The sequence below is a fragment of the Scyliorhinus canicula genome, chromosome 15 (genome assembly GCF_902713615.1).
Source record: "Scyliorhinus canicula chromosome 15, sScyCan1.1, whole genome shotgun sequence".
NCBI classification, from domain to species: domain Eukaryota; kingdom Metazoa; phylum Chordata; class Chondrichthyes; order Carcharhiniformes; family Scyliorhinidae; genus Scyliorhinus; species Scyliorhinus canicula.
The window spans coordinates 60,287,649-60,522,017 of NC_052160.1; the positions used below are offsets into that span (position 1 = coordinate 60,287,649).

At 46.2% G+C, this 234,369-nt stretch overlaps 1 protein-coding gene across 11 annotated transcripts; it reads right to left on the bottom strand.

Moving 5' to 3' along the window:
* Window positions 1–37,615: 37,615 nt before the first annotated feature.
* tnrc18 (trinucleotide repeat containing 18) lies at window positions 37,616–232,344 on the bottom strand. 11 transcript variants are annotated; one of them, XM_038819344.1, is made up of 29 exons: window positions 224,786–225,132; window positions 222,899–223,228; window positions 168,767–168,943; window positions 147,882–148,007; window positions 141,136–142,956; window positions 127,776–127,866; window positions 121,524–121,729; window positions 119,618–119,764; window positions 118,453–118,631; window positions 115,787–116,201; window positions 113,581–114,540; window positions 110,681–110,877; window positions 106,597–106,733; window positions 106,004–106,132; window positions 105,369–105,543; window positions 98,211–98,586; window positions 95,740–96,045; window positions 91,056–91,259; window positions 82,554–82,960; window positions 81,535–81,684; window positions 77,743–77,884; window positions 74,089–74,206; window positions 71,124–71,199; window positions 68,368–68,476; window positions 55,727–55,843; window positions 54,841–55,005; window positions 52,853–54,054; window positions 48,627–48,863; window positions 37,616–41,252 (listed from the first exon to the last, which is right to left on the bottom strand). In XM_038819344.1, the coding sequence occupies exons 2-29, from the start codon at window positions 223,098–223,100 to the stop codon at window positions 41,046–41,048; spliced, it is 8,778 nt and encodes a 2,925-aa protein (XP_038675272.1). In that variant the 5' UTR covers window positions 223,101–223,228; window positions 224,786–225,132; the 3' UTR covers window positions 37,616–41,045. The 11 variants fall into 11 exon arrangements, with proteins under 11 accessions (XP_038675272.1, XP_038675267.1, XP_038675262.1 ...); XM_038819339.1 differs by having other exon boundaries at window positions 54,841–55,038; window positions 77,743–77,887; XM_038819334.1 differs by lacking the exon at window positions 224,786–225,132 and adding an exon at window positions 232,170–232,344 and having other exon boundaries at window positions 41,046–41,252; window positions 54,841–55,038; window positions 77,743–77,887.
* Window positions 232,345–234,369: the final 2,025 nt, after the last annotated feature.

Below are 234,369 nucleotides of genomic sequence, written 5' to 3' on the forward strand. Positions count from 1 at the left end.
TGTGTTCGCAGCTTAGAGGCTGAATTGTTGTGCAATTTAGATCCAAAAAATCCATATATAAATGAAGTAATCGGGTTAAAAATATGGAAAGACAGGACAATCATATAGGAACAGAAATAGACAAAAAAAATTCAGCAAGTACAGGGACGTGGTGGATGGGATATTAAAAGGAGTAGCATTGAATTGAGATCATATTAAAATTGCAAACCGGGCAGCACGGTGGCGCAGTGGTTAGCCCTGTTGCCTCACGGTGCCGAGGTCACAGGTTCGATCCCGGCTCTGGGTCACTGTCCATGTGGAGTTTGCACATTCTCCCCGTGTTTGCGTGAGTGTCCCCCCCCCCCCCCCCCCCCACAACCCAAAGATGTGCAGGCTAGGTGGATTGGCCACAATAAATTGCCCCTTAATTGGGTACTCTAAATTTATTTTAAATATATATATGTGGCAAACCAATACACCATTCCTACATTACGGGCACTGAAGGACATGCAGTTTTCATAATTTTAGGTATGTCATTGAGGACCCAAACCATATAAGGAATAGGGTGACATTGGTACTTACCATCCTACATCTTATGGGATTGACTTTAATCAAACCTCTGAGTTGCAATGGCTCTAGGTATGGTGGCAGCCGCTTCCCAAATTGGGTAGATTTCGTAAGGGACCCATTTATTTTGCTCCACTCATGGCCATACAATGTCTGAAAGGGTTTTATGCTGAATAAATCTTTGAAATACTATCGCTACTTATGCACAGCAAGGTGCCATGACCAGCAATGAGATTATCACTCATGTGAACTGCTTTTATTGTTGTTTGAAGGACACTGGGGAACTCTCCTCCTCTTCCTGAAGAGGTAAAGGGATTTTTATTTTACATTTGCCGGGCAGCCTACAAGACCTTGGTTTAATATTTCATCCAGAAAGCCCCTTTTAAAAATGCAGTACCTCCCTCTATGTGAAAATAAAGTAGCAATGTGTTCTACCATAAGTCAGCAATAGGAGCTCCAACTCTGAACTACGGCTGACCTTTGGAAGTGTAAGTTGTCCTTTGAGGGTCAGGGCACAAGCCTCTTCCCAAAAAGGAAGTCTTGTCATTAGATTTTCTGTGTTTTCCAGTGTTTTAGAATCTACCATCACTTCTATCTGAATGTGTGAAGGGTCACTCAGACACATTCACTTCACTCCTCTCACCCTCTTTGAAGCATGGCTTCAACTTTGAGTGTGTGTGTGGGAGCCACATGGTCTGGCTGTATGTGTGTGTGTGTGTGTGTCTGGCTGTTTCAATGTTAACCAAACAAAGGAACCGGAGGAGACCATTCAGCCCCTCGAGCATGTTCTGCCATTCAATTACATTGCACCGTAACTCTATTTACCCACCTTGATTCCATATTACTTACCTTACCCAACGAAAAGCTTTGTTTTAGAATTTTCCCCTGGCCCCAGCCTCACCAGTCTTTGAGGGGAGAGAGTTGCAGATTTCCATCACCCTTTGTCTGATGAAATGCTTCCTGAAATCACCCTAAACTGCCTCACTCTTATTGCAGGGTTATGTCACCTTGTTCAGCTTTTTCCCTCCCAGGGGAAATAGTTTCTTTCGATCTACCCTATCGACCCCATTAATCACCTCAACCACCACAATGGAATCACCGTTAGTCTTCTCTGCTCAATTGGTTACAAATATTGGGATGGCCGTCTCCATTTTCTTGTCGAAATGGGGGCGGGCAATTCCAGTGGCGCCGTTCCTACTGTTACAGGTTACTATCAGATCGGTTTCCAGACAGGACATTCTAGATCATAACACGTCTCTGCATAAAAAAGTCTCCTCATTTCCCCCCTGGAATGTTTGCCAATAATTTTGACGGTAATTGTGTGGGCACATCATTGGTGGGTAGAGAGGGATGGAGGAACTGGCATGCGGTGGATAGCCAAACCCCTGTGTTGTGGCGAGGCTTCCATCTCTGAAGCCACACTTCAATTTTTGTGCAGAGACTCTTGTGTTTCACTTTCCAGACACTAATGGCAGGAGAATTAAGCAGCCACGATAACCAAAGTGATCATTGACGACACTCTGCGAACCAATGAGTTGTAGATAGGGTGGGATTTAAGTTACGACTTGTGAAGGAATTCCCATAAACCATCTATTTCACAGCAAGCAATATATAGTTATTGAACAGTCTGTTTAAACCAGGAGTTCTCAACCTTTTTTAACCCATGGACCCCTTTTCCTCTTTATTTTTTTTTGTGGACCCCCATAGCCATTCCACAGATAAAAAAGCTTCTTATATGCGTGGTAAACTAATCCTAAAGTCCATCTACTTACCGTGAGGGTTGGAAACGGATTAGCGGTATTTTCGTACGTTGCCAAACTTATTCTAATATGAAAAGTAATGAAAAAAACTTTTTACTGACTAAATTGAATTAAATTACTCTAAAAATAACCAATTCATATCAAATATACACAGTTTCTATTGATTACTGTGTTAAATCATTCATTAAACTTGTCAAGGAGAAACGTGGCATAAGCGTCAGGTCAACCGTGGGTATTTACCTCAAGGTAAATTAGATAGATTATAATCTCTCTTTGACCTTTGTCAGTGCGAGAGAGAGAGAGAGAGAGAGAAAGGTGAATATTCATCATGAAAACAAACATTTTTTTCTTCTACTTGATTCTCAGTAATAACAATTGTTCTGAAGTAGAATTCCTCTATGGACCACTAAAATATCACCATGGACCCCCAATTCGGTATTTTTTTTGTTTGGACCCCCAGTAATGTTACATGGACCCCCAGGGTCCATGTGGGCCCTGGTTGAGAACCACTGGTTTAAACAGTGCACTACATCAAACAGTCTACAGAATCTAATTGACCAGAGTCTGTATGAACAACAGCAAACAGAATATGACTGAGACATGACTGCAACATCTTCTAATAAAAGCAAAACCATTTCTCCAACAAAATGAGTAGAGTTCAGTTGCAACAAGGGCAATGCCAACTTATATTTTAAAAACACTCTTGTTATGTGGTACCAATAACCTGCTTCACAGGAGCATTTTGAAACAAAATATGACCCTGAACCATGTTAGGAGATATTTGGTCACCTGACCAAAACCTTGGTCAAAGAGATTGATTTGAAAGAATGTCTTAAAGGAGAAAATCGAGGCATAGAGGTAGAGAGGGTACAGGGAGGATATCCAGAATAATACAAACAGAAAATGCTGGATAAACTCAGCAGGTCTGACAGCATCTGTGGAGAGAGAAACAGAGTTAACGTTTTGAGTACATATGACTCTTCTTCAGAGCTGAAGAGCGGTAGACATGTGATAGAATACATAGTTGGGAGGGGAGTGGAAGATGTGGAGCAAAATAGGTCAGGAATAGGTCGCAGCTAAGGAGCAAGTGACAAAGAACTCATGAGCACAAGAGAAAGAGGGTATTAATGGTAGCATTAAGGACTGACGATGGTGTTGACAGTGGCATAAAGGTAAGATTGCAGAATGTGTTAATGTTCAGTACTCAGTGAAAGCAAAACTAAAGAATAAGTGACAGATGGCCCTGTGGGGGAGGGGGTGGTTTCCATTGGGACAAACAAAGAATACAAAAAAACAAAAAAGGAATAAAGATGGAGGAGAAAGTTCACAGTCTAAAGTTGTTGTACTCCATGTTGAGTGCAGAAGGCTGTAACGTGTCCAGTCGGAAGATGAAATGAAATGAAAATCGCTTATTGTCACGAGTAGGCTTCAATGAAGTTACTGTGAAAAGCCCCTAGTCGCCACATTCCGGCGCCTATCCGGGGAGGCTGGTACAGGAATCGAACCGTGCTGCTGGCCTGCTTGGTCTGCTTTAAAAGCCAGCGATTTAGCCCAGTGAGCTAAACCAGCCCCTGGTGCTCCTCCCGTTTGCTTTGGAATTAACAAGAGCATTGCAGCAGGCCAAGGATGGATATGTAGGCATGAGAGCAACGTGCTGAGTTAAAATGTCAAATGACTGGAAGGTTAGGTTCTGTCCTAACCCACATGGGATTAAGAAGTGGCAATGATTAAACTCCCGGTGAGACTCCCTGAATACGAGCTCCTCCGTTAAAGGGGATGGGGCAGGTGTTACACCTTCTACAATGGCTTGGAAAGATGGCAAGGGAAGGGGATGAAAAATGAAATGAAATGAAAATCGCTTATTGTCACGAGTCGGCTTCAAATGAAGTTACTGTGAAAAGCCCCTAGTCGCCACATTCCGGGGCCTGTTCGGGGAGGCTGTTACGGGAATCGAACCATGCTGCTGGCTTACCTTGGTCTGCTTTCAAAGCCAGCAATTTAGCCCTGTGAGCTAAACAGCCCCTGAGGGTTGGGCAATGGAGGAATGGTTTACTGTGTTTTTGCTAGGAGTGATCACAGCAACGATGTCCCATTCCAAACAAAAAGTGTAGTGTTGCGTAGAATTCCACAGTATTCACTGCATAGGTAATTTCACCCAACAGGGTCACACTGGCCTTTATGCTCCCCATGAGTTACCACCCACCTAACTATATTCCCCCCAATCAGCATATTCTACCATGTGTATACCTGTCACTTCTCAGTCCGTATAGTCCGCCTCAATCACTCCAGGTGGTCGCAATTTCCTTGAATGTACCTGATGTTTTGTGAAGTTTCTTCTAAAATTTAAAGTACCCAATTATTTTTTTCCAATTAAGGGGCAATTTAGCGTGGCCAAAGTTTTGTTATGCTCTTGACGTGGCATAAGCTGCTCCCTTGATGTGCACTCTGACAAAGGAAGGTTCAGACTTGGAGATAGCTTTAACACATTTATTGAACTGTTAACGATTCTCCTATTTGGATTCGACTCTCCTGTTAATCCTGCTATAGCTACTCAGACTGACAAACCAGTCTGCTACAATCCATGTGGTGGGTGTGATGTGTTCAATCAACCCTGTGTACTCACTAAGTGTCTCCACTGGAAAGAGGAAGATCATGTGTGCTGTGTCCTTATATATGGGTTGGTGTAATGCCCTCCTGTGGTAGTATCACCTCTGTGTGTATCTTGAATGCCCATTGGTCATGTCCTATCTTACTGGCCTATTGGTTGAATGTCTGTGTGTCATGTCTCTGGTGCTGCCTCTAGTGTCTATCTAGTCTACGTGTATTTACATTAACCCCTTGTGTATTTACAGTGATGCATATCACCACAGCCAATCCACCTAGCCTGCACATCTTTGGGTTGTGGGGGTGAAACCCAAGCAAACACTGGGAGAACGTGCAAACTCCACATGCACAGTGACCCAGAGCCGTGATGGAACCTAGGACCTCGGCGCCGTGAGGCAGCAGTGCTAACCACTGCGCCACCATGCTGCCCCTATGTTTTGTGAAGTTTTAACTTGATTTTTATGCAACTGAGTTTGTATGGGGTATTTTCACAGAATAATTTTTTTTAAAAATTAGAGTATCTGATTCTTTTTTTCCAATTAAGGGGCAATTTAGTGTGGCCAATTCACCTACCCTGCACATCTTTGCGTTGTGGGGGTGAGACCCAACCAGACATGAGGAGAGTATGCAAACTCCACATGGACAAATTGAACCCGGGACCTCAGCGCAGTGAGGCAGCAGTGCTAACTACTGCATTACCATGCCGCCCAATCTTCGCAGAATCAATTGCTGTTGTCCGATGCATGCTCGTTAGTGTTGGTCAATCATTAAAGGCTAGGCAGAGAGTAGGTAAAGAGGTGCTAAGATAAGGCAAGTTTGGAAAGATCATTGTGAAATTCTATTCCCGGATACTTGACGGTTAATGGAATATTTATTTTGTTTGTAGGCCACGTCTGCGGGAATTCTCAATGTTTCTATGTAGATTTATGGTTGGAGGGCATATCTTGCAGTGGTGCCTGGTTTGAAGATGCAGCACAGGAGAGGAAACAGCTGGAGGTTGCACATGCTGGTGACGAGCTGTGTGAGATGCTCGGTCTCACGCTGTTGGCCATATTCACCTGGCAGCTGTTCCGTGTAGAGAAACACCGTCAGGGTTGACCTTCCTGATTACTGTGCAAATGATTTTGTTACAGCCATTTCTGAATCCAACTGGAGTTGGAGATTTGAGTCAATAGGGGAGAATGTCGGAGCCCTGAGATTTTTCTGGGATTCGTGGGGTTGGATTCTCCGCAGCCAGACGCCGAAATCGCGGCCGGCGGCGGGGCGGAGAATCCAGTTTGACGTCGTTATCGGGCCTGGCGCCGGTCAGGCAATTCTCCAGGTACCTAAAATCGCTGTCACCGTGGAGTACCACCGGGGCCATTGCCAGAGGCCCGCTCAGCAATCCTCCGCTCCCAACCGGCCGAGTTGCCAACGGCGTGGAACTAACCACCTATTGCCAGTCGGGATACTCACGTGGCGGCTGCGGACTCAGTCTGCGGCTGCCCTGGTCAGTGGCGGGCGGATCGGAGACCAGGGGGAGCTTTAGTGGCGGCCGGGGAGTCAACGTGCGGGTGTTAGACTCGGACGCGTGGCCGATTGGGGGTCTGTTTCTTCGGTCTGGCTCCGCAGTCCGGATCCGGCATGGAGTACGGCATGGCAGCCGGAGGCCGCCGCCGTGCGCATGCATGGCCTCTGACCCAGAAGCGCGGGGGCCCGTATCTGCAGCAAAAGATGCGAGATTCACTCCAGGTCCCTGCCAGTCCTCTGCAGGGCTCAGAATTCGTTTAACTTTTTTGCAGGAATTTCAGGAGTAAAACTCCACCGTTTATTCGCTGGTGCGGGGACATAGTCTCAATATTGGAGAACCCAGCCCATAGTTTTCAAAAATGAGTCGAGAGAGAAGCAAACCCTCCAATTGCTCATCCATAGATTGAAAACTGTGTGTTCCTCCAGGCCTCATTTTCCTGTCTGCACTGTGCCCAGTAACTCAAGATGCCCAGCAACAGCGCACCAAGTAAATCCCTCCCCTTGCCCTCTAGCCTCTCTTCTGTACTTTACATGATAGGCTTTCAAGTGGAGTTTCCTGGAGCTGAGATTTTTTGTGAGGAGATCCTATGGGCAGCAGAAGATCAGGAAATTTGGCAAATATTCCTCACTTGGTCTTTTGTTCCAATTCATTTGAATCATAGGGGGTGATTCTGAGCCCACATTAGCTGTTGGTGAGAACAGAGAGGCGGCCACAAAAGACAGTGAGAATTGGGAAATGCGATTCTCGCCAGCAAGATTTTGTTTCCTGATTTTCCACATCCCTTGCTGGTGATGTAACGAGATTCCCGCCATGGAAGGTCAGGAACCTCATTTAAATACATCAACATATCATTCTCGGGTCCTCCTGCCGGGACATCTCCCTCACTGAATATTTATCAGTTGTCAGCATGACATCACGCCAACGTGATAAGTGCTACTCGGGTCTGGGGGTTCAGTATCGGCATCTCAGAGAGTGGGGTCAGTCGCAGGCCTCAGCGGTCCTTCATATCTGTGAGCCTCTAGGTTTGGCAGCAGGTTTGCAGGCAACGCTTCCCTTGTCCTCCTCGCTGGGGTTGTGGCGATATCACCTCTGAGGGATTACCCTTCAAGAGTGGCACCTGGAAAGTCGGTGGGAGCAGGTGAATCCACAGGGCCAGCACATGAGGCACCTGTGAGGTACCTGGGTGGAGGCCTATGAGATACCAGGCTGCATGGGCAAAGTGGGAGACCTTGACATGGGGCATTTCCCAGCTTCATGATGCCCTCATGAAGCAGGGGGTAAAACGAGTGCAGTCAGAATGAACCCCACCCTCACGCTGCACTTTGCAGTCAGAGGGCATGATCTGTCTGGAAGTGCAAATCCACTGGTTATGGAGGCCAGGCTGTCAGGAATTAGTGTCTGGGTGATGCGCTGTTCAAATTGGAAGGCTCGTTTAATCTACAGCCCATGAGAACGGGGGGAATGAGGTTGTCCTCTAAGGATGAAGTTAAATGTAAATTTCAGTCTTCACATGCATCAGATGTGCCTCGCCTGCCACAAGGGGAAGCCAGTTGCCTAATCAGGTCTCTGACCCTTCCTTCATGATTCAATTGTGCCAATTCAGCTAGCATTGCAATGCATGAGTGTGCCACTGTTGGGTGCCCAATCAGGGGAGACACAACCGGGTGTTCCAATATAGAACTTCCTATCTCCAAATATCAGAAGACTGCATCTGTCCTGGGGGAAAATGGAGCACCTATGCCAGTTGATGCAAGAGTTGGCAGCACATGGACTGGAAGCTCACCCCATGGCCTGTGGACCTGAAAGTTACTGCCACTCTGAACTTCTATGCCATTGGCTCATTTCAGGGCTGCACGGGTGACCTGTGACGCATATTCCAGTCAGCAGCACACAAGTGCATAAATAGATGCTCTATTTGTGAGGGGCCACATGTACATCAACTTGGATTGGAACCAGGTGAGCCAGAACATGAAGGCCATGGGCTTTGCCCACATAGCAGGCATGCCCCAGGTGCAGGGTGTCATTGACTGCGCCCACATTGCTTTGGTTCCCCATGGCGGCATGCAGTCGTACTTGTGAACTGTAAGGGATTTCACTCCCTCAATGTCCAGATCAGCTGTGACTACGTGATGCAAATCATGCAGGTGTGTGCCCGTTTCCTGGGAACTGTCCATCATAGTTGCTTCTTGGGGTGCTCGCAGATCCCAGCTACTATTGAAGGAGAGCAGCAACTGGAGGGTTGGTCCCTCGGGGACAAAGTTTGCTCACTTAGGAGGTGGCTGATGACCCCAGTGGGGAGGCACAGCCTGCTGAGACGCGCTATAACTAGGCTGGTGCATCAACATGTGCACTAGCTGAACAGGCGATTGGACTGCTCAGGATGTGGATGCCGTACCTGGACCAGTTGGGGGGAGCCTCCAATACAGTTCCCAGAGAGCGTCCTGCAGTGTGAGAACAGCACCACAATGATTGTGCCTCCACTGATTGGGCACCCAACAGTGGCACACTCATGCATTGCAATGCTAGCTGAATTGGCACAATTGAATCATGAAGGAAGGGTCAGATACCTGATTAGGCAACTGGCTTCCCCTTATGGCAGGCGAGGCACATCTGATGCATGTGAAGACATTGTGGTCTGCTGCGCTCTGTTCAACCTGGCACTGCAGCGGGGAGAGCAGCTGGGTGAGGAGGGCATGGAGGAGTGCTACAGATTCTCAGGTGAGGAGGATGTTGAGGAGGGTGGCGAGAGGGAACCCATGGAGGAGGAGGAAGGACTTTGGGTGATGGGCAGGGCCCTCACAGTGCACAGGGCTAGGGGCGCCTCATTGACTCTCAGTTTGGGGATGCACAGGACTAGAATGTGAAGACCTCTCCCAACATGGGGTCTTACGTTCTCTCACAACTGTGGTGCCTCTGGGAGGTCACCATGATGGTCGCCCCATTCATGGGCAGGGCACGAAAGTGACTGACCGGACGCTGCAGGAGAATGATGATGACTTGCAGTGAGGACAGAGTGATGCACCTCTTATCCTCTGAAAAATGTCTGACTCCTGCCTGACAGAGAGCTGAACGCAACCTGCCACTGAACAGGGTGATCGAGGGGCCCAGAGAGGCAGAATAACACATCTCAGCTGCTCCTGCCTTGCCTGAGGTCAGGGGTCCCGGTGTGTTTCTCAACCTAGTGATGAGGTGGACAGACTCTCACACTTTTTCAGCCCTTGTGATCCTCCTAACTAGAGAATACTGGTAGGCATGAGAGGCCTGAACATTGGTGGGAGACGTAGGGCTGGAGGGCTGTGCAGCAATGATGCTGTTTTACTGTGTCGCCAGTGTTGGAGGTGGGGGAGACATTGTGGTGCCGTTCTCACACTGCACATGGAGGAAACGCCAAGGATGCGCAGGGCTTGTGGAACATGGCACCATGACATGACAGCGTGGAGGTTCTTTATGGGTGAACAAAGTGATTTTGAATACAACTGAGTTATTACAATGGTGTCTTTTCTCTAATAGTGTCTTAAGGGTCACCCGTGCCCACTAGGTGCTGATCATTTATTGTCTTCCTCACCCTCCTACTGCGTCCAGGTACATTCCCAGGATCCACAGCTGAGGTTGAGGCAGCCTGCTGACTTCCACACCTGTTGCCTAAGATGGCCTTGGCGGGTGTCCCCTGGGGGGGTGGGGGGGGGGGGGGGGGGGGGTGGGTGCTGGGACATTGAGGTCCCGCCTGCTTTGGGCTGCATGGATGTTGCAGTGCTGCCCTTCTCGGTGTGCGGGACTGGAGATGTATCTTTCACAAGGAGGAGGATGTCCGATGGGCTGGACAACTGCAGGATCTCCTAGGTAGAAGGCCACAGGCTGCATTCGTGCCGATTCCCTTCCTTTTGGGTGCCTGGGAGCCCTGGGCTCTCCATGGGATTGTGGGGCAACTGGAGTGAAATCCAGACGACCTGTTGACCTCTGGCGCTGACACTCATGGATTGCCACTCGTGCCTGCTCCATGCAGTTGAAGCCCTCCACCATGGAGTTCACAAGCTGAACCATGGAGCGGACATACCCACCATGGAGTGAATCTCCTGCACCAAGGTCTCCACTGTAAATGCCATCCTTGCAGCGTGGGGCACATGGTGTCAGATTGATGGCATCAGCTCCTTGGATAGGAGACGATGGGACTCTTCCAGCTTACCTTGCAGTGTGAGGAGGGATGCTGTCATCCTTTCCTAATGCTCACAACTCTACCTTTGCCGTTCCAGCAGCTCTGGGACGACCGGACCCAGGGATACATCATCAACCTGGGGCTCAGCAGTGCCCTGGGCTTCAGTGCCGGATCCCTGGAAAGTCCCTGTCGCCGCCTGCTGTGGATGTTCAGCTGAGAGGTGGTCACCAATGAGTGACCCAGAAACTTGAGTACTAGTTATTCACACCAAGCCTGACAAGTGCTGGGACCCTGTGAGAGATCACCATAGAGATGTGATGGGTATGTGGAGGGGTGCAGCGGGAGACGCAAGGAGGCAGACCTACCCTGGCTGCACGGAGAGCTGGCACTCACCATCACGGTCACTGCCTGCCAGGCAGGGTTGGTGACCTTGCTTGCTGGGTGTCTGGCTGATCACGGGTACAGGATGTCAGCTCCCTGCTCAACACTCCAGGCGTTTGGTGAGGACTCCCTCTGTGAATCGTGGTGCTGTCTTCCTGGCAGCCATTCCCATGTCTGGACTCGGAACAAGTGCTGGAGTTTAAAAGGAGCGTCCCACCGATTACAGAGATGAACTGTTCCCGGGGCGAACGAATCAGAGGCAAGAGCTGAATATATTGGTGACTTTTCCCACTGCTGGTGCTGGCGGGCTTCTCCCTGGTTTTCTCAAAGGGGCCGACACTTTGAAAGAAAATCGGAAAATTTCGCCCATAGATTCTTTCAGCGTGGAAGGCAATCTTTAGGCCTACCATGTCTGTGCTAACCCTTTGAAAGAGCTATCTAATCAGTCTCACCCTACTGCTTCTCCCTGTTCTGTGTCAGGAGAAAGGTGGTGACCATGGGCACAATCTTTCAGCAGCTAATTGCACAGAGGCTGGATTAATTAATGTCAACCGAGATTGGTCAACTAGGTTCTTTGAGAACTTGTGTCACTTTGCTATACCTTTGTTGGTTCAACCATCCAGGGTGTCTACAATTACAAACAATTTAAACTCCATTATTCTATTTATATTTATCGAGGGCCGAAGGGCCTGTACTGTGCTGTTCTGTGATGTACTGTTCTATCTAAATCCATTTCCCACTGTGTCAGTCCAGCTTGCAACAACCTGCAGACATGTCAGTTCAGCCTCTGTTGTAACCAATGGAACATGAGACAAGGGCCAGAAAGTTGCCACTTGCGTGTCAAGCCCAACGTCACGACGATTTCTGAGTTGGGAATCCAGAAGTGCGCATGATGGGACAACCAGTGTCATCTTCCAGGTCATTTAAGAAACTGCCTGTGCGAGTGCTGTCCAAATAGGGACGGCGGGTAAGCTATGTATGTGCGAGAGCCAATCAGAATGCCCAAAGTGAATTGTTGCTGAGTCCCAGTGTGTTGCTGAGATGAATGGAGAGGAAGATGGTGGCACAGAACGGAGGTATTGTATCAATGCTAAAACTAACTGAGAAGAATCTCAATTAATTGCCGCTGTTATGACCATAATTGACTTTCTGCTGCTGATGGGCATGATTCTCATTATGTATTCTTTGCTGAGAGCCCTGACTTCCATTAAAAGACTGACATTCCTGAGCCCAGGGAAAATAGTGCTTGATTGACAACTCTAGCTCTCTGATCATTACACAAAGCTTGCAATTTATTTTTTTTACTTTTTTATTTTTATTTTTTTAATTTAGAGTACCCAATTATTTTTTTTCCAATTAAGGGTCAAAATTATGACAAAAAGGGTCTATTAAGACTCAAAAACAGCTTCTATCCCGCTGTTACCAGATTTCTAAATGACCCTCTTATGGACTGACCTAATTAACACTACACCCTGTATGCTTCATCCGATGCCAGTGTTTATGTAGTTACATTGTATAACTTGTGTTGCCCTATTATGTATTTTCTTTTATTCCCTTTTCTTCCCATGTACTTAATGATCTGTTGAGCGGCTCGCAGAAAAATACTTTCTGTACCACGTGACAATAAACAAATCCAATCCAATCCAATCCAGGGGCAATTTAGCGTGGCCAGTCCACCTAACCTGCACATCTTTGGGGTGTGGGGGTGAGACCCACACAGACACAGGGAGAATATGCAAACTCTACACGGACAGTGACCCAGGACCGGGATTCAAACCCGGGTCCTCAGCGCCGCAATCCCAGTGCTATCCACTGCGCCACATGCCGCCCAGACTTGCACTTTATGCTATTGATATTTTAAAGCAGGGTTTTCAAAGTGCAGGTCACGACCCACGGGTGGGTTGCGTGCAGGCGTCAAGAGGGTCGATTGGTTGCAGTGGTCCTGTGATGTTCTCGATTATGGGAGAAGCGCCCAATGGCCATGGCCAGCTTTTAAATTGAGGATGCCAGCCATGACCAACTTTTAAATGGAACGATACAATCTTCCAGCCAGAAGCAACGACAGAGAGCAGGTCACGCGCCCAGCACGTACACGGAAGTCATGCGACCTGTGCGTCCATGTTTTTGGCGTGAAATCATAGAGAAGAGAAGCAATTAAGCAAGGCAAGGAACTATGAAGAACTGAAGATGGATCGTTTGTTATGAGGAAGAGAGTGCCAGAGATGCAACCAGGCAGTGTACCTCTTGGCCAGGAGCTCACAGCTGAATCTACTGGAAAGAGCTGCGCAGGAGAGTCCATGGCAGGACAAAGTAGTGCTAGTATTAGCTCTGTGCAGAGTTCCAGGGTCACTGGTGAACTACCAACAAAGAAAATCTGAAATTGGGAACAAAGAAGTATAAAGATGATTTCTTGAGCTATGGTTTTGTTAATTGTGCCAATGCAAATCAGGATGCAAAGCTAATATGTGTTATATGCAGGGAAGTACTGGCAAATGAGAGTTTAAAAACCTCAAAATTGCAAAGGCATTTGAAGAATAACCATGGCGAGTTTGAGGACAAACCTTTTGATTTTTTTCAAAGGATGCAGCAAGAACTTAATTTATCAGCTGAGTCCTTTGCGGAAATGTAACATTGAATAACAAAGCAACTGAGATCGTGAGGGCCAAGCAGGCTCACCTTTCGCATTTAAGGTAAGTGGAAATCGTGGGTCGCGAAGGTCGGCTGGCGTGAGTCGCGAAGGTTGCCCAGCGTGGGTTGCGAAGGTCAGCCAACGTGGGCCAGAAGGTCGGCCAGTGTGGGTCGCAAAGGTTGGCCAGTTGGTAAAAGTGGGTCGCAGGAAAAAATGTTTGAAAAACACTGAAGTAAAAGATCTGGATAATTGACACTTTTATCGGGCTGCAGTTAAAAAGGTTGTTTTCCAGAAGTCTAAAGTTATCAATGACGTTTTTTAAAGCTTGTTTTACACATCCTACCGTCATTACAGGTTTCCATTGATCTATGTGGCGGCTGGAATTCTTTGGCTGTTGCGAGTAACTTTTCCTGCCGGCTGCACGCCCTCGCCCACAGGTTTCCCGGCTTCAATGGGATGGCTTCAATGGGAAACCCCACTGACAAGCAACGGGAGGATAGAATCCCGCCGCCAGTGCAGGTTGCGCCGCCGAAACACATGCAGCGGAGGAACTGGAGAATTCAACTCGGAGTATAGTCAGTAAATAGCCACATAGGAAGTGCCATAGCTTGGCATGGGGCGCAGGGGCATAGGGGTTGTTTGGGTGCATACCATGACAAGGGAAACCATGATGTTTGTTGGGGCATGTATTTGCAGGGGGCAGGTGTAGGACATTTTGAACTTATCATTCCAAAAGTTTCCTCATGCAGAATATGGTCCTCAACATCTCTGAGGTGCCATGATGCCGTGAACCACAACTCTTTGAGAAGCTGGCTCAACTCCATGAAATTTGTGGAGGATGCTTATCCCTACAATGGAGCCAGCCAGATTGGGAACTTAGAGTGAGGGCTCACGACCTGAACCAGCCCACACCCTTAAAAGGCCCTGTTGAAAATTGGAAACCCCGGGAATGGGGTCAGGAAACCCAGAATCGGGACCTGGCCGCCACTTTCAATATCCAACCCCATGAAAATCCAGTCCCACTAATTGTGCGGGAAGGCGAAACTCAACAAAGCATTTATGGTCTCCAAATCCCGCAAACCAGTTATTGGTCTGTCTGAAATCTTTGGAACTTAGGTATTAACCGTGCTCATTATGTAACACTCTCAGCTAAGTCATGAAAGTTGTAGGTTCGTGTCCCACTGCAGGACTTGAACACAATCTCAAGGCTGGCACTTGCAGTGGTGCGTAGCACTGTTGGAGACATTGTTTCCTGGGTGATGTGTTAAACAGCAGCCCTGTCTACCCTCTGCGCTGGATGTGAAAGATCACACAGCAAAGATAAAGTGATTCTTAATGACGGGTCTAATTTTATATTCATTGGACCTGCCACTAAACATGACCACAGAGCTCTGCCCGACAGCAAGTTGCAGAAATGCTCGTTGGACTTGTGTAAGAGTAACGAGCTGTCTTGTGGTGTGCATGATAGGATTCACCCTCATGGTTCACTGCACCCATGTGTATCTGGGCTGTCCAAGACACACAAAAGTGATGTCCCTCTATAACCTAACTTATCCATGACAAGTTCTGCACAAAATGAATTGGCTAAGTGGTTGAGTGAGCTGCTATAATTAGTTCTGAGCAGGTTTTTCACATAGGATTCCTTCATCTTTGCAAACTAGACTTGCAGATCAATAGCAATGCCATATCCATGTGTTTGTTCAACATTGCTAGATTATTCACCAATGTAATGCTTAAAGAAGCCATAGACATTTGCACTGTACCAATATATCAAGCCAATCTAGATGTGCTGCCATGTTTTGAATCCGTATTCATTGTGTTTATGAACTCAGCAACTTGTCCTGATGAGTTCAGTTTAAACAACGCTCTGGGTGGATTTTTCTCATTTTCTGTCTAGGTAGAACCCGGACGGGTAAAGCAAAAGCAAAATCTCGCCCACCGGCCGCACAGCCAGCTTTCCCACCATATTTTGAAACACTTAAGACAAAGAAAAGTGATGGACGAGTCCCATGACGACAAGCTACTGGGGTGTGTTCTGAATGAGCCTGCCCTAACTTTAGCTTCTGACGGTTCAGGGAGCCATTCGAAAAGGGCACCTTGATGAAAAGAAGAGGGAAATAGAAAAGAGGAACCCTACCCTTCTACCATGCGCACGCCCCCCCCCCCCCCCCCCCACCCCCCCCCACCCCCCATGAAATCCCCTTTGGTCCTGATGACCCTGGAGATGTAAGGCATCTCAAAGATTTGAACAACAGGCGAAGCCAGCCCTTTCATGCTGTTATTTTGCAGTCACATCATAAATGGTACTATCCACAAATGGGATGCTGCCATCAACGTAAACTGACATTCTGCCCACCACACAAATTAGGAATGTGCTATATGAACTTCAATGCCAATGTGATGCCAGGTATGTAGGCTATATGACCCAATGACTGGTGGATCACATCAAACAGTACAGCCTTCAGCTGTTCGCAATAGGCAGAGCACTGACCAACCAACCCGTGCTTGCAAAACTCAGAACATAGTCCAATAATAGATATAATTGCACAATTGGACAGCACATGCTAAACAATCCTGATTCTGCTAAGAACTATACAAACAACCAATTTAAGTTGATCAGTTAGGTTCACTTACATTTGTGAGAAGCTACATATATTCAAACAAAGAAGCTACATATATTCTGAACAAAACAAAAGTTTGGGGGACAGCCATTCCCTGGTTCATTCCCCATTGCAATGCCCTGGTCAATCAGAGTTGACTTGCCTGGTTTGCATTTAAACCAAAGCTGGACAGTTAACTGTTCCTGTGGAGACCCTCTTGTCCATCCCCATAGTGGCGAATCTTTTCTCAATAAAAAAATTCTGCCTCCAAATCGGCCAATTAGCAAGATGCTCCTCCGCGCTAGCAGGGAGGCAAAGACCACTGCGTCTGCCTCTTTCCCCACATGAGCACCTGGATCCGACGCTCCAAAATTGCAACTCACGGGCTCAGTGTTACCTCCACTCCCAAAACCTTTGACAATATTCCATGAAATGAAATGAAAATTGCTTATTGTCACGAGTAGGCTTCAATGAAGTTACTGTGAAAAGCCTCTAGCCGCCACATTCCGGCACCTGTCCGGGGAGGCAGGTACGGGAATCGAACCGTGCTGCTGGCCTGCTTGGTCTGCTTTAAAAGCCAGCGATTTAGCCGAGTGACTGTACTGCGTACAGTTCTGGTCGCCACATTACGAAAGGGATGTGGATGCTTTGGAGAGGGTGCAGAGGAGGTTCACCAGGATGTTGCCTGGTATGGAGGGCACTAGCTATGAAGAGAGGTTGAGTAGATTAGGATTATTTTCATTATAAAGACGGAGGTTGAGGGGGGACCTCATTGAGCTCTACAAAATCATCAGAGGTATAGACATGGTGGATAGCAAGAAGCTTTTTCCCAGAGTGGGGGACTCAATTACTAGAGGTCATGAGTTCAAGGTGAGAGGGGAAAAGTTTAAGGGAGATATGTGTGGAAAGTTCTTTACGCAGAGGGAGGTGGGTGCCTGGGACGCATTGCCGGCGGAGGTGGTAGAGGTGGGCAAGATAGCGTCATTTAAGACGTATCTAGACAGATACATGAATGGCCAGGGAGCAGAGGCATACAGATCATTAGAAAACAGGCGACAGTTTTAGATAGAGGATCTGAATCGGCGCAGGTTTGGAGGGCCGAAGGACCTGTTCCTGTGCTGTAATTTTTCTTTGTTTTTTGATCCCCTTCCAGAATCCCATCAACCTCGGGCATGCCCAGAACATGTAGGCATAGTTCACCATGATTCCCAGCACACCACCCAGATTGATCCTCTACCCCCGGGAAGAATCGGCTCAGCCTGGATGTCGTCATATGAGTCTTGTGCACCGCCTTAAACTGTATCCGGCTTAATCGTGCGCATGACAAGGATGTGTTAATCCTGGTAGAGCCTCCTTCCAAATCCCCTCCCACATCGCCCCACCAAGTTCCACCACCCACCTTGGCTGAATTTTCTCCACTGGTTCATCCTCCTTTTTACTCAGTTCCGCATAAATGTTCAGCGGCGCCTTTCCCAATTTGCGGCGGGGGGGGGGGGGGGGGGGGGGGGGGTACATTCTTCTTCTTTTCCCTCATACTCTTCTTTGTTAGGGGGTTTGAGGCTGCTCTGTAAATCCAAGTATATCCGATCACCCGGGGAGTCGTGCTGTGCCCTGGCAGCCTGTGCTGGAGGCATGCCAGCGATGGGCCATAGTGGGAACCCCATGGTGGGAGGCGGTGCGGCGGAGAGGGCATTTCATTAATGGGTGGGAGGGGGGGGGGACCGGAGGAGTCCAGACATTTGAAGTAGGGAGGGGGGGGGACCCATACTGCCCGTGGCCCTAAGTTGACAGCAGCATGCGCAGCTGCGTGGCTGCCTTACCGGCTGTAGCGATGGTGTTTCGTGCCCATCCATCCCGACCCCACAGTCCATCTACTGTTCACCCCTCACTACTCCCCCCGGCCCTGGCAGAAGACCCCGGCCAGCTGCACAACTGTCAGCAAGTTATGGCGATGTTGGACACTTTCCGTACCCCCACTCTCTCCCTCAGCAGCCACGCCACCTCTTTGATGATTATTTTTTCATAAAGTTAGAGCACCCAATTCATTTTTTCCAATTAAAGGCCAATTTAGCGTGGCCAATCCACCTACCCTGCACATCTTTGGGTTGTGGGGGCGAAACCTACGCAAACACGGGGAGAATGTGCAAACTCCACACGGACAGTGACGTGTGGTGATATGCATCACTGTAGATACACAAGGGGTTAATGTAAGTACACGTAGACTAGCTAGACACTAGAGGGAGCACCAGAGACATGACACACAGACATTCAACTAATAGGTCAGTAAAATAGGGCACGACCAATGGGCATTTACAGTACACACAGACGTGACACTACCACAGGAGGGCATTACACCAACCCATATATTAAGGACACAGCACACATGATCTTCCTCTTTCCAGGGGAGACTCTCAGTGAGTACAAACACAGGGTTGATTGAACATCACACCCACCACGTGGATTGTAGCAGACTGGCTAGATAGTCTGAGTAGCTATAGAAGGATTAACAGTAGATTCGAATCCAAGTAGGAGAATTGTTAATAGTTTAATAAATGTGTTGAAGCTATCTCCACGTCTGAAGCTTCCTTTGTCAGAGTGCACATCAAGGAAGCAGCTTGTGCTACTGTCAAGAGCATAACAAGATATGGTACCAGTGAGTGACTGTTTCAATCCATATAGTTACAACTCAGCAAACAGTGACAACCAGCAACAACACCCAGGCAAGATGATCGAGATTCCGGTTCCACAGCAGCACACGTGCCATGGCAATCTCAGTGAAAACTGCCGTGCATTCAGGCAAAGGTTTGAAATCTTCCTAGTAGCAGCCGACCTATAAGACGTGGCCGATGCTGAAAAGACAGAGCTTCTGCTCACCATCGCCGGTGACAGAGCAGAAGAAATCTTCAAAACATTCAAGTTCTCCAAAGGGCAAAACAGGAGAGACTTCCAGGCAGTCCTGGAAAAATTCGAACAATACTGCGAGGAAAACACAAACAAACCAACAGAAAATGGTAAGAGAGGCACCAGTACTCACCATGAGGTTGAGGTCCCAAAGCAGAGAACGACAATTTTGATCGGTGGCCATCTTGGTAAAGGTGTTGCACATGTGCAGTTGAGACAAAGGGCCAAGTAAAGGAACAGTGATCTGAGCATGCTCAATCGCTTTCTACGACCTACGTCGCGCGCTTCGTGACGTCAGAGGTCCCAGACCATGCCCACTTAAAGGGGAAATGTCCCAAAACATGGAAAAAAAATTTAAAGCCGTAAAACCTGATTCTTTCACCTGGAACGACAGCACAATGCCTGAAATTCAACCAGTAGCTGAAAGTAACCTCTGCAGAATCCTGCAACAAGCAGTTAGCACTGTCCAAAGAGATGATACAGTCTTTGAAGACTACGACTCCAACCTTGATTTCTTCTTTGGACATGACCCAGAGCCGGGATCGAACCTGGGACCTCGGCGCCGCGAGGCAGCAGGGCTAACCCTCTGCGCCACCGTGCTGCCCTCTTTGATGATTTTTAAAAGCACAAGCGAACCGCGCTGTTGGGAATTCCTCCAGGTGGAGGCGGAGAATCGTGGAGGCCCCGGAGAATACCGGGACAGGCCCGCTAATGATATGCCAACGGCATTTACAGTACGTATGGAGTGGAATGCACTGACGCCGCTGTCGATGCATGGGAGAATTGCGATTTGGCGTGAAAATGGCACCCGCCACGATTTCAGGGTCAAACCAATTCTCAGCCCAATTGCGTTTCCCGATTCTGGCATCAGCCAAGGGAGAATCCCATCCCTGGTCTGTGCAATTGGAGAGTTCCAGTGTTCAGTCTGAGCCCGAGACTTTACCAAATCCTGGTAAGAATCCGCCCGTTATTTTGCAGATTTGATCTCAATTTATTCATTTGTTTATGTAGAAATGCATTTCACGTCAAATAAAATTAAGTGCTTCAAGATAAACTATCTACACGATTCACACTGCAGGGTGAGCTTTTATTTTATACCAAATTACAGAAATGTGGCGTACAGCATTAAACTAAAACAATCAAGATATTACAATGATGTCATGTGACGTTTGATAGATTTATGAAGACCACCTGTGCATTAGATTTAGTATAGAATTTTCATTGCTTGTGGGTAGGGATTATTATATTTCACAAAAGTTATTAAGAAGAAAGTGTCTTGCAGTTTTAATAAAATATTGATTCACTAGCTCTCCCAACGGCTCAGATTGCAATGCAGTTAGGAAATAAGGTGCGATATTTAAGGAAAGAGAAAACAGTCATGAAGGGGGCAGCTTGGAAATCAGGGCATGTGGGGGTCCTGCCGAATTTAACCGCAGGATCGCAAATCATTCTCTGTTTTCATTTCCCAACAGCCACCACATTGATAGCAGGAACCCAGCAACAGGGGCCACAGCCACAGATTTCTGGGAATAATCCCGAACAACTGGGTGGGATTGGAGAGTGGTGAGGAAGGGAAGATAGATTGAGGCTGATGCTCAGTGACTGATGGGTGTGTGGGGTGTTGTGGAGCAGGTTGGAGACTCGGGGCTTGTGGCGGGGGAGAATAGGGCTATTATCAAGCGGGCTGAGGACAGGCTACAATCAGCAGTATGAGGCCTAAGGTCTTCTCTGTTGGGGGTGCGTCACTATTGTGTATTGCAGGAAAGTTGAGGCTGGGCGAGTAGTTGTGGTTGGTGGACACTCCTATTCCTCCTCGATCACAAGGAGTGCTTTATATGTTGTAAAAACTAGCCTGCTAGGGCCAGCTGCCCTGACACCATTTTACTGCTGCTGGTCTAACAGCATCTGTAAACTTTCAATCAACCAATTTAAATAAGAGAACAAAATGCCCCTCAGGAAGATAGTCACATGCCTCACAATCCAAGCCCCAATTGCAGCAGTCTCATCGGCAACAGGTTGTGCATGCATTCCCCGAAGGTTTTATATTTATTTCTCTGTCAGCTCCCATCTGTTGTTGGGGTTTAGTATTGACCCCAAACACTGCCAAGTCAAGGATACACCTCCTGACCTATTATGTTATTTCTCGTTGCCCAGCTTGTCAGTAGGATGGCCCCAAATGGCTATTGCCCTCTAGTTAATACCCAAAAGCTCTTTGTTGAATGTTAAATGTGCAGTGGCCAGGGAGAATGGGAGCTCAGCTCTGCTGGAGAAACCCTCCTGACACAGTCTCCCATCCCAGTTCGGTGGGAAATGCAGCGACGGGGTGTGGGGAGTGTGGTTAAAATGAGAGGCACCGCATACCCCCTCATTCTGATCACGCTGCCTTCCCGATAGGTTTGAATATAAAAGCTGTTTGTTGGAGCAGGAAGGCAGCGAGATTGGAGGAACCCAGCCTGTAATTATAGTTGATGGCCAGTTGGGGGAGCAGTGAGGGCATCAAGAGCTTCCTGAGATTGAGAGGCAGCTTCAAACCCCCCTCCCCACCCACACAACCAACCCACCCCCAGCCTCATCTGGCAGGAGTGTTGGACAGCAAATCTCCAATAGAGTAGAGGCAGTAGAGAAACGGAACTGTGGGTTGAGGGGGCCATTCTAATGGAGGAGGAGTGGAAGAGGATTGGTAGGGAGGTGTTGACAACTATGTCCTGGCTAACTGCGATCTAACGTTACAGGTACCAAGGCACTGCCCTCTAGCTCTTTAGATCTGTAGCTGATGTCACCAGTCACCCCAGCTATTTTAACCGGTGGCCTGGGTGGAGGAAGGGGGAGCAGCAATGGCTCTTGCACCTGGTCAAATGTCACAGCCAGAGTAAGCTCAAAAGGGTGTGTTTTTAAAACAAATATTTATTACGTTCTTTGTTCTTCCAGATCCCAACAGAAAATCTTTGATTTCCCTTTTCCCTAAGCCGGCTGTGCATGGAGACTGGTCCATGATAACGAACCTCTGTCAGAGAAGGGAAACCAGGCAGAAAGTTCCCAACTTCTCCTCAATCTTGAGATGGAGAAAGGCTTTCGGGCCTGAAGGTTGATGTGGGAATGCTTTGTGAAAACGCACCCTGGGCTATCCAAGTTGGACATCATACCGAAGGAACTTGGTTCTGATCCATTTGATCACATGACCTTTGTACAAGGCACCCAGTCACCTGAAAAATATTCAACAGAACCACAAGGAAACGCTCGGAAATGAAAAGCTCAAAGCAAATTGAAAGTCTGGCTTTACTTTCCCAGTGGCTAAGTCCTAAACATACTTTGGTATTTGTTGTTTTCCCTAATCGATCCCTCTTGAATGATCTCCCAGGATCAGGCAGCGTATTCAGGACAGAAAGGATAAAATGTGCAACCACTATTTAGATACATCATGGGCAAGATTTTCCCAGAAAATTGCCAAGCATCAATTTTGGCTCGAAAACGGGCACAATTCCCCTCACCACAATTCCCCTCAGCGCGATTCCCCTCAGCGCAATTCCCCTCACCACAATTCCCCTCAGCGCGATTCCCCTCAGCGCAATTCCCCTCAGCGCGATTCCCCTCAGCGCAATTCCCCTCAGCGCGATTCCATCAACGCGATTCCCCTCAGCGCGATTCCATCAGCGCTATTCCCCTCAGCGCGATTCCCCTCAACGGGATTCCCCTCAGCACAATTCCCATCAGCGCGATTCCATCAACGCGATTGCCCTCAGCGCGATTCCCCTCAGCGCGATTCCCCTCAGCGCGATTCCATTAACGCGATACCCCTCAGCGCGATTCCCCTCAGTGCGATTCCCTTCAGCGTGATTCCCCTCAGCACGATTCCCCTCAGGCAATTCCATTAACGCGAGTCCATCAACGCGATTCCCCTCAGGCAATCCCATCAACGCGAGTCCAACAGCGCAATTCCCCTCAGCGCGCGTCCATCAACGCGATTCCCCTCAGCGCGATTCCATCAGCGCGATTCCCCTCAGGCGATTCCCCTCAGGCAATTCCATCAACGCGATTCCCCTCAGCGCGATTCCATTAACGCGATTCCCCTCGGCGCGATTCCGTCAACAAGATTCCCCTCAGCGCGATTGCCCTCAGCGCGATTCCTCTCAGCGCGATTCCCCTCAGCGCGATTCCCCTCAGCGCGATTCCCCTCAGCGTGATTCCCCTCAGCGCGATTCCATCAACGCGATTCCCCTCAGCGCGATTCCCCTCAGCACGATTCCCCTCAGCGCGATTCCATCAACGCAATTCCCCTCAGCGTGATTACCCTCAGCGCGATTCCATCAACGCGATTCCCCTCAGCGCGATTCCCCTCAGCGCGATTCCCCTCAGCGCGATTCCATCAACGCGATTCCCCTCAGCACGATTCCCCTCAGCGCGATTCCATCAACGCGATTCCCCTCAGCGCGATTCCACTCAGCGCGATTCCCCTCAGCGCGATTCCGTCAACGAGATTCCCCTCAGCGTGATTCCATCAACGAGATTCCCCTCAGCGCGATTCCCCTCAGCGCAATTCCATCAACGGGATTCCCCTCAGCACGATTCCCTTCAGCGCGATTCCCCTCAGCGCGATTCCCCTCAGCACGATTCCCCTCAGCACGATTCCCCTCAGGCAATTCCATCAATGCGATTCCCCTCAGCGCGATTCCATCAGCGCGATTCCCCTCAGGCGATTCCCCTCAGCGCGATTGCCCTCAGTGCGATTCCCCTCTGTCAATTCCATCAACGCGATTCCCCTCAGCGCGATTCCATTAACGCGATTCCCCTCAGCGCGAGTCCATCAACGCGATTCCCCTCAGCGCGATTCCCCTCAGTGCGATTCCCCTCGGCGCGATTCCATCAACGTGATTCCCCTCAGCACGATTCCATCAACGCGATTCCCCTCAGCAAGATTCCATCAACGCGATTCCCCTCAGCGCGATTCCATCAACGTGATTCCCATCAGCGCGATTCCATCAACGCGATTCCCCTCAGCGCGATTCCATCAACGGGAGTCCCCTCAGCGCGATTCCCCTCAGCGCGATTCCCCTCAGCGCGATTGCCCTCAGTGCGATTCCCCTCTATCAATTCCATCACCGAGATTCCCCTCAGCACGATTCCATTAACGCGATTCCCCTCACCACGATTCCCCTCAGCGCGATTCCATTAACGCGATTCCCCTCAGCGCGATTCCCCTCAACGGGATTCCCCTCAGCACAATTCCCTTCAGCGCGATTCCCCTCAGCACGATTCCCCTCAGCACTATTCCCCTCAGGCAATTCCATCAACGCGATTCCCCTCAGCGCGATTCCGTCAACGAGATTCCCCTCAGCGCGATTCCATCAAAGAGATTCCCCTCAGTGCGAGTCCATCAACGTGATTCCCCTCAGCGCGATTCCCCTCAGTGCGATTCCCCTCGGCGCGATTCCATCAACGCAATTCCCCTCAGCACGATTCCATCAACGCGATTACCCTCAGCAAGATTCCATCAACGCGATTCCCCGCAGCGCGATTCCATCAACGCGATTCCCATCAGCGCGATTCCATCAACGCGATTCCCCTCAGCGCGATTCCCCTCAGCGCGATTCCATCAACGCGAGTCCCCTCAGCGCGATTCCATTAACGTGATGCCCATCAGCACGATTCCCCTCAGCGCGATTACATCAACGCGATTCTCCTCAGCGCGATTCCCCTCAGCGCGATTCCCCTCAGCGCGATTCCCCTCAACGCGATTCCCCTCAGCGCAATTCCATCAACGTGATTCCCCTCAGCGCGATTCCCCTCAGCGTAATTCCATCAACGCGATTCCCCTCAGCGCGATTCCATCAACGCGATTCCCCTCAGCGCGATTCCATCAACGCGATTCCCCTCAGCGCGATTCCATCAACGCGAGTCCCCTCAGCGCGATTCCATTAATGTGATGCCCGTCAGCGCGATTCCCCTCCGCACGATTACATCAATGCGATTCTCCTCAGCGCGATTCCCCTCAGTGCGATTACCCTCAGTGCGATTCCCCTCAGCACGATTCCCCTCAACGCGATTGCCCTCAGCGCGATTCCATCAACACTATTCCCCTCAGCGCGATTCCATCAACGCGATTCCCCTCAGCGCGATTACATCAACGCGATTCCCCTCAACGCGATTCCCCTCAGCGCGATTCCATCAACGCGATTCCCCTCAGTGCGATTACATCAACGCGATTCCCCTCAGCGCGATTTCCCTCAGCGTGATTACCCTCAGCGCAATTACATCAACGCGATTCCCCTCTGCGCGATTCCATCAACGCGATTCCCCTCAGCGCGATTCCATCAACGCGATTCCCCTCAGCGCGATTCCATCAACGCGATTCCCCTCAGCGCGATTCCATCAACGCGATTCCCCTCAGCGCGATTCCATCAACGCGATTCCCCTCAGCGCGATTCCCCTCAGCGTGATTACCCTCGGTGCGATTCCCCTCAGCACGATTCTCCTCAGCGTGATTCTCTTCAGCACGATTCCCCTCTGCGCGATTCCATGCGATCTGGACCACAATTTTTAGGCACTTGGAGAAAATTAATTTCCGCAGCTGAAAAACGCCGCGCCTAAGGCGCAATGCGATGGTGCAGGCGCAATGCGCCTGATACACCCGTCCCAGGGGGTCATCTGAGCATTTAAACAGCTCCACGGCAACTGCTCTCATTCAAACCAGGAGGATGCAGCAAGGACCCCTGCTCCTCGAGGGGCCCTCACCCGTATGCTGGATATTGTGGAGGAGAGACGGGCAACAGTGTACCCTCAGGTCAGCAGGAGGACCTCCAACAAGATGATGAACCCTGCCTGGGAGATGGTCACAGCACTGGCTAGTGCCAGCAGCCCGCACAGGAGGATGGGGGCACAATGCCACAAGAAGGTGAACGACCTACTCCGTTCAGCCAAGGTAAGTGCTCCCTGTATCCTCTCTGCACTCCACCTGGCTGTCACCTCGCGGAATGTCAGCTCGAACTCACATACTGCCACTTAGCAGGGCCCCAGCACCTGACCTCCCACAGGCTTCCTGAGACCCCCCTTGCACTCCTCTACAGAACCCCTCCCTGCCGTCATGTAATGCCCACACGTGTCAGATATCATCGACATCTTGGATTGGATTGGATTTTGTTTATTGTCACGTGAAAAGTATTTTTCTGCGAGCAGCTCAACAGATCATTAAATACATGAAAAGAAGAGGAAATAAAAGAAAATACATAAAAGGGCAACACAAGGTACACAATGTAACTACAGTAACACCGGCATCGGGTGAAGCTTACAGAGTGTAGTGTTAATGAGGTCAGTCCATAAGAGGGTCGTTTAGGAGTCTGACCCATCAGGTGGCCAGTGCACATCACTCCCATTCATGTTCCTGCTGGATATGCTTGACTACATCCTCGGTAAGCGAGAGAAGACGGGCAATGGGATACCCAAATATCCTGACTCCTTTTGAGGTGAGAGCCCTGGAGCTTGGAGGGGAGAAGCAGGAGTGGGCTTGTGCTGAGAGCAAGGTAGGTCTGCAAGGGAAAAGTGAGGAGCCATTGCACCTTCATCCAGATGACCAATCCCAAGTGAGCTCTATCCAAACCATTGGCCTGACCATTTACTAATACCATGCCCCTTTCATTGCAGGAACATCACTCGATCAGCATGGCCCATCCACCAGCATTGTCCGACTGCCCACCCTCGACACGACCTCGGAGATCTCGGAGGAGGACACAGATGAAGCATCACGGCTGTTACCTGTACCATCCACCAGTGCAGAGGTACACATCGGTGGGCGATCATAGCAGGCAGGCTTCTGAGTCACTATCTGCTGAGCACCACAGAGCTTCTAATGCACATAGGGTTGAGGCAGGGACATCCCAGGGATTGGACTGTTAGAGGTCTGCTGGATCCCAGGGCTCAGCTGAGCCCCAGCCAGGTATTGTGCCTCTGGGCATGTTCGTCCCTCACATGCTGGAAATGCAAAGGCAGAGCCGGGAATGCCAGGAGGTGTTATCAGCCACACCCCTGTGACTACAAGACCGAATGGAGAAGTCCCAAAGCCTTCAGTCGCAGGAGATGGTGCCGACAATGCATGACACCCAGGCCCACACTGAAAGGGTGGCATCTGCACTGACCCAGGGGTCCACAGACAGCCGGAAGGAGAATGAACCGCTGGAGCACATCCTGGGGCCTTCCACCCAGGAGGGTGACCAGCCAATCCGAATCCCCCCTTCCTGAGACTGGTGCAACTCAGGCACAGCGGACAGAACATGGTGTTGCTATGGTGTTGCCTCACCTGAAAATAGGTTGGAACTCACACCAAGACTTAGCCCTCCAGAAGACATCCACCAAGGGCATCTCAGGCGATAGGGCAGTAATGGGAATGTATGAAAGTGGAAGGAATTGTAGGAGTGTGGTGTGGGGACGGAGGGGGGGGGGGGGGTTAGGCACTAATAGTTGGGGGACATTGGCACTTGTCACATTTTGATATGTCAGAAATATATATAATACATGAAATATTATTTATTACCTCAGAATCTTTAACCCACCTCTGAGTGGCTTGGTGCTTCTCCCCATCGGGACACAGGTGTTCTCAGTGAGCTTCAGGCCCTCTCACAGCAAATGTTTCAAATGCAGTGACAGGACTCAGGCATGATTCAGTGAACCCGAGACCCTTGCCCTTAATGCCCCTCCACAGCAAATGGAAAAGGAATCTAGGGCCGAACCTTACTCAGTCATGGGCCAGAGAGACAGTGCGCTGGCAGCAGACAGACATAACCACTGGCTGAGGAGCATCACAGACTATTCCGCACAGCGAGTCGTCATCAACATTGACCGGGCAGGAAGTACTCAAGGACTCAGGACCCAGCCTCAGCACCCTGATGATGGATATGGCGGCCACCTTCATCCCCTGGTCGCAGAGGGGGTCATACAATCCGAAGGGCGGATGGGGGGCTCATGCTGTCAGACAGCAAGCTAGTCTTCCTCCATGAAGTGGAAGGCATTGAGGGTGTCTCTAGCCCTCCAGCCCATGTGCACCCTCACCCCCGTCTGGCCTCCATCTTCAGGCTCCTCGATAGGCTCTTCCTCAGCCTCCTCAGGCATATCCCCCTCATCCAAGGACACGTGCCACTCCTTGAGGTCAGCCTCAGGAAGCTGCTTGCCCCACTGCAGAGCTACGTTGTGGAGTGCACAGCAGACAGTGATAATGCGGAAGACCTTGTGCGGGTTGTATTGTAGACCCCACTAGACCTGTCAAGGCAGCGGAACTGTACCTTCAACAGGCCAAGGTACTGTGCGCCTCATTGTACCTGATCTCCTCAGTGGTCTGCAGCCTCCACATTGGTGACAAGCGGAGACCTGAGGAGATATCCCTTGTCCCCAATCAGCCAAGCCCATAGCCTGCAGTGTTCTTTGATGATTCCAGGGATCTGCCACAGGCCGAGGATGTAGCTGTCATGCATAATTCATGAAAAATGGGCACACATGTGCACGAAACCCGTTTGCTTGTCGCACGCCAGCTAAACATTGAGAGAGAAACCCCCCTTTACACTACGAGCCCGGTGGTGGCGGCTACCCTCAAGATTTGGGGGCAGTGGAGGCGACACAGGGGGGAAGTGGGGGGCTCGGTGGAGGCCCCACTGCGGGGGAACCACCGGTTTGTCCCAGGGAACATTAATGGCGGGTTCCTGGGGTGGCACAGGGCGGGCATAAGGAAGTTGGGAGACCTGTTCATTGACGGGAGGTTTGCCAGCCTGTGTGAGCTGGAGGAGAAGTTTGAGCTCCCCCCGGGGAATATGTTCAGGTACCTTCAGGTCAAGGCGTTCGCTAGGCGGCAGGTGGAGGGGTTCCCTTTGCTGCCCCTGCGGGGGGTAAGGGATAGGGTGCTTTCGGGGGTGTGGGTCGGGGATGGGAAGGTGTCTGACATCTACCAGGTGATGCAGGAGGTGGAGGAGGCATCGGTAGAGGAGCTGAAGGCTAAGTGGGGAGTGGAGCTGGGGGAGCAGATTGAGGAGGGGACATGGGCGAACGCCCTGGAGAGGGTGAACTCCTCCTCCTCATGTGCGAGGCTTAGCCTCATCCAGTTCAAGGTACTGCACAGGGCTCATATGTCCGGGTGAGGATGGGCAGGTTTTTTGGGAGTGAGGACAGGTGCATTAGGTGTTCGGGGAGCCCAGCGAACCATGCCCATATGTTTTGGGCATGCCCGGCACTGGGGGAATTCTGGCAGGGGGTGGCGAGGACGGTATCGAGGATGGTAGGGTCCAGGGTCAAGCCAGGCTGGGTACTCGCGTAATTTGGGGTTGGGGTGGAGCCGGGAGTGTAGGAGGCGAAAGAGGCCGGTGTTTTGGCCTTTGCGTCCCTAGTAGCCCAGCGGAGGATCTTGTTGCAATGGAAAGATGCGAGACTGCCAAGCGTGGAGACCTGGATCAATGACATGGCGGGATTCATTAAGCTGGAGAAGGTTAAATTCGCCCTGAGGGAGTCGGTACAAGGGTTCTTTAGGCGGTGGCAGCCTTTCCTCGACTTTCTGGCTCAACGGTAGGGAACTAGGTCAGCAGGAGCGGCAACCCGGGGGGAATGACATGGGTATCGTCTATTGCCCCTGCACCGGTGGCTGGCCAGCAATGTGTCCAAACTACGCCCTGCCTGGTCCAGAACAAAGTGGATGTAGCCCAGAGCCCAGGCACACAGTGTATCTGTCACCTCATGGGTGCACTTATGGCTGGATGCCTGTGAAATACCACAGAGATCCCCATGGAGCCCTGGAAGGACCCTGTGGCATAGACCTTGAGGGCTGCCGTGACCTTGACAGCCACAAGGAGCGGGTGCCCACCACTGCCACATCCGCAAGGACTTGGCACAGGCGGCGCACAGTCTCCCCATAAGGCAGAGTCTTCTACGGCAGATGGTGTCGGACAGCGCCATGAAGGACAAATGAATCCGGTAGACCCTTTGTCTTCTTTGGTGCCTTCGTGCCCCATGCACGGCTGCAGCCTCTGGCACCTGAGCCTTACCTCCTGCCCCCTGGTCTGGTTCTGCAGGGTCTTCCCTTGGTGCCATCATATGTTGCTGTGGGAGTCAGTGTTCCTCCAGCGCAATGACTAGTAAGAGCGTCAGCTCCATTCTCTCAAAACCCTCTATGATTTTGAATACTTCTGTTAAATGACACTGGAGCATCCCTGTCCTCACAAACCATGAGGGAATATCTAGCGTCGAGACAGTGCAGGAATGCCTTTGATTGCAATGCACTGAAAACTGACCAGCAGCCACCAGCATGTGGGTAATAAGAAGACCTGTGAATACTGGAAAGAAATAGAAAATGCCAGGAATGCCTAGCCTGCCAGAGAGATTCACTAAGGAGACAGCAGTGAACTGAGTGCTCCAAATACTGACTCAGTGTACAGTTGCAGCAACTAATACCACTTAGGATCTGGCGAGACGATGGCCCTCATGGCCCAGAGGCTGCAATCTTGGCTGTGGGACTGCGTGATGGTTCCTATTGCAGATTTCATCAGCTCAGGAGGCTGATACCCTTGAGGTTATAAGACGTTCCGCCTTGGACAGCTGCCGCTATCCCTCACACCCTGAATCTTTCATCAATGCAGCTGATGGAGAAACAGTGACAGCTGTCAGGACACATCCTGTCAGTCTGCCGGCCTCCCCAAGAGGAAGTGCCAGTCCGACATCGGGTTACCATCCTTCCAGGATCGTCTCTGGAGTCTTGAGGGATTAAAGGCCCTTCCGAGAACGGAGATGAAGGAATGGTTTGCTTGGCTGGGTGGGGTGGTTAGAGGTGAAAGTTCATGTGATAAAACCTACAGGAATATGTTCAACCAGAGTTGGCAGCCCTAGATGCCCATGACTGAAAAACCTTGTCAGAATTCTACAAGCTCCATTTTATTGTTCAATTATTTTGCCCTCTTAAAATGCCACCCCCAACCCAAAGAGTTTTAGATTCAAATCCCTGCTTAGTCCACATTATCTGCACTGTTCAATTTGTCTTTCTTGAACCTATTGGTGCAAATGTTCTAATTTTCAACTGATGAATTCTAAAGTGGAAGTAGAGAGCAGAACACAGACACAAAGATGAACCGAAAGCAGTTAGAAGTCAATTGGAAAGTGGTACGGATTAGCTCCAGCAACCTAATCTCATGGAAAGTGTGCAAAATGCTGTCGATCAATACCACATCATCTCAGTCCCAGGACATCACTGTCGGAGTTCCTCGGGGTGGTGTCGTTGGTCCAACCATCTTCAACTGCCTCATCAATGACCTTCTTTCCATCATAACGTCAGAGGTGAGGATGTTCACAGATCATTGCACAATGTTCAGCACCATTTATGACTCCTCAGATAATGAAGTAGTCTATGTCCAAATGCAGCACGACCCATACAATATTCAGGCCTCGTCTGAAAGTGGCAAGCGACATTCGCATCACACAAGTGCCAGGCAAAGTCTACCTCCAACTAGAGAGTATTTAAGAATCTACCTTTGACTTCAAAGACATTACCATCACTGTGTCCCCCACTATCAACAACCATTAATCAGAAACAGAACTGCACTAAAAATCATGTGGCCAGTAATTCATCTACTGACTCACCAAAGTCTGTCGACTATAAGGCACAAGTCAGGGGTGTGATGGAATACACCCCACTTGCCTGGATAGGTACAACTCCAACAACACTCAAGACGCTCGAGACCCAAGACAAAGCAGCCGCTTGATTGGCATCTTTCCACCACCTTCAACATTCACTCCCTCTACCACTGCTGTACAGTGGCCGCAGTGTGTGCCATCTACATGATGCACTGCAGTAACTCACCAAGGCTCCTTTGACAGCACCTTCCAAACCTGCAACCTCTACCATTTAGAAGGACAAGGGCAGCAGACACATGGTAACAACACCGCCTGCAAGTTCTCCTCCAAGTCACTCACCATCCAGACTTGGGAATATATTGGCCGTTCCTTCATTGGCACTGGTTCAAAATCCTGGAACTCCTTCCCTTAAAACACTGTAGGTGTACCTACACCACATGTACTGCAGTGGTTCAAGAAGGCAGCTTACCACCACCTTCTCAAGGAAATTTGGGATGAGTAATAAATGCTGGTCTAGCCAGTGAGGCCTTTTGGGTTTCCTTTACCGAACTGTTTGTAAAGAGAATATTTATTTTATTTACAACAACAATTTTCATAGCATCTTGAACATAGGAAAACCTCCCAAGTCACATCACAAGAGCATTAGATGACAATCGCTTTAAGGAGCATCTTCAAGGAGGAACGTGAGGTAGAGGTTTAGGGAGGGAACTCTAGAGCTGAAGGCTATAGAAGCTGAAGGTACAACCACCACTGGTAGAGAAATGAAAATCCGGGAGGCTCAAAGGGCAGGAATTAGAGGATCACCGTTGGGCCTGAGGTGGATACGGAAACAGAGAGGGGCAAGGCTTGAAAAGGATTTGAAAACAAGGGTGAGATTTTAAAATCAATGCATTGCTGAACCCAGATCCAATGTAGCCCACCGTTGAGCCTGAGGTGGATACGGAAACAGAGAGGGGCAAGGCTTGAAAAGGATTTGAAAACAAGGGTGAGATTTTAAAATCAATGCATTGCTGAACCCAGATCCAATGTAGCCCAGTGAGCACAGGGTTGATGGGCGAATGTTTTTTTTAATATAAATCTCAATTTTTTTTTTCCAATTAAGGGGCAATTTAGCAAGGCCGGTCCACCTACCCTGCACATCTTTGGGTTGTGGGGGTGAAACCTACGCAGACACAGGGAGAATGTGCAAACTCCACACGGACAGTGACCCAGGGCCAGGATTTGAACCCGGGTCCTCAGCGCCGTAGGCAGCAATGCTAACCACTGCACCACGTGCCAGCCCCTTAGGTGAATGTTTAACGGTGAGTGTTAGGACACAGACAGGAGAGTTTTGGATGTGCTAAAGGTAATGGAGGGTGGAAACTGTGAGGTCAACCAGGAGTCAATAGAATAATCATGTCTGATCACGGTATCTTCCCCAATAATTTTGGAAGGTCTGTATAGGCTAGAATGTGTAAAAATGCCTTCAGAGGCAGTCTACCACTCGTCAAAAACAAGGGGCGGAATTCTCCGATCCCCCAGGGGGTCAGAGAATCACCCGGCGCCGGCGTCAATCCGCCCCGGCCGTGGCCCGAATTCTCCGCCACCTGGGAATCGGCGGGGGGGGGGGGGGGGGGGGGGGGGGGGGGGGGGGCAGAAATCGCGATGCGCCGGTCGGCCGATGTCCCGCCGCTGACAGGCCAATCCTGCCGGTGGGAATCAAAACATCTCTGGTGCCGGCGGGATTGGCGGTGCAGGCGGGCTCCGGGGTCCTGGGGAGGGGGGGGCACAGGGCGATCTGACCCCGGGGGTGCCCCCACGGTGACCTGGCCCGCGATCAGGGCCCACCGATCGGCGGGCGGGCCTGCGCCGTGGGCACACATTTTTTCTTCCGCCCCGCCATGGCCTTCACCATGGCGGGGATGGAAGAGACCCCCTCCCCTGCGCCGGTATGACGTCAGCAGCCTCTGACAGACCGGCGCTTACGCGGACTTCCACCGGCTGGCGGCCTTTCGACCCCAGCTGCCATGGCGCCAAAGGCCGTTCGCGCCGGTCAGCGGAGCGGCAACCACTCCGGCGCGGGCCTAGCCCCTCAATGTGAAGGCTTGGCAATTGGCCTTGCTAGGCAAGATCTTTAAGGTCTCACTTAATTTTGGATCCTTCCAAATTCCAAAATTGATCGATTTTTGTTTGGTGAGGATACCAAGAGATTTGAAACAAATGGGTTTAAGGTGTGGTGCAGCCTTTCCGGGTTGTCGAGACATCTCCAGGGACTGACTACAATGTCCAGGACACAGCTGTCAGCAATCCAGCAGAAAAATCATTGGGGCATTCAAGATTACATTTTTATTCTTTATAATATGGGATCTGGAGAAATAAGGCTGTTTGACTGATTATCCAATTGGGTAACAAAGCATCTCTTTGCTTTCCAATTGTCCAGGGTAGAGGGTGCACCATGATGACAGAGGACCAATGCCAAGAACATAGGATAGGGTGGGGTTATTGACACCTCTGACCAGAGTTAGACAATCCTAAGAGACCATTTAAAAAAAAAAGCCAAGGTCACTTCTTACTACCTAACCTAGAACAAGCCACATGGCGACGAGGACTTTCAAAGCCTCACTTATTTGCCAAGTCAGACATTGATCGATTTTTACCTGTTCAGAGTATCGAAGAAATGAAGCAAAGAAGAAAATTGTGAGTTGAACAATGATGCCATTGCAGCAGGCTTTAGGGGGATGAATGGCCTACTCTTACCTACCTTTCCTTACTTGCTGCTTGTTCTCCTGCTGAAAATATGGCTGCCATTCGTAGTTGGAATTCTGGTGCAATAAAGGGTTCACGTTTCCAGGGTAGAGGGGCAGTTTAATTTCCCCTTAGTTAGCGTGTCCACCTGACATTGCTCCATTGTTAAAGCACTTGCTAACCATGTAAAGTCCGCACAGTCAATGACTGTGTGACAATGGGCGGGATTCTCTGCTTCATCAGCTGTGTGTTTCTTGTGGCACGCCATTCGCTGGTGATGGGATTCTCTCTTCCCGCCGCTTGTCAATGGGATTTCCCATTGAAGACACCCCGCATTGCCGGAATGTGCCACCGGCGGGAAAAGAGAATCCCAATGGCCGGAGAATTCCAGCCAATAGCTCACCTCATGGCATTTTCGACAATTGCGTCGAGCGGAATTACCCGAGAAGTGGAGGACCAAATTCAACTTGGGGCTTCACTGCAGAACCAAAGCATTTTAAAATTCAAACAGACACAAACATATCAAATGTTTTTTTTTAATATTCAGTTTATTGATGAATAAAGTATAAAAATCTGAGTTACTAAAATGCTTCAAAAGGAACACTTCGTAAAACTCTGAAGTATCAATAAAAAGTTCCACATAAGTGAGTTTTATACACTATCAGTGTTTTCCCCTTACACACGCAAGATTAAATGTTTATACAAACAGAATCAAAACATGACACCCCCCTCGACAGCTCATTTACAAAATGTTTTGATGCTTTTTTTTTAAATTTCCAAAATAATTTTTTTTAAACCCCTTTTAACTATTGTATTTTTTTAAAACTGTTTTACACGTAACAGGAACACACTGACTGTTATAGGAAGTTCACAGAGCAAAACCCAGGTTGGACCAGCCTCCTGCTTGCTCTTGTTTTTCTATTTTTATGGTACTCAAAATTACAAAAAATCTTTTATCTTCCACTAGCAGCTACTTTAGAGAATCCAGTCAGTCAACAGTATTGCACTTTAATAACTGAGGAGATTTTTTTTTTAAGGGGGAAGGGTGTGGTGGGTTGGGGGGGTTAGTGATTTTTTTTTGTAAATCATATTGTTACAATGCTCCTTTTTAAAACAAAAACATTAGTGGCTCTTTACAAGTATTAGTACAATCCTCTGTTTTATAGCAGGAGCTGGTTACAGGAGGGATTTAAAGTGTCATCATTTAAAACTATTTTCTGGTTGAAGTACACATCTCGATGCAAAGCCAGGAATCACTGGTAACAAAGAGACTGAAGTTGCATTCAGATAACTTGTTACATTTTACTTTGTAAATAAAAAGAGCATCAGCATCACAAGTTGTACATTTAGCTACGGTCGTTATCTCCCCTTAATGCCCAGAAGGTACCTCTCAGCTCGAATAGGGACTGGAGCCAAATGTAATGGGGAGGCACATCCTTAATTTACCCAAACTACAGTCTGACATCTCCTAACTCCTATAAAAATCTCATAAAAGAGAGAAAGAAAAAAAACTTGCATTTCTAGAAGCGCCTTTCACCCAGCTCAGGATGCCCCAAGTGCTTAACAGCCAATGAAGGACTTCTGAAAGTATAGTCAAACTGTAAAGTTACAACATTACCACAAACCAGTTTTAAAAACGCGGAGATTCAGCATTTTCTGTTCAACCTTAGCAAAATGAGCTTTGAACTTGTGATGCCTTTGCACGAACAGTGACAGAACAAAACACAGAGCTTACTTTTTATTCATAGTATTATTAAAATAGTGTTAATGTTTTTAAAACATGGTGGTGGATTATAAATTCAGCATATTTTGGCAATGTGTAGTCAGCTTTTCCAGACATAAATCTGCACCATTTTCTTAGTGCAGCCAGAATGATTAACCTATGGAATATACACCTTGTAATCCTTGACCATGAAGGAGTTTTTGAAATAATACTGGCTTGAATCGAGATGATCCATTTGGGTAGTGTTTAAAATCAATGTTAACAGGTGCTACTGCTAGGAACTGTTGCCCCCTCCTGTTTAACAGCTGACTACAGCTGTTAAGGTGCGAGCTCTCTGATTGTTTCCTGACACAAAAATCTGTCGCTCACAAAGGGGTGAAGAGTTTTGTCAGTTTTTTTGGCCTGGTGCCTAAGTGGGGCTGGTCTTGGCCTGTGCTGATGTGAGTGAGCAGCCTGGTAAAGGTAAAGGAAAGAGCATTTGGGCAGGTGCCCAGAAGGAAGGATGTGGAGAGGAGGAAAGAATAATGAGCAAGAATGCAAATGAACAGCAAAAAAAATTCCGCTAAATTATTATCCATTAGATGCCTCACTAATCTCCAAGATCTTTTAAAAAGTCTTTATTTAGAAAGAAAATATAATACAAGAGCTTCAAAATAAAGGAACTGTTTGTCCTACCTTAATTGTACCCAAAGGTTATGGATCCCTGACTCGGGTGTGAACTTTATTCTAAGCTTTCATTCATATCCAATAGGTGTTGTACAAGAAATATATGCAAGGTTTTTATCCTGGTGACATGCAATCTGTTGCAATAGACTTGAGAGAGACAATATAGGAGTTTAAAGGTTGTATCATGGACAGGGTGGACAGGGCACAGCTGTTCCCCTTAGTCGAAGGGTTAGTTACGAGGGGACACAAGTTCAAGGTGAGCGGCAGGTAAGGGGAATTTTTTTTTTACACAGAGGGTGGAGACGGTCTGAAATGCATTGCCTGGGAGGGTGGTAGAGACGGGTTGCCTCACATCCTTTAAAAAGTGCCTGCATGAGTACTTGGCATGTCATCACATTCAAAGCTATGGGCCAAGTGCTGGCAAATGGGATTAGGTAGGCAGATCAGGTGTTTTCATGCGTCGGTGCAGACTTGATGGGCCGAATTGTATTGTTCTGCACTGCACTGTATTGTTCCATAATTCTGTGTGAATTGATAATATTATTGTAATGGCCAATTTCACTGGAATTTGACACAGTGATAATTTTTTTTCTTTAATAAATTTAGAGTACCCAATTAAAGGGCAATTTACCATGGCCAATCCACCTAGCCTGCACATCTTTGGGTTGTGTGGGTGAAACCAACGCAAACACAGGGAGAATGTGCAAACTTCACACGGACTGTGACCCAGAGTCGGGTTGGAACCTGGGATCCCGGCGCCGTGAGGCAGCAGTGCTAACCTCTGTGGCACTGTACTGCCCCAGTGATAATTTTTTAAGTTCAAGTCCATCATATGAAAGAATTCTGCAGAGGATCTGAATTTCGATCTGAATCATTCACTTTATTTCCCTCCACAGATGCTACCAGACCTGCTGAGTTCATCCAGCATTTTCTGGTTTTATTTTAGATCTCCAGCATCTGCAGTATTTTGCTTTTGAGGTGTTGGGTGTCAAAAGAAAATGTCATTGGGTATAGAGATATGTGAAAATGCTAATGGAAAGGTAGCAAATTAAACCAGCAAATAGATTATTCATAATACTGGAAATTCAGTCAGCAATTGATAAAAGGGATGCGCTCTCAAATATAATCTGTGGTTTGTTCAGACGCTGACTGACTTACTGCCTTAACGTTGGCATTTTTCTGTTTTTATTTTAGATTTCTGACAGTCTACTTCCTTGTACTTCTGCTGAACATGGACAAATAGGGTGTAATAACTCGGCAGGCAAGAATCTCACAGGATTGAGTACAACACTGGTTTTATATATCATTCATTATCACTCGCTGGTGACTTCAGAGTATAAATCGGGCAATATTCCACCTGATCGAGTCAGCTTCCGCTTGGATGGGTTTGGTTCAAATTACCCCCCTGGTGTTTGTAAATACAGGAAATAATATTAGCACGGCTCCCATGTGCATGACAAATAGTGTAGGGAGAGGACACAACACAGTGTTACACAGTACTTGTCAGGTAACAGACAAAATAACCTGATGTCCGAGCCTAGCAAGAGTTGCCCTATAAAGTTGAAATTGGGTCATCTGTAAAGGGACCAATACCTCACCTTCACAACACTTAATACTTAAGAGATTTTTGTTAGCTTTGAGGATACATTATTTTCCGAATGCTTCTGTCTTGCAACAGGATTTCATCTTGGGAGTAAGGAACTCAATTTTAAACAAGCAGGGATAACAAATGCATTTTGGGCCTTTTCAGTGACCAATAAGATGCTGGTGGGGCAATTGACTTGGACGGCAGAACTAAACAGACGGCATCACATCAATTGCCCAGTCCTATTAGAGGGCTGCCACTGGCTTCCAACTTCTGGCTAAAATGCGCTCCTGCCTGCCACTTCTTGTCCTGCTTTGGAATTATGGCTGAAATATTTATGTTCATTATCTCACCAGTTTATAAATAAAACTCGCTTGAAAGTGGGTGTTTCATTTCCTGCCATTTGACGCGTTTTTCATTTATAAAACCACACTTGAGACACAAAACGCTGACGAATTCAAATTAATAAAGATATCCGTGTCATCAAAAGAGCTGCAGCGAAATGCCAGTCTAACAGCGGCCACATAAAGCTAGACTGTCTTTACACAATGTTAATTAAAATTGTATTTGCAGCTTCTCGGGAATCTAGAGGTTAATTAAAAAGGCGGTGAAACAAGACGATAGTTGTACTAGAAGAACTGGTTGCTCTGGTTACAAGTGCGCATTACATTCTAAGGAAGTGGCCTACCTGTGACTGAACATTTCCCATTCTGATAGCTCTGATGCATTCTGGTCTCCTGCAACAGGTGCAAAGTGCAGAGTCTCACATAAGTTGTGCATTTTTTCCAGACCCATGGTCAGGGCACACTGATGTTTTGAATACTTTTGTGTATATACTGAAAAGGACTTGAGCATTAAGCTTTCGGAACATCACAGCAAACACTCTAGTTTAAAAAAGGAACACATTTTGGGATGAATTATTTCAGAGAACTTAACAGTGAGACTGAAAAGAATGGTGAAATTATTTGAAATGAAAATCGCTTATTGTCACGAGTAGGCTTCAAATGAAGTTACTGTGAAAAGCCCCTAGTCGCCATATTCCGGCGCCTGTCCGGGGAGGCTGGTATGAGAATCGAACCGTGCTGCTGGCCTGCTTGAAAAGCCAGCGATTTAGCTGAGTGAGCTAAACCAGCCCCTATTTGGTTTGTTTCGAAAAGTAAAAACTGGTCAGAAGTAGCTGGTGTCAAAAAGACTTTCCATTTGACTTTATTTGCTAAAGTGTGATCTTCAGCTGTTGATCCCACTAAAAACCATGCCAATGCCTGATTTTTTTTTTTCTCTGCAAAAGATTAAGTGACTTTTATTAATGATGTTAGGCACCAGTGAATGTTATGATGAAATTTGAATGGCCCAACTTTAAAAGCCCAACTTGTTCAACAGGGACACCTCTGCTGTATTTTTGTTGATATTATTCATCATAAGCTCCTGCAATATTTAGTTTTAGACGTATTCTAAATATTAATCAGTTCTGAGCCAAAGACAATCCGCTTGGTGGGGGATTTGATGTGGTTGGACTGATTCTGAGCACAAATGTCAACTGTGTCCACTGGGCATGCTCAGTGATGTGGTGCATTGTGGGAATGTGTCTTGCAAGATGGTCAGGGAAGACACCACTCCCAAGGTGTACTAGACTCCAATACATGAAGAGCGTATACTGTAGTTCCACTGACGTGGATTCAAGTGCAAGTGGTTTGCAATTTCCCTGCAAAAGAGGCCTTTTATATGATTCTCTGCAGTTAATACCAATATGGAGTGAACTGCGAGTGGCATTCAAAGGTTAGTTGTAATTATCTGTACAACACATATAAGTATCTATATACACAAATACAATGTGAAAATCTCTCTCCTCACTCTCGATTGTCGGTGATCACCTCTCCTTGGAAGGCATTCGGCAGTGAAATAAGTGCTCTCCATCAACACTATAGTTTTCTTACTTAGTCGCCACCTAGGCAAAATACTGTTCGAGTTCACTGTGAATTTACATCTGTCCATCCCTGGAAGAGTTCATTGATCTCACAAGCTATAAATAGAGCTTAACTCTCTTATATCTCTGATAGGTCAGATTTCCCAGTCATTGGAAAAGACACCATTCAGACATTTGATACAGGACATGAGTAGACCAATCTGACAACTATACATAAAAGTGCTTCCCTTGCCCCAGCTGAACTGAATGAGGCGGAGAAGGAAGTAATCTGTGCTGTAGAAAAATACAATAATATGGTATCTCTTCTAAAACTTATGTTTCTCTTTTTATCGACATGCTCCAAACTCACGACGATGCTCTTCACCTGAAGTGAAACTGAGGCCTTTTGACCTCTGCATGTTCAAACATGACGTCAAACAACAGGTGGTGACCACCAGCACCAGCACAGGATCCTAATCAAAAGGAGCCAAAAAATGTCCAGACTAGATGGCGAAATGACGTCATCCTATTCACTCGTACTAAGCGCGTAAACCATTCTTTGTCTGTGCCTGTGGGGAGCCTTGCTGGTTGGGAACACAGGTCAGCTAACTTTCCCCAGACTGACAGGCACTGCTGGAGGCCCGTTCTGGCAAAAAAACAGCTATGGACCGGAGTAGCCACTTCCTGGGAAGTTCCAATGCTTTGTCCCGTCTTTATTTAGTTTTCCCTGAAAGGCGCAGATTCTTGATGCCACTCCACCTTCGTTTATACCTCAGCAAATGATGGGCACACCATCCGTGTTGAAGATCATGCCTGTGGTTGGCTCGTATGTTCCAGCCAAATGATACAAGTCCTCACTATCTTGGTACTTCTTAGTCTTCGCCATCAACTCATACTGGTCAAGGTTGACCACCTGACACTTGTGGGAGATGGTCTGGACGTCATTTTCGTCTATGTGCGAAGACTGGTACAAAGCACGCTGAGGAGGGAAAAGGAAGAATATCATGGAATCTTACAGCACAGAACATGACCCTTTGGCCCATTGTGCCCCTGCTAATTTTGAATACAAAATTACACAAATGTAGACAGCCAATCTGCATTTTGCTTTTGCACTGGAAGTATGTGACGACTGTCATTCTGGTTACACTTGCACACACTGAGCACAGTGAATCATCTGAAATGAAAAACAATTCTGTCCACAGTCACTCATTTTTATCTATCTGATGAGACTATTTAAGACCAGACTTATCTCCATTTTGCAGATAAGGTGGAGGGATGTGCACCCTGAAAGGAGGCGCAATAATAATAAATCAAATTGGATCTCCCTAATTTCCGGAAAAGGTATCAGAAATGTGTGACATCAACTCGCCCCGAAATTCGGGTACATCAGTTCATGGAGGGGGCAAATGGTAAATGCCCTGTGCCAGAAAGATTGGGGCCAAGTCTCCCAGGGTATTGAGCCTTGGAGCTCATTGTCAGGGAGCAGGTGCAGCGGCCCACTGGTAAAGACCACATAAAGTCTGAGGACAGAATAAACAAACAAATCCAACTGCTGCAAGCACTGCATGGCAAACTGGTCTTGGCGAGGGAGACCATCAAACAGTTCTTAGGTCCCTTGTTTACACATATTGCCTCTTCATTTATTTGCCCGTACCAAATTTGGCTGTCACACACTTCCTATCTGGCTTTTGGAGTCATCCGTGTAACCTGCTTAATGTCTGAAAACTTGAACACTGTGTGTCTCAATATTTAGACCCCTAAGTTTCCAGGATTTTCTATTTGGTCAGTCGAATACAGAAAACATAAGTCTTCCCCAGTGGCTTGGGGAGTTAACTCAGTGAAGCAAGCGAAACATACAAACTAGGAACTGTGAAACTTGACTGGTACCCATCCTGGTGGCAGGAAAGGTGCCACCATTGGCATCAGCACTATCAGGTTAGGAAGGGGAAAGATTGCCATCCAGTACTGTGTGCTGGAGATAGATGTCTGCATGTTGGGAGGTAGACCCAATTAGATGTGTCTACTATGCCCTCTGATGTTGAAAGGGAATACCAACACCCATTGTCAGGGCTCGTTGATGAATAGTTGTTTGTGGCCAATTATGCTGAGGACATGTGGAACCATACCCCAGAAAAACACACTCGCTTTCAGGAGAGGGAGCAGGCAGAACACTGTAAAGAAAGGATCAGCAGGTTGATGGTTACTATCGCAGGATTTTCTAACTGGTTAATAGTCTGCATGGTTGTCTGATAAAATGTTGCAATCAGGAATGTGGCTTGACGACTTCCGGCTAAGCCGCACGTTCGGCAGCTCCCGCCAGGAACGGACTTTTGGGCTCTTTTTAGGGCCCCCAGCGGTAGTTATTCGACGATTCCCGACGTGGGAAGGAGTTAGCAGCAGTTCCCCATCGGTATATGGCCTGGACCAGGAGTGGGGCGAGCAAGAGAGCGGTGGCAGCGCCAAAGCAAAAGCGAGGGAAGAAGCACAAGATGGCGGCCGCTGGAGACCAAGAGGCATGGAGGCAGAGGGCGCAGGAGCAGCAGGAGACTCTCCGGCGCTGCTTTCGGGAGCTCAAAGCAGAGCTGCTACAGCCATTGAAGGCTTCCATCAACAAGCTGCTAGAGACTCAGGCAGCCCAGGGGGTGGCAATCCGGGAGATCCGACAGCAGGCCTCTGAAAGAGAGGATGAGGCCTCAGCCCTCGCGGTAAAGGTGAAGATGCATGAGGCGCTCCACAAAAAGTGGCAGGAGCGGTTCGAGGAGATGGAGAACCGGTCGAGGCGGAAAAATTTGCGGATCCTGGGCCTCCCGGAGGGGCTGGAGGGGTCGGACCTGGGGGCCTACGTGGTCGTCCTGCTGAATTCGCTGATGGGAACTGGCTCCTTCCAGGGGCCCCTGGAGTTGGAGGGGGCCCACAGAATACAGAGGCCCAAGCCGAATGAGCCGCCACGGGCGGTGCTGGTGCGGTTCCACCGGTTCGCTGACCGGGAGTGTGTGCTCAGGTGGGCCAAGAAGGAGCGGAGTAGCAGGTGGGAGAATGCGGTGGTGCGGATCTACCAGGACTGGAGTGCGGAGGTGGCTAAGCGGAGAGCCGGGTACAACCGGACGAAGGCGGTGCTACACAGCAAAGGAGTGAAGTTCGGCATGTTGCAGCCGGCGCGTTTGTGGGTCACCTACAAGGACCGGCACATTTACTTCGAGTCCCCGGAGGAGGCGTGGGCCTCTGTGCAGGCCGAGAAGTTGGACTTAAACTGAGGGTTGGGTGCGGGGGTCTGTATGTAACTGTGTTATTTTCTGAGGGGGGGCTTTCTGTTTAATGCTGGTTCTGTGTTGTTTTCAGGGTGGGTGGGGCACTGTCTTTTTGCGTGGGTTCGGTGGATGGGCTCGAGGTGGGGGTAGGTTTGCAGTGTGGGGAGCTGATGGTGGAAACGGGGCTGGGGCCCCGCGAGGGGCTTGGGCCGACAATGGGAGCTGCCTTCGAGGAGGCGGGGTCGGGCAGGTAGAAAGCGCAGGCTTTTTCCTGCGCTGAGGGTTGATGGGGGCGGGGTTGGAGCTGAGAAGCGCAGGCTTTTTATTTCCCGCATCAGAGCGGGAGGGGGAGGAGGAGAGCCTGCTGGTGGGCACTGGGGAGGAGGCGTAGTCGGGAGGGGTCGGAGGAATGGCGGGAGTTGCCGGGGTCAACAGGAGTCAGCTGGCTTACGGGTGTACTATGGAGGGAGTAACGTGGCTAGGAGGGGTCCGAGCTTGGGGGGGTACCGGGTTGCTGCTGGAATGGCCAGGAAGGAGCTGGAGTATGCAGGGGGGGTCGGGATGGGGGCTTGCCGCCGTGGGGAAGGGGCCGAGCGGGGGGCGTTGGCCAGTGGCGTGCAGAGGTAGGGTTATGGCTAGTTGGTGGGGGAGGGGGGGCAGGGAGCCCCCTGATCCAGCTGGTAACTTGGAATGTGAGGGGACTGAATGGGCCGGTCAAACGGGCCCGTGTGTTTACGCAGCTGAAGGGGCTGAAGGCGGATGTGGCCATGCTTCAGGAGACGCACCTGAAGGTGGCGGATCAGGTTAGATTGAGGAAGGGATGGGTAGGCCAAGTGTTTCATTCGGGGCTGGATGCAAAAAATCAGGGGGTGGCAATCCTGGTGGGGAAGAGGGTGTCGTTTGAGGTGTCAAATGTGGTGGCGGACAGCGGCGGGAGGTATGTGATGGTGAGCGGCAAGCTGCAGGGGGAGCGGATGGTGCTGGTGAATGTATACACCCCGAACTGGGACGATGCGGGTTTTATGCGGCGCATGTTGGGCCGCATTCCAGATCTGGAGACGGGGGGGGGGGGGGGGGGGGGGGGGGGGCCTGATAATGGGGGGGGGACTTCAATACAGTGCTGGATCCCCCATTGGATCGATCCAGGTCCAGGACGGGTAGGAGGCCAGCGGCGGCTAAGGTGCTGAGGGGGTTTATGGACCAGATGGGAGGGGTGGATCCTTGGAGGTTTGCGAGGCCGAGGGCCAGGGAGTTTTCATTCTTCTCCCATGTGCATAAGGCCTATTACCGGATCAATTTTTAAATTATGAGCAGGGGGCTGGTTTCGAGGGTGGAGGATGCCGAATATTCGGCGATAGTCATTTCGGATCATGCCCCGCACTGGGTGGACCTCGAGCTGGGGGAGGAGAGAGACCAGCGACCGCTCGGGCGCTTGGAGGTGGGGCTGCTGGCGGACGAGGAGGTGGGCGGGCGGGTTCGAGGATGTATCAAGAGGTACCTGGAGGCCAATGATAATGGGGAGGTTCGAGTGGGGATGGTCTGGGAGGCATTGAAGGGTGATTAGAGGGGAGTTGATCTCCATCCGAGCCCATAGGGAGAGGAGAGAGCAGAGAGAGAGGGAGAGGCTGGTGCGGGAGTTGGTGAGGGTAGACAGGAGATACGCGGAGGCTCCGGAGGAGGGATTGCTGGGGGAGCGGCGTAGTCTTCAGGCCAAGTTCGACTTACTGACCACCAGAAAGGCGGAAGCTCAGTGGAGGAAGGCACAGGGAGCGGTTTATGAATATGGGGAGAAGGCGAGTAGGATGCTGGCGCATCAGCTCCGTAAGCGGGATGCGGCCAGGGAGATTGGTGGAGTTAAGGATAGGGGGGGGGGAACGTGGTCTGACGGGGGGCAGACATCAATAGGGTCTTCAGGGACTTTTACGGGGAATTGTATTGGTCTGAACCCCCAGCGGAGGGGGGTGGGGGGGGGGAATGGGGCATTTCTTGGACCGGCTGAGGTTCCCGAAGGTGGAGGAGGGACAGGTGGAGGGACTGGGGGCGCCGGTTGAGTTGGTCAAATGGATAGGGAGCCTGCAGTCGGGGAAGGCGCCAGGGCCGGATGGGTTCCTGGTCGAATTCTATAAAATGTATGCAGACCTGCTGGGTCCCCTGTTGGTTAGGACCTTTAACGAGGCAAGGGAGGTGGGGGGCTTTGCCTCCGACTATGTCCCGGGCGCTGATTTCCTTGATCCTTAAACGGAACAAGGACCCCCTGCAGTGTGGATCATACAGGCCGATCTCGCTGTTAAATGTAGACGCCACGCTGTTGGCGAAGATCTTGGCCACAAGGATAGAGGACTGTGTGCCGTGGGTCATCCACGAGGACCAGACGGGGTTCGTGAAGGGAAGGCAGCTGAACACCAACATACTGAGGCTCTTGAATGTTATTATGATGCCGGCGGTAGCGGGGGAAGCGGAGATAGTGGTGGCGCTAGACGCGGAGAAGGCCTTTGATAGGGTTGAGTGGGGGTACTTGTGGGAGGTGCTGGAAAGCTTTGGGTTTGGGAGGGGTTTGTCAGATGGGTGAGGTTGTTATATGAGGGCCCGATGGCGAGCGTGGCCACGAATAGGAGGAGATCGGAGTACTTTCGGTTATACCGAGGGACGAGACAGGGGTGTCCCTTGTCCCCCTTGCTCTTTGCGTTGGCGATCGAACCCCTGGCCATGGCGTTGAGGGAGTCGAGGAAATGGAGGGGACTGGTGCGGGGTGGGGAGGAGCACCGAGTGTCATTTTATGCGGATGACTTTTTGCTATATGTGGCAGACCCAGTGGGGGGAATGCCGGAGGTGATGAAGATTCTCAGGGAATTTGGGGACTTCTCAGGGTTTAAGCTCAACCTGGGTAAGAGCGAGCTGTTCGTCGTGCACCCGGGGGACCAGGAGGAGGGGATTCGTAGGCTCCCACTAAAAAGGGCGGAGAGGTGCTTTAGGTACTTGGGGGTCCAGGTGGCCAGGAGCTGGGGGGGCCCTGCATAAGCTTTACCTTACAAGGCTGGTGGAGCAAATGGAGGAGGAGTTTAAGAGGTGGGACATGTTGCCGCTGTCGCTGGCGGGCAGGGTGCAGTCAGTCAAGATGACGGTGCTCCCGAGGCTTTTGTTTCTGTTCCAGTGCCTCCCCATCCTTATCCCGAATGCCTTTTTTAGGAGGGTCAACAGGAGTATTATGGGATTTGTATGGGCGCACGGGACCCCGAGGGTGAGAAGGGTGTTTCTGGAGCGGGGCAGCGATAGGGGGGGGGCTGGCGCTGCCCAACCTCTGTGGGTACTATTGGGCTGCCAACGCAGCGATGGTTCGTAAGTGGGTAATGGACGGGGAAGGGGCAGCATGGAAGAGGATGGAGATGGCGTCCTGTGTGGACACGAACCTGGAGGCGCTGGTAACGGCACCGTTGCCGCTCCCTCCAACGAGATATACCACGAGCCCGGTGGTGGCAGCTACCCTCAAAATTTGAGGGCAATAGAGACGGCACAGGGGGGAGGTGGGGGTCTCGATGGGGTCCCCGATACGGGGGAACCACCGGTTTGTTCCAGGGAGAATCGATGGCGAGTTCCTGAGTTGGCACAGGGCAGGTGTTAGGAGATTGAGGGACCTGTTTGTAGATGGGAAGTTTGCGAGCCTAGGTGAGTTAGAGGAGAATTTTGGGCTCCCCCTGGGGAACATTTTTAGGTATATGCAGGTAAGGGCGTTTGGCAGGTGGCGGTTCCCTCTGTTGCCCCCACGTGGGGTCCAGGACAGGGTGCTCTCGGGGGGGGTGGGTTGGAGGGGGGAGGATTTCGGACATGTACCAAGTGATGAAGGAGGTAGACGAGGCCTCGGTGGAGGGGCTGAAGGGTAAATGGGAAGAGTTGCTGGGTGAGGAGATTGAGGAGGGGACGTGGGTGGATGCTCTGGAAAGAGTGAACTCCTCTTCATGTGCGAGGCTTAGCCTCATACAGTTCAAGGTGCTGCATTGGGCTCATATGACCGGGACGAGGATGAGTAGGTTCTTTGGGGGCGAAGACAGGTGTACTAGGTGCTTGGGGAGCCCAGCGAACCATGCCCATATGTTCTGGGCATGCCCAGCGCTGGGGGAATTTTGGAAGGGGGTAGCAAGCACGGTGTCAAGGGTGGTAGGATCCAGGGTCAAGCCAGGCTGGGGACTCGCAATATTTGGGGTTGCAGTGGAGCCGGGAGTGCAGGAGGCAAAAGAGGCCGGTGTTCTGGCCTTTGCGTCCCTAGTAGCCCGGCGGTGGATTCTTCTTCAGTAGAAGGATACGAGGCGCCCAAGCGTGGAGGCCTGGATCAACGATATGGCGGGGTTCATCAAATTGGAGAGAGTGAAATTTGCCCTGAGGGGATCAGTACAGGGTTTTTTCAGGCGGTGGCAGCCTTTCCTGGACTTCCTGGCAGAACGGTAGGGAAATAGGCCGGCAGCAGCAGGAGCCCGGGGGGGGGGGTCGTTTCGGTGGGTTGGGTCGAAGGGGCGTGTACATGTGTTCTTTGGTTATGACGGGTGTTAATCTCTTTCTTCTTTTTGTAGTTAATCGGTTTGTTCTTTCTTGTTTTTCTTAGTTGTTCATTTTTTTTTGTTGTTAATATTTTCTGTTATTGATATTTTGTGAAAATCTGAATAAAAACTATTTTAAAAAAAGGAATGTGGCTTGACAAACCAAACCTAAAGATGAATGAAAACCTTACAGGTAACAGTCTGATACCAATTTATGTGTTGCTAATCATAGAACAGAATCATAGAATCCCTACAGTGCAGGAGGAGGCCATTTGGCCCATCGGGTCTACACCGACCCCCCTGAAAGAGCACCCTACCCAGGCCCACTTCCCCGCTCTACCCCGTTAACCCCAGTCACTAAGGGGCAATTTAGCATGGCCAATCCTTCTAATCTGAATTTTGGAGTCCTACTATAATCCATAAAAGAAAATAGATCCCCCGTAAATTGCAATAGTCATTCAAACGTTAGAGTATATTCATTACCAGGAAACTACATGACCAGGAGCTGCTCCCAGGTGTGTTAATGGGTTAAAGGTTTGAGTTTGAAAACGACCAAAGATTGCTTTCCAAACTCACCTTGCCATCGTTGAGTTTTTTACCCAGGTTGGTCTCTTCTGGGTGGTAGAACCATTTCACTCGCACCACCATGTTGTTGCCCCAGGACTCCCACATGCTTTGAATCCTACCAATGTACGGCAAGTTGGGGCGTCCGGCAGAGAGGAAGACGGCACAGTCTCCAAGGCGAATGATTTCTTTGCCTCTGACAATAGCTTTGTAGAAGAGTTTCTTCGCTTTCCCTTTCATTCCTCTCCTCTGCATAAAGATGAGGTGTGTTAATCATTAGTATAGTAATCGTGACGCTTGCTTTCCAGCTTATAGACTGAGATACAGAGGCAGAAGGAGGACAGCTTCTGGTGTTCATTAAGGTAAGGGTGGGTCATTTGTAACTCTATGTGTCACAGCAAGTAGATTTTCAAACACATTGCAAATACAAATATTACAAAGCCTTTCTATAGCCTTTCCTTTCAGACTCTGTTTTTGACACAAACTGATGCTGTGGAATACTGAACTGGGTGAAAATATTTCCATTGATAAGTAACTCCATATACCTACACTACACGACAAAAGCAGAAATGTTCTAAAGAGCAGGTTTCTCGAAGGAGCCCAGAGCTTTTAGCAGCTGCCATTCCAGTTTAAGTTAAATAAGAAACAATACAACAATACTTCTTTTTTTTAAAAATCAATATGTTCCGTAAAGTATTGTCGACTATTTCTTCACCCCAATGGGAGTAGACAGGAAGAAACCTTTTCCCCTTGGTGAAGGGATCAATGACCAGGGGGCATAGATTTAAGGTGAGGGGCAGGAGGTTTAGAGGGCATAGGAGGAAAAATTGTGTCACCCAGATGGTGGTGGGAACTCGCTGCCTGAAAGGATGGGGGAGGCAGATACCCTCATTACATTTAAGAAGTATTTAGATGTGCACTTGCGATGCAAAGCCTACAAGGTTATGGGTAAAGTGCAGGAAGGTGGGACTAGAATAGTTCGGTGTTATTTTGACCGGGTCCGACGTGATGGGCCAAAGGGCCTTTTCTACACTGTACTTTAACTCTATAAAATGTTTTGCTCAGAGGGCCTTGAAAGGTCACATCTCCATCATCAGATTTCTGTATTTTTCAGTATTGGTTGAAAAGCTACCATCTGAACTTTGTGGCTTTAAATATATGTCAATAAATAAAATGTTTTCTGCAATATTCGAATCGATAAGTAGAAATGCGATTGTATTGAACCTTAGTTGGACCACACTACCATGTGCAGCTCTGGTCTCCACAATATAAAAAGGATACCGGGGCACTGGAGGGGGCGGGGAGAAGATTTACAAGGGCAGAAAAGTGTGGGTTTACATATCAGGAGAGGATTGACAGGCTGGATCTCTTTACTCATGAAAAACGAAGGCTGCGAGGTGATCTAATACAAGTCTGTAAAGTAATGTAGGTATTTGCAGGCTAGATGGCGGGCAAATGTTCCCACTTGCAGGGGAAGAGTAAAACAAGAGGCCATTAATCAAATACAATCACCAAGAAATCCAAAAGGAAATTCAGAAGAAACATCTTCACCCAGAGAGTGGTGAGAATGTGGAACTGGCTCCTAAAGGGCGTGGCTGAGGCGAATAATGTAGATTAATTTAAGGGAAAGCTAAAAAGCCAATGGGGGAGTAGAGAATGCAGGGTAATCAGCTGACAAATGAAGGAGGATGGAAAGAAGCTTGAGTGGCAGCAGCGATTGGTTGGGCCGAATGGCCTGTTTCTGTTTCATACATGCTATGGGGAGAGGGGGAGGTTCCGGGGCGGGGACATGCGGACCTAATACAAGAAGAGGTTTCTCCAAACAGAAAACTTTGTAAAGTCTTACAGCAGCATATCTGCCGCCGAATTCATATTGCTGACATGCTTCAGCTAAACAGCCCAGTTTATGCCACCCTAACACAATGCCAGGTCAGCAGTGATTTCAGAGTCACTGATGTCCCAAGCTATGTTGCTTGGATCTGTGCAACATTTTCCAATTGCTGAGGATGACAATAGTGAGCGAAACTGTACAATGCTGGGCTGATGTTTGAGAGTTTAGTCAGAAACACAGGTCTCTCCATTTACAATTATTAACCAAAAAAGGAAAAGGCTTGAATTTATATAGCACCTTTCATGACCAATGGACATTTCAACGCACTTTACAGCAAATGAAGTAGTTCTTGCAGTCACTGTTGTAATGTAGGAAGCACAGTGGCCAATTCGCATACAGCAAGATCCCACAAATAACAAAGTGATATCGACCAAGATCATTAATTTTGCTGATGTTAATTGAGGGATAAGTATTGACCAGGACACCAGGGAGAATTCTGCTGCTACACTTCGGAAAGTATGGTGGGATCGTTTATGTCCACTTAACAGGGCTCACTGTGCCTTTGTTTAACAAATGATCCAAAAGGTGGCACGACTGACAATGCAGCATGCCTTGCACTGTGCTCCTGAACCTGGTGTGGAAGCCACAGGCTCCTGATTCAGAGTGCTGGCCACTGAACCAGGGCTGACACCAATAGGAGACATACTAGTACTATCACAGGTTCCAGCATTGGTCAGAAGAGGAAAGGAAACAGGTCAAATTACTGGCATATGATTTTTAATTGTTAGGACTAGATTCAATTTAACAGGAATTTGGTTCACTGTAAGTCAGTCATGGAGGAGTTGTATTGTCAGGGTTACTCAGGTGCAGTCAGGAGTGGAACCCAAGGAGATATTTCTGTTGTCCAGCCTGAGAAAACTCAGGTTAATTGTTAACCTGGGTGGGAAAAGCTTTTCGCGAGGGCTCGGGTGACTGGTGAGGGTGGCCAGGAGTCTTTGCACGGCTGGCGCCACATTTTTAGGCGCAACCGCTGCAGGTCGTCGTCGTGCGCACGCGTGGCCATGGACCTGGCCATTCTCCGGCCATTTTTGCTTCATAGAACATAGATCATACAGTGCAAAAGGAGGCCTTTTGGCTCATCGAGTCTGCACCGACCCATTTAAGCCCTCACTTCCACCCTATCCCCGTAACCCAATAACCCCATCTAACCTTTTTGGTCACTAAGGGCAATTTATCATGGCCAATCCACCTAACCTGCACGTCTTTGGACTGTGGGAGGAAACCGGAGCACCCGGAGGAAACCCACGCAGACACTGGGAGAACGTGCAGACTCCGCACAGACAGTGACCCAGCGGGGAATCGAACCTGGGACTCTGGCGCTGTGAAGCCACAGTGCTATCCACTTGTGCTACTGTGCTGCCCATAAACTGGTAACTTATATGTTCTGGCGTCAGGATGAAAACCTTCAAATTCTACGTATAATTGGAGATCTCAACTCCATCAAATCCTCAATGCCCCAGCATGTCATCTCATTCACACATGCACTCCATCCTTTACCAGCCCCTCCCAAGTCTCCATCAGTCCACCCAGATCCTCCAGCACCCTAACTCAGAGCTCTCTAACCAGCAGGTTCAGAGGCCTTTTAACAGTTCATTTACAGCTCCCAATCTTTTCCGTAACCAAAAATTGCAAAGTCAAGAAACGTAAAAGTAGCACTGTTGTCGTGGAGATAAAGGCTAACACTTTTGTTGTGAGGAGCAATTTTTATGGTTGCTTCCAATATTAGTTGTAAGAAAACTGAAAATGATAAATGATTTAAAATGCATTTTTAGAAGTAAAATTTTCAATCATGAGAATCAAAAGCTGAAGAAAATGTCTTAATTTAATGCATTTTAAGTTGAAGTCCATTTTAAAGATGATTTAACGAACAAAATGATGGTTTAAAAAAGTTAAAATGCAATAACTCAGAGCTAGGTCTATTTTAATTTTGATTTTTTTTCCCCCCTCTACTGATGAATAAATTCAATTATATGTGCAAAATGTCCATTTGGTTTTGAAATGTCAAATTTTAATCTTGCAGCATCTGATCGTTTTCAGTTTTCATTTGAAATGTGTTTCAAAAGGTTCGTCAGATGAAAAAGGGTTGCTAAACCCTGTCCTAATCCCTCTGACAACCAATGTCACCCCAACTTTCGATGCTCACCCAGCAACATGGGGCTTCAACCAGTTTATTTTTAAACAATAAATATAACCTTGTACAAAATGATGCAAGCATTGGAAATATTCCTCCCTTTATTTCAAATCATCACAATTTGCTTCGTAGCTTTAATCTGGAGATCCATTGATTGAATGGGTTATGATATTTCAACTGTACTCATCTTATTTTTAAGATATGGATAATATTTACCTGAGTAGGCTTCCCAAACCATTTCCAAAGTTGTCTGGCGGGTAGAAAGGCAGCGATTTTGGGCCGGTTCTCCACCGATGGCAGCCGTTGTCGTTTGGCTAGCTCCTTTGTTGTTGGCAGGTGGATGCCTTCCCGTTTCTTCGGCTTACTTTTGCCCTTAGTCTGCTGCTGCTTCTGCTTTTGCCTTTGGGCTTGCTGCTGGGGCTGTGGCTCAGGGGGCACGCGGGTCTGTTGCGCTGACGACACGGTGGGCGCAGGGGTGGACTGGTAGCTGGACTCCTCGTCAGAACTGCAGGACGAGTCTTCGTCCGTGGTCGATGACGATGAGGATGAGCTAGACGAGGAAGAGGAAGAGGATGAGGAACTGGAGGATGAAGACTGGGACGACGATGATGCCGGCGATGAAGCTCTTGAGCTTGTTGTACTGCTGCTTCTCTGAGCCTCTCCCGTGTTGTTTTGTTGATCATCGTCGCCATCAGACTCTGGACTGCTACTACTGCTCGCACTATTTTGCCCATCTTCCTTCTCCTTGTTCTTTATTTTGGTTTTAGTGTCGGAGTTGTTGCCAAATGTCCCACCAGAGTAAGCAGCTCCCACGTTAGGTTCCTTCTTCACGCCCTTACTTTTCGAGAGTTTCTGCTTGAATTCACTGCTGCTAGTTGCTGCTGTGAAGGTCAGGTTGAGCAAGGCTTTGTTATCCATCTTGCACGTTAGGTTTTGATCTTCCATCATCATTGCTTTGGTCTTCTTCGTTTTGGGTGACATCACCCCTTCGTGGTCTAACTTAATGAGAATCTCCGCCTCCAGTTGTTTCCTTAGTCCCTTCACGACTGTCCCAAATTCTTGACCTTCTTCTTCCACTTTCTTCCCCTTCTTTGCTTTCACATTTGTTCCAGCGCTCTCGGAGGTGGCAAACGAGTCCAACTGACCCGGAAGCTCACCATATGTTTCCACGGGAAGAACGTTCCCAAAGACGGGAGACGGGAAGGCGGGGGGCTGCTGTGCATTTTGTTTTGGGACGAGCCGCACCTTACCGATTTTCTTCTTCTTCTCATTGGCGACTCGAGATGGAGCTCCATCAACGTTCCTTTTTTGGAGACACTTCCGTGTGGTTTTCATAACCTGTTTGCTCTGGCTGTCTGCATCGGCCTGACTCTCCACCAGCCCAGAAACCTCGGTCTGATCGGAGACTGTCTCAGCTCCTAAACGAGTGTAAGAGAAGAAGAGAAACCTCTCAATTATTTAATATTTTCTTCCATTATTTCCTTGTGCAAAGCATTGCCTTCTCTCTCAGATAGGCAGAAATGGGGCCATTGTTCTAGTCAGAGAAGTTCAGGAGGTTCCCCAGTGACATTGGTCAATAGTTTTCCCTCAAGTACATCACTAAAAAAGATTATCTGGGAATTTTTAAATGTTGCTATAGTTGGAGTCTTACCATGTACAAATTGGCTGTGGTGGTTGCTACATTACAACAGTGGCTGCACTATGAGCCTATTCCCTGCTAGCAGACAGAATTTGGCACCAACGGAGGCAATGGCGTAGTTGTATTGTACGAGACTACCAATTCTGAGACCCAGGGTTCAAATCCCACCATGGCGAATGGTGAAATATGGATCTCAGTCTAATGATGACCATGGAACTACTTAGGGAAGAAAATCTGTCGTCCTTACATGGTCTGGTCTACATGTGACTCCAGATCCACAGCGATGTGGTTCGTGGGCAATTAGGGATGGCCTAAAAAATCTCACTACAGGGCTGCTGGAAACCCCAATAAAGGTTAGGAACCTTCATTCAATTAGACTAACCTGCATATGTATCTTGACTCCATTCTGTATACCCAACAGAAACGTATCAAACTTGGTTTTGAAATTTTCATTGACCCCGAGCCTCGGCAGCTTTTTGAGGAGAGTTGCGGATTTGTGCATGAAAGAAGCTTCCGTCACAACGAATTACCTTCATGATCACGGTCAATCTAATGGTCGACTTACCAGCTTTCCCTTTGGTGGATGCTTTCCTCCCACGGCCTTTATTTTTGGCTGCACTGTTATCGGTGCCCTGAGCACTCGCCTCCTTGCTGTCCACGCCATCTTTGCTGGCTTTCCGGCTCTGTCGTTTGGTGTTAGGCACCAGCAGAGCCGGCGATGGCTCTGCACCTGTTAAGAGGAAGCCAGTCTCTGAATCAGACACTGACAGACATAGCCACTTTTAACTTTTGTGCTACTCGTAACAGCAAAAGATTCAACGAACGGAGGAAATAAAAAGAGAACACAAGGGGAAGGGACAGGGTCGTTCCTGGAGGGTGACATTATCGTACACTCCACCTGATGGTGGCTTTTGACTCTCAGGGATGTCTGTTTCTTGAATCTAATAGACATGGTTGCAAACTGTTGTGCGCCAAGGTCTCTCCTATTCTGGAGAGACCAGAATGGTGACAATAGAGGTTAGGGGTCAGGGAAAATCACTTATTGGACTCTTCTGCCTTCCAAAGTGATCAGAGGGCCACATAAGGATTGGAGGGAGGAGAGGAGAGAGGAGGATGGAAACTTTAAGGGAAGAAAAAAAAAATCTATTATGTTCACTGTTACAGTGGAGAGATCTCCTTCTACTGTTCATTCTGATGCTCTCCATTCAAATCAAGCCAATCAACTCTGGGTTGGTAGAAGCAGCCTTTATATAACCACCGGCTGCAGTTCTCATTGACAATGTAACGCAACCCCCCCCCCCCCCCCGCTGATTTATCCCATAAAAAAAAGCAAATGCAAACCCACGGCTAAATCGCTTTCAAGCCGCTTGAAAGGTTCCTGTCAGATGTCACAAGGTCATCCTTCTAACATGAACGGACATAGTTTGAATAAGGCCATTGGTATTACGTACATTGGATCTTATAATCTGGAGGCAACAGGCGTATGTGGGAAAGAGGAATGCGTCCAGTGTCACCATCATCAAACTCCACCGTGATCAGATCCTCATCTTCATCAGGGTCCGGACTCCCTGGAGAAGAGGGAAGCAGAAGGGGAAAGAGGGTTAGGACAAAGCTAAGGGAAGGGCTGGAGATTTGGGTTGTGGCTGGAAGAGAATATATGGGCAGTTGGATACAGCATAGTTAATGTCAGATAACGTGCCATTGTAATGAAAAAATGAAATGAAATGAAAATCGCTTATTGTCATGAGTAGGCTTCAATGAAGTTACTGTGAAAAGCCCCTAGTCGTCACATTCCGGTGCCTGTTCGGGGAGGCTGTTACGGGAATCGAACCGTGCTGCTGGCCTGCCTTGGTCTGCTTTCAAAGCCAGCGATTTAGCCCAGTGTGCTAAACAGCCCCGTACAAAACATAACCAGAAAATATACCTCTCTTCAGTTCTGAAGAAGAGAGATATTGTCATGAGTCAGGGTTTAGAGAATCCCAAAGTGTATCATGGAGTTCCATGACCCACATCTTTTAATAGATTGTCGTATGGGCAGCACACCAGGTATGGTACAGAAGAAGTGGCAAGTATTTTTAAAAATAAAACAATGTTTATTCTATAAACTCAAGTTAATCTTTTTAAAACAAACAGTGAATATCTCAGCGACCATTAATTCAAATACAGCCCCCAAAGAATATAACACTAAGTAATCCCTTAAACTGTTCTTTTAACATCCAAAAGACTTAACAAACCTTTAAACAGGAGCACATTAGGTTCACATTCACTATTGAGAACATTTATCATTCTGAATTCACCAAATGATCCAGAGATAGTCTTTGGATGGCAGAGATCAACAGGACAGCTCTTTGTTTAACTTCAGCTGCAGCTCACTGGAAACCCAGACACACCCAAACTTTTTCTCAAAGTGAAACTAAAAGGCAGAACCAGAGCTCAGCTCCACCCACACTCTGACATCACTGCATTAACAGGAGCAGCTAACCATTTCTTAAAGTGACATTCTCATGACAATATGAACTTGAAACTCTCTGTCTCCACAGATGTGGCCACACCTACTAAATTTATCCAGATTTGTTATTTTTATTTCAGAAAACATACCATATCGATTGGAAGATGATCTACCCTTAGGTAAAAGCAGGACTGCATGAAGGGTGCTATAAAATGCTCACTGACATATCTGACAAACAGGGACTTGTACAGATAATCTAGGACGATGTTCTGGCGCAGTGTTAAGGGACTTCTGCACTGTTGATGGCATTGTCTTTTGACACAGACAACAAATTGAGACCGTACCTGCTCCCTTAAGTGAATTGAATCGTAGAATCTCGACAGTGCAGAAGGAGGCCATTCAGCCCATCGAGTCAGCACCAACCCTTGGGAAGAGCGACCTAACTAGGTCATGCCCCCACTCCATCCCGTAAACCCATCTAACTTTTTGGACACTAAGGGGCGATTTTTTTTATCACGGTCAATCCACCTAACCTGCACATCTTTGGACTGTGGGAGGAAACAGGAGCACCCGGAGGAAACTCACACAGACACGGGGAGAAAATTCAATCACCACAAAAACAGTCACTCAAGGCCGGAATTGAACCTGGGTCCCTGCTGCTGTGAGGCAGCAGTGCTAACCGCTGTGCAACCGTGCCACCCCCAGTTCCAATAAAAGGTCCCACAGCACCATTCAAAGGAGAGTAGCGGAGGTCTGCTTGGGAGCCTTGGCCAATATTTATTCTTCATCCATTACTAAAAAAATATATTATCTGATTATTATCATATTGCTGTTTGTGGAATCTTGATGTAGCAAGATTGGCTGCCATGTTGTAACAGTGGCAGTGCGAGGGGGCACGCTCCGATGCCTGCGAGATCGGGGTTGAAACACGGGGTTGAAATGTTGAAACACTTCAAAAGTACTTCATTGTCCACAAAATGCTGGCGGCCATCCTGAGGTTGTGAACGTGTGACATAAATGCATGTCTTGATTTCTTCCTGGATCACCAGCTTGTTGATGGATAGTGTTTCAACCAGTTTATTGTGGTGGTTTAAGAAAGATTAAAACAAAGTGTAGCTTTCGTGCACTCGTGACCCAGTCGGTCCAATATGGATCTGTGGAGTTTTCCTTAATGTGTCCGGCAGCGTATCAATTCAGCAGACCCTGCGAGAATTGCACAGGAGTTGGTATGTCTGCAGATTGGAAGCGATGAGGAGCTGTTTTTATTTTGCACAGTCCATTTACCTGGTGACATTTACCAAACAGTAAGAATCTTCCCCACCCTATTCTTGCATGGCGAGTATGACTGAAAATGAATGGGCCGTACACACAATAACAATTCTATGTAGTAAAACAGTATAAGGCACTTCACAGAAGCGTTATGAAACCAATCTGACACTGAACCACATAAGATATATTAGGACAGAAAATCAAAAAGCTTGATCATAAACATTGGGTGCAATTTTCCCAAAATTGCAGAGTGTTGGAGCAGGTGGGAAAAGCTGTGTGAAACATATTTTCTCGCCTGATTAAACAGCACTCTGTGGAAGTTAAGAGTGCTCCCGAGAATCACAGTCAGCTGGGGGAGGGAGGAGCTGGGGGGGGGGGGGGGGGGGGGGGGGGGGGCTGCAGGGCCTAAACACACTGGCAAAGCCGGGATTCTGAGACCGGGACGCAATTTTTAAAAAGGAATGGCTCCCCGATCTCAAAGTTACATTTAAGGCCCCCCTCCCTGTCCATGGAGAATGGAACCCCCCCCCCCAATGGAGATCAGGTGCCACCTCACAGAGATTGAGACATGCCCCCCCCCCCAAAAAAAAACCCACTGGAGACCAGGGTCCACCCGTGGAGATGTAGGGGCCCCTCCTCCAAGAATTGGGGTACCCGCCCCCACCATAATGCCAACATCAGGGCACCACCTCTTCACCCCGATCTCGCAGGCATCGGAGCGTGCCCCCTCGCAGGCTCTTCCCTCTCCCCCCACCACACATCAGGAGAACCCACCTGCCCAATGGAGGAGGGTTACCCCCCTACCAACACCTCCTTGGCACTACCCTGTTGGCAGGGGGTAACTCTGCCAGGATGGCAGGGGCAATGCCCAGCCAACCTCCCGGGCTGCAGGCACCTCTGCGTCCCTGGTATGGTCATCATAACCAGTTTCGCCTTTGAAAGCCAGGAGCACTTTGTGCAGGCGTGACGGATTCGTCGTAGGGTGAGCCCACTAATTATTAAAACGTATTTAAATCTATGGAAATCAGGCTCACACCCTCACTTGAGAACCTGATTACATCACCGGGGGAATCTCGAACTGCGATCTCGCTGGCGAAAAGCCACATTTATGTCGCTTGAAAGATTTTGGGGCCATTACGGGATTTGCGTCCCTGGCTAACGGGGCCCCTAGACCATGGCCATTATATCGTAATAAGAGAACGGCCCAAGTGAGATACAGAAAAAAAAAGAGGCTACAGAATGATATAGTCTGAAGCGGACACAGAGAAACTCTGGTTATGCGAGCACAACAAGTTGCTAGTTCAGTGGGGCGGGAATTATCAAATGCCAATTTAGAAGTTGAGAACCAGAAAGTGTTCAGTATGATGTGGTGCTCTTTAGCTGCGGAAAGTCGAAGCGCCCCATTCAAAAGGCAATTGGACTGTGATCATAAAAGAAAGAATTTGGGGTGTCCTGGAGAGAAGGGCACCAAGTCAACAGCTCACTCGGAGAGCTGCTGTAGCCACAATGAGCTGAATTGTCTCCTGTGTTGTAAGGATTCTATGATGTGGAGTTATGCGAAACGTTTACTAACTATTTCATTCAATCCTGAACCTGGAATGCTGAAAACAACTTCAGAATAAGAACCAAGTGGATTAAGATCACGTGCTGCAATAGGAATTTCTGGTATAATTTGGTGGAAGTGGAGACACAGTTGAATTGTCTGGAGAATGGTCACATTTAACAACTCAATAAAGTATCTGGAATTTTAAAAAAACATTGTCGATTGTCGTAAAAACCCTTCTGGTTCACCTAATGTCTTTTAGGGAAGGAAATTTGCCGTCCTTATCTGGTCTGGCCTATGTGTGACTCCAAACCCACAGCAATGTGGTTGACTGAACTGGCCTCTGAAATGGCCTAGCAAGCCACTCAGTTGTATTCAACCACTGCAAAATGGAACAAAAAAGGAATGAAACAGTTTTGACCACCCTGCATCGACCAAGGCATTGGAAATGACAATGGCAAAACCAGCCCTGTCGACCCTGCAAAGTCTCTCTTGCTAACATCTGGGGGCTTGCGCCAAAGTTGGGAGAGCTGTCTCACATACAAGTGAAGCAACAGCCTGACGTAGTCATACTCACAGATTCAGACCTCACAGATAAAGGGCGGGATTCCCCTTTCCAGGGACTAAGTCCTCACACCGGCGGGAAAACCGGCACGAAACACTCCGGCGTCAACAGCCCCCGAAAGTGCAGAATTCTCTGCACTTCCTAGGGGCTAGGTTGACTGCGCGAGTTAGTGCATGCGCCAAAGGGCCAGTGTGATCTCACGTATGCGCGGAACCGCCGGCATGGTACAGTGCATGCACAGACCGGCCGGCATATTCTGGTACATGCGCAGGCGGTTGTCGTCTCTGCGTTGGCTAGGTGGACTGCGCGAGTTAGTGCATGCGCCAAAGGGCCAGCGTGATTTCACGTATGCGCGGAACCGCCGGCATGGTACTTTGCATGCACAGACCGGCCGGCGTATTCTGGCGCATGCGCAGGGGGTTGTCGTCTCCATGTTGGCTATGGCAGAGCCCTACCGGGGCTGGCGCGGAAGGAAGGAGTGCCCCCACAGCACCCGCAGATGGCGGGCCCGGATCACGGGCCGGGCCACCATGGCCCCCTCCCAGGTCAGATTCCCCCTGCGCTCCCCCGAGGACCGCCCCAGCTGACTTACCTGCCAGGTCCCGCCGTGTGGGACCAGGTCTAAACAACGCTGGCAGGACTGGCCAGAAACGGACGGCCTGCCCGGCCCATCGGGGCACAGAGAATGACTGCCCTTGACATCAAGGCAGCATTTAACCCAATTGTGGCATTAAGGAGCCCTAGCAAAACTGGAGTCACTGGGAACTCGGGGGACAACTCTCCGCTGGTTAGAGTCATACCTGGTACAAAGGAAAATAGTTGCAGTGATTGGAGGTCAATCATCTCAGCTCCAGGACATCACTGCAGGAGTTTCTCAGGCTATTGTCCTAGGCCCAACCATCTTCAGCTGCTTCATCAATGACCTTCCCTCCATCATAAGATCAGAAGTGGTGATGTTCGCTGATGGGACTGCACAATATTCAGTATCATTCGCAACTCCTCAGATAATTAAGTAGTCCATGTTCAAATGTAGTGACACCTGGACAATATCCAGGCTTGGGCTGACAAGTGGCAAGTAACATTTGCAACACACAAGTGCCAGGCTATGACTATCTCCCGACAAGGGAGGAGCTGACCATTGCCCTTTGACATTCAATTGCATTACTATTGCTGAACCACCACTATCAACGTCTTGGGGATTACCATTGACCAGAAACTGAACCAGACTAGCCACATAAATACTGTGGCTACAAGAACAGGTCAGAGGCGAGGAATCCTGCAGCAAGTAACTCACCTTCTGACTCCTTCAAACCTCTCCATCATCCACAAAGCACAAGTCAGGAGTGTAATGAAGTACTGTCCACTTGCCTGGATGAGTGCAGCTCCAACAACACTCAAGAAGCTCGACAGCATCCAGCACAATGCAGCCCCCTTGATTGCTACCCCTTCCACTAAAGTCAATCCCTCCTCCACCGATGAACAGTGGCAGCAAACACACTGGGCGGGATTCTCCGACCCCCCCCGCTGGGTCAGAGAATCGCCGGAGTGCGGTGTGAATCCCGCCCCCGCCGGCTGTCGAATTCTCCAGCGCTGGGGATTTAGCGCGCACCCCCCCCCCCCCTCCCCCCCGTGATTCTCCGGCCTGTGATAAGCCTAGTGGTTGCCCGTTTTCGGCCGGTCCCACCGGCATATGTTACGACAGGTACTTACTGGCGGGACCTGGCTCCACGGGCGGCCTCCGGGGTCCTCGGGGCGGCCTGGCCCGCGATCTGAGCCCTCCGATCCGCAAGTGGGCCTGTGCCATGGGGGCACTCTATTCCTCCGCGCCAGCTGGTGTACCGGTCCGCGATGGCCGGCGCGGAGATGAACCCCCCCCGCGCATGCACTGTGATGACGCCAGCACACTCTGGTGCTCCCGCGCATGCGCCTACTCGCGCCGGCTGGCGGAGGCCGTTCGTTGCCGGTTGGCATGGCACCAAGCCCCTTCCGCGCCAGCCAGCATGGCACAAACCACTCTGGTGCCAGCCTAGCCCCTGAAGGTGCGGCGGATTCCGAAGAATCCCGCCCACTATCTACAAGATGCACTGCAGGAATTCACCAAGGTTCCTTAGGCAGCATCTTCCAAACCCACTATCTCTACTATCTCGAAGGACAAGGGCAGCAGATGACAGGAACCCCACTACCTGGAGTTTCATCTCAAAGTCAATCACCACACTTGGAAATATATCGCCGTTCCTTCACTGTCCCCGAGTCAAAATCCTGGAATTTCCTCCCTAACAGCACAGTGGGTGCACCTACATCTCAGAGACAGCAGCAGTTCAAGAAGGCAGCTCACCATCACTTTCTCAAGGGCAACATAGGGTAATAAATGCTGACCCACATTGCATTAAAATTATTTCTTAAAAACTCTTAACATTGCCTTAGTTTGGGTGGCACGGTGGTGCAATGGTTAGCATTGCTGCCTCACGGCGCTGAGGACCCGGGTTCGATGCCGTCCCCAGGTCACTGTTCGTGTGGAGTTTGCACATTCTCCCCGTGTCTGAGTGGGTCTCACCCCCACAACCCAAAGATGTGCAGGTTAGGTGGATTGGCCACGCTAAATTGCCCCTTAATTGGGAAAAAAGAATTGGGTACTCTGAAATTTATATTAAAAAAAATATTGTCTTAATTAAATCAACCTATTAAAACCGATAATTTGAACATAATGTGAAGTATATTGCTGTCAGGTTTTAAATTTAAACCATGGCTCTCAAAGGATGAAACCTTTTCTGATTTGATGTTTTGGCTCTGGTTATAATCACATTCACATGACAGTTCACAGTGAAAATGAATATTACACCTCAGGTGTAAGTGTTGCCTGCCGGCTGCTTTCTGGAACCATTTAAAACTGGAGCTAAACACCGAGTGTGTTACTAAGCTGTGTAGAACATATAGGTCCAGGTTCGATCCCAGCTGTGGTGCGTTAGCTAATCTCGGGGCAGGATGTGAGGAAGGGATGGACATAGTGGCCACCTTACATTGGGATTCAATATCCCTCACTAGAGAAGGGTGCAGCTAGCCTGCTCCTGATTGCTAACCATTATCTTCAGTTAACGTTGTATGTGACCAGACCCATCGGTGATGCCTCTCCTGAGGTCTATTAACCTGTTGGGACCTGCCGAGACTTCCACCAAAGAATAGCTCCGTAGGAGAGTCTCTCCGTCTCCCTGTCTCCCTCTCCTTTTTTGAGACATTCAAAGGGGAGGCTGTGGCGTAATGGCATTGTCACCGGACAGAAACCCAGGGCAATGCTCTGGGGACCCAGGTTCGAATCCCACCATGGCAGATGGTGAAATATGAATTCAATTTGGAATCAGGTCCAATGATGACCATGAAACCATTGTCGTTTGTCTTTAAAAACTCATCTGGTTCATTAACTTAGGGAAGAAAATCTGCCATCCTTACCTGGTCTGGCCTACATGTGACTCCAGATCCACAGCAATATGGTTGAGTCTAAATGGTCTTGTGAGCAATTAAGGATGTGCAATAAGTGCTGGCCAAACCAGTGACGCCCACATCCAATGAATTTTTAAAAACCTCCTCAAAACGTTTGGCCACCTGTCCTAGTATTTTCTGTGTTTGGTAAAGCTCCCATGAGGTGCCTCGGGATGTTTCAACTAATCTGAAGGCGCTATATAAATGCACGTTCTTGGTGTGATATTGGATGGTGGCTGGAGACCAGCCCGAGCCTTGCACTCGGGGGTGAACATCAAATTCAGCAGCTGACCGACATTCTATTGCAACCCAACTCACTGCTCGCGAGGAAAGAAAAAGGTTCCAGTTACCCAAACATAGATGTTGGTGTGCCTCTTTTTTGATAAAGGCAGACCATCATTCTGGGTGCAATGTCCCACTGGGATTGGTGATTCCTCTACAAGATCTACTCTAGTCCAGGGAATTCTACGGTGCCTTTGCGCTGCGGGTGGAGAGTAATCCGGGTCTTATACCATTTTCCCTGGAGCCTATTCAAGCAGTTGTTGGGGGCAAAGTCAATTCTGTTTAGAAATCAAAGCTTGCTTAGCATTTTATTCTTTTTGCCTTTCTAATGGAGATTATTACAGTTGTGGTTGCTGTGTAAACACTCAACATGTTGAATTGTCTTGTATGCCTCTCCTGTCTCTTCAGATGTGATTAGCTACCATCTTGAGACTTTCCTAAGCAAGAATGAAGATTAGATGAGGGTTTTCTGTAAAAAAACACAGCTCTAAAACCTACTTTCAACACATTCCTAATCCAATCCAAGAGAGATTTTTTTTAAATATAGGAAGGTTGGCCAAATGTGCTTCTGGCTGCAGTACAGGGGAACAAAAAGCAGAGTTTTTTTTCTGGTTCGCTTTATGTAGCCAGCTGCAAACGCGAGTGTTCCCACTATAAAGGGAGTGGAGTATTGCAGATTTATGGAAATAATTAGAGGATAGCAGTTATCACAATGTCAGCACACCATGATAAATCCCCGTCTCACATTCAAGAGCACAGTGATAAATCTGCCCTGAAAGCAAACGGCCCAAACACATTTTCTTTTTTTAAAGTTACAAGCTTCGAAGACCTTCCTGTCAACTTTAGGGACCAGCTCGCCATTCGGGTACTCCACTTAAGTGCAAGTCCCTTAATTCTGATTTATTCTAATCAATACATTGGATCAAAGGGTTGTGCAGTAACCAGGAAGAAGTAAAATGGAAAACTTCTTAAAAGAGGACCTTTCCTGGTGTGGGATTTATCATAACGCATATAAATGATCTGACAGTTTCAGTAAGTGCTGAACCCAGGGAGGTTTAAGTGAATGCTAATTTCTGCTTTTTGTAGGAATCTCACTGGATTTTATTTTATTCGTTGGTGGGATGTGGGTGTCGCCGACAAGGCCAGCATTTATTGCCTGTCCCTAAATGCCCTTCAGAAGGTGGTTCATCTTCAGGAACCGCTGCAGTCCATGTGGTGTAGGTACACCCACACTGCTGATAGGGAGGGAGTTCCAGGATTTTAACCCAGTGACAGTGAAGGAACGGCCGATATATTTCCAAGTCAAGGCGGTGTGCGGCTTAGAGGTGATCTCGCAGGTGGTGTTGTTCCCACGTATCTGCCCCCTTTTAGATGGTAGAGGTTACAAGTTTGTAAGGTATTGTTGAAGGAGCCTGGGTGAGTTGTTGCAGTACATCTTGTATTTTTTTTTAATTTTAAAAAATTTGAAGTGCCAAATTCTTTTTTTACCAATTAAGGTGCAAATTAGCGTGGCTAATCCACCTACCATGCACATCTTTGGGTTGAGGGGTGTGACCCACGCAGATATATGGAGAATGTGCAAACTCCACACAGACAGTGACCTGGGGCCAGGATCAAACCCAGGTCTTCAGCGCCATGAGCAGCACGGTAGCGCAAGTGAAAGCTTCAACTGTGGCGCCAGGATCCCAGGTTCGATTCCCTGCTGGGTCACTGTCTGTGTGGAGTCTGCACGTTCTTCCTGTGTCTGCGTGGGTTTCCTCCCGGTGCTCCGGTTTCTTCCCACAGTCCAAAGATGTGCAGATTAGGTGGATTGGCCATGATAAATTGCTCTTAGTGACCAAAAAAGGTTAGGAGGGGTTATTGGGTTACGGGGATAGGGTGGAAGTGAGGGCTTAAGTGGGTCGGTGCAGACTCGATCGGCCGAATGGCCTCCTTCTGCAGTGTATGTTCTATATTCTATGAGGCAGCAGTGTTAACCACTGTGCCACCGTGCCGCCAGGCAGCACATCTTGTAGATGGTACACACTGCTGCCACTGTGTGGTGAATAGTGAAGGTAGCGGATTGGGTGATGATCAAGTGGGCTGCTTTGTTCTGGATGGCGTTGAGCTTTGTGTGTTGTTGGAGCTGCAGTCACCCAGACGAGCGTCACACTTCTGACTTATGCCTTGGAGGTGGTGGATAGGCTTCTGGGAGTCAGGAGGTGAAATACTTTCCACAGAATTCCCAGCTTTTGACCGGTCTTGTTGCCAAAAAAAAACAGCCGTGATGACAGGCACAGAGGCTGCTGGCGCAAAATTTGTTCACTCCCCTCCCCTTCCAAAAAACTGCGGGCGAGCATAAAGAAACTCTCATCTGCTTGTGCCATGGACCGCTGAACCTGTCCAAGGCCTCTCCTGACAGGAGTCTCTGCTTCATAGCTGCCAATACAATGGAGCACACGACCCCAAAAACCTAATATCCCCACTGCAGGTGGGCCCTGACCCGTTATTTGGGAACCCCTGACCTGGAGAGTTAGTGTTGGCTATTCATTGGTAGGACACCGTCTGACATGTTCTTTAGATGAGATAGTAAACAAAAGCCCCATTTACCCTCTCAAGTGGATACAAATATCACTATTTCAAAAAGCAGGGGTGTAATGCCTGGTGCCCTGCCCAATATTTATCACTCAACCAATATTAATAAAAAATAACAATTTAATCAGTCAATATCTCATTGCTGTGTGAAAGTTGACTGTCACATTCCTACATTAGAGCTATCCTTCAATAACACTTAATTAACTCAGTAAGAAGTCTTACAACACCAGGTTAAAGTCCAACAGGTTTGTTTCAAACACGAGCTTTCGGAGCACGGCTCCTTCTTCACCTGAAGAAGGAGCCGTGCTCCGAAAGCTCGTGTTTGAAACAAACCTGTTGGACTTTAACCTGGTGTTGTAAGACTTCTTACTGTGCTCACCCCAGTCCAACGCCGGCATCTCCACATCATAACTTAATTAACTGGCATGTTCTGAGGTTCTGGAAGATGTTTTATAAGTGCTACGTTTTTATCTTGGCGTCACACACTCGTACTTTTCAGTGGCTTGTGATCTGGGACAGGCTAATACTTCCCCATTCTCTCCGAGTGGTCCAGGAATACTGGAATATTGGCCAAATGGATATCAGTTAACAAGTGCAGGAAGAGAGTGTGTCGGGGGCCCAGGCTCTGCCTGTGTGCATCACGCACTCACTGGATAAACTCACTGCTGACCGAGCCCAGAGCACTTTACTGGACTGGCCAACTCTTCCCTACTCTCCAAGTTATTTTATGTTCCACAGCCGACCTCCCCTCCTCTCATTTCTCCTGCACTCTCCTCTACCTCCTTAGCCCTCCCATCAGCCATCACTCTTCTCTTCTCACCCTCTCCTCCCACTCCCCTCTGCTGTACCTTCAATTCCATTTCCCACTCTATCCCCTCCCCTCACTCTCCTCCCGTCTCTAAATGCCTCCCCTCTATCACCTCTCTACTTCCCTCGAACTCTTTTGTTCTCCAACTCCCCTCTACCTACCTTCCATCTTTCAACTCTAGCATCCTTCCTTCTTCTCCTCCAACTCCCCTCTCCTGTACCTTCCATTCCATTTCCCACTCTATCCCCTCCCCTCACTCTCCTCCGCTTCTCCAAATGCCTCCCCTTCATCACCTCTCTACTTCCCTCGATGTCTTTTGTCCTCCAACTCCCCTCCACCTACCCTCCATCTCAACCTTCCTCCTTCTCCTCCAACTTCAATAACCAGATTTTGTTTCCAGAATATTTAGATTTGAACCATGATTTCCATGGAACAATGCGTTTTTGTTTCTTCTAACCTCCTCATCTCTCACTGTCCTCTCCTCCAACCCCGTTCCTCCTCTGCCCCTCTTCTCTAACTCACCTTCCCTGTACCTCCCAGCTCTACCATCTTCCCCTCCCTCCGCTCCAATTCCTCTTCCCTCTCCTCTTACTACCCCGCCTGGTCTAACTCACTCTCCTCTATCCTCCTTCTCCTCCAACTCCACTTTCCCCACTTTCTTTACCCCCTCCCCTCGAACCCCTCTTCTTTAAACCCCTCTCCTCTCACCACCCTCCCCTCCCTCTTCTCTATACCCTTTCTCCTCCAACTCCCCTCCCTTGTACCTCCCAGCTCTATCACCTCCCCTCCCCCCAAAAAATGGCGAGACAATGTCATTTCAAACCCCTTCTGAAACCTTTTAGGAAATAAATGCATTCTGCTCATTAGAAATGTGGGAAATAAGAGGAGTTGTTTTTTGTGCTCAAAGGGGAGATCGGTTTGCACGTAAAGCAGAGCAGATCCTGTGATTAGTGCGCTTCTAGGTGAACACATTAGAGCTTCCATTGCTGAATCAGCATTAAGCCATCATTCTTAGACTGCCCAAATGGGAAGCTTGGATGTTAGTAAATTTTTAAATGATGACAGCGTGACAAGACAGGACTTCCATTTTAACATTTTGTGTGAGCTACTAATAAACAGTGACAGTACCTCTGACAACGGTTCCTGGGTAGAGGCAGCGATACTGCTGGCTCCAGTAAGCAGCAATTCGGGTGCCCTCGGGCAACAACCTCACAGAGGTGGGCTTAACATCAATGATCTGCTTCAAAGAAAAACAAGATCCAAAATTAAAGCCGCGTCTGAATTTCAGAATAATTCGATTCTGACAAACTAAAGGCTGATCTCAGCAGCAAGGCGATATCCTTAGGCCATCACTCACTGAGTTACAAGTTGAAAAAGTTGTGTTTTATAAAAATTTGTATGTTTCTGCTTGATCTTTTTGTATGTTATAAACTGAAAGTTTTCTGAATAAAAATCGTTTGTTTTTTTTGAAAAAAGAAAAAGTTGTGCTTTAGACGAGCAGCAAATGAATTCATCCAGTATCACAGGACAGCATTTCACTAACCTCCAGGATACAGGGAGAGAAGGCTGGTACAATCGCGGGGAAATGGGTGGTTTTGACACTCTGACCACATCCTGCCGTCAGGGAATTTTACTGAAATTGGATATGCCGCCCACTTGACTGAGACAACCAGCTCAACCACCTGGAGGAGGCTGCCAGCTAAATAAAGATGGCCTCCCAGTGCGAAGAAAGGTTATGTTAAAGGGAAAAGGTCCGCAGGCCTCTATGATATACCTGGAGGGGTTTCCCTACCAGCCCTGGGCACTGGATTTTTTTTGCCTGCTTTCCTCAGCAGTGGCAACTGGTGGCACTGCTGAGAAAGTGGCCCTCTGATTGGACTAGCTGCTCTCAGGGATGGGCCGATAAAATTCAGGAGAAGGCCCACTGGCCATCCTGCGCGTGCTGGCAACACCCTTTTTCTGCTGATGACAGGCTGTCCTCCCAAGCTGATAAATGACAGCCACGGATTCGACACTGGATAGTCCCACAAGAACACTGGGGCATCCGTGCAGCGGAATACATCGGGCTTACAGTGGACAAATTTCCAAACTTCAACTGAGAAGTAGCTGAGCGTGTGCAGTTTGGCATACATAGAACATAGAACAGTACAGCACAGAACAGGCCCTTCGGCCCTTGATGTTGTGCCGAGCAATGATCACCCTACTCAAACCCACGTATCCACCCTATACCCGTAACCCAACAACTCCCCCCCTTAACTTTACTTTGTAGGACACTACGGGCAATTTAGCATGGCCAATCCACCTAACCCGCACATCTTTGGACTGTGGGAGGAAACCGGAGCACCCGGAGGAAACCCACGTACACACGGGGAGGACGTGCAGACTCCACACAGACAGTGACCCAGTTCGATTCCCGGCTGGGTCACTGTCTGTGTGGAGTCTGCACGTCCTCCCCGTGTGTGCGTGGGTTTCCTCCGGGTGCTCCGGTTTCCTCCCACAGTCCAAAGATGTGCGGGTTAGGTGGATTGGCCATGCTAAATTGCCCGTAGTGTCCTAATAGTAAGGTTAAGGGGGGGAGTTGTTGGGTTATGGGTATAGGGTGGATACGTGTGTATGCTGTTTCTGTGGTGAGAAATATGGTCCACAGCTTATATATGCTAACACTGACTATTTACATTTCCAGCTTCTACAAGATACCTTGTGTTATAACCTGCCCAGCCTTACAGGGTAGGACTGATCCACTACCCATGGAGTTTGGAGAATTAGAACTCTCTCAATAAGAGGGAGGAGGACCTTTAATTAAGGCAATGTGCCATTGTATAATCGGCCAGTCAGGCAATGACTAGAGAAGACCCAATAGGGAACTACTCGAGCAATGTATATAGTTAACGTGTAAAATTAAAATAAGTTATTTTTCTCTATGACTTGATTTGTTGTCCCTTACAAAACCTTGGAAAACCACTGGCAACAAGAGCTGAACTTTACTGACCGTACAATGCTTCAAACTCTAAATTGGGGTTTTAAATTAAACACTGTAGAGTAGTGTCGGGGGGGGGTTTAGCTCAGTAGGCTGGATGATTGACCCATGTAGTGGAGTGGCACCAATAGCTCGGCTTCATTTCCAGTAATGGCTGAGGCCATTCATGAAGATTAATGTTGGTTCGGTAAGGTTACGGGGATAGGTCAGGGGAGTGGGCCTAGGTAGGCTGCTCTTTTAGAGGGTCAGGGCAGACTCAATGGGCCGATTGGCCTCCTTCTGCAATTAGGAATTCTATGGTTCTATGAAGGCCCTGCTTTCTCAAGCTTGCCCCTCGTCTAAGGTGTGGTGACCCTCAGATTAAATCACTACCAGTCAGCTCTCATTCAAAAGGGAGAGGAACCTATTGTCCTCTGGGACTGTGGCGACATTTACATTTTAAAGTGCAGTCTACCCCACCTAAGACTAACCCCTTCAAACAAATATACTGTTCATTGTAATGATCTGTATCAAAACAATAGGGAAAATCCATAGACAAATAATTTAATTGAAATCACCAAAGGAAAATCACATCAAATCCTGTGTACTGGGTTGGTATTATAAGCAGCATCTGCAAAGGGAAGTTTCTTGCTATTGTTCTCAGACGTGTACAGCGTTGAGGAAAATGATACTTCATTTAAAGTGCTGATGAAGACATCAGATACAATGAGGAGCTCTGAGCCTTTTTAAATTTTGCTAGTTTTTCACTGTCTGGATTCCACAATGAGTGATTTCACTTTGCTATCTGTACATCCAGGACTGAGGAAAAACTGACACGAGGTCGTAACTAAGTCGAGCAGCATGTGGGGAAAGAGCATCTAAAACCGAATCTTAGAGGAACTTCTGTAATCAAAAACAAGCCTCTCACCGCTTCTTGTAGGAGCTGCTCCAAGGAGTAGATGTGAGGACGGTTTCCCCTCTCTCCCTCTACAACCACACGGTATCTAGAACAGATATGTTAATGTTTTAGGCAGGGCAGAATGTTTACACAGTGCAATCTTCTCCACCTTTCTGTATTTCCATTAAATCAGAACCTCAGAGTTGTTTTTTAAAAATTTAGAGTACCTGACTATTTTTTTCCAATTAAGGGGCAATTTAGTGTGGCCAATCCACCTAATTTGCACATCTTTGGGTTGTGGGGATGAAACCCACGCAGACATGGCAAAGAACCTCAGAATTGTAGCTGGAATTTAAACACTTCTTTAAAAGATAAATTTCTGTCCGTTCCAACAATTGTTGAAGGGAATTTGAAATAAAGGAGATTGGACTCAAATCAAGCCCCGGGATTTGTCATTTTAATCTCAATGGGAGGTCACTTATTACTCCCACTGCATAATAAGTGCAATTTTGTGTTTCTCTTTTCTTATCCAATGAAGTCCTGTTTTCTATGTACAGATAATACAAAGGACATTTTGTAGATCACTACCAACGTATTATCGTCGGACTTTAGCAGCCCTGTCGACTGCTCCTTTGGTAAATGCCAGAAGAGTACCATTCATACACAAACATAGATTTCAACTTTGCTCCACGTGATACTGCCCCACTGAACTTTCATCTGCATGTACAAGCAAAAAACACACACATCCAGATAAAAACCAATATAGAGCTCGTCATGTTTGCATCTCCCCGCCCTCTGTTCCAGAAGGTGATGACTCAAGTTGCTGTCGTATTACTGCACATGAGGACAGAGGGGCCTTGCAGATTTATTTACACAAAACGAAAAGACATTTCAACATTCACTCAGCGCATCGCAGGTATTCCAAGATAGTTCTAGCTGGAATGAAGTGGTCAGAGCTCCTTTACTGAAAGAACACTCAACAGGGATTTCACTCTTTAGGTCAGTTCAGTTTTACTGAAAACGAAAATGTAGAAAAGGGGATTTCTATCTCGACACATTGTACCTTTAACATCGGATAAGACCAGCCCATTGGGCAGTGGTTAGCACTGCTGCCTCACGGCGCTGAGGACCAGGGTTTGATCCCGGCCCCCTGTCTGTGTGGGGTTTGCACATTCTCCCCGTGTTTGCGTGGGTCTCACCCCCACAACCCAAAGATGTGCAGGGTAGATTGGCCACACTAAATTGCCCCTTAATTGGAAAATATTATTGCGTACTCTAAATTTATTTTTTAAACATCGGAAAAAACTTGCATTTGTACAAGCACCATTCGAGTGCCCCAAACCGGAGTACTTCTTGAAGTATTACCATTGTTTATTGTAGCAAACTCAAACAGCCAGTTCCGAGAGGGATGATTATTGGCCAGGGAGAACTCTCCTGCTCTTCTACAAATAGCACCATGGGATCAGGATTGCTGATCCAAAGCTTTGTTATAAACATCTCACCTGAAAGTGGACACCTCCAACAGTGCAGCACTCCCTTCAGCACTGCACTGGAGCACCCATTGATATTATGAGCTCAATCCCAACCTTATGACTTAAGGGCAAGAGTTGCTACCCATTGAGGCACAGCTGGCACCAGACGTAGTGCAGCTTTTTTGGCACAGGCTAGCTGTGCTCGGATCTGTTCTGGGTTCCTCATGTACACAAAAACTTATTTTTGTATCAAACCCTCTTTGTTAAAACATCCCTTGAAGCTTGAAGTTAATCATTTGAATTGAGGAGGAAGAAGAAATATATTAATTTGTTTTGGACCTATTACTGGACAGTCATTGTTTCTGCGGAGTTCAGTTCGAGTACATGTCAGGCACATGATTACATTATGGCTTCACAGTTACTTCACAATAATGCAGCTATTGAAATCAGGCAGATAGAACATGGAACAAATATACTCTCCCAACCACATTAGGATTCTTTAATTTCTTGCACTGGCTGTTCAATAGGGGGAAACGTGAATAGTTTCCTTCAGCCCCAGATACCAAGGACAGACATTACTTCAGGGGCCCGTCTCTCGCTGCCCTTTACTACAGGACAGTTCAGCCGTTTTCGTCAAGCTCAGCAGAAGATCACGGGATAAGCCCATTCTGAGACCTGAACGAATAACATAGGCTGCTGAGGGAGTGCTGCGCTCTCACAAGCACCATCTGGCCGAGGAGATGATAAAACAAGGCCTTGGGCTGTCTTTTCATCACAAGGACGAGAGACAGGAGCCAGGTTTGTTTCTGGCTCACTAACCTTCAGGGAAGCGCGGGGCGGCTGATTATTGTCAAGATGTTCACGTGAACCCTTAATTGACATGGAGACAGGCTTCCTGTCCACTAAACAGTGGTGGTAGGCTTTCGAAGCTAGCCAATCAGAGGCCTTCCAACTTCAGGAGCACCTGGTTAGTAAGGGGAGAATGTGCAAACTCTACACAGACGGTGACCAGGGGCTGGGATTGAACCCGGGTCCTCGGCGCCGGAAGGCAGTAATGCTAACCACTGCACCACCCTCCCAAATGTACCTTGAACAAGTACTACTTCTATTAATCCCTGGGCCTCCTGCTCCGGGCATCTTCTCTTCCCACTTTGACAGCACCAAGGCTCTGCTTGATATGAATGGTCAAAACCAAGAGGAATGAGCTAATCTTTTCAATTGGAAGCCAGCAGTGTAAATGTTCCCTGTGTGGTTCAGGAGATCATTGGGCTATAGATTTGATTAGTCTGGATTTTTGTTGTAGTATCAAAAGCATTCCAGATGCCAGAGAATCTGACAAAATGGCCTCAGGTAGGCCTTGGGGTGGCCAGGGTGCTCTTGGGCATTGTTGCCAAACTGCCTAGCCACCTCCAATATTTGATTGTCAGATTGTCTGGGCAAAGATGTATAAAAGATTGCCCTCAAGTGTTGAAACAATGCGCATTTCAATCCTTTCCTTTTGCTTATACAGCTGCCAAACTTACATATCAGGAGAATGGACAGTTTTCACATAACCAGCATAAAGCAACTTGTCATCCATTGGAATCAGCACCCGAAGACCATCCTTCAACTCATCCTTGTCAATCACACATGAGCGAGGAGCTGTGGAAACAGAGAGAAATCTCTCAGTAATGCCTTAGTGATGAATCTCTGCGTTCACAGAACAACTTGCAGTTATAGAACACCTTCAATGTATCAAAATATCCCCAGGTGATTCCCAGGAGCAATATCCAACAAAACTTGATACCCAGCCATGGAAGGTGACCAAGAATTTGGGCTGGGATTTCCCGGCCCCACCCACCACCGGGATCTTCTGGTCAGCCCCCCGTGAAAGTCAACTGAAGTTTGGCTGGCCTGCGGCATCCCCGTGGCAGGGCCAGGAAGTGAAGCAGAGTAAAGGAATTCTTAGATGCATTTAAGGAGATGCTTTAAAAATAGAGGGAGAAAGGGATATTTCTTCTAGGGCAGCACGGTAGCATGGTGGTTAGCATAAATACTTCACAGCTCCAGGGTCCCAGGTTCGATTCCCGGCTTGGGTCACTGTCTGTGCGGAGTCTGCACGTCCTCCCCGTGTGTGCGTGGGTTTCCTCCAGGTGCTCCGGTTTCCTCCCACAGTCCAAAGATGTGCGGGTTAGGTGGATTGGCCATGCTAAATTGCCCGTAGTGTCCTAAAAAGTAAGGTTAAGGGGGGGGTTGTTGGGTTACGGATATAGGGTGGATACGTGGGTTTGAGTAGGGTGATCATTGTTCGGCACAACATCGAGGGCCGAAGGGCCTGTTCTGTGCTGTACTGTTCTATGGAATAGGATGCGATGGAGTAAGGTGGAAGAAGGAAAATAAAGGCCAGCACAGAGCAGTTTCTGTGCTGTAAACTCTATGTACACTGATTGAAGTAAACACAGAGCGGGATTCTTCATTCTCCTGCCACATGTTCCTCAGCAGCCCGCCATTTGCTGGGGGTGAGATTCTCCACTTCCGCTGCTTGTCAATGTGATTTCCCATTGAAACCATCCCACGCTGCCGGAAAAACCCCCGGGTGGGGGTGCGTTGGAGTAACAGGGAATCCCAACGGCCAGCGAATTCCGGCCAGATAAAAAAAGTTGTACTGAGCATAAAGAATTTTAAAGATAGTAAATCGTCCTGTGAGGCCACTTGCAAATAAAAAACAATGAGGCTTTTAACAGATTGCCAATAACCCATCTTGTCAGGTAAAAGGGAAAGACAAAAATGGGAAAGGAGAAGAAAAAAAAGAATTTGCTTAATCAGCCTATTATGTGAAGTAACATTTTCTTGCAAAGGGCTTGCCCTCACCTGTGACTCCGCCAACTGTCACAACACAAGCATCTAGAAACACTAAGGCGGCATAGCTAACACAGGACAGAATGAAAGGTGCACAAAGGGCATCGACCTCAAACATCAGTCATCTCAATAGCTGAGCACGGTCACAGGAGTTAACAAAATCATTTGTAAAGGAAAGATGATAATGTGTAAGACTACCCAGCTTCTTAATTCATTTTGATCAAAACATTATACAATGGTTATGTCACAACCATATGCAGCACGGTGGCACAGTGGTTACCACTGCTGCCTAACTGCGCCAGGGACCTGTGTTCAATACCGGCCTTGGGTGACTGTCTGTGTGGAGTCTGCACCTTCTCCCCATGTCTCGTGGGTTTCCTCCGGGTGCTCCAGTTTCCTCCCACAGTCCAAAGGGGTTCAGCTTAGGTGGATTGGCCATATCTTTTTATTAAAACAGGAAAAATATATACAAGACCAAACGGTACAAACAGTAATTTTGAGTTGGAGAAACAGGATATCCTCCCCTCAGTACCAATTTACGGGGAGGGGCGTTGGATACTCTAATTATTAAAACAGTTCACAACACGTTTCTACAAAAAAGCAAATGGTACAAGCACTAAACTTTGCACTGGAGAGACCAGTGGCCATGCTAAATTGCCTCTTAATGTCTAAAAGATGTGCAGGTTAGTTGGGGTTACAGGATAGGGTAGGGTGGGGGACGATGCTCTTTTTCAGATGGTCAGTGAAGATTCAATGGGCCGAATGGCTGCCTGCTGCACTTGAATTCTATGATGACATGAAATTATGACATAGGACAATGGTTTACTGTTGTTTCTCCATGCACTGAGTTTGAAGGTTTGTATTCGAAGGCTCACTTTCAATTTAAAACTACGGCTATATAAGCAGTTCAACCTGTTATTACGACAATGTTTATTTTTGCAGGGACATCTGTTGAATGACTAATTTGACATGCATTCATCCATGGTTTAATCTTAGGGACACCAAATGTGAGAATCTAGTAGGTTCTATTTAACAAGTGTTAAACACCCAATACTTGAAGTTAAGAACAGGTGCTGGACGTTGGTTTATTAATTATACTCAATTGTATAAAAGGAAAAGTCAGCCAACACTGAAGGCCTGGTGTGCTAGAGGGGAATGAGCTGGGAGAGTTTGTCTCTCTGCTCATCAAGTTGAAAATAAACCTGAATAACATAAAGACTAGCATTGGACTGATTCTTCTACAATATGCATTTATCAGAGTTGGCTTTGCTTGGTTGCGTTCTTAGGGTTGTCGTCTTTAGTCAAGTCCAAAATCAGACTTCCCGCACGTTGGGCAGAGGGTAGAATAATTCGGGTTTTGTTTTACCGCTGACAGAAGAACCTTAATTTACCTCATAAAATAAGAAACAAATTAGAAAACAATTATTCAGACAGAAGAAAATCAGACGTTACATTTTACAAGTTCCAGCGCAGCCCAAAACAACGTGGGTGGGGGGCACTTCCCAGAATTTGGCAATGTTAAGATCTCATTGAAAAACAGGCGTGGAACTCTCCACTCCAGTACCACTGGCCAGTTTTCTCTCCACATCTTGAGCCACTTCACCAAACAAAAGTGAAACCAGGCCATAAATAACGCAACATCTCGCCCCCCCCCCCCCCCCCCCCCACCCTTACCCACCGACTTTCATACCCGACATACCTCACCCTCCCCCCCCCCCATTCACTCCAGGCACCCACTTCCATTCATCGCCAGTATGCTCATTCACCCCCTTACCCCTGGACCACCACATGTAGACAAAAAAAAACCTCCCCCCTCATGGGGCTCCCACTAAAGCTTGCATGTAGCACTGCCTCCTGGCATAGGTTGGCGGTGCCAACCTGTGCCACTGGTCCAGACATGTTCCTGGGGGCTATACTCACCTCTGCACCACCAGAGGATCCCCGGGACAACTTTACGCCTGGCCCAACCTGTTGCAAATGTCGCTGACATGGTGTGACATCGGCGACGTTTGAAGATATCGCGAGGGGGCTTCGTGTGGCAGAGTGACATTTAAATGAATTGGAATTTATTCAAATGAGGTTCAAGCCCTTTGTGGCCGTGAATACTGACGCCGCCAACGAGGGGCAAGGAAAATCGGAAACACAATCTCGTTGACGAGAATCACGTTTCCTGATACTCGTGGGATTTTCACCCAGCATGACCATCTGGTCTTATAAAGTAAGCTGCTGACAAATTCCAATGATTGTCATACTGGTGCCTCATATACACACCATGTGTCATGAACGGAGGTTCAGCAAGGTTGACAATGCAGAATATTTTATCATTGGCACCAACTAACCTGGTGTGGTGGGCCTCTCAATGAGCATGCTCAGTGGTAGGTTCTCATCTTCAGAGAAGCTGCTATCTTGGTTCTGCTCGAAATCCTCATCAGCCGCCATACTTTCCATGAGTTTACTGACAGCGCCGCCTTTGGAGCGTGCCTGCTGAAGAGACGAGGCAAATGATTGGCAGTAAAGAAAAACTGCTATCAAAATGCAAGTCTTTCTTAAAGTGTCGTTTTTGTTTCTGTTACAACAAATCTCACTAAGCTTCCACCGCACATGGCCCTCCCATGCTGAAGGCTCCCAGCTCTTGTGTCGGAGTGATGTACCACAAGGTCTGGTGGCAGGATGATACACAGATACATGTCTGTGTGTACCAGAAGCAATTTCTAACAAACAGCAATGAGATTCAGTAACAGATTACCAGCTTCAATAATGTGGGATAAATATTGGCCAGGAAAACAGTGCCATTGGATATGTTACAGCCAAAGAAGAGTGAAATAGGGGTGTCTATTCAAAGTCTCATCTAAAGAGTGTGTCCAACAGTGCAGCATTCCCTCAGTATTGTACTGAGGTATCAGCCTACATTACGCACTCAAGTCTCTTGGGTGGAACTTGAACACACAACCTCTTGACCCAGAGGCTGCAGTGCTGTCCATTAAGCAACAGCTAACACTTTAAATGTAGGCAAAGGTACAAACATTTGATAAGGAACCAACTAGGGCACACCAAGGAAGGCCTTTCTGACCTCTTGGGTGAAAAGTGGTGAGAATTTTCCAGAGTTCGAGAGTTAATTGCAATCTCAATGTGATTATTACAGTTTTTGGCCAGAACAATGGGAGTCAAAACTGTAGCCTGACATGTTGGTTACATCCCACATCAGGTCCGAGTATTGGGTATTGGCCAGAACAACAGAAATACACAAGGAGTATCGCTTAATTATTTGAGATAAAGACATAAGAATCAGGAGCAGGAGAAGACCGCTTGGCCCATCGAACCTGCTCCGCCATTCAATACAATTCATTTTCCTGCCCTTAAATGTATTCAACGATGAAACATTCACAAACCTCTTAGAGTAGAAATTTCCAAAGATTCTCAACCCTTTGAGGGAAGACATTTATGCTCATCTCAGTCCTAAAGGATCCCCCACCCTCTGCCATGTTTTAGGTTCTCCAACCGTTGGAAACAATCTTGAAGTGTCTACCCTATTGATCCCAATATTTCACCTCTCATTCTTCTAAACTTGGAGTTTCTTAAGCTTGGCCTGTTCCTTTTTGACTGCCTCATACTTAAACCATTAAGACGGCCATTATGGCTAGTCCAGAGGTTGGATGAGAAAGAACTTGTTTCAATATATATTCTCGTAACGTGTGATAGAACCCACTAAGAAAGGATACACAATATGTCAGGCAACTGATCCTCAAAGATCAGAACTCACAGGATGGCCGGAAAAACAACATCTACAGGGGTGGCATGGTGGCAAAGTGGTTAGTACTACTGCCTCACAGCACCAGGGACCCGGGTTCAATTCCGGCCTTTGGGTGACTGTGTGGAATTTGCACGTTCTCCCTGTGTCTGCGTGGGTTTCCTCTGGTTTTCTCCCACAGTCCAAAGATGTGCTGGTTAGGTGGATAGACCATGCTAAAATTGCCCCTTGGTGGTGGGGTTACGGGGATAGGGTGGGGGGGGGGGGGGGGGGTGGACCTTGGTAGGGTGTTCTTTCAGCGGGTCGGTGCAGACTGGATGGGCTGAATGGCCTCCTTCTGAACTGTAGGGATTCTGTGATTCGGAGACCAGGTTTGATCACCTTGGGTATGCAAGAGAACCAGATTGTGTAAATCTATTGTACAACCTTAATAGTTATTATGTTATCAGTGTCTGAGTACATGTGGACATCACATTCAAGCCTGAATCATGAGGAATCGTTTATCTATGTTTGAAAGATTTCCAAACATCGATAAAGGCCCTATAGCATAATCTGTAATCAGTAACTGGGCTTTCACCAGTATCCTGGTCAATATTTATCCTTCAACCAACAGCAGCAAGATCGATTATCTGGTCATTATGGCACTGCTCTCTGTAAGAGTTTGCTATGTGCCATTTAGCTGATGGGTTTCCGTACATTCTAACAGTGACAGCACTTCAAAAAGCACCTCATTGGCTGTAAAGCTCTTTGGGATTTCCGAGGTTGTGAAAGATGTGATGATGATGCAGGCCCCTCTTTCTTAAACAATGAACAGAATATTTATTCAACAGTCTGAGAGGCCATCCTGGAAAAAGGATCCACTTGGTATGTGCCTCAATAAAAGAGAGAAACAAGATAGTGCTTTGTGTGAGAGGGAAAGGACAGCTGTCAAAATAGACTCCAAAAATGTCCAATGCATAAAATGAAAGAATGGAATGGATCAGTTGAGCACTTATTTTGTGTGCTGCTTTCAAACTGTAAGAGAATCTGTAAATGTACAGCTATTATCTGGAGAAGGTCCAATACATAAAGCGAGCTGGAAAGCTGCAGTAGGTGTAGAGGTAGGTGGGGACGTGGGGAGTGGCTGCCTCCTGCTTCTAGTTCATATAAAATTCTTTGTTAGGATGAGGTGTACAGTGATTAAATTTGTTTTCGCCATCCCTCACACTAGGGTGTCAGCCGTGGCTCAATTGGTACTCTTGAGTCAGACAGTTGTGAAGTCCCAATGCAGAACTAGGCCTCAGAAATCAAGGATGATGCTGCAGCTCATCACCATTCGAGTGGCACCTTCAAGCAAGATCCCGTCTGCCCTTTCAGGTGGACGTAAAAAATCCCACAAATATTATCCCCAGTGTCCTCCGCACAATCCCTACATTGTCATAAGTCCATAGAATTCCTACAGTGCAGAAGGATGCCATTCGGCCCATCATGTCTGCACCGACCCTCCGAAAGAGCACTCTACCTAGGCCTACTCCCCCGGCCTATCCCCATAACCCCACCTAGCCTGCACATCTTTGGACTGTGGGAGGAAGCCGGAGCACCCAGAGGAAACCCACGCACACACAGGGAGAACGTGCAGACTCCGCAGTCACCCAAGAATCGAACTCAGGTCCCTGATGCTGCGAGGCAGCGATGCTAACCACTGTGCCACTGTCCTGGCCAATTTTTATCCCATAACCATCATTGCAAGATTATCTGGTCATTATCACATTACTGTTTGTTGCAGGAGCTTCTTGCACCATGTTCCCCATGTTGCAGTGGCAAACCCTCAAAACTGTAAATTTGTTGCAAAATGATTTGGAAATCCGGTGCTCCTGAAAGATGCTCTAAAAATGCAAGTCTTAAATGCACTTGTACACACCGACTAATTCTATACCACGATTGGAACCTGACAATGTTAACAGGAAAAGCTCCGATGACAATTCTTAAACCCCTCGCATCATCCCTCTTCCTGCGCTAATTTGGTTTGAAATAGGATAGGACCTACTAAGGAGAAGGTAGATAGAAACGTGAGGAAGAAGGGTTAAATGGATCGGGTCAGAAGAAGGAGGCAAGTTTACAGCATGGAGCAGATGGGCTGAATGGCTTTACATTCGGTGTAAGATTCTATGGTGTACGACAGCTTTAAGTGTTTCTACAAGAAGATTCACCATTGGAAAATTCACCCACATATTTCCTTGCTACCTAAACATTGCAGTGAACTAATCATTGTAAACCAGCTGATCGTTTTGCTGTACAAATGCAATCTTCGACCTACAGCATATACACAAAAGACACATAAATCTGTGTTAATGTAATAAAACTCCAGAATACAACCTACTGTGCATTTATACAACAGTATTACCTCTTTTTTTCCATCCTTTGCTTTCACTTTGATTTTATTCTTTTTGCAGGGGCTGGTGCTGCGTAGGAGACTGACCCTGGGTTCAGGTGGGTTACTCGCCATCTGGGCTGAGGGCAATCCAGGGGACAATGGCTCCTTTCCTTTCTTCCTCTGAAAGTGGAAAACACAGCAGCGAATCAATAAGCTATCCCTCAGCTCCTTCAGAAATCGCAGCACATCAATATTTCCCAGCTCATGTTCCCAGTGCAGCTCCACAGTGTGGAATATGTATTTGGGGTGTCTGCCTTTTGGGCTGGATCTTCACCAAGTTAAGGCGACTCAGGAGCCCTTTAAAAACCAGATTCCATGACTTTCTGATTTCAGGGAGTGTCTTTTAAGGAGAGTGGCTGGGCCAGGTTGCGAGCCTGCACCCTGCACTCTGGACCTGGCCTGCTCCATTGCAGAGATAGGCATGACCTTGTCCTCCATAATTATCTTGGGGTCAAACCAGCATAATGTCAAAGAGCCATTGTTCACAACACCTCAAGGGGAGCCTCTTAAACAGCATTTCCCGACACCTACCAGCTCCCGTGACTGGCTCTGAACCATATCCAAGGTCAGCTGACCCAACTGCAGCCTGCAGCCCCTTCCCCACTGCTGGAATTAAAGTCTGGACCTTGCAGACACTGAGGCCGGTGAGTGGAGCAGTGAATTTTCCTGACTCCTGCTACTCACCTTGAGGACAAATGTCCAGCCTGTTACATTTCCACAGGCCAAAGCCAATTTCAATTTAATCTTTCCACAGTCAAACGGCGATTTTGATTTAACATGAGTGGAGCACTTTGAGAGGTTCAGGAAATCAATGGGCATTGGTATGGGATTTGGGTCACACACAAGTCCTGCACAGAAAAATCAATCAAGCCTCAATGTCTTAAGAGCAGGATAGTGACCCTCAGTTGACCACCTGGCACCTGGGAGGGGCGGGGAATGCTGGAAGGAATAGTATGAACTGGAACATTCTTTTAGAGGGATCTCACTACCTTGTCCTTTGCTTTGTTCGTCTCTTTCTTTGGGCTCGCCACTGAGTTCTTAATGCACCGATTGGCTTTAATGGTGGGCGCTGCGCTCGGAGGGACTGTCGGCGACAGCACGGCAGAAGCACTGGCGTCATTGAGGAAAATCCTCTCGCTCCTCCGCCGGTTCCACAAGTCATCATCACTGGCCTCAGGACCAAAGTCGAAGGTGAACTCCCGGGGAGATTTCTCCTTGCGCTTCTTTCCCTTTTTCCCTTTGTCGGCTCCCCTCAGCTTCTCCTGGCTCTGCAGCTCGCTGGCGATGCCCACGGTGCCCCCTTGCTCCTGAACGGATTTCTTTGCTCGTGGCAAAGCAGCTGGTTTCTGTTTGATTTTGATGTCACTCTCCGAGTCTGTGTATTCAAATTCCGTGCCTACGTAGACAAAAAGAGAGACGCTAAGATAAAACAGTTTGAAGATTTTATCAAAAGTAAAGAAAATAAGGGCAGAAGTCTCCCCACCCCGCTGCTTAAATTGGGAATCCCGATCGGGCGGAGAATCCGGCATTGGCTCAAAAACTGGATCGGTGTCGGGTGCCAGATCTGTTCCCAGTGTTCAGCTCCTCCCCCCCCCCCCCCCCCCCCCCAGCATAGCACACTTCCCGCCCTGCGCCAGCGAGAACATACAAACAGTTCATATGCATTCATCTCAATGCAATTAATGGACTGAAAGCCTAAATCCCCACACCCCCATTATTCTCCGATCCATACACTTGGAATTTCACTGGGTGGTCTTTGCTGCAAGTGCTATCCTGGCGGGAAAGGAGGTTAGTTCATTGCTCATGTTGCCCTCTGCTCTTGCCGGCCTGCAGAGGGAGGTCCTGGGGTTGGGTGGTTAAGGGGTTGACACCGGCACACTCCACTGCGATGGGGCCCTGCGTCTGGACTGCCCCTTCTAGCCCTCGACACCCTGAAGTTCATTTTTTATATTTATCTTTCCCTTATTGAAGGAATATGAAGTACCCCCCCATTGATCATGCTTGAATGCATCTCAAGTATGTAATGTTTATAAACACCTAGTTCTGATTGACAGCTGCTGGCCACTTCAACAATGCTAAGTGCTTTCTGCAATTAGAAAAGAGGAAGTGAAAGAACTTAGCATTTTTGAAGAGGCCAACAGCTGTCAACTAGAACAAGAATGTTTATAAACATGGGGGTTAGGATTAATGGAGGGTACTTTAGATGCATTCAAGCATGAAGGGAAAGTTAAATAAACAAGCCTGATATGTGTAAACCATTAGGCTCTCAGGTGCGGGAGGGGCAGTGGCTGTACAAATCGGGTTACCCTCATACGTGCATGGTGTGTGGGGGGATGCCCTTCCTTGATGAGGGGTTGGGGGTGCTCCCCTTGTCAGCGGGGGAGGGAGGGAAAGAATGCTGTCTCTGGATGCTGGGATTGGGGTCCCCGTTCAAAATGGCGGTACGAGATCACTAAGTGCAGGGAGACCGACATGCTCGCCACAATGTGTAATTTAGCACAATAAAGTTATGGAGAATCCCACCTTGGCGACATTCCTAACACCAGCGGGTCCATTCTCCGCTGGCAGGAGCACTTAGTATTGAAACTGAAGAATCACACACCAACTGTAGGAAATACTCAGCAATCTGGCATTGTCTGTGTTATAGATTTTATACTTTCAAAAAAATCAATATAGAAAAATGTGAAAAAAGTTAGGGTTTTTAAAAATCTAATTTATATTAATCTTTGCACAACCTTTCATTTTTAAAGCATCAATGGGTATGAAACTATCTAATGGGACCCAGTAAAGATATATAAGGTAGGTTGATGAAAATAACCTGCCATTGTAAAAAAAAAACAGGAATTTGTTGTCATCTTTCCCCCCTTCCTCCCAACATACACATCCATTTCCAATGGCGTGTCCTCCTATGGTGCTGCTGGCTGAAAGGACACTCCTTGAGAGGCAGGTTTTGCCATAAGTGCCACCCATGAAGCTACCAAGCGTGGTTGTGGGTTGTTGTTTTCAACATTGGCATCTGTTGCCAATCCATTGTAGCAACAGAATATCGTGATGGCACTGGCCAGCCCATAGGAGGCGTCCATCACAAGGGGACATAAATTTAAGGTGAATGGTGGAAGATATAGGGGGGGGAATGTCAGAGGTAGGTTCTTTACCCAGAGAGTCGTGGGGGCATGGAGCGCACTGCCTTTGGGAGTAGTTGAGTCGGAAACATTAGGAACCTTCAAGCGGCTGTTGGATAGGTACATGGATTACGGTAGAATGATGGGGTGTAGATTAATTTGTTCTTAATCTGGGACAAATGTTCGGCATAACATCGTGGGCCGAAGGGCACGTTCTATGCTGTATTTTTCTATGTTCTATGTTACCATTTTCCTCTTGGTGTCAGCCACTGACTCCCCAGGTGCGCTAATCGATTCCTAGGGCCGTCATCACATGCTGGCATCCGTCCGTAGCGAAGGCAACTATGGAGATTGCACAGATACAGGGGCATCTCACTCTTTAGCGTCACACGGAAGGCCTTTGCTAGGATCATACTTAAAAGATTCTATCTGCTTGCAGACCGATGTACCCTGAAGCACAGTGCGATTTCTTTTTTTTAATATAAATTTAGAATACCCAATTCCTTTTTTCCCTATTAAGGGGCAATTTAGCGTGGCCAATTGACCTACCATGCACATGTTTTGGGTCATGGGGGCGAAACCCACGCAAACACAGGGAGAATGTGCAAACTCCACACGAACAGTGACCCAGAGCCGGGATCGAACCTGGAATCTCGGCACAGTGAGGCCGCCGTACTAACCACTGCGCCACCGTGAGGTTTCTGCTATGGACGTTATCTTCTGCATAGGCCCAAAAAGTAAAATGCAGCATAACAAAAATACAGGCTGCAGATAAATGAACATCTGTTGAAGCACAGTCTCTCTATAATAAATAATTTCTTACATCGTTCCATTATATCTAATTTATTTTCCATGTATAACAACATATAATTCTGATCCAAACATACAAAAGTTGTCAATAATTCACTGGGCGCATTCAGGCCATTTCCTCATTTTATGTGAAGACTGCAGCACATGTTAAGTTTAATCTTTTGTGCCCACTTTCATTTCAGCTATTTTCACAACAGTCAGATGTTTGGTATTATGAAATTCAGTTACACAATGCTAACTTGGGCTAAGGTCATGTTCTTCCTCACGTAAATTCCATTGAATGGCTGATTCCAGCAGAATTTGTTATGACAGCTCTGCTGAATTGGTTTGTTTAGCATTCAGTATACTGCCTCTTTGAATCAAATCAATGTTGAATTCCTGACAGTAAATTACATACATATCTATATTGAAAGGAGTAATGTAATTGCATTAAAAACACGACTAAACATGTCTTATTGTATGAGGTCATTGAATATTAAAGGGCCATCGTCAATTGAACATACAGATGCATTAAGGTTTGGTGTTCACATTTTAAACTAAACGGAGGGCTTTTACTGCTCCTCACAGCGCCAAAGACCTGGGTTCGATTCCGACCTTGGGTGACTGTGTGAAGTTTGCACATTATTTCCCGTGTCTGCATGAGTTTCCTTCGGGTGATCCAGTCTCCTCCCACAGTCCAAAGATGAGCAGGTTAGGTAGATTGGCCACGTAAATTGTGACTAGGTGGGATTATGGGGATAGGGAGGGAGATTGGGCCTATGTAGGGTACTCTTTCAGTGGGTTGGTACAGACTTGATGGGCCGAAAGGCCTCCTTCTGCGCTGTAAGGATTCTATAATTCTGTTTTGTAAGGAGCAGCACAGTGGTGCAGTGTCTAGCACTGCTGCCTCACGGCGCCGAGGTCCCAGGTTCAATCCTGGCTCTGGGTCACTGTCTGTGTAGAGTTTTCACATTCTCCCCGTGTTTGGGTAGGTGAATTGGCCACGCTAAATTGCCCCTTAATTGGAAAAAAAAAGAATTTGGCACTGTAAATGTTTCTTTAATTTTCAAAAAAAGATTCTGTTTTGGAAAAGGCTCGAGTGATATTTAAACTACTTCGAGTGATCGGGTAGTGGCTGATGTGGGTCACCTTGTTTCTTGAGCTCAATATAACTTTAACAATGTGCACTGATATTGAAACCAAGATGTCAACCAAATTCAGTAAGATCGGGTTCGGCGCTTGCTTTTCACCTTGTCCAACTTACGCTTCACTGAACAACTGTTGGGAGGCCCAAACCTGTTCTGATCTCATGGGGGTGGGTATTAATAATAATAATCTTTATTGTCACAAGTAGCCTTACATTAACACTGCTACAAAGTTACTGTGGAAAAACCCCTAGTCACCAAATTCCAGCGCCTGTTCAGGTACACAGAGGGAGAATTCAGAATGTCCAAATTACCTAACAGCACGTCTTTCGGGACTTGTGGGAGGAAACTGGAACACCCGGGAGGAAACCCACGCAGACACAGGGAGAACATGCAGACTCCACACAGACAGTGACCCAAGAGGAATTCGAACCCGGGTCCCTGGTGATGTGAAGCAACAGTGCTAACCATGTCCTACTATGCTCAGGACTTCTAAAAATATAAAGTGCTTTGCACTGGGCATATCCACATAGAGTTTGCACTAGTTAATCAATACAGACCTGTTGTCCATTGGCTTTGCATTGACTATTCTTCCAAGATCTATATTATCTGCTTTTCATGGGTAACCATTGCTTAACCATGTCACAATTGCAGGGAGAAACCAATTTTGCAAAGGGGTCCTGAAATAAGCTCATTCGTATAAATAAAAAAGCTAAATTCCGGGGCGACATGGTGGTGCAGTGGTTAGCACTGCTGCCTCATGGCACCGAGGACCCGGGTTCGAACCTGGCCCGGGGTCACTGTCCAAGTGGAGTTTGCACATTCTTCCGTGCCTGCGTGGGTCTCACCCCCAAAACTCAAAGATGTGCAGGGTAGGTGGATTGGCCACACTAAATTGCCCCTGAATTGGAATTTTAAAATTGGGTACTCTTCAATTTATTTTAGAAAAAGTTGAACTCCTGTTACATTGGAAGTGCGTCCCAGACACGGTTAGCAACATTTTATCCAATGGAAGACTACAATGTTTAAAAACAGACTGTTTCAGACAGAATCACGTCCAATATTCCCTCTAACTTTTCTTATGGTGTACAGCCTATTTATTGCACCTCACAGTACATTCAGGATTGTTGCACAGCTGCATGCCTATGCAGCTCAGATGTTTCTCTCCACAGATGCTGCCTGATCTGCTGATCTGATCTGCCTGATCTGCTGAATATTTCCAGCATATTCTGCTTTTATTTCAACCCAGGAGAGAATGTTGGTCAGACAGGAGCCTATGGGCCCGATTCTCCGGACAAATTTCCAAATGCTGTAGCGAGTGGGAATTCCTGTGAGTTTCCCCATGGTCGATCCAGGAAGGCCGGAAACACTATTCAACGCTAATTGGTCCACTTAACGAGGCTTCTCGCTTCGAATGCTGGCTCGCCAGCTGATTCACCGGGACCGGGCTCCAAGGAGACCGGCCTCAAGATTCGGGGATGATGACCTGGGGAGGCTCCTGGACACGGTGGAGGCCAGGAGGGATGTCCTGTTCCCTCGGGGGTCTTGGAAGGTGAGCCACAAGGCAGCCAGTGCTGCCTGGGACGGGGTGGTAGCAGCAGTCAGCACGGGCAGTGTGACCAGGGGAATTGGCCTCCAGTGTGAGAAGAAGGTCAACACGAGTAAGTAGACACCAATATCCCACCCCCCATCCTCCAAGGGAGCATTCCTCCAGGCGAACCCAAACCCTCCCTCCATCCCCCTCCCCCTTCAGCATACCCTCCACCCACGCCTTCAACCCTCCCTCCACCCCAACCCTCCCTTCACACCCGCCCCCACCTCTGTGAACCACGGACGTGGCTAACAATGCCCTCTCTGTGTCTCCCTCAGGAAAAGCTCTCCCATAATCAGCGGGAGAGGGTCCAGACTGGCGGCGGGGTGCCGGATTTGAGAATCCTCACCTCCTTCGAGGAGCAGGTCCTGGAGGTGACTGGGGTGGTGAGGACAGGACAGTCACCAACGTGGAGGTTGGTGGACGCCGCAGAGGTGAGGGACCACCAGGTTCCACCCGGAGGATCTGTCATATGTGCCTTACTGACTGACCCAGCCCTCCCACTGACCACATGTCCATTCCTCTGCAGGTCCAGCAGAACACCTCGGAGGAGAGCTCCGAGGATGCAACTGTTATAGTCGCGGCACAGCTGTCATCCCCACCCTCCACCAGCGCAGATACACGCACCTCGGTGGGACAGGTTAGTGGTCAGGCTTCTGGGGCACAATCTGGTGAGCACCATACTGCACCTGATGTACATCTGGTGGAGGCAGAAACCCCCAGGTGAGACAGCCGTCGGAGGTCTGCTGGATTCTTGGATCCAGCTGGGTTCCAGCCTGTTGCTGAGCCTGTGGAACAGAGTTACCAGGGGCAGATGGGAATGATAGGGACCAACCTGGACGTTCAGAGAGAAATGCCAGCATCACTCCAGCAGATCCACAGCTGATTGGAACAGTCCCTGAGGCTGCGGGTGCAGGAGATGGCACTGGCAATGAATAGCACCGAGGCCAACACTGCTCGGGTGGCGACATCAGTGGAGAGCCTGATGCACGACATCAGCACCATTAGTGAAGGTGTCCAAGGCATTGCGCAGTCGGTGACAGCCATGGCAGAAGGTCTCAGTAGTATGTTTGCCTCACTGGGGGATGTCACCCATTGGCAAGACAACCTTGATGGGGTCCTACAGGACATGTCCAGATCTCAGATAGAATGGCCGAGGCGCTGTGGAGCTCGTCCCAGTCGCAGGTGGGCATTGCGGAGGCGCTGCAGAGCATGGCCCGGTCACAGGGGGATGTGTCCCAGTTACTGAGGAGCAACGCCGATGGCTGGCAGAGCCAGATGATGCAGAGACAGCCGGGGCTCGAATCAGCAGCCCCTCCGTCCCAAGGTGAACCCCACAGCCCTACAGCCACACAGCCAGAGGCCTCAGCAGTTGGTAGGGGTTATGGGTGATCGGTGGGGTAGGGGCAGGGACAGGAGTTGCTCCTGGAATGGGATTGGGATCCAGGGGTTAGCATGGTGGTGTCGCGAGCAATTTCCCCCGCCCCAGTGTCTCCCTCCACACCCTCCCCTGGCAGCCCTGCGGAGGGTCCCCCAGCCCCTGCCGAGCACTGGGGGGGCAAGCCCAGTGCCCCCAGGCCCTTGTTCTGTGAGCACCCCTCCTCGGCTCCCCACAGAAGCCCTTCTGTCAGGTTCATGTTTGTCAAAAGGAGTACTAATCGGCACCAGTGTGAGCACTTGTTGGCGATACCGGTGAATGACAGGAGGCCGTTGGATTGCAGGTAGCTCTCGTTAACTGTAAGGAAATGGGGCTTAAGTGGTGATAATTGCTTTCTCGCCATGCTACGGCAAGATTGTGAATTCGCTTACGGGAGCATCGCAAACTGTTTGGTGCCTGGCGAAGTTCCCGATTTTGGCCTCTCCCACTATTCACCGGCTTCGTTACGTTGGAGTGTAACGAGGCCGGGAGATCGCGTCTCAAGTCATGTAAACGGTAGCACTAAAGCTATTCCACTTTCTGGCAGGCATGTCAACATCATGTCTTTGTGGCATTCTATTCCTCATGACGCCAATGGTTTATCTGAGTAGTTCTTTGGATGTGGAAACTCACCTGTGACACTTATTCACAAACTGGCAAACTGGTCGGAATCAATTTCAGCAGAGGACCTTTAGAGAGGTCAGTGTGAAGGTCCAGTGGAATAAAACGCAACCCATCTGGCTACCAATGTCTGTATGGAGGGGATTTCTGTTTATATGCCACAATGTAGGACTGAAAAGATTTCACTTTAGGTTGTCTCCTTTAATACAAAGGTTCAAATGATCTTTGTTATTGGCTGCATTTACCTTCGGGTTTGGAGGTGCCTGTTTGTAAAGTGTGTCTCTGCAAATAAATGTTTTGGATGTGTAATGCTTAGGCTCCAGTTCTATCCTTCACAAGTTACTGGGAGTAGAACACCTATCAGCCCTTTGGGACATTCACAAATAAGGGTCAAAGTTTTTCAATTAATCAAAACATGACAGATGGCAGCAAGATTGGCATGCTGAACTGCTGTGCCACCCTCTAGTTATCCCATACGGGATTTCATGGATAACTGAACAGGTTCTGTTAACCCTTCCTTCTCGGAGTTGTTCCAATGTTTCATCTTGCTAGAAAATTTACAGACCAAAACAAATCCTGTTTTAGTTGAATTTCTAAAAGTGTTACTTGCAAGGAGCTTGGCGAAACAGAGACTTTGGATTCAACCTGACTCTACTAAAGAGCAAACAGGATTTATTGCTTACACCAAATAAATAAAGTAAATCTAACTAGTTGGTCGATGTTAGAACATGTCAGAGCGACATTCCACTGTTATGCTCAAGTAGCTGGGTGGTTGACCATTTTTTCAATGAATGAGATCTACTTACCCATCAAGTTTTGCCTTTCTTCTTTCTTCTTGGCCTTTTGCTTTGCTTCAAGCTGTACAACTGATAATGGTGGAGTCATAACCGGACTTGGCAGAGCACTGGCGGCAAACCTGGCTAGTAGACCAAGACCACTCTCATCCAGGATTGGCAAGGAAAGAGCATCACTGCAATCATTCCTATAATCCTCTTCTTCAGAGGTGTAATCTACATTGAGAAAAGTAGCAAGTTACTGACAATAACAACAATCTATGCAACAGACTGGGTTGAAAGCACTGGAGAATGACACCCATTTGTGCTTTTATTACCGTTTACTTTTATAATTGGTTATAAATCCTTTAAAGGCTGGAGTCGAAACTATTTGAACTAAAACTTTAAGAAGTGGACAATAAGATTGAGGCTCTTCAGATTATTTTGGAGCAAATAATCCTTACTTCCTATTCATTTTGCCCATTAATAGTCTAGAACTGATTTGTGTTTAAAAATAAATGGGGGATACTGAAAGTAGGTAAAGCTATTAACAACGATGGTGAGTGTGTGAAAAGATTAACCACTCCTCAGTCACAGGCGATAGAAACTGGCATTCAGAGTGCATGGTAACCTCCTTTCAACCTTCCCATCAATGCAAAAACCATTAGCAAATCCATTATTAGCCAACATTCTCCACTCCTCCAACCCACTTTTCTGACCAAACAAGTGGCACAGTTTATAACTATAAACATGTGAGAGCTTTAAAATAACTGCGTGTGAAGAAATTTCCATCCTGCGAGTCTCATTTAATCCTTTGACTGTCAGTGTCAAGAAGATGGGCACCTTGTAGTCAAAAGCTTAAATTTACAAACGTCTTACATACCAATGTACCGTCAAGCAGATAGATACACCAACATTTATTTTCTTTGACTTTTGTCTTTATGCATCAATGAAGTATTTGCACCAGTCTCGATTAGAATTTATTTAATTGTCAACATCATTTTCTTTTGGTGGTTTTGCTTCAAAATGTTACAGACAGTGTGCACCTCTACTCAACAGTGCAAGATTGGTTAGGGAAAAACAAAGTCAGAAAGCCGAATGTTAGCAGCACCGTTGTTATTTGAGGAGATATTGAGCAGCGTAAGTATGTTAAGCAAAGAAAGATTTCATCTGAGCAATTAGCACCCAGGATGACAATTCACAGCTTATTGGTAAAAGCAAGCGAGCCTACTGCGCACAAAGCAGGCTGTGTGTAGGCAGACTTTGAACAGTTTTGGGTCCTTTGTTGTCATGGTAACAATTTTATCTATTTTATCACATAACAATATCTTTAATTGCAACAGCATAATGGGATGTGTTTTTCTCTCCAAAACATTTAAATTTAACTATGCTTGGTAAAGGTACAATTTATAAAAACAAGAAAAATTGCAAGGACAGTGGTCAGAGTTCATAGGTTACATGAAGAAAATTGCTGTTCCTACCTACATAACAATGTGCAAGGTTCTGCTGTCATGGAAAGTGACCCCACTGCGTGGTGTCTGCCCTACTCCCAGCCAATCACTTTGCTTCTTAGTGCAGCATGAGAGCAATGCAAGATACCGATAGACATTCAAGCATCATGGATAAGGGTCAAAGGTGAAGGGGTGTCAAGCAGCTGCAAGGAGAAAGCGAGCATTCTAGAAAAGCCAGGTTATTGTTTTAGTACTGGACATCAGGGGACAGCCATAAAGAACCCTATTACCCAAATATCCCTTAAGGCAATTAGTAACAGATCTTGCCCTTTATCAACAATACAAGGGCAACCCTTTTCTGACCTTTTATAAGCAACATACCAAAATTCCAAGTAAAACAACTTCACTTTCAATGTATCATTGCCAATTATATGAAAATCCAGTGGCCCAACTCCATTTCTTGTGTTCTTAGCTTAATGAACATCCTGTCTAATTGGAGCATGTCCATCATGCAACAGCTACCTTGATCTCACAGTCCTGGATATATCTGCATGCACGTACAGTGGGTTGTTCTGTTCAAACAGAACCACCACCAGAATTGATCAATTTTTTGCCACAGCAAGGACACTGTCTAGTACAGAATCTATTAATTTTGTTGGCAGTTGTAAAATGTGTTACTACAACCAGGCACAAATGGATTTGGCTGCACTGCAGACTGCGGAACAGGAGCAGGAATGAAGGCCAGACCACTGGGTTATTTACAACCGGCATTGCCTCCCCATGAAGATTCATGAATAGATTATATCCCAAAGATAATGTCAAAAAGATATAATAAAAAGATTCAGGCTCTGTGAACCTCAACCATTCTCATAGAACTGGATGAGCAAAAGATTAGAATTGGCCCTTTCAAAGGAGCATCATTTCTTTACACTTCTATCATTTCCTGCTCATTTTCATTTGAATAAAAGCCCCGCCTTTACCTCAGGGTGCTACTCCAGTGTCCTTTGGCTTGATCACCTAAAGATAGCCTGCCATTTTTTACTCCTGTAAAGGAGCACAGTCAATCTCAACCTTTTGCTCAGCCTTGTTCAAATGTCCAGCCAATATTGTTGACCGTTGCCATTTAAAAAAAAACAAATGGCTTTTTGGCAATGAATATCTCCCTTCTGCCAGGTTCACGTGATTGCTTGCTGTTATGTCTCCACCTAGTCCTAATGCAAGTCCAATTCTGTGAATTTGGTTTTTTTCACCAACAGTGTTAATACCAAAGGTGCTAAATCAAATAAACCCCCCAGTCCCAATAAACCGGATTTGCTTTATTTGACAGAAGCCTCTGAAAACGAAAAAAGGATTCTGCAAACTCCCTGGGGTAGAAAAGAGTTGGAATGTCTGCACTCTCGAACAGATGAGTGAAGAATACATTGACACATGTGGACAATGATTAATTTACACCTACCATTTAGTTATAAAAATGGGAAATTCACCCCCTAGTTTCTGTGGTACAACACTATTTAAATGAAAACCATAACAGATGTTTAAGAAATTAATACAGTTCATTTCTTTTAAATTTTGTACAAATATTTTTTTGTTGAAAAGAAAGTACACGTAAACTTTCAACCAGTCCGATCGTATCATGGGATAAGGTTATTATCAAGATTTCAAACAGTGACATACTTTTACAACTGGTAGAACAGTTGCATTAAAATATATCATTGTCCCAAGAAAAAAGGTTTGAACAGTCAAATAAAAACAAAATTGGAAATCCCGAGTTAATTTTAAACGTTATACCGTTTGCATTTAAGTAGGTAGGATTTAACATGACAACAAAGAGGTGTACAAAGACATTTTGTTGTACTGGAAAACCAGTTTGCTCTGTCAATAGTTTGAAAATATCAAGGGAATCAGCTCCGAAAACTTTAGTATCTCCAGAGACTCTAGTACGCAGATGGTGGCAATTTAATACAAAGGATACGGGTGAAATTTAATAATAATAATAATCTTTATTTTCACAAGTAATACACTACAATGAAGTTACTGTGAAAAGCCCCCAGTCGCCACATTCTGGCGCCTGTTCGGGTACACAGAGGGAGAATTCAGAATGTCCAATTCACCTAACAAGCACGTCTTTTCAGGACTTGTGGGAGGAAACCGGAGCACCCGGAGGAAACCCACGCAGTCACAGGGAGAACGTACAGACTCCACACAGTGACCCAAGCCGGGAATCGAACCTGGGACCACGGCGCTGTGAAGCAACAGTGCTAACCACTATGCTACCGTACCGCCATTAAATCCTGACAACTGATAAAATGTACTATGTTCAGGCTGATCAGTCTCACATACTCTTAGCATAAACCAATATTATTGTCTTCAAATTATGCTTCATATTGGCTTAATACTTGATGCTAAATAGACCGTTCATATGATTTCAACCAATTGCCAATTTAATGAATACCCCTGTCTGTGGTTCCTTGCTCAGAGTCACATATTACTCCGCTTTCCATTTTAGGAAATTTGCTGAGTGCTTCAGTTAAATGCTGATATTTTTATCAGCTCAAATAGAAAATGCCAATCAACTCCCCAAGACACTGCTCAAGCTGTGATGTTTCCACACATATCTTTTCTTTTGTGATTTGGAAACAGCTTGAACCAATAAAACAGAAAATATGAGAATCAGAAAAAAAGGACATTGAAATTACTGGACATTCGAGGATGTATTAGAAACTAGAGGAGGCAATACCAGCAAGCTTCTGAGGAATAAAGACAGAAATAACCAACATTGCTGCACTTTCTATAAACAGTATTACATGAAAGGGATATCTGAATAATAGAGTGTTCTATTGCAAGTGGAAATGAAGTGAAATGCCCTTTCATCTATTAGAAGAAGGCTACATATTTAAAAAAAAATTAAAAGCAGATGCAAAGCAAGAGAAACAAAGCACGCTCATTTAGTTAAAAAAGAAATTAACATGTTTAATTAAGCTTCAGCACCACAATGCAGTACAAATATTGGGAAAACACACACACACACACATAGTATTCAATTTACATTTCCAGTGGTTCATTGCAGCCGCTCAAGAGGCCAATCCCAAGGGGGGGGGGGGTGGGGGAAAAGAACTTGGGAATTAGCCAATTAGACATAGGCTCCAAAAGAGCCAATATTTAATCCATCACAGTTATAAAAGAGCAGCCTACACCTGCCAAATTCCAGGTGGTCACTACTTTGCACCATCATATTCTCGCAACACCTGAGGTTTACTTCTATTAACCTTGATTGAATGAGTCCTCCGAACTGTCACTGAAAGATGATCCAGGCACAGCTCCCTCCAGCAGCATAGCAAAGTGCTTGAGATTTTTCTTATCTGTCGCCCGTTGTGATCGCATAGTTCCAGTGGCAGACGCTAGTCTTTTGGCCTGCTTTGTGCCCAGCGAAGCCTTGCTTTTCTTTGATAATATGCCATAGAGAGCAGGCGCCTTCTGTTTGGAGGCTGATCGCTCGGACATACTGGAGGTGGACTGCAGTGGCCATTCATCCTTTACCAGCTCCTCCTCATCCTCATCCTCTGTGTCAGTATCTGCAGTGGTAAAGGTAGCACTCAGTGTCACTGCTCAAAGCTTCAGCATTACCACAGTATTGTGAAAAGAAACATAAAAGTCAAAGTGACCAGGCTTCCTTAAGATGCCAAATGTCTGAAAACGGAGTTGCAGATGGTTGAGATGCCAATGGTTTTCCAGCTAATGCAACATTATTGGGTATAATTTGTTAAAATTCTATTCTGTTTTCCAATCCCTCTGTGGCCTCAACACTCCCTACCTCTGTAATTGCATCTATAACCTTCTGAGTTACCTGTGCTCCACTAATTCTGGTCTCTTCCGCATCACTGATTCACGTTATTCAATCATTGGCAGTCATGCTCTCTGCTGCCTAAGTTGAGTTTTGGAACTCTCTCTGAAAGCACACCCTTTTCTCAAACTCTCTCTCCTCTATAAAGCCGCACCTTGAAACTTGCTTCACTGACCAAGTTTTTGACCATTTGTCTTAAAATTCCGTCGGGGTAGATGGCTTGTCAACCTTCCTGTGAAGCACCTTCGGATGTTTTACTACATTAAAGATGCTAAATAAATGCAAGTTGTTGTTGTACACTGGGTAGATTATACAGTAGTAGTCGAGTCTGATGGTATGGTCATTTTTCTATACATGCAAGGTATATCTTTTAGCACCCACCTTGCTTTTCTCTGTTAACTTGTTTAAGAATTAAGAACTAGAAATGAGAATTACACACTTAAAACTTTGAAAACTGTTTGCTACTAGCTAAGCCTATCAATTAGCTTTGACTAATGAAAAGCATGACAACAGATAATTCACGTTCCTTTCACCCATTTTTTATGTTCTCCTTTCGCAGTGGGGGCTGGGTATGGTTACACTTGTGTCGGTCGTCATCCGACGCCTGACCTCAAAAAACATCACTGGACCAGTGAGCCTCACCAAGCTATTCCACCAGGGGCTCAGTCCTCGGCAAGGCATCCACACATGCACTATTTTCCGCAGACATCACCAGAGAACCATCAGAAGTGGGGCTCCGGGTTGACATGACCCATCCTCCCCAGCAGTGGGAAGCTAAAGGGAAAGGTTAGCCTCTCTCCGCCTAACCCACTGAGATCATCACAAGCCAAAGAGGGGGGCAATCAGACCTGCAAGCCTGGCTGGCTCTCTCCCACATTGGGTAATGTATTCACTCACTAAAGGCACCAGGTCAATCAAACTGGGCTACGCAGGATTCATGATAATTCACTTTAACCAACCTTGTTAAGCTAAGTTACCATATTGAGACCTTCTCAAGTAACAGACAATTCAATAAGATGCAATATAAAATTCAAGGCATAATAAAGTGCAGCATCCATATCTTTCTCTTAATGTCCGCACAATTTTGGTGAATTATTTGGCAATCAAAATTTTAACATCAGATCATTGGACAATAAACCCCAACAAATGTTCCAAAACAGCCGAACAAGGTGGCAGCTCATATCAGTGGCACACTGTAAGTATAAGATATACTTAGACAAAGGTAATGCTCTCCTGAGGGTTGGGGTGGATTTTTAAGCTGTCAATCAGCCATCTTGGAAACGATCTGATTTTCCAATCCCAGCAATTTTAGAGGAATTGAAAGTCAGGAAGCCCCTTTAAGGGCTGGCTGATCCTCAACAGCAGCTTTACTGTTGGAGCAATGAGCTGTAAATTGACCGCCTTGTTTAGTCAAAAGTGGGGGTGAGAGGGAACTTTTGTCTGTAGCTGACCACAGTCATACCAAACCTTAGAATGACACCATTGGCTGCCGGAAGTGGAAAGTATTTCATTTCTCCACATTGACATCCATCGCCTTGACAATCAAACACAAACAAACAAAAAATCACCAAAAACTTATCAACAATATAATTATTTATGGAATTGACTTAAAGCAGAGGCAGTTGACAGGATACATTTTACACCACAAGCTCCCACCTTCCAACCTCATCTGAGAATCAGTAAACACGGACTGGTAGGAAGTGACATGGAGGACTTCAATTAAACATGTAGGCTACTTTCCTCTGGATTAGTAAGGCTTTTAATTTTTTTGACTGTGTGTTTCCACATCCAGTAATCAAATCCATTTCAGATAATAACAGGCTTTATTTTGAATAGTTTTTACTCGGGGGTAATGCAAGAAATATACTTCAATTAATTTGAAAAAGTTGAACTTACTGTAGGAGTAACTGCTGACCTCTGATCTTGCTGGAGAATTGGATGCCTTCAGCCTACCCTTCAATTTTGAACTTGAGTCCAACTTCCTGCCTTTGGCTGCCATTTTGTTTTTACTTTCTTTGGAAGAAAGCATACCCGGTGAGCTACTGATGCCTTTATGCAGTGCCTTCCTTCCATCCTTCCCCAGAAAGTCCTTACGAGAGCTCAGGTACCTGCAGTTGTCCATAATGCTGCATTTTTGTTTCCCCGTCGAACCATCTGCAAACTTAAAGGGTGACTTTAATTTAGTTAGCGAGAGGGTTTGGTGCAGCTTGGTCGCTAGCTGATCCTGTTCACTGAGTTTCCTCTTCTTCTTGAACTTAATCTGGCCATGGCTCTGTTGGGTTTAAAGTAACAGAAGGTTAGGATTTAGAGTCATTCCAACACAAACACCATCCTCAGTATCAGTGGACGCAGATGTACTTGCGGAAGATGCAGAACATCTGTAAATGGGATTACCAACCTCCTACATGCAGCCAATTGGTTGCTCGGGACTTTGGAGTACCAACGACTGACCTCATGGACTTGTGGGATAAGAATTTTGTGTTGATCCTTGATCTTAACTGTTTCACTATGGGGAGACTAAAGAAGCTGGGATTGTTCTTCTTAGAGCAAAGAAGGTTGAGGGGAAATTTAATAGAGGTGCTCAAAAAGTATGAAGAGGTTTTGATTGAGTAAATAAAAAGGGATATGCTGCCTCACGGCGCCGAGGTCCCAGGTTCAATCCCGTCTCTGGGTCACTGTCTGTGTGGAGTTTGCACATTCTCCCCGTATTTGCGTGGGTTTTGCACCCACAACCCAAAGATGTGCAGGGTAGGTGGATTGGCCATGCTAAATTGCCCTTAATTGGAAAAAATGAATTGGGCACTCTAAATTTATTTTTTAAAAGGATATAAAAAGTGGTTAGCACTGCTGCCTCATGGTGCCGAGGACCCGGGTTCGATCTGGGCCTCGGATCATCGTCTGTGTGGAGTTTGCACATTCTCCCCGTGTCTGCATGGGTCTCACCCCCACAACCTGAAGATGTGCAAGGTAGGTGGATTGGCCATGCTAAATTGCCTGTTAATTGGAAAAAATATATATATAGAGGGATATTGAAAGGTTAGGTTAGAAGGCAAAACTTGGCAGGTTTTTTTTATTCATTCATGGGCTATGGGCCTTACTGGCTGGGTCAGCACTTACTGCCCATTCCTGAGAGCATTTAAGAGACATCCACATTGCTGTGGATCTGGGGTCACTTACAGGCCAGACCAGATAAGGATGACATATTTCCTTCCCTAAAGAACATTAGTGAACCAGATGGGGTTTTCCAACAAGCGACAATGGTTTCATGATCATCATTAGGCTTTTAATTCCAGATGTTTATGAATTAAAATTTTACCATCTGTGATGGTGGGCTTGGAACCTGGGTCCCCAGAGCATTACCCTGGGCCTCTGGATCACTATTCCAGTGACAATACCACTACCTCCCCCATTATGGAATATAATGTAGGAAAATGGGACGTTTTGTACTTTTCGTAGGATGAATAAAGGAGATGAATATTATTTGAATGGAGAAAGACTGCAGAAAGCTGCAAAACAGAGAGATTTGAGGATTCTCATGTATAAATCATAAAAAGCTAACCTGCAAGTTCAGCAGGTAATTGGGAAGGCAAATGGAATGTTGGCCTTTAGTTCAAAGGGAATAGTTTATAAAAATAAGGAAGTCTTGATAAAAGTATACAAGGCACTAGTGAGACCACACTTGGAATACTGTGAACAGTTCTGGTCCCCTTATCTAAGGAAAAATATACTGGCATTGGAGGCAATCCAGGGAAGATTCCCTAGGTTGATCCCAAGTATGGAGAGATTTTCTTATGAGGTGAGGTTGACTATATTGGGCCTGTACTCATTGGAGTTTAGAAGAATGAGAGGTGAATGTATTGAGACATATAGGATTCTCAGTGGGCTTGACAGAGTAGATGCTGATAAGATGTTTCCTCTTGCGGGAGAGTCTAGGACCAGAGGGAACAATCAAGGAATATGGGGTCGCCCCTTTAGACAGAGATGTGGACAGTAAATCTGTGGAATTCTTTACCGCAGAGAGCTATTGGGGCTGGGTCATTCCATATGTTCAAGGCTGCGTTAGACAGATTTTTTATCAGAAAGGGAATCAAGGGTTTTGGGATTAAGGTGGGAAAGTGGAGACGAAGATTATGTCAGATCAGCCAAGATCTCATTGAATGGCAGAGCAGACCTGATGAGCTGAGTGGCCTGCTACTGCTTTAATTTCATATGGTCTAAACTGTTGGCATTCGATTTCTTCAGGGTGTAAAAGGGCACATGAGGAGATTCAAAGTTTACTATGTTTATTGTTTGACACGAGAGGAACACTTGTGAAATCCAACCTTTACATGTTGCAATATGTGTATACGCTTATGAATGGACTTGCATAACACAGCATCACCTTGCTTTTAGCAGAGGTTTGGAATAATAAAGTACCCAAATAATCTACACATTGTGCAGTTGCTAAAAGCTTTGCTCTTGATGCAATTAGGTTTCAACTGAGATACGACCAATATAATGCATCAGTAGATAACATGCTCTAGCCCCTGAGGTAGTGGGGTGTTGATTCCACTCCTACTCTAGAGATGTGAAGACATTCTTTAGGGAGTGCTGCACTTGTTGGAGGTGCAACCTTTTGGATGAGATGTCAAGTATTCATCTGTATTCATATGTGGACACAAAAGACTCCAACTGCTATTTCAGGAAGATCAGGGTGGCTTTCCAAGTGCCCTGCTCAAGACTTAAGTCCCAAACAACAGATAGCTGGACATTTATTTTATTGTTATATGTGGGACTTTGTTGTGCACAAATTGGCTGCCAGATTTCCTACATTCAAACAGTGACTACACATCAGAAGTACCTTGTTGGCTGTAGAACACTTTGGAATGTTCTGAAGTCATGAAGGGTGCTATCTGTACACTTCACTTGATTACATTAGGAAGGGATTTTAACGGCAGAGTATTCCCTTTCATTTTCATTGGTGCAGGAGTAGACCATACAGCTCATTGAGCCTGCTCCACCATTCAATACGATCATGGTTGATCTTTGGCTTCAACTTCACTTTTCCACCCGCTCCCCATATTCCCCGATTGCCTGAGCGGCCAAATATCTGTCCATCTCAGCCTTAAATGTATTCACCAATGGAGCATCCACAACCCTCTGGGGTAGAGAATTCCAGAGATTTACAACTCTTTCCTCAACACATTCCTAAATAATTGGCCCCTTATCCTGAGATTATGTGCCCTTGTTTTAGATTCCCCAACCGGGGGAAACAACCTCTCAGTATCTCCCCTGTCAAACCCCTTCATAATCTTGAATATTTCAATTAGGTCACCTCTCATTCTTCTCGGAGTATAGACCCAATTTGCTCAGCCTCTCATCATAGAACAAGGCTATCAGCTCAAGGACCAATCTGGTGAACCTTTGCCTCCAATGCCTTCCTGAAATATAATGTGGAGATACCGGCGTTGGACTGGGGTTAGCACAGTAAGAAGTCTTATAGCACCAGGTTAAAGTCCAACAGGTTTGTTTCAAATCACTAGCTTTCGGAGCACTGCTCCTTCCTCAGGTGAATTAAGAGGTAGGTTCCAGAAACATATCTATAGACAAAGTCAAAGATGCAAGATAATGCTTTGAATGTGAGCATTTGCAGGTAATTAAGTCTTTACAGATCCAGAGTTAAGGGTAACCCCAGGTTAAATATAGTTCCTTAATATAGTAAGAAGTCTTACAACACCAGGTTAAAGTCCAACCTGGTTTTGTAAGACTTCTTACCATGCTCACCCCAGTCCAACGCCGGCATCTCCACATCATTCCTTAAATATGAAGACCTAAACTGTACACAGTATTCCAGGTGTGGTCTCACAAATGCCCTCTATATTGTAGCAAGACTTTTTTTATTCTCACAATCCCACCCCCTTGCAAAATAGGCAAATATGCCATTTGCTTTCCTGATTGCTTGGTGCACCTACCTGCCTGTTATGTTTTTGTGTTCCTTGTATGAGTACACCCAAATCCCCGTGAACATTTATAAGTTTCACACCTTTTGGGAAAATATTCTGCTTTTCTGAAAGCTCACACTTTCCCACATTATACTCCATATGCCCACCTTGTTGCTCACTCACTTAACCTTAATACCTTTGCAGGCACTATCCACCTAGTTTTGTACTGACAGAAATGTAACTATATCACTCTCTGTTTCTTCATCTATATCATATCCAAGCATTGATCCTTGCATTACTTCAGCCTGCTACCAATTTGAAAATGCTCCATTTAACCCTACTCTCTGCTTCTTGTCTGTTAACCAATCCACTATCCCTGCTAATATATCACCTCTACTCATGAAACTTATCTTGTGTATCAATTTGTTGTGTGGCACCTTAGCGAATGTCTTATGGAAATCCAGGTATATTACATCTACTGTTCCCCTTATCTACCCGACTAGTTACATCCTCGAAAACCCGAATAAATTTGTCAAACAGGATTTCCATTTCATAAAACCATGTTGACTTGTTCTAATCATACTATGCTTTTCTAAGTGCATTGTTAAGAGTTCCGTAATAATGTCCATGTGGAGTTTGCACATTCTCCCCGTAGTTGCGTGGGTTTCGCCCCCACAACCCAAAGATGTGCAAGTTAGGTGGACTGGCCTCGATAAATTGCCCCTTAATTGGAAAAATGAATTGGGTACTCTAAATTTATTTTAAAAAAAGATTTCCGTAATAATAGATTCCAGCACTTTCCCAATGACTGATGGCAGGCTAACTGGGCCCGCAGTTCACTTTTTGTTTTCTCCAGGGCTTCTCACAGTAACTTCATTTGAAGCGTCCTTGTGACAATAAGTGATTTTCATTTCATTTTCTTGGATAGTGGTGTCATATTTTATAAATTCCAATCTGCTTTTGAACCCTAGGGTGGAGGCCATGAGGTCCTGGGGATTTGTTGGATTTTAGTCTCATATCCCTGCTGATATTAATTACTTCAATTTAGCCAGTCTTAATAGTGCCTTCGTTACCCTCTATTCCCGGGATGTAACATGTGCATTTCTTCCTGGGAATTTTGGATTACAGTGGATCAATGTCCACTTTTACTTGTAAATATGTCCAATCAGAATAATGGAAAGTGACTAATGCTGCTTTTACACCTGCCCGTTGACTGTCTGTAATTACATACACTTGAAGAAAACCACTACTCTTAAATATTTCCACATTCCCTGGAAGTGAATAGTTAATAGAATGGAAAAAGTATCCACTCACCAAAACAAGGCAGGGACATTGATTCAGTTTGTTATTGCTAACATAGTCATAAACACATCCTTTATACTCATATTCACCATTTTACTACACATACCAAAGGAACAAACCGCAATCATTGGAAATGCATCGACTGGTATTTTGGGGTTTTTTTTCCCTCCTTTTAAAAAATAATTACAATTAAGGGGCAATTTAGTATGGCCATTCCACCTAGCCTGCACATCTTTGTGTTATGGGGGTGAGATCCACGCAGACACGGGGAGAATGTGCAAACTCCACAAGTGACCCGGGCCGGAATTGAACCCGGGTCCTCGGCGCCGTGACGCAATCAACAGGTATTTTTATACATGGAAGAAACGGCATTCTAAAGAACGTAGCAAATTAGCAAAAAAAAGAGAAAGTTTCATTAACTGACAGTGTACTCGTTCAAGCAATCCCACTTGTGTGACCTTACTGACCAGTACAGGCTTTCTATTCTGAGCAAATCACGTTGGGGTGTGAGAGGCAGCCTGATACAGAAATCACTACTAATCACCTATAATCCTAAACGTGACAAAATACATTATCTGTGCAATTATATTTCTTCTTATTGCTCTTGGCTTTATCTGCTGAAGCTGATTGAGGCAATCTGGAGGGCAGACATTTCAATGGTTGTTTTATCATTGGTTAATGATTGAAATGGCCGACATATATTTAGCTGCCCCTTATACATTGCCTTAAAAAAAGGAAAAATCAAGAGGCCAATTTGGTAATGTCTGTATACATTGTCACCTCAAGTTAAAATTACCCCCTTTGAGTAGAAACATATCCTTTGGCATGATGTGGGCAACATGGTAGCACAAGTGGATAGCACTGTGGCTTCACAGCGCCAGGGTCCCAGGCTCGATTCCCCGCTGGGTCACTGTCTATGCGGAGTCTGCACATTCTCCCCGTGTCTGCGTGGGTTTCCTCCGGGTGCTCCGGTTTCCTCCCATAGTCCAAAGATGTGCAGGTTAAGTGGATTGGCCATGCTAAATTGCCCTTAGTGTCCAAAAAAAGGTGAGACGGGGTTATTGGGTTACGGGGATAGGGTGGAAGTGAGGGCTTAAGTGGGTCGGTGCAGACTCGATGGGCCGAATGGCCTCCTTCTGCACTGTATGTTCTATGTTCAGGTCACTGAAGTAATGAATAGGAATGATGAATTATGGTGAGATTAATAATGTCAATGGGGCAACGCCAGTTTGAGGCCAGGTTTGTGTTGTGTGTGGTCCCCTGATCTGATGTTCTTAATAAAATATATTTCTGAAAATACATGGTTGACAAGAGTCTCCCATTTTCTGTCTGGGCCTACATTCAAAGTGATCCCACCAAACCACACACTCCCAACTAATTGAGTTTGAGAGATCTACAGATAATTTAGTAATTTTAATAACCATATGCATTCAGCAGTACTGTTAGCCAAGCCACACACAGGAAATGAACAGGATTTATGAAATATTATAATAGTTGGTTTGCGAGACTGTGAAAGAGCTCAGCAACAGTTAATCAGACTTTTAAAAATAAATTTAGAGTGGCCAATTCTTTTTTTTTCCATTTGAGGGGCAAATTGCATGACCAATCCACCTACCCTGAACATCTTTGGGTTGTAGGGGTGAGACCCATGCAAACACGGGGAGAATGTGCAAACTCCACACAGGGCGATGTGATTGAACCCAGATCCTCAGCGCAATGAGGCAGTAGTGTTAACCACTGCACCACTAGCCCTACAGTTAATCAGACTTAAAGACAGGTCAGCAGGTCAACCAAAGACATTTCTGAAGAAGCCTCAATTCCATTGACTCACATCATGTGAAAAGCTGGAGGATGCATCTTGTTCATCCCACATTCGACTTCTGCCTTTCACTTTCAGGCTCACGCTTTCCACCTCATCATCTTCATCTTGGTTTAGTGTCCTCATTTTCTTTCTGGTCCCCTCGATCATCTCCATCTCATCCAATAGCAAGAAACCTTTCCCGTTCCTGGTGATTGAAAGGCAGGAGTCAAAATCCAGACTGAGTGCACACCATAAAATTGTGGAAAGGAAAGAATCTTCCAGAGCTGGCACGCCATTTAATAGAGGATAGAAACAAAGCAAACCTGAGCAGAGAGGTGCACCTTTCGCAGACTGGTCCTGAATTCCCTAAGACTCAAACAGTTGGTTAAGTGCTGGCTTCCAGCTTGCTTCCCTACCTTGCTTGGTCCCTCCCTCTATACCAGGCTGACAATTTTCTCATCAGAAGGTGGGTTGATAGCTAGAAGTGACGAATTGCTGTGAAAAGGTGTTGGGTGTTTGATGTATATGTGGCGGCATTGTGGGGAGGGTGGGGGGTATAGGCTGCATCTCCTGGCCTGCATTGGCTGCCTGGTGCTCATTCCGATAACACAGGCCAAGTCGCAGCTAATCAATGATGAACCATTTCTCTTCACGCATTAACTTACTTCCCACTCTTGCTGTCACTTCGCCCTCTATCAACATGCGGTGACGGAGTGCTTGAGCCATGCTTTCTCTTTCGCGGCCTTCCAGGTCCTCTCCGTGACAAACTCCTACTTTTCTCATCCCGTTTTTCTCTACGAAGATACAATATGATTATTTAAATGTGATTTAGCAACTAAACTTGTTAGTAGTAGAGAATTTCTGATAGGCCTGGCCTTAATTAGGTGCATCAATGTAAGCCCTATCCCCACTTACACGTTGTAAGTTAACTTTCCTAATGGGGCTCTTGTTGGGCCTTTGCCCAGAGCAGGTCGACTGAGCTAACATGATTTTGACAGTGTGAACTTGCACCTTAATTATTGTTTCAGGGAGGATGGTTTACGGTTGGGGTGTGGGGTGTTTTTGCTATGCATTTGTCAATATGCAGCTCTCTTTTATGATGATTGAGTTGCAGTCGCTAATGGTGGCAAGAGACTCTGAGGGTCCCAGATTTATCTCCTCTCTGTGAAGATTTCAGTCACTGAACAGAATGGCTGTACCAGCTTGCCTCGGATTTTCAGGCCGTTCACTGGCTTGTCTTTGAGGCCATGTCACTTACTCTGAGTCCCTCCTCTTCTGGAGTTTGGCTAGTTCCCGTTGCTTCTCCTTGTATCTCCTCTGTAGTTCTGCCAGCTTCATCCTGTAATCCAACTCCATGGTGCCCATTCCCTCAATGGCAGATTTAATGGAGAACATCTACATTTGAAAGCACACTGTGTCAGAGACAGTCTTGAAAGAAGCTAGCAGGAAATAACTGTTTGAAGTGGAATTAATTTACATTGGGCGAGGTTCTCCATTTGGGAGACCACGCGCACGATCTTCCCAAAAGGGAACAAAGACCTCTAGCGAGTGTATTCAGCCGCATGTTTCCTGGCATTCGCAGCGCCGAGAAACATGTGACTATTCAATGCTACTCGTGTTGAATAAGGCCGAGGCCGCACAAAGACCCTTTTATTTACAATGGAGAATTCCGCTCGCCGCAACTCCCCATTGTAGCGAGAGATCGGGACGCCATTTTTAAATCCGAGGCCCACAAAAAAAACCCTGATCTCCCCCAGCCCGAACACAACACTTACCTCCTCCCCCCCCCCCCCCCCCCCCGAATATACACAGTGGGCAACCCCAGCCCATCCGCACGTGTGTAAAACATGCCATCTTGGCACCTTGGTGGTGCCAACCTGACAGTGCCACCGTGGCACCAGCAATGCCAGGGCACCACCCTGCCCAACGGGCATTCAGCTACAGGCTTTCAATCCCCTTAGTGGCCATCAAAAGTGCCGTTCCATCTGGTCTCCGTTTGTGAGGACCAGTACCAAACGGCGCTCGCCCGTGGTCCCCGGGTGAAGGGATTGAATCCCAAAGCCTCAGGTACCTTACTGCCTCGCTCTAATATGTGGGCAGGATTCTCCTTGCAACAGGGTTACGTTGAATCTCGTGAGACATTGCGAGCCGCCTGCATCCCGGTGGTGGGGTCTCCCGGCTTTCACCGGCCACGCTGCGCCGCGGTGAAATGCTTTTCCCGCAGAGCACGGCCAGATGATCATGCCCGTTGTTTTCCTGCTGGAGCTCAATTGCAACTGATTTGCATTCCCAGGAAGTGATTCCCAATCCGTGGCCGTGTAAATTTATGCATGGTGAAGATTGCGAAGGATTCCCGAGGGTATCCCGCTATCGAGCCGCCATTTTGAGCAGGCAGCCCGATAGCAAGGTTCCGCGGCTGGCTATCCCCCACATTGTACTTCATCCCCTCACCCCTGGATTTTCCTGGTTCCCCTCCCACTTCCCCCAAGCACGGGGGTGACCTGACCTGCCCCCCCCCCCCCCCGCAAAAGAACCCTTAAATAAAGAAGCCACCCAGAGAACCCTTAAATAAGGAATTTCCCCCCGAGACACCCTAAATAAGGAGACCCCTTAAATAAAGAGGCGCCCGCCAGAACCCCAGAAAAGAGATTCCTGTCAGACAGCCCTCCAGTTCCAGAAAAGAGACACTTGTCTGGAAGCTAGAGAGACAGTGAATATAAATACTGTTGTAACACTCACCTGGACATACACCTGCTGGCATAGACACAGGGAAGCACTGTGCATCAATTCCTGGAAAGCGAAGCCAGTCAGCTGTGTTTAAACCGTTCAGATCCTTGAGCTGAAAGCCATTCATTCATTTCTCTTGCTAGGCTGTGATTGACAGCTTCCATACAAACACACTGTCAGCCTTGCTTCATCCATCTTGCTTCAAGGATGAGTAACCCTGAAGTGCCCTAACCACAATGTTTATTAACATCAACCACTTCAAAGAGAGTTAAGTGCTGTCAATTTTGAGCTGGTCACTTCAAAAATCACTCAAGGGTGATGGGGGATGATTGCAAAGCACGTAACACTCTTTGACATGGTTGATGTTTATAAACATTGTGATTAGAGTGCTTCAGAATTATTCAACCATGAAGGAAGATGAATGAAGCAAAGCTGAAAGCTGTGTGTGTGTGGAAGTTGTCCATCACAGCACAGTAATGAAAATTAATGAATGGCTTGCAGCTCAAAGATTTCAGGAGTTTAAACACAGCTGACTGGTTTCTCTTTCCAGGAATTGACATGTGGTGTTTCCCGTGTCTGAGTCAGCAGATATGTTGTACAGTTGAGTGTTGCACAGTCATTATTTTCACTACCTCTGTCTGAGCCACTCTCTATCTTTCAGACAGGGGTCTCTTTTCTGGGGGGCCTACTGACAGGGGTCCCTTTTCCAGGGGGCCTCCTGGCAGGGGTCTCTTTTCTGGGGGTCTGTGGGGGTCTCTTTATTTAGGCAGTCTTGGTTGGGGGTTCTCTTTCTTTAGGGGTCTCTGGGAAGAGTATTTTTATTTCGGGGTCTCTGGGGGGGGGGCTCAGGGTACGGGGTGGTGATGGTGCGCAGACGTGGTGTGGGCAGGTCTTTCATTGTGGGATATGGAGGTGTGGCCCTCAAATAGACTTTGAAGGCAACTTCCTTCAGGCGTCACCCCATTGGCCCACTGCGAGGACCATCATCTCGGGGCCACATTTGTCCAAACCTGTAGTAACCCTCGCCCACTTGATACCTGGACTAGAGAACCAGAGAATCACACGAGCCTTAAGAATATGGTGCCCGGCCCATTTATGATGCTGCGGGCCCCCTCGATCCCGCTGCCAGTGGCAAGACTGGAGCATCGTAAACGGGTCGGCGCCGCGCGGGATTCTCCGCCTCGCCGGGAACTCTGCTACTGGCGGAGCAAGGCAAAGAATTTCGGCCATTGTCTTCACAGATTAACAGTGGGATAATTTAAACTTCTCTCCCAATCAAACCCTTTCAGTGTGTAATTACGTCAACGATTCATATCCATGTTGGCAGTGCACAGTTTGTAGTTTCAAAATGCTACAACCATCGGTTTAATTTGCAGGTGGACTCCTCTATCTATCCCCACCAGATAGTAATAACTTCCAGTAAATATTACAAAGACTAGTAATATAAAATCTGATCCTTTCATGAAAATACAAAAGTTATGTAGTGTACATGCACATTGTTGTTTTATGTAATTTAGATAAATATAAACCCAAAAAGCACCCTCTATTTACCAGTAGAAACATCAAAATTGAATAAATTGAATGTCCCCTTGTATTATTAACCTGCAATATTTAAATAAAACATTTTCATTCATGTAAGCTCTGTGCTTCTGCCTGTGGTACCTGGTTTTGGGAGTAAAGGTGGGGGGGGGGGTGTTTTCCAGTTGATCGGAGGCTCCCGGGTGGTCAGCCTCCAGGATGGCACCTTAGCACTGGGGTCACCTGGGCGCCTTTACACTGCCAGCCTGGCATCATGACTCCCCCCCTATGGGTGAGTTAGAGTGTCATGAAGTCGAGAGATCACGACACCATTTAAAAATGTGGTCTCGATCTCTTGCTTCACTGAGTAGCTCCATTCGCTGGAGTTCCTCAGTGCAGGAAATGACACTGAGTGCAGCCTCGGGGTGGTGGGACGTTACCCACCGGGGCATGAAAAAAGAGTGCAGTTCGATAGTGGGGTCGTTCCTGGCGCCTGCCCAGAACGGACACTATTTTTCTTTAGTTAGATCGCCACCGTGCGGCACGGTGGTGCAGTGGTTAGCACTGCTGCCTCACGGTGCTGAGGACAAGAGCTCGATCCTGGCCTGGGTCACTGACCATGTGGAATTTGCACATTCTCCCCATGTTTGCGTGGGTCTCACCCCACAACCTAAAGGTGTGCATCGTAGGTGAATTGGTCACGCTAAATTGCCCTTTAATTGGAAAAAAATAATTCGGTACTTTAAATTTATTATTAAAAAAGTTAGATCGCACCCCACATCACTATTTCAAAGAGGATTTGACGTGGCAAATACTGATCCCTCAACCGACAAATGAAATAGATTATCTGGACATGGTCACATTGCTGTTGGAGGGATCTTGCTGTGTGCAAAGTGGCAACTGTGTTTCCTATGTTGAAACAATTTTGCAGTCTATACCTCAAATCAAGTTTTCATTGGCCGTGTCACAAGTTGTGAAACATGCTCTATAACTGCAAGCCTTTCTTTCTCTCTATAATCTTGGAAGGACAATGCTGGTGTTTTTAAATCGACAGTAACCTAACACAGCTCTTTGTCTTTAATTTTAAATTCACTCACGGGTTCATCCTTCTTCTGCATCCAGCTGTATCTTTTATTTGGATTTAGCTCACGAGGAAGCCTGATGATTACCGGTCCGCTCTTTGTATCCTCAAGAGCTTCAGTGTTCGTGGAAGGTATGGAATCCATCATCAGCATTTGGGTGCTGGCAACCAGGAGACTTTCCAAATCCAGGTGGGCCCCTCCTCCTTCCAACCCTTCAAAATAAATGGGAGCTTTGCTTTTAACAGGTTTCTTCTTCCCTTATTATAATCTCATTATATATATATATATTTTTTAATACACATGCCTCTCATTTATTTTTTAGTCAGTATGATTGTGCAATGGTTATATTCCTGGACATGTAATCTAGAGGTCTGGGCTGATAGTTCAGAGACTGAAAGTTGAAATTCTATTGTGGCAGTTTGTGAATTTGGATTAAGTTTAAAAGTAATCTTTAAATTAATAGCCGGTGCAGAATGAGTACAAAGATACCATGGGGCTGTTAAATCACTATTAAAGGAAACAACTGATTGTGCTCTCCTTAACTGATTAGACCTATATGTGACTCTAGACTCACAGCAATAAGGCTTGTTAGGTGAATTGGACATTCTGAATTCTCCCTCAGTGTACCCGAACAGGCGCTGGAGTGTGGCGACTAGGGGATTTTAACAGTAACGTCATTGCTGTGTTAATGTAAGCCTACTTATTATTCTAAAGAAACGTTAACTGTACACTTGACAAAAGTAAACAGCTCCATGGGGCCACAACCATGATTTTAAGAGTGTGTGACCATACATCAACTATTGGAAATTTATTTGAAAGAGCTCCTTTGATACTCCAATTTAAAAACCTGTTTCCTAGCATCTCACGAGGTATGAAATCAGTGAAAGGACATTTAGATGGAAGAGAGGGGACGGAATTTTCCAGCCGTTCCTGCCAGCAAGATCCTCTGGTCCTGCCGACAACGAGCCCTCTCTGTCGCCAGGGTGCGAAGAGCGGGAAAACCCATTGACAGGAGCGAGACTGGAAGATCCTGCCGCTAGACAATGGTGGGCCCCCTCTGTCGCTGCGAGGTGAGGGTGGAAACCCCCCCTCCCCCCCCACAAAAATGTTTATTTGAAGTAAGAATATTGAAGCTTACTCATCTCCAAATGATGGTGGGAGCAATAAAATGTGAAAGAACAATGCACAATTTTTTTTCAAAGAACTGGCCTCTCACTTTGACTGCTGATTTGAAATCCTGGAATATTAAACCCTAAGCCTCACGACAATGGCGGAGTCTGCGGGTTTGCCTCCTCTACACCAGTAATACTGTTCTGGGATGGTGGTGACTTGCCAAAATGCAACTGACAAAACGAAAAGACATTGCATCAATGAGCCTGATCAAAACAACAGAAAAGGCTGCTGTGTTTACCTGGCAATAAGCATCCGTTCATAGGAAGTCACACATGCCTTTATTCATTTACTTCCTGGGTAAAAATGGCACCAAACATTCCACAAGGAAACCTGTGGTAGAATGTTTACTGTTGAAGATCTGCAGAAAGGCCGCAGTTGGCTTCAAACCGTTGCAACAACAACTTGATGGCCAAACTGTTGTGGTATTGAATGGGTGGATGGAAAAAAAAGTTTCCATTTATGTTTCCTTTGGCACATTTTTATGCTAATTAATTCTGGCAATAGATTCCCTTTCCAACTTTTGGCACTCTTTGTCAGATCAAGGAGTCCTGGATGAGGTACAGCAATAGCCAGATGTGATGAACAGCTCCCTTACTGGGAATAGAGTGCTTTCAACACCAACCCAATGGCGCCTCTACTCAGTGTAATGGTTCTACCTTGTGGTTTCTCTCCCTTTGCCAATTGAGGCTCATGAGAGGAGACCGAATACAGGATAATCTCAGCTGAGATTGGTCTTTCAGATTTCCCTGAGGATGTTTGTGGCCAATGCAAAGGCAGAAGCCATTCAATCTAGGATTCAATCATTCACGTAGATTTTAACTGACATCACTTAGTTATATGGAAATTAAGTCAAATGTAAACATTTCTCGCTCAACAGATTAGATCACATTTTATGTTGCAGGATGGAAATTACTCTTATGTGTAGAATAGTTTTGATTGCAAGTGGCTTCTGGTCGTAAAACGGTTGACCTTAAATGGAGTCCTTTGTATTTCTGTTGCAAGGTTCTGGGTTGCATAATTTTCAGTTGGAGTTCTGATTTTAGTAAGTGGATTTTCAAAGCTTTTAATATTTGGATTCTAGAGTCCAGTAGCAGAGGCATCTCCCAACTTTACGGATTGTAAGAGATTGTGTGCAGTGCGAGTTTAGGCAGTTTTCAATTTGACACTAAGGCCGGATTCTCCGGCCTCCCAGCGGCATCTTACTCTGCGGCGGGAGGTGGTGCCCCATTAGCTGGTGGCGGGATTCACTGCTCCCACCACTGTCAATGGGAATTTCCAGTGAAGCCACTCCATGCTGCTGGGTAATCCGTGGGTGGGGGTATGCTGCGATGGAGCAAGAGAATCCCGCCGCCTGTGGCTGGCCAGAGAATTGCAGCCTAAATAGTTTATTGTACCCGAGGAAAAGATCCTGAATGGTTGGTTTGACAAATGCAATGACCACATTACCGCAATGGTGGAAGTGCAGAGAGGTGTCCACTGAAGTCAGCACTAAGTCAATTCTAGGATTTGCTGGCTCCGCCAATTTACTGCGGGACCAGCCAACCCAGCAGCAGGTAGGGCTAGAAAACATCGGCCAATGTTGTTGAGTCAAAGTGGAGGGATGCTTAAGCTGCATTTAGTTGTTCTCTGCCTGTCAAGAGTGCTAAATAAGTGCCCGATGCTAACATCCCCGGGTACCTGGATGAGTGGAAATTCCCTGGGGACAGGGATAGAAGACGTGTCGGGAATCAAAGCTTACTTACGTTTATTGATCTCACTTGATCTACGTCGTTTCAGTTCAAGTTCAGCGATTTCACTCAGTAGAGCAATGCCAATAAGAGAAGAACTGTCAGCCACACTGAAGTCAGAAGGTATTGTGAGAACACTAGACATAGTTGGCTCAACTGGTAAGGAGCATGCCTGGGGAAGCTCGACGGCAGCCACCAGCGCATTCATTCCGGCCATAGGATCATCTAGTTTTATTTCTGGTGCTTGATTATCAGGGATCTGAAAACACAACAATTCCCTTTTCAGCTCAAATGGCTCCAAAATGGGCGCTGTTGTATCTGAAGGTGCGGAGCGTAATGCATCTTCAACGGTGCTCTCAATGTCCGCCTGCTCAGTTTTAAAATAATAATCATTATGTTCTGGCAATTCCTCTACTTTTGAACTATCCACTTCCAAATGTGTCAGAGTGCTTTGATAGTCACCATGTGGAGAGCTGGCCTGCACTTGTTGCAGCTCAGCTTTGGCCTCCACCTCCGGAGTGTGAGCTATTGTCTGGTAAGGTGATTGACAACTTTGGTGGTCTTCATGGCTCTGTAAATTAGCTGAGGCTTTATGTTCTGTGGTTAGGTCGGCTGGCTCATTGTTCATCTCTGTGACAAATGGCATGGGCTTGCTTTGAACCTTGAGATGTCGATCGCACAGGGTCTTGCTGTCCTCGAGATCAATCAGATCCTCACATTGCACTTTGATCTCAATTGGCTCAGCAGCGATGCTGGGGCGTAGATCCTCTTGCACTGCTGGGGGATGCAAGTGTATTGGCTTGACATCAGGTGAGGACGGAGCAATAGAAGAGGACATGGGCTCGGAGGACTCTCGTAGTGGTACATCCGGTGCCAAACCATCAGCATCAGATGCAGCAGTAGGATGCAGGAGGTAGGGGTAATGGCTGCCAAAAGATGTTGGGAGGGACCGATATGAATATCCTTGAGGAATTTCTGTAAAATACAAAAACAAACAAGAGTTATCTTCCACCAAAATGGGCAATAAATGTTGGCCTAGTCAGCGATTCCCATATCCCATGAATGAATAAAAACAATTCACATAAGCACTGGTTTCCCTAATGAAAGAGCGGAAAACACAGGTGGACTGCATCCCACCCAAAGTTCACATTTTATATATGCACAATATAAGTACACTTTACATCCTAAAGCTGATTACAACATCTTACTGATCTTATTTAGAAATCCATTCACTAACATTTTGCAAACAAATGAGTGACCTGATAAGAAAAGGTTCATCTTAAAACACTTTCTCATATTTTAATTTGGAACATTCCTCGTGTCAGACAGAACCAAATGTGAGTGGCAGTCACATCTGGTTCCCATGATGACCAATGACAAAGCCTAATGCCGCAAAAATAATTTGGAGCCTTAGCAAATAGGAACGGCAACAACCTTTTTGATGTATGTATTCAAATGGAGGCTCAGAAGTGAAGAACAGGGCGGTAGATATGTATTGGACAATGATATTGACATTAGCTTCACAAGGAGCTACGCACGGCTGTCCAGGCCAGTTGGTCATAATAGAATCCCTACAGTGCTAAAGGAGGCCATTCAGCCCATCACGTCTGCACCGACTCTCCAGGAAAGCACCCCACCCAGGCTCACTCCCCCATCCCATCCCCACAATCCCACCTAACCTGCACATCTCTGGATACAAAGGACAATTTTAGCATGGCCGATGCACCAGCCTGCACACTTCTTTGGACTGTGGGAGGAAACCGGAGCACCCAGAGGAAACCCATGCAGGCATGGAGGAGAACGTGCAAACTCCACACAGTCACCCAAAGCCGGAATTGAACCAGGGCCCTTGGAGCTGTGAGGCAGCAGTGTTAACCACTGTGCCACCACCTTCTGATAACAACCCAATCAGACAAAGGCATGGGCATCTGACCGTGCAAACACCACTCATGGGAAGAAAGCTGGCTCAACATTAGTGAGGAGATCAGTCTCCAGCAGAAGCAAGGTCAGGCATGGCATGGATGCCAATATGTCCCTGGCCAGAATGGTTTGAAACTTGTAGAGACCGCGCAGTACTTGATCCAGTACATGGTCTGACTGATATCCACTGTTTGGAGGGGACCTGTTCAGCTTAAGATTTCCTCACCTCCATTCAGCAGTCAAATATTTCACTGGCACGGCACATGATGGCAAATCTTGTCAATGAAATGTAACTCCTTACCAGGAAACAAGGTCTGAAAAGGAGTGGAGGCATCTTTCTCCAAGCATTTCTTCTCAGACTCTTCGGATACTTCCACTTTCTGGGGCAGAGCTGGGGCCGGAGGGGGTGAACCATGTGGAGGACTGGGCGGATGGGATGCTGGTGATGGTGAATGATAACCTCGTGGGGGCAATGGATCCCCCACCTCAGCTCTCACGTCAGGCTTCAGTTTTAATCTGGGAGATGAGGTATGCGATGAAGGAGGTGGGGTGCCTGTCTTGTGAAAGGATGTGGATGGCGCTGGAGAATGGGATGAGTGCCTCTTCTGTAATATCCCTGAAGAGGAGGCCACGTGCCCGTGTTTGCTTCCCTCAGAGCTTCTCTTGCATACTTTATCTTCCATCTCATTTCTTTGCTCGTTCGCTTTCAGCCTTTCCTGGTGTAAAAATGAAATGGCGACACATGTAGTGAACATTGTTTTTCCCCCAGCATCCAACCATTCTTACTGCTAAATAAAGAGCAATGGGGAGCATACTATATGTTTTGAAAAAATAAATTTAGAGTACCCAATTCATTTTTTTGTTCAATTAAGGGGCAGTTTAATGTGGCCAATCCACCTACCCTGCACATCTTTGGGTTGTGGGGGCGAAACCCACGCAAACACGGGGAGAATGTGCAAACTCCACACGGACAGTGACCCAGAGCCGGGATCAAACCTAGGACCTCGGCGCCGTGAGGCTGCAATGCTAACCCACTGCGCCACCGTGCTGCCCTATACAAAGTGTTTTTAATGGATCCATCTATTTTGGAGCAGGGCTGGAAAACAGGTGAAGGATTACCGAACCAAATTCTACAATAACATAATTTACAAGAGCTCAACAACAACTATACCCGATGCTGCAGATGCTACAGGGGGGACTTTCCTGGGCTAGTGCCCGGAACTGCCCGTATTGAGAATAGGATAATGGGCAGGTGGGTCAGAGTTTATTTCTCTAACGGAACCCTCCTTGTTATGTGGCATTTTCCATGTCCAGATAGTTTCTGGTTCGGAAGTGCCAGGTAAGGGATATTTGCCAATTGGCAGCCTATTGGTACCAATACTCTCAACAAATTCCAACCTGCGCCATATCAATGCGTAAACTGAAATGACACAGGGAAGGTGCTGTGGTTTAAAGATATTAATAACAAAAACAGCACCAAATGTAAACTAGATCCTAAAGATCCCTGCGATGATTTTGTTGCTATAACTAAAACATGTTTATGGAGAGTTACACAAAGGTGTGCTGCCCCTATCAGCTGTCAGCATTAGCTCAGTGGTTAGCACCTCCAATTCAGAGGCAGAAAGTCAGGAGGTTCAAGTTCCATTCCAGGGACTTGAGCTTAAAATCTAGGCTGACAATCCAGTGCAGTGCTGAGGGAGTGCTGCACTGTCAGAGGTACTATCCTTCAGGTTACAACTGAGGCCTATCAGCCTTCTCAAGTGAATGTAAGAAGATACTACACTACTATCAAAGGAGGTTAGGAGTGCTCGCTGATGTCACAGGCTATGGTTAAAAGGTAAAGTCGCCAAGGTCCCAGGTGACCATAGGCTGCTTTCCCCTTTGAGGGGGAGAGCTGACTGGTGATGATTTAACCTGAGGGTCATCACACCTCAGCTGAGGGGCAAAGTTGAGAAAGCGGAGCCTTCATGAATATTTATCACTTATACAGATTACATGGGTTCGTCACATTTTATATGAAGGAATTATTGCCCACAAAGGGTGCAATTTAACAAAAAACAAACTGAGTCCAACGACCCGCTATCTAATGGCACTGTTTTTTGGGAGGCCTCAGTGGGGAACGCCCCTCTGAGGCCAGACTCAGTCGCATCCCCTGCACTGAGGAACTCTGCTCGTGAGTTCAAGAAGAGATTAAGCGCCATTTTAAAATGGCCCCCCAATCTCCTGACAACTGGGGAAATGGCAGGCTTCCAGTCCGAAGCCCTGCCCACCCTAGTGAAAAATCGCTTCTACATGAGGGGGGGGGGGGGGGAGGGGGGGGGGGGGGAGAACCAGTAGGGAAGTAGTAGCGCTAATGTGCACCTGGCAGCGGTGAAGTTAAAATGCTCGCCATGAAAGGTCACTTCGTCAAACATCATGCCTCACTGGCTATCGACAACTTGCATTTATATAGCACCTTTAATGCAGCAAAAACGTCCCAAGGTGCTTCACAAGAATGTTATTGAACAGTATGTGACACCGGGTCTCCTGTTCAAGGAGCATCTTAAAGGAGAAAAGAGAAACAGAGAGGCTAGAAGGGGAATTTCAGAGCTTGGCTACTTGTCTTGGTGATTTGAATCAGTTATACCTCAACCCCTTGTAGCTAACAATAAAATCTCTAGCTCAGCTCACTAGATTCACCTGTTAGCTTTCTTGACTCCTCTCCAAATCTTGTTCAATGTTGGGGGACTTTTGGAGAAAAGGTTGAATCTGTCAACCTAAACTTCCCTCCTGCTCTGAGACTTCATCCCCTTTGACGTTGACCAATCAACAAGGTGACACTTTATCTCCTCTGACTGTGCATGTGGGAAGTGACTTGTGTACAGGACCGGGCAGCGGGGAGACAATCTGTGCTCTCCTGTTCGCAAGCAACCTGCTAGCGCAGCTAACCTGATGGCTAAGGAGTGAGGGATGATGGAGTGAACTTACCACGAGCTGTGCATTGCGTTGGATTTCCATGGCGTGGGCTGCCTGTTGCTGCAGCATGTAGAGCTCGTGCTGTCGGAGGAGCTGCTGGTGTGACAGTAACTGGAGCTGGTGAGCGTGCTGGAGGGAGCTTCCCGTCGGAGGGTACATTGAAGGCCACAGAGGCCGCTCCATTATCTCTGCTGCAAGGAAATGCACATAGAGATCACAATCAGGACCAGAAACGAAAAGCTACACAAATTGTGTCTATTCAAGACTTTCAGATTCTTCAACTATAAGAGAGTCAAGTCGTGGGGAACAGGCAGGAGAGTGGAATTGAGGCCAAGGTCAGGTCAGCCATGATCGTACTGAATGGGAGGCAAGGCTCGAGGGGTCGAATGGACTATCTGCTCCTAGTTCTTATGTTCATATCGGCAGCACAAACTAAAGCAAAGTGAGAAGCTATTAAATACCTCAGCAATTCAGCTATCAAAGTCCCTCCCAAGCTGGGTAGTTGGCCATTAGATAACAGACAGGTGGACAGAACCCTCCCGAAATGGACATCGGATAACTAGGAGCTCTTCATTGGCATGGGGATCATCAAGTGTGCCTCCTATCCACACCCCATACTCCACCAAATGGTCCTCATACAAGGTGCTAAGCTTCAGCGGCTGATGTTGGCCTCCCTCCAATCTGATCACGGTGGACACCGAGGCATTAGCTAAACCGATCCATATTCTTAGCCTTGGTCTTCAGATGGCACATTCGGCCTACAGCAATGTGACATAATCGGGACTGGCCAGCATCAACTGTTACTGTATTAATCGGGTGCCATTTTAAGACTGTTTTTGAATACAGGGCCTCGCCCTCGAGAAAGAATTTTAACATTCCAGGTTAATTAATTTTTTAAAATAAATTTAGAGTACCCAATTCACTTTTTTCTAATTAAGGGGCAATTTAGTGTGGCCAATCCACCTAGCCTGCACATCTTTGGGTTGTGGGGGCGAAACCCATGCAAACACGGGGAGAATGTGCAAACTCCACATGGACAGTGACCCAGAGCCAGGATTAAATCTGCGACCTCAGCGCCGTGAGACAGCAGTGCTAACCACTGCGCCACCATGCTGCCCTAATTCCAGTTTAATTCATGCGTACACAGGCCGGCCTGACCCTTTCTCTTCCAACATACCAAAGTGCGGTATATGTTCTGTCGGGATTATGACCAGCTGGCCAGACTGTGGGTCTCTCGCAAACTGGTATGTGGATGGGATTGAGCTGGGTATGCTGGGGTGAAATCCTGGTGACATTCCTTGGTGTAAAGATGGATGAGTCATACCTGCAGGAAACAACAGAACAAATTGGACGTGAAGACAGTCTGAAATAATCCTGCGTCATTACACTTCCTAAATATAAATTATAATGAAGTAACACTTGTTCAAAGTGCAAACTAAATGCAATAATGAAAAAGTGCGAAACAAGTATTCTGATTCATTCGGAGTTCAATACAGGCTCAGATAGAAAGATTAAATAAGGTCACAGTCTGCCTGGTGACTGTGTCTTTCATTAGCAATTGGATTGTGCACAATAATGACCAGTTCAACATTAAATGGGAGAAGAGCCACTGGCCATTTCACTGAACTGCAAGGTGGTTTGGGTTCAATTCCTGCTCTGTGGTGTAAGCTGAGGAGCACTTTATGTGCCTCCAAACCTGGGGCAGGTAAATCCATCAAGCATTCACTTGTGTGAACGCTGCATTAGAAGAGGACTGGGCCATCTTTTCTGCCTGCGACACCATTGATCCCCCGGAGATCTTTCCCCTCGAGTTGGAAAGCTCTTCCCCCCTGTGACTTTCTAATAATACTTACCCGCCCCAGAGTGCTTCCATGGTGCCTGACCGGCCTGAGCAGTGCCTGCCTCTTCCGGCGGGGCTGCCAACACTTCAGAGCTGCCAGCGCTCCGATTTGGTCAATTAGGAGGGCTTCTCCGGGAATATTCCCAAGCTGTGCCAGTGCAGGCTCAGGACCCCCAGGCGCCTGGGTCCAAGAGTCCGTAGTAAAATTCAGCCCCAACTTAAAACAATGCACGGAAATATCTGAGCGAGGTGGGTGAACGTTACATATTTGTTTTTATAGTTAGAGTATCCAATTATTTTTTTTACAATGAAGGGGCAATTTAGTGTGGCCAATCCACTTACCTGCACATCTTTGGGTTGTGGGGGTGAAGCCCACGCAAACACGGGGAGAATGTGCAAGTGAACATGACATATTTAACAATCAGGTCCATGCTGGTATCCTCACCAATGTCATTACCATAAAATAAACCGCCTCAAACAGATGGCGAGAAAGATCAAGAACCATCATTCTGTTGAAGTAAGGCAGGTCACATTGGCAACAAATACAGGGTCTGAACTTCAGCTGCTTTCAGTAGATACATTCACTTGCACCATTTTCTTAGTCTTAACCCCTTCATTTGCGGGTGCAGTGTACGTATCTGCACATCCACAGGAAGTTATTGATCATCGGGCCATCTTACCAGGGTACGCCTTGACTTTGTGTAAAATGGGTGATAGTGAGCTAGCCCATTTTTATCTCCATTCGAAGGAGAGATGTGATACGAACCTGCTGACCCGCTCAGCCACCTCACACCGAGTCACAATAGGCCAAACAGGAATCTCTCTTGGAAAGAGATGGCTGAGGCTGTGACCTGGCGGACGCATTAAAAATTATGATGGGTTTCAATTCCATTTGGGGGGGGGGGGGGGGGGGGGGGGGTGCAGATTTCAGGTCATAAACATATGATAGTCATGAATAAATCCAATAAAAAATTGAGGATAAACTTTTTTACCCAGAAAATGTGTAAGTGGCTAACACATGGACTAGCTGAGGCAACTTTCATATGATGAATTTAAAGAAGAGCAAGATGAACATATGGGAGAAAGGAATATAATGTAATGTTGGTGTTGCTCATGTGGGGCAGAAGCACTGAGCCACACCACTTGGGCCTTTTCTTCTGCTATACATTCCTGTTAAGACCTTCCTACAATATGTCAACCTGCAAAATAAATGAAACAGATCCATTTCTGGAGTTGTACTGACCATACGGATGTCCTGTCAGCCACATGGAGGGACTCCCTGTCCGAGGAAGCCACGGGTGAGATGCTAAGTGTGAGGTGGGATCAGTAGGCCAGCGAGCAGTTCCAGTCACAGCTGGGCCTCCCATCACCATCAGGTTAGAGTTCAGACTACTGGCACTGCAGCCTGGCGGGTGTAGCCGAGCAAAATCTGCCAACTCCTTACTCTCTCTGTGGTTGGATGAGAAAATAGCCAATTAGATTTAAACAAATGTTAATGCAGAAAAGCGTTGTTGCTATCAGAAAGTCTATACACATTGAAAAATTCTAGCAAAAAAGAATGTGAAAAGAAAATGGCAACAATTGTACTGTGGCTTTAATTGCTGAGCCAGGCTGGTTGACTAATTTATAACTGACAAGACTATGAATTAGATTTGATCAAAAGTCCCAGAAGATATTTTTTAAAATCCAGCCGCACCAACATATCATGACATATGCTGCTTATAATGCTCGCGCTTTCATTTGGAAAGTATGTGTAAATTTTACTGCTACGGTGGTTTTATGTAGCCAGGGGAAAGCAAGCAGAAGAAGCTGCTTACATACATTAATATCATCCGGAGATCTGTTAACTTGGCACAACCGCGGCAAAGTCGGCTGTGGGGCACGATCAGATATTAGTCTTCTTCCTGGTATATATTAGAGGGACCTTACTAGCTCTCATTCAAGCACAACCCAGACAAAGAGCAATAACTGAGCTGTCATCTCGAGCAGAATATTTCCTCAGTGGTCTGGGGAGAAGCGGACAGGTGGGCAAATGATCTAAAGGACTATATATTGGAACATGTAGGCTGGAATGAATAGATAGGCCGTCTGATTTTTCTTTATCACAAAATATGTCTTAACCTGTTTAAAGAAAACTGATGACCGTTGACTGGAGGACTGAGCTAGCTTGCTTGAACACTTGCACGGACAGCTCTGTTTAAAATGAAATGAAGGGTAAAAGTGCAAAAGTGAAGACTAAGTCCTGAGGTACCAAGAGAATGGCCAAACATTTTTGAGTGTTGTTTTGCTGTTCAGTTTGAGGAACAGCAGGAAAGTAAAGAGGATGGATGCTAAGGGACAGATGTCAAAAATGTCCTAACCGTTGCAGCAACCCGCAAATCTCTTTGGTTCAAAATGCAGATTGTTGGGTTTGCAGACCTTGCCATGTTATCTTTTATGTACATGTATCCAAGTTTCTCTAAGTATTGTGAGGGAGCTAGGAAAGTAAAATTCGAAAGCACTTTGCAGAACAAACATCTTTAGCTTTCATCTTTGACTTATCTGTGCAGGCAGAAAGGCAGGAAAGCATAAATCACTTGACAGTATAACAGCTCTGGACCTCAGTGGAGCGAAGTGAATAGGCCCTCTCTCCCTGTACGCACAAACACACCGAGCTACACTGACAAAAGACAAATAAACAACTTGAGGAAAGCAGCCAATACCAGGGTCTCCAGTCCGTTGTTTCAGAAACCTTTCATCCCTGACAAATGAAAAGAGGGCCTTAAAAAGATTTTTTTTTAAATATAAAAAAACGATTCTTTCCTCTCCAAAGGCAAATCCTTCAACAAATGTGCTTTCATTGTCCTGTGTTTCTAAGTGAAGGCTAAAAGCATTTTTTCCATTCCCGTAAGATTGAGCAGGCACAACAGAGAGCTGTTTCTTAAGAGTGGAATTGCAGGATTCAGATTCCATCGGCTACAAGGTCAAGTTTGGAACAATACCAATCAGCCGACAGAATAGAGCTAGCCCAGTTGTCACATCTGGCACCCTCCCCATCCCCTTGATGCTAGGCTGGTGCAAGGCACAGTTATACATGGTGGGGTGTAGAAGCTAAATATTGGAAGCAATGATATCCATTGGTGGTACCCATGGGGAGGGCACAAGGGGTAAGGAATACAGAAACCAAAGGGAAAATGCTGAAAAATATCAGCAAGTCTGGCAGCATCTGTAGGTACGGAACAAATGCAACGGAGGCGAAGGAGTTGAGAGAAAGGGATGGAGTCCTTACAGGGTGTAGGGTGTGAAGAGCTGTAGTCCAGATAGCTATGGAAGTCAGTGGGCTTGTAGTGGATATTAGTGGATAGCCTATTGCCGGAAATGGAGACAGAAAGATCAAGGAAAGGAAGGGAAGTGTCTGAGATGGACCAGGTGAAAGTGATGGAGGGGTGGAAACTGGAAGCAAAGTTGATTAATTTTTCCAGGTCTGGGCGAGAGCATGACGCGGCACCAAAATAGTCATCAATGTATCGGTAAAGGAGTTGTGGCAGGGGGCCCGGATAAGCCTGGAACAAGGGATGTTCCACGTACCCCATAAAAAGACAAGCGTAGCTAGGACCCATTGCTACACCTTTGATTTGGAGAAAGTGAGATGAGTTAAAGGAGAAGTTGTTGAGAGATAGAACAAATGCGACGGAGGCGAAGGAGTTGATCCAGGTAAGGAATACACACTTTTTAAAACACACAAGAACACTAAAGGTGTAATCATTGACAAAGCATGCAGCTCCCCTCACCCATCTCACCTCCAAAGCAGTCGCCTTTGCAGCTCCCCCAGCCTGACACCCGAGCTTGCTCATCTTGTATGGGAGTGAGTTCTATCAGGATTTGGTTGCTCTGACAGGTGGGACTTCCCCATTGCAGAGACACACGCAAAAGGCTTTTGTTTTCACATAAGCCACACCCTCAACTACCAATAACACTTGGGGACAAACTGCCAACGACCCCATGTTATGGGGAAGTTTTACTGGCACCATAAAGCAGTTACCCTACGGTTGGTGAGTATTTTTTTAAACTTACACAGAAAATTTCCAAACCATAGAAGCGATTTTTCACTTGTTTACTAGCTGAACGTAAAAGTTCTTTGTTATATTTAAGCATTTGTCAGTCTTTCATTTAAATACTTCCAGATAAACAACTAAAATTGTGCACACAATAGGGAAGTTGCTAACTGATTAATGAATTATTGTGAAGTGAATTCAATGTTAACAATTCTGCTATGATGTGGAGATGCCGGCGTTGGACTGGGGTGAGCACAGTAAGAAGTCTTACAACACCAGGTTAAAGTCCAACAGGTTTGTTTCAAACACGAGCTTTCGGAGCACGGCTCCTTCACCTGAAGAAGGAGCCGTGCTCCGAAAGCTCGTGTTTGAAACAAACCTGTTGGACTTTAACCTGGTGTTGTAAGACTTCTTACTGAACAATTCTGCTGAACTGCCCTCTATTCTTCAATGACACTGAAGGAGATATCTGTACGTATCAACATTGCTCAGGGACCCTATTTTATACTCTCCAACTGCTGGCTCAAGTAGATAACTTTATATAGCACTCCTGTTCTGACAGGGCGTCCAGAATACACAGACAGTCCCCAGTTGTAATGCTGTGATGCGAAACATGACTTCACAGCCGGAGATCGCCATAAAATGTCCACTCCTGGGTTAGCCCCAACCCACAACAGCAGGATCCAAAACTGAGTGACCAGGCAGTGACTCAACAAAACCACTAAAGGCACAGATATTCCCTTTTAAGGTGCCAGCTCTGGCTCAAGTGAGTAGCACACTTTGCCTCCGAGTCAGAAACGACGATGAGTTCAAGTCGTGCTCCAGAAACCCGGGTATAAAACCTAGGCTGATACTCCAGTGCACTAATGAGAGAGTGCTGCCCTGTCTGTCTTTAAGTTGAGGCATCAAACTGAGGACTCATCTGCCCTCTCAGATAAACGCAAAAGATCCTATGGCTCCATTTTAAGGAAAAACAGTGAATCCTGGCCCATATCAATATCGCAAACACAGATTATCTAGTCACTATCGTAGAGATGTTAGCGGGGGTTTTCTATGTGCACATTGGCTGCTGTGTCTCCTACCTTACAACAGTGACTGCAATTCAAAGACACCTCATTGGCTCAAAAGTGCTTTGGGATGCCCTGAGGTTGTGAAAGGTGCGATATGAATGCAAGGCTTTCCTCTCTATTTTAATATTTAAGATTATGGGGCAATTGGTGGAAGAATACCTGTTTCCCCGGGCAAAATGCAGCAATGGATGTCGGGATTCACCGTTCATCGCATACCTGCTACATTTAGAACCAACTCCTTTTCTGTTCCCGTACGAAATACTTACGAAAATATTGGAGCATTCTGCCACTTGTCTGACCACATCACAAACTGCTTTTATTAAAAGCAACTCAAAAGTGTGAGGTTAATGTAAGAGGATATCTAAAAACATAAGTCCCAAACAGTAATTCAACTTACAGGGGAAAAAATAGCAACTGCTGTAAGTCAGGATTAAATAACACAAATCCGATAAAGGGGGTATTTGTGCTCCTCCAACAGCCCTGCCATCTTGGATCTGTGCCAGCTTCAGATAACACAGCTGTACCCTTTCCATCCCTATCTCACTAACTGCAGTTTGCGCCGGGTGAGACTTTGTTGCGTCTCGTCAATGTCTCTCGAGGCTTTATAGGAGCAGACACAGAGAGGGTAAACTACAGTCAAAAAAACATTCCCTCCAGGGAACCATGAGTAGTAAACATAATAAGAATAATTCCTCCAGTATACACAGTACAGCTTTTATTTTTAAACTGTTTGTCTTGGATGGCTTAAACATAATAACACTTGTAGAACTTGGGGTATCGGAATTAATGAGGCTACTTTTCATTTCACTCAACATTTTTCCAAGGCCAGTGAATGGGCCTGATTGTTACTTCAAAGAAAAAGCATTTGTTACACTTGTCCTTTTGACTGAGGTCATTGTTGAGCTGGTCACTCTACGATCTCTATAAGACATTACATCAACAACCAATTCATGGCATTTTCCTCTGTATGATGCCTTCTATTTTCAAATTATTATGAGCTGATATGCTATGGCATTACTCATGGTGAACGACAACTCAAAGGTGCATTTATATGACATCTATCAGGGCCTTGGGATGTCTAAAGTGCTTCACAGCCAATGAGATATTTTTGAAGCATTCTCAATTTTCAGACATTTTGATTCCACAAACAGAAAGGATTCGCCATTCAGCTCACTGTCTGACACCATGCCTATTTGTTGCCTCCCGTCACTCCGCTCACCGCCTCACTTGCTCACCGCCCCACTCACGCCCCCCTCATCGATCCACTTACTGCTTTGCTCTCCCCACTCACCACTGTACAGAAGATCTGAAAACGGCAATAAACAAAACTTGTACCTTAAATGTACGTCTACGTTTTAAATAAACTTCAGCTTTCTGTGTTTCAATGGATGATGCAGGCAGCTACCTGTGGTGTCACATGGAGTGGCAGCAAACGTATCCGTGAATGGCTGGGCCATCTGCTCTTTGGTGATGTTGGTTGAAATTACATACTTGGCCAAGGAACCAAATGCTTTTTCCCCATTCTAAAATGCCACCCGAGAAGGCAAATAGGTCCTGGGTCTAACGTCTCATTTGAAAGACGCTACACCCAACAGCGCATGACTCTCTCATTGTTGCACAACTTAAATGGATTCAATCACATGACTCCCCCCCCCCCCCCCCCCCCCCAACCACTCCAGCCATTAGTTTGCCAACAGATGGCATTCCCACGCCAATTGGAAAGAGACTCATTACCCAACTGGATCATGCCTGACTGTCAGCCAAACAGTAATTTCCCCCCATTTTCAATTTTTTAATATCCAGTAAAAAGAAATGTTCAAAGAAAATAACAAAAAAACCTTTTTTTAATGTCTGAATGATTTTTTTCCAGGGTTGCACACAGCCGGGTCCTGAAGGTGGATCTTCCGATTCCTGGATACTCCAAGTGAATCCTGGAGGGTTGGCCACCCTAACTGCCTGCCTAGACAATATGCTCAAGTCCTAAAGAAAAGGCTTAAACCCATGAATGTCTGATTTGGTGCACGAGTGACATCACAGGGCGGGCCAAGTTGAATTAGAGGTGATTGAGTTTCATCATAATTGGGGTATTGTCAACAAAATAAGATGTGGGAAGTGCCATAGCTTCTGTCACATTTACAGGAACAAATACAGACTTATACACTTTTTGTACATTATTGTCCAGGTAAGAGACAGAAAGCCTTCAGGGCACGTTTGGTGCCAAAGAGAGGGTTGTGGTGGGCCTTCGTTTAAGATTTGCCAGTGGCCTGACCAGTTAAGCCTATGCTGTGCCAATATGCCTGGTCCAAACATGCAACGCCCCTTTTTGAGGGAAAGTGCTGAGCTGGCAAATGTGAACTGACAGTATGTTCTGCCAGGCTCCAGCCCACTCACCTCAATAGCTTCTCCTGCTCTCGGGCAATGAGGCGCTCCTCTCGATGGCGGTGCCGATCGTCACTTCGTTCTTCGTCCGTGCGTCCAGGTCCTGAGAAGAAGAAATAAAAGCATACCTCAAAAGAATAGCATGACCTCAGTGACATACTGCAGACGTTGTCACACTTTATCTGCACACCAGTTTAAAAGGAACTTTTAAAAAGTGCCGACGTTATCGAGAGCAATAAACGAGTGGCATTCGAGGCAGGGAGAATCGTGTCAGACATGGGGGGTAGGTACATAATGGTGAGTGGGAAGCTGGAGGGGCTGCGGGTGGTACTCGTGAACATATATGCTCCGAATTGGGACGATGTGGAATTTATGAGGCGGGTGTGAGGTCTGATCACAGACTTAGAGTCACATAACTTGATCATGGGGGGAGATTTTAATAGTCAGTGATCTGGAATTGGACCGGTCAAAATCCAGGACAGGGAGGGTGCCAGCCGCAGCAAAGGAATTGAAGGGATTTATGGAACAGATGGGGGGAGTAGACCCATGGAGGATTGCACGGCCAAGGGCGAAAGAGTTTTCTTTTTTCTCCCATGTCCACAAGGTATACTCTTGCATCAACGTTTGTATTCTGAGTACTCGGCAATCGCAGTGTCGGATCATGCCCCACATTGGGTGGATCTACGGGTTAGTTTGGAGAGAGGACAACGCCCGCTATGGAGGCTGGATTTGGGGTTATTAGCGGATGAAGTGATCTGTGGGCGGGCGAATAAGTCCATCCAAAACTACCTGGAAACAAATGATACGGGGGAGGTCTCTGCAGCAATGGTTTGGGAAGCTTTGAAGGCAGTGGTCAGAGGGGAATTAATCTCGATACGGACCCACAGAGAAAAGGTGGAACGGGACGAGAAGGCTAGGTTAGTTGAGGAGATACTCCAGGTGGACAGGAGATACTCGGAGGCCTCGGACGTGGGGCTATTGAGGGAGCAGCAGAGGTTACATGTGGAGTTTGGGCTGTTGACTACAGGGAAAGCGGTGGAACAGCTGAGGAAGTCAAGGGGGGCGATTTATGAGTATGGGGAAAAGGCAAGCAGAATGATAGCGCAGCAACTCAGAAAAAGGGAGGCGGCCAGGGAGATAGGGAGAGTAAAGAGTAGAGGTGGGATTATGGTCCTGGACCCAGTGGAGGTGAATGAGGTATTTCAGGACTTTTACAGCAAATTATATGAGTTGGAACCCCTGGCTGAGGTGGAGGGGATGAGGCAGTTTTTGGGTCAGTTGAGGTTCCTAGGGTGGATGAGTATCTGGTGGAAGGGCTGGGAGCCCCAATTGAAATTCAGGAAATAATTGAGGGGCAGGAGGGCATGCAGTCTGGCAAGGCCACGGGGCCTGACGGCTACCCGGTGGAATTCTATAAGACGTTTTCAGAGATATTGAGCCCACTGCTGGTGAGGACATTTAATGAAGCAAGAGAGACGGGAGCCCCCCCCCCCCCCCCCCCCCCGGCAACAATGTCGCAGGCCTCAATTTCATTGATCCTAAAATGGGTGACGGATCCGGAGCAATGCGGGTCATACAGGCCAATTTCTCTACTGAATGTGGATGCCAAACTGCTGGCTAAGATACTGGCCACAAGGATAGAGGACTGTGTCCCGGGGGTGATAGGGGAAGACCAGACGGGATTTGTAAAGGGCAGGCAACTCAAGGCCAATGTTCGAAGGCCTTTAAATGTTACTATGATGCCCTCAGGAAGGGGGGAGATGGAGGTGGTGGTAGCGATGGATGCGGAGAAGGCCTTTGATCGGGCGGAGTGGGATTACCTGTGGGAGGCGCTGGGAATGTTTGGGTTTGGTGAGGGCTTTATTGACTGGGTGCGGTTGCTCTATCAGGCACCAGCAGTGAGTGCACGTACAAACCGGCTGAGGTCGGGGTATTTCAAACTACACCGAGGGATGAGGCAAGGGTGCCCCATCTCCCCGCTACTGTTTGCTCTGGCCATAGAGCCATTGGCCATGGCATTAAGAGCCTTTAGGAACTGGAAAGGGCTGGTTCAATGGGGGTGGGGGTGGCACACCAGGTCTCGCTTTACACAGATGAACTGCTCTTGCATATTTCAGACCCGTTGGAGGGGATGGGGGAAGCTATGCAGATCCTCGGGGGACGATCCAGGCAAGAGGGCAGAAGAGACTGGGAGAGATGCCGTTTAGAATGGTCAGAAGCTTTCGGTATCTGAGAATCCAGGTGGCCCGGGAATGGGAGGCCATTCGGCCCATCGAGTCTGCACCGGCTCTTGGAAAGAGCACCCTACCCAAGGTCAACACCTCCACCCTATCCCCATAACCCAGTAACCCCATCCTACACTAAGGGCAATTTTGGACACTAAGGGCAATTTATCATGGCCAATCCACCTAACCTGCACATCTTTGGACTGTGGGAGGAAACCGGAGCACCCGGAGGAAACCCATGCACACACGGGGAGGATGTGCAGACTCCGCACAGACAGTGACCCAAGCCAGAATCGAACCTGGGACCCTGGAGCTGTGAAGCCATCGTGCTATCCACAATGCTACCGTGGGGGTGGAAATGTTTATTGTACCATGTTTATGTTGTGTTATTGTTATTATTCGAAAAACTTGCAAATACCCGAATAAAAATTTTTTTTTAAATGCCGAAGTTGATCGGGATGTATTCCTTCCAATTAGATTGTTGGCGTCACCTCCAATTGTGTGGCGTTTTTGAAGGATTAAGAAATCTGGACAATCATACTATCACAAAATATCATTGGGTGCAATTCTCCGTCTGTTCACGGCCGGCAGCAGGATTCCCTGATCCCGCTGGCAGCGGTAGCGGGGTGGACTCGCAACGGAGAACCCCGGCCATTAATTCTATCAGCTCCCCATGAAGACATAGGGCACAATTCAACTAAAAGGGAACAATGTCCCATAGCGAGCGTTTAGCCGTGTTTCCCAACGCTCACAGAGCCGAGGAACACATGTCTATAAAATGCCACACGCATTAGATAAGGGGCCGAAGCAGAAAACATGTGGCCGAGGCTGCACATAATAATAATAATCTTTATTAGTGTCACAAGTAGGCTTACATTAACACTGCAATGAAGTTACTGTAACCCCGTTTTCAGCACTGAGGAGCTTCGCTCGCCGGAGCTCAACCCCTGAAACCCCCACCAAGCCTCAACATGCTGTGGGAGGAGGATCCCCGCAACCCCCAACACCCACACAGGGCACTCCCAGCTTGATCTCCAGCACACACAAAATGACAGCTTGGAACACTGGCAGTGCCAACCTGGCGCCTGGCAGTGCCATCTTGGCACCGTGGTAGTGTCAGACTGGCACTGCCAGCGTGCCAGGCTGGAGGTGCCAGGGCGCCCAGATGGCACTAGCTATGCCAATCACGCAGTCGAGGAACCCACTGCGGGGTAGGTTGGGGGCACCAGTGGCGGGTCCGGAAGATCCCACTGGTGGGAAGGGCCGGAAAATTGCACCCAGTAGCGGCATGAGAAAAAATCTCAGCAGTGAGTGGTTAAGATCTGGATTGCGCTGCCTGAGTGTGGTGGACAGGTTCAACTGAGGCATTTAAGACCAAATTGGATTATTATCTGAAAAGGCAGAATGTGCAGAGCTATGGGTAGAAGGTTCGATATGATACATGCTGAATTGCCAGCACAGACACAGGGGGTTGAATGGCCTTCTTCTGCGTTGTTGCTGTTCAATTAATCCATTAATTCTCTTTTGAAAACCACAAAAAAAATCTATCATCACACTCAGGTAGTGCATTCCAGATCCTAGCCACTCGTTATGTGAAGAAATTCTTTATCACTTTTCAAATACCTGCTAAAACTATGGTTTGGACCGAGAATTCCACATTCCTAACTCCCCCTGTGTAAAGAGGGTTTATCTAAGTTCCCTGAATTCTTCTGTTCCTGTCAATATGTGTCCCTGCTGACAATCTGTTGCTATTTACTTTCTTAGTAAGCCTCATTAATCTTGATTATCTGCTGTAAATCCTCAACAGAGAACACTGCGATCAACCCGGGACAGAGCCCGGTAGCATGCGTGATTACCCGGATGTTTCCTGGCGCCAGCTGAGAAGATCGGGGGCCTCAGTGGGAAACACGTGGCAAGTCCGCACTTAAATGGTGTCCCAATCTCCCCAGTTGGGATGGAGAGCAGCCTCTCCACCCTGTGCCCTGGTGTGGCGGGGGGACCTGTTGGAATTCTTGACTCTTGAGAAGGTTAAGTTTGAACTGAGGGGGAAGGACGGAGGGGTTCTACAATTCATGGGCATTATTCATTATGCACTTTCAAGAACTGGATAACATCAAACATTAGTTGGGGGGGGTGGGTGGGAGGGTTGGAGGGAGGGGGGCTGTGTGTATTAAGGGTGACTATGGGTAATCCCTGATTCCTTTTTGTCATTTGGTTATGTAAACATGCGGGCTACTGTTTGGGGGTTGGTGGGAGGATGGGATTGTTGTTATTGTTATGGGGATTGACATATTTGTTGCTGATTATTTTTTATTGTTGGTGGGTGTAAATTTGGGAGAAAATGTGAAAAAGGAGAATAAAAATATATTTTTTTAAATGGTGTCCCAATCTCTTGATCCCCCAACACAACCCCCGAATTCCCCCAAGCCCCAGCACATGTATCCTAGGGGGTCCTTGGCCCTTTCCGCACCCATGCAGAGCGACCCCAGCCCAATCCCCTTCATGCAAAAAACATCAGCTTGGCACCTTGAGTCTGGCAATGCTCCTGCCAGCTGGTAGTGCCATGTGGGCACCATGGCAGTTCCAGGCTGGCACCTAGGTGTCATGATGCCAGTGTGACCAGGTGGCATCAGCAGTGCTAGTGTGCCAGTCTGCACAGAGGGCAAGCAGCTGGGGGCCTCCTGGGTAGCACTGCAACCTCATGCCGCCGATGTCCAAGGTTCAATTCCAGGTCTCGGTCACTGTCCGTGTGGAGTTTAAACATTCTCCCCATGTTTGTGTGGGTTTCACCCCCACAACCCAAAGATGTGCAGGGTAGGTGAATTGGCCATGCTCAATGACCCCTTAATTGGAAAAAAAAATGATTGGGTACTCTATAACTTTTTTTAAATGGTTGCCTTTAAATCAACTCTGTCTGTAGCTGGATATTAAAATGTCAGGGTTTTTGCACATTTACATTAAAAAGTCCTGTGATGCTGGAACATTTAACAGTTGAACGAACAATATTAGATTGGATTGGGTTTTGTTTATTGTCACGTGTATCAAGGTACAGTGAAAAGTATTTTTCTGCGAGCAGCTCATCAGATCATTACCAACTCAACTGATCAGTTAAGATAAGATGCACTGTACCAGAAAAGAGACCAATATTTTACTCTTCTTGATGATGCTAATTAAACTTTAAATGGATAGGTTGCTGTTTTGATGAGACCAATGTTCGAGTACTTCTGGGTTAATCAATCGGCTGCTGTCGTATTGGTTAGGTGGGGGTCAGAAGCAATAGAAGGTGCCGAAAAGACCCCATGGGAAACAAAGACCTGGGGCCAGGTGGAGAGAAAAAAATATTTCTGATACTTAAACTCAACAGCAGTTCAAATAAACTCCAAGTTAACATTTCAGACAACCTTGAAGTAATCCAAGTGCCTCCGCTGATTAAAAGAAAAAGACAATTTTTTCAGGCCTTCGTGTGACTTAACTGAACCAGACCTGTAGAGAACTCTGCAACAGAGCAGCTTTGTTTTTCTGAAATATACTTTTTAAAAATAAATTTAGAGTACCCAATTCATTTTTTCCAATTAAGGAGCAATTTAACGTGGCCAATTCACCTAGCCAGCACAATTTTGGGTTGTGGGGGCAAAACCCACGCAAACACGGGGAGAATGTGCAAACTCCACACTGACAGTGACCCAGAGCCGGGATCGAACCTGGGACCTCAGCGCCGTGAGGCTGCAGGGCTAACCCACTGTGCCACCATGCTGTCCCCTTCTGAAATATACTTAGAAGAATGCGATGGACAGGAAAACACGGATAAACTGTCAGGAAGAGGATTTTCCCTGTGGGCTTCTGACCCCCCCCCCCCCCCCACACAATCAGGGTGAAAAGTGCATCAGAGGCTGGTACTGTGTGGGAAACAGTCACTGTGATTTTCCCTGTGCCGGGACCAGGGGGCAGCCTTGCCATCCAATTAAGGACGGCAGGCTCCCTCCCACAACCTGGAAGGCCAATCAGAGACCTAAAATGGAACAGGGGCGGGATGGAGCTGGGGGACCAGCTGACTGGCCGGTGGCACTATTTCTAGTGCCCACCCGCCTCAGATTACAGAGGCCTACAGATGAAGTGCCGTTTGTTTGAAGGACCATTGAGGGCCGCAAAACAGTGAATTTGGTTTAGATTGCCTCAGGAGGTCGGAGAGGAATTTGCCTGAGAATTATTGGCCCTGGGATTTGTTCTCTATTTTCTTATTGCCTCTCCCAAGAGATTACTTAGTTGCAGGAAGGAGGAAGTGTTTTGTGATGATGCTCTAGCCAAGAATGTGGGACTGGCTTATTTTACCAGGTGATCTCTCTCAATGTTGTGTGCTTATATGTAACTGTGCTCACTGCCACATTCTGTTCTGATGAGTATAGCAGTGGGGAGGGATGGTATACAAATCACTTACTCTAGTCATTCCCTATTCCATTACATTTAATGGGGCCCCTCTTGTACTAATGCCTAACCTCTGAAGTGCTGCATTTGAAAATTCAATTTTTCAGGCGGGTGGCGAATTGAGGGGTAAAAAAATACATTTTGAGCTTTGTCATAAATGCACATTTCCATGTATAACTAATTTACTCTGTCAATATGAATGGTTGCTGAGTTCCAGAATATAAATGGCAAAAATGTGTGTTTAGGCCTTTGGAGAAGTTTGATTTAATGAACAGCATTTTGTGGTATTGGAGGAATTAACTTAAGTTACACAATTAACAGGAGCCCCTGCTTTGTCAATTTTACAATTTTGACTGCCATTAATGGAATCAAAAAATCGTTAATGGTATGGATATTAAAGCAGTCATGGCATTCATTATAATAATCAATTTTAATTTCCCTCTTCTCTCTCCATATATTCCTGCAGATGGTTGTAGAATGAGATAATTCTGCAAAAGACTGAAAGCTGCTGTTGTTATCCATGAATAGAAGCCTTGTCTTTAAGGAAAGTAAGAAAAGAGTATGTACAGGCCCCACACCTACCATGCTCGGTGGAAAGGCTTAGTGCTGTGTCTAGGTAACCACAGTCTAAATATCAGCATTTACTCTTACAATGCTCCAGATTTGTCATCTAAACTATGCTTTTACCTTCCTTTAAAGCTCATTCAGTCCGGAATCTTCTCTTATCACTAGCAGGCTAACATTATTACCAGGCTCTCCTTGCGCAGGAGGGAAAGGAATTAATACTTTTTCTCCCAAGGCTTGTCCTGTCGCCTAGCAACTGGCTGGAAGGACGATTAGAATTCAGTTCTTGTTTGCAGCTTTTAGTTCTGCTCAGTAAATTACATTTAATGTTAGCTGCCTGTATCCTAGTCATTGAAATGCTTTACAAACAGCTCCCTGTGTTGCCATTGCCTACTGTGGACTGTTGGGCCTTGGCAACAGCCAGGCAAACTACTTCACAGACAAAAGATTTCAACGGTAGACCACATGATGTCTAGCCTAAAGAATTTCTATACAACGACATGCAAAAGAGAGGGAAGTGTTCTCCTTTATTCTCTCCCACTGTGTCACCAATCAATTTGTACATTAAAAACACATCATATTGTTGATGATAGACAGGACTGAGTCATGTGACCGGCACACAGACATACTGGGTTGAATGGTGCAGTGTTGCTTTATTCTTTGCCCCCCCTGCTCATAAATAAAGAAAAAAGGAGGCTCCTATCGTTTGGCACAAACATAAAGCCACATTCCAGCCAACTAATGAGTTCAAGGTAAACGTCAAAAACACACTCTTGTACGTCTGAATAAGCAGTCGTTTTAGAATACTATGGACGTGAACTCTTTGATTTTTTTTATTTACCAATATACCGAGCATTCTGATTTTTGTTAAATAAGCATCAAGTAAGTCAATAATCCTAAAGACGATACGTTCCTTCTGCCTCAGGCTTTTGCTCAGAATGCAACCTAGCCTTGGGGCCCCAAGATTTCACTTCATATTTTCTTCAAAATTGAGGTGCCCAATGTTATTTCTTAATTGTAAATCCATAAAAATACCAGACTGCTTTGGGCTAGGCTACTTAAACCATTATGAATGGGAAACCAATATCTAATTTTATCAATTGTTTGACAAACAATTCTGTTGGTTCCAATATTATATTATCGCCCTTCAACTGCATCCTTGTTCCAATAGGAACAGCTCCAGCTTCTCCGACCTATGCTTGCAGCTACATTCCCTCAATCCTGGAAGCATTCTAGTAAATCTACCCCCTGCACCCTCTTATGGACCGCCACTCCTTTCTGACAGTCTAATGATGAACTGGATGCAGTTGTAGCTTGACCAGAGCTTGGTAAAGGTTTAGCATAAAGACTGACACTAAGATTTTCTACAGATATGTGAAGAGAAAGAGATTGGTAAAGAGAAATGTAGACCCACTACAGACAGAAACAGGGGAATGCATAATAAGGGACAAAGAAATGGCTGAGCAATTAAATACATAAGGCGCGATTCTCCCAAAGGGAGACAAAGTGCCGACGCCAGAGTGAAAACCGGAGTGTTTCATTCCGGCGTCGGAGGCCGCTCCTCGTCCCCTATTCTCCCACCCCCAGGGGGCTAGGAGCGGCGCCACGTCAATTACGCGCGCCGGACCTTGGCGCCCGCGTCAAAGTGGTGCCGTGTAAATGACGCGGCCGGCGGCGCTTAAATTACGTCACCCGCGCATGTGCAGGTTGGCATGGAGACATGGAGGATTGATCTTGCAGGGCGGCGGAGGGAAAAGAGTGCGTCTTTTAGAGACGCCGGCCCGACGATTGGTGGGCACCAATCGTGGGCCAGACCCCTCCTGAGCACCCCCCGGTGCTCGATCCTCCCTCCCCCCCCCTCCCCCCCACAGGCCCCACACGCAGTTTCTGCGCGCTGTTCACACCGGCAGTGACCAGGTGTGGTTGGCGCCGCGTGAACCGGTCGGATTGGGCAGGCCGCTCGGCCCATTCGGGCCGGAGAATCGCCGCTCAATCGTTAGAAACGGCGAGCGGCGATTCTCCGAGTGGCCTGTCGTAAAACGCAACACGCCGTTTGGGGGGGGGGGAGGATCGCGTGCGGGTGCCATTTAGAAAGCAGTGGCAGGATCAGTCAGAGTCAGCATGGATTTATGAAGGGAAAATCATGCTCGACAAATCTGTTGGAATTCTTTGAAGAGGTAACCTGTACAGTCGACAAGGGGGAGCCAGTCGATCTGGTATATTTGGACTTTGGACACAAACATGGGGAGAATGTGCAAACTCCACACGGGCAGTGATCCAAAGCCAGGATCAAACCTAGGACCTCGGAGCTGTGAGGCTGCAGTGCTACCCACTGCATCACCGTGCTGCCCGTAAATGCTTTTTAAAAGACAAAATTATGCCCACCTCTACTGCTGCCTCAGGCAGCTCATTCCAGACACACACCACCCTCTGTGTGAAAAAAGTGCGACTCTGGACCCTTTTGTATCTCTCCCCTCTCACCTTAAACCTATGCCCTCTAGTATGAGACTCCCCTACCTTTGGGAAAAAATGTTGACTATCAGTCTTATCTATGTTCCTCATTATTTTATAGATTTGTATAAGATCACCCCTTAGACTCCTATGCTCCAGGGAAAAAAGCTCCAGTCTATCCAGCCTCTACTCAAATCATTGAGTCATGGTGGCATCCTCAGAAATCTTTTCTGCACTCTTTCTAGTTTAATAATATCCTTTCTATAATAGGGTGATCTGAACTCTACACAGTATTCTAACTGTGGCCTTACTGATGTCTTGTACAACTTCAACAAGACGTCCCAACTCCTGAATTCAATGTTCTGACCAATGAAACCTAGCACGCCGAATGCCTTCTTCACCACCCTGTCCACCTGTGACTCCACTTTCAAGGAGCTATGAACCTGCACTCATAGATCTCCTTGTTCTGTAACTCTCCCCAACTCCCTACCATTAACTGATTAGATCTACCAATAAGTATCACCTCACATTTATCTAAATTAAACTCCATCTGCCATTCATTGGCCCACTGGCCCAGTTGATCAAGATCCCGTTGCAATCCCAGATAACCTTCACTGTCCACTATGCCACCAATCTTGGTGTCATCTGCAAACTTACTAACCAAGCCTCCTAAATTCTCATCCAAATCATTAATATATATAACAAATAACAGTGGACCCAGTGCTGACCCCTGCTGGTCACTGGCCTCCAGTTTGAAAAACAAACCTCTACAACCACCCTTTGTCTTCTCTTGTCAAGCCAATTTATATCCAATTGGCTACCTCATCCTGGATTCCGTGAGATTTAACCTTATACAACAACATACCATTCGGTACCTTGTCAAAGGCCTTGCTAAAGTCCGTGTACATAACGTCGACTGTACTGCCCTCATCTACCTTCTTGGTTACCCCTTCAAAAAACTCAATCAAATTCATGGGACAGGGGGCTGGACTCTCTGCAGCCCCGCATCAAAATCGCGTTTGACGCGGGGGCGGAGAATAGAAGTTCCCGACCGAATCGGGCCTGTCACCGTTCCAGCGATTCTCCGGACCCATGAGAATCCCGCATCCACGGATTACGCTGCGCGGCTGGGGGGTCTTTGCCAGAGGCCCTCCCAGCGATACTCCGCTCCCGACCGAGTTCATGATGGCGTGGAACTAATGTGGTATGGCCGGTCGGGACTCAGTCCGTGGCCGCCCTGGTGGGGGACTGGGAGATATAGCACCGGGACGTGCGTTATGGCTGGCCGGGACAGCGATCGGGCCGGAGCAATGCAATGCGCATGGCCGATCGGGGTGACCTAGTTTGTTCATGTCGGTCCGCTGTCCGAGTCTGGCATGTGCGGACTCAGAACTGAAAGTGAGGGGTCCGTTTCCGCAGCCAAAGCTCCCTCCTCTCTTACCTCCTGTTCTATTTTTCCTATAGCATCTGTACCCTGTGGTTTTGTGAGTCCCCAATTACAGATACGGCCATCTCTGATCACTTCATTGTATCACTCCCCACCCACAAGCCCAATCACACCCCAACCCTTCTGCAGCCTTTGACAGGTTCAACCACATCACCCTCCTCCGATGCCTCTCCACCGTCATCCAGTTGGATGGGTCTGCTCTCACCTGGTTCTATTCTTAACTATCTGTTCACAGCCAGAGAATCGCTTGCAATGTGATCTTTCTTTGGCCTCCTCCTATTACTATCCTACATCCTGTTCCGCGACAACATCATCCAAATGTACAGTGTTAGTTTCACAATCACACTATGACACCCAGCTCCATCTCACCTCCACTCTCTCAACTTCCCCACTGTTGCTAAGTTATCAGACTGCTTATTCAACATCCAGTACTGACAGAGCAGAAACTTCCTCCAATTAAATACTGGGAAGACAGAAGCCATTGTTATCAGCTGCAACTTCAAACTCCATTACCCAATGACTGAACCCAACCCGTCCCCAAGAGGCTGAGAAAAGCCAGTTTGTTCACAACCGTGGGGTCGCATTAAACCCCAAACTGAACTTCTGTCCACATATTCATCCCACCACTAAAGTGCATATTTCCTCCTTCGTAACATTGCGTGACTTATATTTGTTTTCAAAAAACATTGCGTGACTTCACCCCTGTCTCAGCTCTTCTGCTGCTGAAACCCTCATTCACACATTTGTTACCTCTAAACCCCTGGGTGGTCTTCCTCATTCTTCCCCTCTGTAAACAGGAGGTCACCTAAACCTCCACTGCCCGCGCCTTAACTCGAAGCAAGTCCCGTTCCCCCATCACCCCTAATATGCGCTGACCTACATTGGCTCCCAGTCGAATAACGCCCCCAGTTAAACAAAGTCTTGATTTTAAAATTCTCGTCCTTGTTTTGAAATCCCTCTATTTCCTCACCCCTCTTGATCTCTGTAATCTCCTCCAGTCCCACTTCTCTCTCGCACTGTCTCTCTCTCTCTCTCTCTCTCTCGATAGCCCCTAATTCTGGCCCCTAAAGCATTGCCAACTTTAATTGCTCCAAGGTGTGGCCACACCTTTGGCTGCCTCGGCCTCAGGCTCTCGAATAGCTCTCTGGATATCTCTTGTCTCAATCCTCAAATCCTAACTCTTTGGCCAAGCTTGTGACCGAATATCCCCTTACATAGCTCATTGTGTGATTGAGTTTTTTAATGCCCCGTTGAAGCATTTGGGACATTTTACTCCATTCAAGGTGCTATAAATTGTTGGTTGTTGAACATAAAGGATTTCAAGCAAAATTACAAAAGGAATTGCACTAGAACTTGCTCACACCTTTTCCAAAATAATTTTCAGCCAAAAACCAACATGTGTCCTTATTTAGATTAAATTTAACTAAAATTATGGGCAGCATGGTGGCGCAGAGGTTAGCATTGCTGCTTCCCGTCGTCGAGGTCCCAGGTTCGTTCCCGGCTCTGGGTCACCATCTGTGTGGAGTTTGCACATTCTCCTTGTGTTTGTGTGGGTTTCGCCCCCACAACCCAAAAAGGATGTGCAGGGTAGGTCGATTGGCCACGCCAAATTGCCCCTTAATTGGAAAAAATGAATTGGGTACTCTAAATTTATTTTATTTATTTTTTTTGAAAATAAATTTAGAGCACCCAATTAATTTTTTCCAATTAGGGAGCAATTTAGCGTGTCCAATGTGTTGTGGGGGCGAAACCCACGCAAACACGGGGAGAATATGCAAACTCCACACGGACAGTGACCCACAGCCGGGATCGAACCTGGGACCTCAGCGCCGTGAGGCAGCAGGGCTACCACTGCACCACCATGCTGCCCGGGTACTTAAAAAAACTTAGATTTTTTTTTTAATTTTCAACTAAAATGATGAAACAAGAAACATCCTCCTGCCCCTGTGGTGCCCAAACAACGCAGGAGGTCTCAGATGTACTGATGGGCACCATGCATTCCTTTCCCAGGTTTACCCAACTTTGTGAGGCAGACAGCCAGAGTGTTCACCCCTGACAAGGCCCCATACAACCTGGTCCGTGGACACCCACCTTGGCCAGGCCCAGAGGCAGAGTCAGGAGGTGGATCCTCCAAGCTGCAAGCTCTCCCCCTCTATCCTCTGCCTATGGAGTTCACAAGAACCCAGGAACTCCATGATTGGTGTCAGAACATATAATTTGCCCCACTGAAGGCTTGTCAAAGCTATGTCAGCCATGTTCTTACCTTTCATGCTGTTCATAGAGAGCGACCGATCCCTGTCCATGACACCAGGACCAGGTTTGCTGCTGTTGTCTTTCTGACGGGCTACCGCCACTGCAATTCCCACAGGTGGATGCCTAACCTCCACCTCGCCCTGTGTTCCGTATCCATCTCTCCCGAATGATTTTGCACTCTCTGGCCTCTCTGGGTCCTTCTTGAGTTGTTTGTTCAGTTGTTGAAGTGGCAGGTGCTGTATCTTTGAAATGCTGTGCTGACTGGAGTCAGTCTTCATGTTCCCGAGTCCTCCAAATGGACTCTTCTTGCCGCTTCCCGGCCGACCCGAAGCCTCTTTAGCAAAGCTGCCGCTGTATTTTATTAAGCTCTGCATGGCTGATACCTCATTGGGATTCCCCACCACAGCTGATCTTTGAAGACTTGCTGGGTCCAGAAAAGCCTTTTTTTGTTCCTCCTCCACTCTGCTCCCGTGACCGTGCTGTGCAGCCAAGGCTGCCATTTGAGTGGTTGCGTAGGTCGCCATTTCAAATGGTTTCCATTTTGTCTCGGGAGTGCCAGATCGCTTTAGTTGGGATTGCTCCAGGTGCAGCCGTGTGACGTCTACCCCATTAAAAACTTTTGAAGAATCCTTCAAACTGGACCTTTGGAACCGTTCCCGCTCTTGAGTTCTGTGATCGACTTCAAAACCTGATCTGACCAAATCTTTCGATGTGGCACACGAGTGCAAGTCTCTAGTTTCGGAAGGACTAAGACCTGGTTTGTTCAAAAACAGTTCAGAAGTCATGGGCCTCTTCATTGCTAAAGAGTTGGACCTAATGACTGAACCTTCTTCCCTCGTGATGTCTACTCTTTTGCTATCTGCATGCACAGGCAAATCCTGTGTAACCATTAACCGGGAGGTATCCACCAGTGTCCTCTCAGAGGGGCATTGCAAAGTACCTGCTCTGTCACCAGCTGCTCTGTTGATATCTTTGTCTTTATTTTTGTCATTTTTATTGTCTCTCGCCTGAGATGCTATCTGAATGGGCCCATTTCTGTCCTCATAAAACCCAACCGAAGGCACAAAGGTAGGTGCAATAACTTTATGTTCCTTTCCTGGCTCCCTGGCAGTGGGGTAGATTGTGTAGATGCTGGAATGAACAGGAAGAGGAGGGAATGTGCTAGAAGATGGCATTTGGGCCGTTTGAGAAGAGTGGGGTGATGGGCAGCCACAGGAAACATGCAAAGTGCCAACTGAAGTCACCACGGTGTCACACTTGCGGGTTTTTTCAGTGTGAACATGCAGCAAAGGCCTCATGTTCTCATCGCGCTTAATAGAGTCTTTGGAGCATCTGTCCTGTTCAGTGCCGGGAAGTCTTAATGAGGAACTGGAGCCACTGTTACAATTGCTGAGAGACAAGGTCTGCAAAGGGTTTTTAGACTTTGGTTCTCCATTGCTGTTGCCCCGGTTTGGAGAGTGATTGGTAAGAACTGCAGAGTGATGCTCGCTGACCTTGGTGGGCTTGTCAAGAAGATGGATCCTCCTATCAATATCAGTCCGTCCGTCTTGTGTGAGGTCTACCACACTCCAGGGCCTAGACTCTTCCCTGGGTTTCTCCTTCTCCTTTTTTGCCATGTTTACGCTTACCTCAGTCCTATACATTTTCTCTTTCGAGTCTTTCGCAAGATACCTCTCCGACTCCTTCGAGTTTTTGTGAGGGTGACACATTTCCTTCTCTCGCAGGATAGAAGCTGACGTGTGATTGGATGCCGTCCTGGAGATGGTGGGTTGAGAGTGTGCTGTGCCATGGAGGGCTGACTGTCCTGCGTGGCCATGTAAATAATATCCATCTGTAATTGAAACAAACAAAAAACACAAATGTCAACACGGTTGAAAAAGTGACAATGGCCATGGTCTTCCACGATATGCAGAAGTCATGGCTTCAGTCGGTTCAGCTGGTGCACAAGTGAAACCAAATACTCCACAGGTCAGGTCACACCAATGGTGAGCGTGGGAGTGTGTTTCAGCTTGATCACCTTTCATAGAATTATAGAATTTACAGTGCAGAAGGAGGCCATTCGGCCCATCGAGTCTGCACCGGCTCTTGGAAAGAGCAACCTACCCAAGTTCAACACCTTCACCCTATCCCAATAACCCAGTAACCCCACCCAACACTAAGTGCTAAGTGCACTTCTGGTGAAATGATCATCGACCTGAAAGGTTAGGCAGAATTCAATAGAGCCCCCACCCCCCAAGACTCTGAATACCCACCTGCTGCCCAAATGATAATTAGACATGGCCCTTAAAATGGACCAGGTCATTCGGGATGCTAGGAGCCCGAAGCTGGGGTGGGTGCACAGGCAGACAAGCTACCATATTAGAGTAGTTATAGAGTGTTAACTCTCAATCGTGTGCACCACTCCATAATGCATTGTATTTTAAGTGTCAGACACAAGCCTGTCCTTTCTTTAAACACGGTTGAGTTCCAATAAGAGTGACTGGGGGAAGGGTGCCTTAGGCAAGGTCACAGAACCACCAACTCAAAACCTTTCTCAGCTGGTATTCAGTATGGGCTAATTGGGAGGAATTCTATTCATGCTCAGCTGATAGGTGGGGTGTATTGCCTTCCTGAAAAAAGTTCATCTCTTCTCACAGCTTGGCTTTTGATCGATGGCCATGGATAAAGTTTACAGCCCAGATGATTCTATTCTTCTAGTTGAAGGACATATTAAGTACAGGAGCAGCTACAATCCTGAGGTTAATGTGGATCTTTCGTTAAAACTGGCTCCTGTGTTTCAGCATAGGGGAATACAAATAACTGGATTTCCATTTCTTTCCTTCTCGGATTTACTGGGAAGGCTCACATTTTGTGTGCTCCTTTATCCAAGGAGGTGCTGCAACAAATGACTAGCCACGGATTCCTTATGTCCTTAAGCCGCTTCACCAACACTAAGTCAGTGATGGATGCGGTACATTTGCTTTCCTACTTGCAGTTAGGTTTCTAATAAATCTCCTGTCAATTTTGAGTCTTTGGAAAAAGTATAGTCAATTCGAAAAAAATTCAAACTTGATTGAAGTCTGCAGATCCACTCCAATGTACATCGTTACAATCCCAATCACTCATACTACTATTTGTAGAAATGCTGGTCAATGCCTAAAGGGTCTGCGTGGAGTTTGCACTTTGTCCCCGTGTCTGCGTGGGTTTCCTCCAGGTGCTCAGGTTTCTTCCCACAGACCAGATTTGCAGGTTAGATGGATTAGCCATGCTAAAATGCCCCTTCGTGTTAAAAGGTGTGCAGGTTAGATGGGGTTACAGAGTTACGGAGATAGGGCAGGGGAATGGGACTGGGTAGGGTGCTCTTTCAGAGGATCGGTGCAGACTCAATTGCTCAAATAGCCTTTTTCTGTACTGTAGGGATTATATGGACTCTATGGGAGATTTGTATATGTTGTGCCCATTTATTGGGCATAAGAAAAATGTATCAGTCACAAATCATGCCAATTTGGAGTGGGGTGCCTGCAGAAGAGTTGATCCCACCTAAGTTCATGGTGGGTCCATATGTTTCAGCACGTACAGCATGGTAGCATTGTGGATAGCACAATCGCTTCACAGCTCCAGGGTCCCAGGTTCGATTCCGGCTTGGGTCACTGTCTGTGCGGAGTCTGCACATCCTCCCCGTGTGTGCGTGGGTTTCCTCCGGGTGCTCCGGTTTCCTCCCACAGTCCAAAGATGTGCAAGTTAGGTGGATTGGACATGATAAATTGCCCATAGTGTCCAAAATTGCCCTTAGTGTTGGGTGGGGTTACTAGGTTATGGGGATAGGGTGGCGGTGTTAACCTTGGGTAGGGTGCTCTTTCCAGGAGCCGGTGCAGACTCGATGGGCTGAATGGCCTCCTTCTGCACTGTAAATTCTATGATCTATGAGCACCTTGGGGCAGACACCTAACACAGGTGTCAGGCCTCTTGTATATGCAAACTAGGGCCCAAATATTAAACAATCCAATTCCACGATTAGTCGGTGGTGCAACACTACGGGTCCTTGAGCTAGCAATGAAAAGTAAGTTGATTTTTTTTTCAAAATAAAACCTGTCCCTGGGAGCCAGGAGCAGCAACATTGCTTTCTCCAAATCTACAGACATCACCAACTTTGCCAGCTGAGATGTACTCTAGGGTTGCAGCCCAACATTCATATTTGTTTCACTACTAAACTGCTTGGGGGTGCACAACAGGTGTCCTCAGCTTGCTGGCCTAATTTAATTGAGCCCCAATTTTGTTCAGGCCTGAGGCCTAGCTGTTGCTGTGCAGTAATTGCTCCCTATGCCTAGTTTATGCCAGCAGCCATGTTCTATGCATTTCTTAACCCTCTACGATTCAAGTCAAAGTAACACAAAAATACCACTTTGCTCCAATTAGCCATTCCTTCAATATTTGGGGAGTATAAAGGATGTAATTTTAAAAATATAACTGAAGGAGATCTACACAAATGGACTAATTTTGTGTAGAAACTAAAAGTGCTGGAAATCCAAAGAAGATTTATGAGAAAGGTAAATTAATTTTAAGGGTGCCGGTCAAAATGTTAACCAATCATTCTGTTTCTGTTGCTCACCCACCTGCTTTGATTTTAATGTTTTTTCCCCCCCTTCTCCATCCAATCTATTTATCCTGTTCCTCAATATCACTATCTTCAGGGCAGTACGGTGGCACAGTGGTTAGTGCTGCTGCCTCACGGCGCCGAGGTCCCAGGTTCGATCCCGGCTCTGGGTCACTGTCCATGTGGAGTTTGCACATTCTCCCCGTGTTTGCGTGGGTTTCGCTCCCACAACCCAAAAGATGTGCTGGGTAGGTGGATTGGCCATGCTAAATTGCCCCTTAATTGGAAAAAATGAATTGGGTACTCTAAATTTATTTTAAAATATATCACTATCCTTCAAATGAGCGTTTTGATTCCGTAGCAAAATGGGGAAGGGGAATATATCTTTTGACACAGACCAATGTCGGGCGCTTTAGCGTTTTAATTTGGAAAGTTAAATGCAGGTGAGAAAAAAAATCTCAAAACCAAGTGTTTTACAGGCAACCAGCAAATGGTCCAATTCAAATGGGATTTGCACTTCTCAATAAATGATAGCATTTGCCATGAAGTTGAGTATTATGAAGGCAACTTAAGCATTCTTAAACAAAATATGTTAATGATCTTGGTATGTGCTCCCACTGAGAAACAATAGACACCATTGCCAGAAAAACATATTGCTCTGGGCAATATATGATTTGCATAAACACCCACATTATGACCATTCTTAACAGAACAAAGCAACTTTAGTGAGGCGGCTTTGCTACCTGCAGAGGGATCTTACAACTCGCCCATTCTAAATGTTGTATAACATTCACTGTAAGATCATGCATTTTCTATAAAAGGTTTCGGAGCGCCAAGCCAGATCATTAAGACTTTGCCACATTCAATTTGGGGGGTGGGGGGGGGGGGGGGGGGGGGGTGGGGGGGGGGGGGGGGGGGGGGGGCTAATGGACTTGCTTAAATCCCAAAACTATACATCAAGCATAAATATAAAATCAGAAAGTTTCCTCCATTAATCAATCCTTGCATATTCCACTCTAATGTAGTCTCTCCCCAACTTATTTAATCTGCTGGTCAGATATGACTAATTAGATATTTGGCTTCCAGGATGTCAATGCTCTGTTATATTTCTGTGACTCCTATTCCTCAAGGTCATCACGTAGGATGCCCGGGATGTCAATCTAACATTGCAATCCATATCATTCGACCCTGACTGCTTACGTTGATGAGATTCCCAAAGTACCAAAGGAACTGGAACATTGTGATTATTTGCTAAGGTATCAACTGTCTATCTTTACATTCTTGAATTCCATTCTAAGCCATATAGGTGTACAACTCCTATTTGGATTTGTTTAATATTACGTGTACCGAGGTACAGTGAAAAGTATTTTTCTGCGAGCAGCTCAAACAAATCATTTAGTACATGAAAAGAAAATACATAATAGGGCAAGGTACACAATGTAAATACATAGACACCGACATCGGGTGAAGCATACAGAAGTGTAGTATTAATCAGGTCAGTCCATAAGAGGGTCGTTTAGGAGTGTAGTAACAGTGGGGAATTTATAGGGATTTAATTGGCTTGTTAACTCATGGTTTTGGGTGTTTCTTTATATATCTGCTATCCTCTAGATGGGAAAAATCTCCTGGTCTGCAGGACTTGAGAGTTGCCAATTATTTGTTCTAACCTTCCATTTACACAGCTGCAATTAAATGATCTGGCTACAACAACATCATCTGTGATTTGCAGCATTTGAACATTTAGATTGCACCCTCTTTCAATCTTCCTGTCTCGAATAAAAGAGACTTACATCCTCTGGTCATAAATAAAAATTTTAGATGTTAGTCAATAATTGTTGTTCATTTGCTCCAGATGTTCCTTTGCAGCATGGACCACGGTTTCTTCAAATCCTGACGTCAGTTCCACATGACAATCTGCCAGGCTAGAATTATTGCATTATTCACCAACCATAAAAGATACTGTTCATCAGGCATTGGTTTACGGATGGGAGCCAAGTGGGAGGGGTAACAAATAACATTGAGCAAGAGGCCCAAGTCCGATATTAGGCATTCCGGAGCAACCCCTAAATCAAACACTATCCAATCTAAGCACCAACGGGTTAACTTCCCAATTTGAGAATAGCCGGATGGACAAGAGGATAAGGATGATGTGAGAGAGGTGCCAACAAATGATAGACACTGACCTTTCTGAGACTCGAACAGACCATGCTGGCTGAGCTGGGCTAGAATGGGACTGCCATTGCTCGGATGCTCCAAGTGGCCAAGTGGAATATAAGGAGGATAAAGGCTGCTTGACAGGTGCGAATAACCTACAAAAGTGAAGAACAACATTTTACTCATGCATCAGATCGCAAGCATCACTCAAATTTGACAACAACGTTTTTCAATTTCACACTGTTCCGAACATTGAGTAAATATCTTTACAATCAGATAAAATTCCTGTTACAGGGTTCTGAAAGGGAGGAAATAAGTTTAATTTATATATCGCTTTCACAAACTCGGGACATCCCAAAGTGCTTTGAAGCCTATGAAATGCTTTTGAAGCACAGTTATTGTGTCATGGGAAATGTGGTAGCCAGTGCCTGCACAGCAAGTTCCGGCAACCTGCAATGTGACAATGACGAGAGAAATCTTTTAACGATGCCGGCTGAGAGACGACTATTAGCCAGGAAACTGGGGCGAGCTTCCCTGCTCTTCTCTGAAACACTGCCAGGGATATTTTCCAGCCATCCCGAGGGGACAGGCAGGATCTTGGTTAAATGACACATCAAAAAGACAGCACCTCCGACAGTGCAGCACTCCCCTCAGTGCCATACAGGATTTTGTGCTCAAAGTCTTTGAGGGTGGGGGGGGAACTGTTTGGGAGAGTGAAATGTTTTCAGCACCAAACCTGGGCGTGTGCAGCAAAACAAAAATCTCTGGATTAAATACAAAGCAAAACAATGCCAAAAATTTTAATTTTCTTGGTGCAGAGGTGGGGGTGGGGTTATTTTTTTTAAAGCAGCTAGTGATGGAAAAGGGGACATCTCCTGGGTAAAGCAATCTGAGGCAGAAATGCAAACTGGAGTCAGCCATTTGACTAAAGCACTTCACTCAAACTATAACCCTTCAGATTGTTTGTCGTAATATAATAATTGGTTGCAGTTGCTTCCAAAAAACGACAAAGTTAATTGGAGGTTTTTTTTTTGGGAGGCTGGGGGGAGGAGAACGTGAATCAATGAAGCAAATAATTTACAAATTGTTCCCTTCCCAGGCACAAGGCAATCACATTAACATGAAGCGGTTCAGTAATACAAATTAGGCACTTTGTCAAACCTGCCAATAGACTAACCTATCTGCAGTGGGGCCCAGATGATGAAGGGGGGGCTCCCGTTGGGGGTAAAAAAGAAGGCTAAAAGTTCAAAGGTCAGGTCACTCAGTTTAAACAAGTATTAGCAAGGGTCAGAGCAAATGTTTGACATCAAGTATTCACAAAGCTATGTGCGAGGAACACTAAACAGAGACCCATCTTCTGTTCTCAATGTAGAGATTGGCAAGAGCTACCTCTCAGTTCAACCTTGTCAGTTCACACACAGTGATAGCAACCCAGTGCTCACGCGAAGGAAGCCAAATGTCAAACACAAGCTGAGAGCCGAATCGAACCAGCTTGGATCAAGAAACCCCAGGAGTCCTTCGCAGGTTCTAGTTTAGGGACCCAGAGATGCTGGGCAGTTTCAGTAGCACTGCGAGTTCAGTAAACCACTGGCCAGATCTCAGTTGAGATATTTGGCAAAATTGTCTAGCGCCGTGCCCCCACATCCAGTGGAGGACTTTCCCACAGGGGAGGCAGCTCGCCATCAGCCCCAGCGGGATATTCCTGTCCCGCCGAAGCCCATGGTGATTTACATCCCTTGCCCGTGCCGCTGTCGGGAAACCATGGCAGGAGTCCATTTTGGCTGGACACGAAAATCCCACCTGCAGGAAGGGCTGGAGGATTCCACCCATTATGTCCAATTCTGAGCATCGTGCTTTAAAGAAGGTTGTCAAGGCCTTGGCGGGGGTGCAGAGGAGGTTTACCGGGATGATACCAGGGATGAAAGACTTTGGTTACAAGGAGAGACTGGAGAACTACGAGTTGTTTTCCTGAGAGCAGAGAAGGTTATGGCAGATTTAATAGAGTTGCTCAAAATTACGTACGGCTTTGACAAGAATAGGGACAAACTGAATGGAACCAACCAGGAAACTAATTAGCTATCTAATGGAATTGATTGGTTAGCTCTTTGAATGCACCAGCTCAGACTCAATGGGCCAAACGGACTCTTTCTGCGCTGCATTGTTCTATGAATGGGCTTTGGGCAGCTTCATTCGATGTTTGGAACAAGTAAAACTGCAGTTTGTGTCCATTGTTCCTTGCCAGTAGGATATCACATTCAGCATAAACTAGGCACATTGTCCAGTCAACAACTAAGTTGATCTTTTCTTTCTTTATTCCATCATGGGATGTGGGTGTTGCTGGCTGGGGCAGCATTTGTTGCCCATCCCTAATTGCCCTGGAACCAAGTGGCTTGCTAGGCCATTTCAGAGGGCAGTTAAGTGTCAACCACATTGCTGAGAGTCTGGAGTCACAGGTGGGTCAAAGGACAGCAGACGTCCTTCCCTAAGGGGCATTAGTGAACCAGATGGGTGTTTATGACAATCAATGATAGTTTAACTGAGACTAGCTTTCAATTCCAGACTTTTTTATTAATTGAACTTAAATTCCATCAGCTGCAGTGGAAGAATTTGAACCCATGCCCACTTGGCATTCACCTGGGACTCTGGTTTGCTACTCCAGTGACATGGGCCAAGATTTTCCAGTCCTTCCTGTGGCGGGAACCGTCATGTGTCGGAATGTAAAATTTGGAGAGGCAGCCAAAATTCACTGACAAATAAAAATAAGGCACGGATATTCCACTCAGAAAAGGATGGGTTAGTTCATGGGGAACATGCTTGGTAATAGAAACCCCATAAATCTCTTTTTTGTCAATAGCATGCTTAAAACCGGTGACTTTGGCCACCAAAGGATTTTCTTACACTTTCCATCAACGCAGCAGCAGAAAAAAAAAATCCATAAACTGGAACTCCAATGTGAGGCAGGCTTTTAAAAAAAGAAAAATGCAAGTACGGAATGCATCGAGGAAGTTTATTTGGCTTGAGGTTGCTTTGGAATTGTGTGGTCTAACACAATGCAGACAAAACCAACTGAAATCCAACTTCTCCTCAAAGGACTCTGCATTGTCAGGTTCTCTCAGCCAGTTTTCCAGCACTCTAGCTCCAGGCAATGCAATGCTTTCCAGAGATCAGGGCTGTAACAGGCACCAAATATGTAACTGTTTACTAAGGCATCACATCCCTCGTAACCAGTAGTTTGATTAAACTTTTTTTTTAAACAAAGGAAGCGTGGGTTGGTCTCGTTCACTGTTTTGTTAATAAATGAAAATATTCTTACAAATTAACATGTGCCTTAATATTCTTTTAAAGGACATAATGTTGCAGTCAGTGGTTGCGTAAAACCTCCCCAGAAAATAAAATCCATTTCTCTCACAATATTAGCTTGATTCCCCAAGTACAGGTTGTAAATCATTATGTGCCAGATGCTTCACATTGTGCCATACATTGTCACACAAATCAGCAGCTCAGGAAGGCAACTATGAGGTCTGCAGTTTTACTAATGATTTTAAAGCTCCTCCGATTAAATACTAATTTAAAGAGGCCCGATCATCTGGGAGAGTGCTTTGCAAATACAGGCGTTGACCAGTGCGTCATTCATCTTTGCCAATTTTTTTCTGCTAATATATCAAATGAGTCTGCAACTGTACTTTGCAGGGTATTCTCGCAGCCGCACATAGAACACAAGGAGACCAATTCAGCCCACTTTGTCTGTGCTAGCTCCTGCAACAGGCAATCCAAATTAAGCACACTCCCCATGCTCTTTCTCTGTAGCCTTGCAAATATATCCTTTTCAATACATGGGCTATCACATTGGCGAGGTTGAGGCGAGGAGCACAGATGCAACTAAGGGGAAGCTAGGTAAGTAAATGAGGGAGGAAGTTACAGAGGGATATGTTGATATGATATGATACGGTAGCATTGTGGATAGCACAATCGCTTCACAGCTCCAGGGTCCCAGGTTCGATTCCGGCTTGGGTCACTGTCTGTGCGGATTCTGCACATCCTCCCCGTGTGTGCGTGGGTTTCCTCCGGGTACTCCGGTTTCCTCCCACAGTCCAAAGATGTGCAGGTTAGGTGGATTGACCATGCTAAATTGCCCTTAGTGTCCAAAATTGCCCTTAGTGTTGGGTGGGGTTATTGGGTTATGGGGATAGGGTGGAGGTGTTGACCTTGGGTAGGATGCTCTTTCCAAGAGCCGGTGCAGACTCGATGGGCCGAATGGCCTCCTTCTGCACTGTAAATTCTATGTAAAGATGCAGAGGAGTGGGAGCAGGTCCAGCATAAATCAGTTAGGGTGAATCGTCTGTTTCATTCCTTGTTACTCTGCACAAGTAATTATCCAATTCCCCTCGAATCAGTTTGCATCATCCTTTCAGACAAAACATTTCAGATTCTAACAACTCACGGTAAAGGAAAATGCCTTATCATCTTGCCCCTGGTTCTTCTACCAATTAGTTACGCCTGCATTTTCTCATTACCAACTCTCCCGCTGGTGGAAAGAGTTTCCGTTTATTTACTGCTCATAATTTTTTCCACCTAGATCCTCCCTCCACAACTCCAAGGAGAACAATCCCAGCTTCTCAAGTCTCCCTGCCTAATCAAAGTTCTCCATCTCTTGGCAGCCATTCTAATCGGGGGAGGGAAGCACAACTCTAGGATGGAGAGTGAGTCACCTCAGGCTACCACTGCACCAGTTCCAGGATCTAACTTCAAAGCAGTCCTTCAGCTCTCCTGTGTAGCCGCCAGCCTAGTGAACAATGTACAACGCAGGGAGACTGAGCGGAAAAAGAGGAAAGGAGTGGGGAAACAGGAATCTGCAAAGTAGAAATTGTGATTAAAACCCATTTTTCCGGTCAAAACGTTATTTGCTTCATTTCAATGGTGCTGAAGCCCAATAAAAGAAATAGGTTGCACCTCTATTATTTCACTGCATAATAAACTGCTTCCTTTACATAAAGAATTGCTAATCACATGATCTGAATAATTGGTTATTTTTAGCTTTGCACAATTGCTCAGACCACCGTTTGAATAAGATACCATAACGCGTTGGCGACCACAGGAGAATCAGTGACATTTTTAATCCGATTTAGTTGGAGAAAAACCTCAAGAAAATAAATTGCATTACATTCGTCTAATTGGATTCCATGTTCATTACTGATGATGACTGAAAAGTTATTTTTGGGTGGAAAAACATTTTCCCTTCTCACAGACTTGTGGCGCACTGGGTTCCTGCAGTCACCGTCGCGTTTTCATGGTGAGAAACAGCAAACCTGGGAGCCCTGCATGGCCCTATTAACGAGCCTGCACAGCCTCCAGCAGGCATGGCTGGATAACTACCAGGAACCTCAGAAGACATTCCGCTCTACAATCCGGGGTAATGAGGTCACATGTCACACACCAATGGATGTCTAGGTCTAATAACACAGCACAATTCTGGATCAAACGCGAAGCATATACTATATGCGGCCAGGTCTCTGGCACTGAGTCTGGCTCTGGGGCTCAGAAGGGAAGGGGGGAAGAATAGAAAAGCAATAGTAATAGGAGATTCAATGGTTAGGGAAATAGATAGGAGATTCTATGGTCGCGAGCGAGACTCCCGGAAGGTATGTTGCCTCCCGGGTGCCAGGGCCAGGGATGTCTCGGATCGTGTCTTCAGGATCCTGAAGGGGGAGGGTGAGCAGCCAGAAGTCGTGGTGCACATTGGTACCAATGACGTAGGTAGGAAAAGGGTGTGGAGGTAATAAACAAGTTTAGGGAGTTAGGCTGGAAGTTAAAGACCAGGACAGACAGAGTTGTCATCTCTGGTTTGTTGCCGGTGCCACGTGATAGTGAGGCTAGGAATAGGGAGAGAGTGCAGTTGAACACGTGGCTGCAGGAATGGTGTAGGAGGGAGGGCTTCAGTTATTTGGATAATTGGAGCCCATTCTGGGGAAGGTGGGAGCTGTACAAGCAGGACGGGTTGCATCTGAACCAGAGGGGCACCAACATCCTGGGAGGGAGGTTTTCTAGTGCTCTTCGGGAGGGTATTAACTAATTTGGCAGGGGAATGGGAACCGGATTTGTAATCCAGCAACTAAGGAAGCCGATATTCAGGACGCCAAAGCATGTAGTGATGCAGTGGGGAATGTAGCACTGACAAAGGAAAGTACTTGCAGGCAAGGAGATGGGTTGAAGTGTGTATACTTCAACGCAAGAAGCATCAGGAATAAGGTGGGTGAACTTACGGCATGGATCGGTACTTGGGACTACGATGTGGTGGCCATCACGGAAACTTGGATAGAAGAGGGGCAGAAATAGTTGTTGGAAGTCCCTGATTATAGATGTTTCAACAAGATTAGGGAGGATGGTAAAAGAGGTGGGGGGGTGGCATTATTAATTAGAGATAGTATAACAGCTGCAGAAAGGCAGTTCGAGGAGGATCGGCCTACTGAGGTAGTATGGGTTGAAGTCAGAAATAGGAAAGGAGCAGTCACCTTGTTGGGAATTTTCTATAGGTCCCCCAATAGCAGCAGAGATGTGGAGGAACAGATTGGGAAACAGATTTTGGAACGGGCAAAAGTCACAGGGTAGTAGTCATGGGTGACTTCAACTTCCCAAACATTGAGTGGAAACTCTTTAGATCAAATAGTTTGGATGGGGTGGTGTTTGTGCAGTGTGTCCAGGAAGCTTTTCCAACACAGTATGCAGATTGTCCGACCAGAGGGGAGGCCATATTGGATTTGGTACTTGGTAATGAACCAGGGCAGGTGATAGATTTGTTAGTGGGGGAGCATTTTGGATGTAGTGACCACAATTCTGTGACTTTCACTTTAGTAATGGAGAGGGATAGATGTGTGCAACAGGGCGAGGTTTACAATTGGGGGACGGGTAAATACTGTCAGACAATGCTGTCAGACAGGAATTGAAGTGCATACGTTGGGAACATAGGCTGTCAGGGAAGGACATAAGTGAAATGTGAAACTTGTTCAAGGAACGGGTTCTGCGTGTCTTTGATATGTATGTCCCTGTCAGGCAGGGAAGAGATGGTCGAGTGAGGGAACCATGGTTGACAAGAGAGGTTGAATGTCTTGTTAAGAGGAAGGAGACTTATGTAAGGCTGAGGAAACAAGGTTCAGACAGGGCGCTGGAGGGATACAAGATGGCCAGGAGGGAACTGAAGAAAGGGATTAGGAGAGCTAAGAGAGGGCATGAAAATCTTTGGCGGGTAGGATAAAGGAAAACCCCAAGGCCTTTTACACATATGTGAGAAATATGAGAATGACTAGAGCGAGAGTAGGTCCGATCAAGGACAGTAGCAGGAGATTGTGTATTGAGTCTGAAGAGATAGGAGAGGTCTTGAACAAGTACTTTTCTTCAGTATTTACAAAGGAGAGGGGCCATATTGTTGGAGAGGACAGTGTGAAACAGACTGGTAAGCTCGAGGAGATACTTGTTAGGAAGGAAGATGTGTTGGGCGTTTTGAAAAACTTGAGGATCGACAAGTCCCCCAGGCCTGACGGGATATATCCAAGGATTCTATGGGAAGCAAGAAATGAAATTGCAGAGCCGTTGGCAATGATCTTTTTGTCCTCGCTGTCAACAGAGGTGGTACCAGGGGATTGGAGAGTGGCGAATGTCGTGCCCCTGTTCAAAAAAGGGAATAGGGATAACCCTGGGAATTACAGGCCAGTTAGTCTTACTTCGGTGGTAGGCAAAGTAATGGAAAGGGTACTGAGGGATAGGATTTCTGAGCATCTGGAAAGACACTGCTTGATTAAGGATAGTCAGCACAGATTTGTGAGGGGTAGGTCTTGCCTTACAAGTCTTATTGACTTCTTTGAGGAGGTGACCAAGCATGTGGATGAAGGTAAAGCAGTGGATGTAGTGTACATGGATTTTAGTAAGGCATTTGGTAAGGTTCCCCATGGTAGGCTTATGCAGAAAGTAAGGAGGCATGGGATAGTGGGAAATTTGGCCAGTTGGATAACGAACTGGCTAACCGATAGAAGTCAGAGAGTTTTGGTGGATGGCAAATATTCAGCCTGGAGCCCAGTTACCAGTGGCGTACCGCAGGGATCAGTTCTGGGTCCTCTGCTGTTTGTGATTTTCATTAACGACTTGGATGAGGGAGTTGAAGGGTGGGTCAGTAAATTTGCAGATGATACGAAGATTGGTGGAGTTGTGGATAGTGAGGAGGGCTGTTGTCGGCTGCAAAAAGACATAGATAGGATTCAGAGCTGGGCTGAGAAGTGGCAGATGGAGTTTAACCCTGACAAGTGTGAGGTTGTCCATTTTGGAAGGACAAATATGAATGCGGAATACAGGGTTAACGGTAGGGTTCTTGGCAATGTAGAGGAGCAGAGCGATCTTGGGGTCTTTGTTCATAGATCTTTGAAAGTTGCCACTCAAGTGGATAGAGCTGTGAAGAAGGCCTATGGTGTCCTAGCGTTCATTAGCAGAGGGATTGAATTTAAGAGTTGTGAGGTGATGATGCAGCTGTACAAAACCTTTGTCAGGCCACATTTGAAGTACTGTGTGCAGTACTGGTCACCTCATTTTAGGAAGGATGTGGAAGCTTTGGAAAAGGTGCAAAGGAGATTTACCAGGATGTTGCCTGGAATGGAGAGTAGGTCTTACGAGGAAAGGTTGAGGGTGCTAGGCCTTTTCTCATTAGAACGGAGAAGGATGAGGGGCGACTTGATAGAGGTTTATAAGATGATCAGGGGAATAGATAGAGTAGACAGTCAGAGACTTTTTCCCCGGGTGGAACAAACCATTACAAGGGGACATAAATTTAAGGTAAATGGTGGAAGGTATAGGGGAGATGTCAGAGGTAGGTTCTTTTCCCAGAGAGTAGTGGTGGCATGGAATGCACTGCCTGTGGAAGTAGTTGAGTCAGAAACGTTAGGGACCTTCAAGCGGCTATTGGATAGGTATATGGATTAGGGTAGAATAATGGAGTGTAGATTAATTTGTTCTTAAGGGCAGCACGGTAGCATTGTGGATAGCACAATTGCTTCACAGCTCCAGGGTTCCAGGTTCGATTTCGGCTTGGGTCACTGTCTGTGTGGAGTCTGCACATCCTCCCCGTGTGTGCGTGGGTTTCCTCCAGGTACTCCGGTTTCCTCCCACAGTCCAAAGATGTGCAGGTTGGATGGATTGGCCATGATAAATAGCCCTTAGTGTCCAAAATTCTGTGATCTATGATTATCCTAGGACAAACGTTCGGCGCAACATCGTGGGCCGAAGGGCCTGTTCTGTGCTGTGTTTCTCAATACACTTAATTTTTGTGTGTGTGTGTGTATTCGATTATCACATTTGCAGGATTCATTTTAAAAATACACTTATCTTTCATACTGCTACTGGTAGCATAACTATTAAAGACAAGACTGTAAAAACTGCAGACCCGTCATGTGCTGGGAACTACATTTCAATAGAAACATAATTAACAGTAGGGAATATCCGCAATTTTTTGTTTAAAAAATGGATTTACTTTCACATGATAGGTCCAGTCGGAAACTGGTGCTTTAGTTTTATTGAAGGCCTGCATCATTTATGTGGGTCATCATTCACAAGAGAAGATCAGTCATGAACAAACCTTACTGCTGGTAAGGGGTTAAAGCAAAATGTCTTACAAGCTGCCTGGTTTTCCAAAGAGTCAAAGATGGCACTTATTATGAAATTCAGCTCGTCTCAGGTTTGTCCTCCAGTTATCTGCTTTGCTGAGCCGAAGAACAATCATTTTGGTCCCAAAGGGGCTATTTTCAACTCAGGATTAAAACCCAATTTCCTACTTGCAGTGTTTACGTTAGCAGGAAGCGCATTTGTGTCAACCGCTGCGGTTAGGTATGCCATCCATGAAACGGTCTCTCCCCAACCCAGAATGGATTAGAGGTTCAATTAAACTTTAATAGGAAGAATAAACCTTGGAAAGTGCACAGGGGGGAGAATGGTGATGGATGTCTCCACAGCACCTTGTAAACTACCCCCTCCCTCCCTCCCCTCAGGCTGCCTCATTCAGTGGGCCAGAGAGTGGTGGGGTGGGGGAGGGTGTCGGGGATTAAGAACAGCTGTCACTGCAACTCAAATCCAAAATTGCTCCCCATCGATCTTTAATGAGAACTTTGCTAACGGAAACAGAATTATATTTTAATTATACGCACATTTTAAGTTTGTCAGCTAGCTTAAAGATTGTATTGGTCAGTAACTGACGGCCATCTTGTAGCATTGGGGGTCAACCTGGTGCCACTTTATTGGTTCAAATTGGTTTGTCAACAGAAGTGCCACTGTCTCGGCAATAGGGGGCACTCTTTCAGAGGTTGATATTCCAAGTAAATCACGACTAATTAAAAGCATAATATTCAAACGGTCAACACACTGAATTTTTACTTCATGACACTGGCTAGATTCGAGTCTGCCTCTCTGAATGACATTAGTTTAAGAAGGAACGTTGAAAAGAGAAAGGTGGAAGAGCCATTGACAATAATTAATTTGTCAACATAACAGTAAACATGTAAAACAATTCTAGCTAATGGCTCAATTGAAATATTTCTCACATTCACATTTAAGGAACAAATTAGGTGGATTTTACAGGATAGATTAAAAAGAGTCGCTGGTGAAGGAGTCCAGAACAAGGGAAATCATCATAAAATTAGTACTCGGCTGTTTAAAGGTTTGATAAAACACTTCTCCACGAAAAGGAAATCTAGAATTCTCTCCCCCCTCAAAAGAACGCTACTGCTGGGGGTCAATTGAATATTTCAAAACTGAGATTGATAGGAATATTGTGGGGCAAGGGTATTAAGGGTTACGGTTCCAAGACGAATAATGGAGTTAAGATACAGATCAGCCATGATCTAGCAGAATGGGGGACAGGTTAAAAGGGTTGAATAGCCTCCTCCTATAATGTTGTATCTTTTTGAAGATTCACAAATATAAGGTGGTAATCAAGGGCTAAAGACCTAATTATTGGCGCAAAGTTACGTAGAGGTGTGGGCCGATGTGCTGCTGATGTAAGACACTTTTTACTTGACCCTGTGAAAGGCAGATAGCCACTTCTTTAACCATTCGTGGCATTCAACAATATAATATGAATTCTCCTCCACCCTAGGAGCCTGTTCAAACTCCCCTGGGCCTTCCCACCTTAATCTGGCAGGAAAAATAAAATAAACAGGGAAGAAGAGGGCACCGAGCTCATAGGTTCTATTTGAATACCAGTGGTACATAGGCCTGTTTATAATGTAAAAGTGCTGATAGTCCACTCCATCCAGGACTTGCAGAAACTGTCCCCACTACCATATTCCATTAGTAAATTGGCGGATCATTTCAAGGGAGGCGGCGCAAGATTTATGTAAAAGGCTGTCTTTATTTTGTTTTATGTCAGTATAGTAATTGAGGGCACAACACACACTGGATCAGTCGGGGAGTCAAATTACAATGGATGTGAAAGAACGTCACCAGTCACTTTCTCAAAAAGGACAGCTGGTTTTCTGTAGCTCCCTCGGCCTTGACATGTCATGGGTCATTAACGGCAGCATTCCCAATGAACAATACCTTCTGTGATCACACAAAAAAAATCCCCTCTGGAAATATCTGGAGAGGTTAGCCTATATACTCCATTTTGGACAGCCTCCTCTTCTCCTCTACCCAGCATTATTTAACAGAATTTAGATAGCTATCCTGGCTTTACCATCGGCAGATGAAAAAAACAAATTGGAGACACAACTCGAGCCTTTGCTAAGTGGGAAACAGAAACCATTGACCGTTGAGCCATTAACCAGGGTTCAGAGGGGGTAGCAGCTCATTTCTGAGTCCAAGATTTAAGCCCCACCCAAGAAATGGAAACACAAAATCTAGACTGATATTCGACTGCAGTACTGAGAGAAGGCAGCGCTGCTTGAGGTGCCATCTTTCTCAAGAGACTTTGAACCAAGGCCCTGTCTGCCTGTTCAGATGACTGTAAAAGATTCCATGAGACTATTTAAAGAAGAGGAGGCGTCCCCCCCCCCCCCCCCCCCCCCCCCCATTTATCCCTCAAACAACATTGCTGTTTATGGGACCTTGGAATGCTCAGATTGGCTGTTGCATTTCCTACAGTCCACAGCATTGGCTTTAAAGCACTTTGGGACATACTGAGGTTGTAACAAGGTGCTTTATGGGCTAAAAGACAGGAAGAAGGGAATAGGGAGGGTGCAGCAGATGCCAGCGGTGGGAGAATGCAGAGTTCTCAGAGTATGGCTGGAGGTAGCAGAGCTGGAGAGGAGAGTTGATGGGTAGGGATTTGAACATGGGCATGAGATTTTTAAGTCAGTGCTGTGGGTTAAAAACCATTGTACAGAGCATAGGGGGTGATGGATCAATGGGATCTTGTACACATTATCATTGTGGGTCACAGTTTTGAGGGTGGCATGTGGTGCAGTGGATAGCACTGGGACTGCGGCGCTGAGGACCCGGGTTCGAATCCCGGCCCTTGGTCACTGTCCGTGTGGAGTTTGTACATTCGCCCCATGTCTGCGTGGGTTTTACCCCCACAACCCAAAATTGTGCATGTTAGGTGGATTGGCCATTCTAAATTGCCCCTTAATTGGGAAAAAAATAATTGGGTACTCTAAATTTATTTAAAAAACATTGTAGGTAGCACTTTTGGATGAGTTGAACCTTGTGAATGGGAGGCTGGCAGGTACAGCATTAGAACAGTCACGTGTTGAATTGGCAAAAGCATGGATAAGAGCTTTAGCTGTTGTAGGAGTGGAGCTGAGCAATGTTGAGTAGATGGTATTTGTAACAGAGAGGGTCTGGGATCCAAAGCACAGCTCAGAATAAAATAGGAGATTGAGGCTCTGACTGAGACAATGGCCAGGGAGAGGCCTGAAATTAATTGGCGGTGAGGGTGAGAGTAAAAGAATAGCTTTGGTCTTCCAAATCATTGGGGAAACTGTTGCTCATTGAAGACTGGAATATGGACAGTCAGGCAGATCAAACAGGGACAATGGTGGAGGGTGGAGGGGGGGTTTGAGATAATGCTGGGCATTATCAGCACATAGCTAGAATGCAACAAAAAGAGGGAATTTTCCCAGTCTCGTGGAGAACGCAAAGGGCAGAAAGTCTTGTTTGCCCGAACCTCCAGCCAATTGCAGGTCAGCAACTATTTTTGTTCAGCAGTGTCACTGGGAATGCGGTGGCTGCTGCCAGAAGGACATCTAACAGGGGCCCAGAATCGTGGAGCAACCCAGGCCAGAGGCAAGTGACAGTGGGAGGGGTTTTGCAAGTTTAGGGGCCGCAGGGGAATGGCACCCAGCGGGACCCCTCCCTCTCTCTGATGCCGTATCCCTCAATCAGGCACTGAGTTCCACGGAATTAAAGGCCGACAAACATACGAATTAGGAGCAGGCGTAGGCCACTCGGCCCCGTGAGCCTGCTCCACCATTCAATAAGATTATGCATAGGTTTTGTTGTGCTCCCCACATGGTCGCACAGCCACTCGCTCCCAATTTAATATCAGCTGCAGTAGGATGAGGTCATTAAGGACCTCAATTGGTGGCAGTGGGAAATCAACCATTGTCCTTCCCACTATGGAACTAATTAGGGTGGAGGTGGGAAGGTGAAAACATCCCCATCTGCTCCCACCTGATTAAATGCCCCTCACTACCATCAAACCTGTCATGGGGAGTGTATTTAATTCAGTGCCTCCATATGGTTAAGGAGGAGTGGGATGTAGCTACTGGGACAGTTGCTTCAGGATCAGCTTTCTGACTCTTCCCGCCTTCCTGTGCGTCTCTTGAAGGTGCAGCAATAATGGCAACTCGCCCAGCAGTAGCGGGAATAATAGCACGGTCACTAAAAGACCACCTAACGGCTATTATCGGCAGTGTAGCCCAAAATGGGTCCAAGGTGAAGGGGAAGGATGTGTGCATCCAGGAGAACAAGGTTGCCTGGTAACTATCCGATGACTCCGATTAGTGAATGTCAGATGACGCAGAATCGAGCACGGTTGAGCTAACACCATGGCCATTCTGATTCATTGTCTCTACTGCCAACTCGGGCAAGTTGTTCAGTGACTGAAGCTGATGATGACATTATTTTTTTTTAAATGTTTTAATAAATTTAGAATATCCAATTCATTTCTTTCCAATTAAGGGGCAATTTAGTATTTTTTTTTAATAAATTTAGATTACCCAATTATTTTTTCCAATTAAGGGGCAATTTAGCGTGGCCAATCCACCTACTCTGCACATTTTTGGGTTGTGGGGGCGAAACCCACGCAGACACGGGGAGAATGTGCAAACTCCACACGGACAGTGACCCAGAGCCGGGATCGAACCTGGGACCTCAGCGCCGTGAGGCGGTTGTGCTAACCACTAGGCCACCGTGCTGCCCTTGGGGGGGCAATTTAGTATGGCCAATCCACCTAACCTGCACATCTTTTTGGGTTGTGGGGGCGAAATGCACGCAAACACGGGGAGAATGTGCAAACACCACACAGACAGTGACCCAGAGCTGGGATCGAACCTGGGATCTCGGCGCTGTGAGGCTGCAGTGCTAACCCACTGCACCACCGTGCTGCCCTGCTGATGATGAAAAATGGCATGAGCTTTTAAGAAAGGAGCAAGAGGAATGGAGGGTAAAAGAGCTGTTATCCTTACAACTTTCCATCAGAGTTTTGCAGCAAGGCATTCTGGAAAATTCCTGACGAGTACCAGTGTGTTCCTCAGATAGTTTCCCATCATGACAGGCAGTTTTTAATGTATCTACAGTAATAAATTAGTATCCCAGTGATTGAACCCCCCACTTGATCTACTCAACTTGGTTTTCAGCCAAGGCATAGGTTGATTGCCAAGCTAATGGAAAGTAAAAATCTAAACTCCGATTTTAGGATTGTTCACTTGGCACACTCCTGTCTCTGGTGCCCCGTAAAATAGGCCACTGATCGCCAAAGGCAACTGCATGCATCACTACAACTGACTCAGCGGAAATAAGTCAAAGTGCTTTGATTTCTGAAAATGCTAATTGTCCGATTGTGTAACTGAGCGCAGCCCTAGTTTAGTTCAGCAATGCTGAGCCTATCAAATACTCTTGAGAAGTATAAATCGGAGTTTCAAAGTCAATGGAGCTCGAATTACTCATACTTATAATTAAGCAACCACCTCCTAAATCTAAAAATCTGTGGTGTAAACCATAATTTGTTTTGTAATGTTATTAAGAGTAATTCACCAAAGATCAGGATGAGTGGGTATCACTAACAATATCAGAAACCATCACTCACCACAAGTCCCTCTCTGATTACTGGTGGAACGGAGACTACTGCGGCTCAAGTGCAGTCCTGCAACTTAACTGTGCAGGAGTGAAGGGGTTAATTCCATTTTTAGTCTGCTTCACAGGTGGATGGAACAGGGAAATAGGATTTGTCACAATAACTGCATGAGTCATTGCTGAAGAACAGAAAGCTTTGCCTGAATTGACTCTGTTTCACCGTTTGCCAACCACACCTAGTTTTTTATTTATTTTCAATGGCGAAGTAAACTCAACAAAGCAGGGAAAGGCTGGGTTAAGCTTAAGCAGATGACATCAACACTGTGAAAACAAGATCTTTTTAATTAATTAGGATGGTTTTGATCACCCTTCAGTAACCCAATCTCAGCTCTTTCTCACTCTATTCTACCCAATCAGCTGACAGACTGGACTCACATTCACATTTTGTAAATCTAAAACTAACCAAATTTTATACCTGTGCTGTGATTTAGAGAAAATCTTCCATTGAATGTACTTCACAGAAGCAGGCCATTCCGCCCAATACGTGTGTTTATGGTCTGCACAAGTCTCCTCACATCCCTCTTCCTTTCACCCTATCATCCTAACTTGGAAATACATCGCCGTTCCTTCACTGTTGCTGGGTCAAAATCCTGGAACTCCCTCCCTAACAGTACTGTGGGTGTACTTCCACGACATGGACTGCCGTGATTCAAGAAGGCAGCTCACCACCACCTACTCAAGGGCAACCAAGGATTGGCAATAAATGCTGGCCCAGACAGTGACCCACACGTCCCACAAATGAATTTTTAAAAAGAAAAGTTTTCTACTCCCTTCTCCTTGGTGAATTTAACAAGCTCTCCTTAAATGTATTTGTTATTTGTCTCAACTAGAATCATAGCATCCCTACAGTGCAGAAGGAGGCCATTCAGCACTGGCCCTTCTGAATAAGCACCCTACCTAGAGACACCCCCGACCCTATCCCCGTAACCTACCTAACCTGCACTCCTTTGGACATGAAAGGGCAATTTAGCATGGCAAATCCATTTAACCGGCACATCTTTAGACTGTGGGAGGAAACTAGAGCACCTGGAGGAAACCCACGCAGATACGAGATGAACATGCAAACTCCACATTGTCACCCAAGACCGGAATTGAACACTCGTCCGTGGCACTGTGAGGCAGGAGTGCTAACCACTGTGCCGCTTTGCCGGCAACTATTCCATAAGGTAGCAGCTCCACATTCTAACCACTCTTTGGATAAAGAAGTTGCTCCTGAGTCTTTTACTGGATTTATGAGTGATTCTTTTAATCATGGCCCCTATTATTCGATTCCCCACAATTGGAAACCTCTTCTCCATGCCTATTAGTTTATTAGACCAGAGTTTGGGATTTCTGCGGAGCAGCTCTATGTCACTGACTGACAAGGCACAGATCAGGAGTGTGATAGGACAGACTTAATTTGCCTGGACAAGTGCAGTTCAAACAACACTCAAGGTGTTGAGCACCATTCAGGGGCCAGGTCATCCGGTCCTACCGAAAGTCAATGGAATTTTTTCGGGGCCGCCAAATCTCCTGCAGCGAGTCCTGCTATGAGTGGATTGGTAAATCCAGCTCTGGACAAAGCAGTGCGTTTGATCAGCACCTCATCCACTGGCTTAAACATCCACTCCCGCCACCATTGGTGTACCCTTAGCTTGAGTGTGTGCAATCTACTGGGTCAACTTGCCACGGATCCATTGGCAAAAATCTTCTAAATGCACAATCTTCACTACCTCGAAGGACATCAACTGGTGAGTTTTTAGGATTGAAGGCAGAGCCGTTGAACCTGAATGTAAAGACAAAGTTTTTCTGTGGGATACTCCGCCTCGCTGGCAGCGCACTCACACCCAGGATTCCCTGATGGTGTGGGCGTGGCCACAATGGGAAACCCATTGGCCTGCTGCCAAGGTGGAGGATGCCGCTGCTGGCGGGGGCATGCCGCACCAGAGAACGTGTCTGGTGGGTGGAGAACCCCGCCCACGGTCTTTAGCCACCTCGGGTGAGGGGGAACAGCAGGTGGAACACAGGCCTTCTTTAGGGTTGCTGCTGAGCCTGACACCTCACTTCAGTGATGTCCACGTGTGAACGGTATAGAAGAGGCAGCAACCGGTGTCAGATAATATGCATGGGGCCTTCTGTGACTGGCTGGAGATAGTAGGCAAGATTCTCTGGCCTCCTCACTGCGTGTTTCTCGGCAGCGGGAGGCGGCACACCGTTGGCTGGAGGCAGGATTTTCCGGTCTGGCCAAAGTCAATGGGATTTCCCATTCAATGCCCCCCACACCGCCGGGCAGCAGGGGTGCGTCGTCTACGGGATTGGAAGGTTCCGCCGGCATGCATAGCCAGAAGATCTCGCCCAGTGTGTCTGGTCAACTTCGATAATACTACAAAGATTCTGATATACGGTTTTTCCTTTTGTTTTGTTGAAAAGCTTTATAGCAGTTGTGTGCCCTCTAGATCCGTTTTCCTGTTGACACTTGTCCCAGTCTTCCTCTTATTAGCATCTCAAAAGGCACAAAAGCTTAAAGTAGGGAACCAGTGACAGACTTGGGAGTTTTCATCCAGGGTGAAGGTCTGGATCAGACAGGGATGAACCACAGGGACAGGCCGAAAGGGAAAAGCTTCAGTCAGCTGTCCAGCTTCTGCTTGTGGAGTTGAGTTTCTAATGCAGGCCGCCGTAAATTTGCTGCAACCCGAATTTCTGAAGAGCACGGAACTGGCAAAATGACTGTGGTCAGCTGAGCTGATTGGTTGTCACTAAACACTTTTGCCGCAATAAACTTCTAGTTACAACAACTTGCATTTCTGCAGTGCCTTTACTGTAGAGAAACATTGCAAAGCTCTCCAGGGGAACGTAATGGGACAAAGAAAACTGGTGGCAAAGGTAACGCACAGGTACAAGAGAACAATCAACTTGGGGAAATGCAACGTGTCATCACTGTGACAGGATTTTATGTTGGTACACACCTTTTGAAAAATGCACAGATGTATCATCAGGAGGGTGCATACAATTTGGTACATTTTAGAACACCACAATAATTTAGTGACTCACACACTGGTTACGTCACTCAGTGCTCAAATCCTCCTCCGCTACATTACAATTTTAGATTGCTTCACCAGTGTAATAGTACGCTACGGTGAACTGTAACAATGTTGCTGGAGGTTGGAAGCATGGGAATATGTATCTTTGGTAAGCCGTGTGTAATAACTCAGAGGAAAACTGTCATAAATGAAGATGGATCTATTTACATATTTACAATAGTCTGCACACTGCAGCATCTTATTCCCAGTGCAATCCTAGCTGGGAGGACTTGTTGAACTGGGCCATGAGTTGGGCCTGCTTTTATACCTTGCTCATAACTACCCCAGGTGGTCGGCCTCCGCTCCCTATCTGGGGAGCCATACTCCATGAGTTCGTGGGGAGATCAATGGCTGTTTCCCCGTGGTCCTCGTGGGGGTTATGACACCATGGCCTGCCGTTGGCAGTAATGACAGGGTCGCCAACTCTGGCTGGAGGTATCACCACCTGACTTTTTGTCTGCAACCACCCCACCCAGTAGACCAGGTCAACTCCAATATTTTAAAGTAAAAAACCAAAGTGCTCAAAGGAAATGCAAAAAAACCACATTTTTAATTTGATGTGGCTATGATCATTCTCGTGGGTTTCTCATCGTAGTGACTAGACTAAGCTTGAACTCTTGGAAACTCTCGGACAATCCTAGTGGGGTTGGCAACCCTTAGTAATGAGTGTGACAGTAAAGGCAACATGAGATGACAGGTGAGCTCACTGTACTGGAGACTGGCTGAGGAGCAAAAAATAATATTGAAAAGGGGAGCTGAGCTGCGATGATACTGACTGATTTCAATTTAGAACTAGTCACCTTCGCTTGGATGTGGGTGAGGGAAGAGCGGTGCCGCAAAATGCGCAATCCGAATTCAGTGGCAGAAGGATTTTCTTCAGATTGAACTAAAAACAGAAAATACTGGACAATCTCAGCAGGTCTGACAGCATCTATGGAGAGAGAAGGGAGCTCTGGATACCACTTTATCAGCTTTCACTAAGAATCATCCAGACTCAAAATGTCAGCTCCCTTCTCTCTCCACAGATGCTGTCAGACCTGCTGAGAATGTCCAGTATTTTCTTTTTTTGTTTCAGATTCCAGGGTGCTCAGTAATATGCTTTTATTTTCTTCAGATTGGTTGGGAAAACGCAGAAAAACAATTCATCCCATCTTCTGCCTCCTTTTTGATTCTGATCCCTGCCAGTTTCTCTGATGCAGCCTCTCGTAGAATTTACAGTGCGGAAGGAGGCCATTTGGCCCATCGGGTCTGCACCGTCTCTTGGAAAGAGCACCCCACTTAAGCCCACCCTATCGCTGTAACCCAGTAACCCCACATAACCTTTTTGGAAACGAAGGGCAATTTATCATGGCCAATCCACCTAACCTGCACATCTTTGGACTGTGGGAGGGAACCAGAGCACCCGGTCCATGCAGACACGGGGAGACTCGTGCAGACTCCACACAGACAGTGACCCAAGCTAGGAATCGAACCTGGGACTCTGGAGCTGTGAAGCATCTGTGCTAACCACTGTGCTACCGTGCTGCCCTTTGTATTCTTTTACCTCCATCATAGAATTTTAGTGCACTGAAAGAGACCATTTGCTCCAACCTACTTGTGCAGACCCTTTGAAAGAGCTTTCCGATTTTCTCCACAGCACCCTACCACGCCCCCCCCCCCCGCCCCACCCCCACTGTTTTAACCACATTGCCCTTTTTTTGCTTTTCCAGTTTTTATGAAAGATACCATTGAATCTGCTCTCTTCTCCGGCAGCTCCTTGGGATGGAGGATTTGTTTCCACTCTAGTTCATTGGGTCTGAGGATGGCCATCCACGCTTCAGGCAGTGCATTCCAGACCGAAACAAAAATGGTGCGTAAATCACTTCACCTCTGCAGACTCACCCCACCCCAAACCCTTTCCCAATGACCTTAGATTGAATCCTGCCACCCCCCCCCCCCCCCCCCCCCCACCACCACCACGATTACTGGCGAACACAATTCCTCCCTATTTCCTCAGTCGAAAACCCTTGATCGTTTTGAGCACCAAGGAGGACGATCCCAGCTTCCCCAATCTCCCCAAGTGGCACCAACATTAAAAACAAGAAAGTGAGGATATGAGCATGGACACTTAACAGACTGGAACGAAAAGTGACAGTTTAGAAGAATAGAAAAAAATTACAATTTGCGGCACAATTCGTTACAAACAGCAGAGCAAGCAAACACACAAGCTGCACCCTGTCAGCTGATAGGATTGACGTCACTCTATTTGCTGGGGCGATTGGGTAACAGGAGGTGACAGTGCGTGCGTGAATAAACAAAGTCACAACTGCCCAGGGCCTGTCCAGAGATGACCAGCTCCAGATGAATTATGTGGGAGAGTTTACGACCAGGTCGCGTTCTGTTTTCCAGCTCATTCCAGCAAAAGCTTTGCAACACATGTATCTGCTGATTCCTAAGCCTGTTGTTAATCCTAGCTGCCAGCAGGCTTAGCATTGGCTGTAAAACCAAGAAGTGAGTGCAGTTGAGAGTTGTTTTATTTTTGTTGTTATTACCTTCAGGAGGGTATGCAACCCAGAGCTGCGCCATCTGGATATTTGTGGGGTTGGGTCCACGGAAGGAAGGGTCAGAGGGCAAAGGAGCAGGGGTTCCAGGAGGTGCGGTCGAGGTCCCTAGACCACTGGCGACGAAACCCCCAAGAAAAGGAGTTGAGCCACCCGAGCAGGCATCACCTGATTTGGGGAAAGGGAGGGGGAAGGGGGTGAGAGACAGTACAGTCAGGATCTGCTAGATCATTGTCCACAGTATTAACCACTCTACAATGCACACAAAGAAATCCCTACTTACACTCAGTTCAATTCAAAACACAGCAAAAACAGGCAGTATAACATTTACTCTTACTGTACATTATTTTGAATTAAACCCCCCGCCTTTGCAATGTCTTTTCAAAACCACCTTCTGAACAAATGGATTGAAATGGGGCGGAACTTAAAAACAGTGCCAGTTCCCATGCCAGTCTGTAGAACTAATAGCTATGGTGTACTTTGCAGTCTGTGCTTGATAGTGTTAATTCCAAGTGTATGTTCAGAAGCATTGACACAATCACAAGGCTGGGGAGATCAGGGACTGTCCCAAATATTCTAATCGCCAGTGCAAGTTCTGAGAACCCTACCACATTAATGGGCTATATTCATTGTAAATCATATCTTTAAAAACAACATCAAGAGTGACTGCAATCTATTTCCCAAACAGAAACGGTTTAGAAAACACACAGTGTGTCAAATAAGCAGCAATAAGCCATAGAATCCATAGACTCCCTAGAAGGAGGCCATTTGGCCCATCAAGTCTGCACTGACCCTTCAAAAAAGCACCCGACCTAGATACACTCTCCCATCCTATCCCCGTAACCCCATCTTTGGACACAAACGGTCAATTTAGCAAGGTGGACCCATGTAACCTGCATATTCTTGGGAGGAAACTGGAGCACCGGAGGAAGCCCACGCAGACACGGGGAGAATGCAGTCAGTCACCCAAGGCTGGAACTGAATCCGGTCCCTGCCGCTGTGAGGCAGCAGTATTAATTACCGTGCCACCATATATTTATTATACATATTTATTAAACTGTAATTTTTTCTTCCTCTCCTGTTCCATCTAATTTCTGGGCATAAACAAGATAAGTGCTTTCACTTCATAACTAGCCTTAATTGCACAGTAATCAGAGGTACTGGCTACCAGTGATAGAATAAGTCACAAATCCCTTCTTTATGAGCTTGGATTCTGGGGCATTTACTGGGGCTTCAGGGAATTTGGGCTCTGCAATTCTGTCCCTTTTTTCCAGTCAAAGCTACAAACTAGTGGCGTTCCCAGATTGACATTTAACAAAGCATTAAAAAGAGGCAGATTTGAAGAGGTAAAGAGAGGCCACAGCAGCAACAGGGCAAAGTTAGATGCTGAAGTATTGCAAAGCATAACGCCTTGAGTCCATTTGAGCCAGGAGAACTGAAATATAAGCTTATCCAGTTACATTGCAGTAACACGCAGGATACTGTGGCTAAACCCTCACTGATCAGTTGGAAAGACAAAATGTACAGTGAGCTTATCTGATATAAATGGGCCACACACATGTACAACAAGCCTGAGTTCAGTGGTAGTGTCCTTGATTCTGATCAGACGGTTTTGGTTCAAGCCCCACCCAAGGTCCTGAGCACAAAATCTAGTAACACAGGAAAGCAGGTTATAGTGCAAATGTTAGCTCCTCAGAAATAAAACGGTGCACACAATGTCCTGTGAGAGCCGAAGGTCATGACTGCACAGCAAAAATTCATACAAAGACAATATTAAAATCAACAGTACAAAATGTTTTATTCATAAACCGGGACTTTCTTAAATGCTGCCACTTTCACTCCTGGGTTCTACATCAATGGAAGCAGATCAGCCATGACTGTATTGAATGGCGGAGCAGGCTTGAGGGGCTGAGTGGCCTACTCCTGTTCCTAATCCCTATGTTCACCTGGATGAATTTGCCACAAAACTCTCAAGGCAGGGTCAAGCTGTGCATGCCTGGGCAGCACGATGGCACAGTGGTTGGCACTGCTGCCTCATGACGCTGAGGACCTGGGTTCAATCCCGGCCCCGAGTCACTGTCCGTGTAGAGTTAGCATATTCTCCTGTGTCTGTGTGGGTGTCACGCCCACAACCCAAAGACGTGTGGGGTAGGTGGATTGGCCATGCTAAATTGCCCCTTAATCTAAAAAAAAATTAAGTTGTGCATGCATCATGGTTCCTGAAGAGAAGCTCAAGGCAACTTGCAAACCTTCTTTTATAACTCAAAATATCAAAGCTGAATTGCACATGACCATGCACTGTCCCATTGACAGAGGTGCATTCAGTAGAAGATTAAATTTACACTGTGTTGGTCACATGCTGTTGGATTGAATGGACAAATTGGTTTTCTGCTTTTAAGTATTATAACTTTGCTACTACCATTCAGGATTTCAGCAGCAGATGTGCTGATGCAAGGAACAGGATCGGGCGATATTACAGAACTGAAAATTGGCTCTTTAACATAAGGAGCCTTATGTTGCAATTATGGGGAGATTCTGACACCCTCTCCCTTCCTTTTCAACAGTGATCAGTTGTACATCACATGAACACGGCAATCCACAAAACTGACAATTGGGCTTGTTTCACATCTAATAATTCTCAGAATAGTAATCTCAGCTTCTCTCACTGGCTCAGATAGTAAATTCCGCAAATGAGCTGTGGAAACTGTACTGTATAAACCAGGAGACTCCAAGCCCTGCCTGTGCAGCATGAGGGGACCCCAGCCTCAGGAGGGTCATATAGTGAGACCATTATTCCCGGACAGATTGGAGATAGTTGAGTAATTCCTGTCAATCATGCTTGGAGATCACACTGCTATAAATGACTGGGATTGATTTTGCTCACACAATTTATATTATGGAATTATCAGTGTTCTCCTAATTTTTGTTGTGTGACCTGATCATTTGAATGTGCAGTGCAGTACTGTGACTTTTCTTTTGTAAAGCCAGTCACGTGGGGTGTCTTAAAGGAGACAACGTGTGAGCACCTTGTACGGTACCTTCTGGATTGCTGCCCTGATGCATGTGTGCTCAGCTAATGAGGAACATTGGTAACTGTCCTCTATCCTTCTGTATTCTGCTGGGGAAACCACTGTACTTTTATCGGGAGATGATGCGATAGTTTTAGTCATGAGTTCTGTTTACTAGAGTTCACAGAGACTCTTTTTAATTAGACACTGTAGACTATTGCTTTGGGGTATCATTTAAGTAGTCTCTGTTTGCTGATAAAATAGACTCTGTTGGCTGTAAGACAAACTATTTGTTTTGTATGTTCCATGATGAAGGCCCGCCCTAACGCATTGGTTTCTGCGGAAAAACGTGGCTGAAGTTCTCACTCCAAATTCCAATCTTGTGGCTGCTACACCATAAAGAGTGTGATGGATCCTGCAGCTGCAAAACCAGTCTGCGCTTACTGTTTAGGCTCATGTTTGCAGAAAGGCCGTACCGCAGAGCTCTACTCCAGTGTGAGATGGAAGGGGTCTTTTTTAAATTTAAAGTACCCAATACATTTTCTTTTCAAATTCGGGGGCAATTTAGCGTGGCCAATCCACCTACCTTGCACATCTTGGGTTGTGGGGGTGAGACCCACGCAGACACAGGAGAATGTACAAACTCCACACAGACAATGACCAGGGTCGCGACTGAACCCAGGTCCTTGGCGCCGTGAGGCAGCACTGCTAACCACTGCCCCACGTGTCACCCTGGAAGGGTTTTTTCTAGGGGTGGGCAAAGCAGAACAAGAGCAAAAGGAACAAAATAGCAAGTATCTCAATTGCTATATTCAACCTGCATGGGATGGGGGACATATTCACACATAATAATACAAATTGTGTCTGTCACAATTAGCTTCTGCCTCACCCAGTTTTCCATGATCAATATTTATCCCCTAACCAACATCAATAGAATAGAGCAGATTGTCTGGTCATTATCATATTGCTGCTGGTGTGATTTCACTGACTGCAAACTGGCTGCCACATTTCTTACATTACAACAATCACTACACTTCAAAAAGCATTTTCATGGTTGTGAAACACTTTGGGACATTCTGAAACTGGGGAAGCTGCTATATAAATGGTGCTATATAAATGCAAATCCACCTTCATTTGATTTCAGTAGGCAACCATCAATCCAAGAGCCTTTTTCTTTCAACAAGAAAAATTCACAGCCTTTGCGTGCTCTAAGCAAATATTTATCGGCGTTTAAGTCACAATTGTCTGCCGTTGTTTAATTAGATCTGGTTATCAGAGTTAAATATTAGGCCAGTGCGACTGTGCTTGTTTACGAAAGGAGACCTGCTAGGTAATGTACAGAATGCAGCAAGATATATTCAGAATTCATTTGATGCTAACTAGGCAGCTGCATGGAACTCAGAGGCAATTTGTTTGAACTACCACAAAGGTTTACAATGGAAGTGGTTTGAGTTTAAAAAGCACTGAGGACAGAACAAGAAATGCTGACAATATACAAAAGTGAGGTGCCAAATGTAAACTTCATGTTTTCCCGTCCAGCTGCTGCATTCTATTAAAAAGCCTTGCTATTAAAAAGTGACATAATTTTATATATGTTTGCCTCCATTCGTAATAAACTATGTGAATTCCATTGTTAACACTTGCTGGCTCCTCCAATCTTAGCAAGATTGTGGAGGTTGAGAACTGTTAACATCATTTGTATTCTCAAGGTAAGCTTGTGGTGGGGGGTGGGGGTTGGGGGGGGGGGGGGAGGAGGAGGAGTGACCTTTCACAGTTGATTTTGTTGAACAAAAAACCCAACTGGTTCACAAATGTCCTTTCAGGAGGGAAGCCTCCATTTCTTCACTGATCTGGCAGAAATGTGACTGCAGTCCCACTTGCCTTCTGAGGTGGCTTGGCAAGTCAAACCTCAGACAACTAAAACTGGCCAACAAACGCTATCTTTGCCAACAATCTCCACATCCCAAGAATGATTTTGAATAAGAAAATTTGCTGTGCTGAAAATCTCGACCAAGCACCACAGTTTCCGCTTAAAATGTAACGGTCATGTCTGTCCTCAATCCAACACCACACCTACCCTCAAAGCAGCTGATTTGATACATTCAGGCCCATCTGCCCTTCAAAGTAGTAGCTACTTAGAGTTCTCGTACTGCATTCCAGCACACAATTAGAGGGCAGAAATGAGAACAGCGCTTTAATTTGTTTGAAGGAGCGATACCTTGTTCGAGAGCTGGCTCATTGCGGGTTAGCCCAGGATTAAAAAGCAGTGTCACAGGTGGAAAGCAGTAATAGTCGCCAGAGATGAACCAAGCAGAAATAGAAGTGTCACACAGTCTCTGAACTGCTTCTTTCACACCCGGCTTAACTCAAAAAGTTCCATACATGTAATTCTCCACCAAAAATGGGCTTAAGAGTAAACCCCGTTGCTTTCCCAACCCTCATGCTCCAAAGATGTGCAGATTAGGTGGATTGGCCATGCTAAATTGCCCTTACTGTCCACAACGGTTAGGAGGGGTTATTGGGTTACAGGGATAGGGTGGGAGTGAGGGCTTAAGTGGGTCGGTGGAGACTCGATGGGCCGAATGGCCTCCTTCTGCACTGTATGTTCTATGCTCAAACAACAAATATCACTGAGATATGACAAGGAGTTTATGACAAAGGGTTATCCAGACTCGAAACGTTAGCTGCCTTCTCCCTCCTCAGATGCTGTCAGACCTGCTGAGATTTTCCAGTATTTTCTGTTCTTCTTTCAGATTCCAGTATCCGCAGTAATTTGCTTTTATATTAATAAATATCACTTACTAGCTGCCTCTAACATGGTGAGTCCATCAGTACCAACTGCTCAAGAGCAAAAATAGCAATTTTAAAAAATCACATATTTTTGTGTAAAGGTTTCCCTCAGGAGAGAGATCTTTTGGCGAAACCGATAGTTGTCTGCTTGCAAATATCTCAGCGATATTCTGCAGAGCATTCTAAGAACAATAGGATATCAAAGGAATCCATTTCCCTCTGGGACTGAACTGGTTAACATGCTGAAATGGCTGATGTTTGGGTTGGTTTTAGAATGAGAAAGAGGGCAGATTAACAGCTGGCTAAAATATATCTCTCCCTCAATTTATCCTAACAGTCTTGTTGTTTACATATGCCTTCAAAAAGGAACTGCACTGGAATCTGGCTGGGGCAGAGATCATGGGTGGAACTTTCACAATGTTTGTTAAGATTGTCAGGCTCTGACTGAAACCCGGTGTGTATCTTTCCAGGTGCAATGCTGAGTTTTTAGACCATTCGTGAGCCATGCTGACAAATAAAATCGGAGAAGCGATTTATGTCGTCAGTCTAGTGGGTAGGGCCAGATAGAACTGACAAGGCCGGCTCCATAGAGATCAGCACGCCATCTTTAAAGGGAGCCCTCACTCATAGAACATACAGTGCAGAAAGAGGCCATTCGGCCCATCGGTCTGCACCGACCCACTTAAGCCCTCACTTCCACCCTATCCCCGTAACCCCTCCTAACCGTTTTGGACACTGAGAACAATTTATCATGGCCAATCCACCTAACCTACACGTCTTTGGCCTGTGGGAGCAAACCGGAGCACCCGGAGGAAACCCACGCAGACAAGGGGAGAACGTGCAGACTCCTCACAGACAGTGACCCAGCAGGGAATCGAACCTGGGACCCTGGTGCTGTGAAGCCACAGTGCTATCCACTTGTGTTACCTGCTGCATTCTGCAGTTAAACTCCACACAGCACCCCCTGTTGCCCCCCCCCCCCACCCCACCCTCGACCACCATAAAGGTATTGGGGTCTCTCACCCCCAACAGCACGATTATTGGTGGCTCCCCACCACACAATTATTGGGGACCCCCCAGCATGGCAATCAACCCCCCAAAACAGCAGTTATTGGTGGCTCTCCCCCAATTCAAGTTTTCCCCTGTTTCCATTCTCTTTTGTTTTTATACATTTAGCTTACCCAATTAATTTTTTCCAATTAAGGGGCAATTTAGCATGGCCCATCCACCTACCCTGCACATCTTTGGGTTGTGGGGGTAAAACCTACGCAAACACGGGCAGAATGTGTAACCTCCACACGGACAGTGACCCAGAGCCGGGATCGAACCTGGGACCTCAGTGCCTTGAGGAAGCAGTGCTAACCACTGTGCCACCATGCTGCCCTCTGTTTCCATTCTCTTGCGAGATTTTATGTATGCATTGCTGTTTTCACTGACAGCGGATGCAAAAGCACCCCCCCCCCCCCCCTCCATATCTCATGAAAGTCAAGTAATTCAATGCAAATCTACATGGTTAATGTAGACTCCAAACTGGGTCATTGTACCCCTCGCTTCTGACCTTGAATTTATTTTTCTGCCTTTCACCACAAAACAATGTGACTGTGTAGGCAGGTTGTCATGGGGGTGTAGAGTAGACAGTATCTGGTGAATGAGACTCCAGGTATCACGAGTGCGGGGAAAGCACCACAGGAACCTTTTGAACGTTTCCTTCCTCTCCTCCCCTCTCCTACTTTCCCTTCCCTCTTCTTGAAGATGCTTGTGGTCCATGGTTACTGACTACCTCTCTTGTACAAGTAACCACCTGAAGCCCGACAAGATGTGCTGTATCTGACATCTTAATCAAGCCTGTCTGCACAATTTGTTTACACATGTGACCGTCAGCAGGAGGGTCACTGGATTGCGGGAACCTCGCTGATTTTATTTCCGTCTATAGCCCAGGGTGTGACTGCAAAGTATAACACACTAACTGAGGCTTTTTAATTCCAAATAAACCAGGAATTGAACCCAGGCTCACAAAACCATGGAACTTTGCAGTTTGGCAGGAGGCCATTTGGCCCAACCAGCCTGTGCCAACTCTTCTGAAATAGCTATCCAAATAATCCCACTCCCCATAACCATGCAAATATTTCCTTTTCAAGTATCTACCCAACTCCCTTTTAAAGTTATTATTAAATCTGCGTCCACAATCCTCGTAGGCATTGCTTTCATAGAATTTAAAGTGCAGGAGACCATTCGGCCCATTCAGTCTGCATTGGCCCTTGGAAAGAGCACCCGACCCAAGCCCACGTCTCCAACCTATCGCTGCAACCCAGTAACTCCACCTACCTTTTTGGACACAAAGGGCAATTATCATGGCCAATCCACATACCCTGCACATCTTTGGACTGTGGAAGGCAACCGGTACATCTGGAGGAAACCCACGCAGGCACGGGGAGAACGTGCAGAGTCCTCACAGGCAGTGACCCCAAGAATCGAACCTGGGATTTGGAGCTGTGAAGCAACAGTGCTAACCACTGTGCTACCATGACGCTCACAGATCCTACTAACTTGCTGTGTAAATAAAATCTTCCCATCTCCCTGTTTTATTTTGCCAATTATCTTAAATCGCCATCCTCTGGTAACTACCCATTCCGTGAGTGGAAACAGTTTCTCAGAATTTTTGAACATCTCTAACAAATCTTCCCTTAACCTTTTCTGCTCAAAGTGGAACAATCCCAACTTCCCGTGTCGTAGCATATAGTTGAAGTCCCTCATCACCTGGTGCTATTTTGGTGAATACATTTTGCAATCTATCCAGGACGTCTCCCTTAAACTGTGGTGCACAGCCCCATTGTGCCCATCGCGGATCTGGAGCAACGAGTGAATCGGGCATGAGCTCCAAATTGGGCTCCACACTGGGCGCAAAGCCTTGTGCACGTAACCCGACGCGCTCTGCCTAGCGCGATCTGGATCTGGCCCTCGCTGGGTGACATCCAGATCTGAATATTTAAATGAGCATATCAGCTCATTTAAAAACCCAGACTCCAGATTCACCTGGCGCCCGGAACACACTGGCAGCGCCTGGGAGACCTCGTAAGGGGGCCGTAAATTACTAGTCCACTCAAACGTGGACCAGACGTAATGGCACCTGGGAGGTCTCCCAGGCCATGGAGAACCAGTGGTCGGGGACAGGATATGGTGGCACTCCCCTGGCACATGGACACCTTGGCATTGCCAGCCTGGCACCCTGACAGTGCCACCATGGGAGAACCATCCTGGCATTGCCAGGGTGCCAGGGCACAGCCAGGTGCCAAGCTTGCAGTTCCAGGCTGGCAGTGCCAGGGTGCCCAGTTGGCACTGCCTGGGATCGGGCCGGGGTTGGGGCCTTGCCAGGTAAAAGGGGCTGAGAGAGGGTTGCCGGGGCCGTCCCCAAGATTGGGGTGAGGGTGGGACGCATCAAAAAAGATAGGGGGAGATTGGGGCTGCCAGACAAAATAGCTCCCTAGTCTGTGAGCAGCCTTTCAAGCAGGAAATCCCTCCAAGTGTGGCTTCAGCGGAGAGAATCTAGTAGAGGCCAAAAAAACAGCTAAATGCCATTGGATAGTGGGATGTTTCTCGGCGCTGCAGCCACCATGAAACACCCTGCTAAACATGTCATTCAGCGGACTTTAACTCGAGTCTGCTGAATTGCACCCCATGGTCACAATATTCTTGCTCAGGTCTAACCAATGAGGTATAATGGTTTAACATAACTCTTTTGAATTCTATGAAGCCCCGGGGTCTGTGGATTTCGTAGCAATTTAATCACCTCTTCGTCTTGATCTAAAGAAATGAAATGAAATAAAAATTGCTTACTGTCACAAGTAGGCTTCAAATGAAGTTCCTGTGAAAAGCCCCTAGACGCCACATTCCAGCACCCGTTCGGGGAGGCTGGTACGGGAATTGAACCGTGCTGCTGGCCTGCTTTAAAAGCCAGCTCTTTAGCCCTGTGCTAAACCAGCCCCTAGGAGAACTGTTTCCATTCTGCATCATTAGATGTTTTCTCTGTGTTTTGTATGCAGTAACTAGGTGCTCACCTTTTAATGAATCCACATACTGTTTTTTGTAAGGAAGAGCAGTTAAGGCAGAGTTAGCACAGTTAGCCTGAGGAAACACACGGGTGCGAGGGGAGGAAGCAGAGAAATATTTCCTAATAGCCAATTTTTGCTCAACTTCCCCTGTTGAAGCTGAGTAATGTGCCTTCCTGCAACTTCCTCTGCCTTGCTAAGCCACATGTAGAAACATAATTATACACAGAAGGCAAGTTTGACCAGTCTGTATTATATATAACATACAGATTTCCAACGTTGTAATTCTGTTGCAAGTAAAGCCAGCCAATCTTTCCCAAAAAGAAAATGGAGATGTTTCAAATTCAGTCCGCACAGTTTGCACGTCTGCTGGTTGGAGCACCAAAATTCTGTTGTTATCACTAAATATTTTTCCTGTAACTCAATAATTGGAATGAGCCAGCTGCGGGAACAGACGTTGGAGCCCTGCTCTTTGGCTGGAGGGAGGAATTTCATCCAGATACCCAGTTCCCAATTACTATCCAGTGATTGGTGCTGGCAATGTGGGTGAGGACAGGTGCATCGCTTGGTTGTGTAATCCCAGCACACTTCCACCTGATTAAATGCCTTCCCACCCCAAACTGCCCACCACCCCACCAAACCATAGGAAATCGGTTAAAATGCCCATCTGCCAGTTTGGATGGGTTAAATGGAGTCTGTAGTGCTGTTTGTAGAAGAGCATGCAACTCCTGGTGTTCTAGACAAGACTCCCCATTTATGCATCGGCACTAACTGGAAGAACTGGTCATTTATCGGGCAATCATGTGAGAGCCTATTGTGTTGCGTTTGTATACAAGGCAGCTCTGAAAGCAGAACGGTGCTGCGGGGCTACATAAATGCAAGATGGTCTGTTTCCACAATAAAGCCTTTGGAAGCCTCCCTCGTGCCATTGAGTTTGAGGTACCCAGATTCTCACAGCTTAGATTAATATCAAGAGTTCCTAGCTTCAAACTGGGCTCCCTGATGGGCTGGAAGGTATGAGGGCAAGGGCACTTTTCAATGGTGCATGTTCATGAACTGAACGTGCCTGGAGATTTTCTTTCATGTATTGAAGCTGATGGTTGCCGTCATATTTCACAAGATCAACCCCAATATCTTAAACCCGTGAGATCTCAAATCCAGACAAACGGAAGATGTTCCTTCGAGTTTAATGTCACTCACACATGCAGGGACAATCTCAACGTAAACAGGATTTGCTTAAGGCTTTGTTCACAGAGGTGCGAGGGTCCAGAATGACCAACGTTAACTCACATTTATCTAGTAACCGAGAGCCATCAGAGATGAAAATCAATGCCATGTGTCTCCTGTGGTGGAGAGCAGCTAAAAGGGACAACGGTGCTTTGTTGCTTACTGTTCATTAGGAGGATCAAACTATCTGCTACTGGTTGCATGGAAGGGAAGGGGTCTTCCACAGCTAATCTTGGTCCATAGAAGGAACAAGATAAACCATGTAATTGACCTGATTTTACTGGGATTAGGAAAGGAGGATGCAACTTTGTGGCCAAGTTTAGCCTCCAAGAGACAGGAGAGAGGAAATTTACCAGCAGAATTCAGTCAGCAGTGAGGGTGCGCTTGTTAAATACCATGCAGGAATATTTACATATCAATTCTCAATGCTATTTCATATTTGATGGTTCCAATGCCCACATTGATGGCAACTATCTGCAAAGTGTTGTTCAACAATTCTCAACACTTTGCCGTAATAAATATATTGAGAAGCAGCACTAGACTGGCATAAGTGTTGTGGTTATATATTAAAAGATAGGGGCATACATTCTGAAGTCGTTCTCACTTGCAGTACCACAATATTCTGCAGCTATGATTTAAGCAAGTCCCAATACAGATATTGAATACTCAATGCTAATCTCATATGGTCTATAACATTCTGTTTAATATCCAACGCTAAAATCATCTCAATCCTCGTACACTTTCCCAAACCTAATTCTTTCATGTTATCACCGGCTTATGGTTTGAATTAGTATCACAAACTATGCTTTAAAAAAGGCCGGATTGAAATTGATTTAATTAGTTTAAAATGAGGGAACATTGAGAAACATGTCATGTGCGAGTACCTTTAAGAAATGGGTGTTTATTACTGCAGTGGTGTCACAGGGTGGGTGGAGCTGGGCTGTCTATCAGTTTTTTCCTTTTGTTTTAGGCTGTTTGCTGCAGGGTGGCTTTTAGTTTCGTTTTCAGTGTTGGAGCTAAAGTCAGACAAAGCAGCTGTACTGCTGTTCTCTCTGCCATGAAAAGACTATCTGTTGATCATTTGGTGAATTCAGAATTATAAATGTTTTGGTCGGAACCCCTATCGTTATCGTAAATCTTGATGATCTGGGCCTCCCAAAACTTTTTAAAAATACATTTGGAGTACCCAATTCAATTTTTTCCAATTAAGGGGCAATTTAGCGAGGCCAATCCACATACCCTGCTCTCCATAACTTTGTGTTCTGGGGGCAAATCCCGTGCGAACACGGGGAGAATGTGCAAACTCCACACGGACAGTGACCCAGAGCCGGGTTCAAACCTGGGACCTCGGCACCGTGAGGCAGCAGGGCTAACTCCCAAAACTTTTTAGTGTTGAATTTTATGTTGCATGATGAAATAATCCCAAGACCTGGGTGGAAACAATGAACACTGCTCAGCTCCCAGGAGCTTGATAATGAGGAGTGTGAAAGAAACAGAAATGCTTTGTTCATTTTAGCACAGTGACAAAGGAAAGCAGGTTCACCTGGAAAACCCAAGGTACTGAGATTGTCATATACACAAATATGTGTATGTACACTTACATATACACAGATTTATAGAGAACCCAATTATTTTATTGTTCCAATTAAGGGGCAATTTAGCATGGCCACTCTACCTAACCTGCACATCTTTGTGTTGTGGGGGCGAAACCCACGCAGACATGGGGAGAATGTGCAAACTCCACACGGACAGTGACCCAGGGCTGGGATTCAAACCCAGGTCTTCAGCGCCGCAGTACCAGCGCTAACCATAGCGCCACATGCTACCCTGACATTTACATTTTCAGCTGAAGAACTGAAATAGGAATTCAGTAACGCCACACATTTAAATATTTCACGTAAAAAGCAGCATGGTGATGCAGTGGTGAGCACAGCTGCCTCGCAACACTGAGAATCCGGGCTCGATCCTGGCCCCAGATCACTGTCCGTGTGGAGTTTGCAGATTCTCCCATGTCCGCGTTGGAAACAAGAATTGGATACTCTAAATTTATTTAAAACAAAGATATATTTCACGTACATGCACTGGATGCACAGCTGGGTGATATTGTTTGGCTGTGAAAATGTTCTTTGTTGGCATCTTTGTTCAAAAAAAACTGATACCAATGAAAATGGGGAGGATTTATATTGCACCTAACCATGCCCTTCAGGAATATACCAAGAGTATTTCACTTACAACAAGGTACTTTGATGTGATGTGCAGGCGCCGGAGTGTGGCAACTAGGCTATTTTCACAGTAACTTAATTGCAGTGTTAATGTAAGCTTACTTGTGACACAAATAAAGATTATTATTATGTGGATAAAGGTTGTGGGCAGCAAGATCCTGCTCATGGTGATTGGTAGCATGACCAATTAAATCCATTGACTATGAATCAAAGCCTGTTCAATAATGAGCAATATTGATGAATTTACGGTCAATTCGAAATATATCCTGGTGCAGAGAGCATCATAGACGGGTTCAGTGTCACAAATTCCTATTTGGACCCTAACAGGACTTATACAAAAGGGATTTGGTCCGACAAAACCAGGCGCATTAGCTCAAATCGGGCAGAGGGTACAAGTGTTGGGGTGCACCTCTGCCAATAAGTCGACCGAGGAATTCTAAGCTAAGGAGAACTCCCTTGATTAACATAGGAATGGTGAGACACTAGGAGCGCATCTCAGGTGACCGTCAGCTCCACTGTGGTGAGGTCCAGCACAGCCAACTGGTTCTGGCTCACGAAGAACCACCAGTCCCAGTCCACTCTTCCTTGGAGGGAACTCCGAAATTCTTGATACATTCCCAGTGGCTCCCTTCTAATTTGCAAAGACAACTGTGCTCCCTCTTGGGGATTCCTAGGCCATGATCCCAATCTAGAGTCCGCCACCCCCCCCCCCCAACATGGATGTAGTGCTCCCTCACCGCCGCTCTGCAGGAGCAGCCTACAGTTAGAATTGTGCTCGAGTCCCTCGAATGTGGCTTCAACCCAGAACCTTCTGTCTCGGGCGGTGACAATGCTGCTCCCGAAGCCATGTTGACACCTCTAGATACAAGAGTGGTGTCTTGAAACCGAAGGTAAACAGCACGGGTTAGGGGTTTAGATTGTGTGTTTTTTTGCACCTCGCAACCCCTGGGTTTTGAATGGAAACAGCTGGGTTGTTTGTGGATGTAGCAGCTGCAGTTAAGGCAGGGCTAAGTAGAAGCAGTTGTTTCGACTTTTTTTTTAAGACGTTTTTTTCAATCGGGCCACATGACAATCACAGGAAGCTGTTTGCCTCGAGGCTTGAGAGAAAATCCCGCACCCCCCAAAAAAAATTAGTCCAGATGTTTCTCGTTGGCCTAGCATTGTGCAAAGACAGCTGAGGGCTGGACTGTTTCAAACACAGCAACCAAAGTGGAAAATGTGACACCACATTATTTCCACGCGAATGGTTTTCAAATAAAATACTTAATTTCCAGAGCCTTGAAATCTCGGGAGCCACTCTGAAATATTATGAAATCAGTACTTTCGGCCCATCAATCAAACTATAAGCCCTTTGACCTTGGGGGTGCTCCCCTTGGATAATGAAAGCCATATTTGTTCTAGGGTCACTATTCTCTCCCCTCTCTGGCTGGCTGAAATTTTGGTCTGCAATGACATGCATTAATAAGACAGGAGGCTGTTCATCTATTTGTGAGTGTGGAGGAAGCTACTGAGAGAGCAGTACAGGGCTGATTTCTACACATATAACATAAAACAGTACAGCACAGAACAGGCCCGTGGTTGTACACACCGCCAAAGTGCAGATAATTAACATTGTAGATGGGGTAGTTTAACCCTCATGTTTAACTGGAGTGTTGCTCTGGGGTGTTGCTGATTGTATCCATGTGGTTCCACCTCTGTCGGCCGCATTCCATACAGCTTCACTGTACAGATTCCAGCAACTCCTGAAAAAGTGGGCAAGTCTGTGCAAAGAATGCCAAAACTAGGTGCTTACTTTAAAATGACACACGTGACAGTGTGCAACAGGAGAGGCTTTCACGGTAATGAAGCAGCAGCAGATTACTTCTTCCAGATAACTGCATGCTTACTAGAGGTAATGTTGGACAGACTCCAGTTTGGACACATTTAATAAATAGTTAGCTGCTGTAATCAGAAAACTAGGGCAGTGGCGAGAGAAGGGGAGGGGGAGAAAGGGAGGGGGGAGGAGTTGTGGAGAAGGGGGGGGGGGGTGGTTTGGTGCTCTGGAAAGATGGATCAATTGGCCTGAAGGGGTTTCTTGGTCTGAATTTATCTCGTGATCGTCTCATCATGAAAGATTAGTGGCCTGAGGGTTAACAGCAGGGGCCCAGTAGTATCCAAGACAATGGCAGAGCAATGATCTGCTGCAACCTTTGCTACCATGTGTGGAAAAGTTTTGGAATTTTCAAATGTCTATTGTGTTGGCCAATTTGCTCCTAAACAGATGTTTCCCGCTTGCAAGCCAGTAATGTCTTAATGTCTCCACTTAAAAGAGGCGGGCACTGGAAGTGGTGCAAAATACCAGCTCACACCTTTGATAATTCACCTTGATTCTACAGCTTTGCCTCATTTACACTGTTTTTCACCACTGCTTTGATTTATTGTGAGCAGCTGATCTTCGTCTTTCAAAGTCATTTGGGGATGAAAGGCATCTAATTGCAGAGGCACAGTTGGGCGAACTGAAGCAAGGGCTCTGGATGTATAACTACACTGTGGTAATCATGTTACTCCACTTTTTAAAAAAGTACCTAATTTCAGAGGATTCTTCAGAAATAATTGGTGATTCGGCCATCATTCTCCTTGCAAATCCAACGGTCATGGCAAAAGTCAAAGATATTGTGGTTCTGTTTATCTTTGGGATTCTCAAAGTGGGGAATTAAGGGTTAATGTGGAGAGCCTTCCTTCCCCAGCCCCAGTCCAGTCCATCCCACCTCAAATCTGACTCCCCACAGCAATGCAGCACCCTTTTACAGACTGCGACTCTTCAGAGAAAATGCTATGCACCAGTCACTTCCCTGGAAGCCGGGCCTACCAGTGTTGTGCAATGGAAGATAGGATTGTATTCCTGTGAAAACAAAATGCCTGGAGACTTTTTGGTGGCTGGTGGTCAATTGACTCTTAAACCAAATTACCTGGAGGCAAAGGGGAGGATGTGTGTAGAGGGGATTCAAAGTGGCATTATACGGAATGGGCCTGGATGCAGCCTACACTGGGGGCCAGGTGGTGGGGGCATCATTTTTATGTGACAGATTGTTGTCTTTCAATTGGAATTGTCCACCTGCTCCTCTGCTGGATGATTCTGCTCTGCTGGACAATTGCAAAAGGCCTGAAGTGACAGGCAAATAGCTGTGTGACGGTGACATCACTGGAATTCACCAACACCCTCCCGCGCATTAGTATTCCAGGCAGGGAGACAGGCAGCTGAAGGACAGTATGTAATCAAATATAATTTTGTAACGCACCTGACAGAACAGCCACACATTCAATTTCAAACACACAAAAGATTAATCTGACCTGCTGGGAACAATAAAGTTGAGAGTGAAAACTAAAGCAGCCAATGATGAAGTTTGTATATATAAAAAGAACAATGGTCTGTAAGCACAAGATTGCTGCTGCTGTGTTTATATGTTGTGTGCATGTTTATGGAGCTTGACAGGCTGTGTTTAAATGGCACTGGATGACCCAGAGACCAAGAGGAAAGAAGCAGTGTTTTCTATTCCAGGACTATAATTAAGTGACTATACCTAATGATTTGTGAGAACATCTGCGAAAAGCAAATATCAGACAGACATTTACAATATTAAATGTCACAAAATACAGCAATTACTAATACTTATTGTTGGATATTCAAGGGAGAGCTTCTCACGAGATTTCAAGAATGCTGCAAGACAAGGAACAGAATGCGAGGGTTTAATTTGATAGTGAATGGACCATTATTACTGAAATGGGGTAAACAGACCGAATCCAGCGTCCAAACCTGACAAGAATAGAACACCAAAGCATCAAATGCCACAAATAAATTTACATTTGTTTAAAAGCCTTCCCACTACTTTATAGCTGTGGGAGGGTTGCACAGGCATAGCAACCAACCAATACTTTCCCAACGGTGCCCAACTTCAACTGTATGCCAGGCCTAGCCCTGTTTCAATCGTCACTCACAAGCCCAGGGGAATGATCCGGGCAGTAACCAGCTCTGGTTTTGCTCCTCCCTGTTTCCCGATGCTAGTGCTAGCTCAGCACTGGTTCGAGTGAGCTTTTTTTGATACTCGGTATCAGTTCCACATTGAGCAGTCCGCTTGCTGACTGTGCGACTTGCAGCTTGTGTGAGGGCAGAGAGAGTGGCCTTAAAAGAGCGGAAGCCCACTCGAAGTTTCTCAAAAAATAACCTCTTGTGGCAAAACAAAATGCTCTATTTCACTCCAATATTTTGTCTTAAACTGTGAGGCAGCAACCATAATTGTAAAATCATTTCAACGTGCCATTTCTCTCTCTTTGTTCCTTTTTCCAGATTCTGTTCGAAACATCAGGTCATTCCCTGATGGGAACTAAGCGTCAATCACAAAGACCTGCACTTGTACAATTTACGACTAGGAAAACATCTCTTTTTTTAAGACTCCCTAAACACATCGCATTAAGGATCCACAGGGTTGCTTACCCAGTGCCTGATTTTTCTCCTTTTCAATTCACAGGCAATGGCTGCCCAGCTCTTTTTGTTGTTTTGTTGTTTGCCATTAACTTGACTCAACTAGCCAAACATGGACAGCATGGTGGTGCAATGGGTTAGCCTTTCTGCCTCACGGTGCCGAGGTCCCAGGTTCGATCCCAGCTCTGGGTCAATGACCGTGTGGAGTTTGCACGTTCTCCCCATGTTTGCTTGGGTTTCACCCCCACAGCCCAAAGATGTGCAGGTGAGGTGGATTGCCCGTGCTAAATTGCCCCTTAATTGGAAAAAATGAATTGAGCACTCTAAGTTTATTTTTAAAACTTAGCCAAACACAAACAAACTGGGGCTCAGCTCTACTGTACCACCAGGATGAACAGTGATGCTAGCAACATTATTTACCAGTATCTGGCTCTGTACATCTTACTGCCCGAGTTTTAAGAGCTTTTAAAACATCTTTGTACCAGAGCTGAGCAATCTCTGTACAAATCAGTCCATTAAGGCTGTTGCTTTGGATTAAAACAATATTTTTTTAGGGAAATTCCTCCAATTTGTAGCAGTAATGACATAATGTTAGTGAGCGTTTGATGCTTCTGTGGGTATTTTTATAGCTTGAGGCTTAGCTGTGTTTATTTAATCTGAGCAACTTCATGGTATAGGTATAAATGTAGTTGTTTCACTAAACAACTATAATGTGAAGTATGGTTACTGGAGCAGCAGTCCAGGTCCTAAAAAAAACAGTGGAAATGTAATAAATCTACTGTGTATGATTTTTGTCAGTTCTGCGTCAACTTAAGTTGATGGAAGGGGTAGGAAATCTTTTCCCCAAGTCATTTGAAAAATATATTTTTAAGGACAAGGGGGCACTGCATTGTCAAAGGTGCTGGCTTTGGAATGAGACATCAAAGACAGGCTCTGTCTACTCTTACAGAGTGGATGCAAAAGATTCCACATTGCTATTTTGAAGAGGAGCAGAGAAAGTCCTCCCCAATATATATCTCCTTAACCAATGTGACTGCAACAGGCTTTCAGGTCAATATCACATTGGTGTTTGCGGGAGCTTGCTGTGCACAAAGTGGCAACCACCTTTCCTACATAATAGTCCCCATACTTCAAAATTACATCATTGGTAGGGCGGCACAGTGGCGCAGTGATTAGCACTGCTGCCTCACGGCGCCGAGGTCCCAGGTTTGAATCACGGCCCTGGGTCACTATCCGTGTGGAGTTTGCACATTCTCCCCGTGCCGGCGTGGGTTTCATCCCCACAACCCCAAAATGTGCAGGATAGGTGGATTGACCAGCTAAATTGCCTCTTAATTGGAAAAAAATAATTGGATACTCTAAATTTGAAAGAAAAAGTACTTCACTGGCTGTAAAGTACTTTGGGAATGCCCGATATGATAAAAGCTGCTATACAAACGCGTGCCTTTCTTAAGGGACCAAAGTTATTTTGCCACCTCTGAGTCACTGTACATTCAGGGGAACTGACATCATGCACCCTGTTCCCTTGCTATCCAAATATTGGTTTTAAGGTTAACGGGTGCCCAGGGGATGCATGATAAACAGGAAATCTCAAATGTATAGTAAATCTAAAACAGGCCTTAAAACAAATCTGTAAAACAAGCCCTTGTTTTAACATGCACTTAGTTCCTTTACAGTAGTTGTGTCAGCATCAGCATTTTCTAAGCAAGGAGGATTTATAGAAGCAAAACCTCAGATTTTATTCTGCGAGTATGAAGAAGGAAACTTTGTGTCAAACCGCACTCAATTAAGACAGTTTTGTAGAATATGATAATTAAATGAAGAATGCCTCGGGAAAATGTGGACTCATATTTTGGCTGATTACAATATTATCATTCGTCAGGTTTTGTTTTGGACACTAAAGCTGAAACTCGGCGGTCATGTTAGAATATAACCTGTAGCATGGAAACGGGAGGTGAGAGAGGACCTTTGAAATGGAAACTAGAAAAAAACTGGCATCAATAGTGTAATAAAATGCTCTTCTGCAATATCCTGATATGCCAGTGCAGAAGATCCATGGCAAAGCCTTTTACATTTCCTGACAGACCATAGGTTGGGGGGGGGGGGGGGGGGGGGCACTAGCACCAATTCTCTTAAACTCTTCCTCAAATCACAGCTCTGCAAACTTGTTAAGAGGAAGTACACATTTGAACAGAGCATGTGAGTGTCATTTTTGACATGATGACAATATGCTTGCATGAGGTCATGGCATCAAATTATGTCACCACAGACGTTCAGCGCTTCAATGCCCCTCATACCCCCTGTCCCTACACCCATTGCAAACCATTTCAAATAAATTGTCACCAATTAAAAATTTATATGCAGAAGGAGGCCATTTGGCCCATCAAGTCTGCACCGACCCTCTGAAAGTGCACCCTACCTTGGCCCCCACCCCCAACCTTTCCCAGTAACCCCACCTAACGTTTTGGACACAACGAGGCAATTTTATCATCGCCAATCCAGCTAACTTGCACGTCTTTGGACTGTGGGAGGAAACCAGAGCTCCCGGAGGAAACTCACACAGACGGGAGAAAGTGCAAACACCACACAGACAATCACTCATTGTGAGAATCGAACCCGGGTCCCTGGCACTGTGAGGCAGCAGTGCCAACCACTGTGCCACCCATGTTCTGGATTCAGAGATAATCCAATGACAATCATTTTTCGCTGAGAAGGAAAGAATTTCAAAGAAAGACTTCCATTTATATAGCACCTTTCACAGCAAGTCCATAGTGTTTCACACCCAAAAGTAATCAACTTGTCACAGTTAGATAATTTTACGCGCCAAACGTGGGACAATACCCAATAAACACTGGATAAATTTAATACAATTGTAGAGCACCAAGTCTCCTCAACAGATTCATGTACATTCATATCCAGCATAGCTCATTGGACAGGATTGCTTTGCTTTTCCTCCTTCCCTCTCCCACCCCTCTTAAGGAGTGCAGATGCCAGCTGTAGTATCATACGCACTACCCCAGCCCACACAGCTCCACCCAGGACCTGCCTGGACTGCACAGTTTTACTTCACAATAGAAGGTGGATTAACCCCATCATCATTCGAGGGAGTCCTGTTAATCCCATTACAAATATTTGTAACCAATTGCTGGAATCACCAACATGTCAGACAGGAAAATAAAAACAGAATAAATAGCAGTGTCCTCTTGAGTTTCGGTTGCTGATGACTGAAAAGTCAGAAGGTCAGAACATCTAAACTGTACACAATTGATAACTTAAATTTCTACCCAGAAATATTCATGCCCTTGTTTTGCTTAGTGTCAGATCTTTCCTCGACGAACGATGCAATTTAAATCAACTAAATATGTTTAACTCTCGCTGGAGATATAGGGAGGGGCGATTCTCCATCCACAATGCACCTGGCGCACATTCAGCTATGCCGAGTGAACAGCGGGAGAGCACCTGAACGGGGTTAGCGGCAAGCACCGGCTAGTGCAAGATGCTCCCGAGCCGCAGCAGGTGGCATGATCTGGTTCACACCTTCGCTGGGCATGAACCAGATGAGCATACTTAAATGAGCATTTAAATATCCTCCATTAGTTTCAACCCAGAGTCTCCTGGAATCGTCCCCCACCATCACACCATTCTCCGGGCACAGCTGAACTTGGTGGGAATCATTCCTGGTCTCCACTATCTGATTTCAGTTGAGGGGGTGCTTTGTTGGCCTAAAGGGACGGCCATGGTGCCCCTATGCCAGGGCTCCTTGGTGGGGTGAGGAGGGTGCAGAGAGGAGGTTGCGATCTGGATCACACCCAACCACCCACTGGGAATCACACCACATTTCCAGCCAGAGGCCCCACTTAGAAATCATTTGGGAAAATTCCGCCCGAGAGTTAAAAATCATTAGTCACTGAGTGAGTGAAACCCCAGGCAGCCAGGCTGCTAGAGGGAGCTCCTGTCATGGCAGAGAAGGTACAAGACAGAACCTGGGGCGAGATTCTCCGGTATCCGGCGGGCGGGCTGTACCAGCGCCAAAGAGTGAATGGCGCCTTGCCAACCAGCGCCGAAGGGCCTCCACCAGCCGGCACGGGTTGGAACATGCGCAGGAGGTTTCTTCTCCGTGCCGGCTACGGCGGAGCTTTGGAACTCAGAGGGAGCACACGGCTCTCACAGTCAATGTCGTGTGCAGTCAGCATTCACTCGCTTCACTTGCCCTTGCTTTACGTGTGTATCACGTCAGTCATACTGGTTGGAATTGAACTACATGTATGGAAATCAGTGGAATGTGACAACCCTGCATGTGGCAACAGTTAACAAATGACTTGTGGTCCACACTCAGAACCCAGATGGGCCACATGTGGCCTCCGGGCTACAGGTTGCCCACCGCTGCACTAGATAAATGGACACTGGAGAAAGGAATAGAAGAATATGTTGATACAGTGAGAGGAAGTAGGGTGGGTGGAGACCCGTGTGGAGCAGAAAGACTGGTGTGGATGAATTGGGACAAATGGCCTGTTTCTGTGCGGTAAATACTTTGTAAATGTATTTCTTCCTTTTAGGTTACCTGGCATCATCACAAGACAGACCCTGGCAGTCATCCCAGAGTTATCTTAATGTGGAAAGTTTTTGATTAATACTACCTATTCCTGTCTTCATTTTTTGGACAAATGGAAATGAGAATGATTGGGCTATTCACATTGCATAGAAAGACCTTTCTGCATGCAGAAAATGCAGTAATGGAGTTAAAAGGAGTGACTTTGGATTATAAGTAGACTGTATATCAATGCATACACCCTTGCACACATGTGGGTGCGCACACACATAATGATGTATACTGGTTCGGAAAAATATCTGTCTACGTCTCAAATCTCCTTCATTCACAGTATCCTGCAATGTGCTGACATCAGGTGTCCTGCATCTAGGCAAGTGTTGCCACGGCTAAATTGCAGCTTGAAAACAACCTTGAGAGGAAGGACATGAGGTTGTTTATAGCGACAGTTCGGGGGGAATGGGAGAGAGGCTGCAGTTTGAAATACATCTGTGGCCATTTTCATCACGATTACTCACTGCTGCCACCACCTTGTGCTATGAAACTTAAAAAAGGAATCAAATGTGTTTCGTTCCCCAATGCCTTCCACCATCAAATGAACTAACCCCAGGTAAGCCACTGCCAGAAGCAACGTCTTATTTTGAAGTTAATGCCAACATTCAAACCCAAAGTTGCAATTAGGAACAGAATGTATTGCAGGAGCGAGTGTGGACTTGTTTACTGGTTATTAAATTGTGCCATATTTTAATGTGCATCATAAATCAGAGTTATGGATGTGTGTGATGGCTGAAAGAGAGGCAGGTCACCTTTTAGCATGCCAAACCCAGGCCAGGTTTCCTTAGAGAACAATCCCAAAAACCACGACTGCACAATGATTCTTTTCATTTCTTTCTTGTAAAAGTCAGATTGGAGATGTGCTGTGAGTTCATTCATACAAGTCATATAATTTGTAGCACGTCAATTTAAAGAACTCTGTAAAAAAATAGTTTGTGATGTTCAGGTCCATTGTTTCGGTGAACAAAATAACTTGCATTTATTTATGGCTGTTCACAAGCTCAGGACATCCCAGAGTGGGTTACAGCCAGTGAAGTACTTTGAAGTATGGTCACAGTTGTAACACAGGATACACAACAGTCAGCAAGATCCCACAAGCAGCAGTGAGATGATGATTTGATAATCAGTTTCAATGATATTGAGGGATAAATATTTGCCAGGACAGGACGGAGAACCACCTGCTCTTCTTTAAACAGTGCCCAATGAGAGACTGTCTTGCTTTATCATTTCATCTGAAAGATAGCACATTTGTTTTAAATTTAGGGTGCCTAATTTTTTTTCCCAATTAAAGGGCAATTTTAGCGTGGCCAATCCACCTACCCGGCACAATTTTTTGGGGTTGTGGGGGTGAGACCCACGCAAACACTGGACAAATGTGGAAACTCCACATGGGCCAGGAACTAACCCGGATCTTCAGCACCGAGGTGCAGTTGTGCTAACCACTGCACCACCGTGCTACCCCCTGAAAGGTAGCACCTTTGACAGTGCAGCATTCCCTCAGCACTGCATTGGCCTGTCAGGCCTGCCGCATTCTCTGGCGCCATTTTTCGGGCAGGACTCATGCCACGCTGGTTGGGGGCCATTGGCAGCCCTCCTTTTTCCCACCCCCCCCCCCCCCTCCCCTCCCCCCCAGTGATTCTCTGGGCCTCAATGGGCCGAGCGGCCGTCCGTTTTTGCCCAATCCCGCTGGTGTGGGTTACGCATGGTCCCACACGGTGGGACACCTGGCAGGTAAGTCGGCGTGGGCTGTCCTCGGGGCGCCGCGGAGGGGATACGACTGGGGAAGGGGGGGGGGGGGGCCAAGTGGCCTGGCCCGCAATCGGGGCTCACTGGTCTGCAGGCGGGTCTGTTCCATGGGGGCACTTCTTCCTTCCGCGATGGCCCAAGTAGGCCTCCGCCATGGCCAGTGCAGAGAAGAGAACCCCCCCCCCCCGTGCATACACCAAAATACGGCTGCCGGTCTGCGCATGCACGAAATCACGACAGCTGTTCCGCGCATGTGCGAACTCGCATAGTCCCTTCGGCGCCGGCTGGAGCAGCGTCAACAACTCCGGTGTCCACCTAGCCCCAGAGACAGGTAAGGATTCCTCACCTTGGGGGCCCGTTGACACCCGAGTCATTGGCGTCAGTTTTCTCGCCAGCGTGGGGACTTAGTCCCCAGAAGGGAGAATCCCGGCCCTTGTGTGTCATAGGTAAGAGTAGTAAAGTCGCCATTGGCCCAGATGGCCATTGGCTCCTTTCCCCTTTGAGGGGGAGAGCTGACTGGTGGTGATTTAACCTGAGGATCACCACACCTCAGGCGACGGACAAGGTTGAGAAGGCGGGGCCTTCATGAATAGCCTCAGCCAGTACGGGAATTGAGCCCATGCTGTTGACCTTACGCTGCATCATGAACCAGCTGTCCAGCCAACTGAGCTAAACCGGAGGTAACGGTACACCAACTGAACTATGGCAGAAGGATCAGACTTAACTGTGACAAAGCAGCCTGACAGAGTTCACTTCCTCAGTTTAGATTGTCCATGTGACTAACATAGAGCTGAGGCTATGCTCAGCTTCCATATTGAGGCTATGCTCAGCTTCCATCCCTGAGCAGGGACAGAGTTAGGATTCCTAAGCTGGAGCGTGCTACTTGGAACATTAATACCTTGAGCTAGAGACCCTAATACAGGGTAAATTGGAGAGGAGAACATTGGAGAGGGTAAAGAACTGCATTGATAACATAAGAACATAAGAACTAGGAGCAGGAGTAGGCCATCTGGCCCCTCGAGCCTGCTCCGCTATTCAATGAGATCATGGCTGATCTTTTGTGGACTCAGCTCCACTTTCCGACCCGAACACCATAACCCTTAATCACTTTATTCTTCAAAAAACTATCTATCTTTACCTTAAAAACATTTAATGAAGGAGCCTCAACTGCTTCACCGGGCAAGGAATTCCATAGATTCACAACCCTTTGGGTGAAGAAGTTCCTCCTAAACTCAGTCCTAAATCTACTTCCCCTTATTTTAAGCATTGCCCCCTAGTTCTGCTTTCACCCGCCAGTGGAAACAACCTGCCCGCATCTATCCTATCTATTCCCTTCATAATTTTATATGTTTCTATAAGATCCCCCCTCATCCTTCTAAATTCCAACGAGTACAGTCCCAGTCTACTCAACCTCTCCTCGTAATCCAACCCCTTTAGCTCTGGGATTAACCTAGTGAATCTCCTCTGTACACCCTCCAGTGCCAGTACGTCCTTTCTCAAGTAAGGAGACCAAAACTGAACACAATACTCCAGGTGTGGCCTCACTAACACCTTATACATTTGCACCATAACCTCCCTAGTCTTAAACTCCATCCCTCTAGCAATGAAGGACAAAATTCAATTTGCCTTCTTAATCACCTGTTGCACCTGTAAACCAACTTTCTGTGACTCATGCACTAGCACACCCAGGTCTCTCTGCACAGCAGCATGCTTTAATATTTTATTGTTTAAATAATAATCCCGTTTGCTGTTATTCCTACCAAAATGGATAACCTCACATTTGTCAACATTGTATTCCATCTGCCAGACCCGAGCCCATTCACTTAACCTATCCAAATCCCTCTGCAGACTTCCAGTATCCTCTGCACTTTTCGCTTTACCACTCATCTTAGTGTCATCTGCAAACTTGGACACATTGCCCTTGGTCCCCAACTCCAAATCATCTATGTAAATTGTGAACAATTGTGGGCCCAACACGGATCCCTGAGGGACACCACTAGCTACTGATTGCCAACCAGAGAAACACCCATTAATCCCCACTCTTTGCATTCTATTAATTAACCAATCCTCTATCCATGCGACTACTTTACCCTTAACGCCATGCATCTTTATCTTATGCAGCAACCTTTTGTGTGGCACCTTGTCAAAGGCTTTCTGGAAATCCAGATATACCATATCCATTGGCTCCCCGTTATCTACTGCACTGGTAATGTCCTCAAAAAATTCCACTAAATTAGTTAGGCACGACCTGCCCTTTATGAACCCATGCTGCATCTGCCCAATGGGACAATTTCTATCCAGATGTCTCGCTATTTCTTCCTTGATGATAGATTTCAGCATCTTCCCTACTACCGAAGTTAAGCTCACTGGCCTATCATTTCCCGCTCTCTACCTACCTCCTTTTTTAAACAGTGGTGTCACATTTGCTAATTCCCAATCCACCGGGACCACCCAGAGTCTAGTGAATTTTGGTAAATCATCACTAGTGTATCTGCAATTTCCCATGCCATCTCTTTTAGCACTCTGGGATGCATTCCATCAGGGCCAGGAGACTTGTCTACCTTTAGCCCCATTAGCTTGCCCATCACTACCTCCTTCGTGATAACAATCCTCTCAAGGTCCTCACCCGTCATAACCGCATTTCTATCAGTCGCTGGCATGTTATTTGTGTCTTCCATGGTGAAGACTGACCCAAAAAACCTGTTCAGTTCCTCAGCCATTTCCTCATCTCCCATTATTAAAACTCCCTTATCATCCTCTAAAGGACCAATATTTTACCTTAGCCACTCTTTTTTGTTTTATATATTTATAAAAACTTTTACTGTCTGTTTTTATATTCTGAGCAAGTTTACTCTCATACTCCATCTTACTCTTCTTTATAGCTTTTTAGTAGCTTTCTGTTGCCCCCTAAAGATCTCCCAGTCTTCTAGTCTCCCACTAATCTTTGCCACTGTGTATGCTTTTTCCTTTAATTTGATACTCTCCCTTATTTCCTTAGATATCCACGGTCGATTTTCCCTCTTTCTACCATCCTTCGTTTTTGTTGGTATAAACCTTTGCTGAGCACTGTGAAAAATCGCTTGGAAGGTTCTCCACTGTTCCTCAACTGTTCCACCATAAAGTCTTTGCTCCCAGTCTACCTTAGCTAGTTCTTCTCTCATCCCATTGTAATCTCCTTTGTTTAAACACAAAACACTAGTATTTGATTTTATCTTCTCATAACCAAAAGCTGTTACTGATTAAAATTAGTTGTGTTAGGTGTACTCTAGATTCTCTGGTTCCACTCTAATACAATTAAAAACAAATTCTCATTCAATAAACAGTCTGACTAAACTTACGCTTTAAGATCCCACATTGTAACATAGTGAATCTGTCTGAAACGGCTGCCATTATTGCAAACTATCTCAACAACACAGCCATCATCTAAAGCAGTGTTAGTTATTTTTATAATGCATACTACAGCAAGGGGCCAGGGTCTGTGTGAAAACCAAACATAAAACAGCCATTAAGCAGCAATCATTAGCAGAGTCTGTTTTCTTTGTGTGTACCAGCCGTTTTGCTCCTGGTCAGTTCTTGTTTTATAAAACACACATACACACACACACATAAATCTGGTTTAATTGGTGCAGCAGCGATTCCTGCAGAACCCTCTTCACAGTTCACTTCCTTGCCCTCCCCTTTACTCTTCTGCTTCATACCCGTTGATTAATCAGCTTCAGAGCTGCTAATATTGTGATCACCTCTCCTTTAGACAAAACCTTTGTCCTTTGCACGCTGGAGATTGGGAGCCGGTCAGTGACTATTTATTGACACTGGTGTTCCATCCACTGCATTTTGGGGAAGGACATGTGCCTACGGAGGTTTCTGAAAAACTAACTGGTGCGTGTCTACGTGGGTGAGGAGGGAATGGACTGCCAGCTCCAGCTCACTCTCATCTGCAGGTAAAATTCAGATCATGCTACCGTTGATTCCATGCCTTCCTTTGAGAAGCTCCATAAAATCTATCTCCTTGACCAAGCTTTAATTCATCTGTCCCCCTCTTTCTCTCTTCAGGCTCTAAGAGGATGTTGTCAACCGTGGACTTCCATGTTAATCTTGCTCTATATGCGTGGGTCATCTTAGTGGTGCATTCACCCAATTTGTGAGGCTCTTTAAAAATATTGTTCTCTGTCTAATTTGATCTCTTTCCCCATTGATTTTTTTCCACTGGCATTAGACTTTCTTCCTACCTGCCCATGATACTCCAACTCTTTCTGATCAGCAGATTTTCCTCTTCATTCCCTTTTGTAGATTGGTGTCAAATTGTGTTTGATAAAACGGCCCTGGGATGTTTTGGTTCCGTTAGGGGTACTATATAAATGCAAGCTGTTGCTGCTGTGGCATTCCTGCTTCCGTCATTTTGCCATCAAGGAAGGGTTAAAACAAACCGGAGCCACTGGCACTCAGAAAGCTTCTCTGCAAACAGTTTTACAATGCTATTTTCCAAGAAATAATATAAAATGTTTTTTAAATTACCCTCATGCTGAGCACACCTGGGCATTTAAAAAAAAACACTGCAAAATTTCCTTTGTCGTGTTTTAACCACAACAGAAAATGTGTTAATGTAGAAGCACTTAAGCTGTTTAAAGGAGGGCCATGTAATTTTCTGCCGTGAGCTCTCCAGTTCAATACTGGCAGAGTCAATACTGGCGGGAACCACACATCCGTTCACAAATGGTGAAACTTGCCAAAAATATGACTCTCACTGTACTTTATTCCAAATGGGTTAAATATCCGTGAACATTTATTATCACAAATAAGAGCAGAATTGCCCTTATTGCGTCAATCCAACTCCCATTTGTTACTGTGAACAAGATAGCTCAACTTAGAATGGGAGCTCTATTCCCCTGCAGTGCAGCCTGACAGAATTGGGACTGGGGTGGACAAAGGAGAAAACAAGAGTTATAGGCAAGAGAAATAAAGAATAGATATGAGCTGCTGTAACAATCTTCAAATATATGTCAAAGGGTAAAGCAGCCACGTATTTAGACTGTATTTGAAGGATAAAAAATGGAACTGATTTTAAAGACAGATGATTTGGCTCCATTTTGTCCCTCGAGACCTGCAGGAAACAATGAGAACTATATGTCTGGAATGGAAACAGATTCTGGAAAAAAAAACCTGGAGTCAAAACTTTATAGATCTTACAATCCCTCGCGTGCCTGACAACATGAGCTGTATCTCTTTCTGGCCTCTACCCCAGCCTTTCTCATTTCAATTTATGCGGCCTGTCTCAAGTTTCTTTAACATTTACTCATTTCAGAAATGATGCAGGTCCTAACAATTCACAGCCAAAAATAAGAATCTAGCCGTACCATAAAAAACCTTCCTTAAGGACGCAAAGAAAATTCAAATCATTTCTCAGCCACTCCAAATATCCATCAATTAATCTTGGCATCACTAGGCTCATTAAGGGTACATCCCATTCATTATTGTTACTGTACTAATGCTTATGCCAAATTCATGCAGTACAATGGCACTAAATGAAGATATTCTAATGCATCAAACATCTGGGTACCAACGTGTACAACATAATATAGCTGGTGCCTGTTTTAATCTGAGATTTCTTTTGCAAAAGTTTTGATTTACAAATTCCTGCCGGGCACTATTACCCTTATAAAATGGGTTGCAATAATTAATTTCATTCGGGACCCTTATTCATGCCCCAAGTCATTGTCCGTGTGGAGTTTGCACAATCTCCCTGTGTTTCCGTGGGTCTCATCCCCACAACCCAAAGATGTGCAGGGCAAAAAAGAGTTGGATACCCTAAACATATTTTAAAAATAGACCCCTATCCATTCCTGCTACACCAAGGTTTCATTGTGGTGTAATTTGGCAAAATAAAGAAAAACGCTTTAAGTGTTAACCCCCACATTACGCTCTTCCATTGAACGCTAAGGAGGGAACAGAATTCTACACACCTGTTGCAACACAGACTACATATATTTTCAGTGTGAGACAGATATTATTATTGGCTGTTGCGCTCCCTTTGGTCCCCCTCACTCCTCCCTACACTATCTTGGAGGAGCAATTGACTTCCACAGGGCCTGCCACCTAGTGCCTTGGAGGAACATTGACAAGACTCAACAACCAGGCATATTCAAGTCTCAGGTGACCCTAGAGCTTCAGTTGTTCAAACTGAACATGTTCAACTATGGCCTGTGCCACAGTTGACAGGAAATGGATTCAGGCACCACAAATAAGTCCCCTCCCCCACCCACTTTCATACGTGTTTCTTTTTGGTGGTTAAGGTGAGAGAAGATCCGCCTTTAAAAAGCTGTTCTGCAATATCATGATTAGCAAGTTACAGTGACACCTTTAATAAACACTTATAATTGTACCATGATGGGCTGTAATTACAGAGACATCCTTCGCCTTTACTGTGCATCTACATTTAACCTTTTGACTTTAATAAACAACAGATCTGCCATTTGTTGTCCAATTAGCAAACTCCAACCCTGTACTTTACATGCAGCTAGAGAAATGAAAAGGAGGTTTGGGTTATTTAAGGAACATTGCAATCTGTGGTGCTTTTTAGTGAAGCCACCCAAAGTCTGCAGAAATCTGTGAGCTCATTCCTTCCAGCTGCTACGTTCTGGAATGTTCCGTGGTAATTGTTCGTACGTTTTTCCCATGCACATCAAATATCTGTTCATGACACGGTCTAATTACATGTGCAAATAATACTAGCCACTTCAGGTAAATGCTATGCACCTAGCTTTACTGTTGGATGGGTGTGGAGCAGCTCAGTCGCACATTTAACATGTGTGTTTGCGAGGCATGTCACATGTACATTAGCAGAAATACTGTGCTGCAATTTGATGAATCATAATCTTCAGTTATTAACCCACATTTAGCTGGATCAATTTATTTTTTACTGCAGTTTTGGGAGCCCAAACTGGGATGATATTTAATGTCAGAAGGCCTGTGACCAGGAGACAAGGTCTGTTTGAAGAAAAATGATATATTGCTCCCTCGCTAGGAACAGCCTGAGTCTCCTTGTCAATTGAGGATACCACACGTCTACCTTTAAATTGAACTCTGTTGCCATAAGAGGAATATGAACAGCAGACCACAGTGAGGAATGGAAAAGATACTAAATATGGCCACGTGTAGCAAGCAGACAGTAAACGAGTATGCAGCCAGAACTAAACTGCAGTCACCGAGCATTGCACAGACTGCTCAGGCTGTGATCTTGCTGATGTGACAGGGGCCAGCAGTCTTTTATATTGGTACCACGTACTTTGTCTATTTAATAAGGACATGGGGAGTCAACACCAATTAAAATATGAACGCTTTATTTACACAAATTAAATCTACACTATCCACACACTATCCAGTAGATCTCTACCGAATTCCTCTCTGGTTGGTGCCTTACGGGCCGACATTATATACATTGGGTAATTGAGATAGCCGCCTCTAGCAGGGGAGCTCATACTCTGAAAGGAGCACAGGGAACATAAGCATTCCCACCCCATAGGTCACATGCGGGATATTACAGCCTGCTCCATAGTTTCTTAATTAGCTCCTTTCGAGAATGAAGCCACACAACTCTCCATAGAATCCAAATTCCTTACATACTTAGAATTTAAAACATATCTGCAAAATGGTATTTCTTGGTAACATTAGTTTCACCTGAATTGGTTTGGGCCTGATTCCATTGACGGGTGTCTGTGAATCAGTTTGCACTGTCCGTGGCTAACCCACCTCCCTTTGCCTTCTAAAACACTCTGAAAGTTTGCGCCAAAGTGGGAGAGTTGAATTTTGCAGTGTCAGCTATCAGGAGCTGGTTCATGGAATTTTCCAGAATCCCACCTCAAACCTCTGTGTCCTATTCAACACGAGCTGCGTTTCCGACCCCATATACCAGATTGTCTCTTCCCATCTCTGTCAATCCACCAGTGAAACCCTCATTCACACCTCTATGTCCAAACTATACGTCTTTACCCTCGATCTACTAATCAACTCAACGAACACTCTGCTGCCTTTATTCTGCCAAGTCCTTTCTGCCCATCACCCATACAGTGGCTTCCTGTCCCCCAATGCCTCACATTTCAAATTTGCATCCTTCTATTTAAATGACTCTACGAAGCACCTCTCACTATTTCTGTCACCCCCTCTAACCCCAAACCCCCAAACTACATAACTTCCCCTCATGTTTTCTCTCCCTAAACTCTTCATTCTCCTGACTTGATTTCTACGGGCATCACCCACTCACTTTGCCCACCACTGGTGGTCGTGCCCGACACTAGAATTTCCTCCTCTCTATACCTCCTCCTACTCCAAGAGTCCTCCTTAAAACTCAATTTTTTGCCATAACTACTGGTCAGCCCTCTCAGTCTCTCCTTCCAGGATTCCACAGGTGTTTTTCCCCCTCATGCCTCTGCCAAGCCCCTGAGATATTTTTTGGCATGTTCGAGGTGCGAATTCAATGCAAGTTATTTAAACAGAGCTGGTAAAAAAACTCTCTTTGCCTGAAACGCAGATGAAAAGTTGTCAAACGTAAGGAAATCCATACTGCCAAATTCTATAGCATCTAAACCACAGAAACAGGCTATTCAGGCCAACTGATCCATGCTAGGGTATATGTTCCTCCCACTTTGCTTTGTGTTACCCTACAACATAATCTTCTATTTCTTTCTCGCTGACTTCTAGCTTCACCTTGTCGGCCAGATTCTGCTAGACAGGCATGTTTCCAGATGTCAATCTCTTTCCTCTGGTCTTGATTTTTTAATAATTGTGCCCTGGTGCTGATGTCTGTAATCTCTTCAGGGAATGGTAATTATCTTCAGACCCCTGACGAGTACAGATTATATACCACACCTTCCTCAGCAACACCACTTTTAAGAAATGTCTTTCCATGATTAGATATGCTCTGGTGCACCCAGTTTGAGACTCAATACTGTGCATTCAATGCAAGGAATTCTCCAAAGATGGTCCTCGGTGAAATACTCCCTAACCACAATCAAATCACCAGGGTGCATCTGCACACAGAGACCAGTTGGTTCCATTTTTAGTGTTTGGGAAGTCACAGCCACCAAACCAAAAGGAGCATTTTATAAACAATCTGCTTGTATCTGTTGAAAACCAGGGGATTATGGACTGACTCAGCTCTCATCAGACAAGTAACATTTGTTTACAAAAACAAAAGCATTTGGCAGAGAGCACGCACTGAGCATGTGTCATTACCAGCAAAGCAATGATCCTTTCAGGCCTGAATGCTTCTGCTGTGTCTGCTCTATCACAAAATATCCTACTGCATCTCTTCACTCAGCCCCCTACTCCAGTGCAATGCATGTTTTAGGAAGTTAGACACCTCACCGGACTTCCCCAATATCTGTACAGGTTTCAACGAGTAGTTGAAAGCCTGGGAAGTGGAAATTTAACCCTTGAGCCACATTGATCTGAGCAATTCTCTTCAGCATCCTGAGTTAGGGAGGGAACAGATTGATCAGGTTTCCAGTGCCTGGTTTTGTTATGCAGCAATTGTGTGTGATTGTCCTTACATGTGTATCTGTGTTTACATGTATGTGTGTGTGTATGTGTGAATGTGTGCTTACATATATGTATGTGTGTGTTTGCCTGTGTGCCTTTACATGTGTGTGCCTGCCCAGTGAAGTCTTGTATGGTTCTGTTGCCTTCCACTATGTGGATGAATAGTGTGCCAGCATCCACTGTCATTGCTCAGACATTTGCAATGGTTGGTGCCCAGCATCTATAAAACTCTACCTCAGCAAGGATTCCATGTCACTGGGAGTTGGCGGGGGAGTTAAAATGGTAATTTAGGAAACAGAGTTTCAATTGTATGTGCTTGTGGATTGCTCAGTGCGGGCGTGTACTCCTGGGTGCTCTGGAACATGGGCCAAGAAGATGTAATGGTGGATGAATTGACAGTAGAGATACAACAGAAGGTTTGTTTTGGCTTGGCCACTCAAGGTTCTTGTTCCTGATTACTGTGCATTAACTCAGGCTAAAGAGTATACGTGATGAAAGGCTCCCTCTGCTGACATTCCATGTGTGAAGAATGATCCTTTTGTTAGGTGTGGGGGGCTATTAGCAGCTATGGTCATTTCTTCAGTATTTCCTCCTGGAAAAGAGGCTAGTCGGCTTGGAATGGAGGGAAGCATTTCAAACCATTGGGCGTGGGTTTTGTAAATAAAATCAGAACCTTCACTATTGCTATGAAGATAACTTGTTTAATTTTCATTTTTGTAGTTCCCAGCTCTTCATACAGACGCTTTGTTATTTTCCTCAGTTTCTTCACACTGGCTCATGACTGGAACATCTATTAGCTGCAGCAGTGTTCGGGGGAATGTTTATTCGAAGATGTGCCAACCTGAGACAGATTCTGCTGGATATTGTTAATGCGTTTACCTGTTCCTCATCAGTGCTGTGAGAGGGAACCTTGTCGCCTGTGATCTCATTGAAATCAAATTTCCATTTGCATTGGTTCCAAGTCACTTTTGTTTCATGAAGAAAATTATAGTTGAAAGGTTGAAAAAAAATTAGAGTGACATGGAATTCCGCAATCAGTTCCATTTGACCAGTATTACTGTAAACCGCCAGGTTTACGGTTTGCATGTGTTTCCTTGCTTCTACTGGTTCTTGTGCCTGCATCTGTAGGCATATTTCTTCAATTATACATCAGTTATATTGCCCATGTGGCAATGAAGACATTTGTTGAGGGTGGGACATGATGTCAGCACAATGGTATGTATTGTAATGAATCAGATATGGGGACAATGTGGAGTAAGATCTTGCCACTAGATCCTGACATGGACGGCAAGTGTGATCATTCTGCACATTGGAAAACCCATTTGTTAGAACGTCCAGTGTAACCAATCCATACGGGTAATACTGAAGTCTCTGCGTTATCAGTTGTGCATTATCCTGAGGCACTTTTGTTGCATTATTCTGAGACCCTGTTCACTTCCAGGTAAAATATCCCTTTGAAAGAAGCACATATAGGTCCCCATGTACCCTGGTCAAACTGATCCCTCTACTAACAGCACCAAAACAGATTGCCTGATCGTTTTCTCATTTGGGGAGTTGGTGGTGTCGTGGTATTGTCACTTGACTAGTGATCCAGAAATTCAGGGAAATGCACTGGGGACCCATGACCGATGGGGAAATTTGAATTCAATAAAAATCTTGAATTAAAAGTCTAATGATGACCATGAAATCATTGTTGATTGTTGTAAAAACCCATCTGGTTCACTAATGACATTTAGGGAAGGAAATCTGCCGTCCTTACCTGGTTTGGCTTACATGTGAATCCAGACCCACAGCAATGTGGTTGACTCTTAAATGCCCTCAGTTCAAGGATAATTAGGGATGGATTAGGGATGGTCAATAGTGACGCCCGCATCCCATGAGCAGATGTTTTAAATATTTACATAAATTGGCCATCAAATTAACCTACATAGCAATAGTGACTTCACTTCAAATGCAATTTATTAGGTGTAAAGCATTTTTGGATGTCCTATGGATGTGGAAACTTCTATATAGATGTATGTTGATACTTTTCCTCTTTGTCAATCAACCTTCAGCAGTGGCTCTCTATAAGGTGTCCTGGGATATACAGCACACCACCAGGTTTATAGGTTTCAGGCCAGACATAACTACAGTGTGCCATATACTGAGTGAGGTTACTGAGCATCCCCAATTTCATTGCCCGATCATTGATATCATGACTTCATTAGCTTAGGCTCCAAGCTCTGTAATTCTCTCACTAAAATCTCTCTTGCCCTACCTCTCTCTCCTCTACTCAGAGATATTACTGACGTCTTTTTAAAAATTATATTTATTTATTCATTTACAAATTTAAAGTGCCCAATTCTTCCCCCCCCCTAATTAAAGGACAATTTAGCATGGCCATACCACCTATCCTGCACATCTTTGGGTTGTGGGGATGAGACCCATGCAGACACGGGGAGAATGTGCAAACTCCCCACTGACAGTGACCCAGGGCCAGGATCAAACCCAGGTCCTCGGTGCTGTGAGGCAGCAGTGCTAACAGCTGCACCACTGTGACACCTCAAAAACGTCTTTGAGAACACTTTTTTAATAATATTTTAATTAAGGTTTTGAGTACACTTATGATCACCTAGTCTAACATCTCCTCATGTGTCTCAGTATCAAATTAAGTTTGATAATGATATTGTGAAGCTCCCACCTCAGAATGTTTCATGAGAGCTGAAGGCACAATGTTGTTGATTGATACACGAGAATTGAAGACATTACAATTTTCACGCATCTCTCTCTCCTTGCTATAGTATCTCGGAGAGTTCGGTGATCTCTTTTTCACTGAGGATTTGAAAAAGCTTCATCCAAGAGACACACTGAAAATAATATTTAAACTGTGGGTTTCTTTCACAGGATATACATATCTCTGCAAAGCTGCAGTTTTAAGGACAATTGATGAGGAAATTATCAAAGAGAAATGGATATTAAAATGAGAAAATGAATTGTTCTATTTTAAACCTAGTTACAAAGTGGTTGAACTAATTGATGTTTAAAGTGCAAATTTGTAATTTGAATTGAATTGGTTTGCTAATGACTTGTTTACACAGGTTGTTGAAATCCACAGTATCCTTTGGCCTCTGTGTCTTCAAAGTATGAAGTTCCACAATTCCCTCCCCAAACCTCTTACCTTCCCTTTCCACTCTATCCGCATTCTAATATCTTATGTAGCTTGGTGTCAATATTTGTCTGATAACACACCTGCAAAGCAGGTTGGGACATTCTATTAAAAGTGATCTATAAATGCAAGTTGTTGTTATGTGTTTCAGAAATGAGATTTGAAACAGCTGATTGATCTATTACTAAAGTGTAAGCCACATGTGACGGCTGTGGCTTCAGTTTATCTGTAGGATTGGTGGATAATGAAACACCATGCTACTGCTTCACGTTACACGAATACAATTGCTCTTTATTCTCTGCATGATTATTGAAATCTTGCGGTATTTCAATGCATTGTGCTGCTGAAGAGAAATGGTTTGAAATTGACAGCCTGACATGAAGTGCGTTTCATCCTATGCTGGTTGCAATCTCCAGTGAGACCCTGGTGGAGTGAAGCTGTCCAGAGCACAGTAGCTGACTCTTTAGCCTGAAGACCTGGGACTCCTGGCAGATTGATCCACCAGTCGTGGGTGACTAAATCCTTCAGTTTGTGAACCTGCATCCCTCTTGTGCCCCAGTGCCAAACCTTCTCTCAATTTAAAGATAGCAGATTGTTCAGCTAGCCTGGGATAACCACTACTTCACAGTGAATAATATTATTCACGGTGAATAACAAACACCAAATAAGTCCAGCACCATACTTTTAAAAAAAAGATTGAATGTTATGGTGCGTTTCAGAATCTTCACTACTTAGTTTCCCATTGGGTTACATGGTAGATCCATGGAATGAACCCGGTGCAATTCTTTTCATTGAAATGGTATTAGGACAGCCTGGGTAGGTAGGTGATGTGTGGCGACAGGAACCAGCCTCAGCTGTGCCACTCAAAAAGGTTAGATGGGTTATTGGGTTACGGGGATAGGGTGGAAGTGAGGGCTTAGGTGGGTTGGTGCAGACTCGATGGGCCGAATGGCCTCCTTCTGCACTGTATATTCTATGTTCTCCATGGTCAGCCTGTCACATTTGCTATCAAGGATCTGACATGAGGAATGGCCACTTAACCAAGTAACAGGAGTAGGGGTCAGGACCAATGTGAGCACGGTGGGACGGAAGGTGAGGGTATTGGTGCCTCACAGGCGAACAGGGCCGTTTTGGTTAAGCTTAAGTAACAGAGGGTTGAATGCGGCGAGAGAGGCAACAAAGGCACAGATGAGAGTTTTCAACAGCAGATAGAACAGTACAGCACAGAACAGGCCCTTTGGCCCTCGATGTTGTGCCGAGCAATGATCACCCTACTTAAACCCACGTAACCCGTATACCCGTAACCCAACAATCCCCCCATTAACCATACACTACGGGCAATTTAGCATAGCCAATCCACCTAACCCGCACATCTTTGGACTGTGGGAGAAAACCGGAGCACCCGGAGGAAACCCACGCACACACGGGGAGGACGTGCAGACTCCACACAGACAGTGACCCAGCCGGGAATCGAACCTGGGACCCTGGAGCTGTGAAGCATTGATGCTAACCACCATGCTACCGTGAGGCCCCTTAGCTACCGTGAGTTTTTTTCGAGCATCAAAAATCGTATTCTTTCTGACTCAAGTGTTTTGACGCAAGTTTGTTCATTTCTTCAAATACACCAAAAGTAGAAACAAGCTATATTCGCTAGCATTAGTAGCTCATAGTTTAGATGATCTGTCATTATTATTCAACCTACTTAAGCTTTAAGCAAAAAGTCTTTGGGGAGAATGAAAAATATGTCCAAAACATTTTTTAAAATTCATTAAAGTAAATGAAATGCTGTGAAACTGTTGAATGTTAAAAATCAAATCAGCAAACTGTATTGGAGCACGGGTCATTTCATATCGGCCTTTTTTGGACAAGCAGCAGTTAGAAACAATGGGGCAGAGGGGAGGGGTTGGGGCCTGGAAGAGGTGAACGGCAGCCATCTTATCAAGTTTAATATTGATGTGATTCCGAAAACACTCACCATTTTGCATTGTCGAAATTCCAGTTGAAGCATAATTTGGTAATTGATGCCATGCTAAAAAGTTAAAGACTCTTTCACCAAGGGGAGAAAAGTCAAAGCTTTCATTAGAATAACAGATACAGATTTATTGGCCACAGCTGAACTGTGCAATAAATCATTGTTACCTCTTGTTAGGCCATGAACACCTTTATTCTTTTGGGGTACCCCATTAATCTTTATTAGGCCAGTGGCAGTCAATTATTTTTGTGATGGAATACTCAATCCATTACTGATTAAATGAAGAATTTGCCGTGTGCATGTGAGCTAATAAGCTGAAACGCTAAAAATATAGTTTACTGTTTGTGTATTAGTGCAATGTGCCTAACTGGTATCCGTACAACAACTTAACCATTGGATCAGGTTCATGGGCAATACAGCACTGTGCTCAGAACACCACAAGGACAAATTCATCAGCAGAGTATCTATTTTTAATAAAAATCTAGAGTACCCAATTTTTTTTCCAATTAAGGGGCAACTTAGCGTGGCCAATTCACCTACATGGCACTTATTTTTGGGCTGTGGGGGCGAGATCCACGCAGACACGGGGAGAATGTGCAAACTCCACACAGACAGTGATCCAGGGCCGGGATCGAACCTGGGTCCTCGGCGCCGTGTTGCAGCAATGCTAATCATTGCGCCACCGTGCTGCACCAGTCGAGTATCTATTTCTATAATAATATTGTTCCACAGTTGCCGATATTAGGGACCTTCAAGCAGCTATTGGATAGGTACATGGATTACGGCAGAATGATGGGGTGTAGATTAATCTGTTCTTAATCTAGGACAAAAGTTCGGCACAACATCGTGGGCTGAAGGGCCTGTTCTGTGCTGTATTTTTCTATGTTCTATTCCACGTGGCACATTACAGATTGGCCAGGACCTTAACAAAAGCTCAAAGTGATGCCAGTAAATGGCTATAAGTCACAAAATATCACGATTCCCATTCTGTTCAAAGCCTCTGGTATTATTATGGGAGAGATTTTTTTATGGAAAATGTACGATTTAAAATCTGTTTGCAGCATATAGTACCATTTTAAATCTGTGCTCCATTTTGAAGTGATCAAAGTCATAGTAGATCACGGATTTTAAATATTCAACCTTAAAAAGCAGCATTTCAATGAAGCACAATTGCACTGAACAGTACTTTTGTGCATTTAAACACATGGAAAATATCAAAACATGCTATTACTGGTGAAACAAAATATCAATCCCCAAAAGACTAAAATCCAACCAAATAGACTTCCTTCCTTTGAATATAATCTAGCATTTAGAGATTTTTTAAAGTAAATGGATGCAGACGCCCACACAAAAACATCGCACAATGACTTGCAACGCACATACACTGACAGATACAGACACACAAATGCACACACATGCAAACTCACAGACATACCTACTTATAGCGACACACAAGACCGACACACATTCAAACAGACGCAGTCACACTCATAAATACACACTCACACATTCAAACAGTTGGACACATACAGACAGGCACAAACATGCACACAAACACACATTTCTATCCTCCAGTATAATGTTTAGCATTAAGGCTGACTTGCACAATCTTGTATATGTTTGGCGATGAGAAACAGAGTCAGGCTCTGTGAAATGTAAGAAACCATTCAGTGGAGTTAGCACAGACATTAAAAACATTTTTGTATCTAGCGCTGTTGTGTATTATGCAATCTCCCAAGGGTTACAGAAAACTCAAGATGAGGCAATTAGACCTTTGCCAAGAAAGAGATTGCCTTTTAAAGCTACAACATTAGGCAAACACGGTAAAGGAACCGAGTCCCTGTCAGGGCTAATAAAGGACATAATTCCCAGTTTAACACATAAGCAGATAGTTCTGAAAAAAAGTTAATGTGCAAACAGGGCCCCACCACAGACCCAAGCAATTAATACCAGTTCTGCCAAACGGTCTCCTGTCAAAACATGTCCAAGCAGCCTCCCCCCCGCAAACAAATAAAAATGCTTGCGACCAAAAGTCTCACTTTTCTATTTGGAGAAATTATTTTAGCTCACTCAACTTCAAATGCAAACAAATTGGAGGATGGTCCTGACATAAGTATCTACGGTGTAGGATATAATAGCCTTTTGCCTGAGTGAAAGAGTATATAGGACACACTGATACTATTCAGGGACAGCAAATCCTATAATGTGCACAGCCTCCACTGAAGCAATAATTCCATCTTTAAGCTACTTCTGGGACCATCGAAGTGTAATTTCACATATGTGAGTCATCATTTCAGATAGTACACATGTTGAATATTAATCCTATGAGAAACAGGATTATCACACCCACAAACATGAAACTGCATGGTGCTAACAGAGAGAAAGAACAAACTCTAAGATTTAAACAATTCAGAAGAAAATGTTTCACTGCAAGGATGTTTCAGATGCAAAGCTAAAGTCTTTTATTTTGGCATAGTTGGGTATATATAAGGGATACTGCATACAAAGGGAAAGATGAACGACTCCGCTGCTGAATTCTCTATTATCCCACTGGAATTCAGCATTGAAGCTGTTTATACCTTCTGTTCCACAGAATCTGTATTATACAGGCATTCTCACCTCGAAAGAGCAAGGCTTTTATCAGTATTCTCCTTCTGCCACATTTGCACACTGCTTACAGCACAGAAAACCTCATCGCTCAGAGATATAATCAGACCAATTTCAAAGAATCTTTTCATACTTCTTGGTGAGGGTAAGAATGGTTTACTTTAGCTATCAAAGGTTAGAAAGTACAAATTTTCAAAGGGAGAGGGGTGGTTACTGTTACAGATACGCTTGAGCAATATTATTGCACACTGGAAACTCAACTGTTCTCAGTATTGGTTTTGCATTGATTAGATCCGGGACAAGAAAGGAAGATTTGAGTAGATAGAGCTCCAAAATGATTTCAAATATTGCATTTGTCAATACATTGGCTTTGAAAGATTTGCATAGAATTACAAACGTGACAGCAATTCTTCTGATGTGTTGGTCTGAAGGCAGTAATATTTCAGAAGGGGAAGCCACCAAATTTCCTGTAATGTTACTCTATTTCCTCGACCATTGCCACACTTGGTCTCATTTGAGATTAATAACCATTTTCTGCTTTTATCAGTCAGATGTAAATAGGGTGGCAACAATTTGTTACAAAGTTTAGAAAAAGAAATCATAAAAACCAATTTCATTGTCACCTAAGACTGAAGAGGGGTTTTTTTTGGAAGCTTCTGATTGCTTTTATGTCAATGAGTGTTCAAGTCAGAGGGTGTTAGAGAGATGTCACAGACACTTTGCCGCTGACAGACACACCCCACTAACTGCTAATAAAACACATCAGTCTTCACTTTCAAATTACCACCTTCCAAAAAGAGTGCCCCAAGACTTCTGCAGCCTTTTTCCCTCAGTGGCCATTACTCCATTCTCCAATCCCAGGGTCAACTCAAATTTGGGTTAAGAAGGAACAGTTTCACACCTCCTGTCTCTATTCCACCTTACAAGTTATATACTGTGATTGTAAAATGTAATACTTCTTCAAGAGTACTTTTAAATTTACACGAAGCTTCCACAGCATCACCGAAACCTGTGACCTCCACTGCCTCGAACGACAAGGGAAAACAGCGGCCCCTAAATCACACTTTCCAGATTTGGCTACATATCACCATCCTTACATTGATGCAGAGTTAAAATCCTGGAACTCACTCCCTGACAGCACTGTGGGTGTACAGTTCAGCTGCTGCTTGAACGGAGGCAGCTCACCACCACCTCCTCAAAGCTGCCCTTGCCTGAGAATATCTTGTTCTAAGATTTAGTCTTTCCTAATTTAGAGATTCAAAAACAATACAACTGTTTTTAAAACAATAATGTTTATTATTGTCACAAGTAGGCTTATATTAACACTGCAATGGTCACTGTGAAAAGTCCCAAGTCGCCACATTCCGGCGCCTGTTCAGGTACACAGAGGGTGAATTCAGAATGTCAAATTACCTAACAGCACGACTTGTGGGAGGAAACTGGAGCACACGGAGGAAACCCATGCAGGCACAAGGAAAACGTGCAGACTCTGCACAGACAGTGACCCAAGCCGGGAATCGAACCGGAACCCGTGAGCTATGAAGCAACTGTGCTAACCACTGTGCTACAGGGCTTGAATTTTGAATCATGCCAATGGATTACGTTTTAGAATTTCAAAGACAGTTATACTGTCACTCACCTCAACGTCAAATAGTCCTGGGTGAGTATTGACATGGAAATGGCAACAAAGGTTGGGAGGTCTGGCCCCAGCCTAACCACCCAGCACCTAAACCCAGTTGCTATGAACCACTCTTTGGGAATTTACCTCATTCTACTTTACATTCACAACCGATGCAGCATAACATCAGGTCAAATGGATTTGCATCTACTGGGGCAAATTCTAAGCTTCCTTCTGAATGTTATAAAATGTTACCATTATAAAGTAGCCAAGTGGGGAGCAGGGTTCCATTTATGACCGCCTTTCGTACCACTGCCGCTGGCAGCGTAACCCGCCTCCTGTCATACTACACATAGCTGCTGAAACAGTACACAGGAATTGAATTGAAATTAACTGGACAGCTGGATAAAGAATGTTGCTCTGACTCGGCTTGGATACAGGAACCCATGAACCTCAGTCTTTTGCAAGTGTACAGAAGTAGAATGAAGAAACATTCCAGGTTAATGGCACTTAGCCACTGTGCAACATCAGCAGCAACTCCCTCCATAAAATCCTGAAGATGGAAACGTGAAGACACGCTGTGGGTTCTTTTTTTCGGTTGATCCAGTGCACCAAATCAAAAAAACACACACCAGTGCATCTTCCATCAACTGGCACTGTGACTTGCTTCTAAATGGAAACTAAAGTCGGGAGCATGGCTAACACCAGTTTACTTGAAGTTATGATGTGAAATGTGTGTAAGAGCCAGATCGCCACTGCAACCGGCTGGGGTGGGCAGATAGTGCATCGATTCCCATTTAATCTGGCTTGGTGGTTAGGATATGAATTTATACTGCTGGTGTAGACCCACCCCGCAGCCCCACTTCCCATCCAATAAAATACAAAACACATCCACTTAAATGGTCCACCATTTTCAAAGTGCTCAGACAGATGGCTCCCCTCTTCCCTCCCCAAAGCAATGCACCAAAGAGATAAGACAATCTGCTGACTCTCAACAAATAAAAGACTTGAGAAAAAGAAGAACCCTTAGCGCTTTTTACTTTCCAAGTTATGGATTGGCACTCATTTCAAACGGATTTATACATTATTCATTTTGTTCTCCTTTTTCTATAACTCTGGTCAAAGGAATGGGGGGGGGGGGGCGGTGGAATAGTGAACAGAGAGGCTTAAAGAAACTGTGACGAGGGATTTGAGCACAGGGGGCTGTGGACTGTAATGAAGTGACGGGGCTGTCAGACTGGAATCTGCCTTGTGTCTCTTTAAAAGCGAGCCTGCACCGAGGGGAGAGCCGCCAGCAGTCAGCCAGACTCAATCATTTGAACTGATAACACAAAAGCTCAGAGAGTGCTGCTCTGGAAGTGTGCGCACCATGGAGACTCCAGGAGAGACTTTAAAGACTTGTTTTACTCTCCCTCACCATTATTATTGTCTGTACATAAAATTATCAAATTCTACAGTGAGAATATGCTCTCAAATATACAACTGGGCTTCGTAACATCTGTACAGGTCTGTGAAGAGAATTTTTTCCATCTCTCAACATTGCTACAACAGTGTTATCCTATCACCCACTTGCTATTAATACCGCACTGCTAGTGTGAGTTTAATCTTTTTGGCATGAGTTTAACAAAAGGAGACATTTTCCATCGGCTCATGGGCAATTAAAGCAGTCAGGTAGGACAGGACTGAGAAATTGCGCCCTGGATAATGTGTGTGTGCTATCTGCTCAGTGGTTGGTTGGTCTTTTCGGAGAGATTGTGTTTCTTGGGGGTTTTCCACCTCACCCCCTCACCCCAGAAAGGTTGACTTATCCTAAAGTGATGTGGAGACATGGGGAGGGGGAGAAAACTGGGCAAATTAATCCTCAAAATCTCACCTCCCAACAAGCAAACAAACAAAATCAAAATCCACCAGATCTGGACTAATTGAAGTTAGCCTTGGTAGTTTTTGGCTGTTCTAAGACTGTTGGTGCAGTCTTGCCTCTCCCTGGTCAATGAAGACATGACAATGTGGAGACCAGGAGCACATGGCTGCCGCCTGTGCTGTTGCCTCTCCCTTATTGTAGTTCGTTAAAAAAATAATAAACATTTAACAGCTGCAACATCTTATAGCACTGTGACCAACAACCTCTCTCCCCCCCCCCCCCCCCCCCACACACACACACACAAACATACACCTGTATATTCAAAACAATATCAACACTGTTCAATCAACACTTCCAAATGGCCTTGTGCCCTTTCCCGGGCTGCTAACCCCACAGCCAATCGGCTCTTACCTAAAAGCAAACCCTTGAACACTCGGCAAATCGTCCTTTATTCAGACAACACACAAATAAAGTGGGATTCCAGAAGCGGCAGACGATGATACAACTTGTGTCCTTTCTCTGAATTGCAAAGCCTAACATCCCCATGTCACCACCCATGGCCGTTTTAAAAATACCAGGCTGCCCAGAAATGTTCACCCATGATTAAGCTCCACCTATAGAGCGATGCACCGCAGTAAGATCGCAGCCGGATGGAAGGACGATTCGCCATTTCAATAACCTTTGATGCAGGAACTCTGTCCACAAAGACGGGTGCGGGTTTTATATGGGGGGCGGGGGGATTCAGCAGAAATAAAGATGCGCACGAATGAATGTCTTAATGAAAAGGGATTGTTGCTGCAAAAGATTAAAAGGCACATCTCGAACAGACGGGATTTTTAAGATCAAGATATAAAGTGAGAATCTTGGGAAAGGACTGCACAGAGTCATTTCCAAGCGCCGAGCCTGTGAGGGGGATCACTGCTTGACATTTCAGATAATTACGTGTATTGCTTTAATTAATGTTGTGGGTGCCCAATGTAAACGGCACCATAACCACTAAAACACTGACAAACGTGTCTTTAATATACTTTACTGCCTGCAATACAGGCAGCCACTGTTAACCTACACACAGTATAGCGCTGCAAACCACGTCCCAATAAAGCACACATTTATCTTTTTTAAATCAATGGAAGGATTATTAATATCTGACGAAGCACAGCAGAGATTGACCCAGTTTGGGTTCGAAATGTCCAAAAATATAGTAATCACCCCCTCCCCATCCCTCTATCTAACACAAAAAGACTCGAGCACCACTCATACATCCAGCAATGTGGACAAGTTATAATCTTTGACGAAGAACATTGACCGGGAGAGAGCGGAGTGTGTGTTGGGGGAGGGGGGGGGGGGGGGGTCTTCACCATCGATCCCAACCTTCCCGGCGGCTTCACAGTTAAGCCCGACCAACAAAGTGACCCCTGAGAAAATACACTTTAAAAAAACAATCGCCCTTTGTGGAGACAGATGAGTGTTTGGCGCTACAAGGCTTTATACCGGTCAGAAGGGTTTCTGTATTATCTTCAATAGTGTTTAAAATAAAGAAGAATGTCAACCCCCCAATCTCAATCGGGACTCTCTTTTCCTCCCCAACTTCTCCAGCTTTATTTAAACATCTGTACACTTAACGCAACATCCACCCGTCCCACTGGAAGCAAGCTGCCTGAGCACACAGAAACTGGAGTGAACTCTATCACACCATCTCTCCTTTTACATTGCCTGCCCTCGGCCCAAGTTACCGCTGTGAGGAAGTTCACAATAATGTGAAACACAATCATGCGTTTCCATAGAAACTCCGCTTTAAATGCGGGTGAATATTTAACAAGACCTGACAGACAATCTCTCTCCCACTGGCATTTTGTGAATGCGGGTGAAGGGACCACAAGACTTGCGAATCCACATCCAGCCCGCGATGGCAATCCCGCGCCCATCAGCTCCACGCACTGTCCCTGGGGCTGTGGAAGGAGGAGATGGGCCAGAGTTCAGTCCCGAGGACTGGCTGCCCCCTTGTTTCTGCACCTGAGGCCAAGCACAAATCTCCAGCAAAACTGCATTGATATGGCGCCTTTCATACGGTTATGGCCATTTTTGTTTTAAATAATGTCATGAGGGGTCATTTAACCTGGGGTCACAGGTTGACCAAAAGCTTGCTCGAAGGGGTAGTTTTTTTTATGTTTGAAGATTATTCGTGAGAGAATTCCCCGGCTGGAACCGCGGCGTCCTGTGGCGGAGGGGGTTGACACAAATGAGATTGACAACGCCGGTCAAAACTCCCAACTCCTAGCTTCTCCCATTGCGCTGGTGGTCGCGCCAAGGTGGATGGAAACCCCCTCAGTCCAAAGAGAAATGGGGTAAATGTTTCTGAACACAGTCTATGGATAGGGGGATTTCCTGTGCGCTCCAAGACAAAGCCCCCTTGGAACTTCTGACTTGGCCGCTGCTTGTTGGACACATGAAGAGAGTGGCTTTCTCGATCAAACCCCGCGTGTTTTCCCAGAGGGTTAAAGACTTGATTTTGGGACAATGTGTCTAAATAGATACACACACATTGTAAAAGGGCAGGGCTGGGGGGGGGGGGGGGGGGGAGGGGGGATATACTTTTTCAACCCTTATGATTTCTAATCGATTATTTATCATGGAACCTTGGAAGCACAGTTGCTCGGCGGACTCGCTCGAAGTTCCAGGGCAACAGCAATTTTGGTAATGTTTCCGAACTGATGGACGAACTAAAACCTATCTGACAGTAACTCCCCACCCACTCACCACAGTGCAGCTGCTATTGACTGCTACACTGTACACTACACACTAACTTCTTACTAATAGCTTCTGAGCCACAATGTCCTTCTTCAGAAATTGCCAGCAATAATTGCCTCGATATTTTGGGGAGGGAGGTTGGAGTTAAAGCAAAACATTCTCCTATTTTTTTTGGCTAGTGGCGGCTGGATCGTTTGGGGCTCACTCTGCCAAAGACAGCATTTTGGAAAATCTACAACACATAACACAAGACTCTCACGCATGCAAGGGAATTTTTTTTTTCCTTTTGGCACTTTGATATGTCGCCCACTCACTCCTGACCCCTTCCTCCCGGGCGACACTAACATGTCAAAATGTGAAGTTAGGGGAACTCTGCTTTCACACAATCGCACGGCAGCCGGGAAAGAAGCCAATCGGTCCATCGAGTGTGTGCCCGACTCTTTGAAAGAGCTATCCCATTGAGCCTCAGTGCTCGTTCTCCATTCGCCGCAACCCCCCCCCCCCCCTTCCCCACCCCCAATGATTTATCGAATTTACTAATTGAACCAGTGTGTCCCAGATCATTCCAACTTGCATTGGTGAAGAATATTCCGTCTGCAAAAGGAGATTTTAAAAACAATGCTGGGACTGGGACTCGAAGTAAACTAAACCTTACGAATATTTTTGTCCGCTGTTCCATAATCGTTTCAAACTAAGTGCCCTTCCTCCCTCCGGTGACCCGTTTTCTATACATACACCGCATACCCCCCTCCCCGTAAATGTGAAAATACAGTTAACCTGTTATATGCAACAAAAATGATACAGTACTGGGTGACTGGGTGTTCTGAGTGGGGGGGGGGGGGGGGGGGGAGAGCAGAGAATATTGTGGAGGGTGCACTTATTCAGAATTAGCTAAACCCCCAACACTCCACTCAACACCAGGAAGCTTTTTAGAGATTACTGGGGAGGAGGAAGGGAGAGGGTTAAATTCTAAGCTGTCAAAGGATTCAGTCCAGGGTAAAAGAATGCCTTGGGAATGGGTCACATGGCGCTGGCCAGCATTGCTGGTCCGTCACCCTTCACTGAGAGACTCTGTGGTGGTAGCGAGCACTCACTAAACCAGGGGGGTGCTGTTCAAAGTTATGATTACATCTACCTATTGAATGTGTATAAACCTGGTGAGTAAAAGTCTAGACTAAACCTCAAGGGGAAGGAAGGAAAATAAATGTAAACATGGAACCTTTTTTTTAAAAAATCTTGATCTTTGTGTGTGGAGACTGACGTGGAAAGCAGGCTTTAAGACAGTTGCGAAACGGATATTGCGGCCCAGGAGATTGTGAGGGAGCGGCGGGGCTGCACTTTCGTGTCTGATCTTTGCAGATCGCTCTGGTGCCGACGCTTAAAACTGTCTTTATTTTTCTCTTTTGCTGAAGGTTCCCCCCTCTTGTCCAGGACAGGTCGCCCAGAATCTCTCCCTAGATCTTTGGGAATCGTCCTTTCGGCATTCGCAGTCCTGCCAACTCTGCACTCGCCTCCCTTTAACCCTTTGGACGCCGGACAGCTGGCTTGGCCGCATTCCCCGTGTTACGCAGAGAGAATACAGTCCACAGGGACAAGCAGGCCATTCGGCCCAGCTACTCCAAACTGGCGTTTAAGCTTAAGGCCAACCTCCTTGTTGCCCAACTCCATTCCAACCCCATCAGCATAACCAAGTATTCCTTTCTCCCTGTGCTTCCGACTCAAATAGTCCACAAATATTCATAATCTAAAGCCTGTTCGGTGGAAGCTTTAAGTTTAGGTCTCAGAAGCCAGGCGAACAACTCTGTTCCCGACAGAGGTGGGCTTAAGGAATGAATCACATATCTAACTAGCTAACTAATCTCTATCCCCCTTTCTCTATATCTATCTATTCATCGCTGGCGCTCATATCTATCCTCTGCGTTCTCTCTCTCTGTATATATGTTTATCTATATATACATGTCTCTCTCTCTCTCTCTATATATATATATATATATAAATATCTGTCTATCTCTATCTGTCTCTATGCATATATCTCTGTAAATATATAGGTCGTCTCTGTCTCTGTACATCTATCTCTATCCATTTATCTCTCTATATACACATGTCTCTTTATATATATGTATATGTCTATTTCTCTCTCTCTCTATATATATATATATATATATATATATCGGCCTCTCTCTGTACACCTCTTTCTATGTAGGTCTGTCTGCCTATCTATCTATCCATCTATCTATCCATCTATCTTTTACAGCTTCACCACTCACACAAGCTTAAACCCGCACCAAATAACTTCCATTTTTGGAAGCGGGTTAAATTGTCATTTTAAGCCATTCTGACTCATTTATCAGCCACGGCCCTGGGCGTATTAAATCCGATTTCTCGTTTAGACACTGGATCAGCCAGTGATCAGTTGAAAGCAAAAAAAAAGGCAGGACCATGTTGTCCCGATAAATCACAGACAAACCCGAGCGCAATTCGCCGCATTCAAGCCAGTCGAGGCAAGGAAATTCCGGACTAAGGTGGAGGTAATGTCATTGCCTTTGGCCCAAGCGTTGTGGCGAAGCGACGCCGTTTGGAAGAGCCTGCCCTGTTACCTCATTTGACCAGTTTAATTGTTGGACTTTGTTGATGTGAATTCCGACCTTTTGACCGTCTCCACTCACTCTGGCTGGGCTGGGCTGGAGGGGGGGGGGGGGGGGGGGGGGGCAGCCACTCTTGTCTTTGGTAGTCAATCCCGGGCTGCCATAACTTTACCTCGCTCCAGGAGATTCGCTGGGCGAACGTTACGCCACAGAAGGAGAGCGAAAGAAGCTGTAATATACTCCCCCAGATCTGGGGAGTTGTGGTGGGGCGGTAAGATGACAGCATCCTTCCAGGTCAGGGGGAACTTTCAATCCCAGCGCTGCTGAGAATTTGAACCCGTTTCAGAGGGGACACGGGCTTAATTTTTAACATGACTGGAATTCATTCGGGCGAAATCAAAGACCGAGAGCCAGTTCCTTCAAACAGCCGGTTAAAGAGCGGCATGTGGCGCAGTGGTTAGCACTGGGATGACGGCGCTGAGAACCCGGGTTCGAATCCCGGCCCTGGGTTACTGTCCGTGTGGAGTTTGCACATTCTCCCCATGTCTGCGTGGGTTTCACCCCCACAACCCAAAAGATGTGCAGGTTAGGTGGGTCGGCCACGCTAAATGACCCTTTAATTTGAAAAAATATTGGGTACTCTAAATTTATAAAAAATGCAGCCGGTTAAATGGACATGGAGATACCTCGGAGGTCTGTGTTCCCAGTTAACACTGTACTTTGCAAGGACACTGGTGGGGGGCATGGGGAGAGTGGGAGTGGAGAATATGCAGTCCCACATCAAGATTTCCAGGCCAGTGAATTCCTTGTCACTAAGCTGTGCTTTCTTGGGACTTTTCCATTAAAACAATACGATATTACTGACCATGCTACCTAATCTAACATTCAACCTTGTCAGCAAACCTCCAAATTGCCAAGCCCAGCTTAAATGGCCCACTAAAGTTGTCGACATTAAACTCTGCCCTTTACGATTCACGAAACCTGTTAAATAGACGTTCTGCTTTGCTCTATATTTAGAGTTCCCCTTTTGCTCACATCAATAAGCCTGACTCTAAGTGTTCAGTTTTTCACCTCTCACCCCTGTACCTATTTGAAGAGAATCGCTCATACCGCTGTGAGCTGGAGTTAAAGGTACAAACTCGTGCTCTTGAAAAGAGATACGATGGAGCATTCTTAATTTTCATTCGCAACCTCCCTCAGACTGCAAGTCTGCCCAAGTCTTTAATAGTAACTTAAAACCACTGTCCATCATTTAATATTTAAAAGGCCATTAAGGTAATGGAGATAAGACATATGGACAGCGAAATCTGCTATTCATAGTAATTATTAAAGTTAACATTTAAAAGTAAATCTCACTCGTGTCTGCATTTGAGAGTAGCGACTGGAACACCCCCCCCCCCCCCCCCATCCCTCCTGTGAGGCAGACACACATTGCAACAAGGGACCGAGCACTGCGTGCTAACACTTGAACCACCAACTACCGTATGCACTGAGTAACTTCTCTTAATATTTTACCAGGAGGGAAACCAGGAATCCAGGTTTCAGTCCTGCCGCTGAACACACAGAGTGGGAGTTCAAATCGTCTGCCTCCATTCTCAGGCGGTACACACTCAGTCAACCTCAGCACTCAGCTGCCCCGCAGCCAGAATGGAAGGGAATAAAGTATTTTTTTTTAAGCGGCCGTTTTAAACACGAAGCCGTCAGGGGCGCTGACAACTCGGTAAAGGAAGGTGTTTGCATTTATATAGCGCAATCCGGGATCGCATGACGTCCCCAAAAGGCGCGTTAAATCCAATGAGGCAGTGTCCTTGTTTTTTTTAAATGTTGTAATGTAAGGGAAAAGCTCAGCGTTTTTGGTTTTTAAACAACGGAATTTAAAAAGGGTTTCAGCTGTGTCTACAGGGATTAAACTGAAGGTTCAGACCCTCCACTACCCAACACACATCTCAGCTGCACCCGGGCAAATGCTGTAAATACAGCAATTTTGAAAAGCCAAACCCCATACTTTTTTTCTGCAGAATGGCGAACTGTGGCGGGGGGGGGGGGGGGAGAGGAGGTTTCGCACATTAGGAGCTGCAATCGCTAATATTCTGGCTCAAGAGATCGCGAGGCGGCCAATGAATACAATATGAGGTGGGGTGGTTTACAACTATGAAACAATGTCCTCAGAGCTTGCAGCTCGAGTTTATAAACGCAGAGTCGAAATATTGACAGTTAGCGACTTAACTGCGGACGAAAGGACTGGGTTTACAAATACCAACAATTATTCATTTGCAAGTTTGGAATCTCGAACTGCTTACAAATCATCTTGCCATTTTATACAGAGAGATAGCGATACAATAAATTAAATATCTGTGGCTGTTCACGGGTGCTTCACCATTCCCTTTCTCTCGCTCTCTCGATACAATGGGTGAATCTACATTCTGCGCAATTGTAATCAACCCTAACAGGCGTTGAATGTCAGACCATTCGCAACGCTTGTGGGTGTGTGGGGGGGGGGGGGGGAGAGAATCAGCCAGGCACAACTTCCTGGAGAGACATTAACGATTCATTTAACCAGCTGGTGGGGACCCTAAACTCCCCCACTCCAACCGGTACCTTTTATTTCGCTTTATAATGTCAAGATTTCTGTCTATTTCTGTCTTGTGTGTGTTTGGCGTTGCGCTGGTTTATTACCGTCACAAACTCTTAAATATAAAAAAATGGTGTTGATTGAGAAGCGGGATCCTGGAAAAGATCTACTCTAAACATACGAATTCCCAGTCCAGCTTCAGCCAAAACTCTGTCTCTAAAGGAATATCCTTCCCACGTAGCGCTTGAGCGCTAAGATTACCGTCTGGGTATATTTGTCATTAATGTGTACACATCAAAAAGCACAGAGGATTAAAAGGGCGCTCGTCGATTTGGGATATTTGCTCCAATTTACTAATGATACTGGTTTTAAAACTCTTCCTACTTCACTTTGGAGGGATGACTTGAATCTTGCTGCTTTGTCAGTCCAGCTGTACAATCTCTGCCTTAAACCTGGCAATGGTCACAAGTTTTCTTGTTTCTCTCGTACCGCTGTGCGTTTTTACATAAACGGATTTTTTTGGTGTGTGTGTTTTAAATGAGGAACCGTCCGTCTGGCACCGCGTTAATCTCCGAATAGAAATCAAACGCAAATGCCACTTCCTAACCACCCTGGAATCGACACCAGCTTTCGGTATGGGAAGGGGGTGCATTCAGGGAACCAGTGCTACAGACATACACTTCAAAACTGAAATCCAATGGAGAAGCTGTCTTCACCAGCTCGCTACTCTCTGCGACCCAAAATGTTAATTCACAAGTCGCATTTCAATCGGGTGTTTAGGCTGACGGGGATATGCTAAACTCGAAGGTTTTCTTTCCCCCCCCCCCCCCCCTTCCGCTGATGCAAGTAAACCTCTCGATGGAAAACTAAACAGGCACAATGCACCGAATAAAGGGCCACTTACTTCAATAGTTATCACCCATTCGAACCAACAAACATTCACACGGACCCCACATTGTGGAGAGGTGTGCTTATCATTTGAGAAAGGTGTGGGGGACAGATACAGACATCTGATTGCACTCAGTGAGACCTCGATCGTGGAGATGTGTCGCTGAATAACACTGTGAAGGACTATTTGCGTTAAAGGTTAACACATAGTAAATCGGATCATTGTATGGAAAATAAAAGTAACTTTGCAGAACTTCTCAGCCAACTTTTTGAACCCTTACAATCTCGTCTCCCCTCGATTTGTAAATATATATATATATATATATATATTACTGAGCACAAATTCTCGTGGTTTTGAAAAATCATTGGTTCGAAACAGATTTCCAACAAGCCGAAAGCGGCCCCACCTGGAAGACAGACCGGCCTTCATTCCGAATCTGCCAGAGATCACAACGGGAACGACAGTGGAAAAGGTGAAATAAAAAGTCCACTCACCCGAATGTCCGTGCACCGAAACCGGGGACGAGAGGTACTTGCCCGGGGGCAGATGAGAGGACAGCGCCGAGCTCATGTGGCCGGCCGAGGGGGCGATCCTGCCGGCCGGCGCCCCCACCCGATGCGCCTCCATGCCCAACCCGGTAAGCAGGGGAGACGGGACGTGAACAGTCCGGTGATGGCCGAAGTCTCTCCCATCCATAATCTGGGCAGTGGGAATCCTTTCAACTTGTGCTCCGCAACAAATCCCTGCTGCTTAATACCGGACGACTAGACAGTCCCAAGATTTGCAAAGATATCAGGATTTCTCCGAGGCATTCTTAACGACATCTGTGCAAAGAGGGGAGAGAAACATTACTTAAAAATACTGGGTGCAATTCTTAAAATAACATTCATTCTTCAGCGCGTACATTCACATGAACTCCTGATTCACAATAAAATGTGCCTGTTGTTAGTTGAGACGGGCTGAGTGCCCTTTGTGCTTTACATTCAAAACTCAAAACATTCCCCTCGTTATTTGTGTTCTTTTAGTAGAGATTGCAATTTCAGATGTCAGCGTTCAGTTCCCAACAGCGGCCCAAAGTCCCGTCTTTTTGTAAACAACTATTTCAGCAAACAACTCAAAGTCTGCCTCACTGAGCAGTCCGCAGAGAATCCAGGCTTTTAAAAAAAAAACCCAAAAAGGATTTCGGAAAGGATTCCGTGTGAAATGTACAGAAACCCCCTCCAACTCCCATTCGCCAGCACATCAACAGAAACAGTTTATTTTCTGTCCCTCAGATCTTTATTTTAACTTTACAGCCTGGGTAAATGCTTTAACGTGTGGGCTCACAATTGGGGGGAAAAAACAGCTGGCTGTCTGGTCGTTACCCGGGAGGGGAGGAAAGTAGCAAATTGTAAACAGGAATCCCTCTGCATATAAAACAGAAATCCTTCTAAACACACAATGCACCAAAATGTTACATATTTTTAAAGCATTTTTTAACGACTCAAACTCAACCCGTTCAAATTAAATATCCAGTTACTAATACTGACAGTGAGAGCTGAACTCTTGCTGACAATATGTTGGATCTACTCGTTTACTACAGGAACAGTCTTTTTCCCGGAGCGCTCCTTGTAAAAATAACCTCCTCCCCCCCCCCCCCCCCCCCCTTTAACCCCCTCTGGTCGTTTCACTAAAATCACCCCAATCCCCCTACCATGTCCACGTACCATGGACCGATTTGTTTCCTCGGCGCTGGCTTTGCCGTTGCGAATTTTAGCCTCTTCTGAAATCCCAAGTTCATTCACAAATGACTGCTTTCGCCCCAATATGCGATGCACCAACATGCTGCAACATGCAAGCGTCGTACACGCACAAATGCCTCAAAACTCATCGCTTCGGCTTGGGGAGGAGGGGAGGGAGGGAGACCTATCCCGAAATGTCCCTTACAGAAGAAGCAGACATTAACAAGAACATCCTCGGAGGGATTTTTTTTTTTTCGTCCCCCATGCAGAAAGCTCCGGCACATTTGCCAAGTAAATCCTTGAGGAGCATTGATTCAGTTTCCTCCTGGCTTTGGCCAGTGTATCGTGAAATGGCTTAAATCCCGATTTTAATTAAAAACAGTCATTTGATCAAAGACTACCATCGACTGCAACCCACTCCTTACTTTGGAGTAAAATGTAACTTGCTCTTTTTTTAAAAGAGAGAATCAAATGCACGTTTGATTATTTACACATTTTAACAAGTGGGATTTTTTTAAAAATCGAAGCACATTTGCAGCGAGATTCTTACTCGGCGTTACAACAGCTCCGGTCTAACTACAGCGGAGCGCAAAAAGAGCCTCTTCGACAGCGATAGTTTTAAAATATATCTACATATTTCTAGAAAGAAACAATCACAACCTCTGTTCCAGTAACGTCTAGTGTTCCAGTGACTCTTACTTCCCCAGTCCAAACTTGTGCGAATGCGCCCGGAATACTGTTCTTCACGGTTTACGCGCCTTCTCATTACTTCACATCTTTTACAAACACGGTTGACTGTGCAATAGTTTAGAGGGGGGTCGTTAGGCGCAGAACTTTACTCACGTTGGCGGACCATTCAGACTGCTAAATAGAGAGAGAGAGAAAAAATCCCCCCTCACACACACCTCCCCTTAACTTCCAGTTTTCTGTGAAAGTCCAAGTTTTAGGTGAACGCCGATTGTGGAATCGCCACACAGAAAACAAAATACCGAATCCATCCCACCCACCCCCACCTTCTCTTTTTTTCAAAAAAAACCTCTCGTTCAACTCTGGTCACTCTTCCAAACTCTTTTTTTCGCAATGAAACACACATTGTTTGGCCATCGCCTGCCTTCCCTGTCAATCAGCCCGTGTCAATAAGCGTCCGATTGGCTGCAGTGGCTGTCAGTCAAATCATGTAAACACGCCTTCCGATTGGCACGGGGCCAGCTCAGCCCCCCTCCCCTCCCTCCCTCGCGACGGCCCTGAAAAACCAATTAGAGAGTGCGGGAAGTTTCAAGGCGATCCTTTGCCCGGCATTGAACGATTACAATAGCACTCAGAATGCCACCGTTTCCAGGCTCCCCGCTCTCTCGTGAATGATCAAAATAGTAATAAGAACCTGGCGCGCGGGGAGTTTCAAGTTCCCCTCAGCACCACCTCATCCACTTTGCCTCGTCGCGGTTTGTTTCCCCCCACACTCCCTCCAAGGCAGTTTCAAGTTGCTCCAGTTGCCTAACACAAGGAAAGGAACTAAAATAGTAATGAGCTCCCCCCCTCCTCCCCAGCCAGCGCCAGGGGAACAACCGTCTGAATATCTGGAAGAGGCTCATCTGAATATCTCCCAGGCACAATCGCGCCTCGAATTAAAGAAAAGCAACTTCTGGAGGACTCATCAACGTTGTGTTTGTCTCAAATTGGTGACAGGATCGTGAAAGAAAGCGAGAGAGGGAGAGTTTGCACAGAGAGAGGTGGGGGGGAGGGATAATTAATGCGGATTGACTGATGGCAGCAGCAGAATGCAGAAGATTGTGAATGATCAATGGAGCAGTAATGACTGACAGCTTCCTTCTAACTTACGTTCCTCCCTCTTCTAATGCTAAAGAAGTTGATATATTTTTTAATGTAGAAAATCAATGCATTGCATCGGAACAGCGAGCGATTAAATGCATTGCCTGCTCCGGGGATGGTTTGTGTGTGTGTGTGTGTGTTTGTATCGAGGTATCTAAGGGCAATTGGTTACGTTTAGCACGCTGTGTGCTTATTTTTCTTTCCCCCGATTTTGTTCACAGTGTTCTCATTGTTTTAAAACACTTGGATGCGACAGTAGCTGTAATGTGATTAGGTATGTATAACATTAAATCGCCTCGGTAATAATGCGCAGTAAATGTTCGTGTTTCTTTGTGTGCTGTCGGGAGTGCGCCAATTGCCGTAAATCGACAACAAAAAAGGAATGGGGTGGGGATCAATGTTAATGTTTTAAAACTTAAGTGCGTCACAGATGCCGGTGACAGATAGAACTGTAGCCCTGTGATTTCGCCCTTTTTTTCAGTACATGGGGTAAGGGGGATAGTCGATCAGTTTGGGAGCCATGTTTGAGGAATGAAGGGCAAACTGCAGCGGCAAGGTTAGCCAGCTATATTTATTTTGCTGCACGCTTTCCATGCATGGGAGTTGCCCTTGAGTTGAAGGCTCATTTTAATATATATATTTGCAACATGCCACAGTAAACAGCACAGCCTCTGTGACTACTGGCCTTCGCTGGCGTGTTACAGTTTTGCTGGCAGACATTAACAACACGTGGCAAGGTGCTGGAGTTGAGGAAACGTGCAGCCAATGCAGCCCTCCAGCTCCCCCCCCCCCCCCCCCCCCTTGCACAATACATTCCATTTCTCCGCCATCAACATATCACAGAATAGATTTCGCTTTTATATATAGACGTTTTAATGAAGGCACCAGTACCCATCCCCCGCAGCCTTTTCAGGCAAATTCGAAGTCCTGGCTTGGCAAAAAATTTGGGATCACATGAAAATGAGGTAGGAAAGAAAGTGCTGGGAAGATAATGACTCCCTCCGCCGGGACTAGAAACGACGGGCTGTGTTCTGAGGATTTACCACCGCTGCCATGGCTCTCTCACCCCCCTCCCCCCTTTCATAAAGCTGCTCTCAGAGAGAGCAGAAAGAGAGGGAGTGAGAAATCGGATTTCAAATATTTTTCTGTGTCCCCCCCTCCCCCCCACAGGCCTCAAACAGATATTTCTGATCGCGTTTTAAGACCGAACACTCTGGTTCCTTATATTAAAAAATGCTTCAGTTTCCAGTTTTCTGCGGGTGGGGGAGGGGCTTTGTGGTTGGGCTGCCGGCCGGCTGTAGATTTTGCACCGCCAACTGTTTCTTTTGAATCAAGTATACCATTGCCGGGCTTTCGTTAACAGTTGGGTATTTGTCGTTGTGAGCTTTCTACAGCTCTCTGACAAAATGTGCATTAAAACCCCACAAGAAAGAGTTCTACGGGTTCCCCTTTTTGCTTTGAGTTTGTTATTTCATTCGGTAGGTTTTCAGAGCTAGTTAAATAGTATCACAACAGTGCAGTTCCTGACAGCCCGTGTATAGATCATTAGTTAGTTGATTGAGTTTTGAATGTATGTGGAACGCGACAAGGCTGCAAAAGGGAAAGAGGTGCTGCCGCCTTCAACCGGAGATTAAATGTTTGAAGTTGAAAACATCTATACATTTGACAAATTGAGGTGCAATTAAAAACTAAATAAAAGGGAGTTTCCCTCTTTCTTTAAAAAAAAAGTGACTTTCATACTTGACTCGAGTTCTTAACGCCAACCAGGGCAAATATAAATCAGAGGATGAAATAAATGTGGATCCAAAATCTAATATTACGGTGATATAGCCCAGCCACTTGGAAAAGCCTTGTGTAAACAGAGCAGATGACTCCTAGGATATTGCCCAAGAACTGCCGAACTCAAATCCAATTTATTGTACTAATGGAATTGTGTCATGTAACTGGAGTAGGCGATGGCTGCGAGGGAGCATTGTAGAGGACACTTGGTGGGGAGTCAATCGGTGCATTGCATAACCGAAGTCCATTTCACTGATATTGCCATTTTTCCAAAATATTCTTTTTTATTGGGGGGGGGGGCATTTTTTTTTCTTCCTTTCAAGATATTTGGTGTTAATCAAAAATAATGTCCTTCAAAAAAACGCCTTCTCGTTTCTGCTGGATTTTGCAGCAGTCTGCTTGCTGGCTTCGAAGAACAGGATTTTTTTAAAAACTGCATTCTGATTTTCTGGAGTACGGTGTCGTTTGGCTACCCAAGAAATTGTACTCCATGCTATTGAAATTCAAAATCCGAAAATCGCCCCACCCCCCCTTCTCGTCAATCTATAATCTCCATCACCAGAAATTAAACACACCCTCACTGAGTTTGCACTTTAATGGTCGTTTCTGAAACAACGCTTATGTGGCTGGGGGAATGGCCACACATTTGGATTCTGAGAATACAACATTGCCGCAATGTGCGGGAATATTAACACCGCAGAAAACGAAAAGGGATGTGGTCAAACTTTCAAAGATGAAACAATATTTCAAAGAGCGCCACTTCCTTGGTGTTCTGCTTAAGGTCTCCATGTGTCAATCAACATAGCGTTTGATAATGTCTCTGATTGTAATGCTACATGGGCCAGGCTCTCTGAGAGGAATTCTTGTGAAGGGGATTAGAATGGAGCTCGGCAGCAGGCGCACAGGCAGTGAGATGCACACCATTGGATCGCAACCTCAGCCTTCCTCAGCACCCCAAATCGCCCTTTATTTCTGCAGAATGCACGTTCAGCTTTTCTCTTTGCTCTTGGAAGTAAAAAAAACTGCGTTTGGGAATGCAAATTCCAAGTGAACTTTGCACCAAGATATGCTGCAATTGTGTTGTGTGTGAGAGAGGGGGGAGGGGTATCTGTGGACATATAATCTGTAACCTTGACATGCAGTTGATAAGAACTTCTTTGCATCGTTTAAATTTGCTAAAGTAAATAATATTTTCTCTGTGTATGTCTGCCCGCTCATTGATTCCGATCAGTTAATTTTCCCGGATATTTGCATTGCAAACAATGTTTCAGATCAGTGGGGCAGTTGTGGCGATAAATCTCACCGGGCTGACCACAGTGAATGATGTCAGGGGCGTTGCTGGTCCTTTCTGAACACATCTATTTGTCACCGTCCCAGCTTCTATACAGTCGATCTGGATGAAAATACTGACCGCGTTCTTGTATCCTTCAACATCGGACACCCTCCCCCCACCACCACCACCAACCACCCAAAAACAGAGTATTATAAATAGAATGTGCGTGTTTGGAAGCCAAGATAAATCTAGCCCTCCGCAATGTAATGTCGCTGCACATTCATCAACTAAACTGCTTGCTCTGTATTACTTGCGCTGCGTACAGCAAACCAGGCTGGCGTCTGGAACCATGTCTGTTTTACACTTTTTACAAACTGGCGCTCGATGCTGCTTCAGGCATGCAATTTCTGAGCACCTCGCCACTTGTATCAGTGCGGAGCCAAGCCGCCTATCTGCAGGCCGCACAGTAACCAGAGAGAACTGGCTGAGGGTATCTGCAGATAAGGCTGCTATTGTGCATGCCCTTTCCCATTCTACTAGATCCTTGACAAAACAGCCCGTGTTTCAGCCTTAATAAAACCAGGCAGCGCGCAGAGATAATGAAACAATGTAGCGGTCAACAAACCAGTCTGACACAATTCTTTCTGGACCTTGTTTAGACACCACCACCCCCCTCTCTGTTACTGCTAAGGGAAGAAAAACTCGCAGCAAACGTTTCTTAGCGCTCCCAGTTTCGAACCCGATAAAGACGACGAAAGTGCACTACACGAGGGTTATCCAGGGGCCCGCCACATACCAATATTCTGCAGCGGGTCTTTAAAACTGTTCCAAGAGTGAGGACTTTCTTCTGGCCGTGAACGCCTTCTCGTTGTTTTAGTGAGAGGTTTTGCAAGGGGACAGAATTACTATGGATCTCTGATAATCAGAGAGTATCATAGAACATACAGTGCAGAAAGAGGCCATTCGGCCCATCAAGTCTGCACCGACCCATTTAGCATGGCCAATCCACCTAACATGCACATCTTTGGGAGGAAACCGGAGCACCCGGAGGAAACCCACGCAGACACGGGGAGAACGTGCAGACTCCGCACAGACAGTGACCCAGCGGGGAATCGAACCTGGGATCCTGGAGCTGTGAAGTCACAGTGCTATCCACTGTGCTGCCCGATAAGATACGATTCCTCTGACAACTTGTCTTCCGTGTATCACACCGTGAATTTAAAAATATCTGAAACTCGGCAACATACATTGAAGTCACGCTCTATAGTCATAAATACACATTAAACAAAGAATCACTGTGCACCGTGTAACAACACGTTTGTTTCATGGGGAGGTGAATGCTGAATCTCCGCGCTCATCTTAACTCCAAGTGGTCTGAACTACACTAAAGGCAACATACACCTTCCCTTTAAAAAAAAACACCTGCAGGCAGGAAGGAGCGACACTGCATGCCATTTCATTCTCCAGGTTGGACTTTAAACCAAAAGGACTTTAGAATTGTGAACTGTGTTTGGAGTAAGGGGAAGTATCAGGTCTGGGAATATTCCCTTCCAGTACAAATACATACTGCAGTCTTTATAAAGACAGGTATCTCTCCAAATGCACCTCCAAGAAGATTCAGCCAAGAGAGTTATAGAAGCGACGTGCGGACACACGTCATGGAGTCATTCCACAGCCAAAATAACACCATCGTTCTGAGAACGGTTCAGCACCAAGAACCACAGTCAGTCAATTCAAACGCAACTAAAATGTGGTCTCTCGGCTTCTAATCAATCAAACTTTTGTGTTCCGGGCTGTAGCAGTGAAGTCAAATAAACAGCAAGCCAAGCAAAAATGGATGCCTGAGAGCCACTGGTGCGAATATCAGAGACTGGGACACTAGCACTATGTGATAACTTAGCCAATCCTCCAGGAGAAAATGTGCCTCGCTGATAGCTACATATGGGCCAGTTTGTGCAGCGACTTGTTTTGGCACCCAATGTAAAACAGACAATTATTTGCATAATTGCGCCTTAAATCTGGATTTCCAAAATCGTCTTTTGTGTCAAACAATAGTTGGGGGGGGGGGGGGGGGGGGGGATAAAGCTTAGCGGGGATTTTGAGAGCATGCTTTTGGAGACGAAGACTTTCATTTCCGCCATGAGATTAAAGTGGGCCCTTGCAGGCGCTGGACTCCAATCAGTAGGTAAATACGACTCAAACCTGTGCTCCTGTTAGTCATACTGGCTGCGGTAAAGTTAGCAAGCCGGCTAAATCCGTCCAACAGAGCTTACTTGAAGAGCCTGCAGAAATCTCACCTGATTTGAAAAAAGGATCCTTTTTCTTTCACTAACATTTTCCAAAGATCGCTCTGTCATTTTTACAATTGCTACACTGAGTTCATGTGAAAGTTCCTTGAACACCTCAGCACACATTCTGCCGCCAGTTCCAAATAGTATGCAGCACATTTCCCAGGGTTGCTAGTGAATTGGACAGTGTGTCCCATTTAACTCCACATTTCCCAGGGTTGCTAGTGAATTGGACTGTGAGTCCCATTTAACTCCACATTTCCCAGGGTTGTTAGTGAATTGGACTGTGTGTCCCATTTAACTCCACATTTCCCAGGGTTGCTAGTGCATTGGACTGTGTCCCATTTAACTCTGCGCATTGCAAGGACATGGTTAGCTCCCTGCTGTAAAAAGCGAGCAGTTTCTTTGCGAAACACTTCCCTCTCCTCCAACGTTTCATTCGATTTCCTCACGAGTGATTTTTAGAGGATAAGCAGGAACACAAGGATCCGGGGACCGTACAAGAATACACCGTTCCCAATACCAAAACTAAATCACAAGTTGAGGGCTACACCAGGACCCGGGGGGGGGGGGGGGGGCTGTGTCCAGCGAGAGGTGGGGTGTTGGGAAGGGGAATCTAGTTCCTCAGCAACTCACTAATACATTTAGACTAAAAAGGCCAACTGCTACAGTGCCAACGAAGAGCCAAGAATACGCTCAATGGCAGGCGCCTGGCTGTAACCCCGACACTGAACAACACTCGGAGAGTCCAGGTCCTGCTAGTAGATCATTATTCCGTTTTTCCAGCCACTCTTATTTTATCACCATCATGATGAACACGTTAAACGCGCCCCGAAACAGACTCCAATAACGGCTACTGCTCTAATATAGCTACCTAAGATGGTTGTAAGTTACCAGTGCCGGGTTCTTTATACATTACTGTCGCCTCCACATCTCTTCGACACGTTCACTTCCTCCGTCTGGGTCCTCTGTGTCAGGCTAGCGATAGAGCAGCTGACAGAAAATGAGAGCACCCCTTATCCTCGGGAGCATAAATCAGCTTGTGCTCCGAGCAATATCGCACTGGACAACAGGAAGGGAGTGCTTCACCAACAATAAAAAAAAACTGAGGTGGGAAGGGGTGGAGGAGCGCGTGTGTAAATGGGTGGGGGGGGGGGGGGGGGATCTCATGATGAACACAAGCGCCCCTGATCAAGGCGCGGAAGAGACCTGGCTAAGGGTGCATTTTGCTTCGCTCCATCATTGGAAACGCGAAGCGGCCTCTCAAATCGGAAAGCAATCTCTTTTCAAGCCCCGGCTCCCCATAAAAAAGCACCTCGTCAAGTGACAGAGAATGCTGGACAACACTACCAGTCCAAATTCTGACTCAAGTTGCAGGGCTTCTTAGAACATGCTGACAGAAGCCAGATCACCCACTGTAAGCATTTCAATAGTTACAGTCCAGGCTCTCTGCCTACGTCTCCCTTCAGAGTTAAAGAGGTTCACTTTAGTGTACTTTGTTCCTGTAAAAATCCCCAGCCTTCCACATCCAAATTGAACAAACAACATATTGTCCCATGTGGGGTTTAAATGTATGTGATCATTTCATTCTGAGTTAGCAAAAAAAAAGATTCAACAGTTCTAGCGCCGACAGTAAGTTGTTACATTTCTGTGGGAGCCACCGGTTGATTGGGAAGCCGGAGAAACTGACGCAGGAAAGTGACTAAGTGGATTGTCGGAGGTAGGTGGGGAGCTGAGGAATGGGAACAATGGATGTAAGTTCTTTCTGCATTGTTACAACATTCACTGGTATTCCCCATGAGCCCAGGGCATCTTGCTTAGACATCATGGTCATCGATAGACTGGAAGATGTCTATAGAAGTGAATGCTCCCGCAGACCATTTCCCAAGATAGTGAGAGAAGAGACTATTTAAGACTTAATACTTGCACCACATTAAACAGCATTAATCCTCAGCCAGTGTGTGGCTCCCGATAGACAGTCTTTTTAAATCTTCCCTTGAAATAATGAGCACTGAACAATGGATTACAGAATAAATGTTAGTTTCTTGCCATCAAAAAAAATCTCAGCACAGTATTGTGACCCAAGGCACTGTTACACAACTGATAAATAATGCAGAGCTTTTGAAATGGTTCAGGCTGGTAAAGTTGCAAGGTGACAAAAAAAGCAAACGCATTTTCTCCTGTATTTATTATTTTCTCCACGCTGTCTGTCTGCAAAGCGTATGATTTATTACCGGGGATAAAAGGAACTTTGCGTACTGTTTGCTAATGACTGCCCCATATCAGCCGCTCACTGGGAATAAATCATGTGGGAGAAGTAAAAACCGAGTGAAGAGAGAATGAAAGAGGATAGATAGATAGAGAGAGATAGGACACGATATCAAGCGGCTCTGGGGAATGGACGGTGTGGGAGAATTAAAATAAGCAAGGGAGACAGAGAATAATTGAACGGAGAAAGGGGAATATTCCAAGACAAAGATCACTCCACATTCAATCATTCTACACACAAGTGACTACAGCAAGGGGGGCGATTTTTAGCGACCGCCTTCACCCTGCTCCGCTTCTTTTGATGGAATTACTTTCAACGTTTTGCCGATTTTTGTAGCCCCCATACCACCTCCCCAAGTGCCTTTCTCTTGGTTTTGCATATCTGCCAAACCACCAGTCTCCAGGATAACAAATTCAGTATTGACCACCTCTCTGCAGTTTTCTTATCGGCAAAATAAAGCCGATCTTGTGCAGTATTTGCTAACGGGTCAGAAGGGGACACATCTATGCCTTGTGTCCCTACCCCCTCTCCATTACTGCTCGGTATCTGAATAAGCACATTTAGCGTGCCATTCTTTGATGTGCATGGACTGGAGTGTGCGATTCCCAATGTATGGATTACAAGACAACCTGACAAGCAAATGTGACCAGCCTTTGCGACACGATGACATTGGCTCACAAACTTTACAATGCTGCACTCATGACTTGTCCCCTGCAGCACCCGTACAGTGTTACCTACATTAGTCCGGTTACCTAGTGATCCATTTAATTGTACTTAATATCCACACATATACTGAAGGCCAACA

Excerpts from the sequence above, each read along its gene's own strand:
- tnrc18 (XM_038819339.1), bottom strand. The coding sequence starts at position 223,100 with ATGGATGGGAGAGACTTCGGCCATCACCGGACTGTTCACGTCCCGTCT. Across the intron at positions 148,008-168,766 it reads GGTTGCATACCCTCCTGAAG|GTTATTCGCACCTGTCAAGC; the intron begins GTAATAACAACA and ends TCACTTTTGTAG. Across the intron at positions 91,260-95,739 it reads GGAGGACTCATTCAATCAAG|ATTACACCTCTGAAGAAGAG; the intron begins GTTAATAGAAGT and ends TTCTCAATGTAG.